Source organism: Prionailurus bengalensis, chromosome B2, assembly GCF_016509475.1.
Source record: "Prionailurus bengalensis isolate Pbe53 chromosome B2, Fcat_Pben_1.1_paternal_pri, whole genome shotgun sequence".
In the NCBI taxonomy this organism is placed as follows: Eukaryota; Metazoa; Chordata; class Mammalia; order Carnivora; family Felidae; genus Prionailurus; species Prionailurus bengalensis.
The window spans coordinates 109,085,263-109,373,620 of record NC_057349.1 but is presented as its reverse complement, the minus strand read 5'-3'; the positions used below and the strand labels follow the sequence as shown (position 1 = coordinate 109,373,620).

Below are 288,358 nucleotides of genomic sequence, written 5' to 3'. Positions count from 1 at the left end.
TCTTCTTTGTAGGTGCTGAGCCCACTACTTCACATGAAAAGAAGTGATGATATTTCAGAAACAGCATACATATTGTAATACAAAGACTTGGTAACCAGATATCTTCCAAACCAATGAATGGACACAGAACAAAGGGTCAAGTTACTGGTTTCTTAAATCCTGTTCATGCTAAATTACAGCCAATGTACAGATGTTGAATACCACTAATTTCCCCAAGGGGAGCCTATGTTTAGCATTCATTTTGCGGATTAATAAACCACTAATTTCACTAGTGAAAATCTGTATCTGACATTTGGGATGCTAATTAACAAATGTCTCATGTATTTTAAGAACATGGATACAGCAGCACTTGTAGTTCTCTCTGAGGTCGGCTTTCTGATGTGTATTTGCCACCAAGACCCCTAGAACATGAATTCTTGATAATAAAATTCTTTCTTTCTTTCTTTCTTTCTTTCTTTCTTTCTTTCTTTCTTTCTTTCTTTCTTTTCACACATTTTTTTAAAGTCTATTTATTTTTGAGAGAGAGAAACACAAGCAGGGAGGGGCAGAGAGAAAGGGAGACACAGAATCCGAAGCAGGCTCTAGGCTCTGAGCTGTCAGCACAGAGCCCAATGCAGGGCTCGAACCCACAAACCGTGAGATCATGACCTGAGTCAAAGTGGGATGCTTATCCGACCGAGCCACCCAAGCACCCATGCTGATGTTTTAAAAAGTGAATTATAGACATCATAAAACAGGGAAACTATGCTTGCTTAGTTTATTATTTAGTATACTAGATTTAATATACTAGAATTTAGTATACTAGAAGATGGAGTTACCTTTTGGATGCCTGGTGGTAAGAGGGGAAGAGAAAGCCAGGAGTTCGAAGGAGATACCAGAAGAATTGGGGGGTATTAAGAACACATAGGGAGGGGCGCCTGGGTGGCGCAGTCGGTTAAGCGTCCGACTTCAGCCAGGTCACGATCTCGCGGTCCGGGAGTTCGAGCCCCGCATCAGGCTCTGGGCTGATGGCTCGGAGCCTGGAGCCTGTTTCCGATTCTGTGTCTCCCTCTCTCTCTGCCCCTCCCCCGTTCAAGCTCTGTCTCTCTCTGTCCCAAAAATAAATAAACGTTGAAAAAAAAAATTAAAAAAAAAAAAAAAAGAACACATAGGGATATTTTAAAAATTTTACCCTTGAATGGTCCCATCTCAAGAAGTTCCGAATTTACTCCTAAAAAAAGGCATGGATATTTTAAATACTTTTAGTTTAAAGTGTAATACTTCATAATACTTTATATTTCCTTCATAAGTAACTTGAATCTTATATCATGTAAAGTTCAGATTTATACATATTCAGTGGACTTTCATTCATGTTTCACACTGACCTTCTCCACTCCATACCCCTGCCATTTTCTTGACCCTGAATCACTCTTGTTGAAATACTTGTAGGCAGGTTGTTATCACCTGACTTCTGATCTTGAAAGCAGCAGAGGCAGCTGGTATTTTGATATTCTCCTGACAATCTTGTTTTATAAAATTTCCAGTCAAAATAGCAGATTTGATATGTTTGGAAGGTTCACATGACTTTTTAATCTATTAGAAATTCATGCGGTATTGGGTGGAATTCATTTCAGTAGCCAATTTCCCTTCCATAATTTTAGTAGTTCTTTTATTTTCAATCTTGAATGAAACACTAATGGTTTTTAAATACTGAAATTCAAAATATTAAAATGTGGAGAATTAAAGAAATCAAGTTATGATTAATATAGGTAATAGAGTATTTTTTTTATTCTAAAGCATTAATAAAGACAATGGAGGTACTTCAGGAATATAAGTCTTGTTTCATGGATTTGTATATAAAGATTTCAGTAATTTCCTTGGCTTCTTTGAAATAGTTTAGCCAGTGGGGAAAATACTGCATAGTTTTGAATCAGACCTTTTGATTATACTCATCCATTAAAAGACAGCATATTATGTGTTTAGACTAAATTCTAAAATATAGCCAGCCTGAACAGACATTTTTAATGAATTGACCACTAAACCAGATAGGACATAAAATCAATCTTTATTTTAGACCTTAATTAGGTAATGAAAACTGCAATTTTGTATTCAGATTTAAGAAACAGTTATAGAAAGCCTATTATGTCTTTAGTATTTCTGTGTTTTTATCTACAGGCAATCCTGATAAGTCAGATTCATTTGGAGGGGCTTCCAATATCCTTAAATATGAAGATATGCTACAGCCAGATTATAAAATTCTTGGTACACTTTAATATTTAAATTAACTAGTTAATAATTTTAATATAAAACCTCATAAAGCTATACAACTTTACTATTCATATCACAAATTATAGGGTTTATTTAAAACAATATAAAGTTGCCTAGTGGTCCACAATGTTTAAAGGTTTCAAATGTCAGTTTATCTAACCATATGTATAATCTTATTTAGAAATGATATCAAAATTCCACATTTGAGGCCCAGACCTAATAGCCCTTTTGATAATGGCCTTTATGTTTAGCTCCTACTCTATCCCCTGGGCTCTTAGTAAAAGGATCTGGATTCTAAGCTAGAAGTTGGAGCTCCTCCTTTGCCATTGACTTACTAGTCACTTTTGCCTTGGATAATTCCTTCTCTTTTCTATCAACTTTTTGATGTGTAACATATTTGCAGAAGAGGGAACATATCTTAAATGTGTCATCTAAAGGATTTTTGCATATCAGATGCATCTGTTTAACCTGCAATCCTACCAAGAAATGGAGAATTACATCAATATCATCCCCATAGCTTTCCTTGAAGTCCTTTTCTTTCATTACTTCTCCCATATGGGTAATACAATCAATATCAGTCTTTCTTATTTTTCCTCTTCTCTTTAATTAAATGGAATCTTAAGGAAATTGCTTTTTTGTTATCTGACTTCTTTTGGGTTCATCTATATTGTTGTAGACAGTTACAGATCATTCATTATTATTGGTCAGTAATATACTCTTGTATGAAATACCAAAATTTATTTTTTCTACCTTTAATGGATTTTTGGGCAATTTCCAATTTTTGGATTTTACAAATAAAAATCCTCTTAACATTCTAGTACATGTCTTTTGAGTTTTATATCATTTTTTAGTGATTTGTAGGATCTCTTTATTGTATGAGTCCTTTGTCAATGAGTGTATTGTGAAAAACTTTTCTTCCTCTGTGTTGCCTGTTTACTCTGATTTTTTTTTTGATAAAGAAAAATTTCTAGATTTAATATACTCTAAACCGTCAATTTTTTTCTTTACAATTTGGACCATTTGCATTCTTTTAAAGAAATATTTGCCTACTCCAACTAAAATCAAGAAAATATTCTCCCATGTTTCCTTCTAAATTTTATTGTTTAACTTTTCACCTTTAGATCTACAATACCTGTAAATTGACTTTGTGTATGGTATAAGGTAGGGCATCAAATTGCATTTTTGTTGATATACATATTAATTTATGTAGCATCATTTATTAAAAAGACCATCCTTTGGGGCACCTGGGTGGCTCAGATGGTTAAGTATCTGATTCTTGATTTCGGCTCATGTCATGATCTCATGGTTCATGACTTCAAGCCACACATTGAGCTCTGTGCTGACGGCATGGAGCCTGCTTGGGTTTCTTTCTCTCTGCCCCTTCCCTGGGCATGCACTCTCTGTCCCTCTCTTAAAATAAATACATAAACATGAAAAAAAAAAGGCCATCTTTTTTCCTATTGTAGCAGTGTTCTGTCAGTTGTAAATCAGCTGACTGTATATGTCTGGATCTATTTCTGAAACTCTTCATTCTGTGCCATTGGTCAGTTTGTCTTTGTACCAATAACATGTTCTCTTAGTTACTATATTTTCATGAAAGGTCTTGATATATTGATAGAATAAGTACTGCAGCTTTGTTTTACTTTTTCAGATGGTGTTGGCTGTACTTGGCCCTGCATTTTCATGTTTTTAAAAAATTCATCTCAGTTTTCATATACGTGCAAAAATAAAAGATAAATAAGAAAAAAAAAACTTGGGATTTTTATTGGGTGGCATAGGGATGATTCTGTAGATTTTTATTTTTTATTTTGCCTTCATTTTCAAGGATATTTTTACTGGATAGAGAGTGTGGGGTTGACAGTTTTTTTCTTTAAGCACTATCATGCATTATGTTCCACTCTTTTCTAGCTACCTAGTATCTGAGAAGTGAGCTGTTACCTGGATTATTATTCATGTATATATAAAGTGTCTTTTTTTTTTTTTTTGGCTGCTCACAGATTTGCTCTTTATCCTTGGTTTTCAATTGTGCAACTATTATAACTGAAAATTTCTGTCTTTCATCAAATTTGGGAGTTTGGAGCCATTACATCTTCAATTTATTTTATCATTTAAGAAAATGTTTATTTATTAGTTTTGAGAGAGAGAGCACAAGGAGGGGAGGGGCAGAGAGAGAGGGAGAGAGAAAATCCCAAGCAGGCTTTGTGCTGTCAGCACAGAGCCTGACGTGGAGCTGAAACTCATGAACCATGAGATCATGACCTGAACTGAAATCAAGGATCAAATGCTTAGCTGATAGAGCTACCCAGGCATACCTTCAATTTAAAAAGGTGTTTTTTCTGCTACATTCTCATTCTCATGTCTGTTTTGGACCATGATGTATATAGAACTACATACTATCATCTAACAGGTCCTGAGGCTTTGTTCATGTTTTTTTCTTCCTATTTTCATACTGGATAATTTCTTTTGATCTATCTTCAAGTTCATTTGCTTTTTCTTTTGTCATCTCCATTCTGCTGAGTCCATCCATTGATTATATATTATATATTATATATTATATATATATTTATATATATTTTTGGTTTTAAAATTTCCATTTGTTTTTTCTTTTATCATTTTTCTTTCTCTGCTGAGATTTTGTATCTTCTTATTCAATTGCAAATATATTTTGTTTTACTTCATTGAGGTTAGTTAAAATAGCCACTTTAAAACTTTTAATTTCTAGTACCAACACTTGGGACATCTCAGGGCTTCTCTTAGTTTATTTTTTTTCTATTGGCAGTGCATTCCATTTGTCTGGTTTTTCATGTCAGGTGATTTTAAATTATACCCTAGAAATGATAAATGTTAAGTTGTCGAGGTTCTGGATTCTGTTATTTTTCCCTGATGTCTGCTATTTCTTTTGTTTTAGCCAGCATTATATTATTGGATATTTTTATAGGATAAAATTATTTTAGAGCTGAACTAGGACAGCTTTATGTTTATCTTCAGGACATCTGGAAGTCTGTCACCTAATCTTGGCCAAGAAAAGGTCAGTCGGCTAGCTAATGATTTATAATATGCTGTTTTAAGTTCAAAACTCCCCTGGAGGCACCCAAGATTGGCTTGTTTATTGATGAATTATACCTAGGATGACCAGTTAAACTTTTGGGCTTGGCTTTTATACCTAGAAGAACATAAAAGGGCCCACTGAAAATTTTTGGGCAAGTCTCCTAAAACCAAGACTTATCAGAGAAATCTTGGCCAATTCAATCCCAAGGTGAAACACATATTCATGTGACAGAGCACTTGGAGGTTTCACACACCCTTAGTGCTTTTTTTTTTTATGCTTTTTCTCCCCTCTTTTTCTTGTTGTACCATATCCTTTGCCTTCAATAACTGTTTTACATGAGTATGCTCTGTTGACTCTTGCAAATCCTTTCAATTATCTAACCTACTGTAATCCATGCAAAATTGAACTGCTAACTCTCTTTCTTGGGTGGCAGTATTTAATTACTATTGGCCAGGATGTTTCCACACAGGTGTGATTAAGGCGTCAGTCAAAGATATGGGAAGGAAGAATTTGAGCAACCCCTTTCTGATTCTTTTCCTTCCAAAACTTACCTACTCTCTTCAATGGTCACAGTTTTCTGAGCTTCAGTTTTATGGTTTGCACACTATTTTCCTTCACAGTCCCAGTGCTTCCAGCACCATCTGCCCTTGGCTTCCTGCTGAAAGTCTGCAAAAAGTGGAAACTCACTTCATGGGACTCCATTTTTCTTTCTTTTTTCTTTTTAATTTTTTTAATGTTTATTTATTTTTGACAGAGAGAGAGACAGAGCATGAGCGGGGGAGGAGCAGAGAGAGAGGGAGACACAGAATCTGAAGCAGGCTCCAGGCTCCGAGCTGTCAGCACAGAGCCCAACACAGGGTTCGAACTCACAGACCGCGAGATCATGACCTGAGCGGAAGTCGGACGCTCAACCGACTGAGCCACCCAGGCGCCCCCATTTTTCTAAACAAGTACATAGTTGATCTTACTCTGTTTACTCTCCAGTGCTTTAAGTGGCCGCTATTTGTATTAGGTCTAGATTTTATGATTGTTTTCTATGGAGGATTCAGGCTGACTTGATCTTACTCTGTCATTATTGGAAGCTGAACAACTCTCATGAGATTTTTTTAAACTATTGCTTTTTTTCCAAAAAATAAAAAAAGTTGTTTTAAAATGAAAAAAAAACCCACTATATTTTAGTTTGTTTGGTATACAAAATCTATTGCCAACCCTGTGAGCTAATAGAATGTTTAGAAACAGATTATTTATTCATCTTGAGAGAGAGAGAATCCCAAGCAGGATCCATGCTGGCAGTGCAGAGCCCAACACAGGGCGCAATCTCATGAGCCATGAGATCATGACCTGAGCTGAAATCAAGAGTCAGATGCCTAACCGACTGAGCCACCCAGGCACCCTAGAATCGGATGATTTAAAGGAGAGATTGTCTTATCCTGAGAATAATTATGAATCCATTTGGTCAGAAAAATATTTTTACCAAAAAATAAAAGCTTCATCAATTGTCTGCTAATTGTTTTATGATTCACTATAGTCCTAGCATTATTGGTTAGTGACAAATAGATGTCAATGACATCTAGGAAAAAAAGGTTACTATACCTAATACATGGATATTATCCATCTTCCTTTTCACTATGTTAATATACTATCTCATTTAATCCAATGGGGTAGGTATTCCCTGTTTAACAGATGATCACACAGACATTCTGGGAAGTTAAGTAACCTGCCCAAAATCACTGTACTAAATGACAAGGCCTGGCCTATTCTAAGTCTGAGCTTTTAGTTACATATAATACATGATTAATTACTGTGAGTTAACTGGTATTTATAAGGATGTGTGTATGTATGTGTGTGTGTAAGTATGCTTTAAGTATATTTTTGGTAAGTGGTATTTCTGGCAGAGGGAAAAGAGCATTGCTGAAGGAAAGTACATTGGCAAATGCTAACTCTGTGAGTTTTTTGTGTATAATGGTATTAAGTTTATCAGGAAATTAGTAGGTATTTTATGAGAAATATAAACAAGTTTATATTAAACCATAATTATTCAATTTTCTTTTAGTATATTTAAAATAATTATCTCCTATCATTAGTACTTCTGTAAGCATAAATATATTTCATTGTATTGTAGGAAGACCTATAAAGCAGACTGGCAAACTATAAGCTACAGGCCAGATCCTGCCTACCATCTATTTTTGTAAGTAAAATTCTATCTTATGTTATTTAATTGGAATACAGCCATGATTATCTGTGTATTTATTGTCTATGGCTGCTTTTGAGCTATAACAGCAGAGGTGAGTAGTTGTAGCCAATACTGTATGACCCCAACCCTAAAATATTCATTCTCTGAGTCTAAATACAGACAATTTGCCAATCCCTACTCTTAAAGTATTCTTGAGATTTTATTTTTCTTTCTCTCCACCCTCCACCTTTCCATTTTATTAATAAGGTACTTGCAGTCCACAGAGGCCTAGTAAATAAATTAATTGCATATCTAGGACTAGAACCCAAATCTCCTATTTCTCAATTTGGCACTTTGAATTAAGCCTTTCTTTCTCTCTTTCTTCTTTCTTTTTCTTTCTTTCTTTCTTTCTTTCTTTCTTTCTTTCTTTCTTTCTTTCTTTCTTCCTTTTCATGTTTATCTTTTCATGTTCATCTTTTCTTTTTCTTCTCATGTTTATAGAAAGACATGGTTCTCTGATCTCAAGTGGATTTTATTCTGGTCTTTCTCTAAATCATTTCCTTCATGATGAATTAGGTTTATAAGCTAGGAAAGTATTTCCTTCAAGTTCACAAACACAGAATCAAATCACAGAACAACCTATTTTAAAAGGCTACATTTTTACACAAACGGTACATGATTTGGCAGGCTGATATTTAATCAATGTCAGTGGATAGAAACAGTTTGTTCACTTGCTACCTGCTTTTCTTAAGTCACCTAACCTTCATGTTTGTTGAAATTTTCAGATGTGTAATTGGCCCCTCTACAGGTGGTTGCAGCTTATCGTGCTTTCTGAAGCTCTAAGATTGATAGTAAAACATTTCATAAAGTTAACAGGCATGTACTTAAGAAGAAAGATACTGCTATAACAGGTGTAATTCTAATGTAGTATGTGCATGAATTTGTCCCTTATATTTCTGAAGTGTAAGGTTTTATTATTATTTTTTTAAATATTTTTATTATATTTTTAAAAATTTAAACCCAAGTTAGTTCTTTGTCCATTAGTCAGTTGATGAATATTTAGGCTCTTTCCAAGTGCTGCTATAAACATTGGGGTTCATGTGCCCTTTCAAATCAACACTCCTGTATCCTTTGGTACACACCTAGGATAAATACCTAGTAGTGCAATTGCTGGGTTGTAAGGTGTTCTAGTTTTAATTTTTGAGGAACCTCCGTACTGTTTTCCAGAGTGGCTGCACCAGTTTGCATTCCCACCAACAGTGCAAAAGGGTTCCTCTTTCTCCACAGCCTCGCCAACATGTTGCCTGAATTGTTAATTTTAGCCATTCAGACAGGTGTGAGGTACTATCTCCTTGTGGTTTTGATTTGTATTTCCCTGATGATGAGTGATGTTGAGCATCTTTTCATGTAGCTGTTGGCCATCTTGATGTCTTCTTTGGAAAAGTGTCTATTCATGTCTTTTGCCCATTTCTTCACTGGGTTATTTGATTTTTGGGTGTTGAGTTTGATAAGTTCTATAGATTTTGGATACTAACGCTTTACCTGATATGTCATTTGCAAATATCTTTTCCCATTCTGTTTTAGTTTTGCTGATTGTTTCCTTCGCTGTGCAGAAACTTTTTATCTTAATGAGGTCCCAATGGTTCATTTTTGTTTTTTTTCTCTCGCTGGAGACATGTCAAATAAGAAGTTGCTTTGGCCGAGGTTGAAGAGGTTGTTGCCTGTTTTCTCCTATAGGATTTTGATGGCTTCCTGTCTTACAATTAGGTCTTCCATCCATTTGAGTTTATTTTTGTGTATGATGTGATAAAGTGGTCCAGGTTCATTCTTATACATGTCGGCATCCAGTTTTCCCAACACCATTTGCTAAAGAGACTCTCTTTTTTCCATTGGATATTCTTTCCTGCTTTGTCAAAGATTAGTTGGCCATATATTTGTGAGTCCATTGCTATGTTCTCTATTCTGTTGTTATGCTAATACCATACTGTCTTGATGATTACAGCTTTGTAATACAGCTTGAAGTCTGGAATTGTGTTGCTTCCAGTTTTGTTCTTCTTTTTCAGCACTGCTTTGGCTATTTGGGGTTTTTTTTTTTTTTTGGTTCCATACAAATTTTAGGATTGTTAGTTCTTTTTTTTTTTTTAGTTTTTTTTTTTTTTTAACGTTTATTTATTTTTGAGACAGAGACAGACAGAGCATGAATGGGGGAAGGTCAGAGAGAGAGGGAGACACAGAATCCAAAACAGGCTCCAGGCTCTGAGCTGTCAGCACAGAGCCTGACATGGGGCTCAAACTCACGGACCACGAGATCATGACCTGAGCCGAAGTCGGACGCTCAACCGACTGAGCCACCCAGGCACCCCTAGGATTGTTAGTTCTAACTCTGTGAATAATGCTGGTATTATTTTGATAGAGATTGCATAAGGTTTTATTCTTAACATTGATTCCTTCTGAAAACCAAGTGAAGATTTGGAGAGGAGACTTTAAGCCTACAGTTTTATTTGTGAATATATGCTACTTCCCTCTTTAGGCACAGATCATGATAATGGGACAGCAGATGCTGCTGCACAATGAAAAGCATTTTACCGTTAAAATCTTTTCTAAGTATTATTCACAATGGCTTTTACCTATATCATTGGGACCCCTTTAACTTTAAACTCTAGAATAGTGGTGCCACATTTGCAGAATATGGTTTTAATTGGTGAACTTATTTTAAATGCAGATGATTGGGATCCACCAGAGGTATAATGAGTCTGAATCGCTGGGTGCTGGTAGTTGAACATATATATATGGTTTAAAATGTTTTTAATATATATATGTTTTTTTAACTTTTTATTTATCTATTTTGAGAGAGAGAGCAAGCATGTTGGGGAGAGGTAGAGAGAGAGAGGGAGAGAGAGAGAAAGGGATGTATATTTTTAAAAAGATCTGCAGGTTACTCTGGAGCACAGCAAAGACCCTCTGGTAATGAGAAAACTGTTTTCATCTGATGGTCTGGAAAACTGGGTTGTAATCCTGGCTATCTTGTTAAACTATAATGTGGCCTTGGGCAAGTAACAAATAAACAAACAAAAAACGTACAGGAAGGGAGGGCTCCTTTTGGAAGTTCTTGCCTTTCTCCATTGTTGTTGTTTCTTTAGTTTTCTCATCTGTGAAATAAGGATGATTATAGTATGCACTTTGGAATTGTCATATGAATTAAGATCATGCAGATAAAATGGTTTAAAATTTTTTAAAAAATCTTTAGTTTTGAGAGAGAGAGAGAGACAGAGTGCAAGCAGGGGAGGAACAGAGAGAGAAAGAAACACAGAATCCAGAGCAGGCTCCAGGCTCTAAGCTCTGAGCTGTCAGCACAGAGCCCGATGTGGGGCTTGAACTCATGAGCTGTGAGATCATGAGCTGAACCAAAGTCAGATGCTTAACCAACTGAGCCACCCAGGTGCCCTGCAGATAAAATGTTTAATATAGTGTCTGGTACATAAAACTCAGTAAAAGTTAATTCATTAGACGTATTATTATTATAATCATTATTACTACCGATACCAAAATGACTTAAAACTATAATTGAGTATAATAGACATACTATTTGCCCCTATGAAACCAAGAAAGAGCTGACCTTGTTCATTTACTCATTTATTCATCCATTCATTACAATAAATAATCACTGCCGCCTGCCAAGATCCAGACACTGCACTGCCTTGCCCTGATAATACAATGTTGAATACTATGGGGTCTCTGACCTCAAGAGACATATATACCAGTGGAAGGTAAAGACCAAAAAATCAACTCAATATTCCTATAGTTTTTCCTCTGAAGTACAATCACTTCAATAAGAAAACAAACTGACAATACTATGGGGCATCTCTAGGATCCTTTTCTTCCCTAGTGAAACACACAGTATATTGCTCATGCTCAAATACTCAACAAGGGAAAGAAATAATGGCTCTTTTCAACAATTTGCAGTGTCAAAATTTATATCCACCTTGTCAAAAGACTTAGTAGTCAAGCAATAAGCTGCTGCTTTTATTAAAAAAAAAAAAAGGCCTAAGTACTTGGTAAAAAGCCATTTCATTCACTTCTACAAGGATGATAATTTCCACTAGATAGTTTTATCTCTCTTCTTGAGTAATATGGTATGTACATGTTAAACAAGTTTGCATTTTTGTAGAACTTGTTGCTCTAAGAGTAGTTTAAATAAAAATGAACTAAGAGCATTCAGTTAAGCTCCCCTCTCTGATGGACTCACTGTCTTTGACATCTAGAGGAGGTTTTATAATCCTTGTTTTAAAGACTTAATAAAATTGGTGTTAATAGTCTTTTCATCATTTAAACTGTCTTCCCTTGAGAATTCCATTATTGCTCCTGATAAATTCCTTATAAGAGTATGGGGAATTAGAAAGGAGGATAGGAAATGTTTAGATGATCATGAATATACACAATATCAAAGTTTACTTTATTAGAGATAACACTAAGAATATTAAGAAAGAGGCATCTCTTGACATGCTAATTGTCCTATAAATTAAAACTTATGTTTTCTACTAGGTAAATTGAGAATACTGAGTGAACATGCTTGCTTTTCCTATCAGATCTCTCTTCTTCAAGTTCGAATTGGAGAAATTTCCTGGAAAATACATAGATCCTACATGCCTAAAAGTGAAGCAATAGATTAAAAAAATACTTGTAACATACATAGAAAATAAAAGTTAGAAAAACATAGCAAAAGACTAATTCAGATTACATAAAACAATATCAATAGCACTGATACATAAATAGGCAAAGTATATTAACAAACGAATCAAAATGGTGAATACATTAAAAAAAACTACCACCACTAGTAATAAGAAATATAGATTAAAACAAAATAGCATTTTCTCTATAAAATTGGCAGAGATTATAAAATAGCAATAGGAAACACTGATAACAGGGTGTGATGACACCACTATTCAATGCTACAATGTGTATAAATTACAATTTTTTGAAAGTAATTTAGCAATAAAGCATCAGTATTAAACATGTTATACTTTTTATTAGTCTGGTCTCTCAGGGTTGTAAGCTACCAAAACCCCCCACGCTACACCTGCTTAGGTCAAAAGGGAAATTATATCCTAGTTTCAGGATGGAGTCTGCTACTGAAGTGATGTTACTAGGAATCTCTAATCTCTTAAAATGAACCTCTGGCTTCTATCTTTCTTCCTTGTTAGCTTCATACCAAGGCAAGCTCTTTCCAATGGTCACTTGTATCACCCTGTTAGCAATCCCTAACTTCCACAGTAGTTCTTGGAAGAACACAAGACTGAGTCTCATCCGAGTTGGGTCTCACATTTGGTCCTGAGCCAGTGACTGCAGCCAGGAGAGTAAATGTCTTAATTCCCAGGCGTGGGTCCTGCACACACCTTACAGCTAGGGGTGGAGTTGGCTTTAACCCAAACTCCTGGGATATAGGGTGATTCTCCAAAGTAAGGTACTGTCACCAAAATGAAGGGAAATGAAGGCTGGTCAGAAAAATAGTTATTATAGTACAGTTTCACCCTTTAATAACACTCCTGTGAATTAATGTTAAGAAATAATAGATGCAGATTTACATTTATTACAGCTTTAGTCATAAAGTTTCAACAAAAAAATAGAAAACAAGACAAAAAAAAAAGCAATCCTATTGCCCAACAATAGGGGAATTGTAAATTAAGAAATACAAAATGTTTTAGGGAGTCATTAAAATTATATTTTCAAATGGTTTATTGTGCTTATGGGGAAAGGACATTTTATAATATAAAGCCATAAGGGCAGAATATAAGATAATGCATACAGTATGACCTCACTTTATAAAAAGCCCACAGGAAAAAAAAAAACTTAGGAAAATCTATTAAAATACTAATTAGCTCTAAAAACTGTTGGAATTCACATATTCATAAAACAAATATTTTTGAAATGCTTATTTTATGTCAGGAATTTTATTCTGAATATTATTCTCTATAATTTTCATATTTTTACATATGTTACAATAAGCAACTGAGAGGCGCACTGCATTTAAATTGAAATTCTAATGACCTTACTTAAATCCTTATGATGTTCCAAATATTGTTCTATGGTGCTTCCAGGTACCCTGTCTCATTCAGTGTGTCTCTGATGAAATTGGTTGTCAGTTTTATTTGCTCCATGTGAGTATTGTTCTTCTGCCTAAGCCATAAATAAAATTTGTTGATTGACAAGAGTGATTCATTTGTTCATTCATCCAACCACCTGTGAATTGGTGGGATTAAAAAATAACCTCTAAAGGAATTTCCTAAAATTGAGAAGGTAAGAAAGCTTTTAAATTAGCATGGGTCAGTGAACAGGTTTTTTCAATGATTAGAATATGTTAATTATACTTTGCTTTATGTAAATGAAGAGCTAAATGAATGCCAGCAATTCTGTCCAAGCCATTGTGTGTGAAGAGGTTATGCTCATACACAGCAGAGTTCAACTTCCATCACAAAAATCGCTTACATAAATGGTCTTTCTGTACAATTTTGGAATTACTGAATCTTATTATTAATGTTTAAATATATTATTGGTGTTAAATACACTATAGATACGTTAACTATGTTCAGAGTTCATTTATTTTCTAGTCATTCATTTATGAATAACTTTTATTCATTCTGTTGGCTCAGGTGGGACCCTTCCGGAGAAAGGGTCTTCTGGCAAGAATTTGTGGCTGCCACCACCTGAAACTTCAGCTCACAGAAAAACATTATTGGGGGACGTAATGCCTCTAAGCCTCAGAGGAGACTGCTGTGGCCAACTTTCATGAGAAAAAAAAATGAAAAATGTAGGCAGAGGTTTCCAGAGCAAATTCTGCTAGGAAAGAATGCACAATGGCCTTTAAGGCCAGTGGAGGCAGTAATCTTGACTATATAAGGCTGACTAGGTCAGTTGTGAGGGTGCTGGCTAATAGTAAAGAGATCCAACAGAGACACATGAGAAATTTTTCTTGTTTTTATTGTAACTCCCTCCTTTTTTATTAGTATTTACTATTTTATTTATTATTAACTTGGAATTTTTATTTTATATCTGCTGGAATACTTCTTTTGGAATTAGATATATATTTTTATCATATATCACTCCTGGGCATGTACACAAAGGAAATATAAATAAAATATGATAATTAAAATATTCCTAAAACTTTTTCACATTCAGTGTCCAACTCTTTTGAGAGATTCAGAGTTACTGATAGAAAAGAATATTTAACATATCTGTACAGTTCAACAAATAATTAGATAATGACTCCCTATGTTAAGAGAATGTTATGAGCACCGAAGAAGCCCTGTGTACTCTCTCTTCCTTATTATAGTCACTACAGTCTGTTTTAATGATAATCATTTCCTTGCTTTTCTTTATAGTTTTACCAACTGTATTTGCATCTGCAGCCCCCCACCCCCCACCCTTCTGGTATCACCAAGGTCTCTGAATTAGACCTCAAGTACCTGGGACCCCATCCCTGTGAGTGATAAAGGGAGGGGGGCAATAACTGGTAGATGGTGTTGAATTAGGTCCCAGTGAGGTCAAAGCCATCCAGAGTTGCTGGGGGATTTATAGTACCTCCTAGGTCATTTATTTATGCAATAGGCTCTTCCTAGACTTGAGATCAAGAACTAGTCAGTCCATTCAATCTCCTGGTTAGGAGTCAGAACTGAATAGTGGAGTAGGCCACTGACCTGGCCTCTGATTGGGTTGCCATTGAAACCCCTGGAAGACTGTCTATAAAGGGTCACAAAACAAGCAGCTTTGTGCTGCGAAGGCCTGGAGTAGTGTTTGAGCAGGCTGGAGGAGAGGCACTGCACACTTCTTACTTTGGCCACCTAATGCAAAACAAGAAGGTGACAGATGGCTGCCTGTCTGTACCCAGAGCTTAGTGTGCCCAGATAACTTAATAATCATTATATCTGCCATTTATTGAATGTGAAACACCATTCTTAGTGATTTACACACAATAGTTCACTCCTCACTAAACCCTATAGGATAGGTACTATTAAACAGATGAAGGAATTTTTTTTTTTTAAACAAATGAAGGAACTAAGGCTTTGAAAATTTACTTGTGGGGCACCTGGGTGGCGCAGTCGGTTAAGCCTCCGACATCAGCCAGGTCACGATCTCGCGGTCTGTGAGTTCGAGCCCCGCGTCAGGCTCTGGGCTGATGGCTCGGAGCCTGGAGCCTGTTTCTGATTCTGTGTCTCCCTCTCTCTCTGACCCTCCCCCGTTCATGCTCTGTCTCTCTCTGTCCCAAAAATAAATAAGAAACGTTGAAAAAAAATTTTTTTTAAAAAAAGAGAAAATTTACTTGTGCAAGATCGCACAGCAAATGAGCTCAAATTCATTCTTAGGATCTCAAGGGTGGTTTCTAAAATGCTGAAGGAACACAGATGAATTACACTTGATAGTGGTAGGTTTTCATTTCTATCTTCATGAAAAGTGTGTAATTTTTACTCTGTATCTGAATAAATAAAATATCTTTCAAGATGACCTCCTGTATTTTCTGAAAGGCCCATGATGTTTCCAAAATATGTTTGTTTTTGGAGATTGAGGGGACGGGATAGACAGTCTGTTGAATACTGTACTTGGATTTCCACTACCACCCTCCTATTGGGGAATGGAGAATTCTATCCTTGCAGCTGCAGCATTTGCAATATTTACCACTAGAGGGAGGGATCAGACCATGGAGAGCAGCCACCAGTCTGCTAAGGACCTCCTTGGCCATTTCAGGCTCTTCACTGGCAGCTGGAAGTAGAATGAGCATGAAATTGGAGAGCCATTTGTTGATAAAAACAGATATCTCCTTGTTATCTGGAAGAGATGATTTCACAAGCCCAGTAGAGAGAAGAGTCAACTTGTGGAGCCCTGAAGTGAAAAGGGCTAACATGCTTAGTATCTTAGATTTGAGGATCCCCAGTAGCACTCTAGATACCAGTAGCACTCTTCCCCCAAACTGTGACAATCAAAAGTGTTTCCAGAAATTGCCAAATGCCCCCAGGGACAAAATTGCCCCTGAATGAGAGAACCACTATCTTAGAGACTCAAAATGTCCTGAAGACTTGAGTTCTCAAAGATAGTAAAAGATCTGCCCTTCCTGGTGAGTGGAGAATCTGGGGCTCTTCTTGGTCTGGGGTTTCACAATTCAAGGCTATGAACAGAAAGGATAAGGCTAGTCCCAGTTCATAAAAGAAGTATGGACAAAGGAGAACATATCACAACACTAGGCAAAGTGGCTAAGGAAGCAAGAAATAGCTTGAAACTTTACAATTATAGGGACAAAAGAGTAAGAACTGAATCTAAAGGAATGAACTAAAGGTGATGTTAGCCCAGAAGGAATTATCACACTCAAGAAACAAAGCCTTCCCAATCAAAAAGAATGAAATCTTGCCATTTGCAACTACGTGGATGGAACTGGAGGGTATTATGCTAAGTGAAATTAGTCAGAGAAAGACAAAAATCATATGACTTCACTCATATGAGGACTTTAAGAGACAAAACAGATGAACATAAGGGAAGGAAAACAAAAATAATATAAAAACAGAGGGGAACAAAATAGAAGAGACTCATATATATGGAGAACAAACTGAGGGTTATGGGGGGGGTGGGGCTAAATGGGTAAGGGGCACTAAGGAATCTACTCCTGAAATCATTGTTGCACTATATGCTAACTAATTTGGACATAAATTAAAAAAAAAAATAAAAAATAAAACAAGTTAACAAAAAAACCCAAAAAACGAAGCCTTCTACAAGAGGAGACCTTGCGTGAGATACCTGCCTGGATAGGAAAGAGCTGTTAAGTTCTTGGACCCAGTTCATATGCTTGTCTCTCGAACCTCCTCTTGAAATATTTTCTGTCTCACTTGCTTGCTGGTATTCTTACCCCTTATTCAATCATGCCAGATACCTTGGAGTCATTCTTTGATTTAAATATGAATTTTCCTATCTATTAGAGACATCCGTGACCATAAGACCTAGGTCACATTGAGGGCTGTAGTAAACACTCTGCATATTCTAGCAGGCTGGCAGCAACTTCCTTACTTGCAAGAATGCTGACCACAAACAACCCCACAGAAATTGAATCAAGAGGAAAGAACCAAACTCATAATACACAACTTAGAGAGCACGTGAATTCAAGGCCCCATGTATTCTGGAATGCCAGATAGAGGCCCTGATACTGCCAAGAACTCTTTTTTGGCAAAAGTAATATCCATGGCTCCTGGGTCTTGACACCAAAAGGTCACTGGATCGTGGTTCTGGTAGGCTCAGGTGTATACTCTGGTGCACATAGTTCACCACCTAAGGTATCTGTTCACTTCTTCAGAGGTCTTTTGCAGAAAAGATGGTATATGGATCTATCCCACCAAGTAATGAACTCTTTTGTTAAAAGGTATAGTTTCTTATACTAAACCAATAAAACCATTAAGGGGTGTCTGGGTGGCTCAGTTGGTTAAGTGTCCCACTTCGGCTCTGGTCATGATCTCATTGTGAATTCCAGCCCCTGAAGCCTGCTTCAGATTCTGTATCTTCCTCTCTCTCTGCCCCTCTATTGCTTTTGTTCTCTCTGTTTCAAAAATAAATGAGCGTTTAAAAATAAAAAAATAAAAACCACTAGACTGTTATATTCAAGAGCACCTGACTCAAACACAGTTGCATTGTTTGCTGGAGTGGGCCATAGTAAACAGGACTCACTAAATGTTTAATAGTTGCACATATGAAGAAGTGAATGAATAAATGCATGGCTACACTCACAACTTAGAATATTCTAGTATTTAAATATTTCTGCAACAGTGAAAATAACATTTTTAGTACTTCTGCTCTGGGAAGCAAAGGGATTTTAATCAGAAAATGGTGTTGGTACCTGCCTAGATTCCTTTTCTCAGCTGAAACACCCCTCTTACAGGCACTCTGAGTATTAACTACTAACAACTCAAAGCTTTCCCTTTCTCTTTCCAGAGAATTGCCCCTAGGTGAAGTGGTAGCCAGGAACCAACAACCCTATCTTGGAGGCCAAGCCCTCCCAACCTTGGCCAATGACAAAGGAGTCCAAAGGTCAGCCCCTTTGCCTCAAGATGAGTCAAATATGTGGTGTAATTCATCTTCCAGAGCTTCTTTATGGGATCAGACTGAAACTGTTATTCCACATCCCTGCTGAGCTTTATTTTTCCCTGCCTTATTCCTCTGCCTTCACTTTACTTCTCCTGAGGACACTTCCCCAATAAGTCATATGAACAGGAATCTTCATCTCTGGCTCTTCTTCTATGGAACCTGAGCTAAGGCATTCATTGGTGGCATACCAAGACCGCATGCCAACATTGGTGCTTTCCCAAACTTTTCAGAAAAAAAAGGGATGGCACAGCATCCTAATCACATATAACTCTTCATTTGTTTCAGAGTCACTACCCTCATCTTACTTTAAACTTTCCTTTAAACTCAGTGTTATCAGTGTCAGTCCTTGGGTGAAAGTTGTATAATGGTAAGATGTCAGGATTGGTATTTGTAGAACGGTAGATTATTACAGCTGAAAATAAATTTGCTAGCTTGACTAGCTTCAGTTCTTTTACAAATGAGTTGATTGTGGCCCCAAGACATGATTTTCTTAAGGCGATACAGTTAGTGAGTAGCAAAGCGGGGACACAATCAGATTTCCAATCTCCCATTTTAGTACTTTCTCTAAAGCCCTCTTTTACATTTTTTAAAAATTGTTTTTAATGTTTGTTTATTTTTGAAAGAGAGACAGAGTGCAAGCATGGGAAGGGCAGAGAGAAAGAGGGAGACACAGAATCCAAAGCAGGTTCCAGGCTCTGAGCTGTCAGCACAGAGCCCGACATCGAGCTCGAACTCATGAACCGCGAGATCATGACCTTAGTTGAAGTTGGATACTTAACCAACTGAGCCACCTACGTGCCCCCAAACCCCTCTACTTCTTGTTAGTCACTGTGCTCGCATGAGGGAATCTTATAAATTGGGTGCTATGCAGGCAGGTTGGAAGAAATGCCTTATGCTCTCAACATCCATGAAATATTATTTTAAATGGATGTTAACAATGTGACTGTAGGGTGACTACTATATAGGTCTTTATAGTTTTAATCTTCTATAAAAAATTTACTGAATTTTCTTGTTAGGGCTAAATAGTAAGGCAAGATTTCATCTTCAAGAAGTTTTGTGGGGGAGACTGTAGTAGTGCTACAAGCAAGCTGTGGAGCCAGAGGGAGGGACAGTGATTAATCTCATCTGGCAGAAGAAGGGAAAGTCTCCCATAGCAGATAACATCTGAGATGGTTTGTGAATTTTGATAGGTAAAGAGAAAAGGACACTACAGATAAAAACAATAGAATGTGCAGTAGCACAGGTAGGAAAGTTTGGACATGGAAAGTCTGCCGTTGTGGCTGAAGTAAGTTCTTCTTGGGAGGAGAGGCTAAGAGCTTAACCGTTTGGGATTACTGTGATGGCTCTGGGACGCCGTATGTTTTCTTTCCTAATTATAATGCCTCTCTACTCCTTCCCTCAGTTTTCACCTCCATAAATTATTTTATTTGTCTTCAGTTCTCATGGGGTATGGCACCATGATGAATGCTTCGTGGTATGTGCTTACATTAAATTAGAGAAGGGAGAGAGGAGTAGAAGCCTGCAGCTTTCATCTTTACCTCATTTCTTGGGCATTAATGAAGAGAAATAAGATACAAAATTGGGAGATAAAACAGTAGCTGCAATAAAAAGATTAAACTGTCAATCCCTTAACTAATCAAGAAAAGAAACGAACATTGAGTATCTATGATGACTGCTAAATTTGTTAAGCATTTTAGAATTGCCTAATTTAATTCCGACAAATTACTGCATCAGATCTATAGCTGTAATTATGTCAAGTATAACGATAAGAAACCTCAGGCATAGGAATTCAGTTACATGGCCAAGGTCACAAACTACCTTTACATGGAACGATTTGTCAGGATAGTTTCATCTGTGCTACAGGCTTCCCAGGAAGCAGCCAGAAGTACAGAACCTGAGAGCCAGGCACTGAAATCCTAGGGATTCCTTTTGTAAAAGAAATAATTGAGAAAATAAAAGAGAAAGAGAGGAAGGCAAGACAGAAAGAGTAATAGAGATAGGAAAGGGAGAAACAAAAAGGGACAGTAAAGATAAATGCTTTAAAAACACAGAGTTGATTATAAATTATTATTCTCTCCATCAAGATACTTAAATATACAAACATCACATCTCTTGATATATAATGGGGAAAAAAATCCCAGGAATGATCACAACATTTAGTAATAATGAAAATCTCTTTTAAGGATTCACCATCTAAAATGCTTTAAAACTATTCCCAATAAAATATCATTTACATTTCAAATCCATTAAAAAACCTTTATTTTTCTTAAAAGAATATATTGAATTATTTTGAAATGCTCTCATCCATATGTATAATAATGATAAATAATTTATTTCTTAAAACATTAGTGTTTTCCCTGTGGATTAGCATTGCTAAATTAGACTTGGCTCTGGAATGCAATAGGAAATATTAGATTTCAGGAACTCAGAGGAAATTTTCTGCCCATGCATGGTGGATAAACACACATTATACTATCTACATATATTGTATTTCTTCTCTCTCCCACTTGAGAAAACAAAGCCTATAAATTGTATTTATACTGTTAGCAATGGAGTCTTTGTTTAGTGAACCTTATAGAGCATCAGGTGTTTTTCTCCTCGGGTCCTTAAACTGCAACTTAATTGTCCTGTGTCACATCTGTTCACATCAATCACATTACATTATTTTCTTTACAATGTGTTCTTCGAGGTGATATGATTGATGTGACTAAATGTGAAAAATCAAAAAGGTCTGTTAGGCACTACAAAAAATTTCAAAATCTCAAGCCTGAAGGCCAAGGAATCTCAGTCTATGCATAATTTGGTATAGAGTTAAATTTGGAAGGGCAATACAGTTCATCGGATTAAGAGTTTTTGACAGTGATTCTTGACAAACTACTTTTTGATGATAAGGAAAAGTATGAATAATTTGCTAGGGCAGAGTCAAGGGTAAGGAGTCATTGCCTTGTTGTAAATCACATAAATCCAGGAATGAATCCATGTGGAAAAGGATTTGCAGTTCGAAGACTCTGTTTGGAATCCCAGCTCCTCACGTTCCAGTTACGTGACCTTGGAGAAATCACTTTAATTCTCTGAACCACAGTTTCTCATCTGTATCATCTATCATAGAGAGTATCATGAGAATAACAGGAAAGAATGTATCTAACAGAAGGCTATAAATTACCAAGTATTATCTCAAGACTGCACAGTTTTGTTGAAGGTCTGCACTGAGTAGGAATCAAATTACTTCAAAACACAGAAAGAGTAACAGTTAAAAGTGGTTAGGTCTTTGATGCCCAGGAGCAACTTCTCATTGTAAAATGAAGGGAAGTGGTAGAGAGGGAGGGGGATGCCTTATGTTCAGAATCCTCATATACCATAATGACTACTTTTCTGTTTTGGCCATCCATACATTGAAGCAGTTGTCAACAGTCTGAGCAATCATTCTTGTTGAAAATATTCTCTTGTCAACCGATATATTCTTCACTTATATTTTCACCAGAGTTGTATTGTCATTATTAAACTTAAGCTGGGAAGGTAGTGTCACTATTAATACAACTCTCCAAGTGGGACTGTGGTTTGGATTTTTCTCCTTCCTACATTCCATTCTTGCCAAAAAACATCTGATCAGAACCTGTCATGACTTTGGGGTCCTCTTTGACTTGTTTTCATAGGTGGCCTGCTATAAAAACATAAAAATTTTTAAAGTTATCTGTAACTGAAATTTTTTAAAGGAAACTGTATCTGTAATTAACATCAAACACATGGTCCTGAGCAGGACCATGAGAAGAATAAAGAGCTGCATATTAACTAGAAGTTGGGGATGGGGAATGAAAGGTAGTGACAGTCAATGTAGGAATAAGAGCACTTGCTGAGAAATCAAGATACTTGTATTTGTCAAAGAGGGCCAGTTTGGGTTTTTGTTGTTGTTGTTGTTGTTGTTGTTGTTGTTGTTTTACTAAGGTCAAGTATAGTTAAAATTGCCCTTCTTTGGGGGCACCTAAGTGGCTCAGTTGGTTAAGCGTCTGACTTTGGCTCTGGTGATGATCTTGTGGTGAGTTCGGTTTATGAGTTCGAGCTCTGTGTTGGGCTGTGCTGACAGCTCAGAGCTTGGAGGCTGCTTTGGATTCTGTGTGTGTGTGTGTGTGTGTGTGTGTGTGTGTGTGTGTGTGTCTCTCTCTCTCTCTCTCTCTCTCTCTCTCTCTGCTCTATCCTGCTCATGCTCTGTCTCTCCTTCTCTCAAAAATAAACAAAAAAATTGTCCTTCTTTTTTTCAGCTTTAGCTTTGGCAAGGACATTTAAACTGTGTGTGCTTCATTCAGTCTTCTTGTGAATGACATTTTCACGTCTGCAGCTAAACTTCTGTATTGTGAGGTGGCAAATTGACTCTACTACAACTCAGATATGCAAAGCAAAAGAGCTTTACGTCTCCTAGGTAGTGAGAAAAAAAAAAAACTACATAAACTAATTTTAACCCACATCAACTTGAAGCAGTAGGTCCTATAATTTAATTTTCCTCTTCAAGTAATAGCCCAGTTCATCTTGCATTATTCAGGTTTTTTCAGGATTCCGCTTCTTGTTTAGGTTCCTTCCAAATAGCAGCTTTCTGGAGGGAAAAGGTGTTGTTGGACTTAGGACATTCAAAGAATTGAGGGAAACAGGCTCTCTTTGGCTTCAGCCTGGTCCTTAGGAGTGCACTGGCTGGTTTGTTTCACTTCTGGGCTGTGCCCACTGCTTAAATCCAGTGCTGACAATTATGGCAATGAGCTCATTTTCTCTTGATCCTTAACTTAGTGAGGACCTGGTGTTCTCTCCACATTGACTTTGTCCCAGCTTGGCACTCCTTAGTGCTGTCTAAACTTCTAAACTCCAGTCAGAGTGTTCTGTTCTTCAATCTCCAGCTCTGAGAGCCCTCATCCTTACACAGCAGCCACTCCTGACAAGCTCCCAGCTAGAATTCAGAGTTGCGGCCAAGTTTACTTGGCATGGTCTGCTTCTGGTTCTGAGAGGTGGGTCTCCTTTCAGAGTTCCAAAGATAGAGAAGAAACAGGTCTCCTGCATTTGAAATTTACCCAAGTTACTTGGCTTCTCTGGAAAAGAGATTAGAGAAGGTAGATAGATCAGGATGCACGTGTTTTGCTTCCCACATTTCCTCCCTCCCTCTTCTTTCTTTTCTACACCCCACCACCCCCATACTGAAAGGGAAGGGCTTCCCTTTTACTTCTTCCATATCATATTCTCCTTCTACAACAAGACTGCAAGACATCCTAGCCACTATAGGTAGGAGAAAAAATTTTTCCTCTATGTGGGAGAAATCCTATGATCTGATCTATCAGATTGGAGGGTTTGGGTTATTAAATGTGCACCTAATATTTTTTCGATCAACATTCATTATTTGCATTATTTAGACCTTTAAATAAAGATGAGCTGAGTCATATAGTAAAATAAGAGCACCTTCCCTTTCCACAGAACTTGTTTTCTCTGCTAGCAATTATTTTGCTTTATTGTTTTTCTTAGAGTTCTAGGTACTTCTTTGTAATTCAGCCATTTATCAGTCTAAGTTTCATCAGGAAAAAGAAACCACATTCAGTACAATAAAGGGAGTGTAATGCATGGGATTGGAATGCAGGCAGAAGCTGAGAAGCTAAAAGAGGGCAGTGAAGTAAATAAAAAAATTAGCAACAGCAGTAAGTTACTAGCACCTCTAGGCTAGAGAGAAAAAAAAGGTGGTATTGTTGTACCACAGGGTCTAAAGCCATGGCTTCCATGTCCAAGGAGATCTGGAACCAAAAAGGAAACACCAATATTGCTAAAGAAGCTGCCCAAAATAGAGAAGGAAGAAAATAAGTCATCTGATTTTTCTTTCTTTCCTTTCCTTTAAACTGTCACCAGTGGCTTCAGTCATAAGCTTGTTGCTATGGTCTGAATGTTCTTGTCCCTATACAATTCATATGTTAAAATCCTAGTTCTCTATGTGATGATATTAGCAGAGGGGGGTGCTTTGGAAAGTGGGTATGCCATGGGGCTGGAGACCTCATGAATGAAATTAATACCCTTATAAAAGAAGTCCAAGAGAGTTTCATTGTCTCTTCCGCCATGCGAAGATAGAGAAGTCTATGCCCCCCCCCCCAAAGGGCCCTCATTGAACGATGCTATCACCCTGCTCTTGAAGTTCTAGCCCGCAGAACTGTGAGAAATAAATGTCTTCTGTTTATAAACCACGCAGTCTGTGTTATCTTGCTATTGCAGCCTGAATAGATTAAGACACATGGTAACATAGAGGCCTGGGAAAGAGAATCTTCAGGGGTCATCCCTCTTGAAATATGGAGTAAAGCAGGGGAATGGCACAGAATTCCTCAGAGAGCAAGCAGGACCAGGAGGGGCACAAACCAGTTTTCTAAAATTCCTCTCAGGATCTTCCGATGCACTGGAGGCTCTAGCCCCTTTGGGAAGCAATCTGTCTTGGAGGTTTCTGAAGTCTCTGACCAGCTCTAATTGGATTGGATATTGACTAGGCTTGGATCCCAGGTGATCCTGGGATCACCCTTCACCTGAGGATTCCCTTTGTCTCTCTCCTGAGCTGGATTTTCTATTTTACATAACCTCATCTTTGTCTTTCTAGGTTCATCTGTTCAATTGTTGAAATATATTTTCTAGTAGGTTCCTGAGAAATGGTACCCAGGAAGTAAATTTTGAGATCTTTTATGCTAGAAAATACCTAAATATCTTTATTTTATTCTCATTCTTGATAGTTTGACTATGTATGGTATTCTAGGTAACAATTCCATACATAACACAATACGTACGTTCTAAGTGAAAATTAGAATTGGAATTAGAATTTTAGAATTAGAATTTTGAAGGCATTATTCCCTTGCCTTTTATCCTCCACTGGCTATTGAGAAGGCTGAAGCCATTATTTTTCTTGTGTGTGTGTGTGTGTGTGTGTGGTGTATGCTATTTTGATTCTTGAAACAGGTAATACGTGCATGGTCCAAAATTCAGAAGCAACAAAATGCTAACCAAGAAAATGAAAGAAGTCTTCAGCTACCCCCATGTTCACCTTAGTCTATGCTTTCTAACTGATTAAGTTCTTCTTTCCAGATTATTTCTTAACTCAGGCAGAAAACCCAGCAGGCAAAGCAATCCCTAATGAAACCAAAACTACTCCCTCAAGCAATAGGGACTGCCCTGAGACAGGAAGATCCCACATGATTGACCCCAAGACAATGATGGACTTGACCTTTACTGCCCAGTTGAATGAAACAGTAGACCTTTGTCCCACATTTTCCTCACACAAGTCTAGAAGTACTTTTGGCACTTCGGAGACAGACTTTGAGACGTTAGTCCTCTATCTTCCTGGTGTTGGCCCCACTGAAATAAATTCCTCTTTTGTTTCACTACCACTCATATTCTCTGCCTTTGGATTTTTGTCAGTGTCAAGTGGCCCAACCTAGTCTGTTTGGGACCCCTGGAGCTCCTGCACTCCTGTGACCTGGTTACAAAAAGTCTTTCTCACATTCCTTTCTCCCAGTCAACTGATTTTCCACCCTCAGAGTTGCAAGCACTATTACCAGCTTCTTATGATTTCCAACTTTTGAAGATATTCTATGTACATCTATATTTGGGCATCAATTCATCAACAGTGATTCATCATCATTCATCTTCATTTGCATAGATTGTGTGTGTATGTGTTTTAGACATTGCACTCTGCAGGAATCAGACATCTTTTGCTCTAATATAATGATTCATGTTAACCTAGGTCATTTATTCACTGACATATCATTCAGTCTCTGTCATACATTATCAGCATTCTAGATCTTATCAACAAAAGCAATGATTCCATTATTTTCAAAATGTTATCTGTTCACTGTGGAGAGAAGAGTTGATGCACAGACCTTCACATATTCTTGGTTTCATTATTTTGAACATACCGTATGCCTTCTCTTTCTGGTACATCTTTACTCCTTTTCAGTATTACCTAGGAATTCTCTTCACTTTTCTTATTTGTTCTGTCTCATGTATTTTTATTGGTTTAACTCCTCTCATGATTTGAAATATATACAGTAAAACCTTGTTTTGTGAGCATAATTCATTCCAGAAACATGCTTGTAATCCAAAGCACTTGTCTATCAAAGAGAATTTCCTCATAAGAAATAATAGAAACTCAAAATAGTTTGTTCCACAACCCCAAAACAGTCATATAAAAATGATCACAATACTGTAATATAATACAAAATAATAAAGAAAATGCAAAATATAAAGAAAAATTAATAAATTAACTTGCACTTACCTTTGGAAACCTTCAGGGCTGGTGTGAGGGAGACAAGAGAGAGGAGGGTTATTGTGTAGGATGACTTTGACCATCATTAACGGAATCACTGCTATCTATTGGCTTAATGGAGTCTTTTTCTTTTTTTTTTTTTTAATAAATATTTTTATTTATTTTTGAAGGAGAGAGAAACAGAGCATGAGTGGGGGAAGACCAGAGAGAGAGGAAGACACAGAATTCGAAGCAGGCTCTAGGCTCTGAGCTGTCAGCACAGAGCCCTATGCGGGGCTCTAACTCATGAACTGTGAGATCATGACCTAAGCCAAAGTCGGGGGTAGCTTAACTTCCTGAGCCACCCAGGTGCCCCAGGTCTTTTTCTTTTCATGCAACTTTAACAAGGTACCTATCCAATGACCTAGAATGAAGCAAAACATTCCTAAGCTTACTTTCCTGTATGGAAAAGCAAAGGACTGTCCATAGGTGCTTTGAAGTGACAAAAACTACACTAGTGCCAGTTGTGGGCACCTTCCAGTGTTCTGAAAAATAACTGATTTCTGCCAAACACCTTTGCCTGAGATGGAGCATCTGAACATGGGAGACAATCACCCACAATCCCGCAGAGAGAGAGAGAGAGAGAGAGAGAGAGAGAGAGAGAGAGAGAGAACCATTGGCTCAATTGTGATCATGTGATGTTCAGTGTCATGTACTACTCGTATTGCAAAACATTGCACATTTATCAAGTTAAAACTTATTGGAGGGGCACCTGGGTGGCTCAGTCGTTTAACCTACCCCTGACTTCGGCTCAGGTCATGATCTCACAGTTCATGGTTCGAGCCCCGCACCGGGCTCTGTGCTGACAGCTCAGAGCCTGGAGCCTACTTCAGATTCTGTGTGTCTCTCTCTCTCTGCCCCTCACCTGCTCATGCTCTGTCTCTCTCTGTCTCAAAAATAAATAAAAACAGGGGCGCCTGGGTGGCTCAGTCGGTTGAGCAGCTGACTTCGGCTCAGGACATGATCTCGCGGTCCGTGAGTTCGAGCCCCGTGTCAGGCTTTGTGCTGACAGCTCAGAGCCTGGAGCCTGTTTCACATTCTGTGTCTCCCTCTCTCTCTGACCCTCCCCCGTTCGTGCTCTGTCTCTCTCTATCTCAAAAATAAATAAACATTAAAAAAAATTAAAAAAAAATAAATAAAAACATTTTAAAAAATTAAAAAAAAAACTTATTGGAAATGTTTGCTCATCTTGCAGAACACTTGCAGAGCAAGTTACTTGCAATCCCAGGTTTTACTGTATTCATATTCCTGTTTCTAGTACAGAGCTTCTAAAACCCTTGGAATTTCCTGGGAAGAGAGCCATCAAGGTGTCCTTTGTTATGTTAATGAGATAATGTTTGGAAAGCTCTAAGGTGGCCCTGGTCGCCACTGGAGCCAACCATGTGATAAGAGAGCTGGAACTTTCAGCACCCCCTCCCCTGAACCTCCATCCCCACAAGGGGAGAGGATCTGAAGGTTGAATCAATCATCAATGGCCAATGATTTTATCAATCATGCCTAGATAGTGAAGCCACTTAAAACTCCAAAGGACAGGGTTCAGAGAGCTTCTGGGTTGGTGAAGACATGTCAATGCAGGGAGAGTGGCATGCCCAGAAAGATCATGGAAGGTCCTTGCCCTTTCCCCATACCTCCTCCTATGCATCTCCACCTGGCTGTTCCAGAATTATGTCCTTTAAAAAAAAAAACAAAAACTGGTAATCTAGTAAGAAAAAATATTTCTCTGAGTTCTCTGAGCTGCTCTAGCAAATTAATCACACTCAAAGAGGGAGTCTTTGGAACCTCCATTCTATAGCCAGTTGGTCAGAAGCACAGGTGTAATTAGGACTTGTGATTGCAATGAAGTGAGGGTGAAAGGGCCTGCAGGAGGGTGACCTCACCTGAAGTGGGGCTTGTGCTCACCCAGTGTGGGACTTGAATTCGTGAACTCACATGAACTGTAAGATCGTGACCTGAGCTGAAGTCAGATGCTTAACAGACTGAGCCACCCATGCATCCCAATCTTTATCAATTTATTCTTTGTTTTACCTTCTAAGGATGGCTTCAATATTATTTTTTCAGTTCTTCTGATGAGTTTAAAATAAATTTTACTGTCATATTTCTAATTCCCTGTCTGAGTAGTTGTTTATAATATAGTCCTGTTCTGTGTCTGCAATATTATCTCTCTTCTCTCAAAGGAGATTTATAATAGTATTTTGGGAAAGGAGGGTTTTTTTTTTTTTACCTCTGTTTGCTATAATTTTTTTTTTCCTGTTTGTTTTAAGTCTTTCCTATTAGAAGCCTTCCTATTAGAGGTTTTTTCCAGATCCTTGGTCAGGTAAATAAGAGCAGAGGATTGCAAAGCTGACTGGAAACTGAGCACATGTCTGGGGCTTATGAACTCTTAAGTCACTAAATGTTCAGAGATTTGTTGTAGGGACTGGACCTAAATAATTGTGGGAGGAGCTATAGTAGTGGACTATAAGGGGGTCCTGGAAATGAAGGACTGGTGGATCAGGGAAGTCACTAGCATGTTCTTCTTCAGGCACTGAGAAAAACAGAGAAGTTGGGATTTGTAGGGGAATCTAGGAAACCACGCATATCCAGCCATCAGAGCGAGCCTACGACCAGGAACTCAAAAAAAGGGCTGTGGGAAACTATTACCTCCGGACTGTTTCTGTAGGTTTGCTGCCAGGTGTCTGGTAGTAAGCCTAGGAATGCTATTTGTTACCAGGGCCTACAGTTGAGAAGTGCTAGACATGGAGTTAAGGAAAGGAGAGACAAGCTGGAATTTATAGAGGATGGTTTTAGGCAACATGCTTGAGCAATAGAAACTTGAACAAGGCAAAAGGGCCCACAGAGACCAATGAGCTGCAAACAGGCTCATCAGCAACCCACCTTAAAACAGCCTTAGGCCCTACTGGCCAATTACAACCAGGCACAGTTCCTAAGATTACCAAAAAATGGAAAATTCCATATGTCTCCATACTCCTTCATTCTGTCCTCTGTGGTCCCTCACCACTGCCTCCTCATAGACAATCTCTCCTGTGCTGTCCTGCCAGCTGTTCCCTTGTGGTATATTTAGTAAACTTCTATATCTTTTGTTCTGCCTTGGATGAATTCTTACACAGCTCGTGCTGCTGGCTCCCACCAATTGGGATGCCCCACATTTGGTGGCCCCCTAGAGACCCGAGCACCTCACAGAACTGATCAGGAACTTTGTACTTTCTGGCATGATATTTAGCTGTGATTATTCAGAGAGTAATGACCACTGCTTAACTTTCATCCTCAAATTTCATCCAAGTTTTTCTCCTGGCCGGTTCTAACTCAGAACCACACAGGGAAGGGGAAATGTAGTTCCCAACTTAGCTAACCTGGCAATAGAACAACATAGCATAAGGACTGTGAGTTTAATTGTAGGATCTGTCTGAGAAGTTTGTTCTCTCTTTTGGGGCTGGTCCAGTTCCGAGAGAAGACTATTCATTTCTGGCAAAAAGGGTGACTTTCTAGGTGTCTGTGTCTGGTTGCTAAGGGCGTAGGAAGCTAAAGGAATGGCCTTAGCCTTGAGTGTGAAAGTATTTATGTAATATCTTTGTTTTGAGTATGCTTTTTCCTTCCTCAACACTGGTTTCCAAGTCTAGGGTCCTGTGTTTATTTCTTCAGAGAATATATCCCTAAGTTGTAGCTGGGATCATTTCTAGTGGTATCTGTGATTGCTGATCTGTGAGCTTTGAGGCAATTCTGTGACTTAAACCAGGTTCTTCTCTTGGCTCTTAGTTTCCCACACTGCTAGTTTAAGATTAATTTTTCTGAGGTCTGCTGAGTCATTTCCTACTTATCTATTTGCTTGCTATAACTTATAAAGTAACATAGCTATTAGCTTCGCATCTATTCTCCCTTTTGTGAGTTTATGCTTTTAAAAATTCTTTATTATCAGTTTAGTGTGGCTTAAAAAGGGAACAGAAATAGAATCATGTGTTCAGTGTGTCACTGACTAGGAGTTCACACAAATTTATTTTATCTATTCAGAATTAAAAGTGATTGGTTAAAAAAACTCATATTGTTCGTGGTGGGAGTATTCAGATAGAGAGAGAAAGTAGCTTGAGCACATATTCTGGATTTTGTTTCTCATTACCTACTCTACCTATGGAATAATAAAACAATCAGATCTGTGAGTTTACCAAGTCAAGAAGATGCATTGGAGGTCACTGTGTGTGTATGTGTGTGTGTGTGTGTGTGTGTGTGTGTGTGTGTTTTTTAAGTTATAGCAAAGCAGATTTTATCTTTTATTTTTTTTTAATGTTTATTTATTTATTTTTTGAGAGAGAGAGAGAGAGAGAGAGAGCAAGCGGGGAGGGGCAGAGAGAGAGGTGAGAGAAATTTCAAGCAGACTCCACGCTTTTACCACAGAGCTTGATGTGGTGCTCAAACTCACAAACTGTGAGATCATGATCTGAACTGAAACCAAGAGTCAGACGCTTAACCAGCTGAGCCACCCAGGCACCCCTCAGGCCACTGTTTGTATGAGAATCTCATTTATTTCTTTATTCAACATGTATGTTTTGAGCAACTATACTATTTTAGGCATTGTTTTAGGTGATGAGAATACAGCAATAACAAATAGGAAAAACTTTGCTCTTACCGAGTTTATATTCTAGTAGACAGAGACAGATAATAAGAAAAATAAGGTGACTGCTACAAAGAAAAATAAAATAGGTTAAGAGGACAGAGGAATGAGTTTTTGCTATTTTACATAGAGTGAACAGGGAAGGCCCCTCTGGGAAGTCACATTTGATCAGAAAGCTGAAGAAAGTAAGATAAGTGGGGAAGGAGACGTCCAGGCAGGTAGATCAGGGCTGTAGGACACCCAGATGTCAGATATTGGTCCAGAGTCTCTCAGATAAATTACATTGGCAAGGTTGTGATTGTTGGTGGGTTTGAGGGGAGAGGTTTCTTTTTTTTTTTTTTAATTTTTTTTTCTAACGTTTATTTATTTTTGAGACAGAGAGAGAGACAGAGCATGAATCGGGGAGGGTCAGAGAGAGAGGGAGACACAGAATGTGAAACAGGCTCCAGGCTCTGAGCTGTCAGCACAGAGCCCGACGCGGGGCTCAAACTCATGGACCGCGAGATCATGATATGAGCCAAAGTCGGATGCTTAACCTACTGAGCCACCCAGGCGCCCCAAGGGGAGAGGTTTCTTAATGGCATCACTTGTCAGTTCCTTCTTCAGTCACACCTATGCTTCAGAGGTGCAGGACTGTCCAGAGAGTTTAGGTGAGGAATTCATTCTTCTTAGTGTTAGGCAAGAGCTGAGGAAGGCAGCTCTTCAATGGCAGAAGAGATGGCCCATATCTCTTCAAGGCTTGGTGTAAAGTCCAGTATTTCAAGCAAAGTTGTGAATTCTCTTGAGGAAGGCTATGTTTCCAATGGCCTATGGGCCTGGAAGGAAATAAGCTGAACCCAGTAATCTTGGAAACAAGCACTGGGCTGATTTGTTCACCGTCCCTGTGTTTGAAAGAGACAAGACAGCAAAGGTGCCCTTTCTTCTGCCTCAGAAGAGAGCTAGCATTAAAACAAACAAAAAACCTGGCTTGTCAGAAAAGATGAAGAAACCAACAAACTGCTGTACCTTTTATTAATTGCTAGGTGTTGTTTTTTGTTTTTTGTTTTTTTTTTTCTGTTTGAAGGAGCCTAACAGATGGCTGAACAGCTGAGGAGGATCAAATAAAGGGGAAGCAAAGGGGAAGTGCTAATTGTTAAGTAGATTCAGTGATCACAAAGGTGAAGACCAAGATAAAACCTGATGGCTCTCATTGGACTAAAAGTAATGGAAGAGGCAGAATGAACCTTTAAAAAGAAAGCAAATAAGGACAAAATGATAGGACACACACACAAAACTTTCTAGAGTTGTGAATCATATTTAAAAAAAAGTCTCACTAGGGGCGCCTGGGTGGCGCAGTCGGTTAAGCGTCCGACTTCAGCCAGGTCACGATCTTGCAGTCCGTGAGTTCGAGCCCCGCGTCAGGCTCTGGGCTAATGGCTCGGAGCCTGGAGCCTGTTTCGGATTCTGTGTCTCCCTCTCTCTCTGACCCTCCCCCGTTCATGCTCTGTCTCTCTCTGTCCCAAAAAAAAAAAAAAAAAAAAAAAAAAAAGTTGAAAAAAAAAAGTCTCACTAGACTAACTGAAAACAAAAGAATGGTTCCTGCTGATAAATAAATTAGTAGTGGGTGGGGTGCCTGGGTGGGGTGGCTCAGTCAGTTAAGTGTCCGACTTCAGCTTAGGTCATGATCTCATGGCTCCCGGGTTTGAGCCCTGAGTCGGGCTCTGTGCTGACAGCTCAGAGCCTGGAGGTGCTCGGGCGTGCTCTCTCTCTCTCCAAATATAAATAAACATTAAAAAATTAGTAGTTTGAGAGATTAAGTAAAAAAAACAAAATAACACACACACACACAAAAAAAACCCAAAAAACAAAAACACATAGAGAGATGGAAATCATGAGGATAAGAGAAAAGGCTTAGGGGACAGTTTCAAGAGTCAGAACAAAATAAAATTGGAGTTCCAGAGAGAGAGAAAGGAATAAGTGGAGAAGTAATAAACAGAAAATTAAATAAAAATTTTGTTTTTACTGATTAAAGACTACACTAGGCTGTGTTAAAAAGAGCATGGCATGATGATATTCTGCATTACAAGAACAAAGGAAGATCTTTCTAGAAAGAAAAAAGAGATTAACAACTAATATCAGGCTTCTGATGTGTAATATTAGAAACTAGCACACAGCACAGTAATGACAACAGTCTATTGAAAGGAAAAAAGTGCCATTGAAGAAGTCATTCTCCATTGCACCCGTGGCAACAAATGAAGGGCATTTTGAGCTGGTAAGGATTCAGAAAGCATACAGTTATATACCCTGTCTAACAAAAATACTTTAGGAAGTATTCTAACAAATGATAAATCACAAGAGAGCTTTCAAAATAGGAAAAGACAAAGAAAAAAATAAGGGGGGGGAGTGATGAATCTTATATAGAGTTACAAATCTTAAGAAATTAGTAATATCGCTTAGGAATTTGTAATAAAATCATGAAGTAAGAACTTTTGAAACGTAAGAGACAAATGGTGAGAGAAACTCCAGTTATAGCCTGCAACCCAGGAGGCTAAATTAGAGAAAAATAAAATTGTGACTGGGGTAGGCTGGGTGGAAGAGTAAAATATGCTAAAGGTTTTATTCAGGGCAATGGCTAAACTGAGTGAATATAAATTAATTTAAAAGTTTTCATCTTGTTATGGAGGAAGTAGCCATGTAAGGTGAAAGAGATAACTGATATTTTATTTTAATGTAATAATAGAGAAACATAGTTTAATTATGCCTGTTAGGAATGGGAAGGTCAAAAACAGAACTGGTAAGTATAATAGACCTTATTAGTGAAGAAAGAAGAAAAAAGAGAATGAAAAGATAACTGCTCATGTCAGTGAAAGGAAAAGAAATTAGGGGGAAAATAAAGAGTAAACATGCCACAAAATAAGGCAAAGCAATAAAAAATGACCTGTGAAACTACTGACTTTCACGATTAAAAACCAGGGAATTGTCAGCTTGGGTGAAAAAAAAATCTAGCAAAATTTATTTCAAACAAAGAGAAGGGAAATTGTTTAAAACAAGGCCCCAGGCAAAATTATACCAGGCAAATAAAAACCAAAAGAAAGCAAATGTGGCAAAATTAAAACAAGGAAACAAGATCAAGTGAAAATTCTAGGCAAATGCATTAAAGTATATAATGATAAAGCAAACAAAAACATATGCAATAAATAATATTATCAATGAAATATATAAAACAGAAACTAGAAATGACAAAAATACAATTTTTTGAATGAATTATTTGACAGAACTGGGTGCACATAAACTAATATAAATAAGAAGCTTTAGATTTATAGGTAGAAACTTATGCTCAACAGACTACACATTTTCATATCTACAATTGTAGATATTGATCATATACTTCATCAAAACAGAAAATGATGTATTTTTTAGGGGTGCCTGGGTGGTTTATTTGGTTAGGTGTCTGACTTCAGCTCAGGTCACAATCTCGGGGTTCGTTAGTTTGAGCCCCGCGTCAGGCTCTGTTCTGACAGCTCAGAGCATGAAGCCTGCTTTGGATTCTAGATCTCTTTCTCTACCCCTCTCCTGCTCACGCTCTGTCTCTCTCTCTCAAAAATAAATAAACACTTTAAAAAAAAAAAACCCCAAAAAACACGTTAAATCAGAGAAGGCTGCCAGTGCTTGCAAAAGGACCATAAATTAAACTAGACACACACAGTGAGATGTGTACTTTTTTTCCTAATAAACTTCTTTTTTTTTTTTTTTTAGGAGAGTTTTAGATTTACAGGAAAATTGCAAAGTTAGTACAGACAATTGCCATGTACTTTTCACCCAGTTTTCCCTAATATCAACATCTTAAATTAGTATGGTACATTTATTATAATTAATGAACCAATATTGATACATTACCATTCACCAAAGTCTATACAAATACATAAAGTCTTCATTCAGATTTTCTGAGTTTTTACCAAATGTCCTTTAACTGTTTCAGGGTCTCATTCAGAATACCACATTGCATTTAGTTGTGAAGAGTATCGGTTAGGTATTTTGTAGGATGTCTCTCATTTTTTTTTTTTTCCCTGATATTTTCTTACTAGTTAGACTAGCATTGTGGGCTTTGAGAGGAAGACTACAGGGGTAAAGTGCTGTTTTCATTGCCTCATATCAAGGGTATGTACTGTCAACATGACTTAAACTATTGATGTTAACGTTGATTGCCTGGCTGAGGTATTGTTTTTTAGGTTTCTTCACTGCAAAGTTAGTCTTTTTCTTCTTCCTTCCCATATTGTAATTTGTGGAAAGAAGTCACTGTCTATACATAACCCACACTTAAGGAGTAGGAGTTATGCTGTGTTTCCTCAAAAGTAGAGTATCTACATAAATTATTTATAATTCTTCCGTATGAGAGGTTTGTCTCTTCTCCATTTATTTATTCAATCATTAGTTTCTATTAGTATGGACTCATAGGCATTTATTTTATACGGACTTTTAATCCAATGCTGCTGTATATTGTTGCTTGTATTGTACCAGTTTTGTTCACTGGGAGCTCCTTCAGTTTGCTTCCATGTCTCTTTGACATATCCCCATCATTGTGAGTTGTTGCTTTATTTTGAGCACTTCCTTACTTTCTAACACTGCAAGATGATCTAGTTCATGTTGTGTATTTCCTGCACCAATCCCAGGGACAGCTCTTTATCCAAAGATCCCTCTTTTTTTCTTTTCTTTTTTTAACTGGAGAATGATCCCAGAAACCAGATCTACCTGCTAGATGTGCTCTCTGCTTTTGAAGCATTATTGCTTCTAGACCCCCTGAGCTGATAGAGCAAGGAAATACATATGTATATACTAACCTTTGTATATACATACATATATCTATAAATATTTCTATATGTAACCATCTGAATCCATATTTAATTAAACCTGAATTCATACTGATGTCTCCAGCTTTAATCCTTTACCACATGGATCCTTCTAACCGCCTCTACTTGTTTATCTGTAAACCTCACTCCAATGGTGAGATACCTGGATCCCACTATCTGCCATCTTAGTTTTTCAATTCTAACACACATGGATAGCAGTATTAGAATTGCTAACCTACACTGCCGTGGAGAAAAAAAAATTATCAACTAAGTATTGTCCTTATGTACAGATTCTTTTGCCTTTAGTCTGATAGACTCCAGATAGTTCTAGAGTTATTAGGTCAGCACATTTTTGCCTGATCCTCTACACTTGCTTTTCAGTTTGTTAATTTTTGTTTATTTGTTTGTTTATCATATCTCAGATCTATACTATTTTTAAGTTATTTATTTATTTTGAGAGAGAGAGAGAGAGAGAGAGAGAGAGAGAGAATGGAAGGGGCAGAGAGAGAGGGAGAAAGAGAATCCCAAGCAGGCTCCATGCTCAGCACAGAGCCCAACAGGGCTCAAACTCATGAACCATAAGATCATGACCTGAGCTGACATCAAGAGTCATATGCTTAACCGACTGAGCCACCCAGGCACCCCAGATCTATATTTGCATGGGGTCAACGTTTGGAGAATTTTAGTCACCTGGTTTCTGTACAGTTCTAGGGCTTGTCAAAAATAGAGACACACCCATTTGGGGTTGGTCTGCTTGTTCAAACAGTTATATCACAAAGAGAAAAATAATAAAAAAGTCCTCAAAATACAGGCATCAGCCAAAAACTTTCATTGTTCCTTTATTCTATCTCAAACACAGTGATAAGCATATCGAGATATTGTTTGCACTGTTCCTGCCCTCTGCTTAAAGGTGGGATTCTTTGTTGTTGTTGTTGTTGTTTATTTATTTTGAGAGAGACAGAGAGCATGCACATACATGGGGGAGGGGCAGGGAGAGGGAGAGAGATGATTCCAAGCAGGCTCCCTGCTGTCAGTATAGAGCCCAACGTGGGGCTCAAAATCATGAACTGTGAGGTCATGAATTGAGCGGAAATTAAGAGTCAGACACTCAACTAACTGAGCCACCCAGGTGCCCCAGAGGTGGGATTCTTTAATTTTTCATGGTTTGGAGTTTTCAGAGATGGGAGTGAATAACAAATGGCTTGCTCAACACCTAGAGCAGAGCCTCTACCAGCAGGACTGGTTTAATGTCAGAAGGGGTAAAGGTGTTCTAATCCCTTTTATTACCTTCTCCAGGGAAGAAAACATATGCCTTTGGTGAGACCTACTCATAATCCTCAGGCCTCATATGGGGCACTGAAGCCAAGCTCCTCCTTATCCTTCATAGAAACAGAAAAAACTGGACTGATGCCTCAATAAAGGTGCTTTGAGCTTAGGATTTACACATTGCCAGAAACTCTCTTCCCCAGCAGAGTTAGTGCCTTATTTACTAGGGAGGGGCCGTGGAACTTGAGAGTTCTTTGAGTAAGAACAAGAGACAAAAATCATAGTCCATTAATCTCACCTACTTCTCATGTGGAAGGGAAAAAATCATTACATGGTGGTGGCAGATATTTTGAGTTCCCCAAATGAGATTTTTTTGAAGGTGTCCCATAAGGCATTCATCTCTCCACTCTAAAAAGATCACTTACCAAAAAATCCCACAAAATATTGTCAGAATCACAAACAGCTTTGTGGATGAACTCATACAAATGTTGAAAGTTCCTGGGTTTTAAATTCAACATTTGAGGAGTCCTCTGGAAGTGCTCAATAGGATAGTTGGGAAATCAGCCTAGTCTATCTAGGTGATTCTGGGAAGATTCTTTTAAAATGGTTACTAATGCTCTCACTAGTCTCAAAATAGTCCTGTAAATACCATATTTTGAAGTGAGTTAGATTGTTCCATGAGAAAGTCATTTTCTAGGCAATTCCCTATAGAAGTAGTAATTTTATTTCAACACCTACAGAGATAATCCTGGTAATGCCTCAGTACAAGACATCCCCAGGAGAATTATCATTTCAGATAATGAAGGAAAGATTACTCCATGTGTGACCTGTCAGGGTTGTTACCATGGTGATCATTGGATATATTTGTCCATATACTGACCCTATTAGTGCCCTCCTGGGACCATTTCCACGTTTCCGTGACACGCATTTCTAAGATGACAGTGAATTTTAACTGATTATCTGCACCTCTAAGGTTTACATCTATCAACCCTATTATGTCCCTAGAGCAACAATGAAGAAGTATAATATAACTTTTCTCAGGAAGCAACCCAGATTCAACAATAGGATTTGTGTTTATCAGTTTTGCCAAATTTATATGGTGTGTGTTAAATAAATTACAATATACAATACATAGTTTATCTATCACCTTTCTTTGCAGACAGCTTCTATCCTTCTGTACCATACATGAGCAGACTCTAGTGTTCCTAGAAGTCCTCAGTCATATTTTCCCTTATAAATATGAAACAACCTGACACACTACTTTTTCTCTCACTTAAGAAAAACATGCAAAAAAAAAAGTGACTTTGCTTTTCTTTTTCTTAAGTAAGTCACACCAAGATTTATGTGTGCATTAGTCAGTAATGGTAACAATGGCAGTTCTATCCAGAAAGCCAGGTAGATGCGTGGATTAGGGTAGAACATAAGCAAAATACAGTACAAAGCACATAATTTATATTATTGAGAATAAGATTGTTTTGAAATTCATAGTGTGAAACTGATTTCCTTATGTATCCTTTGTTATTGATTATGAAAAGCCTTTATATTCCATTTTTTCCAATCTGAGTGATTACCAGTAATATGTTTTACAGTTTATAGATGAAATATAAACCTTGATTAAAGAGATAGTATAATACAGAGGTTAAGAAGGCAGGCTCTGGGAGTGCTTGGGTGGTTCAGTCAGTTGAGCGTCCGACTTCTGTTCAGGTCATGATCTCACAGTTCATGAGTTCAAGCCCCGCATTGGGCTCTGTGCTGACAGCTCAGGGCCTGGGGCCTGCTTCGGTTCTGTGTCTCCCTCTCTCTCTGCTCTCCCCTGCTCACACTCTGTCTCTCTCTCAAAAATAAATAAAGATTTTTAAAAATTAAAAAAAAAGAAGGCAGGCTCTGGAACTAGAATGTGTTGTTGTTGTTTTAATTTTAGAGAAAGAGAAGCACAAGCAGGGGAGAGGGGCAGAGGGGGAGAGAGAGAGACAGAGAGAGAGAGAGAGAAAGAGAGAGAGAATCTTAATCAGGCTCCACGCTCAGTGCTCAGTGCAGAGCTTGATGCAGGGCTCAATCCCATGATCCAGGGATCATGACTTGAGTTGACGTCAAGAGTCGGACACTCAACCAACAGAACACTCAAATACCCAAAGATTGGTTTTGAATCCAGCCTTACTAACTACCAAACGGTGTTGTGTGACTCTAAGCATGTTATTTATCTTTTCCTCTTTGGAAAAATAGGAATAGGAATAGGAATAGGAATGGGAATAGGAATAGGAAATAGGAATAGGAAAACCTACTTCTACATCATAGAGTTGTAGTGAACATTTCAAATTAATTAATGATGTAAGCTGCTTGGAACAAAGCCTGGAACAGAGTAATCATTTAATAAATGTTAGTTATGCATTATTACAGATATATCATGCCATAATCAGTTTTAAGTTGTGTGGTTTTAAAAATTACTCATGAACTATTTGGTACTTATAACTAAATAGGAGCTACAGAATATATAGGCTTCCTAATCATCTGGTTTAATATGTTACAGCTCATAGCAAAACTTGGAAGAAATTGAAAAATAAGACTAATTTTCTTTGAAATTACAGATTGAATATCTACCACTAGTGGAGCAGTAATGCATAATCTAAATTATAATCCATGTAAAGCTGGATCTGATAACTCTCACTATGAAATCATCCTGAACATGGTATATATAGAAAACAAACATAGAAATAAAAATCATATTATGACATCCCTAAATATTTGGAAAGCAATTTAATTTACCAATGTCTTCTCCAAAGACATAAAAAAAAACCTTTCAGTAATAATACACAACAGAATTTCTTTAAATCCTTTTTTTCCACTTATCTTTCTAGAGTCCTGCACCACATGTTAGAGCAGATTGCCCTAAATTGTAATCTTCAGAACTCCTCCAAATATCCCCTTAGAGTGATCATTAACTTTCTTGCCCTCCTTTTCTTTATTTCTCCCTTTTCCATATTTTTCTTCTGTAATCAACTCTGTCATTTCCAACTAAAGCAATTTAACTAGCCCAAACTCCTTTCAATTCTTCCCTCACCTGGTACCCTGATCTGCACAAAAAAAACCCCAAGAATTTAAGAGGCAAAGAGAATTATTCATAGTGGGCAAGGAATGAAAGAGGATATGAAAGTATTTTAATATTTTTTTCTGCAAAAAATGGAGTTGTAAAACAGGAAAAAATTAGAAGTTATGATAATTAATATGGACATATATTTATGTAAATTTTTAGAAGTTATTTTCAACCATTGCTTGTGTTTACATTCACCTGGCAAGATAACCATGGAAAAGTAGCTATCAGCGCAAATCATTCTTCTTTAGACATATGGGAAGCTTTGTAAGACTGAAGTCTATTTTTAGAAAAAATAAAGATCAATTAATTTTAATTAAAAAGTAATAATTCATTACACCTTAAAGTAGTTACATATTAGTGGTGGTATAATTAGGCATGTGTTTTGGATAGTATCCTTTCTTTCCAAAAGTTAAAAATAATCATAAAATTCTGTTGCATCCGAATATTTAGCAGAGTTATCCTTTTTGAATCTTTGAATCACTTTTTGAAACTCTGGTCATTTTATTTATTTATTTTTATCATTATTTATTTAAAAAAGTTTACTTATTTTGACAGAGAGTGCACAAGCAGGGGAGAGGAGCAGAGGGAGAGAGAGAGAATCTTAAGTAGGCTCCACATAGTGCAGAGCCTGAGGCTGGGCTCAATCCCATGACCCTGGGATCATGACCTGAGCCAAAATTAAGAGTCAGATGGTCAACTAGCTGAGCGACCTGGGCACCCCAACCTCTGATCATTTTATATCTTATTTTGTTGAAACAAAAATGAGAGAATGGGGAACTTAAAGCATTGTCAAATGATTCTTTAAATTCAGTAAGGAAGAATTTCTGCTAATTTGAAACATTCTATCGAACAAGAAAGAAAAAAGGATGGTCAGAACAGCAACACTGAATAGTACTCAGTTCAATAAATCTTATTTATTTTCCAGTGTCTCTGATATAGCTTACTGCTGATATGTTCTTTCATCACGAGAAAGTAGAATCAGGAGTGGATAATTCGACAGAAGATGAAGTTATTACCAAGGGATAAAATGTTTGATTGCTTTATACTACTTACTGCCTAAATACGCCCCCAAATCAGCTTTTAGGTTAGAATAATTTTTCAAATATGTTACAGATGGTATAATAATTTGAAAAATAGTTTGAGGTTCAAATGAAGATAAACCAATAGTTGAAAATATGTTTCATGTAACAAGTCTAGGTATTTCATCCTAGGGATGAACTGATACTTAGTTTGGTTCATATTTACAAACAGCTTATTGAAGAATCAAGTACAGTCTCTCAGAGCATTGATTGGCTTGGATATTTAGAAGAAAGTTCTGATCTATGTTGTTATTCACAGGGAGGCATTTTCCTGAAATACATTGATCTTCTGAAATAAAACAGTACACAATCGCCAACAGACATATGAAAAGATGATTATCATCACTTATCAGGGAAATACAAATCAAAACTACGATGAGATATCACCTTAAACCTGTCAGAATGGCTAAAATCAACTGTACAAGAAACCATAGGTGTTGGCAAGGATGTGGAGAAAAAGTAAACCTCATGCACTGTTGGTGAGTATGCAAACTGGTACAGCCACTGTGGAAAACAGTATGGAGGTTCCTCAAAAAGTTAAAAAAAGAATTACTTTATGATCTACCAGTCATACTACTAGGTATTTACTGAAAGAATACAAGAGCACTAATTCAGAGGGATACATGCACCTATATGATTATGACAGCATTATTTACAATAGCCAAGATATGGAAGCAGCCAAGTGTCCATTTGACTGATGAATGGATAAAGATAGCTATATATATGATGAAATATTACTCAACCATAAAAAAGAATGAAATCTTGGCATTTGCAATTATATGGATGGAGTTAGTATAATGCTAAGAGAAGTAAGTCAGAGAAACACAAATACCATATGATTTCACTCAAATGTGGGATTTGAGAAACAAAGAGGCAAAGGGAAAAAAATTAGAGAGAGACAACTCAAGAAACAGACTCAATTATAGAGAACAAACTGATGGTTACCAGAGGGGCGGGGTGTGGGTTAAATAGGCAATGAAGATGAAGGAATGCACTTGTCGTGATGAGCACTGGGTTAATTATGAAATTTTTGAATCACCATCTTGTATAGCTAATACAATATTAGCTGTACCTGAAGCTAATCTAGCACTGTATGTTTAACTAGAATTAAAATAAAAACTTAAAAATAATAAAGAATTACAAAATTAATAGTGACACTCTTCTGAACATTAACCTCATATCTGACTTTTGCTGCACATTATCACACTTTGTTCAAAGCCTTAACAGCTAGGTATCAAAAAATATACATTTATCTTGCCTTTTTTTTGCTGTAGAAAATAGTTTAAAGTAGATCTAAGTGTTAGACTATTGGGGAAAATTAATCATTTAATTTTTCACTGCATAAACTTCTGTTTCCATCACAACTACATTTTAACAATTTTGCATAGTGAGTATAAGTAGTGCTTTAACTGTGAGAGGTTGGCCCAGAAAAAAATTAACGTTGTTGAGTGGGAAGACTAATTCTCGTTTAAGCACTATTATAAAATCCAAGTGATTTAGAGAAAATTCTGATCCCCTTAGCCTGGTTTTAAGATAATGTTAAGACTCATTCTGCAGGGTTATCCTTAATTCCTGTTACTGACATTTAGCAACTTCTGAAGACATGTGCAGAATATACTTTGTGCCACATTATGGCCCTTACCATAAAAGTGTACACAGGATACAAGTAAAAAATTTTCTATTGGCTGTTTTTTGTACCCATGTGAAATTATTCTTCAGTAATATTTAAGGCCAAGAGAAACAAAGAATTCAACATAAGGTAGAGAGAAGCAATTGCAAGTTCTCAATTGCCAAGATAAATTATGTGTTTTGTTTTTGCAGAAAATTAAATGGCAAGATATGGAGTAATGGGGGCAGGATGCTGGTCACCATTTACTGTTTACTCACAGGATCCTGAGAGTGTCTGCCCTGTTTTGAACTATGCCATGAAGTAGTTGATGGCAGAGTACTTTCTTCACTGGGATTCTAATCCTCCTTTAGGTCTATCTAATGTGGTTGAAAAAGAAATAACAAACGTTAAAATTTTTACCATGAATAAGCACTACCTTGATATCAAAAAGTAGGACCAGACTTTTGGTAGACATAGGTTAACTAACAAGCAACAGAAGAACACATAAAATATGTTTTTCTTTTCCATTGGTTTACTAACTTGGAAGGTGAAATATTTCCATATGACTGGTTATTGGACAAAGTAGAGAATTTTATTTTTTTTTTTATTTTTTTTTTTTAAATTTTTTTTTTCAACGTTTATTTATTTTTGGGACAGAGAGAGACAGAGCATGAACGGGGGAGGGGCAGAGAGAGAGGGAGACACAGAATCAGAAACAGGCTCCAGGCTCTGAGCCATCAGCCCAGAGCCCGACACGGGGCTCGAACTCACACACCGTGAGATCGTGACCTGGCTGAAGTCGGATGCTTAACCGACTGCGCCACCCAGGCGCCCCCAAAGTAGAGAATTTTAAAGACTCTATCAAAGATATTATGAATTATTAACATTCTTCCCCAGCCTGTCTAGTTGAGAAAAACTAATGAAGTATTGGTTGAATAATTATGCAACATTAGGTAGAATCATTTGAGGGAACAAATTTTATTTCACTTTATGCTTGCTTTCTTTCTTAAAAAAAACATTTAAAACTAGTGAGTTCAGGTATTTTTCTTTTAGTATTTTTTGGGGGGGTCTTGATTTTTCCGTAAGTGAATAACATTGTATTTTGTCTCTTAAAAGCTCCCTTTTTCCATCCACATGCCATGTGTTTTAGATTTCTTGAATGCAAGAACTTACAATACCATGCAATCATTCTTTCTTTTATGTCTACTGCAGTCAATTGCAGTTATGGTGGGAATCAATGAACATCATTGTTGTGTCTATGTTTTGACATTTGAAATAAAGTGTAAACACACTTCAGAGAAAACTACACAGGAAGCCAGTACGACTTATTAAAGGTACTAAGATTTTGGATTCTATAACTATCTTTGTGGTATGTAAAATTTAAAAATGCTAGGTTTGTCACAGTTTTACTCAAACCACTTCCATGCACTTCCTACCACTTCTTCTCGGAGTTAAAAAAAAAAAAAAGTTGAGGAAAAAAGACTCAGTGATGACATTTCATATTTTACTGCTAATTAAAATCTTTAGGGTTTATATATGTTTCTTTGCACAAGTGAAAATATTACTTTAGGCTTTTTATTAAATATATTTTGTTTGGATAAGCAAATCCATAAATATTATTGACTCAAGGAAGGTTAGTTAAAGTTGGCTGACTACCAAGAAACCTTGTAAGACAGCCCAGCCTTGGACAATTTACTGCAGTCTGACTTTCGGGTCTGACACAGTGTTTCAGGCTTTAAAATTTTTAATTTTTTTTTTGTCAATGAGCCCAGTTGAAAAACTAGAAATTCATTCAAAGTGGATCAAGTAAAAATGTCATATATCTACAGGCTACAGGAGAATCTCCTGGAAAGAAATTCATGACGAAGCACCAAACCTGAAGAATGGCAAGTCAAGTATTTTTCTTTTCTTTCTTTTTTTCTTTTTCTTTTTCTTTTTTTTTTTTTTTTGAGAGAGAGAGAGACAGAGCATGAATGGGGGAGGGTCAGAGAGAGGGAGACACAGAATCTGAAATGTGCTCCAGGCTCTGAGCTGTCAGCACAGAGCCCGACGCGGGGCTTGAACTCACAGACCGTGAGATCATGACCTGAGCCGAAGTCGGACGCTCAACCGACTGAGCCACCCAGGTGCCTCAAGTCAAGTATTTTTCTAGTTCTCTTTCTTTATCCGTACTTCCAGGTGTATATTTAAAAATTTTTCCTCTTTGTAGACATACCCTATCTATCTTCTCTCCTTCTCTCCTTGCTTATATTGTTGAAGTCAACTTATTAATTCTCAAAGAGAAATATAAGTCCCAAAGTCCAGTGCCTTGGTTTCTCCAGTAGGTAAACTTCAAGGTATAAAATAATTGGCAGATAGTTTGGTAAGCACGGAATCAGATTGGGTGACTAGGTATGTCTATATAACTTTCCAATAGTGGCCCCTTCTTTGAAATTGTATCCATCTCAGGGCTGTTGTTGAAGTGATGGACTTGGGTGGTCATATTTATATCATGTGATCCCATCATGAGTAGACAATCTGAATCTAGACCTAATCATTCAGTCTCAATGTTTAGAATTTGAACCAAGGGACACAGACCAAACATTGTTTTTGAAAATGTGCCTACTGGATTCTTCTTGTGAAGTCAGTGCCAGAACTGGCTCTTTGGAGAATCTGAGCAAACAGCAAGCAGAAGTCATAAGGGAAGAAGAGGAGAAATTAAGAACAATCTGCAAGGAGTAAAATGGAGCAAATACATAAATCTAAGTAGAGAGAAGGATCTTTGTGGTCCTACAGAGTAAAAAACTTATGCAGTAATGACCAGACTTTGAAAGCTGGCTTTGGGTCCTAAATTTGTTTGCTTGAAATTTCCCTGTTGCCTTTGTGTGTTTTCACTGGATCTACTTTTGGTGAATTTCTGTACTTGTAGCAAATATGTCATCCACATACACATATTTTTTATGTTTCAAAGTGAAACATATACATAATTTAAAAGCCAAATAGTAACACAGGGCTTCCAATGAAAAGTAGCAAGTAGACCACTGCTTCATTTCCTCCTCACTCCCAAACAACTTCTCTCCTGAATAAACCACTTTCAACTGTCAGCTTCTTTTAGAATTTACTTCTATATTCCTAAAACTTTTGTTCAAATTCCTATTTCTCATTCTATAAATTTTAGCATTATAAATTGATTTCCTACTGTGAAAGCAGGGGATTTAACTGCCTTTTACCAACTGCCATCCATTCATCTACCATATTTACATCATAATTTCTGGTGAAATCAACTTTCAGTTTTCACATTATTATGACTCTAGTTATGTATTATTACTGTGCACATATGGCTCACTTCTGAGACATTAATTGTGCAATAGTTACACTTCCTTTTGGAGTTAATAACTGCCTCATTTTGGGGAGGTTTGGACTTTTATATAACTGTCATTAATTTTTCCCCAAACTCTACAACAAAAATCCAAAAAAAGCTAAAAGAAACTTTTGACATAGTTTAAAAAATTAGGAAATCTGTCAGTTTCCTTCAGATCTCAGGAAAAGTCACTCTAACTTTTCCCAACACCATTTTTTGGAGAGACTATTTTTTTCTCCATTGAGTATTCTTGGCTCCTTTGCCAAATATTAGTTGACTGTATCGTAAGGGTTTATTTCCAGGCTCTTGATTCTGTTCCTCGGGTCTATATTGTCTATTTTTATGCTAGTACCATATTGTTTTGATTACTGTATGTCTGTAATATAATTTGAAATCAGGAAGTGTTATGCCTTCAGCTTTATTCATTCTTTTGTGACTGCTTTGGCTATTCTTTTGATCCACGAACATGGAGTATCTTTCCATTTGCTTGTGTCTTCAATTTTTTTTTCATCCAAGTCTTACAGTTTTCAGTGTACAGATTTTTTACTTGTTTGCTTAAACTTATCCCTAATTAATTGTTTTTGATGGTATTGTGAATGGGATTTTTTTCTTTATTGCTTTTTCAGATGTTTTATTGTTAGTGTATAAGAACACAACTAACTTCTATATATTGATTTTATAGCTTGCAACTTTACCGAATTTCTTCATTAGTTCTAACAGTCTACCAAAAGTGGAATCTTTAGAATTTTCTAGATATAAAAGATCATATCATCAGCAAACAAAGACAATTTTACTGCCTTTCCAATTTGAATGCCTTCCATTTCTTTTTCTTGTTTGATTGCTCCAGTTAGAACTTCTAGTAGTATGTTGAAGTAGAGTGGTGAGAGTAGGCATTGAAGTACAGTAGTGCAGGCTGGTGACAGAAGACAGGGCCTGATCTGGGCCCACAAGCAGTTGTCGGGACCCTGGCTATTGGAGTGCTCTCCCATGTCCATATAGTCTCCCTTGGGCATGTGCACTGCAGTGCTGTGTGCACTGTGTGCTAATGACAGGTATCAGGTTGGCAATGAACAAGTGCACAGCTGGATGGACTAACCCCCAAAGCACATAAGGTGGTAGAAGTCAGCTGCAGGGGTCTAGGCCATCATCTTGTGGTAGGGCAGCTACAGAGGCCTGGGTTAGATGTCAGTGTGGTTTCCAGGCTCCAGCGGGGGGCTGGCATTAGTGAGTACAAATGCCTGTGGGACAAAAGCTAATGAAAACTGCAAAGGGTCCTCCATGGCAGCAGTGCTATTAGTTTCTTCAGTAGTGAAATCTGCTGTCTTAGTCTGCAGAGCAGGTCACTGCAAACCAGTGTCTTCCACTGTGTGGCTACTACTGGTAGCCCCTGCTTTTCTTTCTTGTGCCAGGCTGTGTCTATAGTTTCTATATGTCTCAGCTTTTTGTGGGCCTGGGAGAGGGGAAGCCTAAACAGGACCTTCATGTGGTGCTCCCAGAGGCTAGGGAGGCTAGATGCTCACCCTCCTTTTCCTTTCCTGGTACGGGGAACTCCTACTAGCTGGGAAATTTCCTCTTAGCCCTAAGCAATGCTAGCTTGGAGGATGGGATGACACTGGCAAAATGAGGCTGTCTTCTTTTTCTTCTAGGGTAGTTATTCCCAGTTTTTCTTTGTTTCACTATGTTGTTAAAGTGGACATCAGAACTTCCCCACAGCTGTTTTTGTTTATGGATATCTGTCTAATTGATCTCTTGGAAGATGGAGACTGGGGTCTCACTCCAGACTATCGATCAGTTCTGCTATTCTGATATTTCTCTTTACTATTATCCAAATTATTTCCTCACTTCTCTTCTATGTTTATCAGTTCATTAATTCATTCATTGAACAAATATTCCAGAAAGCTACGTACCAGGCTGTATTATGGGTACTGGAGACTTACATCAAGTCTCTTCTTCTATAGAGCTAAAGTTCTAGTGAGAGAAGCGTAACATAAGAAAAATGGAGTTGGATGTTAAACTGGACGTTTCTATACAGGCACCAATGTCAAAGAGCTATGACATTCCAAGGAGGAGTACAAAAATCAATATTAAAGTTTTTAGAGGAGAGAATTGAAAAGTTTTTGCATGATCATTCACTGCTCAGGAAATAACCAGATTTTGTAAAAAGTGGAGAGAATTTGTGAAAATGACTGTGAAAGAGTATTAAATTTATTATTTTAATATAAGGTAGCCAGTAAAAGATCTTTCTTTACTGATATCTGTTTTATTGATATTTGGGCAGAGAGCTAAAAGGAAGTGAAAGAATCAGTTACATGAGTATTTGAAAGGAAGTGTATTCTAGCCAGGGGGAACCAAAACATAATGGCCTTAGATAAGAGACTGCTTAATGTATTTTAAGAATAGCACGAAAGAGGGGCGCCTGGGTGGCTCAGTCGGTTAAGCATCCGACTTCAGCTCAGGTCATGATCTCTTGGTCCGTGAGTTCGAGCCCTGTGTCGGGCTCTGTGCTGATGGCTTGGAGCCTGGAGCCTGGAGCCTGCTTCGGATTCTGTGTCTCCCTCCCTCTCTGACCCTCTCCCGTTCATTCTCTGTCTCTCTCTGTCTCAAAAATAAACGTTAAAAAAATTAAAAAAAAAAAAAAAAGAATAGCACGAAAGCCTGTAGGTATCAGAGTGACTAGGGGAGGATGGAGGCGAACAAGATGGAGATGAAATCAGAGAGGGAATTGATGATGTCGTGGCTTGGGATGGTGTCACTGGACGTGGTAAGAAGTGGACAGATTGTGGACTTGCTTGATAGTGGAGTTGGCAGCATTTCCTGATATCCTAACTATGGTACGTAACCAAATAAAGGAGTCAAGGATGATTTCAAAATTTTAGGCTGAGCAACTGAAAATGAGGGTGGGTCATTTACTCAGATGGGGGAGAGACTCAGGAAGTAAGAGAGGCAGAGCATCTTCAAATGTTGGATTTGGAAACGTTAAATTGTGAGAGTACACTTATCTACCTGGATGGAAATGTTCAATGGGCAGTTGTATATAAGAATCCATAGTTCAAGTGAAATGTCAGGGCTGGAGATAAAAGCTAGAGAGTCATCATAGTATACTTGGTATTTTAAAGTCATGGATCATTAAGTCTCTGTAGGTACAGATGCCTGAGTGTGGTGAGCTCTATCTTCTGACTCATTTCACTCTTCTTCTTCTTCTTTTTTTATTTTGCAATTTTTTTTTTTTGACAGAAAGAGAGACAGAGAGAGAGCGAGCATGAGTGGGGAAGGTGCAGAGGGAGGGAGACAAAGAATACGAAGCAGGCTCCAGGCTCTGACTGTCAGCACACAGCCCAAAGCAGGGCTTGAACCCACAAACTGTGAGATCATGACCTGAGCCAAAGTTGGATGCTTAACCGGCTGAGCCACCCAGGTATCCCTAAAAGCTTTTATTTTTAAGTAATCTCTAGATCCAACATGGGGCTTGAACTCACAACCCCAAGATCAAGAGTCACACGCTCTACCGATTGAGCCAGCCAGGTGCCCCCTTCAATTAAACTTTTAATTAAGTTGATATTTTATCCCTAGCTATTTGACCCCTATGTGTACCTCTCAGTTCTGGTCTTGGATGGGAAAGGGGATTGCTATATATTGGGGTCCAAGTACCACTGACTTTTAAAAGGGCATTCTGTTTATAAAATGAAAGTATAAATATACATTAATAAAAATCAAATAGTATAGCGGGACTTATAACCAAAAGCAAGCCCTTCCGCCTCATTGCTGCGCCAAGTCCATTCCAGTTTCAACTTCTCAAGGGCAACCATATTCAAATGTTTGTTTTTAATTGTCCTGATAATTTTCTCATTGATTCACTATAACACAACCATGCCATTATTTTACCAACTTATCAATGTTAGAGATAATACATTGGCTTCTTTCTTCTATTGTGCATCAGGATTTAGTGTACTTCTACTATTCCTGTACTAAAGTTTTGTTAGGTCTAGCATTATATATACTAATATCACAATAATGGTAGAGGAAATTTTCACTCATAATTGTCAAATAAGTGTGTATGTATTGCCTAGGACATAATATGCATTGCACATTTTAGACAATAAATATTGAGTGAATATATATATTTTAGGTTCAAACTTTTCCACTTAAAATGTCAGCATTTCCCCTGTTATTAAACATTCACAGGACACTTTTTTTATTTTATTTTTTTTAATGTTTTATTTATTTTTGAGAGAGAGACAGAGACACAGTGTGAGTGGGGGAGGAGCAGAGAGAGAGGGAGACACAGAATCCGAAGCAGGCTCCAGGCTCTGAGCTGTCAGCACAGAGCCCGATGCGGGGCTCGAACTCATGAACCACAAGATCGTGACCTGACCCAAAGTCCAACACTCAACTGACTGAGCCACCAAGGGGCCCCAGGACACATTTTTTTAAAATGGCTGACATTAATAACATATGGCTGCACCATAATTTATTTAACCTTCAGCATATTATGAAATATTTAGGGGTTTTTCCTATTTCTTAAGAACACAAATAACTTGTCTGTAAACATCCTTATAATAAAACCATCAACTACATCTCTGATTCTTGGAGTAGATTCCTAGAAATGGAATTACTGACTCAAAAGTTCTTGCTACTGGGTGCCTGGATAGCTCAGTCAGTTAAGCATCTGACTCTTGATTTGGCTCAGGTCATGATGTTACAGTCTTGAGATTGAGCCCTGTGTCCAGCTCCACACTGAGCATGGAGCCTGCTTGGGATTCTCTCTCTCCCTCTCACTCTGCCCCTCCCCTGCACGCATGCACATGCACACACATACACTCTCGTTATCTCTCTTTCTCAAAATAAATAAGTAAACATTTAAAAAAGGTTCTTGGTACATATGCCAGTTTCGTTTCCAAGAAGATTTTGCCTTTTTATACTAATAAAAGAGATTACTGTAAAAGATTACCATAAAAGAGTAATCATCTCATTGCATATTACTAAATGCTAAATATGTGTAAGCTCTAAAACTATGCTAATTTTATAGATTTAAGATGGTTACCTTGTTTTAGCTCACAATTAAAAAAATTTTTTTAGGGGCGCCTGGGTGGCGCAGTCGGTTAAGCGTCTGACTTCAGCCAGGTCACGATCTCGTGGTCCGTGAGTTCGAGCCCCGCGTCAGGCCTGGAGCCTGTTTCCGATTCTGTGTCTCCCTCTCACTCTGCCCCTCCCCCGTTCATGCTCTGTCTCTCTCTGTCCCAAAAATAAATAAACATTGAAAAAAAAAAAAATCTTTAAAAAAAAAAAAAAATTTTTTTAAGGTTTACATATTTTTGAGAGAGGGAAAGAGAGAGAGAGAGAGTGCTAGCAGAGGAAGGGCAGAGAGAGAGGGAGACACAGAATCTAAAGCAGTCTCCAGGCTCTGAGATGTCAGCACAGAGTCCCATGTGGGGCTCGAACTCACAAACTGTGAGATCATGACCTGAACCAAAGTCAGACACTTAGCCTACTGAGCCACCCAGCTTCGCCAAGCTCGCAGTTATTTTGATTGCCAGTGTTGCTGTAGATTTTTTTCTTATGTCCTATTACTCATTATTACATAACATTTTAATTTCTTCAGTTTAATATTTTATTATATCACTAATTTGAATTTTTTAATATTCAGAGAAGTACTTTATAAATTACTTCTTGGTTGTAACATTATTGGCTATTCTTTACACTTTAAAAAATCTCAAAGGAAAGCAATATTAAGGATTAGCAATCTTATTAAAAGTTTACAGTAATGTAAAATTTAGCTGCATGGCTAGTTAATATTTATTTTGCATTTCATTATATACTGTGGGTCTTGGAATTTCAATAAAATTTTTTGTTATTAAAATTTGTGTAATAGTCATTGCATATTACTGCCATCTTGAGGTGAGATGGTTTTTATAAGTTAGAAACTGACAATGGTTATTGTACTAATGTATTTGATGCTTTATGATCAATGTTTTAGTCTTGATCTTTCTTTCCCATGGTTTCCCACTTACTTTTTGTCATTTGAAATATCATTTGTGATATGTGCATTTTGCGTAATTAAAAAAAAATCCCTGTAGCAACCTATGATTAGGAGAGGTAGGCAGAGAAGATAGCAAACTTTTCCATTGTATCTTTTTAATATTTATTTATTTATTTTGAGAAAGACAGAGTGAGCAGGAGAGGGGCAGAGAGTGAGCAGGAAAGGTGCAGAGAGAAAGGGGGAGAGAGAATCCCAAGCAAGCCCTGTGCTGACAGTGCAGAGCCTGACACAGGGCTCCATCTGAGGAACGGTGAGATCATGATCTGAGCCAAAATCAAGAGTCAGGCGCTTAACTGCTTAACTGACTGAGCCACCCAGGTGATCCTCCATGTATTAGCAACAAAATACACATTTTAGCACTGATTGGTTCAGGCTGTGTCACCTGCTTATGTCTGTTTGGGGTTGAGAAAGGGAGCATCTTCCTCATGTGGCTTCAGGAATGAGAGACACATAAAGTGAATACAACGTTATACGTCAATAATATATCAACTTTAAAAAAGGATTAAAAAATTTTTTTAATGTTTATTTATTTTTGAGAGAGAAAGCACAAGCGGGGTAGGGGCAGAGAGAGAGGGAGACACAGAATCTGAAGCAGGCTCCAGGCTCTGAGCTGTCAGCACAGAGCCCAACGCGGGGCTCGAACTCACAAACTGTGAGATCATGACCTGAGCCAAAGTCGGATGCTTAACTGACTGAGCCACCCAGGTGCCCCTGGATTTTTTTTTTTTTTTTAATGAGAGGCACAATATGCTACTTCCTCCAAATTTGTGACAGGGTATAGGATTTTAGACAGTAAAAAAACAAAATGTATCAATTATATTATCTTTGCTAAAAAAATTTCAGTGGAGCCATTATCTGTAGGATAAAGTTTTATTCTTGTGATATTCCATACAATCTTGGTCTCTAATAATCTAGATGACTGTATATTTTTGAGAATTAATTATACAAAGATTCCTCAAACTTGTTTCCCAAATAAGCACTGGTATACCTGGACTAATCAGAGAATGCATGAACCTTGAAATTAATTACTAGTTCAAGTTGGGTATCAAGTAATATCATTTTATAACTATTTGGGTTTGAGCTTTCAGTTATACTATACAAACACACCAATTAAGGATTGTTTGAATTGTTTAAAATAGTGTTTGGTATAACAAAAAGAACCTTAGAAATATGTAATAGCTCTCATTCTTATATAAAACTATAAATAGTACTATGTTACATTTCATTTGGTTTTTAGTATTCTTTCTTTTAGGATTATACATTTATTTGAAAGAAATGCTTTTATTGACAGAACAGTATCAGTCAGAACTGACTGACCTTATTTTCATTATATTAGCTTAATATTTCTTGGTTTTAAACATGTCTATGAACATGAAATTATATGCTGAGCTCTAAAAACCAATAAAAGCAAAGAATTATGAATACTCTATGAATGATATAATTCATTATTTGTTTAGCATACTCTAAAATAATATTTATTTATTTATTTATTTATCTATCTATCTATCTATCTATCTATTTATTTATTTATTTATTTTTTGAGACAGAGGGAGAAAGAACATAAGCAGGGGAGGGGCAGAGAGAGGGAGACACAAAATCCGAAGCAGGCTTCAGGCTCTGAGCTGTCAGCACAGAGCCTGATGCGGACTCGAACTCACAAACCGCAAGATCATGACCTGAGCCCAAGTCGGACACTTAACCGACTGAGCTGCGCAGGTGCCCCTAAAATAATTTTTAAAAGTAGGTAGTTATAGGTATGTAAGAAGATGAGACATCAATGTCAAAGGTGAAAGTTTATGACTTATAGGCAGAATCTGACTAGTTGAATAAGTACAAAAAATATTCAAGCAGTCAGTCAGTTGTGGAAGTTTAAACTGGGTTCTCGATCAGCAGTGTCCATGGCTGATCAACTTCTTTTCCAGAATATATGGTGTTATTTGCCACAATAGTGGGTACTATAGATTGGCTTGATCATCTTCAAACCCACATTCCTACTGTGCCTTTCTATTCTATAAAAGCTGTTGCACTATTGATGACATTTTTAGACTCCTTTGCACCTTGTGTTCTGGATATGCATTAGGTTCGGCAATTAAGTGCACTTGCACAAATTGGAAGGTAAATGTTTTATGTCTTGTCTCGATTATATATATGGTGGTAAACATGGTCTTAGAAACGTGACATTTTCTGTAGTAGTATTTCATGATCTTATCTCCAGCTTCCTATGTGTTTGAAACAACTTCACTGGAGATGGTGGCCATATTTCAGTGCCCAGTAAATGGCTCTGGGATTAGATGGATATTTCTGCTGATTGCAGAGGCTTCCAGACTTACGTCTCCTATCCCTGAATTTGGCTGTCACTTTGTGTTCACAAATTCAATAGTTCCATGGTAGCTCAGAAGTAATATTTCTATTGCAGGCTCAGTTTTGTAGTGCTCTAAGAATTTCTGGAGTCTCAGATTAAAGTCTTCTCGTGCCTTTCTAGTATTTTTGTAAACTCCTAAATACCTGCGTTTCTTAAAATACCTAGAGTGGTTTTCTGTTTCCTGACCTGAATCATGACTGATTTATCCCTTTACTAAAAATGTATACAACTTGGAAAGTCAGGACAGTATTACCATAGCAATATGTGGCAGAGACTGCTAGCTATCCACCAACACCCATTCTCCTTTCTTCTCTTTGTAACTGAAGATCCTAGTTTTTCTTATCCAGGCCAAGACTTCATTTCTTAGCTTTGCCGCAGCTACCAGTGTTCATGTAACTGAATCTTGGCTAATGAGATGTAAATAGAAGTGATTTATGACACTTTCTGGTGATGCCCTTGCCCGTTTCTCTTCTCTACTGGCTGAGAAACAGGTGTGGTCATGAAGGTAGAGAAGCCACCTTGCATCCAAAGATGAAAAATTCTTGTTGATGATGTCAAAGCTGCTCTACTAGCCTGGGAACTACTGTATTTAGATAGCAACGTAAGAGGTAAATAAGCCTTTCTTCCTTCCTTCCTTCCTTCCTTCCTTCCTTCCTTCCTTCCTTCCTTCCTTCTCTTTCTTTCTCTCTCTCTTTCTTTCTTTCTTTCTTTCTTTCTTTCTTTCTTTCTTTCTTTCTTTCTTTCTTTCTTTCTTTCTTTCTTTCTTTCACTACTATATTTTTGCTCCCCCCCATTTCTTTACAGTGGCTTATATTGTAACCTAAATACAAGACATACGTGGACTTTGAAGTTTGAGGCCAAGTCTGAAAATGACTGCATGTTACTCTATTAACAGGTATGATTCCTATAAACATATGCCATATATTTATAGGAATGACTTAGAGTAATTCATCTACCAGTTTTTTTTCTAAATTTTTATGTTTATTTTTGAGAGAAAGGGAGAGACAGAGTGTGAGCAGGGGAGGGGAAGAGAGAGAGGGAGACACAGAATCCGAAGCAGGCTCCAGGCTCTGAGCTATCAGCACAGAACTTGACGCAGGGCTCAAACTCATGAACCGTGAGATCATGACCTGAGCCAAAGTCGGACCCTTTACCGACTGAGCCACCCAAGTGCCCCACTCATCTACCATTCTTATATAAAAAGACTGCTGGCTGTGGGCTGGTAATATGCTCTTAAAACACAGAGTTGAGTAAAGTACTTAAAAGCTGTATTAAATCAAATCTTCAAAAGCAAAATTCAGTTATACTTGAGAGTGAATGTATTATAACCTTGCTTTCAGAAGAGTGAGCTTCTTGTCTTGCTCACATACTGTTAAAAGAAGAATTGATAGACAGGATAGGGCCATAGCTCAGAAGCCAAATCAGAATATTCTTTAGGCCAAGTTAGGTGGGATCAGTACATGAACTTTGTATAAAGGGAAAAATAGATACCTATACTAATTCAAATTCTTTATCCAGACATTGGAGAATATCCTCATTCTAAAACACTTACATTTTGGGTAAATGGCCAAATGCCATGTGAGACTTTTGGAAGAATTTTTCATCAGTAAGACTTTGGTTTTCATATCAAATGACAATATCCCTCTGGGGAAAAGCAAAGTCCACTCTGAAATGGGAAATCCCAGATATAGAGAAGGCTTTAATAATGATGTTAGAAGTTTATATTCTCATTTCACTCTGATTTATTGTCCGGAGGAAAAAAGAACCAATTTCAAGACTTAGAAAATTTGAAATGCTTTACTTTCTTATTAGACTATATAAGTTGAATATGACCAAGTTCTATGAAAATATTCAATTCAGAGCTGTGGAAATGGGCAACAATGATATTAATACTCTGTAGTTCCTGAACACTGTCCTCAAATTGCAGGCCTCAGTTAGTCTTTTATCTTTTTGCAAGTCCATGAGTTCTAAGCACTTTCTATGCCCACAGTCTAGTTAAAGCACCTTCTATGCCCATAGTCTAGTTAAAGCAAACATATAAAAACCATGTTTTAGGTAATTAACATTGCTACTGTAGCCATGTATGTTTGGAACAACATCAGTGCCTTGGCAAAATTCCACAGGTACAAGGAAGACCAGCAGTTTATGCCATCATCAGAAACTCATTCTATTAGGAACAATATGTATTGGATAATGGGATAATATCTAATTGATCAAGTTAGGTTCTGTAGTAGATAGCATTCCTTTGGAAACAGACTCCAAGAATCTGAGATTTTTATGTAGTAGATTTATTAGTGTGTATTCTTGGAGACAATATCTGGTAGAAGTTTAGGAGGCAAAATTAGAAATAAGTTCAACTGTAATGCCCTCAGAACAGAGGCTTCAGAATCATCTGAGGAGTTTTGAGACTGGGATGCTTCAGAGTTATTCCAATTGAGACAAAAAGGATGGCCCATTAGATACCACAGTGACCAGTCATCATACATGAGCCTTCCTCAGGTAGAGAGCATAACTTTGAGCATGACCACTTCCTTCTTCCAGGGCAATGCCTGAAGAGGGACTCAGATGTAAAATATTAGCAGTCAATGCTCCAAGGATATGAAGGAATAAATGCTTTGTCTTAAAGGGCTGTGCATCAAGGCATCCTGTAGAGTCTTAGGGAATTTTAATGCAGGTGGCTTTAAGAAAGATGGTCAGAAGCAATAGAAGCAGAGATGATAAAGAAAGAGACAAACTGAGTCATAAAAATGATAGGGTTATTATAGTATGGACAACAAGGTAATTAGTTTGCTACAACCGTTTTTTGATATCTTGAGAGGTTTTTGCATCTTTAACAATAACAAATGATATTTCAGTTCTTCATACATGCAAACTTTGCGGAAGCAATTGTGTTTTCTTTGTTCCTTAACAATCTGCAAAACCAAACCTAAAAAATAGATCTTAGGTATTCAATTTCGAAGTGCTTCCTATTCAAGGATATTTTATAAGGACACGTGCAGAAACCTCTGGAAAATATTAAAGACTCTTGGAGAGATTAAGAATTTTGCTTGAAGTTCAAAATTTTATCTTCCATTGAACTAAATAATGTTTGTGAAGTGGCATGCTATGTCCCTAACATCTTTTTCTTAAGTTGTATTTTTGCTGACACAAATATAGCTTCAACAGCTTTCTTTTAGGTAATATTCATCTGGTTTATATTTCCCCACCTTTTTGGTTCTAACTTTTCTGTTTTTAGGGTTTTGATAAATAGCATATAGTTGGTTATTTTAAAATCCAGTCTGACAGTTCCTATAAGAGAAGGGCTAAGTTTATTTAAATGTATCAGTATTTTGGACTTTTTCTATCATTTTTCTTTGTACATTTTAATTTTTCCTATTTTTCTTATGCTTCTGTTTACTTTCTTGACTTTTTTAAGTGATTGAGGCTTCTGCTTTTCTCTACTTATTTCATTTTTTCCTTCCATTTTTTGAATTTAAATTCTCTATTTCTAATTTTTTAATGGTTACATTTGAAATTTTACCATGCCCATATGACCAAGTTCAATATCTTAAACTCCATTTAGAAGAATATAAGGGCACCTGGGTGGCTCAGTTGGTTAAGTTTCCTTGGCTCAGGTCATGATCTCTTGGTTCATGAGTTTGAGCCGCACATCGGAGTCTCTGCTCTCAGCACGGAGCTTGCTTCAGATCCTCTGTCCCCTTTCTCTCTGCCCCTCCCTTGCTCTCTCTCTCTCTCTCTCTCAAAAATAAGTAAACATTAAAAAAAAGAAAAATATAAGAATTTCAGAATACTTCAACCTATCATTACACTTCCTACTTATACATGGTTGTTTACAGTATTTTAGGGCTATGAATTTATACATTCACAAATTAGAATATTAGAGATTATTATTATTTTACACAGACAATATTTATTGAGATTTGCTTAAATACATTACTATGCTCACTTGCTGTTTGGCTATCTTTCCTTCTTGCATCTCAGGTATTCTATTAAGGTTGTTTTTCTTTCTCCTAAGTTATATCCTTTGGAACAGTGGTTCTCAATCTGTGGTTCAAATCATCCCTGTTTCCCAAGAAGGCATTTTATAAATATGTGGGGACATTTTGTTATCACATGATTAGATGGTACTTACCGGCATTTGTAGTGTGAGCCATGGATGTTGAACATCTGGAATTACACACAGGACAATCTCCCACACAAAAGAATTGTTCTGGTTCCTTATGACTTTCAATGATCCTGCTGGACATGCAAAGTAGATGAAAAAACTCTTGATATGTATTTGAGTGTAGGAACTAATTCCATTTATATAAAAATATTTGGCACAGTTTTAACACACTGAATTTTCTAGGAATGCAACAACTAAATAAAATAAAGCTATTATTTTTTTGCTCTGAATTTTAACAGTAATAGCTTACATTTCAGAAAAATCCCACCACTAATAGCTATGTTAATCTTGATGTTTGAGGTGCCACTACAACTCATCTGTGTTAATCTGAACATGGAGCTGGTTGCATTGCTGGTGATTCTACGAATGTGCACACACATACACATGCACATATAATACTAGATAGCTACACTGACAAATACAGTTTGTTTACTCTGCTAGTATGTTTCTTTCCTAATGTAGTAGTGAGACAATCAAGATTAAGCATTCATTTTACTAAGAAACATGCTGTCAGAGTTGGCAAGGATATATCATACTTCTACTCTTGGAAGTAACAGCATAGACATCAAAGGAATCACTGATCCTGGCTAACATGTGAAGAATATTGGATGTTACCAGGAGAGTAAAATTTAAGCCAGATAAGGTAGAATTTATCTACATTAAACCACCCATCAATGGCTTGGGAATGACTATTCCATAGACACCAGGATCTGATTCTAAACTTTGTTGGGTTGGCTCCTTAGCTTGGACATGACCATGGTCTGAGGATTTATCTGGATTGGAAACTGGATGAAGGTCTATTATTATACACTGCATCTTCCCGCACAGTGATCCTCATATACACATCTCATGGTGTCACTATGGAATCCAACTGTGTCCTGCTACTTCCAAGATTAATCTCTCTCCTGTAAACGTGCCAAACATGACCCTTTCAATTGTGGCCGATTTGCTTCTGTAGCCTCTTCACCTCCTCTTTCCAGCCTACCAACTCGAGCACCTGAATGTTAATGCCTCTTTCTTCGCTTCTTTCCTTGCCTCTTCTATTGGGTTAAAAGGGGATTGGTTTCCACAACACCTACCTGGAGCATTTCTCTAACGTAACACTTAATCACACTTAACGGTGTAAACGTTGATTTTTTGGGGTGTGTCTGTCTGATTATGAGGGCATCTTCTCACAGTTCCTAGCAAGGTGCTTGGTTAAGGAGTAGGAGTCAACAGATGTTGACTGTTAGAGAAAAACAACAGTGTAACATTTCAATACCATTCACGTAGTTAAAAACTTTTCAAGCTACTTTCAGTTTCACTTTTACTGAATTCTGACTCTTCGTTCTCCATTCCCTCCCTTCTACAAACACATGGCGAGGGACAGCGAGCACACCTGAAACTTCCCATAGGTGCCGGGCAGGTCTCCAAGGGGCACTCCCTCCCACTCGGGAAGTCACGTCAACGTGATGACGTCACACGTACCGCAGACGTCCCGCCGTCAGGCCCACCCATCAAAACCTTCCGGGCTGTCTTTTTTGCGGTTAGCGGTGACAACTTGAACTCTGTTCGTACGGAAGGCCGGCAACGACAAGTACATAAGGCGGGTCCTTGAGGACCCGTGCTTCCCCAAAGTAAGGTGACTTGTTTCCCGGAAAGACGCGCAGGCAGCCGAGGACCCACCCCCAAGCGCTTGCCGCGGTCTCCCGGGGAACGGCGTAGCGCACTGGCCTGGGTGGGGTGGGAGCGCGCGTGCGCAGTGCGCGGCATTGGCGCCGACCTGGAGTAATGGGCGTGGGTGTTTGATTCTTGCAGAGGATGGCCCATTTCTCTGGCGAGGACGAGGTGGTGATGCAGACGATGCTGAGGCAGTTGTTCCAGAGCGTAAAAGAGAAGATCACGGGTGCCCCCTCTCTGGAGTGCGCCGAGGAAATCCTCTTACATCTGGAGGAAACTGATGAAAATTTTCACAAGTAAAATAGCTTTTGATGTCTTAAGCAAACAAACCAGCTGATCCAGAAAGGGTCAAAGTGTAGTTAAAGAATGTTCATTTGATTATTGTTGTTAACATAGCGCCCAAGTTTGAGGTTCATTTTTTTTTTCGTTTATTTACACAAATATCGAATTTATGTATTCTTTATTCTTTACTTACTTTCCAAAGCTTCTGTCTCCTTTGTGTTTCTGCTGCTGCCACAACCAACATATCCTAATTCTTCGTTTTTCCTCATGGGCAACACAGTAACAATAATTGAAAATTGTTCATGTTTTTCTAAGAGGAATTCTGTTATTTCAAAGGATTCTTGTCACTGTGCCTGTCACATTGGCTTAAAGCAATGAGTTCCCAAGATCTCTGTTCCTTGGCTGATCTGGTATTTCAGTGGCTGCCCCAATTCCCCATTCTGAGCACTGTAGGAATACTGACGTTAGATTGTTAACTTCCTATCGAATAGTTTAAGTTCTATGAAGGGATAAGGCACATACTCAAATGTCTGTGATACATGTCAAAAATGTAAGTGCTGTAGAAGAGCTACAGAGTACTCTGGGTTTGCGAGCAGTAGAAATAGTTTAATGAGAGAGGTACCACTTGAGATCAATCTTGAAGGTTACGTTTCTTTAGAGACCTTTTTTTTTGTTTTGTTTTGGTTCATTTAATTTAAATTAATCCTCTCCATTGAAACGTTTTCTTGCAGGAACCCAATTAATTATTATTGGTAGCAATATTTTAAATTCAGTGGTTGTATTTCATTTTGATCTCACAGAGATGTTTTAAAAAAATTTTTTTTATGTTACCTTTACTGACTCTGAAATTCTATTTATCTGGAACTCGTACTCATTTCCTTTATGCGCATAATTGGGTTTTTGAGCCCTTTAATGTAAAAGTTTGTTTTTACTTGCAGTTTTATAGGGGGAGTATTTATAGTTTTCACCAGATTCTCAAGGGAGTTTTCAAAAGTAAGGAATTCTTGTTAATATAGTTACTGATTTCATTGGTATTTATGGTTATACATAAAGTTTCTTCGTATTTCCATGATTTTCTTGTTTATTTCTTAATTGAATCCACTACAAATAGCTGTTATTTGTGATCATATTTATTTTGGGAGACATTACAGAACAGCTTTTATTGGTTAACTATTGATTTATTGCTTAAACAATAGACTATGGAATAATTGCAATTTTCTCAAATTAAGGTTTAATTAATAATGTTTTATAAACTCATGTAATACAAGTTCACCTCACACAAATCCACATGAAGCATTAAGTTTGGGGTTTCATTTCTGGTGTTTTTTTTTTTTTCAACTTTTTTTTTTAATTGATTTTTGGGACAGAGAGAGACAGAGCATGAACGGGGGAGGGGCAGAGAGAGAGGGAGACACAGAATCGGAAACAGGCTCCAGGCTCTGAGCCATCAGCCCAGAGCCCGACGTGGGGCTCGAACTCATGGACCGCGAGATCGTGACCTGGTTGAAGTCGGACGCTTAACCGACTGCGCCACCCAGGCGCCCCTCATTTCTGGTTTTTATTTCACATACAAGCAGTTGTTTAAATACTTTGTAAATTATTATGTCAATTTTTGCTAGGATCATATTCTTGGCATTTGTGCATTTTGTCTAGATTTTCAAATTTATTGGGAAAAGTTTTTCATTAAAATCCTGTAGTTTTTAAATATTTTTAATATCTATAGCTATATATCCCCCTTTTTATTCTTCTCTTTGATTTGTACCTTCCCTCTTCTGTTCTTCTAGGGGTTTCTTTTAGTCTTTTAAAAGAACCAGCTATTGGCTTTGTTCCTCCTTTGTATTATGTATATGTTTTATGGTTTTAAAGTTTCTGCTGTTTATTTCTTTTCTTGGAAAAGTTTTTAAAACTTTTGTGATGAATGGTTAGCTCATTAGTATGCAGCTTTTTTTCTTTTTTCTTCAATGTAAATGTTTACCTGTATTGCTTTAGCTGCTTCAATTTTAGAATGCTTTTCAAGTTTAAGTTAGGTCATTGTTGTTCCTCTTAGTTTAATGACTGTTGTAATAAACTAATTTGCTTTTCAGCAGTGCATTAGATTAAATGCCTGCTGATTACCATTCATACTTAATGTTCACTGTTTACTAAAGAGATTTACTTTTGGCCTACCTAAAAAAATCCAGACACTCTCAAATTATAACTAGTTTGTAGTTTTAAAAGTAAGATTTATAATCCTCAAAGTATTTTTTTTTTGCATCTATTTATTTATTTGAATTTACATCTAAGTTAGCGTATAGTGCAACAATGATTTCAAGAGTAGATTCCTTAGTGCCCCTTACCCATTTAGCCCATCCCCCCTCTCACAAACCCTCTAGTAACCCTCTGTTTGTTCTCCATATAATCCTAAAAGTATTTTAAGTAGCTTGTAGTCTTAAAAGCATAGATGCTAAAAGTCATGTGTTAGCTGCATTAACCTGAGATCTGTGCCTTAGGAGGAAGGAACTCTTTATGTAGGAGAGAAAAAGAGGAGGACTTGCTTGTCTTTGGTATTTTCATAGACTCTTACAATTCAGTCGGATATTAAAGGTCAGTTAGTACAGTTATACTTGGTCTTTGTTTTCACTGACCTAACTCTCCTTGACATTGTACATTAAGTCACTTAGGTATGTATTGCTTCCAAAAGTGTTTCCTACTTCAGAATTATCTACCTTCCCTTCTCCACTATCAGAACATTGGTTTCTTAAATCCACCCAATGTTGTCCTGGTATTGACAAGGACAATTTTATTAAAGAGACTTATGGGGGAACTGGTGTCTTTAGGCTATTGTATTTTTGTATGAAGGTATTTAAGACAGTTGAGTCCATACATGATGGAATTTTAGGTACTATAAAAAATTAAAGTGGGAGAAATTGCAGTCACTTGGGGAAAACCATCATGTAGACAGTATAGCCCTATCTGGGGGTTTGCCTCAATGGTCAGCTTCCCTAAACTACTATCTCTGCTTTGTATAGCATCTTCTATTTTTCTACCTTAAACTATACAAATTCTTTAAAATATCCAAACTTTCCCTCTCTGTCTTTGAAAGTGGCAGCAAGGATTTGAGGGCTGTGGGAGGGGAGGAGAGGTAGGGATGAGGATATTGCTTTCATTATGTGTGCATGTGTTGTGTAGATTCCCAGAAACCAAACTGGCCCTGGTTTTCACTCTTGGCTACGCTAGAATCAGGTGGACCCCATGTAAAAAAATACTGATGCTTGGGCCTCATCATGAATGAATCAAAATTTCCTGAGCAGCTTGGCAGAGGGGGAGTGGTAGAGTCTGGGCTGTAGTGATTTTCAAAAAGCTCTCTAGGGTTGAGAATGTGCAGAATTGTAACGTGCAGCCAGGGTTGAGAACCACAGAGTTAGATCATATTTACTTGCATTTACACAAGAATTGTGGTGTGTGTGTGTGTGTGTGTATGTGTATTTATTTTAGTAATTATCAACTGTGATGATTATAAGAGTCTCTAATGCAAATGCTCAGTTTTGTAACCCTCACATCCAGTATATTTTTGGTTTGATACAGAGGGAACACAGTAATAATTTGTTGATTTAGGTTTATTTTTTGTTTTATAGAAGAATGTACCACTGATTTTTTAAATCTGTGAAATCCATTTAAATGGTACCTTCAAGAAAACCTCTATTGTGTAAAGTGATATCCATGTATAGAGAAATGACTAAGAATTACATGCATGCTTCCATAATTAATGAATGCATTTCTAGTAATTGTTTATCATGACTCAGAAGCCTATTCTTTGACCTAAAAGTTTGTACGTGATGTAAAGCTTGTTCGTTCTATTGCATAGCCTTTAAAAAATTTTTTTTAACATTTATTTATTTTTGAGAGACAGAGCACAAGCAGGGGAGGGGGCAGAGAGAGAGGGAGACACAGAATCCGAAGCAGGCTCCAGGCTCCGAGCTGTCAGCACAGAGCCCGACGTGGGGCTTGAACTCAAACTGTGAGATCATGACCTGAGCTGAAGTCAGACACTTAACCGACTGAGCCACCCAGGCGCCCCTCTATTACATAATCTTTTATATATTAATATGATATATAAAGTTAGGTTGGTTCTATAATAAATCTTTTGATTCTGAAATAAGAATTCCAAATATCAGCGTTATAATTCATAACTTACTCTAATAAAGTCTCTTTTTAAAACATACCAATACTGATAATTTTTTCTGTATATGGTTGAAAACTTTCTTGCTAAGAGAATGATGTCTTGAAACAAACTTGTACTAGTTTTTTTATGTTCTTATGTTGTAATAGTAATCTGTGTATCAGTGCATATTTTGGTATAGACATTTTGAACATGTCAGAAATTCATCATGAAAGAAATAATTAAGTTTTCTTGGAAAAATCTAGGTAATAAAGCTGGAGAACAAAATGGAAAAAAGTGAATGTTCTTTTACTCAACTGTAAATTTTCTGACATAAATGTAAAAAATTTCATATTTGCCAGTAGTAAAGCAAAGTGATGAGGTTCATTGCTGTCTATTTTACTTGAGCTGCTTCTGAAATGTAGTGAGGTGAACATATTTTTCCTTAGTAGCAAATGCCTGACTCAGGTTTTTAATGTCCTTCTTTGAGGAATATTTGGAAAAAGATACTTTGCATTCACTTGGTGATAGCGTCTTTGAAACCAAATGTTTATTTTTTCTCATTAAATTACTTTTATGGTAACATATAAGGTTAGTCAAACGTGTATAGTACATTTGGTTTGAAAAGTGTCAAAGTATAGCTATGTGTAATAGACAACAGTTTTTGCATTGGTATTATCATTATTGTTATATAGTGGGAACTGACATTTAGCAAGGTCATGTGTTTTGTCTAAGGTTACAAGATTGACCAGTGTAAGATTTAGAACTTAAGCCTGAAACAAAGGGATTTGTAGAGTTCTAAAGATAAAATTATTTACTAATTGTATAGATCATGTCTTTTAAAAAAGAAGAAACTTTGTTATTAGAAAATTTAAATTTTTTTTAATGTTTATTTATTTTTGAGAGAGAGCACACACAGGCTGGAGAGTGGGAGACAAAGGGGGACAGGGGACTTGAAGCAGGCTCTGTGCTGACAGCAGAGAGCCTGATGTGGGACTTGAACTCCTGAACTGAGATCATTACCTGAGCTAAAGTTGGACGCTTAATTGAGCCATCCAGGCACTCCCTAGAATATTTTAAAATGACCAAGAAAGAAATATTAATAGACTTCAGTTAAAATACGAATGAATGGAAGTTGTATTTATTGTAGTCCATGGCAAAGAGGTATTATTTCCATAATATTGTAGTCTTGGTCTTTCCTGTGCAATTAGAGTATATTAATCTGAAAATGTTAAAGGAGTTTGCTAAAACTAATTCTGAAAGGACTTAAATTGTAGCAGAATTGCTTTAATTAAGCCTAGTAAGGATCTTCTAACGTAAGTTATTAAGTATGTAAATTTTTTTTTTGAGGGAAGTTTTACATTTCTTAAATAGAAATTTTAAACATAGAGATGATTCACCAGTATCTTTAGTGGTAAGGATTTTATGTTGTTTATAATACTTGTATGAATGGATGGTGAAAGGTCAAACTGGCATTCTGCAGGCCATATTGGGTCTATGGATGTGTTTCTTTGGCTTGGTTTTAAAAAATAGTAACATTTAAAAATTGGGAGATAGCACATAAGGTAGTTTTCTGGCTTCTATTAAAACATTGAAAAATCCACATCAGGCTGTAATAGTCCTAAGTGGCAGTAAGTGGCTAAAGCCATGTGGAAGCTCTTCCTTTTAGCTGAGACACATCCTTTTATTTCACCACCACCTCTTCCTTTTCTCTCTTACACGTGGCTGGCTTTAGTTTACCTGTCTACCCCCAGTGACACTGAGTTTGTAATCCCTGTTATAAGTATGGGACCTTTCGAAAGTCTCTTGTGCATCCAGGGCTTTTGCTTTTATACAAAATATGAATATAGCTACACCAGAATAATTTCTAAAAATGATGCAATGGGTTGATTTAAAAAGCTGTGGTTATCATCAATCTTTTAGATTAGATGAAGACTTCATAAGAGCAACTGGATGGCACCAATACTATGAGGATTACAGTGAAAACAACATAGTACTTAATTTTATGATTAAGTACATAATAATTAAATATATTAAGTGTTATAGTATCTCCCAGCCCATAGCAATAATAATTCTCTATCCTGGGCACTACTACAGAAGAATAGTATTCCTTGTAGGATTTTATGGGGTATTGCCATGAATTCAGATAGTAAAAGAACCAACACAAAATGAATTGTCACATGAGAATTTGAAGACTTGGATTTTTCTTACCCAGAGTAGAAAGGTCTACTTGCAGAAATGACTCTATTTACTAATTTAAGATTGGAAGCTTGAGAGTTTTCCAATAATCTTTGAGTTAGTAGAGCATCCAAAGGGCTATAGGCAGCCTGGTAGTGCTCCCATGATAGAAGGCCTTATCTTCCCTGGAGATTTTTTTTTTTTCTTAAAAGAGCAATAACCCATTAGGCGATATTTAATTTGGGGGTTCTTGGGTTCATTTAATTTGGAAGATGAACCAAAACCTTGAAATATTTTGAATGGAGTCTTCTGGGAGATACTACTGTGGCCACAGATAAAAGTGATGTTGTTTAAAAAAAGTATGTGGTTATTCAAGTTCCCAAAGAGGAGGTTTAAACTTTTTCTCAGCATATTTGCTATATCATATAGATGGTGATAAATATTGGGGAGGTTTTGTTTTGTTTTTGTTTTTGTTTTTGATGTGTCTTTTATTTTAGAGTGGTATTCTGTTAACTTTCTTGAATACATTGTATTAATGGGCTTTCCTTGTATTTCCTCACTGCCTTAGTTATGAAAATATCATAACCTACTTGCTTACAGTTTGGGCTTTAAACAAAGCAAGCACAAAATTTATATTAGTTAAATATTCATTTCTCCTAATTGCTTGATTTGTGGCAGAGAAATGGGACTGATAAAACTAAGGAATAATTCATTTTTCTGTAGTAAATGTTGATGGTGAGATGTAGAATTCATCTTCAGAGAGGCCCTTCCTTTAGTTTCAGAGAATTAACTCCAGCTTGCCCCATGTTTTGTTTCCCACTGAGTGTCTTAGAGATGTGAAGTAAAACTGGTGTGTCTGATTAGCCTAGGGCAGGATTATGAGGAGGATCAAGATTGTTTTTAGGGACTGTTTATCTTTTTGCACCTTGTTCCACATTCAATTTTCTCTGGCTGGCTGTGAGTTCAGACTGATTGGGCTCAAGAGATTATTTATTCCTGGATACTTTTTCATTTACAAGGACATTTTATTTTTTTATTACTTTATTACTTTATACTCTATTTTTATTACTTTATACTCTATTTTTTTATTATTTATATACTCTATAGAGATTATAGAGTAATCTCTATACTCAATGTGGGGCTCAAACTAAAAATCCTGAGATCAAGAGTTGCATGGTCCACTGACTGAGACAGCCAGGCACCCCTACAAGGACATTTTCAAGACAGCAATGATACATTTATGGTATTGGAATTTCAGATATTCTGATTCTTTAGAGGGTTTGTGGTGGTGGAATAGTTGTGGTGGAGAACACATGTATTTTTTGCTCTTCAGATCACATCATGCACATCTGTCAACTTTAGTCTCAGAGCTAGTTGTGGAGGCAGTTTAGGGACTGTCAAATGTTAAAAAAATTAAGAATATCTTTAAAAGATTCTCTTGAAACCTTAATCTTTGAATTCTTGCTTATATAAGTCTTTACCATTTTGTATAGAATATGCAAATATTTGGCTTATAATTACAAATATACAAGCCAAAAAATAAGTTAGCATTTAAAATGGATGGGAAGTTATGCTTGTATAAGGGAAGGTCTTCAAGTGATGTAAGGCAATGATGACTCCCCAGAAGAGGCAAAAACTTCAAAATTGCATGAATAATTATTAGAGGCTATTTTCTAGGACACGTGATTTAGTAAGTTTTGGATTTTGTTTTTCTTGGAGTATTTCTGAAACTTTGTGTTTGTCATTTTGGTCTGACACTGCAGGTCATTATGTTTACAAAATCACTTTGTTTATCTCTTCTGTTCTTAATAGCTATTTTCCTAAAGCTTAGAAGTTACTAGCTAAGGGCACTTGGGTGGCTCACTCGGTTAAGCATCTGATCTTGATTTTGGCTCAGGTCGAGATTTCACTGTTTGTGAGTTCAAGCCCCACATCTGGCTCTGCACTGGCAGTGCAGAGCCTGCGTGGGATTCTCTCTCTCTCTCTCTCTCTCTCTCTCTCTCTCTCTGCCCCTCCCACACTCTGCACTCTCTCTCTCTCTCTCTCCCTCCTCTCTCAAAATAAGTAAATAAACTTAAGAAAAAGAAAAGTTACTAGCTAAACGTTGAATATAAATATTAAACATTTAAAAGTAATTTCAATGAATAACTTAAACTTTTAAGTAAATTTTTTAAGTTTAATATGCCAATTATTATTTTGAGAAAATAAAATGTAATAGATTTACCTCTCTAAAGGGAAGAAATGTAAATAATACAAAAATTAGTAAAAATATGAGTATTACATTTATTTATTTTCCTTTCCAGTTTCAGTTGAACACTATAGAACCTCTTATTTTATTTCTTGAATAGTTTTGGAATTTTTGCATCTTTGGGAGAGTGTGGGGTTGTGGGAATGATACTGGTTTTGGAGTAAGGTTGACCTGAATTACTAGTTGGTGAATTTGATAAGGCTTTTTAACTTTTCAGTCTGTGTCCTCATCTATTTACCTATCTCATGTGGTAAATAAAGCAATATTAATAAAGTGCTTAGCGCAGTGTCTAACACATGGTAGTCACTTAAAAGTCCCTCCTTGCTTATATGCAAATCAACATGTTTGATGGTTTGTGGAGAAAACTGAGTGTGGCCTCATGTAAGTGGAGATGCAGTAATTAAGGGGCTTGATTAATTAGGTATTTAAATGCCAAGCCAAGGAAGTTGTATTTGGAAAATAGCCAATAATTAGTCTTAAATACAAGAAATATTTATTGGGTATGAGTGAAATGACTCTAACTCAGAAATAATGAAATCCATGACTTTTGAGGACCAAGATGACTACAGTGTTCAGGATAAATATGAGAGGGAAGAGGGTGAAAGAAGACAAGCAAGAAGACTGCTGTAGTAATGTCTGCGTGAGGTGATGTGCTTTTGCACTGATCAATAGAAATGGAAAGAAAAAAAAAAGAGGAAGTGATGAAGCCAAGGGATGTGTAGGAAATGTTAACAAGTGTCTATGAGTAGGTGGATTGATAGAGTGAGTGGGCATGGCGTGTGGAAAATGCCAATGTCCCAGAAAAAAACAACATAATTCTAGATTGGCTTGATGATTTGGGATGAAAAATTTAATCCTGGTTCAAGGTAAGAAATCTGAGTATTTCATGAATCTTTCTGTGCTAACATTTTCTTCTGGATATGCTTAATAAGAGAGTTCATGATATTGACTGCATTTGTTTTTAAAAATTTTTTTTTAGCTATGAATTTGTGAAATATCTTAGACAGCACATATATAACACTTTGGGGTCCATGATTGAAGAAGAAATGGAAAAATGGATGTCTAATCAGAATCAGGATGAAGAATCTGGCTATGACACAGTTGTACAGCATGTTACTAAAAGAACTCAGGAATCTAAAGAGTGAGTATGTTCACAATAATACTTGAAAGCAATTTTCTCTCAGCAGGGCATTTTGAAAGCACCCCTAACCCATGTCCTTCATAGCAGCTAGGATGATGCTTTAAAACAATCAGCCAGATCCTGCCACTTGAGTCCACTCAGCATTCTGTGAAGGCTTCTCATCTCATTCAAAGTAAAATTCAGAGTGTAGCCCAGAAGCCCCAAACATGAGCCTTCTGTTCCCTCTCCTTCCTCATTTCTTACCATATTCCCTCTCACACTGCTCCAGCCACCCTGGTCTTGTTCTTTCTCAAATAGCTAAGCAAAGCCCTCCCTTAGGGGGATGGTTTACATTAGGGCTTAGTCTTAGTGTTGTACATTCTGTGGAATTGTACAATTTATAACAACATGTATCCACAATTACAGGATTACGCACAGTAATTTCACCGCCCTACAATCCTCTATGCTCTGCCTATTCATTCTTCCCCCTCCAAATCCCTGGCAACCACTGATCGTTTTATTGTCTGCACAGTTTTGCCTTTTCCAGAATATAATATAGTTGGAAACATATATTATTTAGCCTTTCAGATTGGCTTCTTTTGCTTAATAATATGCATTTAAGTTTCCTCCATGTCTTTTCATGGCTTGATAGCTTATTCATATCTAGCAGTAAGTAATACTCCCATTGTCTGGATGTATCAGACACCTTGGTTGCTTCCAGATTTTGGCAATTATGAATACAGCTACAGTAAACATTGTGTGCAGGTTTTTGTGTGGGCATATGTTTTCAACTCCTTTGGTAAATACCAAGGAACATGATTGCTGGTCATGTGGTAAGTATGTATAGTTTTGTAAGAAACTATAAAATTGTCTTCCAAAGTGGTTGTACCCTTTTGTATTCCCCCAACGTTGTATGAGGTTTCTTGTTGCTTTACTTACCAGCATTTGATATCCATGTTCCAGATTTTGGGTGTTATAATAGTAGTAATCTAATAGTAGTGTAGTAATATCTCGTTGTTTTAGTTTGTGTTTCCCTGATGACATAAGATGTGGAGTATCTTTTCATATACTTATTTTGTCATCTATATATCTTCTTTGGTGAAATGTCTGTTAAGATCTTTGGCCCATTTTTTAATCAGATTGTTATCTTATTGTTGAGTTTTAAGAGGTGTGTGTGTGTGTGTGTGTGTGTGTACTTTAGATAATAGTCCTTTATCAGTAAGTTGTTTGCAAGTATTTCCTCCAAGTCTGTAGCTTGTCTTTGCATTATCTTGACAGTGTCTTTTGCAGAGCAGATATTAATTTTCATTTTAATTAAGTATAGCTTATCAGTTACCTATTTCATGGATCATGCCTTTGGTGTCATGTCTAAAATGCCATCACCAAACCTAGGGTCATTGAGACTTCCTTCTATGTTATCTTCTAAGAACTTCATAGTTTTGTGTTTTACATTTAAGTCTGTGATCCATTATGAGTTAATTTTTATGAAGGGTGTAAGCCACATATCTAGATTGATTTTTTGGTGTGTGGGTGTCCAGTTGTTCCGGCACCATTTGTTAAAAAGACTATTTTTGTTTTATTTTATTGCTTTTGCTCCTTTGTCAAAGATCAGTTGATTATATTTAAGGGTACTTCTGGGCTCTTACTCTGTTCCACATATTTACTTTTCTTTTGTGAATACTGCACTATATGATTACTTAGGTTTATAGTTTCAAAGTCAAGTCTTGAAGTTGAGTAGTGTTAGTTCTCCATCTTCATTCTTCTCCTTCAGTATTGTGCTAGCTATTCTGTTTTTTCTTTTTTTTGCCTCTTTGTATAAGCTTTAGAATCAGTTTGTTTATATTCACTAAATAACTCCCTGGGATTTTGATTGGGATTGCATTGGATTTATAGATGAGGTTGAGAAGAATTTACATCCTGACAATATTGTATTGTCTTAATCTATGAACATGGACTATTTCTCAGTTTATTTAGTTCTTCTTTGATTTCTTTCAATTGAAACTTATAGTTTTATTTATACTGATCTTATATATATTTTGTTGGGTTTATACCAAAGTGTTTCATTTTTGGGGTACTAATGTAAATAGTATGTTTTAAATTCCCAATTCTACTTGTTCATTGATGGTATACAGAGAAGTGATTGATTTTTGCATATTAAATTTGTACCCTGCAACTTTGTTATAATTGTTTATTGATTCTAGGAATTTTATTGTCAGTTTTTCCAGGTTTTCTGCATAGATGATCATGGCATCTACAAACACTGTTTTATTTCTTCCTTTCCAATCTTGCTTCCTTTTTACTTTTCTTGTCTTATTTCATTAGCTAGGACTTCCCATAGGATGTTGAAAAGCAGTGGTGGGAGGGAATATCCTTGGCTTGTTTCTAATTCTCCTTTACTTTTTAGGTCTCAGTTCCATGTCTCCTTACCAGAGAGGCCTTCCCTGATCTCTCTATATAAAACAATGGTCTTTCCCTTTTACTTTTTCTCTTTCTTACCTTTTTTTTTCTTCTTAACTTTTTGTCACTGATTAATATGGGATAATATATGTATTTGCTTATTTTATGCTCATTTTCATTGTCTCCCCACTAGAATGTAAACTCTCAAAAAGTAGATAATTTTATTTTTTCTATTTCTGTGTCCATAATGCCTTGAAAATGCCCAGCAAATGTTAGGTATATAATAGGTATTTGTTGGATGAATTAATGATATTGTTTCTTGCCATTATAATCAATTTTATGTTATTGATGTTTGACATAATTCTGACTTTAGCAGTAAATTATTTTTTCTTTTCCCTTATTATATATCACATGCATTTAATAAGTAACTACTGTATGTTAGGTTTTAAATCTTGGGGCTATACTGTTAAATAAGATGCCTCCTACCCCCAAATAATCCATAGTGTTTTTAGGAGTCTAACATTAGACTGACAAATAAATTTGAAATAGGTAATTTCAATACAGGATGGTAAGTGCCATGATATATGCAAAAGATCACATGGAAATATGGAGGAAGAGGATGTTAGTTAGAATATACTAAACAGTTATCACAAATAGACACCAAAATGCAGTGGCTCAAAGAAAGCAATTTTTTTTCCCTCTTATATAACAGTTCAGAAGTACATGAATGCAGCAAAGGTAGGTGGATTTTCTGAATGACTTTATCCAGGGACCCCAGGTTCTTTCTGTTCTATTGTTCCATCATATCTGGGATAGGAGCTAGTCAACTTTTTCTGTAAAAGGCTGTATAATAAATATTTTAGGCTTTGCAAGCTGTTGTAGTAATAATACAACCGTAGACACTATGTAAATAAGAGTGTGTGTATGTTCTAATAAAACTTTACAAAAACAAGTGGTAGGTTAGTTTAGGTCCAGAATATGTATTTTACCAATCTCTGTTCTTGAATATTGCCTTCATCTGCATAGTTGGAGCAGCCACACTAACTCCACAACAGGATTTCAGCCTGGACAAGAGAAGGGAGGGTAGAAAGCAAGATTCTTTATTTACTCACTTTCTACTGGCTAAAACATGGTCATGTGCCCAACTTACCTATAACAGAGACTGGGAAGTTTAATACCTAACTGATAACCATGTGTCCACAGTGAAAACTTGAGGGAGGAGTTTTAAACTAATACTACGTGGAAGAGGGGGAGGACAGATACTAGAGACAAACCCTTGAATAAAGGGTCATGCAGCATGGCTGGACAGTAGTCATGGAAAAACTAAAAAAAAGTACGTTAGTCACTTATGAGCTCAGTTTTTGTTAAATCAATTTTAACTCCATAAAACTTTAAGATATCAGTGCTAGAAATACCTTGGGAATTATTTGTTCTAAGGTCCTTAACTTACAGGCCCAGAGAGTCAAATTCAGTGATTTGCTTAGAGAGGTACAGTTGTTTGATATTGGAGGCCAGTGTAGAACCTGTCTTTCTCTCACTTCCTTTTTAGGACCACTTTTTGGTATATGTTGCCCTGTAAGAATTCATATATATTTTTTTCTAGTTTTTTTTTTTTTTTTTTTTTTCGGTTACTTGTGTTATTGACTCCCTGCTAATCTATTATAGGTTCCTTAGGGTAGGATTTGTGTGGTATATACATGTCTGACCTTCAGCCCTAATGCTCTCCATGTGCATTGTTCCTTGCTTGCCTGCCTTTCTGGTCTGACAGAGAATGAGAACCATATAGTTTCTGTTCGATTTGGTGTTTTAAAAACCATGCCTTTTCGGGTGCCTGGGTGGCTCACTTGGTTAAGAGCCCAACTCTTGATTTCAGCTCAGGTCATGATCTCGTGGTTTGTGAGTTCAAGTCCTGATTCAGCCATAGAGCTGACAGTAAAGAGCCTGCTTGGGATTCTGTCTCTCTCTCACTCTGCTCCACTGCCATTCCCGAACATGCTCGCTGTCTCTCTCTCTCTCTTTCTCTTTCTCTGTCTCAAAATAAATAAACTTTAAAAAACAAAACCAAAAACAACCCCTCCCCCCCCCCCCAAAGAAATGGCTTTTTGACTAAAAAGGTCGTGAGGCTCAACGTTGGCCAGGTGAATGGAAACCTTAAATGGAAGCCAAATGGATACCAAAGACATTAAGGAGGCACTCTGGGTTCTTGAGAAGGGGGCAGCATGACAAAATGTCTAACTCTCAAAGTGCAATTTAATATAGAGTAGTAACTGGGATGATATAAAGGCATTAGGGAGGCACTCTGGGTTCTTGAGTAGTGGGTAGCATGACAAAATGCCTAACTCTTACTCAAAGTGCAATTTAATACAGAGCAGTCACTGAGATGAAAGATGGTTTAGGGTTTCCTTCTCATGTGTAAGCTCAGCTACTTGGATATTCCACATTTTAGTATTTCAGTCCTTGGCATATGATTGACAATTTGAAGGTCTGGTTTTTTTCTTTACCCCTAGCATGAAATGTGACACAACAGAAGACTTTAGGGCTATGAAGGGCAGCACAGACAAATAGTTTTCTGGTTTTCCTTTAAAAAAAATTTTTTTTAAGTTTTATTTATTTAAGTAATCTCTACACCAATGTGGGGCCCATCCCCAAGATTAAGAGTTGGATGCTCTTCTGACTGGGCCAGCCAGGTACCCCTTCTAGTTTCTCCGTAATTCATACTTGTTGTAGCTCTGTTCTTTAGCTTTTAATTCTTAGGGTAACTAGTGTATTAGGTAATATTAAAAATTGCCTTCTGAAGCTAGATGGCAATGATTTTTTTTATTGTAATAAAAATTTTATGGAATTTTTATACATAGTAAAATCTTTTAAATTTGGATCCCACAAATTTATTTTTGGTAACGCTTTGGACATATGACATTTGCTTTGTTAATTCTTGTCTCTGGGCTTGGTTGTATGTGATGTGTCTAGGAGCTGTTGGCAATCTGGTTTCTCTCCATGCTGGGCCTTACTTCCTATTGCAGTTTGAAGGCAGATATGGAAGCTTAGAATGTGGCTCATCTTTACAGTATTACAAAAACTGTATTACGTACTTGAGCTTATGTTACCTATTGTATTTTAAAGCATTAAATACGATTTTTTTTTTTTTTTCTGAAATTTATTGACAAATTGGTTTCCATACAACACCCAGTGCTCATCCTAAAAGGTGCCCTCCTCAATACCCATCACCCACCCTCTCCTCCCTCCCTCCCCCCATCAACCCTCAGTTTGTTCTCAGTTTTTAACAGTCTCTTATGCTTTGGCTCTCTCCCATTCTAACCTCTTTTTTTTTTTTCCTTCCCCTCCCCCATGGGTTCCTGTTAAGTTTCTCAGGATCCACATAAGAGTGAGACCATATGGTATCTGTCTTTCTCTGTATGGCTTATTTCACTTAGCATCACACTCTCCAGTTCCATCCACGTGGCTACAAAAGGCCATATTTCATTTTTTCTCATTGCCATGTAATATTCCATTGTGTATATAAACCACAATTTCTTTATCCATTCATCAGTTGATGGACATTTAGGCTCTTTCCATAATTTGGCTATTGTTGAGAGTGCTGCTATGAACATTGGGGTACAAGTGGCCCTATGCATCAGTGCTCCTGTATCCCTTGGATAAATTCCTAGCAGTGCTATTGCTGGGTCATAGGGTAGGTCTATTTTTAATTTTCTGAGGAACCTCCACACTGCTTTCCAGAGCGGCTGCACCAATTTGCATTCCCACCAACAGTGCAAGAGGGTTCCCGTTTCTCCACATCCTCTCCAGCATCTATAGTCTCCTGATTTGTTCATTTTGGCCACTCTGACTGGCGTGAGGTGATACCTGAGTGTGGTTTTGATTTGTATTTCCCTGATAAGGAGCGACGCTGAACATCTTTTCATGTGCCTGTTGGCCATCCGGATGTCTTCTTTAGAGAAGTGTCTATTCATGTTTTCTGCCCATTTCTTCACTGGGTTATTTGTTTTTCGGGTGTGGAGTTTGGTGAGCTCTTTATAGATTTTGGATACTAGCCCTTTGTCCGATATGTCATTTGCGAATATCTTTTCCCATTCCGTTGGTTGCCTTTTAGTTTTGTTGGTTGTTTCCTTTGCTGTGCAGAAGCTTTTGATCTTCATAAGGTCCCAGTAATTCACTTTTGCTTTTAATTCCCTTGCCTTTGGGGATGTGTCGAGTAAGAGATTGCTACGGCTGAGGTCAGAGAGGTCTTTTCCTGCTTTCTCCTCTAAGGTTTTGATGGTTTCCTGTCTCACATTCAGGTCCTTTATCCATTTTGAGTTTATTTTTGTGAATGGTGTGAGAAAGTGGTCTAGTTTCAACCTTCTGCATGTTGCTGTCCAGTTCTCCCAGCACCATTTGTTAAAGAGGCTGTCTTTTTTCCATTGGATGTTCTTTCCTGCTTTGTCAAAGATGAGTTGGCCATACGTTTGTGGGTCTAGTTCTGGGGTTTCTATTCTATTCCATTGGTCTATGTGTCTGTTTTGGTGCCAATACCATGCTGTCTTGATGATGACAGCTTTGTAGTAGAGGCTAAAGTCTGGGATTGTGATGCCTCCTGCTTTGGTCTTCTTCTTCAAAATTCCTTTGGCTATTCGGGGCCTTTTGTGGTTCCATATGAATTTTAGGATTGCTTGTTCTAGTTTCGAGAAGAATGCTGGTGCAATTTTGATTGGGATTGCATTGAATGTGTAGATAGCTTTGGGTAGTATTGACATTTTGACAATATTTATTTTTCCAATCCATGAGCAGGGAATGTCTTTCCATTTCTTTAAATCTTCTTCAATTTCCTTCAGAAGCTTTCTATAGTTTTCAGCATACAGATCCTTTACATCTTTGGTTAGATTTATTCCTAGGTATTTTATGCTTCTTGGTGCAATTGTGAATGGGATCAGTTTCTTTATTTGTCTTTCTGTTGCTTCATTGTTAGTGTATAAGAATGCAACTGATTTCTGTACATTGATTTTGTATCCTGCAACTTTGCTGAATTCCTGTATCAGTTCTAGCAGACTTTTGGTGGAGTCTATCGGATTTTCCATGTATAATATCATGTCATCTGCAAAAAGCGAAAGCTTGACTTCATCTTTGCCAATTTTGATGCCTTTGATTTCCTTTTGTTGTCTGATTGCTGATGCTAGAACTTCCAGCACTATGTTAAACAGCAGCGGTGAGAGTGGGCATCCTTGTCGTGTTCCTGATCTCAGGGAAAAAGCTTTCAGTTTTTCCCCGTTGAGGATGATGTTAGCTGTGGGCTTTTCATAAATGGCTTTTATGATCTTTAAGTATGTTCCTTCTATCCCGACTTTCTCAAGGGTTTTTATTAAGAAAGGGTGCTGGATTTTGTCGAAGGCCTTTTCTGCATCGATTGACAGGATCATATGGTTCTTCTCTCTTTTTTTGTTAATGTGATGTATCACGTTGATTGATTTGCGAATGTTGAACCAGCCCTGCATCCCAGGAATGAATCCCACTTGATCATGGTGAATAATTCTTTTTATATGCCGTTGAATTCGATTTGCTAGTATCTTATTGAGAATTTTTGCATCCATATTCATCAGGGATATTGGCCTGTAGTTCTCTTTTTTTACTGGGTCTCTGTCTGGTTTAGGAATCAAAGTAATACTGGCTTCATAGAATGAGTCTGGAAGTTTTCCTTCCCTTTCTATTTCTTGGAATAGCTTGAGAAGGATAGGTATTATCTCTGCTTTAAACGTCTGGTAGAACTCCCCTGGGAAGCCATCTGGTCCTGGACTCTTATTTGTTGGGAGATTTTTGATAACCGATTCAATTTCTTCGCTGGTTATGGGTCTGTTCAAGCTTTCTATTTCCTCCTGATTGAGTTTTGGAAGTGTGTGGGTGTTCAGGAATTCGTCCATTTCTTCCAGGTTGTCCAATTTGTTGGCATATAAGTTTTCATAGTATTCCCTGATAATTGTTTGTATCTCTGAGGGATTGGTTGTAATAATTCCATTTTCATTCATGATTTTATCTATTTGGGTCATCTCCCTTTTCTTTTTGAGAAGCCTGGCTAGAGGTTTGTCAATTTTGTTTATTTTTTCAAAAAACCAACTCTTGGTTTCGTTGATCTGCTCTACAGTTTTTTTAGTTTCTATATTGTTTATTTCTGCTCTGATCTTTATTATTTCTCTTCTTCTGCTGGGCTTAGGCTGCCTTTGCTGTTCTGCTTCTAGTTCCTTTAGGTGTGCTGTTAGATTTTGTATTTGGGATTTTTCTTGTTTCTTGAGATAGGCCTGGATTGCAATGTATTTTCCTCTCAGGACTGCCTTTGCTGCGTCCCAAAGCGTTTGGATTGTTGTATTTTCATTTTCGTTTGTTTCCATATATTTTTTAATTTCTTCTCTAATTGCCTGGTTGACCCACTCATTCGTTAGTAGGGTGTTCTTTAACCTCCATGCTTTTGGAGGTTTTCCAGACTTTTTCCTGTGGTTGATTTCAAGCTTCATGGCATTGTGGTCTGAAAGTAAGCATGGTATAATTTCAATTCTTGTAAACTTATGAAGGGCTGTTTTGTGACCCAGTATATGATCTATCTTGGAGAATGTTCCATGTGCACTCGAGAAGAAAGTATATTCTGTTGCTTTGGGATGCAGAGTTCTAAATATATCTGTCAAGTCCATCTCATCCAATGTCTCATTCAGGGCCCTTGTTTCTTTATTGACCGTGTGTCTAGATGATCTATCCATTTCTGTAAGTGGTGTATTAAAGTCCCCTGCAATTACCACATTCTTATCAATAAGGTTGCTTATGTTTATGAGTAATTGTTTTATATATTTGGGGGCTCCGGTATTCGGTGCATAGACATTGATAATTGTTAGCTCTTCCTGATGGATAGACCCTGTAACTATTATATAATGTCCTTCTTCATCTCTTGTTACAGCCTTTAATTTAAAGTCTAGTTTGTCTGATATAAGTATGGCTACTCCAGCTTTCTTTTGGCTTCCAGTCGCATGATAAATAGTTCTCCATCCCCTCACTCTCAATCTAAAGGTGTCCTCAGGTCTAAAATGAGTCTCTTGTAGACAGCAAATAGATGGGTCTTGTTTTTTTATCCATTCTGATACCCTATGTCTTTTGGTTGGCGCATTTAATCCATTTACATTCAGTGTTATTATAGAAAGATACGGGTTTAGAGTCATTGTGATGTCTGTATGTTTTATGCTTATAGTGATGTCTCTGGGACTTTGTCTCACAGGGTCCCCCTTAGGATCTCTTGTAGGGCTGGTTTAGTGGTGACAAATTCCTTCAGTTTTTGTTTGTTTGGGAAGACCTTTATCTCTCCTTCTATTCTAAATGACAGACTTGCTGGATAAAGGATTCTTGGCTGCATATTTTTTCTGTCTAGCACCCTGAAAATCTCTTGCCAATTCTTTCTGGCCTGCCAAGTTTCAAAAGAGAGATCAGTCACGAGTCTTATAGGTCTCCCTTTATATGTGAGGGCACGTTTACCCCTTGCTGCTTTCAGAATTTTCTCTTTATCCTTGTATTTTGCCAGTTTCACTATGATATGTCGTGCAGAAGATCGATTCAAGTTACGTCTGAAGGGAGTTCTCTGTGCCTCTTGGATTTCAATGCCTTTTTCCTTCCCCAGTTCAGGGAAGTTCTCAGCTATGATTTCTTCAAGTACCCCTTCAGCACCTTTCCCTCTCTCTTCCTCCTCTGGGATACCAATTATGCGTATATTATTTCTTTTTAGTGTATCACTTAATTCTCTAATTTTCCCCTCATACTCCTGGATTTTTTTATCTCTCTTTTTCTCAGCTTCCTCTTTTTCCATAACTTTATCTTCTAGTTCACCTATTCTCTCCTCTGCCTCTTCAAGCCGAGCTGTGGTGGTTTCCATTTTGTTATGCATTTCGTTTAAAGCGTTTTTCAGCTCCTCGTGACTGTTCCTTAGTCCCTTGATCTCTGTAGCAAGAGATTCTCTGCTGTCCTGTATACTGTTTTCAAGCCCAGCGATTAATTTTATGACTATTATTCTAAATTCACTTTCTGTTATATTATTTAAATCCTTTTTGATCAGCTCATTAGCTGTTGTTATTTCCTGGAGATTCTTCTGAGGGGAGTTCTTCCGCTTGGTCATTTTGGATAGTCCCTGGCGTGGTGAGGACCTGCAGGGCACTTCCCCTGTGCTGTGGTGTATACCTGGAGTTGGTGGGCGGGGCCGCAGTCAGACCTGATGTCTGCCCCCAGCCCACCGCTGGGGCCACAGTCAGACTGGTGTGTGCCTTCTCTTCCCCTCTCCTAGGGGTGGGATTCACTGTGGGGTGGTGTGGCTCGTCTGGGCTACTTGCACCCTGCCAGGCTTGTGATGCTGGGGATCTGGCGTATTAGCTGGGGTGGGTAGGCAAGGTGCTCGGGGGCAGGAGGGGCAGGCTTAGATCGCTTCTCCTTAGGTGATCCACTTCAGGAGGGGCCCTGTGGCAGCGGGAGGGAGTCAGATCCGCTGCCGGAGGTTTGGCTCCGCAGAAGCGCAGAGTTGGGTGTTTGCGCGGAGCGAGCAAGTTCCCTGGCAGGAACCGGTTCCCTTTGGGATTTCGGCTGGGGGATGGGCGGGGGAAATGGCGCTGGCGAGCGCCTTTGTTCCCCACCAAACTGAGCTCTGTTGTCAGGGGGCTCAGCAGCTCTCCCTCCCTTTGTCCTCCAGCCTTCCCGCTTTCCGAGCAGAGCTGTTAATTTCTGACCTCCCAGACGCTAAGTCGCGCTTGCTGTCGGATCACAGTCTGCCCGGCCCCTCCGCTTTTGCAAGCCCGACTCGGGGGCTCTGCTTGGCCGGCGAGCCGCCCCTCCGCCCCGGCTCCCTCCCGCCAGTCCGTGGAGCGCGCACCGCCTCTCCACCCTTCCTACCCTCTTCCGTGGGCCTCTCGTCTGCGTTTGGCTCCGGCGACTCTGTTCTGCTAATCCTCTGGCGGTTTTCTGGGTTATTTAGGCAGGTGTAGATGGAATCTAAGTGATCAGCAGGACGTGCGGTGAGCCCAGCGTCCTCCTAAGCCGCCATCTTGCCCTCTACCAAATACGATTTATTTTTAAATAGTTAAACTCTTTATGACATTGGACAGGACCTCTTTCTCTTTGTGACAACTGATTATATTATCTGAACAAATCTGTTATTGAACAAAGCAACAGTGTATGCCTATCAATAAATTAATAAAGTTCAAAGCACTAAGATTCAGATCAAGGTTTCCTAATTCTTGATTTGCAGAAAAAACAAACACTAGAGTCATCTTCATTTTTGAATAATATAATTTCTAATAATCTATTTCTGTTAGTGCTATAAAACTTATTCTAAAAGGAGTATTAAAATATTTTATTAGAGAATGAAAGAATTTTCATATTAAAAGCAAAGTTTTATATGGGACTATTAGGAAATTATTTTTTTATCTCTGGGTAAGTCATTTAATTTTCTTGTGTTTTAGTTCATCCATGTGTAAAAATTAAAACAATAATTATTACCTCATAAAGATGTTAAATATCTTAATGAATGTTTGTCTTCTGCTTTGTGAACCATAGATGAAAGATTTTCAGTTGTGCAGAGTATTATTTTCTTTCTTTCTTTCTTTCTTTCTTTCTTTCTTTCTTTCTTTCTTTCTTTCTTTGTTTCTTTCCTCCTTTCTTTTTTTCCTTCCTTCCTTCCTTCCTTCCTTCCTTCCTTCCTTCCTTCTTCTCTTTTCTTTTCTTTCTTGTGTATGTGTGTGTGTGTGAGAGATTCTTCAGAAATTACCTAGGACTAATGATTAGTCAACATTACTTTTATTGACAGCATTTTTACTGTAGTAATTACAGATTATTTTCTTAAACATTTTGATATTTATTTATTTTTATTTGAGAGAGAGCACAAACGGGAGGGGGTGGGGGAGAAAGAATATTAGGCAGGCTCCATGCTTAGTGCAGAGCCCTACGCAGGGCTCAGTCCTACGACCCTGGGATCATGATCTGAGCTGAAAACCAAGAGTCAGACAGTCAACCAACTGAGCCACCCAGGTTCCTCGATATTTATTTTTTAAATAGAGTTTTACAGAATAAAGAATTCATTTTTAGGGTCTATCATCGGTTCCTCATATATGTAAGAACTACTCACCATGTAAAATTTGCAGGGTTAATTGATGTGGTTTTTATTCATTACCTCTTAGAACTTTTTCTTATTTTGACTTCTTGGAGTATTGAATGAGGCTTCTTAATAGTGTTCATAGTCCATCCTGTGTTTGTTTTTCTTTGGCTTTTTCAAAACGGCAGTGGCTACTATTTAAGTATATAGTTCATTTGATATTTAGGGTCTGGCTCCCTAGCTTTTTTGTTTGTTTTTGATGTTTAAATTTTAAGAATTATTATTCTTGGGGTGCCTGGCTGGCTCAGTTGGTAGAGCATGTGATTCTAGTTCTTGGTTGTGAGTTCGAGCCCCATGTTGGTGGAGAGATTACTTAAAATTTTTAAAAAGAATAAAAAGAATTATTCTTATATTTTTCTCTGGACAGTTTGCTGATACTTCTTGCAGAAGAGTTCATGTTGGTATTTTCAAACAGGTCTGGAGGAAACATGTCTAAAATGAAACTGAAAGATTTTCTGTGGATTTTACTTACTTACCCTTAATCTTACCTTATACATCATTGAGATTTTACTTTTATATGTCTTCATTAAATTACCATATTGTAATTTTTAAGGGGACAGGACTTCTCTTGTTTACATGGCTATACCTAACTGCAAAGGAGTCTGGGGACTGTAGTTTAGACTTGTGTCCAGCTATAATCCACTTACTGTGGAAGAAGAGAGCAGCTTTTGATGGATAAGTCTTGATTGCTCCCAGGGCATTGTTAGGTTTCTGTATTTCTTGCTGCTGAGAATGTGTGGAGGAGAAAGCTGGAGCCTCTTCTCTGTTATCCTATAGCTACTTTGCCAATTAGTCTAATGAGTGTCTTAGGATTCTTTCTTGCTCTTTGTATCCTCTTACCTCAAAATTGGATCTTCTCTGGACTCTTTCTTACCTCTGTAACAGTTCTCTTCTGTACATGTTTTCTTCCTATATTGTTTCTAATTATTACCATCTAATTTAATATTTTTGTGTTTTCTCACAGTTTCTGGTGCTTTGAAAATCTATACATCTATAACTATGTATTATATTAAATTTGCTTCTAGTTATATATTACATAAATTATGTTGCTAAATCATTAAATGTATGAGAATATATTTTAAGTTATGTATAGAATTATGTATGTTTAATAATATGTAATTTGTATCATATAATTAGATCGTAAAACTCCTTTAAACTTTAAAATCTTAGTCTTCTATACAAATCCCCCAGCATGGTTTTATCCTTTAATATGAGAATAACTCACCTATTCTTCCTTTGATTTGTGGAGTTACAATGACCCATATACCAGAAATATAAAGAAAGAGGAAGTTTCTGTGCCTATTTTCCTCAAGTATTTTCATTATTAAATGATAAATGATAAACATATGTATCATACTTTGTATTTACAAAGAACTTTCAGATACATACTCTTATGTTTTGTTACAGCTAAGTGAAATAGGTCAGCTAGATTGTATTCTTTTTGTCACATTTTATAACTGAGGAAAATGAAATTTACCTGGGATGACAAATCTGGTATGTAAAGTCATCAGGATTGTAATCCAGGTTTGCTGATTCCAAATTTAGTATTGTATTCACTATGTTTACTTAAATATTTATGGCTTTTTTGTTTTAAATGTAGAAATTTCAATGGTCCAGGTCACATATTCCTCATTTGTAAAATAAAGGGTGAGATTAGATTTTTTTTTTTTTTATAGTTTCATCTAGCTCTAAAATTCTATTTCTAGGGTTTTGGGCATCTCAATCTAATATTAATGTGGATGCTTGAGAGTTTGCACTTAATAAGTAGAGAAATTTATTTATAAGTTCTTTCTGAGATTTTCAGACCCATGGAGCTAAAAGGGATTTAGAAGCCATCCATTTCAAACTCTTACCTATTTCAGGAATCCCTTTTTTAACATTACTGACAGTGGGTTTTTTAGTCTCTGTTTTGAAGGACCCACTGATAGCTTAACTCTTATTTAGGTCTCAATGGTGGCTATAGGTGCCTATAGATATAAAGTATAGGCAGGGAAAAGGGAAGGAAAGAAAATAGAGGAAGGGAGGAAAATAGAGAAAGAGGTAGAAATAAAACAAGGAATAAAAGTGACATGTAGGGGCGCCTGGGTGGTGCAGTCGGTTAAGCGTCCGACTTCAGCCAGGTCACGATCTCGCGGTCCGTGAGTTCGAGCCCCGTGTCAGGCTCTGGGCTGATGGCTCGGAGCCTGGAGCCTGTTTCCGATTCTGTGTCTCCCTCTCTCTCTGCCCCTCCCCCGTTCATGCTCTGTCTCTCTCTGTCCCAAAAATAAATAAAAACGTTGAAAAAAATTTAAAAAAAAAAAAAAGTGACATGTAAAATAGACTGTTTTGATAATATGATAATAACAGTTGACTGTTGCTAATTACTGGTATCCGTACCATTGGAACATCTTGCCTTAGATTCTGTTAATTTTACTACCTTGGTCCATGTAATCAGATGAAGAAACCTGGGGAATAACACATGTTTTATATTTCCTATTAATTTTTATTTCTGTTGTATGAATTGTTGTGCCATTTGTTCCTTAAGAAAAACTGACTTGCATTTTTTTTTCTTTAAAATTGTGCTTTTAAAGGGACTTTACAGAAAAAATAATAAGATAGTTTAATTGAGCTGAGCGCTTTAATTTGTGCTAATAGTCTTTTTCTTACCAAGACTGCTTTGAATTTAAAGATACAAAGAAATGATGCATTCCCTGAAGAACATCATGATGGTAGTGGTGGAATCTATGATTAACAAGTTTGAAGAAGATGAGGTACGGAGTCAAGAGAGTCAGAAAAAAATCCAGAAGGAGAAGAGCAACAGTTACTGCACAGACAATTGCTCTGATAGTGATTCATCTTTCAATCAGGTATGTTGTTTTGTTTTGCATTTATGTCTTGAAATGATTATTTATTTATTTATTTATTTATTTATTTATTTAATGTTTATTTTTGAGAGAGACAGAGACAGAATGCGAGTGGGTTAGGGACAGAGAGAGGGAGACACAGAATCCGAAGTGGGCTCCAGGCTCTGAGCTATCAGCACAGAGCCCGATGCGGGGCTCCAACTCATGAGCTGTGAGATCATGACCTGAGCTGAAGTCGGATGCTCAACCGACTGAGCCACCCAGGTGCCCCTTGAAATGATATTTAATAATCAGTAGCTTCAATACATTTTTTGTTAGCTAGATTTTTTTCTGCTTTCCAGTTTTAAGATTTATCTAATCTTAAATAATCTTAAAAATCTTAAAAATCTTAAAAATATATTTATCTAACCTTAAAGATTTAGTACATGAAATAACATCTTCTAGAATTATATGTTCAGTGATTGATTACATTATATCTAAGACAAATCTTAATGAGGTATGGAAATAAACTAATTGATTTTGGATTAAAAAAATAACACTTGAAAGATCTGCTTAAGGTTTAAACAAAACATCTTATTCCCAATTGATTTTTATTAATCAAAGTTTAACTACATTATAGATAAGATACAGAGATAAAACATTTCCCTTATCTTCTGAGATGAAAGTTGCTCTAATTTGTTAGTTTTAAAACATGAGCTTATTTTTGGCATCAAGAGATTTGAGGTTTTACATTTTCTCTTTCCAGGTTATTGGAATCCTTGTCACTTGGCTAGAGCAAAGCTAGCAGAAAGGCCACTGGTTAGACTAGACCTAATAGAAGACAAAGGAAACTAGTTAGAATAAAGCCTTATGAACTTATAAAACCATGAACTTCCCCACAAAAACTTTCAGGCCAGATAGAGTCGGTCTGACCTTTCTCTGAATCCTACCTGATATTTCTAATGAAACATTTTCACCTAATTAGTGCTAATGTTGGGATATAGCTATAACAGATCCTAATAACTATATGCCAAAAAGGGATTTGGGGAGTAGGGGTGAAATGTGAAAAAGTATGTATATTGGTCACAGTTGAGACTGCACTTATGAAGGAAAAATGTTTGGAAGTAGTTAAGGCAGAACTTAAAAGTTGCTCTGCTAAGGAGAGATTGTGCTAAGTTTTGAATTTTACAAGTCAAGTTTGTTTTCTTTACTTTTAAAGATTTTTAATTAATTAGTTTTTTAAGTTTATTTACTTATTTTTGAGACAGAGAGAGCACAAGTTGGGGAGAGGCAGAGAGAGAGGGGGACACAGAATTCGAAGCAGGCCCCAGGCTCTGACCTATCAGCGCACCACAGCCTGATGCACAAGGCTCAAACCCACGAACTGTGAGATCATGACCTGAGCCAATGTCGGACGTTTAATGGACTGAGCCACCCAGGTGCCCCTCGAGTTTGTTTTCTTGATATGATGGAGGAAATGGCAAAGATTATGAATTTTCTTCACATTGTAGCCCTTAATATTTCCTTGTTGACGGACTCTTTGGAAGAAACTGGGTTATAGGGATTTTAGTTTTGTTTTATTTCAGTAGGTTTATGGAACTGCTTCTTCAGATCAAGGACTTTCTGGAATTAAAAAGCATAGGGAAACCCAACTTTAGGACTCTGGGGGCTCACAGGATCATACTTTCTTACTGATTTGATGAACCATCTGTTTACATTGGAATTGAACAATGAAAGAAAAATAAAATGGAATATCTTTAATTTGTTCTAAGAAGTCCAGGTGTTCAGACTAAATTATTTCCAGTCCTAGAATCGTAGGTTTTTGAAGCAATTCAAAGCTTTGGTAGAAATGGGGTCATACTTTCTAAAGATGTTCTTGTTTTTTATTTTGTTCAGGTTTTATTCTGGGGAACAAATCAGACTTTAAGTTTATATGGCTTCTTTTGGGATGTCCACAGGGTATAACTGCATTTTCAAGTGTTTGCCCCATGAGTATGACTTTATTTCAGAAAGCTCTAATTGAGTTGAAAGTGAACTGTGTCCACCAACAAGGCATGGGATCCCTGGACTTTTGGAAAAAAGATATGAATGCCACAACTACCCTGACAGCTCTTTTAGTTTGGCAGAACTCTAGGAGATGTGTGGGTATGCTTTTGCTTAGTGAAAGGAGACTCTCTTACGTGTAAATTACTAAAGAGAGGCTGAATTAATATGTTCAGGGTTGAAAAGGTGTCCGAAGATATATCAGTCATTCATTCCAATAAATACTGATGTTGGTAATAATGCTTTCCAAATTGATAAATTATTTGCTCTGGACTTAGAAAAATCTGAATTGTTCTGTGAATAACATTGAGTAAACAATTCTGATGCTGCTGTTGGTTTTTTGTTTGTTTTTTCATTTGATAATTTCATTTTATTTTTTTTTTAACTTACATCCAAATTAGCATATAGTGCAACAATGATTTCAGGAGTAGATTCCTTAGTGCCCCTTACCCATTTAGCCCATCCCCCCTCCCACATCCCCTCCAGTAACCCTCACTTTGTTCTCCATATTTATAAGTCTCTTCTGTTTTGTCCCCCTCCCTGTTTTTATATTATTTTTGTTTCCCTTGCCTTATGGTCATCTGTTTTGTCTCTTAAAGTTTTCATGTGAATGAAGTCATATGATATTTGTCTTTCTCTGACTAATTTCACTTAGCATAATACCCTCCAGTTCCATCCACATAGTTGCAAATGTCAAGATTTCATTCTTTTTGATTGCTGAGTAATACTCCATTGTGTGTGTGTGTGTGTGTGTGTATATATATATATATATATACACACACCACATCTTTTTATCCATTCACCCATCGATGGACATTTGGGCTCTTTCCATACTTTGGCTATTGTTGATAGTGCTGCTATAAACATGGGGGTGCATGTGTCCCTTTGAAACAGCACACCTGTATCCCTCGGATAGATGCCTAGTAGTGCAATTGCTGGGTCGTAGGGTAGTTCTATTTTTAGTTTTTTGAGGAACCTCTGTACTATTTTCCAGAGTGGCTGCACAAGCTTGCATTCCCATGCTGTTTTGATACTAGTAGAAAATTTCTAGTTTGCGAACAGAGTAGGCTTTATTTCATTGTTATTATTTTTAAAATTGCAGCCTGGTTATATATGGATTTCTGACCTATTATTGAAAATCTTTGGGGGCGCCTGGGTGGCGCAGTCGGTTAAGCGTCCGACTTCAGCCAGGTCACGATCTTGCGGTCCGTGAGTTCGAGCCCCGCGTCAGGCTCTGTGCTAACCGCTCAGAGCCTGGAGCCTGTTTCCGATTCTGTGTCTCCCTCTCTCTCTGCCCCTCCCCCGTTCATGCTCTGTCTCTCTCTGTCCCAAAAATAAATAAAAACGTTGAAAAAAAAAATAAAAAAAAAAAAATAAAAAAAAAGAAAATCTTTGGACATGGTTGGCCTTGGACACTATTAATGTGTGTTTGAGAATGTTAAAAAATAGAGAGATTGGTTTTTATTATAATTTTGAATAGAGCACTGAAAAGATTTGGTATTGTGATTAAACCTTGAAAAAAGTAAGGTAATGAAAACCTTGAAAGAAGCAAGGTAATGTTGGGAAGATAGAAATAATAATACTAGCTGTCTGTTATTGAGATTTCTGCCATATATTGGTCCCTGTACTTGACTTTGTCTTTACTATAGGTATTACTAGTCAACTTTACAGGAAAAAAAGGCAAGGTTATAGGTAAGTAATTTGCCCAAACTCATATTGCTAGTTAGGAGTGAACTGTGAATTTAAGCCTGGTTTCTTACCCTCTAAAGTCTTTGTTCCATGCTTATACTACCTGGAGACTGCTTGAGTTCAAATCTTGGTTCCACCACTTACTAGCTGTGTGACCCTGGACAAATGTCTTAACTTCCCTGTGCCATAGTGTTTCTCATTTGTACAATGGGAACGATAATACCACTTAACCTCATATGGTTGTTGAGACTGTTAACAGAGTTAATGTGTATCAAGTCCTTAGAACTGTTGCTGCTGCTCTATATATGTTAGCTTTCATGTCTTAAAGGATGTGCTGAAGTGGATGCCATTCAGAGACGTACTAAAATAGACAGTGTCTCAGCTGTGGTCCTGTATGGTTTCTAATTGAGCTTTTCTGGGTCATTTTCTACAGCTGGGAAGGAAGAGATTACCTCTAATATACATTAAGCTTTTAAAAGTCATGTCCTTTTCTATTGCAGTTGTTTTGTTTTCTTCTTTCTTAACCATATTCAGTGTGGTACAGCACAGGCATTTTGCTGTTTTATAGTGTGCAAACTATTTAATTATGTTCCAAAGGAACCCCAAGGTGTACACTGTGTGGAGGAGGTGAGTTTAGGATAGGATTAACCTGTTGCCCTTGCATAATGTGAACCTATTTAAGGCATTTACTGTTTATTTGCTTTCAAGACAGGCTATGTTTGAAACCCATCCTTGGTATCTATGGTAGGCAGTTTAAAGGACCCCTTGAAGATATCCATGTCTGAATCCCCCAAACCTGGGAATATATTAGCTTACATGGCCCAAGGGTCTTTGTTAATGTGATTAAATTAAGGATCTTCAGCTGGGAAGACTATCCTCATCAAGGAGAGTCAAATATAATCAATCACAGCCATCTGTATAGGAGAGCCTCAGGAGGGTCAGAGTCAGGGAAGGTACTGTGTGGGTTGAAATAGACGCTGGAGTGAGGCGGTTGTTGGCTTTGAGGATAGAAGGAAGCCTATGAGCTAAGGAAAACTGCAGGCAATCTTTAGAGGCTGGAAAAGGTAAGGAAATGAATTCTGCCCCAGAGCCTCCAGAAGCAACACAACCCTGCTGATGTGTTTTAGATTTGTGACCTCCAGAACTGTAAGATAATAAATGCATTGTTCTTTTGAGTCCCTAAGATTATGGTAATTTTTAAAGCGGCAATAGGAAACTACTGTATTAGGGCCTCTATCCCTGCTAGTTCACCTGTCTTCACCTCTCACACAAAGGCCAGGGCTGGTCTTTCCTGTTTTTTAATTCATAGAAAAGGAGATACTATTCCTTCAACTTTGTGCTTGAACCACCTCCTGGGAACAGTCTGAACTCCGTCTTGTGCTAGGCTTTGAATTTTTCCAGTAAGATTTTTTGTGTAGCTTTTTCCCTTTACTGGGTGGATGGTCTCTCTTCTGTCTTTGAGAGTATTTGCTTTCAAGGACCCTAATGTATGTTTTATCCGGACTTCTCAAACCTTAGGGTATTTTGAGTTCAACCCATTTTCTGGCCTCTCCTAAAGTCTTCAAAGCTTTTACAGTGCTCTTTTTGGTGAGGAATTCTGCTTTTGAGGATTTCATGCTATGGAGTCTTGTAAGACTCCTCTTTTTCAGCAACATCAGCCAGAGAACAGGAGGAAATACACAGCCCAAACTGCACTTCACAAGTTCTTCCATCTCTAGTTACCCTCAATTCATAAGATTTTGATTATTCTTGTTTTATAAGCAGAAAAAGATAGGAGCCTAAAGTCTTAGAAGCAGAAATGAAAGGGAAAGGTAGCTGAAACTAGAGAACAGGAAGATGGTAGCATTGATAATGCAGCTGCTTCATTTCAGGCTGGAGGCAGGTGGATTGCTGGGGAGGTTTGGGTAGGTGCAGGTGTGAACTTGCTTGCTTGCCTAATAGTTATCTCTTGAGACAGTCTGACACCAGAAAAACTAATTTCTTTGATTAGCAGTGCTAAGTATCTTCTTGATGAATATCTAAAGTTTCTTTATACTTTAAAATATTAATAGATTTTTGTTATTACCTCTCCATGGCAGCACTTTTAAAGTGAAAGCTGTTTTTGTTAAACCATAAGACATAGGAAATTAAGGTACATTTTTCATTTGAAAATGTTTAAAAAAAATTTTTTTTTACGTTTATTTATTTTTGAGACAGAGACAGAGCATGAACGGGGGAGGGGCAGAGAGAGAGGGAGACACAGAATCGGAAACAGGCTCCAGGCTCTGAGCCAGCAGCCCAGAGCCCGACGCGGGGCTCGAACTCACGGACTGCAAGATCGTGACCTGAGCTGAAGTTGGACGCTTAACCGACTGCGCCACCCAGGCGCCCCTTGAAAATGTTTTTAAAGCATTGCTTTTGTTTTGAATTAGTAACTTTGTTCCGTATTTAAGGCATAATGAAAGGCAGGCGCATAATTTAAAAAGTTTTAGAAGCACTAAAATTTGAAAAAGCTATTCTGTAGGAAACTAAGTCATTCTGAATCTTGGAGACAAACCAGTCTGAAATAAAGTTTTGCTCTGCCATTGATGAATTGTGAACCTTGGTTTCTTCTCTCGGTGCCTCGGTTTTCTTATCTGTCACAGTGGAGATAGTAATAGAACCTACCTTATAGGTTGCTTTATGGACTTAATGTATGTAAAGCATTTTCAACACAACCTGGCATAAGAACTAAATGTTTGCTGTTGTCCTATTTATCATCATTGGGTGATTTTTAAAATTAAATATAGAGAAATTGTGCATTTAGACATATTAAAGCCTGAAATATCATTAGGTTTGATAGTTATATATTTCTTATTTCCAATAGTTATATTGTTCAGACCACAGTAATGTTGTCTGTCTTTGCTTGTATTTTAATGGTTTATACAGTTTACAAGCCAAACATTTGGAGACTTCTAGGGTACATTAATTTTGAGGGTAGTTTGATTTTATTTAAGTGTAGTCATTGAATAATGTGAATATTCTTTAGTATATGTTGTAATTAATTATGATAACTGTTACCAAAAAAATTACAGAATGATTAATTTTTGCAATCTTTAGTAAATTTCAATTGAAAGAAATCTATCCCAATCTTATTTTAGCATATAAATACCTTTAATTAGGATCTATATGATTATACAGAGGACCAAGTCTTAGATTATCAATCTTATTTCTTGCTCTTTCTCCTTAGAATGTGCTAGAAATGATTTGTGTAGCTTATGCTTTAACATATGTAAATATGTTGGGGAAGAAACTTCCTATAGGAAGTACCTATATTGATATTGCCAACAGATATGTTGCTCTACAAATCAAGTGGGCCGATACTAGTCACCCCAGGAATTTTCAATCTAAGAAATATCTGGAACAGCTGAAAAATCTTAACAAATTGGTATTAAATGGGACACACTATCTAATTTGCTCTAGTTAACAAAGTTATTAGTTGGTTGCTATCACAATTGATGTTCATTCACTGATGCACAATAACACGCAGCTACCTTAAAAAAACAAGGGTAACCGTTAAGGCAAATATTAGGCTCATTCTGATGTCCGGTGTAAAAAAAGTTTTCATTGCTTAAATAACATTTTTAAAGAGTAGTATATACTATGTTTTTTTTTCTTTTTTTCCAAAAATTTTTAAATGTTTATTTTTGAGAGAGACAGAGACAGAGTGCAAGCAGGGAAGGACAGAGAGAGAGAGGGAGACACAGATCTGGAGCAGGTTCCAGGCTCTGAGCTGTCAGCACAGAGCCGGACTTGGGGCTTGAACCCACAAACTGCGAGATCATGACCTGAGCTGAAGTTGGATGCTTAACTGACTGAGCCACCTAGGTGCCCCAGTATGTACTATATTTAAGATAATTAACAGAATTCATAATTAAGTGATAAAGGGGTAGTAAATAGATTGATGAGGCAGCTCCAATCAAATAACTATTAAAGGCTATGCTTTTTTTTCTTTTTTAAAAAAGATTTTATTTTTTTGTTTTATTTCTTTTTAAATTTATTTATTTTGAGAAAGAAAGGGGATGGGGGAGAGAATGAGTGGGAGAGGGGCAGAGAGGGGAGAGAAATGATCCTAAGCAGGCTTCGAGCTGTTAGTACTGAGCCCGACTTAGGGCTCAAACTCATGAATCATGAGATCATGACCTGTGCTGAATCAAAGAGCCAGATGCTTAACCAGTTAAGCCACCCAGGTGCCCCAAGATTTTGTTATTTTTAAGCAATCTCTACACTCAATGCGGTGCTTGAACCCACAACCCCAAGATCGAGAGTTGCACACTCCACCCTTTGAGTCAGCCAGGTGCCCCAAGTCTGTGCTTTTTAAATTTGTATTATCACCTGGGAGAAAAGGCAAGTATGGTAGAATTGAGGGACTTCAGCCCAACAAATATGTATTGAGCATATACTTTGTGTAATATTTTGTAATAGGCACTGCAAAAGTGAAAAGATTAATTATATACACATTATGTCTTCAAGGAGCTTACTTGAGATGAAGAGGATATGTACACAAATAACAGAGTTGTAAGGTAGAAATAATGTGTCTTAGGAAATCTAAAGAAGAATCCTTGTAACTAAGAATCAGAGCAATAGAGGAAAGTATGTTAGACAAGGGAATGGACAAAAGCTCTCAATCAACAAAGAATGGCATATTGGGGAACCTGTAGTTTATGTGAAGAGTTTGAACAAAGAGTTTGTGAGGAGTAAATGGAAAGGGTAAGTTAAGGCCAAATTATGGAGCAAGGATTAGATGTTAATTATTGCTCCTAGCTATAAAATTCAAGTGCCTGGTACATAATAGATATCTGAAACATAGTAGATGCCAAATAAATATTTAAGGAATAAATGAATGTATTCAAAGTATAAACTGGATTGTTTTTTAAGTAAAAGGAAATCATTTTAAGTTTCTGAACAGAAAAATGTGTTCGGGAGATTTACTTGAGTTATGTGCAGAAGGGCATGAGTGGGTAAGAAAGCTGAAGAAGGCCTGAACTGAGGAGGCTTTGTAGGAATAAATAGTGACTGATGTGAGAATTACAGACATAGGATCATTAAACTTGGGCAGGAGGGTAGTGCAGAGTGGGTATAGAGTCAAAAGTCTAGCTATGATTTCAAGCCAAAGTGGCTACAAGACCATGGGGTGTCATAAACCACACCTGGGATTAGAAAGGAGGTTTCGGTGTGGAGAAGAATATGGAAGTTCACTTTTATTTATTTTTAAAGATTTTGGTTTTTTTTTATATGAAATTTATTGACAAATTGGTTTCCATACAACACCCAGTGCTCATCCCAAAAGGTGCCCTCCTCAATACCCATCACCCACCCTCTCCTCCCTCCCACCCTCCATCAACCCTCAGTTTGTTCTCAGTTTTTAACAGTCTCTTATGCTTTGGCTCTCTCGCACTCTAACCTCTTTTTTTTTTTTTTCCTTCCCCTCCCCCATGGGTTCCTGTTAAGTTTCTCAGGATCCACATAAGAGTGAGACCATATGGTATCTGTCTTTCTCTGTATGGCTTATTTCACTTAGCATCACACTCTCCAGTTCCATCCACGTGGCTACAAAAGGCCATATTTCATTTTTTCTCATTGCCACGTAGAATTCCATTGTGTATATAAACCACAATTTCTTTATCCATTCATCAGTTGATGGACATTTAGGCTCTGTCCATAATTTGGCTATTGTTGAGAGTGCTGCTATGAACATTGGGGTACAAGTGGCCCTATGCATCAGTACTCCTGTATCCCTTGGATAAATTCCTAGCAGTGCTATTGCTGGGTCATAGGGTAGGTCTATTTTTAATTTTCTGAGGAACCTCCACACTGCTTTCCAGAGCGGCTGCACCAATTTGCATTCCCACCAACAGTGCAAGAGGGTTCCCGTTTCTCCACATCCTCTCCAGCATCTATAGTCTCCTGATTTGTTCATTTTGGCCACTCTGACTGGCGTGAGGTGATACCTGAGTGTGGTTTTGATTTGTATTTCCCTGATAAGGAGCGACGCTGAACATCTTTTCATGTGCCTGTTGGCCATCTGGATGTCTTCTTGAGAGAAGTGTCTATTCATGTTTTCTGCCCATTTCTTCACTGGGTTATTTGTTTTTCGGGTGTGCAGTTTGGTGAGCTCTTTATAGATTTTGGATACTAGCCCTTTGTCCAATATGTCATTTGCGAATATCTTTTCCCATTCCGTTGGTTGCCTTTTAGTTGTGTTGGTTGTTTCCTTTGCTGTGCAGAAGCTTTTGATCTTCATAAGGTCCCAGTAATTCACTTTTGCTTTTAATTCCCTTGCCTTTGGGGATGTGTCGAGTAAGAGATTGCTACGGCTGAGGTCAGAGAGGTCTTTTCCTGCTTTCTCCTCTAAGGTTTTGATGGTTTCCTGTCTCACATTTAGGTCCTTTATCCATTTTGAGTTTATTTTTGTGAATGGTGTGAGAAAGTGGTCTAGTTTCAACCTTCTGCATGTTGCTGTCCAGTTCTCCCAGCACCATTTGTTAAAGAGGCTGTCTTTTTTCCATTGGATGTTCTTTCCTGCTTTGTCAAAGATGAGTTGGCCATACGTTTGTGGGTCTAGTTCTGGGGTTTCTATTCTATTCCATTGGTCTATGTGTCTGTTTTTGTGCCACATTTTTAAAGATTTTGAATTTCAAGTACCAGTAAGGTATCTCAGTGGTGTAACAAGTGTTGAAAATGCAGGATTCAAGAAAAGTTGGGGATAACACAGTATGAGTCATCTCTGTTTAATTCCTATGGAAGCCACCTAAAATAGGCGAGACCCTAGGAAACACAGTTTCAGAGGGCCAGGAGAAACCAAAAGGTGGGTCATACAAGAAGGTGCCAAACTACAATGCACTGGGCAGGAACTTGCGGGGGTGGGGGTGGGGTGAATTTCAAGGTGGAAGTGATGGTAACTAGCTGTAATGAAGGCTAGAGGGAATTTAAGGAGGGGGGTGAATTTCAAGGTGGAAGTGATGGTAATTAGCTGCAATGAAGGCTAGAGGGAAGTCTATCATGAGGGCTAAGAAAAGATCTTTTAATTTGGCTAACTCACCACAGAATAATATTGGGGGAAACAGGAGGTAATTTGAGGGATCATCATGTTGATTAGCCTTAATCATTTTGTTAAATAAAAGGCAAAACCATTTTCAGAGAGTAAGGGTTGCTTGTTTGGAGTATTGCACAGAAGATTAGAAAGAAAGGCTTTGTCATGGAGAGCATTTAAGTAAATGAATTTTGTTAAGGTCTATGTAATTACCCTTTTTGACTGCTACTTTGACATAATATTGGTTGCTTCCCCAAATATGAACTCACTGTAGTTGAGAATGTTCAAAAAATGTCTGGCTCCCCATTTATCAGGGTTGTTGTAGAGCATGCCTCTATATTGAAAAAGAGACTAGATTAGAATGGGAATCTATGGAAATCAATGAAATATATCTTTAGATTTTTTGGTCTTGAATAGGTAGTTGGCAGGTAGAGTCAGTTATTTTATATTTTTTCATAGAAAATTTCCTGAGAGGGGCGCCTGGGAGACTCCGTGGTTAAGCATCTGACTTCGGTCACGATCTCACAGTTTGTGGGTTTGAGCGCCACATCAGGTTCTGTGTGGACAGCTCAGAGCCTGGGGCCTGCTTTGGATTCTGTGTCTCCCACTCTCTCTGCCCCTTCCCTGCTTGTGCTCTGTCTCTCAAAAATAAATAAACATTAAAAATTTTCCAAAAAAAATTTCTTGAGAAACAGGAAATTTACTTCACAGTTAAAAATTTTATAACAATAAAGCAAAAGACTTTACAATTTTCCCATTTAATTCTTACAGTGATGCTGGGAGGTAGATGTGAAAAATGAGGATCCAGAGTCATATAACTCCAGAGTCATATAACTAGTTTGAGCTGGGATTTGAAACTTCATCTATCCAATTAAGATTCATGTCCTTGAAACTGTAGTTCTTTTTAGTAAGCTGGACAGCATTTTAGACATAGATAATGATCTGGTAAAAGTCATGATGGAAGTAGACAGAAGAAATAAAGTTTATAAGAGAGGCAAAAGGACTAGGTAAAGGGGGGGGAGTTTTTCTAGCAATAGAGTAGAATGAGTGTATATACACATATACTTTACATACATTTTATACACTTATATGCATGTGTATATATACTGCTGAAAGTACATATATGCATTATGTATCACAAATGCATATTAGTACTTACGCTTCTATATATATATACTATTTTAGATATTCTATGTTATCTTTTTTTCATTTCAAGACTGCTACATTCATATACTTATGTTTGTCATTGGTAATTATTCATAAATTTTAGTATTTTAATTGTAATACAAAAATTCAAAGTTAAAGATTTAATATATAGTGCTTTTAAAAAGTAGCATGTATCAGAGTTCTTCACAGTTGAACTATATACTTTTAGAAAGGAAGAAAACTCAGCAAAACCTGAGACTCTTTAAGAAATGAAGTATTGGTCTGTTATGTTTTTTTTTTTTTTTTATATAAAGTGGTTATGAACCCTGTATTGTTAGGGACCATGTAGCATTGTGGGAAGACTCACTTTGGAGTCATTTATGTATTAAACTAATGTATATTGAGGGCCTATGAGGCACTGATTCAGGTATTGGGGATGCTATAGTGAAAAAAGACCAAATTCTAAGTCATAATAGGGCAGACATGAAGAATTCTGGAGGAAGAGTGTTGCCCAGCAGGAGGAATGGCAATGGCAAAGGTTCTTAGGCTAAAGTGAGCATGGATGGCATCTTCCAGAAATGGAGAAAAAAGGCCAGTGAGACTGAAGCCTGACTGGCAGAGGGAAAAATTGTATGACCGTGTATTAAAGAATCAGGGGCCCAGATCATGTAAGTAAATTCCCTATATTCTGAATAATGTGAGAGGTCTTTAGTTGTGAGGTTGAAGTAAGGGAAATTAATGGATTTGATTTATAACTTTGAAAAGCTCCATCTGACTGTTGCTGGAGAATGGATGGTGGTGTGGTGTAGGATGGGATGAGTCAAAGCAAGGAGACTGGTTAGGATGAACTGAAGTGGTCTAGGCTAGAGTCGATGGTGCTTTGGTTTAAGGTTTTGGCAGGGAAGTGGTGTGGGGTAGTTGGAGTTAAGGTTTGTGAAACTTGGGGATTATCTTCTGGAACTTAATAATATTGGATATAGGAAGTGACAAAGTGAAGAGCCAAGATTGATTCCTATTTTTAACATAATTTTTTTTTTAATTGTATAGAAAGAGCCTGGGCATGAGTTGGGGAGAGGGGCAGAGGGAGACAGAGGGAAAGAGAGAGAATCTTAAGCAGGCTCCACACTAAGTGTAGAGCCCTATGTGGGGCATGATCCCACGGCTCTGGGATCATGACCTGAGCCAAAATCAAGAGTCGGATGCTCAACCCACTGAGCCACCCAGGTGCCCCGACTCCTAGTTTTGATCTAAGTACAAAATCTGGATGGGTGGTAACGTCATTTAGGAGGATGGAGAAGTTTCAGGAAGGAGCAGGTTTGGAATAAAATATTCTGTCTTGGACATGTTAAGTTTGAGATGCCTATTAGACATTCAAGTGGAAATGTTGAAAGGATAATTATATATAACTTTGGAGATGAAGTAACTGATAAAAATTTGAGTCATCATGATGTACTTAACTGGAAGAGAAAGAGTATAGATAGCAAAAATGTGGATGGGAATCTGAGTTCTGATAACTTTGTGACTTGGAAAAGTTATTCAACCTTGGTTTTCATATTTCTCCTGTTTCAGTCACTGTGAATTTATATCATATAGGGCTTGTTACATAAAAGATAATAAATGACAGCTATTATTTTAATGGCAGTTTTATTTTTAGATGATTATTTTAGGTATTAGTCATATTTAAACTGCCTTCATCAAGAAAAAGACCCTTTCCTTTTCCAACATAGCTTATGGTCTATTATAAACTTTTTTCTAGATGGAGACTTTTACCTCGGGAAGTTTTCACCAAAAAGGAGGCCTGGAGAAAGGCTTAAGAAAAGTATAGGAAAGCAAAGGAACCAAAATATTCAAGCAGCATTGTAGCTATGCCTAGGGTACTAGCAGTGCCTTCTTGTTTTATCTTACTGTTTCATTCATTTCACATTTCTGGGCACAAAACATCTTGGCTTTACATCTTTTGAATCTTATGTTCTACACATTGAAGTTGCTCAGCAAATAATAATTTTCAGATATGTGTAGTACACTGTTCTCCTGAGACATTCAGTTCCCATTTAAATGCCTTGGGAAACAAATTCCAAGTTTTCTGCCAAGTCAGAATGGATCACCCCCTTTTCTTGCTCAGAATGCATTTTGTGCTTGGAGTTATATTAAAAAATAATTTATAGCAGCACTTCTAAAAGTCTACTAAATGAATGCTTTGTCAATTGTGTTACAGAGTTACAAATTTTGTCAAGGAAAATTACAATTGATTTTAGACCAGTTGGAGCCTGGGCAACCTAAAGAGGTAAGTTTAAAGGGTAGCTATCAAGTTTAGTCAGTTATATAATATATATAATATATTCAGTCTCAGACTGTTTCTCTTGAGGATAGCCGTTTATTATCATGATGCTCCTAGACTGATAACCCTGCTAGAATTTCCAGTCTTGAAATAAGAAGTCACAGAGTAAGGGAGGCTCTCAGAATTTTCATGGTTTGTAGGAGGAAATTTTTACATCTAGTTTCAGTTTTGAAGGGATAAAGTTATAAGTGGTTGTCCCCCAAATTGTTATTTCACTGTTGCTTTGTGTGTAATATTTTAGTGATTTCTTTGAGGAAAAACTATCTTCATTTAATGTTCCTTCTACTTCTAGAAAATGTGTGCAACTTTCACACGTGTTCATTGATTAGAAAAAGGATTTTAATGTTTAGTTTTTGAGAGAGAGAGGGAGACTGAAAGTGGGGGAGGGGCAGGGAGAGGGAGAGACTGAATTGGAAGCAAGCTCTAGGCTCTGAGCTGTCAGCACAGAGCCCTACATGGGGCTCAAACCCACGGACCGTGAGATCATGACCTGAGCCGAAGTCGGACACTCAACCAACTGAGCCACCCAGGCGCCCTGGAAAAGGGATTTTAAAGAAGCGGTTCTATTGAGTTGTGCCTGTTTATATTTTAAGACTATATAAATTACTATTTATCAAGTATTATTTTGTTAAGTCAGTATGAAATAGAAAATAGTCAACTTTTCATATTAAACTAAATGAATAGTTAGGATTTACTCCCACTGATTTTTTTTTTTTTTAATCACATAATAATTTTTAGCATTTCACCTTCTGGTTTATTTTCTAGATTCCTAGTAAATGTTTCAAAAGATACTAGAAATGAGTCTCGACTTTTCTATAACATCTTATTGTCTTCAGTTTAAGTGGATTACTTGGAAATTTATACTTGTTCAGAAACATTTATTATGCTTCTGCTAGTAGTAAGTTCTTTAAAAAAATTTTTTTTAAATGTTTGTGTATTTTTGACAGAGAGAGAGACAGAACATGAGCAGGGGAGGGGCAGAGTGAGAGGAAGACACAGAATCCAAAGCAGGCTCCAGGCTCCGAGCTGTCAGCACGGAGCCTGACGCAGGGCTCGAACTCACAGACCATGAGATCATGACCTGAGCCGAAGTCGGATGCTCAACCGACTGAGTCACCCAGGTGCCCCTAGTAGTAAATTCTTAATGGGATTTTGTCCTAAAAATTAACTGAAAAGGAGAAATTAAAGTTTCTGAAATCATTCCTAAGTCCCCCAATCCCTATTACAAATACAGTTGTATTTAGGAGTTCTTTCATATGAATATATAGACACTTTTAAGTGCGTGTATATTCTGTCTTTTTCACGTAAAACTTGATACCCTGATTTAAAGGGTCTGGTTTCCTAAGCTTGGCCCCTACTTCTCCCTCCTGCCCCTCCCTCTTCCCCTTTTTTAAACCACTAGATTTCACTTATTTCAGCAGGGGAAAGAACCAGATTTTGAGGAATGGGTTGGAATCAGTGAGTTTTTATTCACTAATTGGAGAGTGGTGGGGCAGAAGCCATGTTCCATTTCTGATTGGAGAAGGGCTATTTTCCACTGTTGTCCTTTGGGTCATACTGTTTTGAAGGAACTCTGATTCATTTTTCAGAAGAATGATTAAGAAGTAAGCTTTTTGTGACAATACAGAAATTCAGTTTTACATCACATTGCTTTCTATCTCAGTGGTTTGAAGGTCGGAAAATGTGGTACAGCATCAAAAACTAGTCCAAATTCTTTTGTGAGAATTGTTCCTATATTCTGGAATGGGGATGCTTCACTAGGGGCATATTAGGCTATTTTTAAATTAAGGCCCCCAAATTATAGGACCACCTATGGGTGTCTAGTAAGGGAAGTCTGTGGAACAAGGCCATTGGAAAACCTTGCCCTGATGATTCAGATTCGGCCACCATTCTTCATTCAGTTAGATATAGGACCTAGAATCTCACACAGTTATGTTTTAGTTTTTGCTTTATGTAAAATTAACAATCTATTTTTTTTCTGTTTAACACTTAGTTTAAAAAAATCAGTTCTCAAAATTGTTTTGTAAAGAACCTTTGATTTTCAGTAGTTGGCTCTTTAAAACAAGTATCTAGATAAGACTGCTTTTCGATGTTTAATATTTGGAGTATTGGTAGTGTTCCAGTGGCTGGGTATTAATAAAAGTCTTTTAAATTATAGGTGAGATATGAAGCCTTGCAAATGTTATGTTCAGCTCCGCCATCTGATGTACTGAATTGTGAAAATTGGACCACTCTCTGTGAAAAACTGACAATGTCTCTTTCAGATCCTGATCCTGTGTTTAGTGTAAGGAAATGCTTATAGAAACATAAGCATTTTTAAAGTTTATTTATATTGAGAGAGAAAGAGTGCGAGTGTGTGCAAGTGGGAGAGGTGCAGCAAGAGAGAGGGAGGGAGAGAATCCCAAGCAGCCTCTGCACTGGCAGTTCCATGTGGGCCTGAACTCACAAATCACAGAGATCATGACCTGAGCCAAAGTTAGGCACTTAACTGACTAAGCCACCTATCTGGGTGCTCCCTATAGAAATATCTTTTAAAATTTGTTTTCCCACCATTCTGTAAGCAAATGGAATTATTATTTTAATAGTAGCTCTAATACTCATAGAATTTCAATTCCAGCTTTTGAGTTGTGAAGATTTTCTTTAAAGCATTGACTTAACTCTTTTATGATTAGAATGATCACTGTCACATTTCACTGCCAAATAATAATATAGGTACCTTGTGCATTTTGTTTTATCTTAGAAAGGGATATCCAATTTGTGTCTTGTTTTGGAGTTAAGAAAAATATTTTAAAAGATTATTTAAATCATTTTTGAGAGAATTGATGACATATGAAAATTTGCATTTAAAATGATCAGAATTTATTCTAACTGAATCATAAGCATTTTTCTTATGGATTTAAGTGTTTATTTAGAGATTGCTTAATTGCTTAAAAAGAAAAGAAAACTAAAGCCAAGTTTAGAAGACAATTGAGATGAATCATAAAGCAAATATAGAAAATTCCAAAAATTATAAAATTATGAAGTCAGAGAAATGATTGAATGTAAAAAATTCTCCTATAACTTCTCAGGAATGCTATTACATGAGTAAGATCATATTAAAAAGTATAGTTCTATTGGTAATATCAATAACGTGACTTAAAAAATTCTGCTAGGGGCACCTGGCTGGCTAAGTCAGTACAGCATGCAACTCTTGATCTTGGGGTGGTAAGTTCGAGGCCCACGTTGGGTGTAGAGATTACTTAAAAAAATAATAAAATCTTAAAAAATCCGGCTATATCCCGTATCACATTTAAATGCAAAGTAGGTTTAGAGGGTCTTTTTCTTAATTGATGTATCAGTGAAGAAAAATTTTGCTTTAAAATTATTATGGTGTTTTGTACAAAATTAAAGATATTAGCATGAGGGTTAAAATGTACTAGCTGTTCAACAGATACATATTGATTACCAACAATGTGCAGCATTCTAATCTAGATGTTGGAAACACACTGACCAAGACATTAGTCTCCGCCTTCATAGAACTTACATTCTACTAGAGGAGTGGGACAGTAAGCAGTTATTAAAAAAAAAAAAAAAAAAAAAGCTCAATACGTTTATCTGTTGAAAATCATACTCTTCCATCAATGAAGATATAATTATACTGATAAACAGGAGTGGTTTGGAAACAGACGTGGTTTGTTGATTTTTATAAGGGGGGAAAATGTGTTCCAATTACCTAATACCCAGATGTAGTTCAGCTTTACTGACACTAGATGATGCAGACTTCTGTAAAAACTCAATGATCCAAGAACTTCGGAAGGGAAAAAGACTTTTCAGGGTCACTTTTAACATTTCAAGGCTTTCTAAAAGGAAATGAAGTTGTTAATTTCTGTGTATTTTTTTCTTAACAAAGAATAGTGGTCAGGCAAATTTCCTTTAATTATTTAAAAAATTACATAATAATTTTTATAAACCATGAATATCCTAATGGGTCAATATAAGTGGTTTTGTTTAGCTATTACAGATTATTCACAAGAGTGTTGTCGATACTTAAAATTGGAAGAAGTTGTTATAGAGGGGAGATGGTAATAGAACCAGTCATTTTGGAGTAGAAAGTAAGGCATGGCATTCTTTTCATTTTGAATTTATGCTTGATCCAAACTCTTGATTGGATTCTTTGATTCTGTTTCTTCATTTCCTACTCTATAAAGGACTCTTCCATGTAATTTAGTGAAGCCTATAGTGTTTTAAAAGTGTGACAGATACTTATCAGTTGCTGCAATTATAAAAATAAACTTTCCAAAGTATTTAATATCCTGTGTTCAGTAGGAATTCCTTTGGGTTATTAGAGACTTTAGTCATTTGGATAACTTTTTTTTAAAAAAAGTAAATTATCCTAACATTTGATATAGGCAAGGTCATTCCCCCCCATCCCTCCCACCCCCAGACTAGAACACTTGAGGAAATTTTATGTTTTTATGTAATGGGACATTGAATTTCACTGTTAGGATTAATTTCATCACAGTATTAAAGTTGGCATAATTAAAATGATAGCTATTATTTTAAAGTACCTACTAGGGCCAAGTACTTTTCTAGCTACATCTATTATCATTTAATTCATTTACCTTGTGCTCGCTTCGGCAGCACATATACTAATTCATTTACCTTGTGATAATTTCTACTTTGAGTTCTAATAATGTATATTTTGAAAATGTGTTAAATAATACTTTTCTTGGAGATAGGCAAAATATCGGAGTCCTAAATGTCTAATTACTGAAACTACCCATGTAAGCAATTAAAAAAAAAAAAACAAGCCAGCAAATGTTGGATTTGGAAAGGAGAATGGTTGTTGTTGTGATTGTTGTTGTTGTTGTTGTTTTTAACCACTTAGTACTCCTGCTGTTGTCTGAACATTGTACCTTAACTCTATCAAACCTCACTCTTTCTCCATCCATGTATTTTACTTTTTACTGACCAACATAAGATTATGCTTTTACTTAAAGGTACATTCCTACTCAGATTTCTGAAAGGTTTCTATTTATTTTCTAAGTTTTTCACTGTGTGAAAAGTGTTTTTTTCATCTCCATTCTATTATAAGAATCTCTGATACAAATCTTTTCATTTTCATAGGACCGGATTTTAAAATTCTATGCACAGACATTTACTCTTTCACCATTACATATGACCAAGGAAATTTATACAAGCTTAGGTATGTTTATTAGATTTTTTAAAAGGCATTTTCCTTTATTTGTGCTTAATAAAGTGGATAGGAAATAACTTTTCAGAAAACACTGCAAATGAATGATGTAATATATTTTTAATTTTTCTTTTCAGCTAAATATTTGAAGTTATACTTTCTTTCTAGAGAAAATCATATTCCTACTCTGTCAACTGGTATAGATATAAGTAATCCTAATGTGATCTGCTTACTTAAAAAGGTATTCACTTGCTATATGCTTTTATTTTTGTTTAAATAGTTCTATATTTAAGAATTCTAATTTTTTGAGAATTGTTACATACTGCTTTTCAGGTTCGTCTTCTAAATGAATATCAGAAAGAGGCTCCATCTTTCTGGATTCGTCACCCAGAAAAGTAAGTCCCCTAATTTATGTCAATATGAAATATAGGAGTGTTTCTGTCCCTTGTGCATTACAAGGAGAAAGAATAGAGACAGTCTTAATTGACTTATGTAATTGGGGAGGGATTAATAAAGTTTAGCTTTTCATATTTTGTGCTTAGCTATATGAATGGCTCTTTGCAAATACCATTTTACACCATTTATTTATTACAAAAAATCTGAATGAGGATGTTGTAGCCTTGTTTCCAATTCTTTTATTATTAGTCTTTGCTACTTTGGAAAAGTTCCTTAAATGGTCTTTAAAGTTTTTCCTTTCAGTTCTAAAAGTTTTAATAAGGTTGTAAGAGCCAACTGTTGAGTCTAAAAAGGAAAGTTAAGTTTGGAGAGCCAGTGTTGAAGTAGAAACAAAAGTTTTTTTAAAAAACAGGAAAAAAAATTGGGTGTGAATCCCATTTGCTAAAACATAAAAAAAAGTTTTTTTTCTAAAAATTTTCACCTTATTATTCCATAAATAGAAAATAAATCACTCTGTGTGTGTGTGTGTGTGTGTGTGTAATAGCATTTGTTTTTTTTTCTAAAACTGTTTTATTCCCAAACTTTAAGGTATATGGAAGAGATTGTGGAGAATACTTTGTCCTTATTATCCGTTAAACATGATCAGGGCCATCTTGTCTCACAAAAGATTTTGGATCCAATCTACTTTTTTGCATTGGTTGATACCAAAGCTGTGTGGTTCAAAAAGTGGATGGTAAGGAAAAATGGAATATTTGTCTACTTTTTAGTGCATTGCTGTATTGTGTCAAAGAATAGCATTCCAGTTTTTACTATTTATAAGAGTTCTAATCACTTTTACATGTTAACTCACTTAACTCTTACAACAATTTGTGAGATATATGCTATTACTACCCCATTTTACAGATGTGGCAACTGAAGTATGGAGAAGTGATTTAAGATTGTTTACCTAGTAAGTGACAGAGCCAAAATAGGATTTTAAATGATAATTCATTTGACTCTGTTAACCTGAATGACCTATCTAAAATCTGTTCTTTTTTTAGTCTAAAAACTTCAGATTTTTTTTTTTAATTTTTTTTTTTCAACGTTTATTTATTTTTGGGACAGAGAGAGACAGAGCATGAACGGGGGAGGGGCAGAGAGAGAGGGAGACACAGAATCGGAAACAGGCTCCAGGTTCTGAGCCATCAGCCCAGAGCCCGACGCGGGGCTCGAACTCACGGACCGTGAGATCGTGACCTGGCTGAAGTCGGACGCTTAGCCGACTGCGCCACCCAGGCACCCCAAAAAACTTCAGATTTTTTAAGCAGATGTGGTAGAACATGAGTTCAGTGTTCATTTTTCTCTGACTTAGGATATTTTCAGACATACCTGCTTTCATTTGCTTCCTCCTGAACCTGCAATTTGGAGAATGTTTAATGCCTGAATGCTGGTGATTTCCAGTGGAGCTCATCACTATTCTGGAACTGAAATTAATTTTAAAGATCCTTATACTGTTACCTCCCTCATCTGCTATGGAATGACTTGTCTGTCTGGCAGTAGCTGCAGCAGTGTTGGCTTATTATTCTCACATCTTTGTCCCTCTAAGTTTGTCTGCCAGGCATTATGTATTTGTTGCTGTGGCGAAGGGAAAGGGATGGGCCCGTGACTTGCCATGACGAGGAGCAACATGTTTATTTACTGCTCCATACAATTTGCACATTACTTAGTTGATGGCTAATTTTTATTTTTGTTTTGCCTTTTGTTATGTAAACTGTATAATGCAATTAACCCAAACAGTTCTGTCTAGAGCTTAGCCCTTACCTGGCTTATAAAGTATGTGTTTGATAAGTGTTTGCTCAATTTAATTAACTTGAACCCTTTATGCCTTACATCTGACACTTTATTCTTAATTTTTAGTTATCAAATTATACCTTTATTATAGAAAGTATACAAAATATGTAAAAGCACATATTGAATTTCTACAACACAGGGATAACTATTAAGATTTTGGTTTATGTAGTTACATTATATACACTTTTAAATTTATTGGTTTAGATCTTTAACGAATCTTATTCTGTTAATACATTTTTTCACTTAACATATTTTATTGTCAGTACTTGATTCTCAAGAGTATGCAGCAGATCACAGAAACACTAACCAACAGAAAATTATATATATGTAAAAAAATTAGCTCCTGTGTTCTAGTATTAATGAAAATTCATTACATTATCCTACACTCAGCTAAGTCAGAGGTTGACAGACTTTCTAAAGGGACAGACAATAAATTTTTGGTTTTGTGGACTGTACTGTCCCTGCACCTATTCAATTCTGTTGTAACCCCAAAGCATCCTTAGACAATATATAAATGAATGGATGTAACTATTCCAATAAAACTTTATGTACCAAATCAGGTGGCAGCTGAACTTGGCCTGGGAATGTAGTGTAGTGACTCTGGTCTAAGGGATGCACTATGAGGATTTCTTTTCAGAACATAGTCAAAAGTAGGAGTGCTGATTCATAGGGGCACATGTACCCCAATGTTTATAGCAGTGCTTTCAACAATAGCCAAATTATGGAAAGAGCCCAAATGTCCATCAACTAATGAGTGGATAGAGAAGATTTGGTTTATATATATGATGGAATACTACTTGGCAATGAGAAAAAATGAAATCCTGTCATTTGCAACAACGTGGATGGAACTGGATAGTATTAAGCTAAGTGAAATAATTCAGTCAGAGAAAGATGCTTTCACTCATGTGGAACTTGAGAAACTTAACAGAAGACAGTGGGGGAAGGGAAGGGGAAAAATAATTTCAAACAGAGAGGGAGGCGAATCCTAAGAGACTCTTGGATGTGGAGAACAAACTGAGGGTTGATTGTGGGGGTGGGGGAGGGAGGAAATGGGTGATGTGCATTGATGAGGACACTTGTTGGGATGAGCACTGGGTGTTGTACGTAAGGGATGAATCACAGGAATCTAACCCCAAAACCGAGAGCACACTGTATACACTGTATGTTAGCTAACTTGACAATAAATTTTTAAAAAGTTGAACCATTGGTTAACCTTTCTCTTTTATTTTTTATTTTTTTTTTCAACGTTTATTTATTTTTGGGACAGAGAGAGACAGAGCATGAGCCGGGGAGGGGCAGAGAGAGAGGGAGACACAGAATCGGAAACAGGCTCCAGGCTCTGAGCCATCAGCCCAGAGCCCGACGCGGGGCTTGAACTCACGGACCGTGAGATCGTGACCTGGCTGAAGTCGGACGCTTAACCGACTGCGCCACCCAGGCGCCCCAACCTTTCTCTTTTAAAGTTAAAAAATAAAAAGATAAATTGTTTTTGAAAACATTTTAAATCACTAGGGTTAAAACACACAGGGTTTTTATTAACCCTCAATTAACCATACCCCATTTAATTAAACTCTGTTTCCCAGAATCCTGATAGTTTTTTACCAAGTATAACATGGTTTAATATTTTTTAGTAAGTAAAATAAAGAAGCTACATTGAAAACAAATGATATTTAATGTAATTTAATATCATTTATATTCTCCCCTTTGTGGAAAGCATAAAAAGTATGTTTTAATCCCACTATATTTAGTTCTAAGGAGATAATTATTTTTTTGGCACTTTGAATTATTTAAAATACATGATTGGCAGAAAGTGATTAAGATACTATTGCTTCAGAGCATTTCAAGCTTGGCAAATTTCTGCATATGTAGATAGTACAATATCCTTCATTGTGATGGTTGTGATCTTCCTTACCCCGGCTTTTGTGTCTTTCCTTTCCTTCTGATATGTGTGTTGATAATGGTTTTAAAGTAACAACATAGAAACTGGTTGCAGTTGAGGGATAGAATATTTTTCTACTTGTCTGTCAATAAATGATCTACGGTTCTTTTCATATCATTTGCATTCTGGTAATTGCTATGCTCATAATCCATTGTACATAGAAAAACCTATTTTGTACTGATTACAATAATTTCAAACTGTTATTGGTAATTCTATTGGAAATGATTCGGGAAAAACAGACTTTGAGTGGTATAGCTTGAATATTAAATATCATTTTCTCCTAATTTTAGCATGCATATTATAGCAGAACTGCAGTACTAAGACTTCTTGAAAAGAAATATAAATCTTTGGTAAGTCTGTTTCTGTCCTTATGTTGAGAAATAATATCACAAAAAGATACATGATGTAATAAGTTGAATGTGCAAAGTTGATTGATAATTTATCTTGGATGATGAAATCATCCCCCCCCTTTTTATAAATGTTTGTTTATTACGAGAGAGAGTATGCATGTGTGTGTGAGCTGGGGAGGGCCAGAGACAGAGGGAGAGAGAATCCCAAGCAGGCTCCATGCTGTCTGTGCATAGCGTGACATGGGGCTCGAACCCATGAACCATGAGATCATGACCTGAGCTGAAATCAAGAGTTGGATGCTTAGCCGAATGAGCCACCCTGGCACCCTGAAACAATTCCTCTTTTATGTGATTTTTTTTAAACTACCATTTTGTGATATATAAAAGGATAAAAGTATAGAATTGAGTAATAGTCAGGATAACATTTAGGAAATACATAATTACGTAGTAAATTGGGATGCTAACAAGCAAGTTGAAACAAGCCCTATTTTTAAGTATTGTGACTTAATTCAGGTCAGGTATTTGTAGGGGAGTTCTATAAAATATACCCATGCTCTGGACTGAAAGTTGTATTAAAAACTCAGAATGATACGTGCTTTTGCATTTACAAAAATTAATTCAAGTTACATCAAATAAAAACTAAAACTATAAAATATATTAGCAAAATGTTCCACATTTATTGCTATCAGTGGAATAATGTGTAAAGACTTTGAAAATAAATCAAGTCTAATAACAAACATGAAATGTGACATTTACTAAAATACTTTAAAAGTTCTAATAGGACTTTGAAATGATAAATATGATTTATGTAGTTAGAATCTTGAGTTTAAAAGTCAGGAGAAGGGAAATGGTCCTAGAGTTGTGAATTTCTGGGTGAATGCAGTAGAGCATAAAATGAAAAAAGAAAACTTGTTTTGTGTTTGAGAATCAAGAGAATTGAGTTTCAGAAGGGAGAGAGAGGGATGTTGAATAGAACAGGAGTTTATTTGTAGAGGTAATAAGTGTTTAAAAATGTTTAATGACTTGAAATAAAATCCTTCCACATCTCCTTTCCCTCCCATTCCCATTTTAAATGAAAATTTGTTGCCATGTGAACACAAACTGATCTTGTTAAAATAGAGAAAGGGAGAAAACCCAATGATTCCCCTCTCCCTATAACTCATTGTTGCTGTCATAGGGGCTTGGGTGGAAGTATTGCAAATGTTTCTTATAGATTAACTTTGCAAATAAGGAACAGATTTTTAAGAGTTAATTATACCATAATCAATTTTTAGTCTGAAAATAGTTACTTTATTATAAACAACTTATGTATTTTATCAACTGAATCAAGTATTTCTTGTACATAATTGGTCAGACTTGCATGAGATTCTGATTTAAACCTCATATTCTCTTAAAAACTTTCCTGAACCTACAAAATATGTAAAGACTGTGTGTGTGTGTGTGTGTGTGTGTGTGTGTGTGTGTGTGTGTGTAAGTTTTAAAGCAAACATGGCCCAACTTTTGAAAGGAAACCTTGGAGAAAATGGATACAAGATCCATCTCCACTTTTCAAAATTGAGGATCAGATTTTGGACGTCTACAGTGGAAACTTTAAGACCACTCCATGCATTTTCTTTTTGCTTTGTAAGAGTTCCTTGCGTGAGGACTTGAGTCACAGCAGCCTGCTTAGCACGATGTCCTGCTAAAGCATTTCCTTTAGCTTCTCCTCTGTGCACTCTGATAACATTTTCTACAACAGTGGAATATCTGCATTGTCCAGTAGAGTGGCCACTAGATATATGTGGCTACTGAAAACTTGGAATGAATTTCAGGAACCTGAGAAGCTGGGTATTTTTAACTTTCATTGTAATTTAGAACTAATACATGGTTAGAGGCCACTTGATGTAATTCTATCCTATTCTATATTTATGACGTTTATGAAATTTTAAGTAGGTAGTGTTAGACAACACAATTTATGTATGTGCTGTTGATTTTTAAGAGCTGAGAAAATTGAGAACTTTATTTCCATAGCATTGTAAAGTCACGAACTAGTTGAAAAACATTTGGTCTATCAGCACAAATATTTAATCTTTTATTTTTAATATCTTCATTCTTTGTCCAGTCTACCCTGAAGTGCATAGCTTTTGAAATGGCTTTATATAGTGTATTTCCTTTTTTTCTTGCTCTCTCAAAGTCATTTAAAAAATATTGACAGGTTATTTAAATTCTCCCTGGGTTTTTCATGTACCCTGTTTTTTAACCTCCCTCCATCTTATGGTTTAGCAATTAAGGCTGGTATGTGTTTGATAGTACAGGAGAATAAGTATCAAATAAAATCCTGAATTTTACAGCAAATTTTTGTTTTCCTGGGGTTTAGGAAAATCATGCTTTATACCCTCAATTTGACTCTTAAGACTATTGTTTAAATTTTCCTACTATAAATTTGCTTTCTGCTTCAGTTTAAAGGGGATATTATATAATGTGGTTGTTTTCTCTCCTGAGCATGTGCCTTTTTTTGTTTTGTTACCTTTTTCTAAATAATAAAAGGTGCAATATTTAAGAAGCAAGGGGAAAGGGGAAGGAACAGAAGTGGGTGGTGAAGATAAAGCTGGGTAGGGATGGGTGCTGGGAGGATGGATTTCTGAAGGTTTGAATGGAAGCGAACTAAATAGCCTTTTTGAAAGACCATCTTGGAGATTATATTTTGAGTTATCAGCTGAGGAAACTGACTAGGTTTTGCTCTTTTGTCTCCTATTTTAGAGCTGCTCTGAAGTATTTATTTTGTCATGTCAGAAATTACTCATACTGGTATTGTTGTAAGTCATTTTTGGTTGTTCCTGTTTACCAGGGTCTGTGTAAGAGCTAGGATTGTAAGAATAAATTCATCCAGGAAGTAAGAGTTCTATCAGAAGGAGGTTGAAGCTTAAATTTAGACAAACATGAAACACACTTTTGCCCAAAAGTTTATGAATGATGTCTCAGGTTCTGATAAAGCAGAAACTAGTGAGAACTATATATGACCAGTTACATGAATTGACAAGTTGGAGTATCCTTTTGAAATTTTTGTAGGATTCCCAAGGCAATTTGACTAGTTGCTTTTGCATGAATTTGTTGCTGGTAGCCAGGAATCTCAGGGCTGGCTTGGATTTGATTCACTGGATTAGAGACTTCTTAGACTATCCCTCCTTCTGTTCTCTATGGAACAGTCTTTTGTATATTCAGTAGATGCAGGATAAACCAAAATAAAACAGGAGTTAAGACTGTGCAAATAACAAAAGTAAAGCAAACACAGAAGAATAAGCTGGTTAATAGCATAAATATTTACCAAATGGTGCCCCTGCAAAACAAAAGCTACTTTCTATAAAGACTTATGTCATAAATCTTAAGATAACAAATAATTTAGCAATGAATACTCAATAAAGCAAGTCTGAGCTCAGATTGTTGAGGCCAACTCACATAGTCATAGATCTGAAGAACTCTCAGAGTTTGGGACTCGGGGGGGGGCCCAGTGAACATTCTTTATCTGGGGATCCCGTAGAATGCCACCAAGTGTGAGCCTTCAAGGTAATCTGCCTGGAAGCACTAGAATTGTCAAGGATTAAGACTGCTGTTGAATATCTGAAATAACACATAAAGCCAAATTTATTGCTTAAGTTAGGCAAAGCAGATTTTTAATCTTCCAAGGTTTTGGGGAAAGCTTAGAACTCAGAAATTGGTAGACTTTCAGAGGTGAGAGTAGTTCATACCAGCAGTGGAAGGATGGCAGCTCAGGTGAGATTGTTGCTGACTGACTGGCTTCTACAAACATATTTCGTGGAGTGTTTCTCTTGTTATTAGCTCATTTTGCAGCAGCAAGGGGCTAACACTGATGGGTTGGATTTCAGAAATATATTTTTCAGATGTGTTGACATGTATTGATTTACAAGATTTTAAACTTGTTATTCCAGATACCTGTTATCATGGGTTATATAGATTTGTCATCAATTTGCTAAATAAATTTAAATTCGGTTATGAGGTTTATTATTTGTGGAACAATCAGCTTTTTACTAGGATTATGTGGAAATTTTTGTTCTTAATGAGTAGGTGTTATCCTGGAAAAGAGAAGGGGTGTGGTTAAGGTTGTGGCAGGAAAATATGTCAGGGCGGCAGAATAGCATGTTTAAAGGTTTAGGCTTAGGAAAACACAAAGCACATTTAGAAACTCTACTTATTTTGTGACTGGACACAGGAAATTTCCTGAAAGTTGGTTCTCTGAATGCTAATTTAAGTAATGATGTTGTTTGAAAATCGCTTGGATATTTTAAATTGGGACTGTGACAGTTGATGTACTCATGCCTGGGGCAGTGTGTAATTCCATAAAAGTAGACCTATTTAAGGGAAATCTTTAGTCGTTTTCCTTTTAGAAGTACAAGTGTTGAGTTTGTTGTAAATGTTTGTTCACAGTGTTTCAGTTTTAACTGTGTTGATTTAGTGAGGTTTTGAGTGCATTTGCTTTTGATTAATTGGTCATTGGACATATGTTGAATTGACTTTTGGTGACTGAGTTTTACAGAGGTAGATGTATTTCTGTGTTTGTGCATGTGTGTATGGCTGGGATGGAGGTATCCAAGAAGAATGAAACTAATGTCTGATCTTAGTTTTTCTATATAATATGTCAAATTTAGGAGATTGGCTTTTATATTAGAGGCTTTTATATTAGAGCCACTGATAGGTTAAGTACTCAAGTGACATTATATTAGGGCTTTGGAAAATTTTGAAAATGGGTTGAAGGTGCTAGATGAAGATAGAGAAATGTTGAAGCAAAAAGACGAAGAGGATTCATCCAAGCAAAAGATGAACGAAACATGAGTTTAGGCTGTGGCAGCATGAATTGGGTTAAATATATGGACTCAGGAGTACTATTGTTTTTATTTTTATTTTTTATTTTTTTTTACATTTATTTTTGAGAGAGAGGGAGAAGAAGGAGGAGGCGGAGGAGGGGAGGAAGAGGGGCAGGAAGAGGAGAAAGAAGGGCAGAAAGAGGAGGAAGAGGGGCATAAAGAGGAGGAAGAGGGGCAGAAAGAGGGAGACAAAAGAATCCCAAGCAAGCTCATGCTGTGAGCCCAGAGCCCGATGCAGGGCTCAAACTCAGGAACCATGAGATCGTGACCCGAGCTGAAATCAAGAGTCAGATGCTTAACTGACTGAGCCACCAGGCACCCCAAGTACTGTTATTTTTAGAATATAGGGTTTAGAGGACTTGGTTTTTAAAATAGGGGATGGGTAAGGACTTCATTGAGTGATTAATATCATTCATTGAGAGAAGTAACACAGGAGGAGGAAAATAGGAAGAATTTGGGGAAAGGTAAAACTTTAGATTTTATACAAGTTTGAGATCGAGATTTTCAAGAGGCAGTTTCATTTTGATCTGGATCTCTAAAGTTTGATTTAGATAAGACAGATATCGGAGGAGGTCCGCAAGACCACCCCTCAGATTTGATGATTTGCTGGAGGACTAGTAGGACTCAACGTATAGTTGTACTCTCAGCTATGATTGTAACAGAAAAAGTATGCAAAGAAATTGACATAGGGAAAAGGAGCTTTGGGTGAAGTCTGGAGGATACCAACCTTAAGCTTCTAAGAGTTTTTGCTCTGTCCCCCACAGTGGAGTCCTGATGTGACTCCACTTAATTCCTCCAGCATCATTATAATAGCTCATGTGAAATGTCCTCCAAAGACACTCATTAAAGACTCTGCCCCAACCCCTTTTTTTTAAATTGGGGATTGATCATGTAGGTATCTTTTGCCTAGCATATACCAGGATTTCAGACTCCCAGAAGGAAAGCAGGTGTTGAGCATAAATCTCATTGTTTGTACACACTATTTAGGTACAGAGAGCCTTTCTTATCAGTTCTTGGAATTTCCTCTTAAGATAACCTCCCAGATGGAGTCAGGGTCCAACTTTGCAAGCAGGCATTTCTTACAATGGAAGTCCTGCCATATTAACTACTTTCTGTATAAAACTGAGGCCATACAAATGAGACTGGGAAATCCATCAATTCATTGACACCACAACTATGAACTTGCCTCTGTCCACACAATCTTCATCTTTTTTCCCATTGAAAACTTAATCCTTCCTTCCCGTTAGGTTCTGTCTGCTTGTCTCTTACTTTTTTTCTATCCACTCTCCTCTGTCTCTCCTGTGTAGTCAAACTCTTCTTCTCTGCTGGCTTCTTCCAATAACATCTAAGCATGATCATACCCTTCTAACTTGAAAAAGAATTCAGTGTTGACTCTAATTTGTACACCAAAGGTTGCTGTATTTTTTTTATTCCTTCTTTACAGCCAGCCTTCCTGAAAATGAAAGTTATACTAACTGCCTCTACTTTGTTGGTTCTTTTTTTTTTTTTTTTTTTTTCCATTACAGGTTGGCTTATTCCCCAAACTCTCATGAAACTGATCTTTTCAGGGTCATCAACAATCTCTTTATTGCCAGTGTAACGATTATTACTCCTTATCTCATGGTGGCCTCCATTTTGAGAACTAGAATGAGAGGACATATACTGGAAGTGGGTACATCCAGGGGAAAGGGGAGGGGATTTGAAAAAGTTTATGTGGGGAGAATGGGAGAAGGAGGTAGAATGGAGACTCCTAGGAGAATGACTGGGTACAGTACAGGCTGGAAATCATTTTCTGTTGTCATTGTTCTTTGAATTATAAGATTTTTCTTTATCAGTTTTCATCAGTGCTGGTATCCGAGATGGAAGTGAAGGCTTGATCTAGTTCATATTTTGCTGGTGTGATAGGAAGACAAGTCTCGAAGGCAATACCTGTAAGGGGTATTGGCAAGAGCGTTCTTAAAGTCATGGTCACAGAACTTTTGCATCTCTCACTATGAAGTATGTAACTATCTTTGTCCATTTACACTGACATTATAGCAATATTGTTGGTCTTCAAGTATTTTTGGTGTTTTCCGGAATGATGCCATACTTAAAATGTATGTGGGGAAGTTGAGCTTCTGTGGACTGGAAAAGTATTATTTTAAATACTTTTGTTAAATATTTTTCTCAGCATATTTTTATAACCTTGATTAACTTTTTTTTTTACTACTTGAAATTGGGGGCTACAAATTTCTAGAATTAATAAGTTATTATTTTATTAGATAACTACAGCAGTTCAGCAGTGTGTTCAGTACTTTGAGTTGTGTGAGGCCATGAAAATCGATGAGATTTTGGGTCATTCAAAGCATTGTGGTAAGTATTGTTTTTTTCTGTTACATACTTTTAAAAATGACCTCTTAGCTTAGTAGCTTAGTAACTTATTTTTAATGGTTAATAGCATAGTAAATTAGACCACTTCTGCTAATATAAAATATTTTCACAAATTTAAAAACTACATCACAATGATAATTTTAATTTCCAATGTGGAGCTGTTATCGATGTTCTTCTTACATCTGAAGTTCTTCAACTTATACTAGAGTATATGTCCTAGTCTGTTACACTGCAATAATATACTGCTTATTCTTTCCTCTGGTATAGTAGTAATTTATTTGTCCTTATGCATTTTAGGAGGAGGAACATTTCTGTAAAATATTGTTTTATTATTAGATAACCCACCCTGTGATTCCTCTCTGCTTATCCTCTGTCCGAGCTATAAAATACCCTAGATGTGTATTATGCTAAGCAAAATTAGAGAAAGACCAACATTATAAGACTTCACTCATATGAGGACTTTAAGACACAGAACAGATGAACATAAAGGAAGGGAAGCAAAAATAATAGAAAAACTGGGAAGGGGACAAAATATAAGAGACTCTTAAATATGGAGAACAGAGGGTTACTGGAGGGGTTGTTGTTGGGGGGGATGGGGTAAATGGGTAAGAGGCATTAAGGAATCTACTCCTGAAATCATTGTTGCATTAAATGCTAACTAATTTGGATGTAAATTACAAAAATAAAAATGATTTAAAAAGTTAAAATACCCTAGATGTTTCATAATCTGGCCTTAATTGCTCTATTGAATCTCATCTCAGGAATAAAGTGAATATTCTTTTATAGTCAGATTTTTCTGCATACCAATGTCTATACACTTCTGTTAATCTTTTATCATTCTCTTATGTCGCTTCTCTAAGCAAATAGTACTCTGAGAATATGAAGATCTTATTTTTTTATCTTCAGGTAAATTCTATAACTCAAGCAAGAAAAAATGGTCAAAGACCTGTAATTAGTGGGTTTCAAAAACTAGCATTTTGTACTAGAGGAGGAAGTACAGGAGCTAGAATTTATTCTTTAAGAAAAGGAAAAAGATATAAACCTCTCTCCTTTTAAATTTATGTATTTAAAAAATTTCTTGGTATTAAAATACTCTAGGGCTTTTTTTTTTTTTTCCTCTCCCTACTATCTACCAGGACATCATGAATTTACTCTCTTCCCTATCTAGTGAAGACCTGGGATGCTTCATGTCCCACCCGCTCCCACCATTTCTTTCAAAATCCTTGCTCTTTCTCTGAGTTTCTTGTCTGCAGTTGCTTGTCTTTAGATCAGTTCTGTCTTTCATCTTCTTTGGTCTTCAGGAAATTGAGCAGACAGCATTAGTGATATAATTAGTGCACATACATACTTTTCTAACCATAGCTATTATGTTTATTGCATCCTCTTAGATTTTCTTTCTGCAGTGTCCATAATAGTTATTGCAAGCTTTCGCCAGTTTTAGCATGGGCCCTGCTCTGTTCTGGCCTACTTTTCTCTCAAGAGGAGACCTTGCATCCCACTTCACTAAGAAAAGCAGAACTTTACAGAGATGAATTCCCTAGATGTCCTTCTTCTAAGCATACAATGCATGTTTGTATGTCCTTATCAATATTCCCTTTCTTTTGGCTGCACTGAAGAAGTATTCTTTTCCAGATTGATCTTTGTTCTTGATTTTGTTCCTCTCTGATGTTCTTTGGGGTTTTGTTCCTGTTTTAGAAAGGGGACATTGCGTGTTATTGTGTCTCCCTTTTTGTTGGTACCTTCCCCTGCATGCTCTGAACCTGCTTATGTATCTTTCAAATAGAAACCTGAACCAGTTCACCTGTATCTTACTTCCCTGCTTCCCTGCAGAGAAAACTCTTCTAAGTATCCTAAATATATCCAGGCCCCATTTCTTTACCTCCTATTTACTTTTCAACCATTCTTTCTTATATTTTCTCATCGTTGTGAGGAATCATAATTTCACTGGAAAGCCTCTTTTTTTTGGTATGTTTGTACCCACAAGGGTTTTGCCCTTTACTTTTTTTTTTTTTTTTTTTAATGTTTATTCACTTTTGAGAGAGAGCGAGGGAGGAACAGAGAGAGAGGGAGACAGAATCCAAAGCAGGCTCCAGGCTCTGAGCTGTCAGCAGAGCCCAACATGGGGCTCGAATCCACGAACCTTGAGTTCATGACTTGAGCCAAAGTCTGACGCTTAACCAACTGAGCCACCCAGGCGCTCTGAGCACTCGCCCTTTGCTCTTGTTTTCCTCCTCTTAGTCTACCTGTTCTCTCTTGGGGGATCATGGTTTCAAGTACTACATATGTATATGATGACCCTGATATTTCAGTCCACCACTTTTCTGAATTTCAAATTCATACGTTTATATCATACTTAGAATATCTCTGGGTGCTCCATGGGCACTTTAATGTTAAAATGTCAAGGACTAAAATCACTTTCTTCTGTATCTTTACTGGTTTCTCCCTCTTTTCCCCTTTAGAATTACTTAAATAGAATAAAAATTCACTGTCTACACAGATGTTGAGTTAGTAACTTGAGGATTTTGTTATTTCACAGTCCACATGTAGTTCTGTCTAAGGCCTGCCTATTGATTTAATTTTCTATGCATTTATCTTTCTGCTCTTCTCCATTTTTGTTGTTGATGCTTTTGCTCATGATGTTTTTAGTTTTATTTCACGCCTTTACCTTCTTCCATCTATCTTTTATGCTATCATCAGGGTTAGTTTTTCACATGCATATTTGATTACTTTCATGCTTACAACCCTTTAATATCATTTCAGTTGCCTCTATAATAAAACCCATATTCCTTCTGCAGCTTAGTCCTCTGTGATCTGCCCCTGCTACCAGCTAGCCTCTTGTCTCTGCCACTTGTCCTCCTCAAGCTCTGGTCATACTAGACTATTTGCCATACTCTGAATTGGAAGCCCAGTTTCATGTTTCTTACTGTTCTTTGACATCAGATAGTTTGAGGTCTTATATAAAACACATACTGAGGAGATCTTGAATGTGTGGATGGATGAATGAATGAATGATATATTTTAGGTGTATATATTTTACAGATTCTAATTAGATTTACTAACATGGTTATAAATAGTCTTCATAGTATTAACTTTTAATTGGTAGAATTTAAACAGTGATATTTTCTAATGACTTTCTCCCTTTCTTATTTTTGAAGTTCCTCTTGATAACAGGTGATAACTCTGACAATCCTATGCTATTTTGGAATGAACACTGTATGCATGTTACACTTTCCTGAGCTTAAATTTGTGATGAATGCTTTTCCTCAGAGATTTAGGTGTTATAGGATCTTAGGAAAGATAATTAACTTTTTTTTTTTTTATATACCATCAGAGTCTTCATTATAGACTGCAACCCTGTTTAATGTTCAGAAGGGAATGAAGATAGGTACTATCTGAAAAATACATTAAAATAAATGTATTTGTTTGCTTCTCTTTTAAGGGAACAAACAGAAAACCTTCTACTACTCAGGACAAGAATTACAATATATTTATTTCATTCACTCACTGTGCCTTTTAGGAAGATTATTGATCTATACACAAGGCAGACGGCTATTTCCTATAAAGCTGAAGAATAGAAAAGGTATGTACAATTAGGAGAAACAAATATGTTTAGCTGGTAAGGTGGTTGAGCTATGAATTACTGAACTTTGGGGATTTTGCATGGTGTCTTCTAGGGTGTGTAGCAACATGGCTTTTAGTCTACTGATGGCTTGTACACCTTTAAGTGTTATAATTCCTTTTTTCAGTATGTGCTTTTCCTTACATTATAGTTTTTTCTATTAATTCAGCCTTTATTGCTTCCCTTATTTCCCCCTGTCTTTCAAAATCCTAGATGTACTGAACAATCCAGATCTGGATTCAGAACTAGAAGACCTCATTTAAATTATAGTTCTCTTATAAACTGACTGTGACCTTTGGGGAAAATCACATAACCATTGTTTTTTTACTCTATAAAAATGGAATAATATCAGTGATGCTGAGCTCATACAATTTTTGTGATGGTCAGAGATGAGTTTTCAGAATACTGTATTTGTGTTTTTGTTTTATTTTAGAGACAGCAAGTAAGCATGAGCACAAGTTGGGGAGAGGAGAGGAGCAGGGAGGGAGGGAATATCCCAAGCAGGCTCCATGCTCAGCACAGAGCCCAATGCAGGGCTCGATCCCACCACCTGGGGAATCAAGACCTGAGCTGAAACCAAGAGTCAGGCACTCAACTGACTGAGCCACCCAGGCACCTCCACAATACTGTTCTATAAACTGCAAAGCCCTGTACCTCTTGATATATTACTATGTTACCCTAAGCCCTATTTTTAAAGTTTTCTCCATCAACTTCAGCACATGCTATTATTTTGCCTCCTTTAAAACTTTATACTAGGAATATAGTCGAGAGATCAGCAAACTTTTTCTATAATGTGCCAGATAGTAAATATTTTTGGTTTTGTGAGCCACATACTGTCTTTGTTGAATATCCTGTATATTTGTTTATACACTTGCTCATTTGTGCAAAATAATGATCACAGCATGCCTGAGACTCTATCCTTAGGAAGGCCTTCTTGCAAGGTTTCACTCTAGCTGGCATGTGAGAACTTGGATTTCTCACTGTTCCCAGAACTGTTAAGAGTGGTCCACTGTGCCTACGTAAACGCTTTGTACACGTAGTATAGTTCATGCTGAATTTGCTTTCATTCTGGGAGTCTGGAATCCTGGTATGTGCTACGCAGAAGGAGCTTACGTCATCAGCCCCCGTGGAAAGCTTGGGCACTGAGTCCCTAGGGAGCTTCTTGGTAGCCAGCATTTCACATGTGTTGTCACAGTTTGTTGTTGGAAGAATTAAGTGTCTTTTGTGTGACTCCACTGGGAGAAGACCCTTGTATGTTTGCACCTGGTTTGTTTTGGACTTCACCTCATGCATTTTTGCTTTGTATCCTTTTGTTGTGATAAATTGTAGCTGGCAGTACAACTATATATTGAGTCCTCCTAGCAAATCACTGAATCTGGGCATGGTTTGGGGATCCTTGACACACTTTACGTACCTTGAAAAGTGTAAAACAAAACAAAACATTTTTAGCTTGCAAGCCTTATAAAATTAGGCCATAAATGCTATTGTTTGCCAATTCTGTTACGGAGTATCTTCACTTTGAACACTTCTGTACTGTTCTCTAGTTGTTTTACTTAAGTTTTTCTCCTTGGTTATGCTGGCTGTGAGCTCCTTGACAGAAACTGTTTTATGTACTTGTATATTCTGTGGACGTGTAACTCAAGGCATAAATGAGCACTTAGAGAATGGACTTTGAAGATAAGAGCTGCCATTTTTATGGGTTATTATTGAACTTTACAGAAATAGATTAATAAACAATCTGTGATGTTATTGTAGGTATTTAACTGAAGTTTATATGTCTGTCATCTATAATTTAGCACTTTATGTTGACTTTTAACATCGACTTTTTGGCCTATCAAATGTCACAGGCCATCTCAAAATTCAGTTTTGAGAGCTCTATTCTACTGTATTAGTGTATGTCAGCATTTAAGTTTTATGTGTGTGTTCACTAGAATCTTTAGGTAATGATTCTGCATCAGGGCTTGGTGAATTACAGCCCATGGGCCAAGTCTGGTACTGTTTTGTATGGCTCATGAGCTAAGAATGGTTTCTATATTCTTACAAGAATATTTTGTGACCTGTGAAATAAAATTAAAATTTTGATGCAAAGTCTTATTTGAAAATTACCATAATTGTTCATTTGCAGATTATCTGTGGCTACTTTAGTGCTACAACATCAGAATTTCATATTTGTAACAGAACCAGAAACACTTTGGCCACTAAGCCTAAAATATTTACTAGAAAAAGTTTGACATCTGTTTCACAGTTCTGTATAGATAAGTTGGCTGGACTAACACATTAAGCTGAATTTTATCATTCCTAATAAATTCATAGTCCTGATCAGATTGATAGATCTTCCTGTGGTAGGTTTATATTAAGTGACTGGTCCAACATCAATGGTAAAACTTCACATAGCACCTACTGTATTATTTTCCTTGCCATCTTTTAACTTGCCATTAGACAAAACAGATTAGGCAGTTTGTTTTTCTGGAGTCTTCTGTCTTGGGTTCTAGCCCGCTTCTCACTGATTTTACCACAATCTCTGAAAATTCAGGAGGATGGGAAACTCAGTTAAATTTTTTTAAGTTGTAAATATATACTAGAAAATAATCTTTTTCTTTTTCCTTTTTGAAGATTTAGTATCCCTTACAGATCTTGTGGTTTTGTTTACCCAACTTATCTATTACTCACCAAGTTGTCCAAAGATGACATCTGCTGCACATCTAGGTAATTCTGCTTCTATTTTAAATAGAGTATAGAAATATCTAAAAATACTTAATATTCTGTTGTCTAGATGTTTTGAGTGACTGACCTAGTTTGGTAAAGAGGTTTCCTAAGATGCAGTATTATATATAACAAATCACATTGATCCTGGAGTAAACCATGAAATCTAATTTTGTTTATTGATGTTTTAAGATATTCCTAATTTATTTCCTTCTTATGTAGAATCAATTTTGCTGAGAATTTTAATGTCATTCTTAAGAAATGCTATTAAAGGAAGTTTGATTGATAGGTACTAATGTGTTCTTCTTTGCTGTTTTCTGTCCTTTATACTTTTCTGATGTTCAGCCTGCTTGTTTTAGGTCACATTTAAAACTTCAGATCTTCTCTTATTAAAGAATAGAGCAAAAACAAAAATTTCATTTTTCAATAAAATGACTCTTAGTCAATGTTCTAAGCCTGGAAGTTACCGTAGAAATGCTGGCAAAATTCTGAGTTCAAGTTAATCAAAGGGAAAACAAATTTTGGCCATATATGTTAGTGCTAAATGCAGCTACCAATTAATTAGTATGTTTCATTTATGCAGTTATACCAGCTTATTAGTCTTAACAGTGGCTCTCAAACTTCTTTCTGCCTTTATAGCATTTCCGTGTTATAAAGATGTAGCTTAGGTCCCCCTGGACTTTTTTTTTCTATTTTTTGTCTTAGTTATGCATGTCTACAGTGCCTAGCACAATGTCTGACACATAGTAGGCGCTGGTAAGTAGATAAAAGAATGAATGAATGAGTAAATGGCTGTATGCTCATCAATAATATTGCAAACAGGGTCTGGAACTGATTGAAAAAGATCACTTTTCATTTCTTTTTGTCAAGTGTTGACTTGAAGTCTTAGTGTGTTCAGGGAGTAAAGAATATTGTAACATAAATTAAGAATTTTGGTGTTACTTTTAATATTCTGTCTTAAAACCTTATGCCATTAACTTTTGGTTCCTTACTTTCTTGTAAAACAGTATTTTGTGAGTATATTAGGTCAAATAACCTGAAAATATATTGATTTATGAAACCAAAAAATATCATACTCACTTTAGTGACTATTCCATTTGTTAGGTTTATATATATTTGTGTTTTTTTGTACATATTTTATTTTATTTTTTTAATTTTTTTTTTCCAACGTTTATTTATTTTTGGGACAGAGAGAGACAGAGCATGAACGGGGGAGGGGCAGAGAGAGAGGGAGACACAGAATCGGAAACAGGCTCCAGGCTCTGAGCCATCAGCCCAGAGCCTGATGTGGGGCTCGAACTCCCGGACCGCGAGATCGTGACCTGGCTGAAGTGGGACGCTTAACCGACTGTGCCACCCAGGCGCCCCTTTGTACATATTTTAAAGGAGAATCTTTACAGTGCTCATTCATTTCACTGGTTTTATGGTAATATATATAAGTAGTAGTATATTAGTATTTGAGGAATTTTCTCCCCTTTTTGCATTTTTGGTGATTATGTTTTACTCTAATTTTCTACCAGGATGAACACTTGAATGCATATTTTAAGAAAAAGAAAAAGTGAATACAAGTAAATGTTTGCTGGGAGGAGAAAAGTTGTAAATTTGTTTCATACCACGTCCTTACTGTTAAGCAGTGATTTAATGTCAAATAGCAGATGATCTTCCGTTGTTTCTCAGAATTCAGATTTGTCATTCACTTCTTTAAAATTAACTTGAGGATATATTAAGCTAATTCATCCTCCCTTAGGTTTCAGGTTATGATTTGGCAATACATCATCCTTTGGGCATTGAGTTGGGTAATTGTTTGTTTTTAACTATTTAACTTTGATGTCGATCTTTTTGGAACAGCAATGGCTAACTCATAAATAAACTATATTAAGTTCTTAATGTTTAAAGTTCTAATTTCTAAGAGAACTATTATTTTATCAGATAATTATTCTCCTGCAAGTATGGTGACTGAAGTTCTTCAGATACTCTGTGATCAGAAAGAATGTGCAATTGAATGCTTGTATAACAACACTGTGGTTGAGGCACTTCTTCAGCCTATTCATAACTTAATGAAAGGAACTAAGGTTGGTATTTACTAAAAAGGGTCTCTTAAATGGGTATTAGGGAATATTCAGTGGGACTTTATTTCTAAATTTCATGTATTTGAAATATTTATTATATCATCTTTCCCTATATGCTTTTATGCTGACATAAATTTTTATTTACTATTAAATCATAGTTTACATAGTCAGTTGATTTATTCATTATTGACAGTGTAGGGGGGAAATACATATAACATCTTAATTTTTTTTCTAGTCAGGCCTAGATCTGATTATAAGGATTGAGAGAAGTTATTAAGCCATTTGTCTTGTAAAATTAGTAAATCTTGTGAATGTTTTGTTTTGATAGTAATTTTATAGCCTTCAGATTATTTTTCTGAAGAGTCAGCTCTGTTTTATATGAAGAAATAATATTTTAGAAAAAAAACTTAATGCATGTTCAGAACTGGGATGTTCATATCTCTTTACATTTTGTATGGACTGTTTCTTTACGTTATATAATTTAATCCTTACAACTGAGGCTGAAAGAAGTAAATTACTCAAGGTCAGAGTAATTTTAAATTTACACATTTAACAGGTGGCAGAATTGGTATCACTACCAATACTGCTATATGTCCACTTCTGCGATTTAAGTTTTGGGAAGAATGACTTAAATCTTAATAGGCTAAAGGTTTTGCCCTTCTAGGTCTGTGTTTTGTAGTATTTTTACTGTTTTCATCTCCTTTGCCCACCCCTCAGTGGCTGGGAACTGTTTACCCATCTATGTATTCATTCTTCATTGCTCATTCAGAAAACATTAAACACTTACGTGAATGTGATACAAAGTATGGGATTCTAGGAAATTAAGGGGATAGAATTTTGATTTTTATGGTCAGCCTTAGGAAGATAAATAGAGAACAACCAGTAGAATTCCTAATAAAGTTTAATGTATATAATATAATAATGTAATAAATAATAGCAATAGTAATATGAAATATAAACCATATACCAGAGCTGAGAAATGTGCTTTGGATTTTTTGTTTGTCTTTGCTTTCATATATCTTTAACTTTTTATTTTCCTTTGGCTTCTTTCCTTTCCCTATAAATATGCCTGAATCTGTCTCATAGTTGGGATGAGAAAAGCTCTTGATCATCAGTGCACGTCTTTAGCTACCACCTAATATCTGGTCTCTTTAACAATAGCTTTTAATTATGTTGGACTGCCATTGTTGTCCTGGCTCCCTCTATTCCATCATGTTTCCAAACATCGTATTATGATCTTACCTCCACTACATCATTGATGCTACTTTGATTGCAGTTGCTCATAACTTCTTAAACCTGTAACTAATTACTGACCACTTTTCAGACTGTTATTTACCTATTATTATTACCTATTATTATTATTATTATTATTATTATTACCTGTTATTATTAACACAGTAGACCACTTCTAGAATTGTTGACCTGGCTTTCCTAAAGTCCTATATATTACTCTTATCCCTGTCTTTCTAATGATTCTTTCTCTGTCACCTCTGAGGGCTCCCCTTCTAGGTCTCTGCTGTCTTCAGTGAGTCAGAATCTGGTTCACTTTCTTTTCTCTCAGTACACTTTTCCTAGGTGATTTCCTCCAATTCTGATGATTAGATGCATAGTTAACTTTTTTTTTTCTTTTAAAAAGGTTTATTTTTGAGAAAGAGCACATGCATGTGAGCAGGGGAGGGGCAGAGAGGGAAGGAGAGAGAGAATCCCAATCAGGCTCCATGCTGACAACATGGAGCCCAACGTGGGGCTCTATTTCACAAACCTTGAGATCATGACCTGAGCTGAAATTAGGAGTCAGAAGCTTAACTGACTAAGCCACCCTGGAGCCCCTGTTAACTTCTAAATTTAGATCTTTTCAGCTCCAGATTTGTCTTTAGATGCCTGTTGAGCACCTTTTTTGAATTACTCCATGTGAAAATCAAACTCGCATTTTAAAAAAATTAGTTTTTGGCTTGTCACTTCTTTTCTCTCTCTCTCTCTCTCTCTCTCTCTCTCTCTCTCTCTCTCTCTTTTTGTTCTTGCTCAGCTTTTTAAAGCTTCCTTGCATTTCCCTGCGTGGTAAGTAGGACTGTTATATATCTAGACTCCTTCCTCATTTTTTTCATTCCATTGGTAATTAAGCCCTAAAGACTTGTTTTCCTACATATCTCTAAAATCCATGTATGTCTTTTAATCCCTGCTGCTACTGATTTTGTTTAAGCTCTGATAATTCCTTGCTTGGAATACTGAAATAATTTTCTAATTTTTTTCCCAGTCTTTCACCTTTCTAGCCTGTCCTCTGTATTGCCACTAAGACTGTCACGGTGTTTTCCTGCTTGTTCCTTGCTAGATACATTTCAGACTAACTAGACATTAGTCAAGTTTTCTGTTGTATGCTACCAATTTTTTCCCATGTATTTAGTTATAAGAGATTATTTGCATTTTTTGAACAAGGTTTCAATATTTCCCTGTGTTTGTATGCTTTCTCCTTGCCCTGGAAAGTAGTGGTCTAGGTGAAAAATTCCTTTCTTCAGACCATAGTTTATTTTTTTTTTTCCTCCTAAAACTTCTAGTTCTCCCTGGAAAGGCTTTCTTTCTCTTATATTCTCATGTTATGTACTTCTGTACTTACATTGGAATTCTTCTTGAGAGTAAGAAACAGCCCTCTGGCACATGGTAGACATTCTGTATTTAACATTAAAACATTCAGCATCACTCATTGAGCCACTACTGTATCACTGGCTTGTTCTAGGTGTTTGAAATATAGAAGAGATTAAGACCTATACCTTTCTTTGAAGGAGCATACTCTAATAGGAAAGACAAACTGTTAAAATACTGAATGAGGAGCAGAAAGGTTTAAGAAGGTGTATGTAAGGGGGGTGCCTGACTGATTCAATAAGTAGAGTTCAGGGTTGTAAATTTGAGCCCCATGTTGGGTAGACAGATTACTTAAAAAAAAAATTTTTTTTCTTTAAAAGAAGGTGTAGGGGTGCCTGGGTGGCGCAGTTGGTTAAGCGTCGACTTCAGCCAGGTCACGATCTCGCGGTCCGTGAGTTCGAGCCCCGCGTCAGGCTCTGGGCTGATGGCTCAGAGCCTGGAGCCTGTTTCCGATTCTGTGTCTCCCTCTCTCTCTGCCCCTCCCCCGTTCATGCTCTGTCTCTCTCTGTCCCAAAAATGAATAAACGTTGAAAAAAAAATTAAAAAAAAAAAAAGAAGAAGGTGTAAAGTATTCCAGGCAGAGAAGTTGTTTTAAGAAAGATACTTAATATGAAAGTAAGAGATAGTATAATAATGCCTAATATAATTATGAAATATTCAGGTGAATATACCTGACTCCTTAGTTAAGCTAACTCACTGAATTTATTAGGATATGTTGGTTGCAATGTTTAGATACTCAGATTTCTTATAGAGAATATGTGTATTGGCAGCTGTGCAGGTACAGACAAGTAGGTCGGCCCCAGAGAGAACAGAATTTTAGTAGACTTAGACTTCCAGATGGACTCCAGCATTAATATGACTCTAGTATTTGCCTTGTACTAATTTGCAAAGATATTTTTAGTATTTCTATTTACAATTAAAAGTGAAGAAATATGATTGGTTCAGGCCATGTTTTCCTCATTAGATGACATCATTCACTATTGGCCATCCCATGAATTGCTTGTCCTTACTCAGACCTATAATTTATGACCCAGCCAATTGCAGGAAGGGGTGATGTTCCAAATGATGGCAGTTTGTTAGAAACCATATATAAAAAAATTAGTTTGGATATTCAGGAATCCAGTGAGTGGGAAGTAAAGAGCAAAGTGGAAATAGAGGAGCTACTGCATCTGTCAAATAGAATTATATATAAAACTGTAATGGGAACAGCAGGTCCCTCAGCTGTGTTGATAAACAATAACTGGTTCGGGTAAAAAGCCTGTATATATTTGTCTTATCAACTGTGCTAAGTGAATATAATCTAATGACACATTTAATTCAGACATAATTCACAACCAAACAATCATTAACTCTCTTTTTGTTGTGGTAATATAACTTTGTTAGACTACACTACCCCCCCTTGAGTTTTAGTTTGTGATGTATTAACATGTCATAAAATTATGATTTGTTATCTTTTTAATGTACAGACTGCTCCAAATTGCTCTGAAACCGCTTTAATTCACATAGCTGATATATTGGCAAGAATAGCGTCTATAGAAGAAGGACTTACCTTACTTCTTTATGGAGAAAATATGAACTCTTCTGGAGAAAAAAGGTACATGTCTATGCTTTAAATTTGTGGAATTTTTAGCATATTGTCTCAATCTAATTCAAAGTTTCCAAAAGGTTATGCAATGTGTAATAATGAAAATCAGGGTAACTATTCTAGATAGTTAGATTCTGACGAGCCACTAACAACATAGTAGATGATCTCCAGATTCTAGTAGTAACCAGGATTGTGGACTATACAAGCAGAGTAGGCCTGATGTCAATAACTTCAAAATAAGAATAGGAGGATTCATTCCATATGGGATGTTTTTGCTCCTTGTACTCTTTCAGACTTCTAAGACCACCCATGATTGATTCCAGTCAAACCACACAAAAGTGCACAATGGAAAAAGCTACCCTTGCTCAGTTCCATCTCTGGCTTAACCAATGGTATTTTGCTATGCTTTTAGACCTTCTCTGAACTTATAATGATGTATAAAACGTACATTCATAACTAGAATTTTTTTTTCTCTTCATAAAAATGTCATATACGTTATTCAGTTTTCCTATGTATAACCATGAGCATCTTCCTAGATGATGAATGAAACACTGTTTTTGATAGCTCCATGGTACTTTTTTAAAAAGTAAGTTTATTTATTTGAGAGAGAGTGAGGGAGGGGCAGAGAGAGGAGGAGAGAGAGCTCTCCCATGCCAGCTCTTTATGGCCAGCACAGAGGCTGACATGGGCTCAATCTCATGAACTGTGAGATCATGACCTGAGCTGAAATAAAGAGCTGGATGCCCAACTGACTGAGCCATCCAGGTGCCCCTGGGTGAACTTCTTTTTAAGTTGACTTTCAGGCATTTCTTCTGTTTTCAGTCTCACTTCTGTCTCCAACTCCAGAGATGCTTGGTTCCAACAATTTGAGTTTTTTGAGAGGTTTGATGAAATAAATTGTGTTCTGTTTTCTGTATTGTGGCTGATCATTCAGCTTTTCCAGGTCCTGAATTACTTCTTGTTTTTTTTCACATTCTAGAGTATAAAAAATTGTTACTATCACATCCTTTCTTTTCTTCTTGACAGCTATAAAAGCCTTCTGAAATTTCTGTTTATTTTGCATTTTAGTATTTTAAATGGGTGCAGATGTGAGTGTATGTGTTCAATCTGCCATACTCAACTGGAAGTATTTTTCTATATAGATAACAATTCTTTTGTAAAATGAGAAAGACTAACCTTTTGTCACGAGTTCTAAAGTTTCTTTTTATTGTCCATCACTTCCCTATTTCAGTTTTTTTGTTTTGATTTTTGTCTTTTTTTGCTATATAGACATTTAATTATATAATTAGTTTTTTCCCAGTCATTAGGATTTCTACATTTTTTTTAAAGTTTTCCTTAATTGAAGTTAAACAGGTAAGACATAAAATGTCCATTTCTTCTGACTCCCCATTGTTCAGTGGTTGTTTCTGATATTATTATTTATATTGGCCAAAGACTGGAATCGTCTCAAATGTCCAGTAACAAGAGACTGGTTGATTAAATTATGTTTGCACAAAGGAACACTTAGCTCTGCAGTAGGAACATGGAATTTTTTATGTATTGCTGTGGAGTTGTCTTCAGAATATGTTAAGTGAACAGACAAAACAAAAGAATGTTTATAGAATGCTACCTTTTATATGAATAGAATATGAATAAACAAAAACATATTTGTTGATATTTTTCAAAAGGAGCGATGAAAGGGTAAACTGAAAAGTAATAGTTTTCGAGGAAGGGAGAAAAGCATGTGGATGGGGAGGTAGAAAGGTAAGACATGTACCTTGATTGGACCTAGATTTGACTTTGGAATCATGTATCTGATTTATCTGCTAAATGTAAAAGTTAAAAAGAAGAGTTCAAATTTTGAAGAAATTAAAACAAATGGAAATAAGTGCATTTAACTACCAATCAAGTTAGTTACCTACCCATGCAAAAAATTACTTCAAAGTGACCTGATTTGAACATTTCTAGTGGGATATATAGGGTTAAAAAAAATCACAAAAATAATCTTAATCTGCCTTTAATATATTCTGAAACTATTATGCCCATATTCTAAATAAAGCAAATAAGTAATTAGCATCATAAGAAACTAGAATTTCAACAAAAATATATTAAATTTATATTTATAAAATAACATATATTAATTTAATGTATATTAAATTAAAATTAAATTTATATTTAAATTTATATATAAAATTATCTATAAAATTAAATTTATATTTAAATTTATATATAAAATTATATATAAAATTTATGTAAATATAAAATATATTAATTGAAATTTACATTCATAATGGAAATAAATATTTCTCTTAAATTATTCTTTAAAAAAATTTTTTTTGATATTTACTTAATTTTGAGAGAAAGAGGGAGACAGTGTGTGAGCAGGGGAGGGGCAGAGAGAGAGGGAGACAGAGTCAGAAGCAGGCTCCAGCCTCTGAGCTGTCAGCCCAGAGCTCAACGTGGGGCTTGAACCCATGACCTGTGAGATCATGACCTGAGCCGAAGTTGGATGCTCAACTGACTGAGCCACCCAGTCACCTCATAAATTATACTTTTCTTAGCACTGACAGGCTAGAAGTAATGATAACCCCTTAGCAGACTGTGGTCTCTAAATATCTAACCCTCCCCCGCCCCCCCCAAAAAGGAGGAAGGGATCCTTGAAGGTAGTTGTTTCTGGGTTGGGTTGGGAAATGTGCAAGGTGATCCTGGGATATCTTACCATTCTAGAAAGTAAGGAAATTATCTAAGACTAAAGATGTTGTGTCAAAAGTACCCCAAGCTACCAGAAGGGGCCTCCTACTGATTGAAGATGGATAATTTAAGAATTAAAAAAATAGTTACTTCAATGGTTAACATACATAAAGCATACAAACATAGTTTTAAAAAACATACTAAAATTAAAGAAAACCTCGTCAATTACCCATTGAAGTTGTGAGGACACCAACCCATTTTGTAAATTGATTAAAAAAATTCAAACATGTTTTTTTATTCTTTCTTGTACCAATTGTATTTTAATATAACTATTAAGTTACTGAAGATAAAATTCTTCATAGAAAGCTTTTAGTTAATAAATGCAAGATAATTAGAAATCACCATTTGGTAATTCCTAATGAAATAGTTCATTTAGGAAATTATCCTGAATTGATGCTAAAACCATTAGGTGAATGGCTTGATGAGAGGAGGACTTCCTACTGGAGAGCTCAGGCTCCTACCATCTGACCGGTTGATTTTTAGCACCACCAAAATTAGGACAATATGTGTCTCATGATGCAGTCGGAGGTACACAGTAGCAACCACCTATAAAGTTATTTTTTCCGAGAAAAAAAGAAATTGAACCTTAAGCCTCTAGATACAGTTATCAACTTATGGAAATTATGGGGAAGTAGAGGAACACATTAAATGACACCATGATGAAGCAGTTATCCAAATAATAGTATGGATAGGAAAAATAACTTCATTTCTCCAAATCATTGGCATAGGTAAAAAAAAAAGAGAGAGAAAGAGGGAGCCTAAATAATACAATAACCTCATGCACTGCATGAAACTTGTTTGAATTTTGATTTATACAAATCTGTTATAAGGACAACCTTACGACAATTAGGAAAATCTTGATATGGGTGGACTATCAGATAGATTAAAGAATCATAGTTTGGTGGGGTATTGGCACATAACATAGAAACCTTTATCAGTTAAAGATGTACACTAAGTAAAATGATGTCTGGGATGTAGCATATAATATTTCAGTAGAGGTGGGCAGAGGGGGAGGTCAGGATATATAAAACAAGACTGGCAAAATGTTGGTAACTGTTGAAGATGTATGGAGGGGTACATGGAAGGCCCTATCCTAAAGCTAGAAAGACTAAACGTGTGCTGCTGTGGAGCCAGATATCCTGGGTTTGAGGCCTGGCTCCACCTCTGACAAGCCTTGTGGTATTGTTCAAGTTATTTAATTCCTGTAAGCCTTAACTTTATTTGCTTATCTGTTTAAAAAATGAAGAGTATAGTTTATAGGGTTATTGTGAGGATTAAATGGCTTAATACATTTGAAATATTTAGAACAGTACTTGGCATATTAAACATTTACTATGTTTTCCTTATCTGTTATTACTATTAATGTGTCTGAGATTCTGAAATACAGGGGCTACATCCGATTAATGGCAGGGGAACTCAGGATTTTATTTTCACTATAATCAAGTGAAGTTCTATATGGCCCGGGACCCATGGTGTCTATAACCTGTTAAGTGTATAGTTTTGCTTTTTCCTATCTGTATGTTCTTTCCTTCTAGTCTCCTGAAACTGCTAATTATTAGACACCTATCTGTACATAGGTGGGAACAGGAATATTGACATGTCCAAGAAAAGCTAGAGGACTAAATGGGAAGCCAAGCAAATGCAAAGTTTATGATACAATTCGACTTTTTTGGTAGTACTTGATGAGGTGATGATTTATAACCTTGTAATAACTTTAGTATCATGTTTTAGTTCTACAGGTGCTCATATAATTGCCCAGTTTTCGAAAAAACTTCTTGATGAAGACATTTCTATTTTTTCTGGTTCGGAAATGTTGCCTGTGGTTAAAGGAGCTTTTATTTCTGTGTGTCGTCAAATATATGGTACATGTGAAGGCTTACAGGTGTTAATTCCTTATAGTTTGCATGAGTCTATAGCAAAAGCATGGAAGAAGGTAAGAATTTTTAAGCTTTTCCTCCCCCCTGAAAATCTTTACTTCAAATATAGTCACTATAGTATTATCATAATGCAGGTAAAATCTTTTACTGGCACAAATATGCCTTCTTTAGTATCACAGTACTTTAGGGAACAGAATGCTTTTTAATTTGGTACAGGATACCTGTACCTCATCTCCCACTAAGACAAAGTTCTAGGACCTAACTACATTTCAAAGTCTTTTCTTGCAGGAGAGCCTTTAGATAAATTATCTTTGCATAAACTGACATCCTTTAGAAGTTGTTTCTGAGCAATTTTTATAGACAGCTGGGGTTTTGTTATGGAGATACATACATAACATTATGGAGATAATGTTGCAAGAGTCAAATGTTGTATGTATCAGTGGACTAACAAGCCTTTTTTCCTCACATTTATATGCTTCATTTATAAAATATTTTACATAACATTTAATTAAAAGCCAAATAGCTTAAAATTTGAAGGTGATTTAATTTTAGTTACATTAAGGATCAACTATAAAAACGTATCATGAGATCTTACAAGTAATCAATAAATAATGTAAATTAATCTGTTATATTTTAGACAAGTTTGCAATCAGAAAGAACTCCTACTCCAGTAAAGTGCTTGGAATCTGTTTCTTCAGTAAGCCAGGAATCCCAAAACCTGTAAGCACAATTGAATAAACTTATCTGTTTTTCTACATTTGCTGAAATAATTAAAAAATGAGAATATAATTAAACATGGTAGCAAAAATATACCTGAAACTAATATTACACTATGTGTTAATTAACTGGAATGTAATAAAAACTAGAAAAAAAAAGGACTTTATAGGAAGGTGACCATATACATATAGGATTGAGGAAAATTATACCTACGGGGAACTTTTGGAGATACTTGTACCTTACATCTAGCAATATTTATTATACTTGCTTCATCCTGTCTTTACCATTTTGGGTTAAGAAACTGGATCTGTTATGATGTTTCCAGAAAATATAGAGAATTATCAAATACTAAATTTTGGAAAGCTAACTAGGGAGTTCCATAGGAATAAGGTGATTTCAAATGCCAGCAAAGTCTATTTATATTTAAATTATGATTTTTCAGAATGTGTGGGAATGCATTTTAATTACGTTTTGGCCTAAGGAAATTATTTAATTCAATATTTATACTAATTTTTAATTTAGATATCTCCATGTATCTTCACAAATACCAATAGGACATGGAGTCAAATTAGTGATGGGAAAAAAATTTTTTTAATTAGTATCTGATGACTAATATACCTGCATTCTCTTCTTAGTTGTTGGCATGCTCTAAACAGATAATAGAACTTTAAGGGATATTCTTAAGAAAAAATTAAAAATCAACATTTTTTTTGGATAGGCATAGTTTTAACTAAAGAAGTCTAACAAAAAGCCTTTTTTAATTTCCTTAACAATGTAATTGTTCAACAAATAGCTAATTTCCTAAATATTAGCTATAATTTTTTTCTGATTGTTGTCATAAGCTTAATTGCCATTTTTTTGTGTGTGGAGAGAAAAACATTTCTGCAGTTTTGAGGTAGTTTTTAGATGTTTTCTTTGAGGTCTCCTCTGATTTCTCATCTTCCTTTGATTCATTCAGCCATGTGCTAGACCAAGGGCTTGGACTTCTGAGGATACCTATATCTTAAGAACTTATTGTGTAGGGTAGAATACAAATAAATACAATGTGGCAATATGGTATACTAAATTTATATGATGGGGTCATGAAGGGTTTATTGGGAGGCAACTTGTGAGGGAAATCCTTTTGGAAGAAGTTGTTAAAGTAAGTTAAAGAGAATAGATACTAACCTGACTAAAAAGGGGCAAAATGTTATTTCAGATGGAAGAAATAGTATGGTCAAATAGGCTAAGAAGAGGGAACGTGATTAATAGTCAATACATTTTACTCTCAGTAATATTTTTAGATTCTGAAGTTAGAGTGTGAAAGAGCTAATAAATTATATGCCACGCTTCTTTCCTGAGCTGTCAACCAAGTAATAGAGATAAAGAAGTCAAACAGATCAAAACATTGAATATATACAGGCTTCCTAAGAGCTCAAGAATTTGATTTACCCTTCTGTCACAATGGTTAGTGGACAGTCATAGGCTTCCCTCTGAGGCAGAGCTTAACAAAGAACAGACTGAACTACACAGTAGAACAGAGCAGAATGTGTGCTTCCTACAGGAAGCTACCTAGCTGGATCACACAGTAGACTGGGAGAGAGGCATTACTTAGCCAGGTGTGCTTAGGACATTCTCCAGATCTCCTGAGTCCCTTCTTCCATGGAGACTAAGTGATTAGGTGGTAAGAGGCAAGCAATGTTAAAATGGGGAATGTGTGCTCAATGTAGAAACTTGATTCTGGAGGAAAAGGAGGTTCCTACAGTATATGATTCTAATGTCTTAGAAATAAGATTTAATAGACTTTTTGATAATAGAGAGTCAGAACTGTTGATTTTATTTTTGTCAGCAAAATTAAATTACCTCATAGAATTGAATGTATTTTGTTCTTTTGTGTTAATTGAAAAGTTGGAGATAGACATTATTTGTTCCTTCGTAGTTTGCTAAAATTGGAGTGTAAAACCATGTGGACCAGTGAATTAGACTGTTCTAGTGTCAGTACATAGATTCCTGATAATGTTTCTTTTATTTTATTTAATTCCAGTATAATTAATATACAGTGAGTGTTAAGTTAGTTTCACGTGTACAATATAGTGATCCCACAATTCCGTATTATTACTCAGTGCTCATCATAAGCACACTCTTAAACTCGTCACCTATTTAGCCTGTCCCCACATGTTCCTACCCTCTGGTAACCATCTGTTTGTTCTCTGTAGTTAAGAGTCTTTTTTGGTTTGTCTCTTTTTTGTCTTTGTTCATTTGTTTTGTTTCTTAAATTCCACATATGGGTGAAATTGTGTGGTATTTGTTTTTTCCAGCTGACATATTTCACTTAACATCATACTTTGTAGATCCATCCATGTGGTTTCCAGTGGCAAGATTTCGTTGTCTTTTATGGCTGAGTACTATTCCATTGTGTGTGTGTGTGTGTGTGTGTGTGTGTGTGTGTATCACTTTATCTGTTCATCTGTTGATGGACATTTTGCTTCCATGTTTGGCTATTGTAAATAATGCTGCAGTTAACATAGGGGTGCATATCTTTTCATATTAGTGTTTCTGTGTTCTTTGTTAAATACCCAGTAGTGGAATCTTTCATTTTAGCCATTCTCACAGGTGTGAAGTGATATTTCATTGTGGTTTTGATTTGCATTTCCCTGATGAGTGATGTTGAATGTCTTTTCATGTGTTGGTTGGCCATCTGTATGTCTTTGATGAAATGTCTGTTCATGTTTTCTGTTCATTTTTTAACTGGAATATTTGTTTTTTTGGTGCTGTATACATTCTTTATATATTTTGGATACTAAACCTTTATCAGAAATATCCTTTGCAAATATCTCCTCCCATTCTTTATACCTTTCTTGAATCAGTGAATAAATAACACTTCTACTCTTAGACACTAGTTTCTAAATAATGACACCAACAGTAAGATTGATATGATAAAGGTAAAATTAACAGTAAGTTGGTAAAATTCTTATTTTTGAACCTCTGACAGACTAATGTTAGGTATTTTGAGCTTATACTTTCTGACAAGCATATTTTGGAGATTCCCCTCCATTTTTCTATTTATAGATGCATACAATACTGCAGAGAAGATTAGAAACATTTATATAGTCATCATAGGGGATTGATGTCTTTTAAATTTAGGCTTTGGATTGTAATCCCAACTGAAATTTCTACCATGCTATTTTGGTTGATAGTAGGGAGTGCAGTGATTGCAAACTATGTGGGATCATTGTTAGTGTGACCATAGAGAAGAATATAATTAGAGGGAAAACAAGGTGCCCAATCTGCCCCAACCAATCATCAAGAGTTAGAAAACTTGAGGGTGAAGTAAGGGGGGTGTCTTTGATCTGTAAAACTCTGCCCATGATCCAAAGAAATAAACACCTGAAACTCAATATCCGTGAAAGTGTCTAACCCTCTATAATATCTAACCATTCAAAGAAACAAGTTCTCATAAGCTAACAAAACTGTATTTTTTGCCATTGCTCTTATCTCAATACCAACAAACACATTCAGTGGCTTGATTTTCCATTTCAAACCATATCTTCTCTATAAGTGAAAGAAAATTAAATGTTAAGATCTTGGCAGAAAAGATAAAATTATGCCAGTTTTCTGTAATTTTTCAAAATTATGGGATGCACTCTCTAAGTTTTTCGCCTCTGTTAATTTTTTTGGAGGGGTGGGAGTCAAGGTAGACTTTAAAATGCAATTTCTTTTGGGGCACCTGGGTGGCTGAGTTGGTTAGGCATCTGACTTTGGCTCGGGTCATTATCTTCCAGTTCACTAGTTCGAGCCCCATGTTGGGCTCTATGCTGACAGCTCAGAGCCTGGATCCTGCTTCAGGTTCTGTGTCTCCCTCTCTCTATGCACCTCCCTCACATTCACTCTCTTTCAAAAATAAACAAACATTAAAAAAATTTACAATTTCTTTAATGGCTAATGGTTATCCAGGTTTTTTTGTGCTTGAGAGACTTTTGATATTTTCCTAAAAAATGACTTTTTCTTATCTAAACATATACATTTTTTAACTCGTTTGAAATATTCTTGTCTGATTAAAAAATTCTTTAGCTGTAATTATTTATTTTTTGAGTCTTAGTATTTTTATGGCTGTTTTCCTCCCTTGACTACTTTATTGTATTAGTTTATGCAAAGACCAGGTTTGGGTTTTACTAATGCTGTTTGCATCTTCTCTCCTTTCCTCACTTCTGTAGTACAGGAAAGTAAATGAAAAGGGGAATGAGAATGGATGTTGAAAGAAGCAATGCACCTCAGCCATGCTAATTTTAATACATTTTGATATGTAGTACTTTCATATTAAGCTCTTTTAAATATTTTAAAAACTTTCTATTTTGATTTTACTATTTAACCCATGAAATGTTTTCAATACAGTTGTTTCCAAACAGTTATTTTTACTAATATATTTTTTTAACTGTTGACTTCTAATTAATTTATATTTTCAGAGGACCTGGATTGCATGATATGTATCCTTTTATGTTGGGTGAGATTTTGTGATACAGTACAGGGTCATTTAAAACCCAAATCTGCCTTTGCTTAAAAAACCTTACTTTGTTTTCTTATTTGAAGCACCTAATTTTTCTTTTCAGTCAGTTATTAAATTTATAGACATTTACTGTTTTTTGCTGTTTGTTGAAACTTGTAGCTCATTCTTTCTCATAGGCTCACATTTTCCCCCATAGTAAGTTTCCAAATAGTTTTCCTTTAATTGTTTTTTAAGGGTTTGAGAGAAGTAAACTAGTCTTCTCTTTATGTCTGAAATTGACCATTTCCCCTCCAATCCATGCAACCCACTCCTATCTAAACTGCCCCTCTTAAAGGGTAGTTTATAATTTATCTGGGTATAAAATTTTTGATACACAATTATTTCTCATCAGTATTTGAAGCTATTACTCCATTTTCTTTTGGAATAAGTAGTAACTGAAAAAATCTGTTAGTATAATCACATTTCTCTTATAGGTCATATCCTTTCTCCTATCTTTTAATTTGATTGTGGTTTTTGTTTGTTTTTTGCTTTTGTGTGTGTGTGTGTATTTTGGATGTTTGTCATTTGTGTGATTTGAGTTTATCCTGCTTGGTACTTTGAATGTTCTTTCAATCTATGGACTGGACTGGTGTCTTTCCTCAAATCTAGAAAATTCTTAGTATCTTTTCGTATATCCCTTTGTTTCTCTTTTACCGCTTTTATTAGATGTGTTTTGAGGCCTTTCAGTCTTTATTCTGTTTGTCATCAGTTTTCTTAAACATTTCCTACCTATCTACTATCCAATTCAATAATTCTTTGACTGTGACTGATAAGTGGCTATGCTTCTTATTTCCAAAATTTCCAATGGTTCTTTTTTAAAAAATGTACTTGTTTTTATTTCCCTTTTGCTTTTTGCTTCAGTTTTAATAGAAACATTTTAAAAACTTCCCTTGAGTATCATAAATTTATTTTAGTCATTTCTGAAAGTTATTTCAGCTGGAATGGATTAATTTGATAAGTGTCAATTCTGCTAGCTCTTAGCTTTAGGTATCTTTTTTAAATTCTCAAGTTAGTTAACATACAGTGTACTCTAGGCTTCAGGAGAGTAGAGTCCAGTTATTCATCTCTTACATATAACACCCATCCCAAAAAGTGCCCTCTTTAATGTCCATCACCCATTTAACCCATTCATCCCCAAATCCCCACCCCCATCAACCCTCAGTTTTTTTCTCTGTATTTAAGAATCTCTTATGTTTTACCTCTCTCTGTTTTTATCTTATTTTTACTTCCCTTCCCCTATGTTCCTGTGTTAAGTTTCTCAACTTGCACATATGAGTGAAATCATATATCTTTCTCTGATTGACTTATTTTGCTTAGCACAATACTCTCAACTGATGAATGGTTAAAGATGTGTGTGTGTGTGTGTGTATACACACATACAGCATGTTATGTATGTATACATACATACATACATACATACATACATACATACAGTGGAATACTACTTAGCAATGAAAAACAATGATCTCTTGCCATTTGCAACAATGTGGATGGAACTGGAGGGTATTGTGATAAGCTTTAGATCTCTCTTAAAGTTTGATTGGGAGTTCATTTTTCAGTCTTTTCGTTTGTTTCCTTCCCTATTTTCTTTCTCCTCCTTCCTTATTGTTTCTTCCCACTTATATTTCTATGTTCATTTCTCCCTGCCAAGCAGTTTTATGGTTTTTCTCTTTTACTGTCATATTTTAAATACATTTTGTATTGGTATCTTGAGGCTCCTGTCACTGATGATGTGGATAGTATAGCTACAACTGAAGAACTAGAATATAAATTGATCATATGCTCATTTCTAGAAATGAGGCTTTATCTGTGTCTTCCTGTTGTCCTAGGCTTCTGGGACAAAAGCTTCTGTCAAAAGCCCTACTTTTAGACCTTGTTATACATACATAAATATTTTGTTACATATAATATTTTTAAGTATGTAAATTATACTTGAGTTAAATATATATTATTTCTATTAGTCTCACCCAGTCGTAGGTCTGTCTTAAGCAGTGAGCCTAGCACTGGTCTTGTATCTGATGTGTGACTCCTCTAGTCCTTTGTATCTTACTGCTAAATTTAGTTTCCATTGCCTGCATTTACCTTAAAAGTAGAGCCTCACTTCTGTGTGTTTCTGTCCATGATGGAATTTGTTATTTAAACATGGCTGAATCTTTGGCCACTACTCTGTGATTGGTGCAGAGGGATGTGTGTCAAAACACGGACTTATTCTCTTTTTGATTGGAAAAGTCCTGGATTTCAAGTTATTTTACAATCATTTTCAAAACAGACTTCTGAAACTTCCTTGGTGGGTAAATGGCACACTTCTACAGATTCACTGTTTTACTATACATGTCAATAATTAATTTTTGGTCTATTTTTATATACAAAGTTTCTTTCTAGACAACTAGGAATATCCAGTAGGGAGTACATTTTCTCTTTCTGGTACTTCAAATGAAGTGCTCATTTCCCCTCCTATGTTTCCATATTTCTAGCTCTGGCTCCCCTGTTTAACTGTGTCTTCTGAATGTTTCAAACTTTTTCTGGGGAGAATGTTACTGGCCCTCCTTTTAAAAGTGTTTTGAGAAAAAAACAATGTTATTCTCCAAAAGTAAAATGAAAAACCTATTAAAATAAATATACTATGCCTGATACGCTTTGGAAAGTTAGAGGACAGATACTCTGTAATGAAAAGAAAATATAGGGGAGGCAGGGTGACTTAGTTGGTCAAGTGTCTGACTCTTGGTTTCGGCTCAGGTCATGATCTCGTGGTTTCATGGCTTCAAGCCCCGCATTAGGTTCTGTGATGACAGGACAGAGCCTGCTTGGAATTCTCTCCCTTTCTCTCTGCCCTTCCTCTATTTGCACTGTCTCTAAGTAAATACATACTTACACATACATAGATACATACATATGTACATACTGGAAAAAAAAAATAAAAAGTATGAAAATAGTGGAGAGTTGGGGCCTGGGGACTCCCAGCCCAGCAGAATTACAAGAAGAGAAGAGAAAGAATTTAAAGCACAGATGAGAGAATCTAGGTGTAAAAAAATGCTGACACATGCAGTTAATATTTAATTAAAGTGAAAGAAAAGTATTGGGCAGAAAATACAATAAAAATCATTATTATCAAGGAAAGCATACTTTTTTTAATCTGTTTTTTAAAAAATATTGAATACTTAGTCCTCAATATGTACTCTTTAAGTTTATCAACAACGTTAAGCTGAAATATTTTCTTTTAGTTTTGAGTATAATAAAGAAATGCATACCTTTATTTTGCTTGTTTCAGTATGGCTTGGGAAGAGAATTTGTTAGATGATTTACTAAATTTTGCTGCCACTCCCAAAGGACTACTATTTCTTCAAAGAACAGGTGCCATCAACGAATGTCTGACATTTATGTTCAACCGATACGCAAAAAAATTACAGGTATGAATTACCATCTGCTAGAGGCAAAAAGAATTTTTCTTGCTGTAAAAGCTATTAAGAACATCATTCTGTCTTCTCTGAGTGAAGAGGTTATTAAACCTCAATTAAAAAACCATATAGCATTGTAATATTTAACTTGATATTATTTCAGGAAAGCATTAGAATTGATGTTGGTATCTATGGATATGTTTACAGGATGGGAAACAACCAGATGGAATTGAAAAATATAGTTAACCATCCAGATGTGTTATAAATATAACAAACATCTGGTTGTACTAAAGCTGGGTGGAATTTCAGGAGGAGGAAATTCACTATTGGGTCTAAATGTACACGTTAGTAGGAATTTGGTCCTCACATTAAAAAGAAAAATATTTGTAGATTAATTTTTAGATACTGTTAAATAAAATGTACAGTATAATTTAGCCCTTTCTCTTAAGTCCATTAAGGTGTATTCAGCTTTTTGCTGTGATGGTGTAAACATTCCTGAACTTTTGGGCTTTTTAGGATTATATGTATGCTTTTAAAAGTGTCTTCTTTGTCTCTCACAGCTGTTGTATATTGATGTTACTAGGTTACCAGGTTGTAAATACGATTTTATTTGTTCTTCAGTTCTAATTCCCTGCTTTTGTTTAAGTCTATAAAAACAAAAAACTTAAAGAGTTTTTGCCTGTGAAGGTAAGTAGTTTTTGAGAGACGGTCCTGACCATTCCTCACAAATAAAACCTATGAGCATTAGTTCATCAGTTTGACATAAGGTTTATATGAGCAGATGTGTTTTTTAATTATTATTTAAATGGGCCTCAAGTATAGAGAACTTATTTACATGCCTCAGTTTATGGCATACTGCTGTCATTTGTCCATGCAAGATGTTGTCTTAATTAATTTTATTTCCTGTCATTTCTGGTTCACAGTTCCATTTCACCCTGTGTGTATTCCTCTACCCCAGACTTCCATGCTAATGTTTTTAATATGTGTAATATCCTGGGATATGTATATATCTTGTAGAATGTTGTCTTAGTCCATTTGGGCTGTTAAAATACCATAGACTGGGTGGTTTATAAACAGAAATTTACTGCTCAGTTCTGGAGGCTGGAAGTCCATGATCAGGATGCCAATGTGGTCAGAGAAGGGCCCTCTCTGGTCACAGATGCCTCATTGTATCCTCACATGGATACAGGCTCGGGAGCTCTCTGGGATCTTTTTTATAACAGCACTAATCCCATTCATGAGTTCTCTCCACCTTATGACCAAATCAAGGTCCCATTTACTATCTCACCTTTGGAGGTTAGGATTTTAACGTACGAAATTTGGAGGTGACACAAACATTCAGACTATAGTAAATCCTGAAGTTTCTCAGGATTTTTAAGTTTACATATATGGCCATTTTAATTTGAATTTCTCTGTTGGTGAGTTTGAATCACCTTGTGTACTAGTTAGCCATTTGTTTTGTTTTGTTTTTTTACATTTTTGAAAATATTGAAGCAATTCAAAGACACTTTTCTTATCAGATGCTTGAGACTGTGCATACACAACTATTGCTATTGTGATAATACAACTAGGAATAGATGTCTCTGTTTTAACATTTATGAATATAAAAAAAAAAACCCTAGTCTTTGTACCACACTGGTTGTTATAATAGAAGACACTGTTCCCTGAACCTCAGTAACTTACAACCTTGTAATATAATACAATAGTTTAATGGTGCTTTATGCTATTCAAGAAATTTTTTGAAAATTTAAATTCTCCATTATCTTGTAAGAAAGCCACTAGGCCATTTCCTTAATTTTGCTGAAGAGAAAGTAGAGACCCAGGCTTGTTAACTGATCTGCATATGCTCTCACATCTACTTACAGCAGTAAGACTCGAACTCAAATTTGTGTTTCATGAAAGCTGAGTCTTAGTAAAGCATCTCTAACTTCTATGAAGTTTTTCTTTGCCTCTTCCTTTTCAGTACTTAGTGTGAATCTAGGAAGCCCCTGTGGCTGCTGATATCTAAGTCAGCAGGGTCAATGGGGTTGATTGATCAGTAAGGTATTTATTTAGTTATTATGGAAGGAGAGTGGGAAAAAAAATAGCCATTCATATTTTTGTACCTCTCTGTCATCTGACTACAAAACTAATGTATGGCAGTTCAAGGAAAGTGGAAAATATGAGTAATAAAAATGGAAAAGGAAGGCAAACAAATGGAGACATGAGTAGAAAATCCAATCTAATTCTTTCCCATGGGCTTTTAGTTCCCTGTCTACTCTTTTTTTTTTTTTTTTTTTTTTTTTTGCCTTCAAGACTGAATGCACAGTTTATATCTTAAAAATTTGATTAAAACAGGTCCTTTTTTTAAAAAATCAATTCTTTTAATGAAATGTTGAAAAAATACAAATTGTGAATGGTTAACTTTGTTTAGATATCAACAATTTTATTAGCCAACCTGGTCTTAGCTAAGATCTAAGTAGGAACACTGTTTATTTTCTGTTATTTCCGTATTGTTTTCTGCCAGGAGTGATCCTTGTGTACTTTACCAGGAATACATGTATAGTACTCTTTGTGACATGCAAATTATCCAGTGTTTTCTACAACACTATTTATAAACTTGTATGTTAATGATCAGTATTCTTTGTGTGTTTAATATATATATAATTACTTTAGGGGAAAAAAATCACATTTCCTCTAAAAATGATTGCCATTGAGAAGATATTATTTTTTTAAGTTTTTTTTTTTTTTAATTAAGAGTATAGTTTGGCTGACAGTCAATACAGATTTATATGCGAGGAAATTTATTATTGAGGGACTGACCTAAGGAATAAAATAACAGCATTTAAATTTGGAAGGAATGTTAATCTTCATCATGGTCAAAGTCCTTTGTTTTAACCTAGAGAGGGAAGTGACTTGTTCAAAGCAAAACGCTACTTAATTTTACAGCTGGGACCAGAACCTCTATCTGAAATGAGAACCCCCAAAATATTAACTCATTGACAGGGTGTCTGAGTTTGTTTTGCTGCTCATTATGTTTACTTAAAAGAATGTCTAGTATTCTAACAAGAAGAATCAGTAACCTACATGTAACATATAAATAAAATATTAGCATTTTATGTTTTCCTTCTTTTCATTGTTCCTTATTCATTTTGTTAGATCAGCAGGCATAAAAAGTTTGGCTACGGAGTTTTGGTTACACAAGTGTCATCAACAGCAGCAGGTGCAGTGGCACTACAAAGTTCAGGTAGGTTTTTTCTTTTAATCAGAATGTTAATAATTTTAAATAAAATGAGCAAGCCAATAGAAAATTTAACTGGCATGATCAGCTCTCAGGATATTTACTCTATAAAGTTCTTTTTCGCAGGTTTGGCCTTAAGTAAGGGAAAGTTACATGGTTTCCTTTATCTTTTCTCTTCCATGAAATTGCAATGGGATTTTTTTTTTCCCTTGAAGTATATATACACAGCCTTGTTCTCTTTTCCTCAGAACAATGGAACATAATGAATTAAACTGAGAAGTACTTGATGCTTAAGCAATTGTCTTCATCTTATAAATCCTCTTTCAGTAAAGTTGAATCTTACAAGATTTTTTTCCCTCTTAAATCTTACATGATTTCTTAATGCTCAGTTTTAGTGGCCTGTATATGCATCAAAATATACACAACCACAATAATTATCATACACACATACTATTTCCTTATTCTTCTTTCTCTTTTGCCCTTGAAAGCTAAGTTTTCACCACTTTTACCACTGTATTTGCAGTCAGCATGTATTATCTACAATGGATTGAATTTTTAAGAGTTTAAACATTGGGAATTTAATATACCTTAAGGCTATCTGAACCCTAGACCAGAGAGATAAGACATAACTTCTAATAGAGATGTTATGGTTATATTTTTCAAAGTTTAGTGTTGATGAACTAGAACATCACTGACCATAATTGGTCCTTTCCTTAAGTGAAAATATTTTACTATAATATATCTTAAAAACTTTTCGGCTAAGCTAATTTGGAGTACTTGTATTATGAAACGTGCTTCTTGGAAGAAGTTGTCCTAAACTGAACGACTTATTTTTTCTTCTACTTAGTGTAAAATCTAACATATTGCTATACTCAGGGGCATATTAATGGAAGCATTTGGAGGTACAATCTCAGATTTCCCTGTTGGTCAAGTCATTAAGCTTCTGAGCCCAATACTGTCAAGCTTCCCGTGAGAGGATTAATTGCAATAATTTTACAGGACAAAGGAAGGAAGATTAACATTGCTTGAATTCCTATGATCTCTTAGGGTACTATGTTAGGAACTTCATATGTATTGTCCCATTTATACTTCATGGCAACCCTCGAGTATAGCACTGTTTCAGTTTTCCAACAGGGGACCTGATGCTCTAAGAAGTTGAACAAATCTAAGGACACGACTACTAAGCCTGCATATTTGTGATTTGATCCCTGATATTCTTGATTTCAGAGCTTTTTTTTTTTTTTTCCTGTTATACCAGAGGAACCTTTCTGTTCTAATGTTATTATGAATTTACTGATTTTATGATTAGGTGTTCTGTTTTACACTTTTTTAAAATGTAATTTGATTCTTCATAAAATAATAATCAGCCTTAATAATCACTTTCATTTAGATATATAGTACCTGATTCAGAATTTAGACTGTATTGAGCCAAAATTGTGTGAAATGAAGAATTGTGTTAAGCATAGGAATTATAAAAACAGTTATATTAGAATAAGGAACACACTTAAACTCTTTTAAGTGCCTATCCTGCCTCCTGATACACAACATACACATATACATACAAACACATACCACCTTTCAGCTGCCTTTCTCACTCGAAGAGTAAAGGGTAAACCTTATTTTTCAGAAAAGCATGGTGAGACGTTATTGGCCAAGTGATAAATCCAGAGACTCAAAATTCAGTTCTTTAGGGAAATGGTCTCTCAGAATTTAGTCATTATATAGTTTTAGGATAATGAGGTATCATATAGGTATAATTAACAACAGGAGATATAATTTCTACTAAGTTTAAAGGTTATTTCTTACAGAAGATGTAAGTATGTGTCTTTTGTCAGAGAGAACCAATCTTGTCAGAGGGATAATTATATCTTTCTTCCATAATTCCAAGAAATTGCATACTGTAAATATGTATATAATTCTTCTCAGGGTTTATTAATGCACTTATAACTGAATTATGGACCAATCTGGAATGTGGAAGAGATGATGTTAGAGTAACCCATCCCAGATCTACTCCAGTGGATCCTATTGACCGGAGCTGTCAAAAGGTAAGAAATGATTTGAGTATCTCTCTCAGAAATTACTTCATCTAGACTTTATCTATATTCGGTTACAGTCACCAGCTTCTCCAGTTTCTCTTCTTCTTTTTTTCATTTCTAATTTTTGTTTTCAAAATAAGTGGCTAGAACTACCAGTGTTCCATGGGAGTTATATTTTTCAAGGATGTTTTCACAATATTTTTACTGTCATTTTTCTCTTAATAAAGAGTGATATATACCAGACATGCTATGAAAAAACAAACTCTCTCAAAAAACCCTGAAACAAACCAATCGACCAAAGCCAAAAAAAGATAAGTAAGCTTTTGCCCTTTGGTTTAAATCTAATAGAAAATTTTCAGGATTATTTGAAGCAGGGGTGGGTGAAGAAAAGATGCTATCCTTTAGAGAAATGTGCCAAAAAAGAAATTCTGAAGCACCTATACAATGTTCTATTACAATTCAGTGGCTTTTATATAGTTGACATGTTTGCGAATTTCACTGAAGTTATTCGATGATTCCTGTCTTTGACTTTATGGGAGCCTGGGAAAGTTTCAGTGGATGTCATAAAATATTCTTCAAAAATTAAGTTCTACTTTCTATAATGGTAGGCTAGTTTTTTCCGGTAGAAACATAAACTCAGGAAAAATGGCTTAAAAAATCAACTAGTTAAAAGTACTGGAATGGCTAAATAGAGGGGAGAAGATGGAGGTGAGTCACTATGTAGATGAAAAGATTGATACTGTTTGATTTTCTGGATTTAACAGACTTTTGCTTGAGGGCAGGTACCAGTTGGTGCTCCACAGATAGAAATCCATACTCTAACAAGTTTGAAAAAGCAGAAGAGAAGGTTTAGCAGAAGAGAAGCAGAAGAGAAGCTGGAAAATGGAAGGAGGTCTCTGGAAAGTAGAGAAGTACCTAGGGGGCACCTAAACTCTGTGTTCATACAGTCCAGATGTTAAGACTGTCTCCTGAACTTGGACTTCACTGATATCAGATAATCTTACCACAGAGGTTAGAGTTTAGACTTTGAATTTTCCATGTTAACTGCTAAATTAAAATCAGCATTGGGGAATATACCTTTCATAGTATATTGGATATCATCCATAATTACTAGACATATGAAGAATAAGAGAAATGTGATTCTTACCCAGAAAAAGGCATCTAGTAGAAGATTAGGAATGATGATTAAACTGAAATTATTTATCAAGGACTTTGAAGAAGTTGTTATAAGTAGCATGTAAAGGAAAATATGCTTGTAATAAATGAACAAATTGGAAATTATAATAGAGAAATAGAAGCTATATAAAAGAACCAGATAGAAATTCTAGATCTGGGGTGCCTGGGTGGCTCAGTCAGTTAAGCATCTGATTCTTGGTTTCAGCTTAGGTCATGATCTCATGGTTTTGTGAGTTCTAGCCCCAGTTTAGGCCCTGTACTGGCAGCTCAGAGCCTGCTTGAGATATTCTCTCTCTCTCTCTCTCTCTCTCTCTCTCTCTCTCCCTCTCTCCCTCTCTCCCTCTCTCCCTCTCTCTCCCTCCCTCTCTCTCTCTCTCTCTCTCCCTCTCTCTCTCCCCCTCCCTCCCTCTCTCTCTCCTCCTCCCCAACCCATGCTGTCTTTGTCTCTCTCAAAATAAATAAAAACTTAAATTCTAGAAGTAAATACCTTTTATTTGAAGTAATTTTTGTGAGATCTCATCTAAAAATTTAATATGGTTGGTGTATCAAATGGAGGAGAAGGAAAGTGGGATAGAAAAATATTTGAACAAAAGCTGAATTTCTAAACATCTTAAAAATGTAAACTTAAAGATCAAGAAACTTAGCGAATCTCAAGGAAGAATATGCAAAGAATGAAAATACAATGGAAACCACAGCAAGGCCCACTTATAGACATACAAACTGCTGAAAACTAAAGAGAAAGAGAAAATCTTGAAAGAAGCCATAGAAAATCATACATACAGGGAACAACAAAAAAGTTTGCGGGTGTCTCATTGCAAACTGTGGAGGCCAGAAGATAATAGAATATCTTTGATGAAAGGGGAAAGCCCAGTCAACCTAGAATTCTATATCCAGCAAAATGATTCAAGGTTAAAAGTGAAATAAACTTTTAAAGGCTAAGAAAGTATTTTACAGCAGACCTGTGTTTTATTTAACACTAAAGGAATTTCTTCAGGTTGAAGGACAAGGATACCAGTTGGGTATTTGAATTTTCACATTAAAAAGAAATTGCAAGCGGGTGAGTGAGTATAAAAGCCTGTTGTTTTTCTTTTAATTTCTTGTTAGTACATAGGACTCTTTAAAAGAAAACAATGCCATATATAGTGGGATTTATTTTATACTTAGAGGTAACATATATGACAGCTCTACCACATGGGGTAAGCAAATGGTATAATGGTATGTGAATCTATGTGACTTTAAGGTTCTTAAATTTTACATGAAGTGGAACACATTAATTTTTAATACCTAGAAAATATTTATATTTCAAATTTAAGGTTGGGATTTGATTCAACTTATTGTACTTTGAAATAGAAATGTCAGTATAAACTAATGGTTAATTTCTGTAAAAAAAAAAATTGTATACTCTTATAAACTATGAACTGAAAGATCTAGAAATAGCTCCTAGCAAACAAACATCCTTAGTGCTTAGCTTGTAGTTACAAATATTATTCCCTAAGGATTCTGCTTTGTTTTGGGGTTTAATTTTACTGTCTTTTAAATTATAGAAAACATTAATATGCCCTCAGTTTATAATGAGGTACACTAAACTTATTTTCAGTCGAGTCACTTCTTACCTTTCTATAGCTGTGTTTTGGAGTATGATAGACAATAACACCATGTGGCTATGTAAACCTACTTAAAACTAAAATGAAAAATTCAGTCCCTCAAATACATTAATCTAATCTTAGATGTTCAGTAGCCACATGTAGCTAGTGACTGTTGCCCATTTCAAATTATATAACATTTTCATCACCACAGAAAGAAAGATCTACTGGACAGCACTGACTAGAAAAACCATTAAATAATATGCAAAAAGATATAGCCAAAATAAAATTCTAAAACAAACAGAAAACAAACCCCAAAGGGCAGAGATGGAAGAATAGGGGAACAGAAAGGGATGAGGAAAAAGAAAACAAATAGGAAAATAGTAGCCCTAATCAATAAGTGCATTACATGTGAGTGACTAAATAATTAAAATGCAAAGGTTTTCAGAATAGGTAGAGACAGCAAACATTTGGGTCTTAAGAAATTTCCTACAAAGAAAAAGATACCGGTAAGTTGACAATCAATGAATAGAAAAAGAGAGGAAAAACTATACATTAGAAGACTGAAATAGCCATATTTAATGTCAGAGATAAAGAAAATGAAGTAATACCAGATTAAGAAACATTTGATTATAATGTAGATATAACATTCATAAGTTATGATCCTAAAAATAAGATACAAAACACATGAAGTATTAAAATAACTTAAGGAATGTTTGTTCTTCCTTCCATGAGCATGGAATGTTTTTCCATTTTTTTGTGTGTGTCCTCTTCAATATCTTTCATATGTGTTTGACAGTTTTTGGAATACTTACCTCTTTAGATTTATTGCTTCGTTATTGGTGCACAGAAATGCAACAGATATCTGCACGTTGATTTTATATCCTGCGACTTTGCTGAATTCATGCATTAGTTCTAGCAAGGTTTTGGTGGAGTCTTTCAGGTTTTCTACATAGAGTATCATGTCATCTGCAAATAGTGACAGTTTGTCTTCCTTGCTGATTTGTATACCCTTTATTTCTTTTTGTTTTCTGATTACCGAGGCTAAGATTTCTAGTACTATATTAAATAGTAATGTTGGGAGTGGGTATCCTTGTCTTGTTCCTATTGTAGGGGAAAGGCTCTCAGTTTTTCCCCATTGAGGATGATATTAGCTGTGGTTCTTTTGTATATGGCCTTTATGATGTTGAGGTATGTTACATTATCCCTACTTTATTGAGGTATGTTCTATCTATCCCTACTTTGCTGAGGGTTTTTTTTTAATCAAGAATGGATGCTGTATTTTGTCAAATATATTTATTATGTCAAAATTTTTCTGCATCTATTGAGAGGATCATATGGTTCTTTTATCCTTTTATTAATGTGGTGTATCATGTTGATTGATTTGTGACTATTGAACCAACCCTGCACTTGGTCATGGGGAATAGTTCTTTTAATGTACTGTTGAATTTGATTTGCTAGTATCTTGTTGAGAATTTTTGCATCCATGTTCATCAGGGATATAGTGGCCTGTAGTTCTTTTTTGTGGGGCCTTTGGTTTTGGAATCAAGGTAATGCCTGGAAGGAGTTTGGATGGAGCTAGAATGTATTACGCTAAGCGAAATAAGTCAGAGAAGGACAAGTGTCATATGATTTCACTCATTTGTGGAATTTAAGAAACAAAATAGATGAACGTATGGGAATGGGCGGGGAAAGAGAAGAAAGGGAAACAAACCACAAGAGACTCTTAATAATAGAGAACAAACTGAAGGTTGATGGAGGGGGGTGGGTGGTGGGTATTAAGGAGGGCACTTGTCATGAGCACTGGGTGTTGTATGTAAGTGATGAATCACTGAATTCTACTTCTGAAACCAAAATTGCATTGCATATTAACTAATATAAAAAATAAAATTAAAAAAATAACAAGGAAGAAATAGATCCACAGTAACAGTTGAAGATTTTAACATTCCTCTTTTAGTGATTGATGTAACAGATCTTTCAGTTTGTTGATAGGTACATGGTATGAATATCACTAATTATCAACTGATCTAATTGTTCTTTATAGAATATTATATTCAGTGACTGCAGGGCACCTATTCTTTTCAAGGGCACTTCGCATTCTTACCAAGAGACTTGCTGGGCTAGAGTGCAAGTCTACATAAGTTTAAAATGATTGGAATAATATTGAGTATGATCTGTGGCCACAGTAAACTTAAGAATCTTGAGCTAGAAGCTATAAAAACCCAAATCCAAATATTTGGAAGTGCACCTCTAAATAATACACAGCTCAAAAAAGTCAGAAGGAAAATTTGGAAATATTTTAAACTAGAAAATAATAAAATATAAAATTTGTGAATGTAGCTGAAGTGGTGCTAAGAAGGATATTGAACTGTAATAATATTTACAGTAGAAAGAAATACCTAAAATGAATAAATCAAGGTTTTACTCTAAGAAACTAGAAAAGGAGTAAAGTATACCCAAAGCACATTGGAAAAAAAGAAATAATAAACATTTGAGCAGAAATCAATGAAACAGAAAAAAGACAAACGAGAAAAGTAACAAAGCCAAAAGTTGGTTCTTGGAAATGATTATTAAAAATAAACCCCTGGCTAGACTGATCAAAAAAATGAGAGACCGAAAATTGATCAAGAATGAAAGAAGAGTTTCACTAAAGACCCCACAGTTATTAAGGAATAGATAAAAGAACATTGTGATCAGCTTTATGCTATGAATTAAACAATTAAGATAAAATTGGCAAACTTCGTAAATATGCTTACCAAGAGTGACCCAGTATAAAATAAAAAAATCTGAATAGCTATGTATCTGTTAAAGAAATTGAATTCATTATCAAAAAACTTTCCATAGAGAGAACCACATGGTTTTACTGGTGAATTCTATGGAACTCTTACAGGAGAAAGAACACCAATCTTACACAAACTTTTTCAGAAAACAGAGGTGGAAGAATCAGTTTCTAACTTATGTGATGAGGCCAGCATAACATTGATATGAATGAGACAAACTGTTAATATATATATGTATATATAATTTTTATGTATAAATAAATATGTATAAAAATAACAAATATTTAATATTAAATTAATAATTATAATTAATATATTACAATAAATTGATAAAATATTATCGAATTGTGTACTAATATATAAAAGTATCATTTTTATGATCTAGTGGAGTTTATCCCAAGCAACAGAAAGTTGGTTTCTCATTCTAAAATTGGACTTTAATTCACTATATTAACAGAATAAGGAATTTTCCTACAATGATTTCACTAGACGTGGATACATCATTTGACAAAATTTAATGCCCATTTATGAAAAAACTCAGCAGATTTAATTACATCTTATAAATTGTGTCTTTCAAAAACATGAATCTTACATGTAATGGTGAAATATTGGACCTAAAATCAGTTCACTCTTATTTAACATTGCAGGTCTTAGGACAATAAGGCCAGGAAAAAAAAAAAAAATAGAAGGCATACAGACTAGAAGGAAAGATGTAAAACTATTTGAAAATGATTTGATTCTCTCATTTCAAAAAACTTGCTGTTATTGATTTCTCTGTTAGACACCTAAAAAATACATTTTTGGTTTAATGAGTATAATTGATATCTGTCATTCTTAGAACCCCAAATCTTAATTGCTTTTCCTCCAGTATTGTCTGCCCTCAGAACCATTTTCCTTCATAGCTTTCTATCTGTAAGGTAAAATGCAATTCCCATTACTTTTCTGGAAAAACTTTGTTCTTTTTCCTAGAGGATGAAGGTAGAGCTCATCAACATAGCACATCTCCTCCTGCCTACCTGCCTGCTACTTTGCAGTCCTAGCTCTCATCTCCCTTCTCTGTGCTGTATAGTGTCCTCTTCCCAATGTCCTTCCATCCCTCTCAGTAGTATAGCACCATCAGATCATTTAGAGAGCCATTTTAAATGATCTAATAGTATATTTGTCCTGTATTACACTGTGAGCCCTTGAGGGCAGGGGCCATTTCTTTATTCATTCATATTTTTATTGGTAGTATGTGGCATAATTGCTCATAAGCAGCTAGTGTTAAAATATTTTGAATTAATAAGTAAATAGATGATCATTATCAACCTGAAAGAGTTTTAATTCATTAAAAAAGTATTTGATCTTGGGTAATTTTTTTTTAAGTTTATTTATTTTGAGAGAGACAGAGCACAAGCAGGGGAGGGGCAGAGAGCATCCCAAGCACGTTCTGCTGTGCCAGCTGTGGAGCCTGATGTTGGGCTCAAACCTACAGACCATGAGATCATTACCTGAGCCAAACCAAGAGTCGGATGTTTAACTGACTGAGCCACCCAGGCACTCATTATCTTGGATTTTAAAATGCTTTAGTCTCAGAATGCCTGGGTGGCTCAGTTGGATGGATGTACAACTCTTTGATTTTAGCTCAGGTCAAGATCTCATGGTCTCTGTGTGGACAATACAGTCTGCTTGGGACTCTCTCTCTCCCTGTCTCTCTTCCCCTCTGTTGCTCACTCTCTCAAAATAAACAAACATTAAAATGCTATAGTTTCAAAATATATCAAATATTTGACCTTCCCTTTGTTTCCGTACTGTTATTTTACAAAACCTCATTTTCTTCAAGACTTTGAAATAAAATGTTTTGTGCTAACAAATTTTAGGATAATTAATGTCTGATATTAGCAATATTGTAATGATGTTTCTGTGGGTACTCATGATTATGTTATAAATATTTTCTTGAGTTCTACAAGTACTTATTAAACCATCACAATTTTAAAGATGCTTATGTCTTTTAAAAATGCTCATTGTATGAAAAATGCATTTTTCTCCAGAGACAAGCTGCTGAAATCTTCTCAAGTTTCTTTTAAATTGTTTAGCTTGTTTTGTTCAAATATAATTACTGAATTGTTTTTACCTGAAGTTCTATATAAAACCTTATCAGAAGTTTTCATGATTCTGTGTGGTCCACATTATTTTATTTCTTAGATGTAGGTAGGGAAGTTTTCATGTTTACCCATGGAATTCTTCATGTGCAAAGAATACAAAAACTCTCAATATAGTATTGATATGTAATCTGTAAAGACCATGTGCCTTTTTGGACAATGTCAAATGTCCATAATAAATGTCGAAATTGGCACTTAAGAGTTTCTTGAAAAAAAAAAGTTTCTTATATCTGTCATTGTTATAATAGATGGGAAGGACTCATTTAGGGCACCTAGGTGGCTCAGTCAGTTAAGCGTCCAACTTGGCTCAGGTCGTGATCTCATGATTCGTGAGTTTAAGCCCCACATTGGGCTCTTTGCTCTCAGCACAGAGCCCACTCCAGATCCTCTGTCTCCCTCTCTCTCTCTCTCTCTCTCTCTCTCTCTCTCTCTCTGCCCCTCCCCGCTCACACACAAACACACACACACTCACTCACTCTCTCTCTCTCTCTCTCTTTCAAGAATAAATAAACGTTGAAAAAAATAATAAGACTCATTTATAACTAAATATTGGATTAATATTCAGGACACATAAATTATTTACATGCTTAAATCATAAAGCATTTTCTGTTTATTTTTTAGCTTATGTTTTTTATAAATTAAATGAATAATAAAAATATATGAAGTCTGTCTATCTTAATCACCTTTGTAGTCAACACCTTGGTGATTAGTAAATTTTTCCTAGGTGGTTTCATAGGTGGCCATGAACTCTCTAGTTTTCCTGCCATTTATTTTACTTATAATTGATAGATATATTCCTTAAACATCCTTTCCTTGATGCTAGTTTTTTCCCTCTATAGTGATCACTTCTTGCATAGTGTTCCTTAGATAAGCATTCAGTAAATGATAACCAGTTTATTAAATTTAGTTATTCTACTTTATGATCACTATATTGCTATCCAAATGATACCAGCTTTAAATAATGAATGTGTGGATTATGTTCTTCTTAGAAATGATTAGAAATTCCATCTTCATTTTATGGAATATTCATGGTAAAAAATGGAAGCTTTTTTTTAAAAAAAATTTTTTTTTTTCGAAGTTTATTTATTTTTGGGACAGAGAGAGACAGAGCATGAACGGGGGAGGGGCAGAGAGAGAGGGAGACACAGAATCGGAAACAGGCTCCAGGCTCTGAGCCATCAGCCCAGAGCCTGACACGGGGCTCGAACTCATGGACCGCGAGATCGTGACCTGGCTGAAGTCGGATGCCCAACCGACTGCGCCACCCAGGCGCCCCTAAAATGGAAGCTTTTAAAGAGCTCATTTTTCATTCTACAACACTATTTGTTAAAACTCACTGTGTTAAATGTAGTCACTATAACCACTGTTATTTGTAAGGAATATTGCATTTAGTATAAGGGTGGAGGAGGGGATAAAGGAGACTCTACCTTCCAAGTCCTCAAACAAGAACTATGTAGCAATGGTGACCTTGTTAAATAGTGTCTGAGGATTATACTAGGTTTTTAATGAGTAACCTAACCATGAAAGTAAGAAAATGGCGATTAGTTCTGCTACCAACTCTCTGGTTGCATGTCTTTGGCCAAGTCACTTAACTTCTCTGGTCCTTAAGTTTTTCATCTATTAAATGAGAGATTAACTGTTCTTTAAAAATTTCTCATGTTCTGATTATAGTGAAAATTCTTAATTTGATTCTCAAATTTTCTGAATCTAGAAAAAAGTTTTTAAAATGACAAGGAGAAAACTTAATAGTTACAAAAAGTAAATTAATACAATACAAATGAAACAAGAATTGGCAGAATACAAGGCTTCTAGATGTGAATAGAGCCTGGAGCCTGCTTCAGATTCTGTGTCTCCTTCTCTCTCTCTGCCCCTCCCCCACTCGTGCTCATTCTCTCTCTCTCTCTCTCTCTCTCTCTCTCTCTCTCTCTCTCTCTCTCAATAAACATTAAAAAAAAATCTTTTCAAGAGATACAAGACATTTTGTAACCTTTTCCAACTCTTGTATATTCTGTTACTATTGCTATGTGTTATCAGCACATAGATTATTGCTGATGTTAACTATTTGGTACTTAACATGCATATAATTCACATTTATGTGGATTAATTAGGCTTATTAAAAAAATTAACCCTCACAGTTATAGTCCTATAAAACTATGTTTATGACTCTTTTATGGATGTGGTTGAAAAAATGAAGTGTTTAAATGACTGTGTTTTCTCTCTTCTCTGCCTAGTGTTTTCTAGGACTGGTGAACTTGTTACCTTATCCTGCTGTTTATGAGCTGGTAGGCAATCGAGAGCTTCCTAATAAAGCAGAATATTCTCTTCGTGAAGTCCCAACATGTGTTACTGTAAGTCATTTTCTTTTAGTCTTTACCTTTTATAAATGAGATTTGTAGTACAATGCAGTTTGATAGAAAAAAAGGAATGTTACTGGGGCACCTGGGTGGCTCAGTCTGTTGTGTCCGACTTCAGCTCAGGTCATGATCTCACTGTTCGTGGGTTCGAGCCCTGTTGGGCTGTGTGTTGACAGCTCAGAGCCTGGAGGCTGCTTCAGATTCTGTGTCTCCCTGTCTCTCTGCCCCTCCCCCACTCATGCTCTGTCTCTCCCTCTCTCTCAAAGATAAATAAACATAAAAAAGTTAAAAAAGAAGGAACATTATTTAATGGCATTTAAAGGCTGATTTGATTTACCCATGGAATGTTAGCTCTGAATTATCTCTGCATGGAATTTTTGATCCAGGTCGCCCAAAAGTTACAGTACCTACTGGAATACAAAGTTAATGCTCCCCAACCAGGAAAGAAACTTGGCATAAATAGAAATATGTATGGTTTATATTATTAGTCACACTAGTATTGCTTCCTCATTGGTTAGAGTAATTAGGATTAAATTATATCCAAGGGGTCCAATACATTTTTTGCTTATATTTTAATGAACTACATAATACTACCCCATGAGGGCAGTATATACATATTTATTTGAGACTTTTTTCATATTCATACTCCCAAATGGGTAACTTTTCTTAATCATTTAGAGATATTTAATTCCTCATCTTTGGGTAAGTTTATAAATTAAATACACAAAATAATGTATATTTGTGTATTCATGAAGACTTAATTAACACTCAAATTCTATTAATCTTATTTTGTGGACACTTTGTCATGTGTGTTATTGTTTTTTCTATAGTTTTGCCCATTTGAATACTTTTAACCCTAAACATTTTCTTTTTTCTTTAATTTTTTTTAATGTTTATTTTTGAGAGAGAGAGTGAGACAGAGCATGAGTGGGGAGGGGCAGAGAGAGAGGGAGACAAAGAATCTGAAGCAGGCTCCAGGCTCTGAGCTGTCTTCACAGAGCCCAACATGGGGCTCGAACTCATGAACCGCAAGATCGTGACCTGAGCTGAAGTTGGATACTCACCTGACTGACTGAGCTACCCAGGCGCCCCTAAACATTTTCATTTTTTAAAACTTTCTGTACTCTTGGATTTTTTTGATAATTTTATGAACAAAATATAAAGATAGGTACTTCTGTTGTTGAGTTTTTAATTTATATTTTCCTTGAAGTGTTTCAATTTTATCTTGTGCTTACTTATATCTCGGCACTTCTTAAGTAGTTTTACAATGAACAATATAGGTGTTTTGTCCTCCTTACTATACTGTGAGTGCCTGGGAGCAAGTAGGATATCGTAGTCCTTCTTATCATCTATCTAGCACATAGATGTCCAGTGAATATTTTTTTTAAATATTCATAAAATTATTGCCTTTGTTGAAATCAATTAGGGGAAACAAATGCATATTAGTTGCATATTTAATCTAGAACAAATGGCTTGTATGTTCTCAAGTTTCATTGATATCTATAGTGTGTATTCAAAGATTATCTTTACACTTAGGGAAGGTTTTGTCTTTTAGTCTCAAAACACTTAACTGCAAATAGTTTTGTTATTCTACTTCTCCAAATGGATATTACATTTTAACCATGTAGAAGAATAGCTACTTCTCATCATTTAAACGTGTTTAAACTCTCCTATTAAAAACAAAGAACATCTCCCTTGACCTGTGTCTTCTTATAGCTACTATCCTATGGTTTTCTTCTCCTTCCTTCCTCCCCCCCCCCCCCCAAAAAAAAACGAACCTCCTAAAAAAATTAACTATACTTGAAGTCTCTACTTCTTTCTCTTCTGTCAACTCTGGAAAGCACTATAATCTGGCATCTTGTTCAACTACTTAACTGAAACTGTTCTGCCAAAAGTCAGAATAAATACAGAAGTTCTTAATCCACTGAAACCTCTTCCTTCCTTTAACTTAATTTACCACCTGGCAGCTTTCAGCACAGTTGATCCACTGTTCTGTGTTGCTCTCTCCTATGACTGTGGCACTTCTTCTGTTTCTCTTCCAGCTTCTATGGTCTTATCTATAGAGTCTCCTTTGTGGAGACTTCCTTTGTATTCTCTTTCTCTGCCTTCTGTCCTCCAGATTGATCTTCTCCAATACTGTGGCTTTTAGTTGTTTACTGACAGCTCTCTGACCTATATCGCTCACCTCGCTGTCAGATCTATACTCAGATTTCTGCCAGATAATGAACATCTGAAAACTCATGGGCATCTTAGTCTTACCACTTCTATAACTGAATATAATTTTTTTCTATCCTAAATCAATTTCATTTCCAATTTTCCTATCTCAGCATATGGCACCATCTTCACAGTGATTGAACTAGAAACTTGGAAGTCATTGTTGACTTCATTCTATATATGTAATTAATCACCATTTATATAGATTGTTTCCTTCCTAATGACTAGATCTTGTTTACTTTTTTCTATTAATGTTAAGACCACCTTAGCTCAGACCCTCATTTCCTTTTTTTTTTTTTATTTTTTTTTTTATTCTCAAGTTAGCTAACATACAGTGTAGTCTTGGCTTCAGGAGTAGATTCCTGTGATTCATCACTTACATACAATGTCCAGTGCTCATCCCAACAAGTGTCCTCCTCAATGCCTATTACCCATTTTTCCTACCCTACCCCTAGCTCTCCACCCCCATCAAACCTCAGTTTGTTCTTTGGATTTAAGAGTCTTTTAGGGTTTGCCTCCCTCTGTTATCTTATTTTTCCTTCCCTTCCCCTATGGTCATCTGTTAAGTTTCTCAAATTCCACATATGAGTGAAATCATATGATATCTGTCTATCTCTGACTGCCTTATTTCACTTAGCATAATACCCTCCAGTTCCATTCACATCATTGCAAGTGGCAAGATTTCATTCTTTTTCGTTGCCGAGCAGTTTTCCATTGTATATACAAACCACATCTTTATCCATTCATCAGTTGATGGACGTTTGGGCTCTTACCATAATTTGGCTATTGTTGATAGTCTGGCTATAAACATTGGCGTGCATGTGCCCCTTCAAATCAGCACTCTGTATCCTTTGGATAAATTCCTACTAGTGCAATTGCTTGGTTGTAGGGTAGTTCTAGTTTTAATTTTTTAAGGAACCTCCATAGTATTTTCCAGAATGGCTGTACCAGTTTGCTTTCCCACCAACAGTGCAAAAGTTTTCCCCTTTCTTCACATCCTCACCAACATTTGTTGTTTCCTGAGTTGTTGATTTTAGCTACTCTGACTGGTGTGAGGTGGTATCTCATTGTGGTTTTGATCTGTATTTCCCTGATGATGAGTGATGTTGAGCATTTTTTCATGTGTCTGTTAGCCATCTGGATGTCTTCTTTGGAGAAATGTCTATTCATGTCTTTTGCCCATGTCTTCACTGGATTATTTGTTATTCAGCTGTAAAGTTTGGTTAAGTTCTTTATAGATTTTTGATACTAACCCTTTATCTGATATGTCATTGGCAAATATCTTTTCCCATTTTGTTGGTTGCCTTTTAGTTTTGTTGATTATTTTCTTTGCAGTGCAGAAGATTTTCATCTTGATGAGGTCTCAAGAGTTCATTTTTGCTTTTATTTCCCTTGCTGCGGCCAAGGTCAAAGAGGTTGCTGCCTATTTTCTCCTGTAGGATTTTGATAGTTTTCTGTCTCACATTTAGGTCTTTCATCCATTTTGTATATATTTTTGTGTATGTTGTAAGAAAGTTCAAACCCTCATTTCTTGTCTAGATTACTTCAGTGTGATCCTGTTTTTTTCCCTCTTGTCTCAACCTGTAAATTATCCTCATGCTAATTTATTTTCAAAGTGATCCTTTAGAAATGAAAACTGGATGCAGTAATTCTATTTAAAATCTTTGCTGATTTCCCTTTACCTCCATGTGTAGTTATATTCCTTTGCATGACATACAGTTTCTCCTTGTTTCTCAAAGCCTTCTTTTTTCTCTTGTCACCTTCCACTCTCTGACCTCCAGGATCTTTAGACAGTTTCTTCCTTTCTCTGGAATCTGGAAGCTATATAACCTTGCCTTTTGACTAGATAGTATCTCCTCATTTTTCCTGCTTTACTCTTTCTGTGAAATCTTCTCATATGTCACATTATTTTATAATTATTTTTGCATTTGTTTCCCCTTATAGTTCCATGAGAAGAGGAACTATATTTTGTCTTTTGCCCTGAAAGTCCAGCAAGTTGGTTGTTTTGTTTTTCTTTTGCTACTGTGAGCATGGTAGGTTCTCAGTAACTTCACTGTTTAATTAATGATTTATTGACTCTTAATGAGTTTGGCTCTTCTTAGGTTTTATTTAAAATAATTTAAATTCAGTATCTGTCTCATTGGGAGTTCCATGGCATGAACCTTAGGAAGTTAAACTGAGGAGGGGTGTGTGTGTGTGTGTGTGTGTGTGTGTGTGTGTGTGTGTATTTGCACATGGGCTTTCTTTTGTGGACACTTTCAAACTTAAAAAAAAATGGTATAATGAACTCCCATATACTCAACACTAAACTGCGGCTTTTGTCACCATTCTGTCAGTGTCTCTATTTGTCTCCAGTTTCCTTTACTCCTGCATTTTGCTTGTTTGTTTGTTTTTTTTTCCTGGACAATTATAAAGCATATTTTGGGCATAATGTCATTGTATCTGTAAATAAGTAAGTATGCATCTCTAATAAGGACCTCTGAGTTTTTTGTTTTGTTTTTGCTTTTTTTTTAATTACTGCCTTGTAAACCCTTGTGGCTTTAGTCATATCCAAGATGTTAGCTATAATTCCTTAATATTATCTAATAAGTTTTCTATATAAGTTTCCTTTTTATCGAAGATGTCTTTTTTTTTCTTTTTATGGTTGGCCAAGTCATGATCCAAACAAAATATATAAATTGTATTTAGTTATTATGTCTTTTAAGTCTTTATTCTAAAACTGTTCTGTGTCCATGCCCTTGATTTATTGGAAAAACTGGTTATTTGTCCTGGGTTGCATTGATTCATTATTTCACCAGGAGATATGAAATGGTGATTCTAGTTCTGCCATTCTTTGTGTATTTAACTGGAATTGTTTAATAAAGGAAAACCTAAAAAAGTTTCTTATAAGAATATCAGATTAAATGCTTGACTATTTAGATATTCTCAGAGTAGTGAATTGGTGCTCTAGTAATCTCCAAAAGGGATGTTTTATTATTATTTCCATATAATAATTACCATAATATATACCATATATATATATGTATGTTTCAGTCCAGTGAAGTCATTATTGCTTTTTTTTTTTTTTCAGTTTATTTATTTACTTGGAGAAAGAGAGAGAGAGAGAGAAAGTAAGCAGGAGAGGTAGAAAGAGCAGGAGAGAGAGAATCCCAAGTAGGAGATTCCCGAAACAGGGCTGGAACCCACAAACTATGAAATCATGATCTGAGCTGAAATCAAGAGTCAGACGCTAAACTGACTGAGCTACTCAGGTGCCCCAGTCATCTTGCTTTTGATATTCAAGATGTTCCTTTGACTGCTGAGTCCTTTTGACTTGTACTTATTCCTGTTTGATATATTTCTTTCTCCTATAAGATGCTCCAGGCTCATTGTATACATTTTCTAGCTCAGACCTGGAATCCACCATCTTCAAAGAGTTTTTTTTTTTTTTTTTTTTATTAGGAATTGCTAGTTAGAAGCTGTAGCTTGGAAACTAGAAATATTCATTGTTTAGGGTTGTCATTATTTCTAGTCCTTTTGGGGGATAGCTGAGGAGAATAAGTATTTTGTTTTTTAAGTTTATTTATTTTGAGAGAAAGAGAGCACACAAGCAGGGGAGGGGTAGAGAGAGAAGGAGAGAGAGAATCTCAAGCAGGCTCCATGCTGTCAGCACAGAGCCTGATACTGGGCTCGATCTCACGAACCATGATATCATGACTTGAGCTGAAATCAAGAGTTGGATGCTTAACTGACTGAGCTACCCAGGTACCCCAGTATTTATTATTTTTTTTAGAAGAGAAATTCATCATGAACCTATATTAATATTTTTTCATATATTTTTCTTTTACCAAAAAGCTTGGTTACTAATAACATGAATAAAACTACTTACTTGCTTTTATTGTACAATGTACATATAATAGTTATAAGATTAGTGCATACATATTGACATTTCATTTCAGTTAATTTTGTCCTTAGAATATATGCCACCAAGGTTTTACAATCAAAATAAATCAAAATAAATGCCTGGTTATGCCACTAACTTGATAGATTTGTTTTAGAATGTTTTAAATTGAGAGGTGGTTTTATCTTTTGCCTTAATTTTGTCTTTTCAATTATTACATGATTAATGTTCTTTTAAAGTTTGTGATTCCAATATATAACAAGGTATATTTATAGAAAGTGCTTATGTATGAATCCCCTTTGTTCTTTCTCCCCATGTGTTTGATCTTCACTATATAGCCACTAGTTCTGTGTAACTATTTAAATTTATATTAATTACAACTCAATAAAGCTAGAAACTTTTTTCCTTTCGTTTCTATCAACACTTCAGGTTTTCAAGTGCCCACTAGCCGTAGATGGCCAATGCCTACCACATTGGGTAGCACAGAGAGAGAACATTTCCATCATTGCAGAAAGTAGTATTTTATAGCACTGCCTTATAGCTAACACGTTTTGTTAGTTTTTGGTTTATCCTTCAACTGTTACATTAAAAAAAGAATATATTTTATTCCCGTTCAGACTTAAGCAAAAGATAGTATGCTATAAACAATGTTTCTTTTAATTCTTTGTCTTTTAGATTACTATATAGAAGTATATAGAGCTCTTCCCTTACCCTTTTTAACAAATGCATAGTACAGTGGTGTATGGATGTGCTGGGGTTTATACATCCAGTCATCTACTGGTGGTCACTTGGGTTCTTTAAGTTTTTGTCATTGTAAGTTATGCCTCAATTAATAGCTTGGCTTATATTTATTATATTTACCAGTATGCCTATGTATATATATATTTTTTCGTTGCTGCATAACAAATCGCTACCAACTTGGCACATTAAAACTACCCATTTATGAGCTCATGGTTTTGCATGTCAGAAGTCTAGCACTGTGTGCCTGGGTTTTCTGCTGAGAGTATTATAAACCTGAAATCAAGGTGTTGGCCAGATTAAGTGCTCATCTGGAGGCCCTGGGAGAAAAATTCAATTCCAAATTAATTCTGGGGAGAGGGAAGTTTCTTAGGTTTTAGGACTGAAGTGCCTGGTTTCCTGCTGGCACTTGGAGCGCCAGGTATTGTTCCTGGAGCTTTGTACTGTGGCCCCCTTCCTATTTCAACTGTGAACAACCTCCCTGGTGGGAAATTCCTCTCCTGCTTTGAGTCTCTTTGACTTTGTTTTCTGTGACCAGCCTGAGAAAATTCTTTGCTTATAAATGGCTCCTGTGATAATATCAGGGCCACTCTGTTAATCTTTTTTTTTTTTTTTTTTTTTTGAGAGAGAATGCATGAGTGGTAGAGGGAGAGAGAGAAAATCTTAAGCAGGCTTCACTGAGCCCAACTCAAGCCTTGATCTCACAACCCTGACCTGAGCTGAAATTGAGTTGGATGCTTAACTGACTGAGCCACCTAGGTGCCCTGATAATCTCCTATTTTAAAATCAATTAAGGACTTCTGCAAAAATCTCTTCACAGCAATACATGCGTTAGGTTTAAGAATCTCGGGGCCGTCTTAAATTCTGCCTATTTTAGTATCATTGGGCTAGATTTCTAGAAGTGGGATCATTGGGTTGAAAGGTAAGTTCATTTGTAATTTTGGTATGTATCACTAGATTTCCATCCATAGAGAATAATCCTCTGCTTTCCCATCAATGAGATACTGTAGTGACTGTTTTCTAGCAGCTTCATTAAGAAGTTTATATGATCAGACATTCAGATATTTGTCTGACAAGAGAAAAGTATTAGTATATGTTTTTCTCATGAACAGAACATTTTTTCATATGCTTAATGGCCATTGACTTCTTCTCATTGGTCTTTCAATTTGTTTTTACTATTTTCCTATTTGTGTTCTCTTTCTTAGTTTTAAGGAATTCATTATATTTTGGGATGTTAGGCCTTAACTTCTCACGATTTCATATCAATTATCTACCAAAATTCTAGGCCCTACAAACAACTTTCAAGTTGTACTTTAGTAAATTAAAGGTCAATGACACAAAATACTCTTTCCCTCTAACACATACAATCTTTGATTGCTTTTCAGTTCCTATCACTTAATTTGCAGTTAAATAAATGATGTATTAGGTGGGACCCCTTTGGTTATTGAGAAACTCAGTTTGAATTAGTTTTAGCAGAAGAGGAAATTTATTGACTCACAATTTTCCAGATCTAAACAATATCTGCAGCTTGTGTGGTTGCAAGGTGAGAGATAGCTGGGAAACAAAGATCCCAGTACAAGTGACAGGAGTAATCCATATTACTAATTATAGTTCCCTTAACATAACTGAGGAGTGTAAACAATGAATTAACCCAAGGAAGAACTTGCTAATTGTCGGAGCTGACTAAAGTGGGGTGGACTGCCTTGGGATTCTGTGAGTTCCTCATCCTGAGTTGTTCTTGGTGGAAGTAATGTAAATCGGATCCAAGGACCTTTGGATGGTTGTAGTACATGATCTTTCAGCTCTTTTTTCCATGATAAGAATATGTTTGCAGTACTTGGCATAATGCTTTGCACAGAGTAGATGTGCAGTATATGCTAAATAAAATACTTGTGGACTTCATTATGCCACAGTACAAAAAACAAAACAAAACACAGGGACAAGTAGAAATAGAACTTTGAATGTAGTCAGGTCCACATCTGTCTGTCTATGTCCACTTGCCCTGTTACCGCCCACTATCTTGGTTTTATTGAAAGCTGTACATAGTGTAGTGGTTAAAAGATTGCATTCTGAAGCCAGACTGCCTGGATTAGATTACCAGTTCTGCCTCTTATAAGCCATGTCACTTCAGACAAGATAAATTTTAGTTTTCTGTTAAAAGTGGGCAGTAAACATTCCTATCCCAAGGTTGTTGTGAGAAGTAAATGAAATATAAAAGTTTAAATCACTGCTTGGCATATAAAAAAACGCTATATAATTGTCTGCTGTAATTATCGTTAGTGCTTTCTTCTCCAGATGGTGTTCTCTGTTGGAGAGTACATGGGACTACCTGTCACTCTGTGCTGACATCTTCACCATCTCCCCTTGTCCTTGTTTCCTAAGGCTGCCATAACAAATTCCACACACTGTGTGGCTGAAAACAACAGAAATTTATTCTGTTACAGTTAGAGTCCAGGTGTTATAGGGCCACATTCCCGCCAAAGACTCCAGGGGGAGAATCCTTCTCTGCCTCTTCTAGCTTCTGGTTCCAGGCATTTCATGTCTTATTACCACATAACTCCAGTTTCTGCCTCCATCTTCACAGGGCTTTCTCCTTTCTCTGCCTTAAATTTCCCTTTGTCTTTTTCTTATAGGGATGTTTTTAACAGTCTTAAGGCCTATTTGGGTTAATCTAGGATGATTTTAGAATTGTTAATTATTTATGAAAACACTTTTTCCAAATAGGGAACAGTCATAAGTTATTCCTTGTTTTTCTACTCTTGGATTAGGATATGGATGTATTGTTTGTTGGAGTCACAGTTTAGCTCAGTATGACACCAAACAGGAGAGTGGCCTTTTCCTCTACCTCCCTGCTATAGATTGAATGTATACCCCCAAAATTTGTGTTTTGAAACTTAATCCCCAATGTGATATTTGGAAGTGGGCCTTTCGGAGGTGATTAGTGCCTTAAAAAAAAAAAAAAAGACTCCAGGGAAATTGCTCATCCCTTCTGCCATGTGAGGGCAAAGTGAAAAGAGGACTGTGAACTAGAAAGTGGATCCTTGCCAGGAAAAAAAATCTTCTGGTGCCTTGATTTTTGGACTTCTCAGCATCCAGAACTATAAGAAGTAAAATTTCTGTTGTTTATAAACCACCCAGCCTATGGTACTCTGTTATAGTAGCCAGAATGTACTGAGACCTGTCTGAGTTGAAAAATCCCAAGGAAGAACCTTACAGGTTGAGTTTTGTTGATGGATGTGCCTGGGCTAACCAGTCACAAGCCACTTCTAATGGTGCAGGTGCAGAAATACTGACATTTTGATCGACCTACCCCACACCTTTTTTTTTTTTTTAATTTTATATAGAGAAAGCAGGGGAAGAGCAGAGGAGAGCAGAGAGAATCTTAAGCAGTCTCCATGCTCAGTGCAGAGCTGGATGCAGGGCTTGATCCCATAACCCTGGGATCATGACTGACTGAGCCACCCGGGTGCCCCCTCCTCTTCTTTCACTTATCTCTTTCTGAAGTAAAAAGGGTCAGATAACACAAACATGGCCATTGGGACACATGTAAACAGCAGGCAAACATGTATGTATTTATGTGAATGGATATTCCTTTGTTTTTCTACTCTTGGTCTCAGTTTGTCCTATTGAACTTATTCTCCAGCTGGACAGTATCCTTTAAAGAGTTTCAGACTTGTTTTCCTTTTTCTTTTTTTCTTTTTCTTCTTCTTTTTTTCTTCTGTGTGTGTGTGTGTGTGTGTGTGTGTGTGAGTGTGAGTATGAGAGAGAGAGAGTCCAAAGTGTTACTTGCATTGGCTCTTTGTTGGGAAGCTGCCGCTTGATTTAGAAAACTGATTGCCTTATTGACACACGTTGCAGAGCTTAGAAACTGAAGTTCTCCATAAGGCAGGCTTCTCAGGAGTTTAATTTTCTTCCCTAAGTGGTGATCCATCAATGTAATCCTCTTTAAAGAACAAATTATTTACCGTAACATTTGTTCTCTGAAAATGCATTATCGTTGATAGATCACTGCAATCTACTCTTCCATTAGCTTGCTGATAATACATTCTCTATCTCTTTTATTCTTAAAATATCTAGTACTTAAGATTTGAAACTACAACTTTATATAGAGTCCCGGAGTATCACTGGCTGTCAAAGTCTTAGTGAGCTTAGTGTTCAGATGATTGGACAAATTTCGGTCACCTATGCTAGTATCCTACTAATGAAGAGAAATCAATAGTAATCCTTCCAGAAGCTTCTATGCATAGAACAGACTGGCAGATTCTCTTCTCTTAGGTAAGAGAAAGCCAGTGATACGTAATTCTAGATTAATCTGTGAAGACTATAATAAAAACAGTGATAATCATTTCTTAAATTATTTTAAACAGTAAAAATATAGGAACACATAGCAAACAAGTTTCTCCATAGGTACACTACAGAGACTACTTAATAGTATCCAGGTGGCTGAGAAGTCAAGGAGAACTCCATGGCTCCATCACCGTAGCTAAACAAGACTGTCAGAGAAGAAATTAGGAAAAAGGAGAGAGTGGGCAAATTATTGAAAATCTGAATATGAAGCTGGGAATATGAATGAGTTACTTAGCTCATGTTCTGTCATGTTTGAAACTAGGAACGCCCAACTAAGAAGCAGACAAAATCACAGATTTTAAGATAGTAATCTTTTTATTCTTGTTAGGCAGCTGATTTAATATTTGCTGATTGTAAACTCTTGTGCTAGTATTTACACATTTTTACTAGATATCTGTAGAATGGTAATAAATGCATTCCTGAGTGTTATGTATAAACCTTTACTGTACAAGTTGACACTAAATCCAGTTTTTACTCTGTTTCAATTAGTATTTTTCAAATGTTATTTTCAGAGATTCATTACTTCCTCATCCTTGCAAAGTCATTTCCATGCCTCTTATTTGATGTTATGACATTTGCACTATCATCCACATAGACCTCAGTCAATATTGCATCACTTTACTCCCTAGCAAAACCTTCCTTTTATCTTACTGGTCGTGGAAATGTCTTCAGTTTGAACATACTGGAGGGTGGCAAGTTTCTTGGTCAGGAAAATGAACAATGAGAGAGACAAGTACTTATTTATGAATACATTTTTTTTAAATTTTTTTTTTAATTTATTTTTGCGAGAGAGACACAAAGCATGAGCATGGGAAGGGCAGAAAGAGAAGGAGACACAGAATCCGAAGCAGGCTCCAGGCTCTGAGCTGTCCGCACAAAGCCCGACACGGGGCTGAAACCCACGAACTGGGAGATCATGACCTGAGCCAAAGTCAGACACTTAACTGACTGAATCACCCAGGTGCCCCTATGAATACATTTCTTAGGCCTAAACCCAAAGATCTACACAAAGCAGAGCATTATAAAAAGAAAGACTTTTAGGGAGTGCTCAAAACTGTGCACATTGTAGGCTTACATTGTCAGTGCTTGAGATGGCGGGTGGCACCTGGCTCATCTGATTCTCTCAGCACTTGCATCGTGATTTTAAGCCTGTCTATACATCGTAACAACTTGGGAATCTTTTAAAAGGATATGAATGCCAGAATCTTAACTCCCAAGGATAGTGACTTGCTGGGGTAGAGCCTGGGCATTATTTATATATGTATATTTATATATAATTTTTTTTTTTTTTACAGTTCTCTAAGTGCTTCCACTATTCAACGAGGGTTGGAAACCACTGATTTACACGTGGAGAGACTATCAACAAAATCTCAGATAGCTACTAGATAAAACTAGCAGCCCACTGTTCATGCTTCACATGAAATCTTGTAGATTTCATATTTGGTTTTCAGACTAGTTTACATTTTCAGCAGTGTAATCAGTATTTAGCTGGCTGCATAAGTTGCTCACAGATTAGCAGAATGGGGTATAAACTAGTAATTCTCCACTTTGGGTAAACATTAGATGACTCATTTCGAGAGCTTTGACAGATCTTAATGTCTAGACACACCCAGATCAATTAATTCAGAATCTCTAGAGGTGAGACTTGGGCATTTAATAACTTTTTTTTTTCTACCTAGGTGATCAAATGTAAAGCCAAGTTTGAGAACCAAAGATCTAAATAAATATTTGTTGATTTGTTTTTTTTTTTTTAAATGACTTGTCCAGCATATTCTCACTCCAAGTGTTTCTTTTTCAGGATATTATAGATAGACTTATACTTTTGAATTCAGAAGCGAAGATTCGTTCTTTATTCAACTATGAACAGTCACACATCTTTGGTCTAAGGTAAGGTGCTAAATTTTACCTGAGATACATTTTCTTTTCTTCTTTTTTTTAAATTTGTTTTTATTTGGTGAAATAGAGAGTGCAAGCATGAGAGAGGGAGGGAGGGGCAGAGAGAGAAAGAGAGAAAGAATCCCAAGCAGGCTCTACACTGTCAGCACAGAGCCTGATGCGGGGCTTGATCACAAACAGATCTGAGCCAAAACTAAGGGTGGGACATTTAACTGACTGAGCCACCCTGACGCCCCTTGAGATATATTTTCTATCTTGCAGAACAGTCAAGCATATATTCTATATACTTCCAAAAAATACTTAAAATAAGCTAATTTTAAGGATGTCTAAAAGTAATTTGTAACGTCATAGATAAAATAAATACAGCTATTAGGTTTTTATATTATGGCTTTTGGCTATGTTTAGGTTCTGTGTTATTACCATGTCTTTTGTTCAATTTACGTTACAAACACCTCTTTAAAAAGAGGCATTTTGCAGACTTTTCAGTTTACTCAGGGGTCAACTGGGGCTTCCCTGGGATTGTATTTGATGGCATTCCTTCCATAATAGAGACTTGAAAAGAAGCTTGAAAATACATGATTTATCTTGAGGCTCAAATTTTGCTCCTTGATGTTAACCATTTCTCCTTAACTTCAGTTTCCCGAGGTTTAAATCTTTCTGGTACACGTTTTTGGTCATATATAGACCTTTAATTTGTTTTCCTATCTATAAATTACCACTTTTAAAAACAGCTTTATTTAAGGCATTTTCTATTTTCAGAGGTTTGTGATTTTTTTTTCCCCTACTAGCAAAGTCACTTTTTTAGACAACAGGGAGGGATCAGTGAGAATGATCTACCTAAGAAATAAAGCAATTAGAATTTTCTAAAATTAGAATTTCTGATGGTAGTGTGTGTGTATATATATACATGTATATAATATAATACATACTCAAATTGGTTTTTTTTACCATTAATAGCTGTGCTTCATTTTTGGACTTTTTAGTTTAAAGAAGGTAGAAAAAACTGTAACTATTATAGTTCTTTGAATGGTGTGTCCTTCATCTCAAGATGTATTTTCACATTAAATTTTAACTTTTCATGTATAGTATCAGATATAACATATAGCAAGCAGTGATGAAGAATACTAAGAAAAATCTATTCAGTAGAACCTCCTTTTGCATTGCAGGTGTATTTCTGAGTTTTGTAATTATAGAATATAGATTCTGGCCTCTTGTTACTGATACAGTGAGTGAATGTTTTCTTTCCTGTTTTTTTTTTTATGTATAAAGAATAGTATTTTTCTTAGAGTTCTTGTTTAAAAACAAAATGATTTTTAAGTCCTGTAAAAAGCAATCCAAGAAGTAACATGCTCCTGGGAATAAAATGTTAATTTGCATAGTGTGTGTTTTCTTCAAATGGAGTACAATAACCAAATGGAGTCATTTTGTTCTACATGAGAAACTTTGTCATTGCATTGTTGATCGTGTACTAGAGTTTTGTAGCGTGGTGGTTAGGTTAGCAACATGGCCTCTGGAGTCAGACTGTCTGCTCTTTGCTAGTTGTGTGAGGTGGGATCTCAGTTACCCATCAGTAAAATGAAGGAAAATTATATTCTTTTCCTCAGAGAGTTATTACGATAATTACATAAGAAAAATTAAAAGGACTTACTACAGTTCTTGGCATGTAGCAAGCACTACAAAAATGTTAGTAGTGAATGTAGTAGCAGTAGTACTTCAAGTGTGTCCTTACTTGTGCTTGTTTTCTAGGAGTTTTGTGTTTTATTGGGAGGTTAATTTTGTCTTCATGTTTTCAGTAGCCCAGTAGTCTTCTACATGCTGCCAAGTAATTTACTGTTTACAACATCAGCATTAAGACAAAGAAAATGACCAAATCACTTTCCTGAGGAAAATGTTGTATTTTATTTTTTGTGCTTGTTAACAGTTCTTCGACAATATATTTGTTTCATTGTATTTCAGAGTTCATCCTCCTTATATTTGGTTGTATTTTTTTGACATTTTTTTAATGTTTATTTTTGAGAGAGAGAGAGAGAGAGAGAGAGAGAGAGAGAGAGAACATGAGTGGGGGAGGGACAGAGTGAGAGAGGGGCACAGAATCCGAAGCAGACTCCAGGCTCTGAGCGTTCAGCACAGAGCCCTATGCGAGACTCAACTCACAAGCCATGATCATGACCTGAACCGACTGAGCTACCTAGGCGCCCCTATTTGGTTATATTTTTAAGTCCTACTTTTGAAGTTACATAATTTCTTCTACTAATTTCAGTTTAGCGTTGGTCAGTGTGATTCAATAGTGATAATTTAGATAATAGCTTTGTACTATATAAATCTCATGTTTCTGTGTGTTTTTTGGATTCTTACCTGTATCATTTTCTTTACTTTCTACAGTGATTTTGTTTCCAGTTGTACAACTTTATTGTACTGTTCCCTTTAATAGATCATCTCATTAACATATTTGCCTTCTACCTTTAGCGTTGCTTGTTCCATTCATCTTTCCCCTCTGAAAAAGGGTAAGTTTCATACACTTTCTGTAGGTGTGCCACAGCACTTAGATGAGGCTAATATATGGCTTAGTGGCACATGGATTTTCACTTTTCAGTAGCATCACATTCAATGTAAATTTCTGAATTTTTATTTGCCAAGATCCTACAAATCTTATGTTTTAAATGACTAATATATGAGAAGGCTGCTCCTTTGATTAACCCTCCTCCTTTCTTTGTTTCCACTTCTAGCCTATCCTTTTCTAATTTTGGTATCTGGGTGCAGACATGCCTTCACATGCTTCATCTTATAATGAAACACACTCAAAAAGAAATTTCCCTTGACCTAACATCTGTGAAGTCACTGTCCTGTTTCTCTTTCTCTCACCATATAGCAAGACATCTGTGTAAACTGTCCCCACTTGATTACCTCTCTTTATTCCTCAGCCCACTTAGATTTGACATTGACTCTGTAACTCTGTCAGAATTGCACATCTTTCTCAAGTTGCTTGTAGCTTCTATGCTGATGAATGTAATGGATTTTTCTCTTTTGAATTATCTTATAACTATCAGCATTTGATATAGTGGACCATTTCTTTCTGTGTGTAAGTTCTCTTTGCTTCCGTGACACTCCTATGGCTGCTCTTTTTTCTCTTCTGCATTCTGTAAGCATCACTGAAATTTGCAATACTCAGGACTTTGTTGTGGGTGCACTTTTTTCTTCTCTGTTCTGCCCCGAGTTCATCTACTTATATACAGTATCCACCTACCTATGTCGGTAGGTGCCCCACAATTTATAGGCCTAGTCTAAACCATTATTTGGAGCTATCAGACTCAAATATACAACTCTTTTAACATCTCAATTCATACATTTCTCAGATGTTAGTAACTTAACATTTCTAAGACTGAACTCTTGGATCTCCTCCCACAAAAACAAACAAAACAAAATAAATCTCCTGTTTCCATCTCATTAAGTGGCCCACCCGTCTATTCAGTTGGTCACTCTTGAAAGTCATCTTCACTGTTTTCCTTTGCTTTTTCAAACAATGATTTATCTTTATTATAGAGAGATTAACTGATTCAGGAGACTAAATTATAATAAAGTGAAATTCTTCCTAACTCTGAAAGCAACATTATTTTTAAAAATTTTAATTCCAGTGGAGGTAACATATAGTATTATATTAGTTTCAGGTGTACAATATAGCGATTCAGCAATTCCATACATTACTCTGTTCATTCATACATTACTTTTAATCCTCCTGCAGCTATCTGAAAGTAGCATTGAGGAAAATTATTCTAGACATCTTTCTGTGCATGTACAGACAGAAGAATAGATATATGGAGATATCTTTTATAAAAATAGAATCATAATATAGTTTCCATTTTAAATTCTAACTGAATTTTATAGAAAAGAAAAACTAGTGAGACAGAAGAAATTGCTGAATTTCAAATAACTGATTTTTCACTCCAGGGGTTGTTATTTCCCCAGAGATTCCTCTGAGGTTAAGGAGAAGAGATGATGTAAAACTTTTCAAGTGGTTTGAACATTATATTTCACTTTTAGACAGTATTGACTCTCGCCTATGAACTAGGAGGACAGTAATGCTCTCATTGGCCTCCCACCTCCCCTGTCTCCACCTGTTAGGAGGATGTTCTTCTCCTGCCATTTTCTAACCTGCCTTTCTGAGTCAGCGACCTTATTTTCTTCTCTACCCAGTAGGGAGAGGAAACTAACCTAGGTTTCTTGGTGTAGTGACATGAGATATGCAGTACTATTTTAATATGACTGCAGATTAATATTTATAATTAGTTAGTTTACTCTTCTCCACTTCATTTACTCAGTCAATATTTATTGAGTGCTTATTATGCTCTATGCTAGATGTAGGGGATGTAATGAGTAAATAAGATGTGGTGCTCATTCTTTTTAACTTTACCACCTAATGAGGAATCAGATATTGAGATAATTAAGCAAAATGTGAGGTAATTAATGCAGAAAAGAAACACATCCTTATAAAGCTCCCCACCTTCCCATTTTAAATATCTGGCAGTTCCAGACTCCTTTATGTGGCTTTCAGGGAGCTCCATAATGTATCTATACCTTTCCTATGTACATTATTTTCCAACTTTCCTCATAATGCTGAGTAGGTTAGACTTCTTATCTCCCTCAAGCCCAGTGTATTGGCTGTATACCTATTTTTCTGCGTCTTGAATATTGCTTTCACTTTTGTTGTCTTATAAAATTTTGACTCCTCCTTCAAGGCAGAGCTTGCTTTATGAATCATTTCCTCTATGGCTTCCTATAGTACACTTTCATCTTGTCTTTTTTCTGCACGTTCTTTGCCTTTATGGTAATTCTCACAAATTTATTTCTCCCCCTGACTAAAACTTAAACTTCCTGAGGGAATATTTTCTTTGACTTTCATGTCCACCACATAGGTAGGTACTTTTTGGTTATTTCATGACATTTATTTGCTAAATCTGTTTGGGGGGGGTATTTAAGAAAGCTGTACATTTATTGAAAATTTTGGGTGCAAATTATTTTCTTAAACATTGTTTTTTATGTACAATTAAGGCACCTTGGAGTTCTTATCGTCTATAATTTATTTTTCCAGAGTTGAGGCTTAGTTGAGGTTATAATTGACATATATTAGTTTCAGGTTATAACATGCTTCATTATTTGTATGTGTTGTGAAATGGTCACCACATAAGTCTAGTTAAAACTTATCGCCATACATAGTTATGGAATTATTTTTCTTCTGATTACAACTTTCAAGATTTACTCTTCACAACTTTTAAGTATGCGGTTCTGTATTAACTGTAATCACCATGCTATACATTACATCTCCATGGCTTATTTTATAACTGAAAGTTTGTTTTTGACTCTCTTTATATATTTCCCCCCACTTCCCGCTCCCCACCTCTGGCAATTACCAGTTGGTTCTCTGTATTTGAGTTTGGTTGTTTTGGGATTCCACATGTAAGTGAGAACATACAGTATTTCTTTTCTCTGTCTGACTTATTTCACTTAGTGTAATTCCCTCAAATTTCATCCATGTTGTTGCAGATGGTAAGATTTCATTTTCTTATGACTAATATTCTATTGCGTATATACTACATTTTCTTCAGCCATTTGTCCATTGGTAGCCCTTTAGGTTGTTTGCATATCTTGGCTATTGTACATAATCCTGCAATGAATATGGGGGTGCATAAATATAAAATTAGTGTTTTTGTTTTCAGATAAATACCCAGAAATGGAATTCTTAGATTATAAGGTAGTTCTATTTTAAAATTCTCTAGGAACCTCCATACTGTTTTCCCAAGTAGCTGGACCTGTTTACATTCCCCCCAACAATTCAGCCATTCTGACAGGTGTCAGCCATTCTTAACCGTCTTGACTTAGAGGAATGTTATGCTCATGCCTAAAATATTTTATTTTATTATAAAAACTGTATCTCATGGAGAAAGAATTATATCATTCAGTGTCAATAGTTTTCTTTATATGAAACCCCAAGTTAAGTTTTAATTAGGCGATAGAATTGCACATTTTTAACAACTAAATCTTATATAGTAATTCTTCATTAAGTATACACATTAAAATTTAATATGGTTAAAGAGATGTTAATATAGTTCTCCTAAAACTTATTCCTCCTTTATTTGAAACTCTAATGTGGCCTATTGTTAGTTTTCTTTAAAAAAAGCAAAAGAAAAAAATAACCAAACTGAGAAATCTGTATTTATAGAACAGACTTTAAAATTTATCACTTGCTGTTTGTTATTTTACATTTATCCCCCGACAGTAAATTGTATACGCAGTACAACAGTTTTATGCATGATCATCTTCTATGACAAAAAAATCTGACCTATAAGATGACATGAAGACAAAAAAAAATAGTTTTAAGTTTAGAACCAGTGTGGTTATTTTAACAGACATAGACAAGTGTTAATAGTCTATCACAACAAATCACAAAATTATTTATTCCCCGTGACCCAGATGCTAACTAGCTTTAAATCTGATTGACATTACTAATAAGTAATTTTAGAATTATCTCTTGCAATCTTTACTTAATATCATAAATTAGAATGTAATATGACTACAAAACGATCCACATTTTGGATTTTGTATACACATGTACTTGCACACATACAGTATTTAGTTTTAGGTTTATTTGAAGAAAACTGATAATCTATTAGAATTAAAGACCTCCATAATGGATTCAAATTCTTATTTAATCAAAGAATTCCCATTTGTATAGAATAACTAGAAAATAATGAAAACAAAACCATACTTGTTAGTCTTCCTCTTAGAGATAATTACCATTAACCTCTCATGCCAATATTTTTCATTTGTTAGCTGGATATGTTTTTTGTAAATAGCTTTATTGCTTTAATACAATAAAGCCTTTTTTACTTAATTTTAAATTATTTCATACCTTTAAATGTTCATATATGCACAATTTTAAAAGATTGAATAATCTAATACATCAATGAGTTCCAATTTTCTCTGTTTAGACATGTAGGTTATTTTTTAAAAATTATACGTTTTTATAAGTATCTCTATGCCCATAATTATCTTTACAACAAATCCTTCAAAATAGACTTGCTATGTTAAAGAGTAGGCACATATTCGAATCCTCTGTATTTCTGTCTTCCCTCTTTTCATGACTCCTTTTACTTTATCTCTCTGTGCCATTTTATATTCCACCCACTAGCAACACTTTTTCCTATCATTTACTTGTTCATTCAGAAAATATTTATTGAATTCCTAGTGAGTGCTGTACTGCTATGAATGGTCTTTCTTGGGAATTCTGTAACTTTGTTCTCTTTTTATTTCTGGATTCCTTTTTGTCCTTTGTATTTGATGATTCTTTTTCCTCTTCCTCTAGTTACCTTTTCAGTTGGATTCTCTTCTAGTATGTCTTCAGTACTTTTACCTCTTTTTCTGTTCGGTGGCTTCAACAATCCGTTCTGTACTGACTATAGCCCTATATCTATGTATCAATCTTGAAGCTTTCCCTTCATGGTATATCCGATTTTATTGAACATTTGGCTCTGCATATCTGCAAGGTCAGCAAACTCGGTAAATCCAAAAACTATATTCTGAACTTTACAGAAGTCCAAACCAACCTCTAGCTTCAGGGGATCCCAGAGCATTTTCTGAAACAGATATGAATTTGGTACTCAGAGCGAGTGAGTAGAATCTCTACAGCCTCAGCTTACCTAGTTTTATTGGCAGACTGACTCTAACTCCCCCTTTCTCCTCTCCAGATATGGTTGTATACACATCAGAAACTTTAATCTCCAGATTTGGAGGTATGGTTGTGTGTATAATCCATGTCCCTTTCTTGGTTTTGATCAACAGGCAGGGAATTGAACATTACATTTCTGCTAGCTAGTTTTTATGTGCTGATCAGAAGGAGATCTTTTGTGTTGGATTTTTGTACTGTTTGTGCTTATCTTGACCAATGCATTTGATTACAGAGTTAATGACTAACTTATGGAATTTATCATGATGCATACATGCAAGTATTCAGAATGTTGGTAGAAATGAAATGTGTTGATTGAATGTATTCAAGGAAGAAATAATAGGGAAAAAGTGGCAGGGTAGAGAGAAAAGGCTTATGACTTCAGGCATGAGGTAAACAAAGAGCATGTTTCGAATTTCTTCAAGCAGAGATGGTAGCTAAGGCTAAACTTCACAGAACTATCTAGGTATGCTGGACAAGTGCTCACCTGCTCACATTTATGATATATTTGAAAGTAACTTACAAAGTATGTGGTAATTAAGAACAGAGAATTATTCGTGTGGTCAGATTTGATTTCGGTTATTAGCAGACACCTGGGGGATCTGCCATATTCAAGATAAATTCCAAAACAAGTGAAGGGATTAGTCCCAAATTTCAGATATTGCTTTATTCCTTCAAATAGTTCAAATAAACATTCACATTAAAGAAACACCAATTTTTCACTTCCAGAAATGGACTAAAATTCAGAGATGGCTGGATTTTTAAAATAAATTTTTATATCCCATGTATTAGAGACACATTCTTCTAAACTTATAAATATTATAATGTTACTTTTGGTATCACCTTGCTTCAAGTGCCACAATCTCTTTAAATTCTAAAAATCAGAAAAAAATTTAAAATTTTAAAAACTAAAATTTTTTTGTAACTTATTTTCCGTCTGCACCTAATCTTACCTGAAATTATGTGAGACTCTCTAGTCTTTATTTAGCCTGCCTAATTTGAGTATCAGTCTTTTGCTGAAAAAGTATTAATATGCTTGATTATGAAGTGTTATTCCAGATTCTGTGTATAATGTATTTTGTTGCTAAATCCATAAAAATTCTAGATTCTTGGCCCTAAGATTTATAGATAAGGAATTATAGACCTTTACATCATGAACTTGCAATTTTCAAATCACATATGGGTAGGGGAAGGAGGTAGGGGTGAAGACAAAGAGAAATATATATTGTGTGTGATATTTCAAAATACAGTTTTGCAGGGATATAAAATGCCCATTTCTACACTAGATTGGGAGGCTTCTTTGCATCTGAGATGAAACAATGTATCTTGTTGATAGTTGGGCCTAAGATTCAGCTTCAGAGCTCTTAGCATCCTGGCTCACATAGGGTATAGTGGGCTATCCTCAGGTCAGGATTGACAAGGAACCTCACAGAAGGCTTACAGCAGGTTAGTGTGAGCTGATGCACATCATTCCTGACCACACTGATAACAGGAACAATCTGGCCAGAGACGAGTCTTTTTATTATAACTAGGTTATGCTAGTTATATTTATTAGTGAAGATTCACAGATATATTGATGTCTCTTGGACAGCATCTATACTTGATGCATCTGTGTATAGTGTTGTAGTGATAAATTGGATGTCTGTAAATTATTTGGCTTAATAGAATCAAACATGTTAACACTTTTTTTTTTTACCAATGCATAAAAAGCCCTTACTTAGTATGCTTATATTTTATAATGTGTATAAAATATATAACTATTATAAAACTTATAGGACCAATTAAAATTAATATTATCAATATGCATATAAGAATACATTGTTATCTATTGAATGCAGTGACCAATTCAATTTTTTTTTTTTTAGCTTTTTTAAGTTTATTTTGAGCAAGAAAATGAGAAATAGTACACATGTGCTAGCAGGGAAGAGGTAGAGAGGGAGGGAGGGAGGAAGAGAGGGAGAGAGAGACTATCCCAATATCTATACTGGCAGCACAGAGCCCAGTGTGGGGCTCAAACTCACAAACCATGAGATCATGACCTGAGCTGAAATCAAGAGTTGGAAACTTAACTGACCAAGCCACCCACGTGCTCCAATTTGATTCTTAATGTTTAGCACAAAATCTTGCAAATCTTAGGAGTCTGGTGACCTGGTTGATAATCCTTGCTCTTAAATTCTGAGTATACTTTGTATACTTTGATTTTTTTTCTCCCTCCCTTCAGAAGATTCTAGTTTTGAGGTCCATAATGCAAGCTTTCTATTGTTAAGCCTGAATCCTTTTCCCAGGACGAATTTTGTTTCAGGTTTTTATGTAAGCCAGCTAAACTCATTTGTGTTGTCAAATTGGCATTTAAGTCTTTTTTTCATAACTTCTTTACCCACAACATTTTTCTGTATGAAAAAATTAAATCATAGGGACTTTCATTACATTAGAGATAAAATTTGATAAGGTAAAAAGATCTGAAAAAAAATAATTTAGAGGTTAGAACACAAATGTATTTGTATTTGTTTTTGTTTTATCTATTTGAACAAAAGGAAAGGGCTGAGCAAAGGTCCAGATTTTGTGTGGCTTAAAGTTTACTTTACCCTTCCAGCACAGAATCTGTATTTATCTTCTTTGGCAAAGCAGCTGAAGAAGATATTTGTTCATGGTCTATGAACAAATGGTCACATGGTCTATGTGACATCTACCAAATATTTTTAATTTATTTTTATTAAAGTAATAAAGATATATTGTTTAAAAAGCCAAATAGGATGGGAAATCATTTAAGAATGAAGAGTAATCCTCTGCCCATTCTTCTCTACACCCAAGTCCCTGTCTTCAGAGGCTGCCACCTTCAATTCCTTGAATTGGTATTTTTGGTATTCACCTCCAGATATTTTTTTAAAAAAATGTTTGTTTACTTATTTTGAGAGAGAATCCCCAGCAGGCTTTGTGGTGTCAGCGCGAGCCCAATGTGGAACTCGATCCCATGAACTGTGAGTCAAGTGTTGGACACTTAGCCAACTGAGCCACCCAGGTGCCCATCACCTCCAGATTTTTAAGTAACATATTTATATTATGTTTTGATTTTTAAATTTTAGATTTTATCTTGTCATTAGAGATTTTAGAAGCTTAGGATTTAGATGTCCTCTGCTTTCCCTCTCCCTGCTGTGTAGTTTTATCACAAACTTGATTAAGTCGCTATTAAAAGATGACATTTTTACATCTATATAAATATTTCTTTGCGAGCCAAGTAGTATACTATGACTATATTTCACTTTTCCTAGTATTTTATTTCTCCTGAAGTTAATAATTGCATGGTTTCATTTGCTTCATTTTTTACATATCTACTAATATATCCCTAGACTATCATTAAAAAGATACTGCTGCCACTGCATAGCATAGCAGTTAAGTAGGGCTCATTATGTCCTCGGTACTGATATTGGCTTCACATTTAAACACTTAATTTCGGGGCGCCTGGGTGGCGCAGTCGGTTAAGCGTCCCACTTCAGCCAGGTCACGATCTCGCGGTCCGTGAGTTTGAGCCCCGCGTCGGGCTCTGGGCTAATGGCTCAGAGCCTGGAGCCTGTTTCCGATTCTGTGTCTCCCTCTCTCTCTGCCCCTCCCCCGTTCATGCTCTGTCTCTGTCTCAAAAATAAATAAACGTTGAAAAAAAAATTAAAAAAAAAACAAAAAACACTTAATTTCATAACAACCCTGTGAAGTACGTACCCTTGTCTCCTACAAATGACTCCACTGAGCTATAGAAAAGTGAAGCCATTTGCTTAAGGTGACACAGCTAGTAATTAGTGAAGCTGGTATTTGAACCCAGATAGTCTTGTTCCAGAGAATGTAATACCTGACCCATACGTTGCACTGCTTTAAAACGTAAATGCCAAGATGCCTTAATATCATTCTTTCCAATTATGTTTTTATAGTCTCAAGGCTTTCATGTTCTTGAGGGCAGGAGCCATTTCCTATTCATAGTTGTGAAAACATATAATAAGCTAAAGTATACATACTTTACAGGCATAGATACAGGTAATATATTAGCTTTTTTCCTTGTATCACATCTCTTTGTTTAATTTTGTCCTGGAGGATCTTTTGACCCTATGTGTCAGTCTTCTGGGATTTCCCTTCATCATTCTGGGAATTGCTTTTGTCTCTTTTCTGAGTTGGATCCTCTTTTACCTAGGATCAAATTTCTTATTTCTTGGTTTACTTCTTCTTTCTGATGGAGGTGCTTTCTTAGTAAGAAATGATGGTTTGGAAGTTTTTCAAGACTTCTAAGGGATGGAAACTTTCATAATATAATGGGGAGTTACAAAACATAATATAACTTGGGGAGTTACTTTTTCTTTAATATAGAAGGAGATATGGCTTTAGATACTGATTTATAAACTTATGGAACATACCTAATGGTTGTGCTGGATGGTCAGGGACTCAGAGAAAATTAAAAAAAAAAAAATTGAAGGATTGGTTTAAGAAGTTTGGTAGAAGAGGTGTATAAATGGTCTTCTGAGATTATACCCAGACTGAGATAATATTTTTGACTCATGTTAATGACCTTGAAGGGGATCTCTCCTTCTGTAAAGGAGGAAAAATAATCCTTTTGTTGATAGGTCAGTCTCTTTCCTTGGCTACCCTAGTGCTTACTCAAATGGCCTATGAACCCAGTGGCCATGAGGGCAGAGGCTAAGGATTATGTTCATCAAATGAGAATATTTATTTAACAAATAAAACATGGATTGACTCCAAAATTATAGGAGCCCTTGTGTAAATCTTATATTTCCCCTTGCCAGAAACTTGGTATAATATCTCATCAGCCATTAAGACTTCGACCAACATTTAATCTGCTGGACTAAAGGCTCACATGGTACATTTTCTTGATTTGGAGTATCCTGGGTTTTAGATCTTATTCTAGCCTTTAGGTCACACAAAGTTGGTAGTTAAGGGTTACTTGATAAGTAGTTCAGAGCAGCACATCCATAGGTATTGCTTCCAGAATTCAAAAAGGCTAAAATTGTGCATAATGTTACTTTCTTGGTAGTAAATAGTATAAGATTTAGTAATACACATGTGATATCTTGACATTCTAGGCCACTGGTACTGAAACCTCCTTGAGATGGCAAACCTCTCAATTTATATGGATCTATCATTCTCTGCCACACTTATTTTCCACTAAAATATCTAGAGTACCAGCTATTTCTTCCCTCCGAGGCAGGTCTGTTTAACATTGTATCAGTAGAGTAGTTTTTCATGATAACCTGAGGGATGGTAGGACAATCAAAGGGATCTTGGACTAAGTTTTGATGAAATTATACAGTTACATTACTACTGTCCATGTCAGTGAAAGCAGACTGCTTCTGGTGTTAACATTGGCCAAATCAGCATCAAATCATTTGTATAGGGTTTGTTAATTGACTGTTGTAAAGAGACTTTATCTTGATGTCTTTTGTTACATATAAAGAACAAACACTAAGGCTTAGGGAAACACAAGAACATTGGGCAGATTGAGCAGTGCTTCCAATTTCTGATGTATATGGGAAGGTTGTTGCACAGGCTCACAGCCAGTGTTTAGTATTTCAGAGAGTTTTGATATCAACAATAAAAACATGGTTGGCTTTCCACTGTTATGAAAAGACTGGGAAAACCCTGAGACTCTCCATCAATATTTTTTTGTTTTTTTCCCCCAAATACAGTGTATGAATTGTGGCCATTTTATTTGAGTAATGTATTTTAGAGATGTCTATTTCTTTTTTTTTTTTTTTAATTTTTTTTTTCAACGTTTATTTATTTTTGGGACAGAGAGAGACAGGGCATGAACGGGGGAGGGACAGAGAGAGAGGGACACACAGGATCGGAAACAGGCTCCAGGCTCTGAGCCATCAGCCCAGAGCCCGACGCGGGGCTCGAACTCCCAGACCGCGAGATGGTGACCTGGCTGAAGTCGGACGCTTAACCGACTGCGCCACCCAGGCGCCCCGAGATGTCTATTTCTTCACAGAAAATTTAATTCACTTGTTAGGTCTTCTCTTGTGGCAATATGATTTCTCTGGATTATTTGTCTAGAGATGATGCTTATGTGTGTAGCATTAAATGTCTAATAGAGATAAGGATTTAGCCTTCAGTAGCTGAGAAACCTGGATTATGGGATGTCAGGTTATTGGATGTCATCAAAACCTGGCTCAAATGAGGCAATAGAGTTGGCTCACTATCACCACAGGCATCCAAATGCTTTCAGAGTTAAAGGTGCCTGGATCCCTCCCCACTTTAGTCATTTGTCATGCCTCCAAAAGCTTTGCTGTGGACAAACTCTTTTGTATCTTCACCACCTTCAAATAGCAGCCCCATATCCCCTAGGGTGCTAGACTGTTTGGGCTCATGGGAGCCATAAGACTATAATAGCATGGGTAAAATTGTTTAGCATTGCATGAAATCAGGGTTAAAAGAATAGCTAAGATCTTTGACTACTGTCTGTCTTATGATGTATGGAAAGTTATTTCAATAAAAATAACCTAAAAATGCCTAACCTAAGAAGGGTTGGGTCTGGGGTAGGTAGAGTCCATCTACTTCTCACTGTATGCTGAGAGAGACGGATGTGTATATAAATACACACACTGTTCTGAAATTTGCCTGTATAACTTACTGTTGATATTTTTACATAAACCTACTTTAAATTATTTAAATATTTTTTCTCTGTTCATAAAAAAAAACTGAAAATATGCCACTAAATTTTTATCCAGTTTACCTATAAATTTGAATTTACCTTGGCTAATTGTTGACTTTCTTCGGAATACTTCTGGACATAACCAGCTTGTTTTATATGTGAAATAAACAGATTATTTTTTTTTTATAACTCAGGAAATTGGGGTTGGGGCCAACAAAAAATTAAACTTGACAGTTTGTTGTTTATAAACCTACTCATATTTACATCTTGAGACATGTTTTTATGGTCATTTTTGTAGGTTAGTGGATATAAAATAATTTGTACACTTCTATTCACTTTGTAAACCTACCCTTAATATGAAGATTAGGCTAAAATAAAAAGTCTTAGGCTTTTCTTCCCACGTTTAGTCTGACTGCTAGTTCATATACATATGCTGGTATAATTAATAAGCCATTAAGATCTGTTTATTAGATGATTACATAATTGAGTAGTAAATGGTATTAGTTGCTATTGAGTCTTACAACAATCTTTGTGCATAATTATTACAGTTTGCATTTCTTATTAGTGTTCTGGATTTGTTTATTTGTTCCATACATGTTTATACTTCTTATGGATGTAATGACTTTTCTCATTACCCACCTAGCATAACACTTAAAAGTTTTACAAAATATTAAAATATAAATATTGCATAAAATATAAACCTATAACTTAACAAATTATTGTAAAATAAATATCCACATAATTCCCATTGAGTAAATAAAGAGAAGTTATTAGCACTATTCATTTTGTTTGATCCTGAGTCCCTCCATTCCCCCTAATGGTAACCAATATTCTGACTTTTATGGCTAAATTTACTTTGTTGGTTTACTTTATATTTTTTTCTACATAGGCAAGTATTCCTAAACAATATATTTTAATTTTGCTGCTTTTGGAACTTTATATTAATGGTAGCATAAACTGTATATTCTATCATGTCTGACCTTTTCTGTGTAGCATTGTTTCTGAGATTAATGTTGCATGTATTTCAGTTAATTTATTTTCATTGCTGCATAATCCATTGCATGAATATATTGTGTTTTGTTTATATATTATGCTATTGGTGGACATTTGGGTTATTTCCAGTTTTCCACTTTGGGCTATTATAAACAACTCTATTACACGTGAAATGTCAGCCACATATTTATTTGTATACATGCATGCATAATTTTTCATTGTTTTGCAAAACAGGTATCTGGATATGTAAAGGTCTGTTTCTGAATTTGTGATTCTGTTCAATTGGATTTTTGTTCATCTTGTACAAGTATCACAGTGTTTTAATTAGTATAGCTTTGTAATAAATTATAATAACTGATAGAGCAATTCTGTCCACTTTATTCTTTTTCAAAAAATATCTTCGCTACTTTTAGTTTTATTTTCTTTCTTTTTATAGTCAGTCTGTCACACAAAGCAGCTCATTGTGATTTTAATTATCATTGGAGTGAATCTATAGATCAATAATTAGTTAATTGACATCTTTATAATATTGAGTTTTCCAGTCTGTCAACATGGTATATATCTCTATTTAGTTTAAGTGTTCTTTAATTAGTCTCATTAAAATGTATTCTTTCCAAAGAGGTCTTCTATATCTTTTGTGAATTTAATATCTGTAGCCTAATGTTATGTTCCCCAGTATGTACTATAGTATGTGACAGTATCAGTCTGTGGTAAAGAACATGGACTCTGGAACACATTGCCAGAGTGATCTTAGGCAAGACTTTTAACCTCTCTGTGCTTTTGTTTCCTCATATGTGGAATGGAGTCAGTGATAAACTTCCTCACAGAGTTGTGAGACTAAATATGTTATACCTCTCCCAAATTTAGAAGATGGTAAGCATCTGATAAAGAGTCTATTAGATTTAATGTATTTACAAATTATTCATTCATTTCATAATTCTGTTAAATTTTAGGTTATTAGTGGAAGTGTTTTGTTGAACTCTTATAAAAAGCTTAAATTTTTATTAAATTATTGCATAATTTACATTTAAACTAACTTCATAACTGAATTGAATACACATCTGTATAATATTTAATTTGTAATCTAGATAGTTACTGTGTCTAAAATTGTTCACGTTCTTTAGCTCTCTGCATATATGGGTCCTGTGCATTTCTTATTGGTATCTTTTATGTTCTACTTTTTTTTTTTTTTTGGCTATTGTTAACACAATTTTCTTTTCCATGGTAATGTTTTAATTGGTTATTACTGGTAAGTTATATGTAAATTATTTTTAGTTTTTTTGTTACTGGTCACCCTACATAATTCTCGTATTCATATACCTCATATATTCACACACATACACACATAATTTTTTTCCTCTTGTTTTTATTTTTTTGTTGTTTTTTTTTGGTTTTTTTGTTTTTTTGTTTTTTGAGAGGGAAAGAGTGGAGTGAGCAAGAGGCAGAGAGAGAGAATCTCAGGAGGGGCAGAAAGAGAGAGCCTCTTGTTTCTAGTTGTTTTTGATATATCAACCAAATGGTACATCATACTTTTAGTTGGTTAGATATAAATCTTGGGAGTTTTTTTCTATTTGTCTATAATGTATTACCACAAACTCTGTGGCTTGAAACTACACACATTCATTATCCCAGTTTCTGTCTAGGTACTAGGATACCTAGCTGGGTCCTCTGTCCACAGTCTCATAATCAAGGTGTCAGCTGGGTCTGTGTCTCATGTGAGCTCAATTAGGGAAGATTCTGTTTCCAAACTCACACAGATTGTCGGTGGAATTTAGTTTCTCTTGGTCTTAGGACCGAGGGCCTTGTTTTCTTGCTGCCTAGAGGCTTCTGCAGGTTGTCCTTCAAAGGCTGTCTTCAACTCCTGGAGGCTACATGGTGGTACGTGGTTTTCCCCAGCATGGCTGCTTGCTTCTTCAAAGCCAGCTGAGGAGAGAGACTCCAACAAGAAAGGGATAGAGTCTTACATAATATAATCATATAATCACATCTGTTCTCTCACCTTTAACACTCTCTGATTAGAGGCCAGTCATTGGTCCTGCCTACATTCAAGGGGATCACTCCAGGGCATGAGTACCGGGAAGGTGGGGATCTTGGGGACCACTCCAAGAGTGTTCATCCCAGAGCTATTCTTCTGATCAATAGATTCTTTACTGAAAAAACCCTGTTTTAAGCCACTATCTTATCTAAATTATTGCTGTAGTTTTTTTAAAACTGGTATATCTGTGTCACTGCCTAATTTCAGCCTATTTTGTATACAACCAGAGTGATCCCATTAAAACACAAATCAGATCATGTCAATTCTTTACTCACAGGGTTTCTTTCTCTTATCAGGATGAAACCTTACTACACTGTTCTCAAAAGAAAAATTTGGAGCTCTTAACAATGGTCTTGCAGAGTCCTATATGATCTGGATGCCTAGTATTTATTAATTTGACCTCATCTCCTTATACTTCTCTCTTGTTTATTCCACTTCAGCTATATTGACCACCTCATTCTTGAACCATGCCAGACATGCGCTCACCTTAGGTCGTTTGCTCAAGCTGTACGTTTTGCCTGGAACCCTCTTCCTCCAGGTAGCTCCATGGCTTGCTTCCTCATTTCTTACAGGTCTTTACTGAAGTGTTTCACCTTCTTGGTGAGGTCTTTCCTAACCACCTTGTTTAAAATCGCGTATAGTTATCCATCCCTATCACCCGCTTATTAAATCTCTTTGTTCACTTATCTGCTTTAGTTATATCCGTGCTGTGTTTTGTTTAACTTTTTATTTTGTTTATTGTCTTCCCCTCATGTAACATTTTGCTTTCCATAAGGACTGGGAGTTTTGTGCACTTGTGTTCAGTGATGTACCCTAGGCACTTCAAATAACAAGTTGGCACTTAGGTATTCAACCACTGTTTCTTAAAATTAAGTAAATTGAATTTTATGTCATGGAGGAGTGGTTTCCAAATAAACAGTTTTATTGTCTTCTTTCAGATGGTTTTATCATTTTTTTTTTTTTTTACATTTGGCTTAAACTCCTAGAACAATGTTAAATAATATTAGGCAATTTTGCCTTCCTCATGACCTTAATGGGAATGCATTTCCTGTTTATGCTTTTAGCTCTTGCACTGAGATAAATCTGTTTTTTAAATCAAATTAAAGAAGTAACCTTTCTTTAATTTACTTAGAATTTTTTGGAGGGCAGGGAATAGAGAGTGGATGTTGAATCTTAAGTAGCTTTTAAGCATCTGGTTATATGGTTCTTTTCTATTACATATTGATGTTATGAATTACATCAGGAGATGTTTTAATATTAAACTGTCCTTTTCTTCCTGGAATGAACTGTACTTGGTCATAGTATGCTATTGTTTTAATTTATTGCTGGGCCAAATTTGCTAAGCTTTACATTATTGCTAGTACTTGTAAGACCTTAAAAAGGATACATCACTTGTTAAAGTTTCTATTTACTCATTCTGTACTGAGGAGAATCCTGTCTGGTGTGTATTTGCTTTCAGAGTTGCTCTAGTTCACCATGGATCATCTCGTTGTACATCCAGATCCTATGGACCCCTTCTTTCAAACATAAACCAGAGGACATTGAGGGTCAGTTTCATTTCCTGTTCACTGATTAGTAGCTGAGAGAAAGCGTAAAGGTCTCTGTGTCGCCCTCCACCTTCATAACTTAAAGCCTTATAACTTAGTTGATCCTTCCAATTTTTTAACAAAATATATAGAGATATCCTTGATATCTCTTTCTTCTCCACATATTCAGTCCATCAGGAAATTCTCTCTTCTCTTGATGTAATTATAAATTCCTTTACATAATTGAGTCTGTATCTGGATTTTCTTTTTTTTAATTCATATGTCATTACTGCACTTTTAAAATTTCTACAGCTTTGTAATGTGTTCTGATGTTAGACCTCTTCCTAGTGTTATTCCATTGTTCTGCTGGCATTGAATGTTGCTGTGGAAAGTCTGAGACCAGTTTGACTGTCTACACAACACCCGGCCTCACACCCACACGCCTTCTTACAGTGACTTGATCTTTTTTCCTGGATACCCCAATGGTTCTTTCTCTATAAATCTAATAGCTTTACTAGACTCTGTCACCCTGTTGACTTCTCTGGTTCAGTTTGCCCTGGGACATGTTTTATACTTATATTCTTAGATTCATGGCTTCTTTTGTCTCAGAAAGAATCTCTTGACTAATATCTTTAAAGATGTGTTCTGCCAGGTTCTCTTTTCTTATCACGAAATTGATCATTTAAACTCTTTATTTCTATTATATTTTCCACACTCTTAAGTCTTCCTGTGTGTGTTTCTTCTGTCTCCAATTGTGCTTTAATTTTTATAAGTTTTATTCTTTTTCTTTTCTCAGCTTTGCTAGTTTGTATTTTAAATTCTGTGGGGTTTTTTGTTTTGTTTTGTTCTTTTTGTTTTTTGTTTGTTTTGCTGTTTCTTTCCTGTGCTTGTACAGCTCTACTTTGTGCACAGAGTTTATTGGAGACCATTGCTTTTATTAAACTTTTTTTATATTAAGAGGTAATTGACCTATAACACTTTAAAATTGAGATATAACTGACATTATATAAGTTGTACAATGTATTCTGATACATTTATACAACTTAATTCATGGAAAATCATTTGGTCATAGTTTTCAAGTCTTTAATGCCTAGAGGCTTAAGTGCCTCTGTGTGTGTGTGTGTGTGTGTGTGTGTGTGTGTGTGTGTGTATTTGTATGTGTCATCTGTTCATCCTGTTATTTTCCTCTTCTTTCTTGGAGCATCTTTGTGTATATCTTATGGTATTTCTTTTTGGAGAGATGTGAATTATTTCATTATCAGCTGTTTGTAGGAGGCTCATGTTGATGAGAAAGCAGGGTCATGTTTCTAGTTAGCTAGGCCTAAGTTTTGGGTGTGTGTGTTTGTCCCTTTTTGTGTTGTCCCCACCCATCTTAACATGCAGGTAGTTAGTTTTGTTATTAATAATTATCACTATAACCAATAATTACATTGATTTGTCTGACTCCTTGTTCTACCTTCCTCCTTCTAAGAAACATAATAGGACCAGGGATACTCCTGCTGCTTGTTGCTGTCTTGTGTATTCCTTTTCCACTGTTGCAAACAGGATAAGGTTTTTCCTCTATGTTATATGCCTCAATTATGAGAAATTTGTTTTTACTCAGGAATTCTTTTGTTTGTGTGTGGGAGGGGGATTACTTTGCGGTGTTTTTCATGTCATGGTCAGCCATGACTTTTTTTTCTCAGTTTCTTTCTCTCCCTTAGCAGTATTTGTTCAGTTTTGGCTGCCCTTGACTGTCCTTCAAATTATTTTGTGGCTAAAATTTTGATGTTCAGTTCTTTTCTTCCCCTCCCTTAATCCTTGAAGTTATTTCTAGGATGAGACAGGGGAAATGCTAATTAACACTATAATCTTCAAGTAGAACTCTGAAAAGGCTTTTGTTTTGGTTTCATTGCATTTTATCAAGCAAAAAAGGTTTTTACTTTTATAAACTAAACATGGACCATTTCTCTAAATGGCATTCAAATGCTTTTCTGTTGTTATTCAAGTCATACAAGTGTATACAATGCTTTGTGCCTCTCCTTTTTCACTTAACATACCTTGGGGACAGTTCTTCCGCTAAACATATATAGCAGCTCTGTTCTAATACCTGCATAGTATATCACCATAAAATCTATTCCAAACATTCAAACTTCATGTTTTTAATGAACACTTAAAATTTTTTATTTGCACTTAGGACCACAACTCTGAAGTAAATGTTCTTAGGAGTATGGTTTTATGCTTATGTTTGAAAATATCTCCAAGATAAATCAAGAAATGTGTAATTAGAAGGTTTCTTCTTGGGTGACCTCAAATGCCACCTTTCAGAGAAATTGTCCCTAACCACTCAATTACCATAGCCACCTGGTATTGCCTTCACATTATCCTTTTTATATACTTTTTTATCATAGAATTTTTAAAACTATAGAAAGCAGAATGAGCAATAGTATAATGAGAGTTCCGTGTACCCATTACTCATCTTTACCAATTATCAGTTATTTTCCAATCTGGTTTTATTTCTCTCCCATTCCCATACATATTTTTTTTCTTCAGTATCGTATTTTTTTTTAATGTCTGTTTATTTTTGAGACAGAACACAAGCATGGGAGGAGCAGAGAGAGAGAGGGAAACACAGAATCCGAAGCAGGCTCCAGGCTTTGAGCTGTCAGCACAGAGCCTGATGTGAGGCTGGAACCCACGAACTGTGAGATCAGACCTGAGCGGAAGTTGGCCGCTTAACTGACTGAGCCAACCAGGCGCCCCTTTCTTCAGTACTTAAAAAATTTTTTTTAATGTGTATATGTTTTTAAGAGACAGAGGGGTGTTGCATCCACACGACTCCTGAAACATAATGCTACGGGCACCAGTGACAGTCGCAACAAAGTTTATTACAATGAGAGGCAAGGCTGACCGATCGGGACCAACACTCTTGATAAGAGTGTGGCCCCGAACAGCCGGGGTACAGAGTTTTTAAAGCCGATCACATCATTTTATCATTACCTGGGAACAGAACAGAGAAACAGTTCCCAGATGAGTTAGAAACAGTTATCAAATGAGGTGATTATTTTAGACTTTCTGCCGCTAAGTTGCAACCAGTGGATCTCCTTGACCTTGTCTCTGATACTCTTTTTTTGAGCTTTTGTTTCCTTCATTGGTAAAGCCTGATTCACAAGAGTATGAACTATGATTTACAAGAGTAAAAGCAAGGCTGTTATCTTTTGACCCTCAGTGTCAGAACAAAGTTGTTATCTTTCAGGCTAACTAAGCGTTAGCCCTACACTACAATTTAACCCTTACAGGGGGACACAGAACAAACGGGAGAGGGGCAGAAAGAGAGGGAGACACAGAATCTGAAGTAGGCTCCAGACTCTGAACTGTCAACACAGAGCTCTGCGCAGGGCTGGAACCCACAAACCATGAGATCATGACCTGAGCCAAAGGCAGATGCTTAACTGACTGGACTGAGCCACCCAGGTGCCCCTTTTCTTGAAGTACTTTAAAGCAAATCCCAGATACGCCATTTTACTTATGAACAATTCATTATGTGTCTCTAACATATAAAGTCTGTTTATATATATAAAAAAAAGCATTACTACTTTGTCACTGTTACATCTAACAAAATCAGCACCATTTCCCTGATCTCATCTAGTACCTAACCCATATTTTCCCATGAGACTACAAATGCACTTTATAGTTTTTGTCTGAATCACAATCAGAACAAAGTCTTCACATTTGCTTGATATTTTGCTTTTAATTTTTAAGTTACCTTATCCCTTTTTTATATCCTTTTTTTCTGAAGAAATAATATATAATAATGTGTGGGATTCTCTAAATTCTGGATTTGGTTGCTGTTTCCTTCTTGTGGTCATCTTTTAACATTTCTCTGATTTTTATATTTCCTGTAAACTGACAGTGTAATAATTGTTGGTTAGTTTCAGGTTCATTCAGTTTTCTCAGCAAGAATATTTCATAGATTGTGCAGTGTATGTCCTCTTGTGTCACAGTAGGAGCCACATGATTTCCACTTTAGCAGTGTTGAGAGACAAGTGGAAATCATTTGTATTTAGAGATAGATCAGTATGATATGGTGTTCTCAGCTTTATCTGAGAATTATAAAATTAGCCATTGACACTTCACCCTAATGAACATTTCCTGGTAGCAAAATGATTATGTCATTCCTTATGTAATTAGTTGCTGAATAAAAAGTGGTGACAATTTGTAGTTTTTATGGATTTACTAATGTTCCCTATCTACTTTTTTATTTTTATTTATTTATTTATTTATTTATTTAAGGTTAGACACATTTTATTTTATTTTATTTTATTTTATTTTTAATTTTTTAAATTTTTTAAATTTTTTTTTAATGAAATTTATTGACAAATTGGTTTCCATACAACACCCAGTGCTCTTCCCAAAAGGTGCCTTCCTCAATACCCATCACCCACCCTCTCCTCCCTCCCACCCCCCATCAACCCTCAGTTTGTTCTCAGTTTTTAACAGTCTCTTATGCTTTGGCTCTCTCCCATTCTAACCTCTTTTTTTTTTTTTTTCCTTCCCCTCCCCCATGGGTTCCTGTTAAGTTTCTCAGGATCCACATAAGAGTGAAACCATATGGTATCTGTCTTTCTCTGTATGGCTTATTTCACTTAGCATCACACTCTCCAGTTCCATCCACGTTGCTACAAAAGGCCATATTTCATTTTTTCTCATTGCCACGTAGAATTCCATTGTGTATATAAACCACAATTTCTTTATCCATTCATCAGTTGATGGACATTTAGGCTCTTTCCATAATTTGGCTATTGTTGAGAGTGCTGCTATGAACATTGGGGTACAAGTGGCCCTATGCATCAGTGCTCCTGTATCCCTTGGATAAATTCCTAGCAGTGCTGTTGCTGGGTCATAGGGTAGGTCTATTTTTAATTTTCTGAGGAACCTCCACACTGCTTTCCAGAGCGGCTGCACCAATTTGCATTCCCACCAACAGTGCAAGAGGGTTCCCGTTTCTCCACATCCTCTCCAGCATCTATAGTCTCCTGATTTGTTCATTTTGGCCACTCTGACTGGCGTGAGGTGATACCTGAGTGTGGTTTTGATTTGTATTTCCCTGATAAGGAGCGACGCTGAACATCTTTTCATGTGCCTGTTGGCCATCCGGATGTCTTCTTTAGAGAAGTGTCTATTCATGTTTTCTGCCCATTTCTTCACTGGGTTATTTGTTTTTCGGGTGTGCAGTTTGGTGAGCTCTTTATAGATTTTGGATACTAACCCTTTGTCCGATATGTCATTTGCAAATATCTTTTCCCATTCCGTTGGTTGCCTTTTAGTTTTGTTGGTTGTTTCCTTTGCTGTGCAGAAGCTTTTTATCTTCATAAGGTCCCAGTAATTCACTTTTGCTTTTAATTCCCTTGCCTTTGGGGATGTGTCGAGTAAGAGATTGCTACGGCTGAGGTCAGAGAGGTCTTTTCCTGCTTTCTCCTCTAAGGTTTTGATGGTTTCCTGTCTCACATTCAGGTCCTTTATCCGTTTTGAGTTTATTTTTGTGAATGGTGTGAGAAAGTGGTCTAGTTTCAACCTTCTGCATGTTGCTGTCCAGTTCTCCCAGCACCATTTGTTAAAGAGGCTGTCTTGGGGCGCCTGGGTGGCGCAGTCGGTTAAGCGTCCGACTTCAGCCAGGTCACGATCTCGCAGTCCGGGAGTTCGAGCCCCGCATCAGGCTCTGGGCTGATGGCTCAGAGCCTGGAGCCTGTTTCCGATTCTGTGTCTCCCTCTCTCTCTTCCCCTCCCCCGTTCATGCTCTGTCTCTCTCTGTCCCAAAAATAAAAAAAAAATAAATAAATAAACGTTGGAAAAAAAAAATTTAAAAAAAAAGAGGCTGTCTTTTTTCCATTGGATGTTCTTTCCTGCTTTGTCAAAGATGAGTTGGCCATACGTTTGTGGGTCTAGTTCTGGGGTTTCTATTCTATTCCACTGGTCTATGTGTCTGTTTTTGTGCCACCCTATCTACTTTTTTAATTAGTAGTTGAAAACTTACTATTCCTAGATTTATTTTTTTTTTTTAACGTTTATTTATTTTTGAGACAGAGAGAGACAGAGCATGAACAGGGGAGGGGCAGAGAGAGAGGGAGACACAGAACCGGAAGCAGGCTCCAGGCTCTGGGCCATCAGCCCAGAGCCGGACGCGGGGCTCCAACTCAGGGACTGTGAGATCGTGACCTGAGCTGAAGTCGGACACTTAACCGACTGAGCCACCCAGGCGCCCCAATTCCTAGATTTAGATAATTTTAAAAAACTAGAATAGAAATTGTCTATGGTCTTTAAATAATATTCCAATGAGAAAAACTTTTGTAGTCGATTACTAATCAAAATGATTACAAATGTTTTTGAAGTAACTATGTGATCTTTCTTATAAAATTTGTATTCCCATGTGTAGATGTTACTTTGAGATACCTACCAAGAAAGTAGTTTCTAAACTTATAAGATCTATTTTATAAAATCTGCTTTTATTGTTCCTTTTTATATAGGTTATTAGGTGTGGTATGTTGTGATCTAGACACTCTTCTCCTATTGGAGGCTCAGTATCAAGTATCTGAAGTGTTACTGAATGCTCAAGAAGAAAATATCTTAGAGAACTCTGAAAGCCACAGGTAAAAATAAACAACACCCCCTGCTCAAGCCCTGTTAAGACATATTAACAATAGTTTTCTTTACAGATGCTCTGTTAAGATGTAATTTTGTGTATATAGTTTAATGTTTTTCCACTGTCTGAATTCAGTAGATTTAAATAAGAGTAAAAAGCAATTAAAACAGAAACATCACCATCAGAAAGATAGTGATAGATGTTCGTGGGGAAGTCTTGAATAGTACTGCTTTCTAAGTTGTTGTTTAGTTTAGGGTTTTTTTTGTTTTTTTTAAGACTAACTTTATTAATGGTTCGGTGAAGTTCTATCACCTTTAAATTCAGTGTGCATGTGTAAGATGACCCAATAAACAAAATGTTTGATTTCATGTCCTTTGTAGAGTTACTCTTTACTCCATTCTCTGAGTTATGTTAGTTCATAGTCATAAATTCTGGTTATTGCAAAATGAGGTTATGGTAATATTTTGATGACCTTTTTCTATTATATTTGTCATTGCCTCAATTTGGCTGACATTTATTGAATACATATTCAATAGCTGGTATTGTTTTCTGTTTGTTTGTTTATTTATTTATTTAAATTTATTTTGAGAGAGAGAGAGTGTGAGAGAGAATGCAGGAGGGATGGAGAGAGAAGGTGAGAGTGGGAATCCCAAGGAGGCTCCGCAATGTCAGAAGTGCCCATTGTGGGGCTCAAACTCACAAACTATGAGATCATGACCTGAACCAAGACCCAGAGACGACCACTTAGCTGACTGAGCCGCCCAGGTGCCCCTCATGTCTGTGATTTAAAAAAAAAAATGTGCTTCCATTCTAGCTGGGTTTTGGGAAATTATAGAAGACCAGGCACATTACTGGATTCTCTAGATTTGGTAGAAAAGGATGATATTAACAGCTGCAGGAAGTGTGCAATCTGCTCAAAAGCAACATTTAGATTTTGAGTTTAAGTCACTGGGTTCTAGTAAGGGAACCCTAATTAAAATGTGATAGAATCATGGAAATAATGTAGACCTTAATTCCATTTCTTTAAATGCAGTAACATTTGACAAGAAAATATTTTATTAATAACATTTATTTCATTGTATCAGTTATATCTCCACCAATTCTTTGCTTTATGACAAAGCTATAAGATAAAGTGAATTTAAGCTCTTTTTAAGCACTAATTGTTAATAATCCATTTTCCAGACTTTTCTATAGAAAATTTTCTTTTTACATTCCACTGATTTGATATTAGAATTAAATCATATTTGATTAAGAAAACGAAATTGGTAGAAAAAAAAACCAGAAAACAAAATTGGTATTTTTTTTTTCAGGGATTTTATAATTGATGGCTTATCTGTAGAGAGAAATCATGTTCTTGTTAGAATAAATTTGATTGGTGGGCCTATGGAACGAATTCTGCCACCAAGGGTACTACAGAAGGTGAGTGGGATAAAGAGGAATTTTGATTACTAGAAAAACTTTAGGATACAAATAAACACTTTGAAATGAAACCAATATTCATGACAAGGGGTGGTGGTTAGAGCTAGTTTGTATTGTTTCATTAAAAGTTGTCATTTTCCTGTGTCTATGACATTATATTCAATGTCTTTTTCATGATACCTAATTTTTATTAGATGAATATGTGTTTGGTACTTAATTAGCAATATTGAGTACCTCTCCGTCCATCAGTATTCATAGACTTTGGCTTTCTCTTGAAGGTTTTGTTTGTTTGTTTAAGTACGTTTTTGTTTTGTCAATCTGGGAAAAAGAGAGAAATGATTGACAACATGATAGAGTTTTGTTTTTTGTGTTTGTTTCCGATTTCAGTATAGGAAATACAGGTTTCTTTTGAAGACTGTAATTTTCCTTTCATGGAAAAAAATACACTAAAGCCATCATTATCGGTCCTGGTTGCTACAACAAGTTACCATATGTTTGTCTTTAGTGCTTGTGTAAATGTCATTTCTACTACATTTAATTTTAGTTAATATCCTTTAGAGAATAGAGTTGTAATTAGCAAACACCTTTTGATTAGTTAGGCTACAACTCTAGTATATGTGAAACAAAAGCCAGTTTCAAAAAGCCTTAAGCTTCAGTATTTAATATTACTTCCTAAAGTTATTTGTCTTCTTGTTTAGGGTGATGATCCGTATCCTTGGCCAATGTTTTCATCATATCCTTTACCAAACTGCTACCTGTCAGAAGTTACAAAAAATGCTGATCTAAAACAAGGTACAATGTTTACAATCTAATATCACATTATTTTAGTGCTTTTGTGGTTATAATTTAAAAAAAGGTAAAGTATTATTATAGGAGATTAATAACTGCTTTTCATTGAGCTTGTATATATGGATCCACTTATGCCTATTTCTTTGTAAATTTCTTACTAAATTATCAGTATGATACTGAATAATTCTTAACAGAATGTTTTTTTATTAAAAAAAGAGAATTATGAAAAAAAAATTAAAAAAAGAGAATTATGGTTTTTGATAAATTCTAGATACATAGAACTTTATTTAGCACAGCAATATTTTTTGGTATCTGTGTGTCATACATAAGTTCTGTGTCGTCAAGACTTGAAATATAAATATAATATAAATTATATAAATTTAATAAAAGTTCAAGTATTTACCTTAGAGGAATTCATGAATTTTTAGAGAATACATTCAAGTAATTAGATAATTGTGTGGTATATAGTGTGATAGGAACTAAATAGACACATGTGTAGCCTACTAGGATAACATAAATGCCAAATACCCTTCCAAAGAAAATTAGTGTTTAAAGCAAGATGTGAAATAGGTGTTTTGGGGGTAAAACAAGAAGTAGTTTAAAGGATGTGTAAGATTTGGCAAGAGAGGCCAGAGGACAACTGGTAAGCCAAATTCAACCATAAGGTCAGTGTAGCTCAAGAGCTTATGGGGAGAGCAATGAAAATTCAGTTTTAAACTAGAGAATTCTAAGATGAGATATGAATATATATGATTAAACAATTAATTTGAGATGTTAAAGTTTATATCCGTGCTATCACCTTTAATACCATTAGAGTTGCATTGGAAAAAAACAGCATTATGTATAAGATTAACATAAGTTAAGATTTTATGGAGTGATTGTTGAAAAAATGTTTCTGTGTGAGACTTCATTTGCCTTTTATTTTTCTCTGCATTTACTTGCTTTAAAACAATTAATAGAAACCATCAATTGATATGCATTGTTATGTTTCTATCCAATGTTTGAGATATACATTATATATCTCACAATTGGGTAGAGACAAAAATTTGTGTGTGTGTGTGTGTGTGTGTGTGTGTGTGTGTGTGTGTGTGTTTTCTATCTACTGGGAAGTTAGGGAAAGAGAACACGAGGGAGCTTTTTAAAGTTTTTAGTATTTGTCTTTATAATGCACTTTCAAAATTCCGCCTTTGTTTTCCTCTTTTTTGTGCTACATCATCTACTGCTTTCAGAGATGTGTGAGTGATATAAGTTATTTTTCAAGAAGAAACTCTTGAGAGAGTACCTTTTTTGAACACTTTTCCCACTTTTTGAGTCCCATCTTTCAGTGAACCCAAACCTTTCTCAGTCTGTTACTCTCATGCTTTCCTATTGTACTTTCAGTCTTTTCCATCACTTATTTGCCCCCTCATTTCTGTAATCTACATGATCCATTCTTGGTGCCTCAACCCTTTTCCTGATTTTTTTCCTTGTTATGATAAAGCATTGTTATCTTTGCTAAGTTTCGCTTAGAAACAAATATTAATTTTTGGAGCAACAAATTCAGTCATTATCAGTTTATTATGTGACTGTCATGTTTGATAATTTGGTTCTTCAAAATAGTTTGATTTAAAAAATGTGCCTTATGGGGCACCTAGGTGGCTCAGTTGGTTGAGCATCCAACTCTTGGTTTCAGCTCAGGTCATGATCTCATGGTTCGTGGGTTCGAGCCTGGTGTTAGGCTCTGGGCTGACAGCACAGAGCTGCTTGGTATTCTGTCCCTCTCTCTCTCCTGCATGTGCGTGCTCTCCATCTCTCTCAAAATAAGTAAACTTAAAAAAAAATAAAACCTAAATAAAATGTGCCTTATGTTTTTAAACAGAATGAGGCAGACAGAAATTAAAAAAAAAAAAAAAAGATTAAATGGACACTTCCCTGAAAAGATATATCATCAATTCCTAGGAATTGGTGCTCAGAGGAATAAAATTTTACTCCCTGCTCTTCTTTTGTGAGTGATTTAGAAAAGGGAGTCATGACAGAATCTGTGTCTAGCCCAGAAGATAACTGCAGATGGTTATTAACCTTAAGTGGGCCCATCATACTTCCAGGCAGTCATACATTGTGTCCCCAGGTCTATACTCTCCTGGATGACCATTTTAAAATCTCTCTCATCAAACCTTCCTCACCTCATCCTCATCCATCCTGTCAGATGATAATTTTGTTTTTAAGGTTACTGAGGAAATAGAAATAGAAAAAAGCTTCCATGTGCTCCTGATATACACCAACTCACTTAGCTGCATCTATATCAGTTTAGGTTTTCCATTACTATGAATAAACTGCCAGTTTGCTTATTACAAAGTACGTCTTCCCCATGTCTTGCACTACATTCCATCCTCTTCTCAAAGATACTGTTTCTAACAGGTCTCCCTTTTCCTTTATTGCTGTTGTTTTGGGTGTTGGGATGGCTCTCCAATGTAGATTTTTCATGAGCCAACAAGCATGCTGTTAATTCTGCCATATTTAAAATATCTTTTTTTGAATGCACTTTTCCATTTCTTTTTACTGCAGATTTCTTTGAAGGAGTTGTCTAATCTTGTTACTCCATTAACTCTTTTCATTCTCTCTTGAACCCACTTGAACTCACAAAGCTAACCAGGCTTTAACCCCTACCATTCCACCATGATTAAATCTACTGCGTAGATCAGTCTGCATCCTACTAGACCTAGCATTATTACTCAACATATTCGCTCCCTCCCTTTCTTTTGAAACTCTTTCTTTACTTGGCTTCTAGAAAATACCTGATTGGATTTTCCTCCCATGTTTCTGGCAAATTCTTTTGTCTCTCTCTCTCTCTCTCTCTCTCTTTTTTTTTTTTTTTTTTCATCTTTCACTTCTCTCTAACCTCTAAATTTAGGAGTGCCCCAGGGCTCAGTTCTTACTTGCCTATTTTTCTAGCTATACCTACTCTTGGTAAGATCTCAACTTATGAATAAAATACTGTCCAGTATGCTGATGGCTATCAGATTTATATCTTTAACCCCTATCTCTGCCCTGTGAACTCTGCATTCATATGTAACTGCCTACTAGACACCTCTGCTGGGAAGGTTAATAATCACATCAAACCTAACAAGTCTGAGATAAACTTCTGATACTCCCTCAAAGTCTGTTCCTTTGGTTTTCTTACTCATTTCAGAAATGGCAACTTTGTGCTTCTAATTCTGTAGGCAGTAAACCTGAAGGCATTCTTTGACTTCTTTTTGTCTTCATACCCACATCTAATCTGTCAGCAAATGGTCTTGACTCTGGGTATCTGAAATCACTTTCACTCATGCACTACAACCCTCATTTCTCACCTGTCTTATTGCGGTAACCTGCTAAGTATTCAATGTGTTCTCAATACAGTGGCCAGAATACTGCTATTGAAATGTGGATTGCATTACATTACTCCTCTAACTGAAACCCTGTCAGTGCTCTGTTTTAGTGTTGTACCATTTTAAATCTCTTTACTTAATTCTGTATTTCCCTACCATAATGGATGACAGCTTCTATGGTCTTTCTGTTTATCCCTAAGACACAAGGTTTGGCTAAGACATTATTCATTATTAATGGCAGTAACTAATACCTCCTCCTAGTAATAGTGATCCTGGTTTTTGTTAAGCAGGAACAAATGATGTAGGCACCAGTGGATAGCCTAGGATATACATCACAGGGATATCTCTGTGAACTCAATGAGAAAAATGGAGCCAAGTGCATTTCTGACAGGTATAAAGCTAAATTGAAAGTAATGTTTCTGGTCAAAAACAGTTCAATAGATTAAACATTGTACAATTTTAAATATGTTTAAGCTTATAACACTTCAAGACAGCTATTTTGCAGGCAAGAGTTCTTACACTTCCCATTTTGCTTTTTTGATTTGAAAGTAATGATTTATTTATTCTGATAGGTGTTGTTTTAGTTGTCATTAACACTGCAAAATCTTGGGATAGCATTTCATTGTTGTGGGGGAAAAAATCACTTCGGTTGTGTGCACATGGTGACATCCTCTCATTTGTCTCCCAGCTTCTAGATTTATCCTCCTTGCTACAGTTAGCATCTCCTCATCTGTTAAATTGCTTCTTGTTAGCTCATTGGCATTAGTGTTAGCTCTTAGATAATTTATCTTCATCTGTAAATAAGAATCTTTAGACATCATATGGTTCGGTTATTTTTCATCGTGCATGTTTTTAGGGTCATAATACTAAAATGTAAAAGACCTTTAAAAGCTAGGGATTAATATTATCTATGTGTATATATATATATATATATATATGTACAGTACATATACATAAGCATGCACATGATATATGTACACATATGTGCATGTGTGTGTATACCACATATATGTAAACATATACAAATAATCTTACACAAAAGAATTCTCTTCCATGTAGTAGAAATAACTTGGAATATCATCACTCTGTCACCTGAGAGTTTAGACAAATAGGAAGAAGTTTGTTAGTGTAGTTACTTACTATTACCTGTGCAGAAGAAAAAAAAAGGAGAGGGTTGGAGTTAAGATGGCTGAGAAGTAGGGGGACTCTGGGCTTTCCTCATCCCTCTGCGGAGGACTGACCAGTGGGAAAGAGCAGCCAAAACACAACAGCAGAGTGTACACAGCATACACCAAAAATACTTCCTGAAGTGCCAGGCCCTGGGCAGTGCATGACCCCTTTTTAATATAGCAGCACTCTCGGGTACAGGAAACACACCAAGCTTTTAAAACATACAAACAACAGAAACTTAGCCAAAATGATAAGATAGAGGAACTCTCCCCAAAAGAAGGTTTAAGAAGGAATCAAAGCTAGGGACTTGGCTCAAAACAGATATAAGCAATATATCTGAACAAGAATTTAGGACAACATTCATAACAGTAATAGCTGGGCTTAAAAAAAAACATAGAAGACACGAGAGAAACCCTTGCTGCAGAGATCAAAGACCTAAAAACTAGTCAGGCTGAAATAAACAGTGCTATAACTGAGATGCAGTACTGACTGGATACAGTGACAATAAGGATTTAAAAAGCAGAGGAGAGAATAGGTGATGTAGAAGATAAAATTATGGAAAATAATGAAGCTGAAAAAAAAGGGAGATATAATTATTAGATCAGGGGAAACTTGGAGAACTTAGTGATTCCATAAAATAAAATAATATTCATATCATAGGAGCCCCATAAGAAGAAGAGTGGGGAAAAAGGGGCAGAAGGTTTATTTGAACAATTTATAGCTGAGAACTTCCCTAATCTGGGGAAGGAAACAAGCATTCAAGTCCAAGAGACACAGAGAACGCTCCTCAAACAACAAAAACAGCTCAGCACCATGACATAGCAGAGTGAAACTTACAAAATACAAAGATAAAGAGAGAATCCTGAAAGAAGCTAAAGACAAAAGGTCCTTAACCTAAGGATAGATACATAATGTTAGCAGAAGACTAGTCCACTGAAATTTGGCAGGCCAGAAGGGAGCGGCAGGAAACATTTAATATGTTGAATGGGAAAAATGTGTAGCCAAGAATTCTTTATCCAGCAAAGCTCTCATTCAGAATAGGAGAGAGAAAGAGTTTCCCAGACAAACAAAAACTAAAGGAATTTGTGACCACTAAACTGGCCCTTACAAGAAATTTTAAGGGGGACACTCTGAGTGCAGGAAAAAAAAAAGAACAAAGCAACTAAGACTACAAAGGAACAGAGAACACCACCAGAGACAGCAGCTCTACAGGTAACACAATGGCACTAAATCCATATCTCAATAATCACTCTGAATATAAATGGACTAACTGCTCTAATCAAAAGACATAGGATATCAGAATAGATAAAACGAGATCCATCTATATGCTATGCACAAAAGACTCATTTAGACCCAAAGACACCTGCATTGAAAGTGAGGGGATGGAGAACCATCAGTCATGCTAAAGGATGTCAAAAGATAACTGGAGTAGCCATACTTATATCACTAATTAGATTTTAAAATAAAGACTGTAACAAGAGATGAATGAAGAAGAGCATTATATAATAATTAAGGGGTCCATCCATCAAGATTTAACAATTGTATATATTTGTGCCCCCAACTTGATGGGATCCAAATATATAAATCAATTAGTCACAAACATAAAGAAACTCATATAATAGTAGGCTGCTTCAGCACCCCACTTACAGCAATGGACAGATCATCTAAGCAGAAAATCAACAAGGAAACAATAGGTTTGAATGACACACTGGATTGGTCAGACTTAACATATATTTAGAACATTTCATCCTGAAGTAGCAGAATACACTTTCTTGAGTGTACATAGAACATCCTCCAGAATATATCATATACTGAGTCACAAATCAGCCCTCAACAGGTACAAGAAAATGGAGATCATACCTTTCATATTTTCAGATCATAACAGTATGAAACTTGAAATCAACCACATGAAAAAATTTGCAAAGTCCTCAAATACATGGAGATTAAAGAACATACTACTAAAGAATGAACAGGTCAACCAGGAAATTAAAGAAGAAGTTTAAAAAAATGGAAGCAAATGAAAACATGACAGTCCAAACCCTTTGGGATATAGCAAAGGCAGTCATAAGTGGAAAGTACATTGCAATTCAGGCCTATCTCAAGAAGGAAGAAAGGTCCCAAATACACAGACTAACCTTACATCTAAAGGAGCTAGAAAAAGAGAAGCAAATGAAGCCCAAAGTCAGCAGAAGAAGGGAAATTCTAAAGATTAGAGCAGAAATAAACAATATACAAACAAAAAACAGAACATATCAATGAAGCTAAAAGCTGTTTTTTTGAAGGAATAAACAAAATTGGTAAACCCCTAGCCAGACTTATCAAAAAGAAAAGAGAGATGACCTAAATATATAAAATCATGAATGAAAGAGATTACAACCAATACCACAGAAATACAATTATTAGAGAATACTATGAAAAATTATATGCCAATAAAATGGACAAGTTCCTAGACACTAACACTGTCAAAACTCAAACAGTAAGAAATACAAAATTTGAACAGGCCCATAACTAGCAAAGGAATTGATTTAGTTATTAAAAATCTCCTAACACAGAAGAGTCCTGGACCAGATGGCTCTCCAGGGGAAATCTACCAGATATTTAATAGAAGATATATAATACCTATTCTTCTCAAGCTGTTCCAAAAAATAGAAATGGAAGGAAAGCTTCCAGGCTCATTCTGTGAAGCCAGCATTACCTTGATACCAAAGCCAGAGAAAAACCCCACCAGAAAGGAGAATTTATAGTCCAATATCCCTGATGAACTTGGATGAAAAAATTCTCAACAAGATACTAACAAATCAAATCCAACAGTACATTAGAACAATTATTCACCATGATCAAGTGGGATTTACTCCTGGCTGCAGGGCTGGTTCAATATTTGGAAATCAATCAACGTGATACACAACATTAATAAAAAAGGATAAAAGAACCATATGACCCTCTTAATAGATGCAGAAAAAGCATTTGACAAAATACAGCATCATTTCTTGATAAAAACCTTCATGAAGGAAGGGAGAGAAGGAACATACCTCAACATCATAAAGGCCATATACAAGAGACCCACAGCTGATATCCTCCTCAATGGGAGCTTTCCCCTAAGGTCAGGAACGCGACAGAGATGTCCACTCTCACTCTGTTGTTTAATATAGTACTGGAAGTCCTAGTCAATTGGTCAGAAAGAAGACTTTCAGTCTTTCCAATTGACAGGATACTCTGCATGGAAAACCCAAAAGACTCTACCAAAAAACTGCTAGAACTGATACATGAATTGGCAAAGTTGCAGGATATAAAATCAACGTACAGAAATCAGTTGCATTTCTGTACACCAAAGATGAAGCAGCAGAAAGTGAAATCAAGGAATTGATTCCATTTATAATTGTACCCCAAACCCTAAGATACCTAGGAATAAACCTAATCAAAGAGGTAAAAGATTTGTATAGGAAACTATAGAAAGCATATGAAAAAACTGAAGAAAATATAAAGAAATGGAGAAACAGCCCATGCTCACGGATTGGAAGAACAAATATTGTTAAAATATCTATATATCCAAAGCAGTCTATACATTCAGTGCAATTCCTATCAAAATAACACCAGAATTCTTCCCAGAGCTAAGACAAACAATTCTAAAATTTGTGTGGAACTACAAAAGACCCCAAATAGCCAAAGTAATGTTGAAAACCAAAGTTGGAGGCATTACAATTCTTAACTGGAAGCTGTATTACAAAGCTGCAATCATTAAGAAAAAAAAAAAACCAAAAACAAAGCTGCAATCAAGACAGTGCACAGAAACAGACATGTAAGTCAATGGAACAGAAGAGCAGTCAGAAATGGACCCACAGAATGCAAATTGGTGCAGCCGCTCTGGAAAGCAGTGTGGAGGTTCCTCCGAAAATTAAAAATAGACCTACCCTATGACCCAGCAATAGCACTGCTAGGAATTTATCCAAGGGATACAGGAGTACTGATGCATAGGGCCACTTGTACCCCAATGTTCATAGCAGCACTCTCAACAATAGCCAAATTATGGAAAGAGCCTAAATGTCCATCAACTGATGAATGGATAAATTGTGGTTTATATACACAATGGAATATTACGTGGCAATGAGAAAAAATGAAATATGGCCTTTTGTAGCAACGTGGATGGAACTGGAGAGTGTGATGCTAAGTGAAATAAGCCATACAGAGAAAGACAGATACCATATGGTTTCACTCTTATGTGGATCCTGAGAAACTTAACAGGAACCCATGGGGGAGGGGAAGGAAAAAAAAAAAAAGAGGTTAGAATGGGAGAGAGCCAAAGCATAAGAGACTGTTAAAAACTGAGAACAAACTGAGGGTTGATGGGGGGTGGGAGGGAGGGGAGGGTGGGTGATGGGTATTGAGGAGGGCACCTTTTGGGATGAGCACTGGGTGTTGTATGGAAACCAATTTGTCAATAAATTTCATAAAAAAAAAAAAAGAAATGGACCCACAAATGTATGGCCAACTAATCTTTGACAAAGTAGGAAAGAGTATCCAATGGAAAAAAGACAGTCTCTTCAGCAAATGGTGCTGGGAAAACTGGACAGCGACATAGAGAAGAATGAAACAGGACCACTTTCTTATACCATACACAAAAATAAATTCAAAGTGGATGAAAGACCTAAATTGAGTCAGGAAACTACCAGAATCCTACAGAAGAATACAGGCAGCAACCTCTTTGACCTAGGTTGCAGCAACTTCTTACTAGACATGTCTCTGGAGGCAAGGGAAACAAAAGCAAAACGAACTATTGGGACCTCATCAAGATAAAAAGCTTCTGCACAACAGAGGAAACAACAAAACTAAAAGGCAATCCATGGAATGGGAAAAGATAAAATGATATATCGGATAAAGGATTAGTAATTCAAAACCTATAAAGACCTTCTCAAACTCAACACCTGAAAAACAAATAATCCAATGAAGAAATTGGCAGAAGACATGTTTGCTAAGAAAACATCCAGATGGCTAACAGACACATGAAAAGATGCTCAACATCACTTATCATCAGAGAAATACACATCAGAAACACAATTAGATACCACCTCACACCTCTCCAAATAAAATGAACAACCCAGGAAACAATAGATGTTATCAAGGATGTGAAGAAAGGGGAATACTTTAGCACTATTGGTGGGAATGCAAACTGGTGCAACCATTCTGGAGAACAGTGTGGAGGTTCCTCAAAAAAATTAATACTAGAACTATCCTATCACCTAACAATTGTAGGTTTTTAGCGAAAGGATACAAAAATGTGATTCAAAAGGGCACATGCATCCCAATGTTTATCATAACACTATCAACAATAGCTGAAATATGGAAAGAACCCAAATGTCCATCGACTGATGAATGGATAAAGATGTGGTGTATATATGTGTGTGTGTGTGTGTGTGTACACAATGGAATATTACTTGGTTATCAAGAAGAATGAAATCTTGCCATTTCAACAACATGGATATATGTATATATATGTGTGTATATATATATATGTATGTATATATATATATATATATGTATATGTATATACACACACACACAATGGAATATTACTTGGTGATCAAGAAGAATGAAATCTTGCCATTCACAACAATGTGGATGGAACTAGAGTGTATTATGCTAAGCAAAATAAGTCAGAGAAAGACAAACATGATTTCATTCATATGTGAAATTTGGGAAACAACAGATGAACATAGGGAAAGGGAAGGAAAAATAAGAAAACAGAGAGGGAGGCAAACCTTAAGAGACTCTTAAATACAGAGAAAAAATACTGAGTGTTTCTGGAGGGGAGGTAGGTGGGGATGGGCTAAATGTGTGATGGGTGTTAAGGAGAACACTTGTTGTGGTGAGTACTGGGTGTTAAGTAAGTGATGAATCACTGGGTTCTACTCCTGAAACCGGTACTACACTCTATGTTAACTAACTTGAATTCAAATTAAAAAATAATAAATGAAAAAAAAAAGTGGGGGGAGTGGGAGAAAGGAGAGTTGTATTATGGATAAAAGCCAGTACTGGTTAGTGTATCAAGAGACTGGAGATTGACTCATAATGTCCTTTCCATGTGGAACAGATCATAAGATAAAACAGATTGTTTTTTAAGCTAAACTTAGACCTCCTACAAGTTATTGTTATACCCCTAGGTGGCTAGTCTTCTCTACTACATTCCATTTTGGTGTGTTCAGGATGGGACTTCTTTCTCTAAAGAGAAGTGAAATTCAGTACGTTCATACTGAGAAATAGAAATGGCTTGAGGGATTGGATAAAATACTCTCGTTATCGGAAGCATTAGACATCTGAATGTGAGGACTTTGCTGTTCTTCCCTTTCTAGCATCCTATATTCATTTTTAAATTACTTTTATAATGTTTATTCAGGCTGAATTGTAAAATAATCAGCAATCTGGGTTCTATCTGTATTCTGTATGCCTACTGTGGAATGCCTGTCTTTATCAGGAAACCATTTGTATATATATTCACTCAGCTGGGGTTGGTGTCTTCAAAGTAGAGAGTAAGTTTTTTGTGTGTGTCATTGCTTATATGTTTCTAGTACTCCTGACAGGGCCAACACAGTGGTAGAAGCCAGCACTAATTTACAGGGCCACTGACATCAGGGCCATGTGGCATTGATTGCTTCTCTTTGACCTTAGAAATTTGGTTGGCTACTCATTGAAAGCCTCAAATATTAGTAACTCCTAATTTAAGTGAACTTCTGAGTGGTCCTAGGAAGTCCTCCGTAGTCATTCTTACCCATATAATCCCTCCAGAGGCCCTTCCTTAAAACAAAACAACCCTTCGGGCTCTGGGCTGATGGCTCAGAGCCTGGAGACTGTTTCCAATTCTGTGTCTCCCTCTCTCTCTGCCCCTCCCCTGTTCATGCTCTGTCTCTCTCTGTCCCAAAATAAATAAACATTGAAAAAAAAATTTAAAAAAAAAAAGGGGCGCCTGGGTGGCGCAGTCGGTTAAGCGACCGACTTCAGCCAGGTCACGATCTCGTGGTCTGTGAGTTCGAGCCCCGCGTCGGGCTCTGGGCTGATGGCTCAGAGCCTGGAGACTGTTTCCAATTCTGTGTCTCCCTCTCTCTCTGCCCCTCCCCCGTTCATGCTCTGTCTCTCTCTGTCCCAAAATAAATAAACATTGAAAAAAAAAATTAAAAAAAAAAAAAAAAACAACCCAAAATACGAAGTTGACTTCCTTTGAGCTTTCTAAGTACACAGAGTATCAACTAATGTGAGCCAGCTCTATAAACAAATGTGTCACTTTCCCATTGTTTTCCTTTCCCTTGCTCTTTCAGTCATCTCATGGCCTTTATCTCTATAGTAATTATCCTACATACTCTACATAAGCATGCGGGTCTTGTTTTGTTTTGTTAAAAACAGCTTTCAGAATGTAATTAACATGCTATACAATTCATCCACTGAAAGTGTATAGTTCAGTAGTTTTTAGTATATTAGTAGATATGTACAACCATCACCACAAACAACTTTAGAACATTTTTGCCACCTGAAGAAGAAACCCAGTACCCGTCTTCCCCCACTTCCCTCTCTCAGCCCTAAGCAACCACTAATGTCCTTTATGTCTCTAGAGATTTCTTAATTTGTGCTTTTCATATGAATAGAATAGTGTGGTATGCAGTATTCTGTGACTGACTTCTTTCCTTAGCATAATGTCTCCAAGGTTCATCTGGAAGGTTCTTTCATGTTGTAGTATGGATAAGTACTCTGTTCCTTTTTATGATTAATACTCCATTATGTGGATATACCACAATTTGTTTATATATTTATCTGGTGATAGACACTTGGATTGTTTCTACCTTTTAAAAATTTGTTTAAATTTTTTTAATTTTTACCTTTTTTTAGAGAGCATGTACAAGCAGTGGGGAGGGGCAAGAGGGGGAGAGAGAGAGAGAGAGAGAGAGAGAGAGAGAGAGAGGGAGAGAGGGAATGAATCCCAAGCAGGCTCCCCACTCAGCATGGAGTCCAACTCGGGGCTCAATTCCATGACCCTGGGTTCATAACCTGAACTGAAATCAAGTGATGCTCAACCTACTGAACCACCCAGGCTTCCTGTTCCCACCTTTTGGCTATTATAAATAAATAATGCTGCTGTAAACATTCACGTACAAGTTTCTGCATGAACATACATATTTTTTCTCTAGAATATATACCTAGAAATTGAATTGCTGAGTTTTATGGTAATTCTGTGTTTAATAGTTTGAGGAACCTTCACTGTTTTCTAAAGCAGCTTTGCCATTTTACCTTTTCATCAACAGTGTTATGAGAGTTCTCATTTCTCCACATCATCATCATCATATGTTGTGATCTGGCCATCCAGTAGGATGTGAAGTGCTATTTCATTGTGGTTTTGATTTGCATTCCCCTGAAGACTGATATTCCTGGGAGAAATGACTATTCACATCCTTTGCCTATTTTTTAATTATTTATCTTTTTATTACTGAGTTGTAAAGGTTCTTTATGTATTCTAGATATAAATTCCTTATCAGATAAGTGGTTTGGGAACTTCTTTCACATCTTAGATTACGTCAAGTTTATGCCTCTAGCCTTTGCTGTTGATGTTCCCTTTTCCTGGAGTACTGACTCCTCCTCTCACACAGTTCCGTCTAAACTTTTTATGCTTAGTCTGGATGTTACTTCTTCAGAGAAGTTATCTCCACCTTATCTAAAATATACTTCCTCCCTTACATCTCTCTGCCTCCCAGTGGATTTCTCTTACCACACTATACCTTACTTTGAGCTATGTATTTTGTTCACTGCTCCCTACAGTGTAATTTCTATAAGACAAAAATGCTGTCTGCCTTAGGTGGTAGACAATAATAAACGTATATTTAATGAATGGATGAATTAACATTGGATTTTTTCTCCTTTTATTTTTTCCATCATCAGACCCTATCTTCCAAATCTTTGTCAGTGGACATTGGGAATTCCTTTCAGGCTAATCTGAAGTAAATTTAGAAATTTTTCTCATACCTAGAATAATCTCTGATGGGACTCATTTTTTAGAGCATCAACAGCTTTGCAGTTAGAAAGTACTTTGAGCTAGACTTCTGTATATATCATTCATGAGGTAGACACCTTTATTATAGTTGTTTTATCATTTACAAAGTGGTAGTTTATGGTTTTATAGCACATAAAAGCTATATATATTGTTGGCATTCATTTCATTTTTTCCAAAATTGAAAAAAATAACCAAAAAAAATACACAGCCTTTATTCTGTGATTACTTCAAATTTAATCTCTTTGTAGCTTCAATAGCTTAACTTTACTGCTTCCTCTGCTGCATTTTTACTTATCTGATAGGAAATTGATTTTCTGCCTGGCACAACATTCTCTTTCAGATACTATATAAAAGAGTAAGTTCCATGGTGATAATCATTCCCTTTAATGGAATACATCACATAATGTTAAAATCTTTATGGTCTGATTGTTCAGATATTTTTAGATGGCATTATTCATATATGAGAAAACCGATCATTTTAAATAATATGTGAGATATAATCTCTTTCTAATATCTTCCCCCACCCCAACATGAAGTAGTTTTTCCTTCTTCAATTAATGAGGAAAGGAGGGAGGATATCATACAAAATTGAAGTGAATTCCAGTTAGAACTTGCTTTTCAGTTTGTAAATTTTCAGCTCTGAATGAATTCAGTATAAAATATATGTTGATCATTAGGTTCTATGTATTCATCAAATGTCTGTGAGGACTATATTCTGTACTTAAGTGAGAAACATGAATCTAAGCCACTGTATTAAATGTATATTATTTGCATAGGTTTGGTACTTTATAAAAGCATAAATGAAAATGCAAACCATTGGCAGTGTATTACTAATATGTTGGGGAATTGAAAGGCTTTTTGATGGGTATTATATATAAATTTATCTTGAACATTTTGTAATTGCAGACTACTGTTTATAAAATAATTATTGTAGTGTATTTTCTTCAATATAAAGAAACAAATGTTAATAAAGCTTCTGAATTAGAGGTGTTAACTGAAGAACAAGGGTACCATATTCTCTGTCTCTGGAGCTAGACATTGTGCAGTAAATGAATAATAAAGTTCGTGGGTTTTGTAGTTTCATTCTTATGATGCCAGCATATTTTATCCTAGCTCTCAAGACATGCTTGTATTTTAGATCATTCACATTAAAAGACATTGAAATTTATAAATTTACAAATACTGTAATTTGGTCGTTGGAACAGTGTTCTTATTTCAACAAGATGGTTCTCATTAATCTTTATTGATTTTGTTTAATAAATTTTCATGTCCTTATTGAGTTTAATTCTTTATCCACTGATGCTTCTTTTTGCTGACACTTTGATTATTTCTGTCTTTTCAGACATTAAGTCCATGCCTGTGTCCCTGATTAATTATTTTCATGTCTTTTTAAATTTACAAATGGGATAACAATCCATTATACAATCCTAATAGTATAGATCAAAACTGGAATACTACCTACATCGTATGTAGAAAAACACTTTTTTTATGCAGTTTTTTTGCATGTTTATTTTTGGGAGAGAGGGAGAGACAGAGAGTGAGTGGAGTAGGAGTGGAGAGAAGGGGAGACACGGAATCTGAGGCAGCTCCAGGGTCTGAGCTGTCAGCACAGAGCCTGACTGCAAGGCTTGAAATCATGAACCACAAGATCATGGCCTGAACTGAGGTTGGACGCTCAACTGACTGAGCCACCCAGGCACCCCAGAAATAAGCTTTTTAAGAGAAAAAAAAAAGAAGAATGAGATGAAATATAATGGCAACTATATTTTAATAAAAGAATGAAAATTACCTAATTAACAAGTTGAGTAGACCAGATTGCCTTCATTGCTAGTCTGATAAATTCAGTAAGATTTAGGATTACCATTCCTCCTCCAGTCAACTAAAAACATAACCCCATAGGAAAAACTGTGACAGTACTTTGAAAATATTATGATGCTACATGAAATATAATGCAGCATAATGATGGATATTGTTATGATATTAAATGCTTTTTGTATTATGTCTTGCACATACAGTCTATATTTTTTGTGATGAATTATCAACTACTAATTTAGGCCTATGTCAGATCAGACATTTTCTTAGTCTTTTTTCTTACTCTTTCTAACCTGTAATTAAGATATATTTTCTGCAGATAAAGGTAAATAGCTTATTTGGCATTCTGCTGAGGAGACTGGGAGTATGAGATTACGGTTTCCTTTCAATGCAGCAAATCTTGAGCTGCAGCTGTTGAGATACTTAGCTTAAAAATCAGAATAAATATTTTCTTTTGAATAATAAAACTTCTTATTTTCATGTACCTGTTACTTCATGTTTGAAACAAACATCTGTGGCAACCAGGGGAGACAGATCACCTGCTAGTTTAGGTACAGGTGATAAGGGAAAACTAAGTCCCCATTTTTTAAAAATATGACCCATTTCTTTTATGGTAAATGATTATCACATATTTAAAAAAAAGAAAAGTGGTATGATAATTCCACAATGAGGAATAATCTGTATAAAATATGGACGTCATGTGTTAAAAGCCCATTTAGTTCAAATAGAGTAAAAATGTGTAATGAATTTAGATACTCCCAAATTTAGAGATATACAGAAAACTGATACAGAGAATTTAAGCATCTTTGTTCTCCAAGATGGCTCCAAAGTTTTCCCTTGATTATTATAATAAGAGTAAACTGAAAGGACTATGTTAAACTACATGGAAGAAGATAGAGATGTGGAAAGCAAATATTACACAAATAAGGTTTAAGATAATACAAAGGTGACTATCTGAATTAAGCCTAGGAATCTATTGGTAGTTTATGAAATCTTCCATTTATTTTGTTTCTTTTGTACAATCTGTTAAAATAATCTGTATAAAGTGGGCATTCACAATTACATCTTGGAAAGAATTACTAAAAGTTTCTGTGTAAATAGCAGGTTTTCTCTGTATTTATACTGAAATTATATTTTTCCTCCCTTTGAAACTGAGGTTCTTTTTATGTTGTCCATAATAGTCTTATAATCAATATAATATTTCTATATAATAATCTTTTGAGGAAAATGATATAATATCTTCGAGAATGAAAAGATTATGCTCACCATAACAAAGAATTTCAGAGTTCAGATATGGAATATTGTCAGCTGTGATTGGTGAACATTAAACTTGATTTTTTTTTCTCTTTTCCTCGATGGTAGTAAGGAATTAGTTTAAAATAGATTTTTTAACTTTCTCTTCCAATTTTTCATTGTCTGTAAATCATAGTCCGAAGGAGCAAAGAGAAGAAGAGCATAAACTCATTAGACACACCAAACCTTTCTTTGGAAATCAAAACAGTAGTTTATTATGGGAACTTCATAGCTAGATGTGTAATTAATGTACTGGAACTAAATTATGGTATTTTAATTTCTCTAAAAATAATATTGTAGGGTTAGAAATATATAAAAACATTTTATATAAAAATGTGCATTAAGGGAATTTTATATTTAGTGTATAGAATATAAACCTGGATTCCTCATGGGGAAGTAGGATATTTTTTTTCTCATTTAACCCTAAGAAGTAAATATTCATTTCATTATAGGAGACTGGATTGTACCCAGAAAAGAGCCAGAATCTCATAAGATGTAATGAGGATTTTAAAAATCTATATACTTGAAAACACTTCAATATTGTGATTAGGGTTCTTGCAAGTGAATCATTTTATACATGCCCATACATTTACTTTTTTTTTTTAATGTTTATTTTTGAGAGAGACAGACAGACAGACACTGGGTGTGAGTGGGAGAGGGGCAGAGAGAGAGACACACACACACAGACTCCAAGGCAGGCTCTGAGCTGTCAGCATAGAGCTCAATGCGGGGCTTGCACTCAGAAACTGCCCAATTATGGCCTGAGCTGAAGTCAGGCACTTAACTAACTGAGCCACCTAGGCACCTCTATACATTCTCATATACTTAATTAAGGTTTATTAAGTTTTTTTTTTTCTGGTCAAGGTATTTTTCATAAAAAATATAATTGTACAGTGCTCTTCAGAGAAAGAAAAATTCCCTCACTGCCCCCAAAGATCATGTAATTTTGTAATAATCTTCCTCTTTTTAAAAACTATGTAATTGATAATATGCACATGCTTTCTTATGAAATATTGAGTTCTAATACAGACTTTATATCAAATTAGGAACTATAATTGCTCATATTTTAGTGAAACTAATATGCTTAGATTTTACTCACTGACACTTTCAATTATATCAACATTTACATACATGTATGTAAATATACTCAATTTTTTTTATATACAACGAATGCATCTGTTTTTTTCTTTTGAGAGAGAGCATGCGTGTGTGTGTGTGCGCGCGCGCATACACGGGGGAGGGGCAGAGGGAGAGGAAAAGAGAGACTCTCAAGCAGGCCCCATGCTCAGCACAGAGCCCAACACCGGGCTCTGTCCCACAGCTCTGGGATGATGATCTGAGCTGAAATCTAGAGTTGGCTGCTCAACTGACTGAACCAACTAGGCACCCCAGAATGCATCCATTTTAAGAATAGTTTGAATTTTGACATACTTTTGCACACATAATCACCACCATAATCAAATATGTAACATTTTCATGACCCTGTAAAAGTTCCCTTTGTCCCTTGCAGTCATCTTCTCTCTACTCCCAGTCTCAGGCAACTACTGATTTCCCCCCCCACTACTGTAGTAGGATTTCTCATCCTCAGCACTCTTAATATTTGGGGGTGGGTAACTGCTTATTACCAGAGGGTGCGGTCCTATGCATTGTAGGATTTTTAGCAGCATCCCTGGTCTACCCACTAGATGCCAGTAGAACTGTCTCTGTATTCCCCACTGTACAATCAGTGACAATCAGAAATGTCTCTAAAGACTGCTGAAATACCTCCCTGAGAACAAAACGCAGTCCATTTGAGAAGAGCTACCAAGGATTAGTTTTCCTATAACTAGTGGTTCATACAAATAGAATTATATAGGATACTTCCCGCCTAATTTTTTTCAGCATAGTAGTTTTGAGATTCATCCAGTTTGTTACATGTACCATATGCTGTCTGTTTTTACTAAGTGGAATTCCAGTACTGATAAACTACAATTGGTTTAAATTGTAGCAAAGCTTTTGATTTTGTTCATATTTTCTTTAACTACTTAAAAATAGCTATTTTAAAATCTTTGCTAATCATATCACTTTAGTTCTTTGATCTATTAGTTGATTTAGCTACTGGTTTGAGCCACATTTTTCCCTTTTCTCATGTTAGTGATTTATTTTTTATTGGATATGAGATGTTATTGATATCACACTGTTGAATGTGGGATTTTGGTTTTCTTTAAACATTTTTTGGAGTGCTGTCAAGTTACAGATCAGTTTGATCTTTTCAAGTCTTTGATTTTTTGATTAGGGTGAGTGTAGAATTGCCTTTATTGCTAACTTAATACTATTACTAACTACCTGGTAGTTAAGGACTCTTCATCCTGGAACTTGGACATCTGGTAGCAACCATGTATGCTCTGGGAATTGTTCATTTTCCAAGTTTCCAACTGTTTTTTGCCCAACTTTGTGGGGTTTCACTCTTCATTTGCAGAGCTGAGTATTTTGCAATCAGCTTGACAAAGATTTACACATATCTCTCTAGTTTTTGGCTCTGCTCTTTTCAGTACTATAATCTATAAATTTTAGTCTCCTCAGTCTGTCTCTGCAATTTGACTTCTGTCTCTTCAACTTTGGAAGACCTCCATGGCATCCCCCTTGCTGCATAGTGATCTTGGAATTGCCTTCAAGAAGAAAGCCCAGGTGTAAAGCTGACCACATTTTGTTTGTTTGTTTGTTTACATTTAAAACAATGTATAAAGCTCATCACATTAGTTTCCCTTTTCTCCAGCAAAACAGTCCTCTACAGCCTATTGGCCAATGTTTGAAAACAGTTGTTTATTATATTTTATTTTTCATGTTGTTTACAGCAGGACAGCAGGTCTATTCCCAGTATCTATATCATGACCAGAGACAAAACTCTGGGTTTAATTCTTTTGTGTTATTATAAACATAGGAATTTTTGGACAACACCAGATTCATATTTGCTCTACTCACATAATCACTAATTTAGAGTTATTGTATTCCTTATACTACCGTTCCTATGATTTATTTCCTCTTGCCTCATTCTCCATGTCCAAGAGCCTTTGCTTATGTAACACCTTTGGCCTCTCTCTGGACTTCCCACTTTACTCTGCACAAAAATAGGAAGAGTGGTAGGCGAACTTGGGAGAGGGTTGGAAAATCTTGAATTATCCTTCTTGTGTAGGCTGTACATTCAAGTTAGCCTGTCTTTAGGTTGTATTGACACCTTTTAATTAGGGGAGGCCTTTGGTTGTCAATCATTGTCTGTGACTGAATAGGTTAGTTCATTGTGAGGGAGACATTTGGAAGTCCTTGTGGCAGCACACCCAGGTAATGGTGCCTATGTTAGCGGTTTTGGTCCTAACAGATTTTTTTTAATTTTTTTTAATTTTTTAATGTTTCTTTATTTTTAATATGAAATTTATTGTCAAATTGGTTTCCATACAACACCCAGTGCTCATCCCAACAGGTGCCCTCTTCAATAACCATTACCCACCCTCCCCTCTGACAGCCCAAATTCCAATCTCCAGGTAAACTGGACCCTTTAGCCCTTCCGCTGACTGGTAGATCCATATGCATACCACATCTGCTGCTTCAGCACTGTTTACAGTTATGGTGCCTTGTGCTTTTTTTCTTAGAATGAGATGATGAAAAGTGAAACAGAATAGCAAATGTGAAGGAATGGACAGAGGGAGGGAAGAGGGAAAGAATTATATAGGATTGTTAAATAGCAGGTAATTTATGAAAGAACTATGTGGGCATCTTCTACTTGAAGGAGATAGTAGTTAGAAGACAGATTACACGAGGATGGAAAAGACCTAGAGGAGGAAAGAGAGATGAAAAACTGCATTTGTCTTTGCAGTCATGTGCCACTAGTGATTCCTATTAGACTCTAGGTAGTTTGTTCTTGGGAAATAAGTTATGTAGATATTCTAAATGGAAACTACAAAAACTTATTTTAATGCTGTGTTGCATTAAGTATTTTACCTAAGTCATGTTAAGATACATTTAACATTATAACGTTGTTATTAGTAACATAATTTTCAACAAAATTATCAGCTTTGGTATTTCTTGAGTTTAGGTTAAAGGTTTTGAGAGTTTTTATTTGAAAGAATCATTTTTACTTTGATTTAATCACTTTAATTTTTCTCTAGTTATTATTTCTGATTGAGGCTATTTATGAAATGTTACAGCATTATTTTGGTCTTAATATTCAAAGAGAATATTTATACTAAGTATCTGAATTACACATTCTTTGAACAAACAATTCTTTCTAGCTCATGTGTATATTTGTGTGAGTATGCATATCTTTGGTATGTTTACTTGTATACTCATATGCTTGTATAAAAGAATATGTAGCTTTGATATGCAAAGGCTTTTTTTGTGACCTACATGCCAAATAAGGACATATTTACATAAATTATGATTTATATATTTAATTATATTATTTTAGATTTCATAACCATGGGAGCTGTGTGATATATATATCTGCTTTTTAGGACTAAATAAAACCAATTTAGATCATAGGAATGATATGTCTTAATTGCAGTATTATACACACACACACACATATATATACAGGCATACAAACATATGGTTTATGTCATGTGGTATTCATGAAGGTAAGTGACTTTGTCTTGATTGTTGTAGCCAAGATACATACATATCTTGTATGTAGGAGCTCCATACATATTTATTGAATATATTTTTACAAATATTGAATGAAAAAAATAGAATAGTTTGGTATGGTAGGATGATTAAGTTTTTAAAGCTATAAGAATAAGGACCTGTTTTATTATTATTTTATTTTATTTTATTTTTGAAAAGAAGAGTTGATTGAAACTATCTCTGGTATTAGATTGACCACTGTTATTTCCCGGTGGGATTTATCACCCCAAATAGAGCTTAGGCAGATGTACTTGTGCTGGTAGTGTTCCCAGACACATCTTTGGGCAGGAGCAGTCAGGCCTTTGACCCTTTATTTTCAAAAGGTGGTTTTTTCCTTTTTGATCCCAAAAATCTCTTTCAAAGAAAGTTAAAAGGTATGAGTTCATGTGACTACCTATTCCCCCATGATCTTCTAGAAAATAACATTTTTGCTTCTTTTTTCTTTCCCTTGAATCTTTGCCTACATATATGTGGGAAGATATTATATATGTTTGTTTGAATAAATATTTGTATACCCTTTTCTTAGAGACGCCAAAGTCCTTATTTAATATATTATTAATAGATGTTTTCTAATGCTAAATCTCATAAGAATGAAATTAAAGTGGAAGATGGAAAAATCTCATGGGAATAAAACTAAATTTAACATGGAAAAGTAAAATTAGATGAAAGTTCCCATGTATTCATGAAATTGCTTAGAAAGAAGTTATATTTTGGCGTCATCCATTTTCAGTATAATTTTTTGCAAGAAGTGGAAATAATTGATTGACTAGAAATTTTTCTATGCTTATGTTTTCTTTTTGCTTTTAAAGGAATTAATAAAATTGTATATCAATGTGCATGAAATAAGAGTATAATGTTCATGTCCATATATGTAATGAAATCTTACATTTATTACATCTGTTATTTGATGTCTATTCAAATACTCAGTAATGAGTCATTTTCATATAAGAAAAAGAATATTCAAGCATTATGGTTATAAGTCAGTCCATTTTGTGAGCTTTTAAATTTTTTCTGGGCATTTAATAAGTATAAATAGCAATTGATCGTATAAGATGTAATTACAGAAAATGTTTTCTTTTGAAAGCCATATACTATACTTTTTCTGGAATTTGTAACTATTTACATATTTAACATTAATACGTATTTTTCAGTGTTTCTCATCATAATATAGCTATGTTTCTTATTAGACAATGATCTTGGCAAACTTTTATTGTGCTTCAAAATGTCTGATAAACAAACTGAGTGGATAGAAAACTGCCGAAAACAGTTTTGCAAAATGATGAAGGCCAAACCTGATATAATCAGTGGAACTGGTGAGTACGTTGTTTAATTTTTGTGGGTTTTTTTGTATGAAAATTATATTAATGGAAGTTGTGTTTCCTGTGGATTAGTACTGGCATGTCTAGAATACATAATACTCATTCCAGAAGTCCATTAACTTCTGAGAAACTTATGATCCTTGAAAACAAAAATTAAGATCTGAGATGCAAGGAAGCTGGAGGCCAGAAAGAACATGGAGGAAGATGCCCACCGACCCCTACTCCCTAATACCAGTAAAATTGTAGGCAGCACATAAACTATCAAAAAAATTAAAATCTGAGAGACAACAAAACTTTTTTTTAAACTAAGAGGTCTTGGTAACCAAATTGAATACTGATCTGACTTTACCTAGGTAATAATTTGCTTGGTTTCACCAGCTTTCCCCTGAATTTACCATACTGCTACATTTTTGGAAACTTGATTGATTTTTTTATTGATACATATTTTAAAACTCTGCCACATCCAGCCAAATAAATGTAGTTATTCTTAAGGAAATTGGAATTTTATTTTGAGGTGATGGCTATGTTTCCTAAACTAGCAAATAATTTGTTTGTTTTTTTTTTAATTTTTTTTAACATTTATTTATTTTTGAGACAGAGAGAGACAGAGCATGAACAGGGGAGGAGCAGAGAGAGAGGGGGACACAGAATCTGAAACAGGCTCCAGGCTCTGAGCTGTCAGCACAGAGCCCGACGTGGGGCTTGAACTCACGACTGTGAGATCATGACCGGAGCCGAAGTCGGACACTTAAGCGACCAAGCCACCCAGGCGCCCCGCAAATTATTTGTTTTATATTCACATAGTTACTTGTGCATTTGTTTTCTAAAAATCATCATTATTAAATGAACATTATTTTGAATAAAAGTCTAAGGAAAAGGTTCTAATGTAAACATATGATAGATTTTTTTTGTAAGCTATAAAATTGTCCACTTTATTAGCCATGCTTTATGGTTTTCATATTTGTATCATTTGTTATAAACTTAAAGTGGGAAAAATATATTTTGTTGTTAGAGAAATTACATTTTCAGAGACAAGTGGTGTATATTTGTGGGCACCTCAGAGGTGAATTCTCTGAATTTTCTTTTTGCCTAGTATATCCTAGAAAGAGTGATTAAGAAGGCCATCAAGTCATAGGATCAAAAGGCGGGGTCAATAAAAGCATACTCTCTTTAACCAAAAGGAGCAGGAGAGGGGTAGCCTATCAAGATACTTTTTATAGAAAATAACCACTTTAATCCAACCATAGAATCCACCATAGAGAATCCTGCTAGCAAGACTTGGGCATAACCTGTACTTCCATCCTTACCTGGCAGTAATGGGGCACCCTTGCTGCTCCTTGCTAGGATTGTATCAGAGGAGACTCAGGTACAAAATTCAGGATTTTTACCATCACTCAGTAGTAACAGGGCCACCACCCCTCCTTCCCTCCCTTCCACACATGTTTTTTTGTCTCACACATGCAAATTTAAAATTAGAAAGTATCAACAAAGAAATAAAGAAAATCCAAAAGGACATTTTAGAAATGAAAATACTATAACCAAAATAAAAAGCTAAATGGATTGGTCAACAATAAATTGGAAAGGACAGAAGGAAGGATTGGTAAACTTGAAGGTATTAACAGAGAGGAAATAGACTGAAAAACAAACAAAAAAAAAATTAACAGAGTCCCAGAGACTTATGGAACCATAACAAAAGATCTAACATGTGATTGGAGACCTAGAAAGAGGTTAGGACTACAAATGTATTTGAAGAAATATAGTTAAAAACTTTCCAAATTTTCAAGAAACCTAAACTTGTGGATTCAAGAACCACAACCAGGGTAAACCCAAAGAAACTCACACCAAGACACAATATAGTCAAACTTTTAAAAACTAAAGACAAGGGGCACCTGGGTGGCCCAGTCGGTAAAGCATCTGACTTTGGCTCAGGTCATGATCTCGTGGTCCGTGAGTCCAAGCCCCATGTCGGGCTCTGTGCTGACAGCCTGGAGCCTGTTTTGGATTTTGTGTCTCCCTCTCTATCTGCCCCTCCCCCTTTCATGCTCTGTCTCTGTCTCAAAAATAAACGTTAAAATAAATTTAAAAAATAAAAACTAAAGACAAAAAGAATCTTGAAAGCAGAGAAGGGAAGAAACATCTTTTTTTTAATTTTTTTTCAACGTTTGTTTATTTTTGAAAGATAGAGACAGAGCATGAGCAGGGGAGGGGCAGAGAGAGAGATGGAGACACAGAATCTGAAGCAAGTTCCAGGCTCTGAGTCGTCAGCACAGAGCTGGACGCGGGGCTCGAACTCATGAATGATGAAATCATGACCTGAGATGAAATCGGACACTTAACCGACTGAGCCACCCAGGCGCCCCGGAAGAAACAACATCTTACCTACAGGGGAAAATCAATACTGTTGATTTCTCACCAGAAAAGATGGAGGACAGAGGGAGTAGTGTGACATTCAAGCACTGAAAATAGTCTTCAGGAATAGAAAATCAAGACATTTTCAGATGAAGAATTTGTCAAAGCAGACCTATTCTAAATGAAGGGATAAAGGAAGTTATCTCTGTACTGTCCTCACAACTTTCTGAATCTATAATTATATAAAGTAAATTTTCTTTAAAAATATAGAGGAAAGAATGAATATAAGCTACTTGAGAACATTGAAAAGGCAAGTACCACGTGTAGATTAGATTTTAGTATTATTCCATGACTATAGCCTATCTCTCAAAATATTTGCAAGTGCCTAGTGCTGTTCATGAGGGTTGCTGGGCAAAATTAATATACTGTATTGGAACCAGTAGAAATCCAGAACCTTCTTCAGATAGTTTGGTAATGCCATTTTTGCATATGATGTCTAGAATTACTTTATCTAAAAGCTCTCAATGTATGGATCTAATAGCATAATTTTGCATTTCAAGATCAGTACTTCCCAGAAAATAGTGTGCTTTGTAAACACCTGCAATTAGTCTGGTGGCTATTAAGTTTCAAATCATATTGTGTTTACCTCCCTCACAGATGTGATAAAGAATTTTCCCAGTTCATGGAGTTTGTTTAGGTGTCTGTGTGATGGCTAACCCTGATTTGGGGCATAGGATTGAAAGAATTGTTTAGCAGTATGCTGTGACTTTTCTCATTAATTCAAACATTTTACTTGGGTGCATAACACATAGCAAACATATCATTGTGCTAAAATGAGAATGATTATAATTTTAAATGGATATTTCCACTTTAAAACTAACTTTTTATATAACCTTTGCTACTCATGTGTATCTCACCTCTTATTTGTATCATTGAATTCAGAATGATCGTTTCTAAAATTCATCAAGATACTCTTAAAAAATTATAATCTCAAGAGACAATATTAAGTGACATAAACACATGGAAGTTGAAAGCTCTCACCTAAGGGCTATTATTTATGTATAGATTCATAGATAAAAAACTGTGAAAGATTTTTCTGTGAGTGAGAGAATTTATCCTTCTGCCTGTGAAGATAGAACCCTTAAACAACTAGAAGTTCAAATAATTGTCAATACTGGTGCCCTTTCTGATCCTCAACAATTACATTCTCATACTTTTTAATACTTACTTTAATTTGAAATCATAATATGAGTAGAATTCAGTAAATTTTGTTTTTACCTTAAGGCATTAAAATATTGTGATACATGACTTATCAGAGCTACAGTTATTGGAAAGCACATGTTGTTATTCCTATTTGATTTACATTTTTCACATGTTGAACACTAATTTTCTTTGTGACTTATGTGCTTAAAATGTACTTGGATATGAAAAAGAGACCATTTGATTAATATAAATCAGAGTCAATATCCTGAATGTAATACATAGTTTAAAAGGTGACTTGGGGCACCTGGGTGGCTCAGTTGGTTGAGCAACTGACTTTGGCTCTGGTCATTATCTCACAGCTCGTGAGCTCGAGCCCCATGTCAGGGCTCTGTGCTGACAGCTCGTAGCCTGGAGCATGCCTCAGATTCTGTGTCTCCCTCTCTTTCTGCCCCTAACCCACTTGCATTCTGTCTCTGTCTCTCTCAAAAATATATAAACATTAAAAAAAAATTTTTTTAAAGGTGACTTAAACTTGCTAAATATACATGTATAAGCGTGTAAGTTGCTTTAAAGATACATTTCTTTCCAGCAAAATAATTCTGGATTCTATATTAAGTATAATTCAACTGGTTATATACATTTTGAGGATAATAAATTCAAACACAGTGGCATATCTATGTGGCATTGTCAGAGAAAAGCTAACTTTTTTTTTGCTCAGTTCTGTACTGTTCCACTAGTAGAAAGGCATTTCTTCCTATTTTTTTTTTAAATTTTTTTTAACGTTTTATTTATTTTTGAGACAGAGAGAGACAGAGCATGAACGGGGAGGGTCAGAGAGAGGGAGACACTGAATCTGAAACAGGCTCCAGGCTCTGAGCTGTCAGCACAGAGCCCGACACGGGGCTTGAACTCACGGACCGTGAGATCATGACCTGAGCTGAAGTCGGCCGCTCAACCGACTGAGCCACCCAGGTGCCCCTCTTCCTATTTTTTTAAATATGAACTTTATTTTTTAGAGCAACTTTAGATTCGCAGCAAAATTCAGCAGAAAGTACAGAATTCCCATATACATTCTATGCCTGCATATATGCACAACTTTCCCCACTATAAATATCTCACATCAGGGGCGCCTGGGTGGCACAGTCGGTTAAGCGTCCGACTTCAGCCAGGTCACGATCTCGCGGTCCGTGAGTTCGAGCCCTGCGTCGGGCTCTGGGCTGATGGCTCGGAGCCTGGAGCCTGGAGCCTGTTTCCGATTCTGTGTCTCCCTCTCTCTCTGCCCCTCCCCCGTTCATGCTCTGTCTCTCTCTGTCCCCAAAATAAATAAAACATTGAAAAAAAAATTAAAAAAAAAATATCTCACATCAGAGTGATACCCCTGTTACAATCAATGAACCTACATTGACACATCATTGTCTCCCAAAGTACATAGTTTATAGTAGGGTTCATTCCTAGTGTTTGTACATCCTATGAATTTTTTTTAGTGTTTATTTTTTGAGAGAGAGAAAGCCACACACATGTGAGTGGGGGAGGGGTGGGGGAGGGGGACAGAAGATCTGAAGTGGGCTCTGTACTGAAAGCAATGAACCTAATGCGAGGCTCAAACTCATGAACCATGAGATCATGACCTGAGTCGAAGTCAGATGCTTAAACAACTGAGCCACCCAGGTGCCATGTACATTTTATGAATTTTAACAAATGTATAATGGGGGAGATTTATCATACAGAAGAGTATCATTGCCCTAAAATTCCTGTTTTCTGCCAGTGCATCTTACCCTTTGCCCAGTTGCTGGCAAGCTTACTTTTGATCCAGTTGTCTTGAACATATATAAAGTTGCAAAGTGTCTAAAACACCTAACATGTCCTGGTTTTGAAAGAGGAGAACTGTCCCTTGACTGTGGTCCTGGAGTTCAGATATTTTTTTTTTTTATGTGTGAATAATGATAAGATATTATAGCCTAATTAGTGATGATTTTCTTTCTGTATCGAAATCATTTAGCAAGTTCTGAAGTAATCCATAGAGAATCTAAAGATAACATGATTCTTTTCCAGTTTTACATTGAATAGGTTCTCAGTGAAGCAATTAAAATTTAATTTACATTGGAAACATTGTTATGAATATTAAAGTGGTATGTGTTTTGAATTGGACCCCCTTAAGAGTGTAACTGTGAAGAAGTTCAGATGACTTTTATCTACTAGTCTGTGACTTTAGAGATGTATTATCATGTATATTCTTAACCTTTAATATCCTAATTATTCTCTTGTTTATTGCAGCTTTACCAGAATTGCTTGAAAAATTTGTGCTTCATCTCTCTGAAAGCCCATCTGAATGTTACTTCCCCTCAGTGGAATATACAGGTACGTTTTAAACATCTTGAATTTTGAAAAGTACTTAATTATCTAAAAAATAGATAATATTTCATAGAGCTAATTAGATTAAAAATATGCACAAACTTGCATCTTAAAAATCTCTCACTTGGTGTTATGGATAATCTAGATATCTTTCAGTCTCTTTGCAAATGTGTGAGTTTTCTTATAACTTTCTAACCCCTTTCTGAGCTCTTTTTCTTCCTATCTACCCATCAAAAGTTATTTTCCTTTAAGGCAGTGTCTTCTCTTCTGATTCTATTCACTGTCCTCTAGTGATCTCATTTGTTTGTACGATTTTACCTACTTTATATATTGATAACTTCTGATTCACATCCTCCATTCAAAGATCAACTATAAGCTTCATTGTGGTATTCCCAGCTACTTGATAGGTAAATATCACCTAGAGGTGCTATGGAAGCCCTCAAACTTGAAATGTCCAACAGGGCCCTCACCTCATCAGACCTTATTGATATGTACTCTTTTTCTACATTGTCTATTTTGGTGGGCAGTACTACTGTCCACCTAAACCAGAAACTGAGTAAATCCACATTTTATGTGGATTTAAGTCCACATTTTCTTCCCAATTACCAAACCATGTTAATTCTGTGTTCTTAATAGATCTCAAGTGTATCTACTTAATTGATTTCTTTGTTCAGGCCACCATTACTTCTTGCCTCGAGTATTACAACAGCCTCTTTTCCTGGTGTTGCTGATTAGAATCTGATTTCTCTTCAAAGGTATTCTTTGTGCTGCTCTCAGAGTGATCTTTGAAGTGTGAATCTGAACCATTCATTCCTGTATTCCCTGGAAGATCACCATTGACCATTGCATAAAGTCTAAGCTTCTTATCATAAAACCTAAGGCCTTATGTTATCCTTCCCTTTTCTTCATCTCCAGCATCATGTCTTTCTCTCCTTGACTTTTATTTATTTTTCAGGAACCCTAAACTATTAGTACGGCCAACTTCTCCTTCCCCCACCCAAATACACACTCATTTATTAAATGGATATCGTTCTCTAGTATTTAGTAGAATTTTTCTAAGCATTTAAGCACAGCAGGAAACAAAAGCAGGAGAAAATCTTGCCTTCTGGTGGGAGCACAGACAATAAAGAAATAAATGTTTCAGTATATCAAATAGTATGATAGCGAATGAGAAATACACAGCAGGGAAGAGGGCTACAGAGTGCTATTTGGGCACGAAGGTTACATTATTAAATCATGTTCAGACTAGCAGAAGTTGGGAGCAAGATAAGTAGATATTTTCAGGGGAGGAGAATTCCAGCTAGTGACCAGGAAGGAGACATGAGTGTCTGAACACAAGTACAGGAGAAGCATTGTAGGTGTTGAAGGCAGACAGGAAGGATGATAGAGGGCTTTTGAAAGTCACTGTAGCATCTTGAACATAGGAACACATCCTCAGATTTACACAAAAATCACTATGGTGGCTGTGTTGAGAAAAGACTGAAGGGAGGACAAAGGACTAAAGCAGGAAGATGGATTAGGAGGCTATTGAGAAGATGCAGGTGAAAAATGGTAATGGTCTGGATGAGGATGTCAGTGGGAGATAGAAATATTTGGATCCTGGGTATATTTTGATTAGAGAGCCCACAGAATTGAGTAACAGATTGACTATGGAATGTAAGAGAAAGGAAGGAATTAAAGACTCTAAGTTATTGATCCAAACCACTGGAAGGATGAGATTATCATACACTGATATGGGGGAGAAATAGGTTTGAGAGAGGGGGTGAAGAGCTTGATTTTATGTTATGTTTTGAATGCTTGTTATACATTTAAATAGATAATGTTTTTTACACTGGATTGGATATTTGAATCTAGCATTTAGGGGAAAAATGTGAGCTGGAAATATAAATTGCTAAATCATCAGCTTCATATACAAAGCCAATATGCATCTCTGTCATATCTTTCTCACATTCTGACTTAATGTCTAATTCTTCATGTGACAGTAAACTCCTATAGGGTAATTTCCATATCTTATCTATCGTATCTTCTGCAACTAGAATGGCAGTATTAAGAAATATTTGACAAATAAAAGAATGGCTAAAAGAATGAAGGAGGGGGGCTTCATAAATTATGTCAATCAGTTTGTCTTAATTTTAGTAGGCAATAGATTAAATCGTTTGAGATTTCTGAGCAGAAGCCTTACTTGATTCATCTGTACTTTAGGAAGATTATTTTAGTGACTGTGTAAAGGATGAAGTAGAGTGAAATCTGCCAAAGGTGAATATCCAGAATGGGAGGGTTGGTAAACAAAGAGATAGTGAACATAGCAGAGATGTAGCAAAGACTCATGATTAATAGATAATCAAGAGATATTGCTCCTCTTCCTCATTACGGTGGCATGACTCCTCTGTTTGCTGGAGAAATTATCATTTAAATATTTATTCAAGGGGCGCCTGGGTGGCGCAGTCGGTTAAGCGTCCGACTTCAGCCAGGTCACGATCTCGCGGTCCGTGAGTTCGAGCCCCGCGTCAGGCTCTGGGCTGATGGCTCAGAGCCTGGAGCCTGTTTCCGATTCTGTGTCTCCCTCTCTCTCTGCCCCTCCCCCGTTCATGCTCTGTCTCTCTCTGTCCCAAAAATGAATAAACGTTGAAAAAAAAAATTAAAAAAAATAAATATTTATTCAAGTTAGACACTGTACATCATATTTACTTAAAAATATTTACTTCCAGTCTGGGCCAGCCTATCCCTCTGACTCTATTACCACTATCAAAGACCTCCCGTGCATTCATGTCACTGAACCTTTGTTCTGCCTCTTCCTCCTGAATGAGCTTTCCTCTCCCCGTGACACCCATAGGATAATGTCCAACTCAACTGTAAAGTTGCAGCTACAATGTTCCCTTCCCTCTTACTAAGTAGATGTTCCTCCTCTTTGCTCATTATTATATTCACTTTAAACTACTATTTTGATATTTGTTGTATGTGGCTAGTTTCAATTATCCCATTAGGTCTCAAACTCCTTTGTATCTTTAATATAGTATTTGATATATTTTTATTAAAATAGATACATATACTGTAACATAATTATCTGTATTCACACAAATACATCTGTATAACAATTCTAAATATATTGGTAATTGCATATACACATATGAACATACACCTAATTATTTACACAGTAAACTTTAATGCAGGTTTGGCAAAAGGGTGAAATAGAACATAAGAAAATGAGAACAAAGAAATGAGAGGAAAATATAAGGTAGTATTAAACAGAAATTTAGGTAGATGAAGGGAATTGATACATATTGAGCACCTCTTATGAGCTAAGTAGTATGTTGAGGTACTTGATGTGTGTTCTTTATTCAACCCTATGAATAACTACACTTTGCAGTAGGCATAATCATCACATTTAAAATCAGGCAATTGAAGTACAGAGGAAAGAAAACAAATTGTGAAGAGAATTTTGCAGAAGACCATTTGTGAAGAAAATGATAACTTTATGAATAAGCCTGGAAATGTATGTGAAAACATACAGGGATTAATGGTCACGTCTGTGACTAAGAGAGGAAACAAGAAATGGTAATTATGGAGATTTGCGTGGCCATTCCCTAGTCTTCAGTATAATCTCCAATTTCTGCAGCTATCCTTGGCACATTGTTGGGTCACATTTTCTGTAGATATGTTTTATAAATCATCTAATACTTAACAAGACTAATTGCTCAATATGTACACATTCATTGCCCTGTATTAAATTTCTCAATTATGCTGAGGGAGAATTCAGATGGCTTTTTTGGATGTATGATCGAGGCAGATAAACTCCAAATGTGAATTTAAATTCTTTAAAGGCTCCTGCTGAACAGCTGTCCACTGGAGTTTTAGAGTACAGCCAAAAATAAGGTAGCTTCTTATTTATTGATTGTACAGTATATATTATGATAGGGTAAGCTTATTGCTAACATCATTTTCTTCCCATAGCTTTAGATATCCTTACCCTTCATCATTTATTGTTTTGACTAGTGAATCAATGGTTTCCTATTATAAAATTTCACTCTATTTACTTTAAATAAATAAAAACCATGTTTTGATATAAAAGATGTTTCAAAGCAAATGCTGGATAGATATATTCATTGGTTTTTTTCATGTTTCTTGAAATGAGAAATTGTCTTTTTAAAAATGACAGCTTGCTTAAACCCTAAGGTAGCTGAAATTAGAATAACACAATCATCCATCTGTTGTTAGTTCCCTCAGGATTTCAATCCATTATAAAATTTGCAAATCTGGAAAAATCAGATTAGTTTAGCCGTTTATCCCCTTAAAGAAAAAGGAATGAACAAATTTCTGCACAATTGTAGTTTGTACATCTATATAGGTATCTTTCCAAATCTTAAGTGATGTCAATTTTTTCTTGGTTTAATTCCCTGGAATGAGTTGGGGATTTTTTATTCCTACTGTAATTGCTTCTTTAAATGAGAAATATTCCTTTAAAGGTAGTAATTATTTTTAATGTTAGGACTTTACTCTTTATGCTTTTAATCAAAAAGTTGGAAAGAAGTCAGAAAATATTGCATTGTTTCACCTTTTGACTATTAAAATCCTTTTAACCTTAATATATATAAACACATTTTCTACTTTCTTTGGACATTCAGCAAATATGCTCTTTTCTATCTTACATTTAGGGAGCATGTTTGTGAGTACACTTGATAATTGCAAGGAAATCTATAACATGGATTACATTGTCCTCAAAAGAGGGGAAATAGTAATACAATCATGAATTAAGTAAATTGCAGCATTTAGTAACAGAAAATAAAGAAAACTGGTATTTTCCAGCTCACTATTTTATTTCAGGCAATGTGCCTTTAATTATGGTATTTAAATTGGGTTATTTTCAAATGAGGGGTTTTGTTTTAAATGCCACAGGTTTTCAGTGGAAAGAGTGATCAGAGTTGACTAGTGCCATCATGGAGGATAAGAGGAAGAAGTGATAATGGAGCAGAAAGAGTGGCATCAGTGTGGCCTGCTGGGCTATTACAGCTGAAAAAACTAGAAAGGGAGACTTGCAGGAAAGGGTCATTGCATAGAGACCTGGAAAGAAAATTCCTTTTTTTCCCCCAAATAATGCTGATTATATGAATTAGGAGACTGAGACTCACAATAGCTTGGCCACAAGAAGTTGAATTTTATGTCAGTAAGAATTGAATAAAATGGATAGTTACAACCACATGTTAAAAGAGAAGCAACAGAGTCTGCAGACTGTCTCTGGGGAAGGAAGGAGGTAGGAGAGAGTATACCGATTGGTTGACTCCTTTGGATGGTGAGAGTTCTTTGACTTTATAACAAATACAGCAGGGCTTTCAGAAGAATCTGTAAACAACAAAGCGGTAACTGCTTCTCTAACCATGGAAATGTACTCCAGTGGAGAAGTTCTTTACTCTTCTAAAAATTAATTTTTTCCACAACATTAGCCAAGTGCCAGGTGGAATAGATTTCGTATCTTCTACTACTGCTCTGTGTGCTAGCTTGCAAACCAAAAACAGAACATAATTCATTACCAGAGTGAGCAATTTCAGTCATTATTAAGCCAATTTTTCCAACTCTTTTTGTTCTGAGACCATTGTATTTACAATTAAATTGATTGGTTATTTCAAATAGTTAATACTGTGACTGAATTGACATTAAGTAGGGCAACTATGATGCTATAGGTGTCATTGGTTGATTTTTTATCAGCAACATGTTTTTCATAGTGACTCCAGGGAGTAGGAACTATATCGTCCATTTGTTACTTAATTTCAATATACAGAAAATATTTTTAAATCCATATCCATTTCCATCTCTACCTTGCTCCATTTGATATAAAGTATAATTTCTTGTTCATTCATTTATTCATTTTTCTACTCATTCACTCAGTGTTTATTAAGCATCTATTATGTATCTCACACATAGATGCGCATGTTTCAATAAGTCATTGGTTACCAGTGATACATCAGAATCCCCTGAAGACATATATTTTTATCATTGAATTTTATTTTACCCCATCAATTTTGTTTTATTTCTGAGGATTTTAATTATTGCTTCATAAATTGTATTTAGTCCAGGTTGCATATAACAAAAGATTATTTCAATGAACTTTTGTAGTCCCAAGATCCATTTCTGTTTGTCAAGTTGTCATATATCAAACAAATTTAAAATTGAAGTGGCTCTGTAAATAAAATATTTAGTAAATAGTTAACTATTTTCTGACTTCTTTATTCCTGTTTTGAAACTTTATTTTTTTCAATGGGGTTTTATTCACACTAATGTCACCTATGTGTATTTAATATTACTGTTTTCGTTTATTGGGTTTTTTTTTTAAATGTGTATGTATCTTGAGAGAGAGAGAGAGAGAGAGAGCCAGAGAGCATGCACACACATGTGCGAGTAGGGGGTGAGGCAGAGAGAGAGAGAGGGGAGAGAGAATATCCCAAGCAGGCTCCATGGTTAGGATGGAGCTGATGTAGGTCCTGAGCTCACGAACCATGAGATCATGACCTGAGCCAAAATCAAGATTCAGACACTTAACTGATTGAACCATCAAGGCGCTCTATTATTAGTGTTTTCTTAGAATGGGTATTTGATGTTTGTTTTGGTATGTTTAATACCCTCCCCCATATTCTCATTTAAAAGCCTCTTTGATTATTTAACTACTACATTCTTAAAAATGAAATTTGTGTGGTGGACTATTCCTGTCCAATTTTAACTGTAGCTAAACTTCACCTTTTTTCCTTTAAATGTTGATCTCAAGTTCAGTGCACAAGGAATAAGCTGTAGTGATCTTTAAAAATACAAATGACTGGACATTCACTCTCAGCAATCTCCTTCAGTAGTCTGGAGTGGAGTCTGTTTATCTTTACTTTTAAAAGGCTCAGAGAAATTTGATGAACAGCCATAATTGGGAACAATTATCTGTTGAAATGTGCAGAATTCAGTTTTTACTCAATATACAGCATCATAAACTTTTAGAAAAGGCATAGATCGGGGAAATTATTTACACAATCCCAGAAGAGGTAAGAGGACTCCTCAGGCAGACAGCTAGATCACTCTGGAAGTACGCTTTCCTTATATGGCGAAGAACTAAGAACCCGAACCTCATATAACATGGAGTATCATAGTCCTTTTGGGTAACTCACTCACCTTGATCCTTAACTATTCCATTCTTCCCTGATAGAGATGTCAGCATCTTCTGCTAGAAGTTACCCTGATGTACAGAATTCGATAGCATCAGGAATGCTCCTTATTAGTACCCTTAGCTCACTGTACACTCCCCCTACACTTAAGATATTTAGCTGTATTATACTTTTCAAAAGAGAGACATTAGTATTATAAGCACACAGATCTATATGTAGATGAAGATAAATATTTCTCATGTTTAGTCCGATTAAAATTTTATATGTACTAGAATTCTAAGCATTATTGTCTAAGTAAAAATTGTTCTGGTAATAGTTTATAAAAATCAATCTTTTATATAAGTACAGATAAGTGGAATTCATAGAGAGAAGTATGTTCAATGTTATGAAAAATTCCCAAACCATTTTCCAGAATAGTTGTACCATTTTACACTCTAACCAACAGTGTATGACAGTTCCAATTGCTCTTTATTCTTACCAACACTCGGTATTTTCAGTCTTAAATTTTAGCTATTTTAGTAGGTGTGCAGTAGTATCTCCATGTGGTTTTAATTTACATTTTCCTGATGATTAATGGTGTTGGATACATCTCTTCTTTTGAGATGTCTATCCAAGTATTTTGTTTCCTATCCACCTCAACATTTTTATATGGGTTTCATGACTTCTTATGTTTGAGTTATAGGTGGTGGTTATAGATTATGGATATGATCCTTTATCTAATTTATACTGCAGGTATTTTCTTCCATTGTGTAGCCTGTTTAGTTATTTCCTTAATGGTGTCTTTTGATGAATGAAAGTCCACCTTTAAGAAGCAGAAAGAGAAATCAAGGAATTGATCCAATGTACAACTGCACCAAAACCCATAAGATACCTAGGAGTAAACCCAACCAAAGAAGTGAAAGATCTGTACTCTGAAAACTATAGAACACTTATGAAAGAAATTGAAGATGACACAGAAATGGAAAAACATTCCATGCTCATGGATTGGAACAACAAACATTGCTAAAATGTCTATACTGCCCAGAGCAATCCACACATTTAATGGAATCCCTACCAATAAGACCAGAATTTTTCACAGAGCTAGAATAAACAATCCTAAAATTTGTATGGAACCACAAAGACCCTGAATAGCCAAAGCAATCTTGAAAAACAAATGCAAAGCTGGGGGCATCAGACTTCAAACTGTATTACAAAGCTGTAGTCATCAAGATAGTATGGTACTCACACAAAAACAGACACATAGATCAATGTAACAGAATAGAAAGCCCAGAAATGGACCCACAACTATATGGGCAGCTAATTTTTGACAAAGTGGGATATAATATCAAATGGGAAAAAGACAGTTACTTCCAAATGGTTTTGGGACAACTGGAGAGCAACATGCAGAAGAATGAAACTGGACCACTTTCTTTCACCATATACAATAATAAATACAAAATTGATGAAAGACCTAAATGTGAGATAGGAAACCATCAAAATCATAGAGGAGAACACAGGCAGCAACTTTTTACTAGACATGTCTCCAGAGGCAAGGGAAACAAAAGCAAATGCAAACTATTAGAACTTCATCAAGATAAAAAGCTTCTGCACAGCGAAGGAACAATCACCAAACTAAAAGGCAACCTACAGAATGGGAGAAGATATTTGCAAATGAGACATGTGATAAAGGGTTAGTATTCAAAATCTATAAAGAATTTATCAAACTCAGCACCCCAAAAATAAATATTTCAGTTAAGAAATGGCAGAAGACATGAACATTTTTCCAAAGAAAACATCCAGATGGCTAACAGACACATGAAAAGATGCTCAATATCACTGATCATCAGGGAAATCCGTATCAACCATGATGAGATACCACTTTGCATCTGTCAGAATGGTTAAAATTAATAACTTGGGGGAAACAACAGATGCAAACCATAAGAGACTTAACTATAGAGAACAAACAGGGTGGATGGAGGGGAGATAGGTGGAGAATAAGTTAAATGGTATTCGGTATTAAGGAGGGTACTTGTGTTGAGCACTGTGTGTTCTGTGTAAGTGATGAATCACTAAGTTTTACTCCTGACGCCAATATTACACTATATGTTAACTAACAAGAATTTAAATAAAAATTTGAAAAATAAAGTCAAATTTTGATGAAGTCCAACTTACCAATTTTTCTTCTGTGGGCAGTACTTTCAGGGTTCTGTTCAGAAAATCTTTGTTTACATTAAGGCCATAAAGATAGTCTTCTATACTTCATAGGTTAAAACTTTATAGTTTTAACCGCAGGTTTATAATCTGTTTTGAGTTATTCATTATGTGGTATGAGGTAAGAGTTTACACCTTTTTCCCCCTGATATCTAGTTCCCACACAATTAATTGAAAAGCTTTTTACCTCGTTGAATTATTTTGTACATTTTGTCAAGACTTAATTAAGTGTATAAGTAGGAGTATACAATTTGCTTGTTCCTATTCTTAGGGGAAAGGATGGATTTGATAGATTTTTGAATGTTAAACTAACTTTGCATTTTTCAGATGAACTCTTCTTAATCATGATACTTTATTCTTTTAATATATTGCTGAATTTGGCTAATATTTTTTAAATATTTTTTTCTATTTATATTCATGTGCAATATTAGTCATTAGTTTTCTTTAATGTCTTTGCATCTTTTGGGGTCATGGTTATGCTGTGCTTGTAAGTATGCAAGATTGTTACTAATTTATTTATTTGATACAATTAACTAGTTAAGTGACACCATATGGGTCTGAGTTTGCTTTATGGTATGCTTTTTAAATATTGATTGAATTTCATTAATTAATGTAAGACTCTTCACAGATTTGCTGTCTTCTTGGGTGTGTAAGATCTATGGTGATATTTTCTCTTTTATTTTTGATAATGATAATTTGTGTTTTCTCTCTTTTTTTTCTTTATAAGCCGTGTAGAGTTTTGTCAATATTATTGATCCTTTCAAAGAACTAAAATTTGGTTTTATTGATATACTCTGTACTTCTTTATTTTCTCTTTTATTGGTTTGTATTATATTTTATTCCTTCTTTCTACTGACTTTGGGTTTAATTTCCACCTCTTTTTCTAGCTTCTGTGATAGAAGTTTATATCGCTGACTTTAAACCTTTATTCTTTTCTAATATAAGTAGATAGAGCTATAAAATTTCCCCTAAGCAGTGCTTTAGTTGCCTCCCAATGCATGTTTAGATAGGTCTTAATTATCATTACATTGAAAATATTTTCTAATTTAGCTTGCTAGTTCTTCTTTGACCTCAATTTCCAGTGTTTTGCTTAACTTTCAAGTGTTGGGAGATTTTCCAGATATCTTTTCGTTATTGGTTTCTATTTTAGTTCTTTTGTATTTAGAGAATATTCTCTGTATAATTTAATTTATTTCTAATTTATTGAAACTTTTTATGGCCTAATAAATGTTCTGTCTTAGTAAATGTTCCATTGACAAATGAAAAGGATGTATATTTTGGAGCTGATGGTTGTAGTGTTTTATAAATAACCAAAAAGGACAATTTAGTTCTGTCATGCTGTTCAGATTTTCTAGATAATTTCTAAATTTTTGTCTGTTTTTGGTACCAAATACTGATACAGTAGTGTTGAGCTGTCTCTTTATTATTTTATGTTTATCTGTTTGTCCCTTTAATTATTTAGTTTTTGCTTCATGTATTGTAAAGCTTTCCAATTTGGTAAATACATACTTAGTAATGCTTTTTCTTCTTGATATATTGATCATGCTATTCTTTAAAAAAAAGTATCTTATCTCTAATACTCTTTGTCCTAGAGTGTATTTTGTCTGGCAATAATGTAGACATTCAGCTTTCTTACGATTAGTATTGGTAGGATATGTTTTCCCATTCTTTATCATGTCTTTCAGTTTAAGGGCATCCTAAAACATATAGCATATAGTTTTATCTTGCTTTCTGTTTTTAATTCAGTCTGAGAATTTCTGCCATTGATTGTTTTTAGTCCATTTACATGATTATCGATATTTTAAACTTCTATATATAATTTTGATAATTTTTGTCTACCCTGAATTAATATTATGTTATTCACATAAGAACCTTACAAAAAGCATATTTCCATTTGTCATTCCTGTGTGCTATATTCTCCATGCATTTTACTTTTACACATTATTTTTCCCTTGAGTCAATTATTTTTAACTGAATTAAGAAACGAGCAAAATTATTTTATATTTACCCATATATTTACATTATCTTGTACTCTTGTACGTGTGTGTATCTATGTATTCATAGTATCATTTCAGCCTGAAGAACTTTACTATTTCATTTTGTTTTGTTTTTGAGTATAGTTTGCACACAATGTTACATTAATTCTAGGTGTACAACATAGTGATTTGATTGTTTATACGTGATGTTTTGTTCATTATAAGTGTAGCTACTGTCTGTCCCCATACATTGCAATTACAGTATCATCACCTGTATTTCTTACACTGTGGCTTTTATCCCCATGATTTATTCATTCCATAACTGGATGCTTATATCTCCCACTCCCCTTCACCCATTTTGCCTAACACTTCAACACCCTCTCTTCTGGCAAGCACCGTTTGTTTTCTGTATTTATAAGACTGATTCTGTTGTTTGTTCTTTTTTCTTTTTTTTTTTTTTTGATTCCACATATGAGTGAAATCATATGGTATTTGTTTTAGTCTGACTTATTTCACTTAGCATAATACCCTCTAGGTCCATCCATGTTGTCACCTGTGGCATGATCTCATCCTTTTTTATGGCTGTGTAATCTTCCTGTGTGTGTGTGTGTGTGTGTGTGTGTGTGTGTACGTGCATGTGTATGTACGTATGTACAGATATACACCACATCTTCCTTACTCATACATCTGTTGATGGACACTTAGGTTGCTTCCATATTTTGCCTACTGTAAATAATGCTGCAATAAACGGAGGTACAGGTATCTTTTTGAATTAATGTTTTAATTTTCTTTGGGTAAATACCCAATAGTGGAATTACTGGATCATATGATATGTCTATTTTTAATTTTGGGGGAGGGGGGAGTCCTCTCTACTGTTTTCTACCATAGCTACCAATTTATATTCCCAACAATAGTGTACAAAGGTTCCTTTTGTCCACATTTTTGCTGACACTTCTTTCTTGTCTTTTAGCTATTCTGATAGGCCTGAGGTGATAGCTCACCTTTCATATTTGTCCAAGAATGTTCAGAGCTCTTTATTCATGAAAATTAAAATCTGAAAAAAGAAACACGTGTGTCCCAAAATAAAAATAAATTTCAGGATATACATTGAATAAACAAATTTCAGCATTTTATATAATGGAATACTACTTGTAATTAAAAAAAAAACTTGGTAACATGCAACAGTATGGAATGAATCTCAAAACACTGTGTTAAGTGAAATAAAAACAAACATAAAAGGGTATATACTTGTGAATCCATTTATATGATGTTCTAAGTAGAGCTACACCAACAGTGAAAGAGATCAGAATAGTAGCTAGTTTAGGGAAGAAGGATATGCAGGAATTGGCTGGAAGGGAGCATGAGGAACTTCTAGGTGAGGGAAATTTTCTACATCTTAGAGGGATGTCGGTTATACAGCTTGTATGCATTTGTCAAAACTAATTAAAGTATATACTTAATTATATTTCTTTGAATATAAGGTATACCTAAAGAAAATTTGATAGCTTACTAATAAAAAAAAATCAATCTTATAATCTCCCATTATGATAGTTGATTGGAGGTAGGTCTATTTCATGGTTCTAAAAATATATAAAACCAAAATATTTATTTTACTGAAACTTCTTGAATTTTGTAAAGTCAGCCAGTGTCACCAACACTACAGCACTAAAGTTTTATGTTATTTAAACTTGGGAAACTGAAATACAATTGCTAATAAAATGTAGGATCACCAGGAGTTAGATTCAGGTACTGACACAGAAAGAACATCCTGGTCACTGTCCAAATGAATTTAACCTGATTATATTGTAGGGGACATTAAAAATGATGCTTAAATTATGGCTGGTTTCTTTTTAAATGCCATTGATAATACTAAGAACTTAAAATTATGGTGAACATGATGAATGATGATTAATAGTTTTAAAAATTGACCATTTTGTGAGAGTGAGAATAATTTGTGACATATATGTTTTTGGCCTCAAGTAATGAAAACTCATTTTTTTTTTCTGTCTAAGAGAAGGAGGCAGAATTATTGGCTTATACAAATGGGGCAGAGCTGTCCTTAGCAATCTGTATATCTAGAATGCACATCTATTAGTAAAGTTAGAGTTATAAATAGGGAGGAATTCTAAGATACATAAAAAGTAGCTTAACTGCTATCATTATAGGCAAAATATAACAATACTGCTAAGATTGTGTTCTGATCTAAATAAGAAAAACTCAGGTGTAGCTTGTCAAGAAATTAACAGAGCACATTTTATCTTTTTTTTTTTTTTTAAAGAAAATTGCCACTCTACATAGGTGATAAACCCCTCTGGTTTGGCTAGGACTATGAGGGCATGAGACTTACAGTGCTAAAACCACTCTAGTCCTAGGCAAACTAGGAGATGCTTCTAGATGTACCTTACCTCTAAGAGTGTTAAAAGATGAATTATTGCTGGTCCAATGAGTAGATGTTTGATAACAGTGATGTTTAATTTGTTTCTCCTCCTTATGTCTGTAGATCTCAAGCCTAACCATATTTTAAGGTTCAGTTTAAATGCCGCTTCTTCCTAATCTCTCTCTCTGAATTCACATAACTCTCTATCTGTACCATTCTTGTTCCACTTAGTACTTTAAAACATTTTTATCAGAGTTATCTATATATGAATTTTATCTCTGACACTACGTGGGAAGTTCTTTTAGGGCAAGATGTATGATTTATCTTGTAGCCCCCACAGCTTCTAGCATGGTAATGCAAGTTACTTTATCCAAAAGGGTGTATTAAAAGGAGTGAATGAGTCTGCAAGTTAAGTAGATTATATTGATAGGATGAGATGCACCAGTGTGTAATGGGAGGGAAAAAAAATCACCGATATGAGTATGAGAAACCCAGATTTTAGTTCTCTTTGCCACTTGATAACTATGTGATTTTGGACAGTTCCCTTAATATTGTGTGTCTGTCTGTATGCATGCTACAGTTTCTTCAGCCAAAAACTGAAAGTTTCAACTAGACCCCTTAGCGCTACCTAGTGATGCTTTTGAGCATTCACTGTTAGCTTGGTAATCCAATGTTCTCCAGAACTAAATTTTCAGTCTCTCCCGTAGTCCAGACAGCCCCTTCACTTTTGGTAGATCACAACTCCTCCATCACAAAGAAAATGCACCTGCTGGAAGAACCTTGTTCACTCCACCCTCATATATTGTTATACATTATAGGTAGTAACTGATTATTCCTTCTTGACTTAAATCTTTAAGAGGTAAACAGCCATACTTATACATATTTGTAATTCAAAATCTTATATATGCAGTGCTTGATTATAGTACAATATCCTAGATCATTTTTGGGTTAACACCTTTTGTGTTCTGAGATTCGAGTAAAAATAGGTTGCTTTAAAACTACAATTAGTTGTTTGATTTTAATATGCTTTTAAATGATTTTTATAGGAGAAAAGTTATTTGTAAAGTTTCTTATTAATTTCTTTGAAAATATAACTGACAGCTCTTAAAAGAACAAATTCATCAGTGTTTTCAAAATTCACATTAAAATATGTAAAAATATTACTTTCATCAATTTGCAATTAAACTGTGATTATTATGCAGACTTTTATACATTTTTATAACCCAGTTTTCTTTTGTGTTTAGCTACTGATGCAAATGTGAAGAACGAAAGTCTTTCATCTGTGCAGCAGCTTGGCATTAAAATGACTGTCAGGTATATTACAGGGAAATATCTCCCTTGCTCATTTCTAGAATTTGTTTTATCTACCTGATATGTGCTTAATAGTATTTAACAACCAACTATTTTGTGTACTTTAAATGCAGAGTCTATCATTCAGAAAATAATAACTTTGTTTTGAGGATATTGGCATATGATTAAATTACCTCTGCCAGTACATCATTTATGGTTCATTATCACTTCAGAGGCTAATTACAGTATATTTAAGCCTCTATGACTCCTGGCTTTTACCAAAAAAAAAAAAAAAGAGTATTGTAAAAATGAGCACTTTGGTAGCGCAATCATGCCATTTTCTAAAATATGGTAGTTTTTTTTTTAAGTTTATTTGAGAGCGAGCGAGAGAGAGAGAGAGAGAGAGAGAGAGAAACAGTGTGAGTGGGGGAGGGGCAGAGAAAGGAAGAGACAAAATCCCAAGCAGACTTTGTGCTGCCAGTGCAGAGCCCAACGTGGGGCTTGAACTCAGGAAAACAGTGAGACCATGACCTGAGCCAAAACTAAGAGTCAGACACTTAACTGACTGAGCCACCCAGGTGCCCCTAAAATATGGTAGATTTTAATTGTTAAACTATGGTGATGAGTACAAAAGTACCTTAAGGATAGACACAGAAGTTAAAAATGAATAAGCCAATTATAGTAGTTTGAATTTTTAGTACTCAAATTGTAATTTTCAAAAGAAACTAAATGGCAGACTGGGAATTAAGGACTAAGTCTTCTCTCTTGCTTATTAAATGGAGATCTTGACAGTTCCCTCCTACTTCAGTGGGTAATCTTTAGAATCAAATATAAAAAGGATGCATGTGGAAGCTTTTAAAAAGAATGTTTTCATAAATACGTAACATAATGAAATTATAATGAAATGTATTAAAGTAATTTTAGCTCATCCATCTGTATCACATAAAGCATATAATTCATTGTTTTGTGGCCCTCTATCTGCTTTTTATTTTGTAATGTCCAGTTTCTATTCTGAAATGGAATCTATAGATAATATAAGCAGGCTAGTCATATATATATTTTTTAATTCAGTACAATGTCTTATTGGTAAGAAGTGAATGGAAAATACTTTGTAATGGAATGTTTGTACACACCTGCAGTATATGACATAGCTGTCAACCAAATAGTCATTGTAACTTTGGCACCTGTAAATAGAGACTGACAGTATTTTGGTGCTTCAAATACCTCTAGTAGAGTTTTGCCACTGGCAAAGTAACTTTCCAGAATGGTGAACAAGTTTTAGGCTTGAAATGAAAGTACTTCCTTTCTCTGATGTGCACATGGTTACATTCGGTTTATAATAAAAAATATAGAAAAAAACATCTTATGATTTTATATAATACAGAATTGGTTTCAGATAATTACAAATAGCTTCTTCATCCATGCAAGTAACAGCCAGGCCATTTGCAAGTTGTTGTGCAGGACTGCCCCATGTTTAACCTCCTGGCCACCACTCACCAAGTACCAGTAGTGCCCCCATTCACTATGCAATCAGAAACACCCCCGTGAATTTCCAAAGTGGCCCCAGGACAAAGTACCCTCCCCTCAGAACCACTGGACTAGACGAAATCTAAAATTGCTTCCAGTGTTAACATTCTGTCAGTCTAAGCTGTCAACATTACTTGTTCTAGATTAAGTTCAGGAAAAAAATGCTTGCATTCTTTTCATCTAAGTATCTACATTCTGTTCTTTCACTACTGTTTTATTTTCCTTTAAAATGTCAGCATTTACCAGATATAATAATCTAATTCAAATATCATTATCTAATCCAAAAATAATTATCAGGAACATACACTGAGTGTTAAGCTTTACTAAGTTCTGTATAGCATACTTATGCTATCAAGAAGAGGACTGCTCTTGATAGGTTTTAAAAAGTTAATTTACAATGCAGACCTGACATTTTTCAGTTTTTATGTTTTGTGGGTTTTTAATATAGGTATGGCAAGTTCCTCAACCTGTTGAAAGACAGTGCAGAAAATGATCTTACGTTGGTTTTAAAGCACTGTGAGAGATTCCTGAAACAGCAGCAAGTCCCCATAAAATCTTCTCTTCGTATCCTTTTTTGAGTGGATTCACAGTAGTTGAACTTTATGTATTTTTCATAATTCTTTGATAGGGGACCTTAACACATTTATAGTAAAATAATACTTTAACCTATATTACTGATTTGTTATCATGTACCTTTATACTATTCTGTATTTTAAATATGTATTTTATTAGATTGGGTATTAACTACTAAATTCAGTCTTCTTCATCGAATCTTAAACTGAGTAAAGTTATTAGGCTGTATTTTCAGATACATACAAGAAAGTTTTAAAAATAGGTTTAGTGTATCTAGAAAAGCATATTCCAGACTTAGTAAATCTAGAATAGTAATGGAACATACATTAATTTTGCTTGAATTGGTTATTTTTCAAAAATAGGTTTGACCTGAAGGGAGAAAAAAAGTGTACAAACCATTTGCATTACTGAATTCTAAATATTTGTGGGTTTTTTATACTTGATTATGCTAGTAATTTAGCAGATAACCTAAACCAGAGAAAGAGAGGGTACTATTTAATGATTTGAACAAATGTTGCCACAGGGCAGATAGTTATTTCTCCATTTGCTAGTGCCATTGGCCTCCACTGAACATGTAAGTAAACAGTACATTAGCTTGTAAATTGGTTGAAGATAAAATGAGGGCTAAGTATCAATACCTCTTTCCTGACAGGGATCCTGGAAATGAATATTAATGGAGTTCTCATATTTCATCTTTTAAGATAAAATATTGTAAAAGTTCCTTAATTGTGCTTTTCAGTCTGCCTGCAGGGGAGTTATGCTGGCCATGACTGGTTTGTATCTTCTTTGTTCATGATAATGTGCGGGGACAAAGAGAAAACATTCATATTTCTTCAGCAGTTCTCCAGGCTTCTGACCTCTGCTTTCCTTTGGTTGCCAAGACTACATATTTCTGTAAGACTTTTTAGTCTATTTTGAAAGGAGTGTGTGAAATTTTAAGGCAAATCCCATTTAAATTCGTTGGGATCTTGTTTGTAGAGAGCTCTGTAATAATTTATGTTCGTTTTCTACCTGAATGCTTTTTGACTGATTCTCTTTGAAGCTACAGATTTGACATTTTCTCAGATACTTGATGTCTTACCTAATGGTAACTGCATGAAAGATTAGTGATACTAGATGGATGATTAAATTTTAAACTTATGATTTAGTAAATTATAAAAAATATATATGTAATAAGAACTATTGAATGGATTTTTTACTATTGCTTTGTTAGAAAGAATCAGTTAAATTATGGTGTAAGAAAATAAGTCAAAATTATCAGTGTATTCCATCAAGAGGAAAAAACTATACATTTTGTAAATCTGTGATGAGTTTTGATTGAGGGTATTATAGTGTATTTTAAAGGATTTTACTAGCTTCATGAGATCTTGGAGTTTAGAGGTAAGAGTGTTCCTAAATTTACCAATATTTCTGTATTTTATTTTACTTACTGCCATTAAGATCTCCAACTTGAGGAAACTATCTAGTATATAAGATAGGCTAATACTTCACAAACCGTTTTTATGACATAGAGCATGTGGACAATGCAATCACATGGCACCCAAGGATAAGGGAGCTGGAAAGTATGTGGAGTTAAATAAAAGCACATATTATGTGTTTTTACAGTATATATTTGTGATAAGGAAAATAAAAGCAAAACATCAAGGAGGAATACATTATAAATATTGAAATTTAAAAATTTTATGCTTGAAATAGCTATATGAAATTCCTGAATAAGAATGTTTAGCTCTAGTTTTTCAGCATAATGAGAAGTTTGCTTACATGAGTAGGCGGAAGCAAATGGCAAAAGAGTATGTACTGGTTTTTCTCTATGAAACTATTTTCCTTCTGTTAACCAGAATTTGAGTTTTAAAAACCTTAGATATTCCACAAGCACCCCAATGTTTATGGCAGCATTATCGACAATAGCCAAATTATGAAAAGAGCCCAAATGTTTATTGACTGATGGAAGATGTGGTTCTATCTGTTTGTCTGTCTGTCTGTCTGTCTATCTATCTATCTATCTATCTATCTATAATGGCATATTACTCAGCCATCTAAAAGAATAACATCTTGCCATTTGCGACAATGTGGATGGACCCAAAATGTATTATGCTAAGCTAAATAAGTCAATCAGATAAAAATAATCACCATATGATTTCACTCATATGTAGAATTTAAGAAAAAAACATAGGGGAGGGGGAAAAAGGAGGGAAGTAAACTATAAGAGACTTCTAAGTCTAGAGAACAAACTGAGGGCTGATGGAGGGAGGTGGGTGGGGGAGCGCTAAATGGGTGATGGGTATTAAGGAGGGCACTTGTGATGAGCACTGGGTGTTGTATGTAAGTGATGAATCACTAAATTCTATTCCTGAAACCAATATTACACTATATGTTAGCTAAATAGAATTTAAATAAAAACTTTAAAAAAATTCCACTCTTACGTTTACAAATGAGAAATCTTTTGATAATGAGTAATGGAATTTGAATCTAATCATACATTTTCATGTCAAATATTTGAAAATGATTCCTGCATTCCCCTAGTCTTAATTATTCTAGTTTAGTGTTTAGATCGTGACACTGTTAAATATCACCAGTCAACTTTTTTTTTTTTTTCAACGTTTATTTATTTTTGGGACAGAGAGAGACAGAGCATGAACGGGGGAGGGGCAGAGAGAGAGGGAGACACAGAATCGGAAGCAGGCTCCAGGCTCTGAGCCATCAGCCCAGAGCCTGACGCGGGGCTCGAACTCACGGACCGCAAGATCGTGACCTGGCTGAAGTCGGACGCTTAACCGACTGCGCCACCCAGGCGCCCCACCAGTCAACTTTTTTTAATCATAATTTTATAAAGTTGCATTTTTGTTTTGAATCTATAAAGTATTTTGTAACACATTATTTTTAACATAACAGTGATATTGTGCTCTAATAGCATTTATTTCCATAAAACTGAAATCAGGCAGGACTCTAAAACATACCAACTCCAGATACATTGTTTTCAATGCAACATAGAAAAGATACTATAGAGGCGCCTAGGTGCCTCAGTTGGTTAAGCGTCTGACTTCATCCGACTTCGGCTCCAGTCATGATCTCATGGTTCATGAGTTCCAGCCCCACTTCAGGCTCTGTGCTGACAGCTCAGAGATGCTGGAGATTCTGTGACTCCCTCTCTCTCTGCCCCTCCCCTGCTCTCTCAAAATAAACAAATTAAAATTAAAAAAAAATACTGTATAAGAATGATTTTTATGCATACATTTCTTACACTACTATTATGCATATATTCAGAAAATGATTACCTATGCTTGCATTGAAAATTATATGTGTAAGTTGATATTTTGCTATTTATTAGATTCATTAATTCTACTATACAAATAGTCATTAATAAAACACATATTTCATAAAAGAAGGTAAGTTAAAGGATACTAATTCTCAGTTTATATTATTTTTAACTACTCAAAAGAGATAATTTCTTTACTAGACATTCATCTGAAGTTGACTCTGAGATGTCCACTTAATATGCTATAATATGTCTCCAGTAATCAGTATATAAAATTAATGTTTTCTTGTGTACTGTGAGGTATCTCTAAGAACCTCTCATATTTCTACATATGTATTCCTATAAATATATATTTATGCAATGTGAAATGGTAAATTGTAATTTATGCTGATGACACTGATAAACCACCTCACTGGTATCAGAAGTTTTAGTATAACTCAAACCTAAATCCTTAAAAGCACTTTAGCAATAAAGTTTGAAAGAAACCCTTATCTTAACTTGTATGTAATTGTTACACGTAAGTTTCATTTGTTTTAATTTAAAAGGATTTTCTTTTATTACAGTTACCCAGTAAAGCTAAGAACATAAAAATGCCTTTCAGGAAGTTTCTTAATTATATATTCTTCAGAACTAATTAGAATATAAATTTTTAGTATAAGTTTATAGCATATACTTGGTAGTCTAACAGTTTTTCTTGACACAAAATGATATCTCCAAGTTTATTCTTTGTTTAAAAAATGCTGTGGTTAGATACTGAATTTGTGATAACAATCATTGAAATATTATAGAGCATTCATGATGGCATAAATTTTACTTAAGAGACATATTAAAAAAATAACTAACTTCATGAAGAAATAGCCAAAAATGCAAGTTTGTAAATGTGTGTGTGTATATCCACACATATATAAATGGACATATAAGTAAATGTAAAATATAAAATATATAAATTATGTAATATGTAATTTTTATAGAAATTTTTATATACATACATATAAGGTAGTTGGCCCAAAAACTTTGATGGTAATGCATTATACCTTGTTCTGTTTTAGAGATAAATTTCTTACGGAATTCCCAATTTCAGTTATTAGTAACTCAAGCTCAGATTTGGGTTATATAGCATTATCTTAGAAAAAGGAGGCTATGCAAATATTCCTAAGAGCAGACAAACTAAAATTTTTTAATGTTATAGAATTACTGGCCAAAGCCAAGGATAGCAAGCATATTGAAATACATTCACTCTTAAAATATAAAGCTTTATTACTCGTGTACTCATACATTTATTCTTTCATGCAACATTCATCCCCTTCATTCCACAAGGCATTGAATTACAGTATTAACTTCATTGCTTTGTCTTGGAAAGTATATCACATTGCCGTTATTGAGATTTATTCTTTCTACAGTGTTTAACATTCTGAATTTTTAACTTGCATAATTATAATCTTTGCAGTAACTACTTATGCCACCATATAAATTTTGAAGTAGCCACTCAAAGCAAGAGATTTAAGTAAGTTGGTTATATTATTTTAAATTAGTCGCATATTCATTAATTCTCAATGTCTCTTTTTTATGCAGAGGTACCTACCTGCTGACACTATAGAATCTGGCATCCATCCGATATACTTTTGCAGCACTCATTATATTGAAATGCTCCTGAAGGTGGAGGTGCCACTTGTGTTTTCAGCTTTTCACATGTCTGGTTTTGCACCATCCCAGGTAATCCATAGGAAAGAATGTTTCTTCAAATCCCAGATCTCACGGTCTTAAAAGAAAATTAAATTCTCACCAAATATAGGAAATACACTTAAATTAATAAGATCACTTTTGTAAGTATTCATACCTTTATGTTTAAATATCTACACTGACTTTTTCCCCCTAGGTCTGTTATAATACATAGTTTTCTTTATAGTAGATCCCTAGCATTCAGATTTTGAATAGCTATTCAAGGACATAGACATTCTGGAAGTCTATGACATGTAGGCTTTTAAATGTAGATAATATCTACTTCATAAGGCTAATCTAAGGATTAAGTAAGGTAACTAAGGGTAAGAATTCTTAACACTGGGTGTCTGCTATTAGAGATACTGTATCTTCTTTAAATGTTTTTTAAATTTTATTTGAATCCAAAAAAGCTAACATATAGTGTAGTAATGGTTTCAGGAATAGAATTTAGTGACTCCTCACTTACATATAACATAGTGCTCATCCCAACAAGTGCCCATCTTAATGCCCATCACTCCACCCAGCACCCTGCCAGCAACCCTCATTTCTCTGTATTTAAGAGTCTCATATGTTTTGTCTCCATCTCTATTTTTACCTTATTTTTGCTTCCCTTCCCCTGTATTCATCTGTTTTGTTTCTTAAATTCCACATATGAGTGAAATCATATGATATTTATCTTTCTCTGACTTATTTCACTTAGCATAATACATTCTAGTTCCATCCATTTTGTTGCAAATGGCAAGATTTCATTCTTTTTAATTGCTGGGTAATATTCCATTGCACATATATACCACATCTTCTTCATTCATCAATCAGTTGCTATTTGGGGCCTTTCCATAATTTGGCTATTGTTGATAGTATTGCTATAAACAGTGGGATGCACGTGCCTTTTTGAATCGGCATTTTTATATCCTTTGGATAAATTCTTAGTAGTGCAGTTGCCGGGTTATAGGGTAGTACAATTTTTTAATTTTTTGAGGAACCTCCATACTGTTTTCCAGAGTGGCTGCATCAGTTTGCATTCACACCAGCAGTGCAAAAGTGTTCCCCTTTCTCCACATCCTTGCCAACACCTTGTTTCATGAGTTGTTCATTTTAGCCATTCTGACAGGTGTGAGGTGATACCTCTTTGTGGTTTTGATTTGTATTTCCCTGATGATGAGTGATGTTGAGCACCTATTCATGTGTCTGTTAGCCATCTGGATGTCTTCTTTAGGAAAAGTGTCTGTTCATGTCTTTTGCCCATTTCTTCACTCCTGCTCATTTGTTTCTTAGGTGCTGAGTTTGACAAGTTCTTTATAGATTTTGGATGACAACCCTTTATCTGATATGTCATTTGCAAGAGATACTGGATCTTAACAAAAAGCACAGCTTTCTGTTTCTGCTCTTGGGAGCTGGGAAGATTTAATGATTTTTCTAGGGCCTAGAATTGTGCTTGTGGTCACACACAGTAGTCACAGATATCTCCCTCCTGTGCATAGGCAGTCCCTCCTTGGTGGAGGGGTGGATTGTTTCTTTACTGTTCTAATCAGGCTAAAACTTAACGTTTTAGAGCTTAAACCTTTTTCACTTTTAGAATTACATCTTTAGGTGAGAGTTCCAGAAGGTAGAAATACTTAACTATAAGGTGTGAACACATTTAAGACTCTTGACACATGATATCAATTTGCTTTGATTTTACTCTTCTAACACAAATGAAGAAAGTATCTGTTCTTCAGGTCTGGGTATTTGGCTTTTTCAAAACTAATGGAGAAATTAATAGGTGACATTCTCTTTTTAAAATTTTGTGGGTTTTTTGAACATTAGCAAGATTGACTATAATTCCATAGCTTTGTTAATAGTTGAAACTTCTTAATTGCCCACCTGTCTTAGCATGTTTCTTATTGATTTGTATATTCTTAAAAAGTAACTCCACTATCCACATCTCTTCAATTCATGTTATGTATTTTATTTACTATTGTAATTTATTACTTATTTACTATTAGTGTTTTTGTTTATTTACTATTATATTATTTATTACATTTTACTTACTCCTACCTTATATTGTGTCTTAATACTTGGTAAGAATAAACCTATAATACTCCCTAACTCCCCCCTAAAAAAGCTAATTTAACTATTTCTGTTTATTCCTTTGTGTGCCCTCTAAAGTGACTTTTCCTAGTTTGAATTGACCTTTTGGATCTGGATAAAATTTAGATAGCTATTATGTTCACTTTTCTCAAAGTAATTTATAGTTTATGTCCTTACTTACTCATACTGTTATGAGTATGTACTCATACTACTTACTCATACTTACTTACTCATACTTCCTATCTAGAAACATAGTAAATTTTTCTATTTATTTTCTTTGTATTATATTTTACTGAAGCTGCATATATTTTTTCCATATAGGTATAGTATATTTCATATTACAGACATTTCTAATTAGAGTAGCTTGAAATCTTTTTTTAATTTTATTTTGTGATTACTGTTAATAATTAGGAAAGGCATTAAATTTTCTATAATTGTTAGGTTGTACATTTTTTTCTAGATTTGTGTTAATTTTTTATTTCTGCTTCATTTTAAATTAAATTCTATAATTTTTTCCAGAAAATTCTATATAGTTGCTTCCTTGTTTTAGACTTTAACAATTATTAGGAAAACCTCCAGTATTTCACCATTAAGAGAATTATTTCCTGTCATACTATGGAAGAATCCTTCTACTTTATGTAAAATATTGAATTTTATTTCTTTTATTCAAATAAAAATGTTCCTTTAGGGTTCCTATAGGGTTAAGATTATCTTGATTTTGGGGTTTATGTGACCTATTGGTAGATTTCTTAATAGTAGACCCTTCTTGAATTCCCTTGGATTTGTCTTGGCAATCTTTTCTTCCTAATTAGACAGTATAGTTCTCGGCAATATGCCTTTATACTTATTTTGAAGAGCCTTTATGTCATGTAATTACATTTACTTGTATGTGGTTACTATGCCTCTTGAGTTTTAAATTTTCTGAAGTTAATAGGTCTAAATATAATAAGGAATTACATGTAGTGGAAAGGAATATTCTTTCTTGGCCATGGTGCTCTTACCCAGCATGTACATAAAACACTTTTCAGAAATTTAAATCCTAAAATGTTTAATTCTGGTTGGAAGTAGATACTTAAATATTTACTATAAGCTCAGTAATCTATTCTTTCTACTCTTCTAAAAATCCAAGCTAGGGAACAAAATGTTCCTGAGAAGTCTTTTGCCATTCTAGTCTTGATTAATATACTGTATATTGTCTAATACCTCCATTCATTTATTAGTTCCTAACATATATCCTCTAATTTTAAAATGTATTGCCACAAACAGTGGGAAAAACGTGCAATACCTTAGGCTTCACCGTATCAATTTGGCACCTTTTTTTTTTTTAATTTTTTTTTCAACGTTTATTTATTTTTGGGGGGACAGAGAGAGACAGAGCATGAACGGGGGCGGGGCAGAGAGAGAGGGAGACACAGAATCGGAAACAGCCTCTAGGCTCTGAGCCATCAGCCCAGAGCCTGACGCGGGGCTCGAACTCCCGGACCGCGAGATCGTGACCTGGCTGAAGTCGAACGCTTAACCGACTGCGCCACCCAGGCGCCCCAATTTGGCACCTTTTTATCATTTTGGTATTTCTTTATCGATTTAAAATTGCATAAATATAGCAGATTTATCTAATAAAAATTTCTAAGCAGTAATGTTATGTTTCTTAAGTTATCTAATGTAAAATTCCTTTTTAATGACTCCCTATGTAAGCAAATCATTTTGTGCCTTAAGTATATATCATTGCTTTGTTGATATAATTTGCCATTTTATTGCTAATTATAAAATATGAAACAACTTTTAAGTAATGAGTAGGTATAGGTGCTTAAGTAATCGTTTGGATATAGATTTTGTATTGCAAAGCTTATTCATTTTGATGTAATTAGGAGCAGTGCTTTTTGAAGTTGTGTATTTACAGACACTAAGGGATTGGTTGATTAATGAAGGATTTGTGAGCAGGTTGCTAAATAAAATACACATATCTCTAGAGTAAAAATACACGTTCAACTAGAATACAAAAAAAAATAAAGTAGTTAGAAATATATGTTGATTAGAGTTTAAGAGTAACTGAGATTGGAAAATAGAAATTCAAATATATAGTCTTCCATTTTTAATGAACAGAAAATCACGTTTTGATTAGCGTTTTGAACAATTTTATCCTTTGGTAAAACACTTTTCATTATTGGACCTTATTTAACTTCCCTAGCTTAAGAAGTACCACATATCTTTAGTGATTTATCTCTTATAATTTCGTGGGGTCCTTATTCTGCATATCATTATTATATTGTACTGTGTCAGCAAGTAGGCTAACATGGATAATCCTCTGAATATACTCTAGAAAAACATTTTGGTTGTTCTCATTTACTGTTTTTTTCTTCTCCTCTCATCATGAAGACTGGATTAAAGAAAAACTATTCTAACATTTCATACTTTGTGACATAGTGTTTTTTGAAAATGAAAATTACACAAATGCAAATCAGAATGTTTCTTGTTAATAGTCATATTCATAAATATATATATCCCCAGACTCTCTCTCCTCATGTTGCCAAGGTTGCCACGTGAAATAGTACCTTCTTTCTCCCTGTGCCACATCTTAATATGTCAAGGACTTATCCTTTATGTCTGTCCAAATGGAAACTTTTTTTGCTGAACTATCAGTAGATATGAATTTGTGTACTATTTCTATGCTTCTAGTAGAAATCTATGTCTTGCCTTGTGGAATAGTTCTTTATGTCCTTTACCTCTTTAATAGTTGAAGTTCCTTAAAGGCATGCGTACCTGACTTACCTTCCAGTTCTTTGAGTGTCTGACACAGTATCTCGCTTACAAGTACAACAAAAATAGTATGTGTATAACAACTCTTTGCAGTGTAAAAGGTATATTTCCAGATCTCATCTCATTTAAAATTTTGACTGCTTCATGTGATGGAGAAATTCAGGATCAATGAAGTCAGTGAATCGATTTAGTGAGGTTACCATGATAGCAAAGACTTCACTTGGAACCACATCTTTTGCTTTTGAAATTAGTTTTGTTTCTTATTTTGCTAATATTCTTTCTATGGTGTGGGCAAATAAAATGAGTCCAGAAGAGTTGTTAAAAATATTGTCTTTGAATCATAAAACTTGGTCATTCAGTTCATACCTATTCTGGCTTAATCAGGTATCCACAAATAATTGCTCTAGCCAAACTTTTTTTTTTTTTAATTCTTATGGAATGTTTTGAAGATTGTTTTTCAAATCTAGATACAAGTGAGAATAATATACCTTGGATAAAATAATTATGTTTATCTAATGTCCTTTAGCAGCTTAAGTATGGTTGAAGAGCAAAATTTTCTAGGAAGGCTGTGATACATTTTGATGTGTATCGTACTTTCCTCGAAGCCTAAAACACATTTAAATGTTTTAAAGTATAATTAGGTTTAAGGAACATTGGTCTATAATAAAAAACAAACCTAGTTAGTTTGTTTCCTTTTCTTTGTACACCATTTCATGAACTACTAATACTTTTCGGTGAATTTAAGATCTCAGTTGCTTAGATTTGAAAATACAGTATATGTTTGTACTTATAAGATGGAATTTGGCAGTATCTAGCAAAATCACATATGTATGTATTTTCCCTTTAACCCAACAATCTCATTTATAGAAATCTATCCCAGAGATATTCTGACAAAAATTTGAAAATACATACAGGTGTTTGTTACAGCACTGATTATAGTATCAGAAGACTAGAAACAATGCAGATATAGAGGCTTGGTTGAAAAATTATGGCTTATTCATGGTGGAATACCATGCCATTGTAAAAATGAGAAATCCTTCTGTATATTGTGGTGGAATGATATACAGGATCCTTTGGTTAAGTGATAAGAAGGTGAAGAGAAAGTGTTTAGTATGTTACCATTTATGTAAGAAAGAGTGGGATACAAATGCATGTGCTTATATTAAAAACATGAAAGAATGTACCTTTTTTTAATGATTGCTTATAGGGATAGAGAAGGAATGAGATCAAGAAATGAATAAGCCTTTTGTATTTTTGCCTTAGAATCACTTAAATATTTTATACGATATAAATGTATATAACCAACAAAATAAACATATTCTGTCCCTGAGAATATGAAGTCAAACTGAATAAAATGAACCCACCAGAACCCATTTGATGGTATAAACTCATGAGAATCACTTTAAATACAATAATTTGACAGTATGTGTCAAGTGATATGTTGTCTAAAGGCAAAGAACAGTAGTAATACTGTTTGAAGTAATCATATTGCTCATGGTAGTGCTGGTATTCTATGATTATTTTTGTCTTGTGTGATAAAAACAAAAATTGGTGGCATTGGTAACTGAGATTTTCTGTGTGTTTTAAAGCAAACACAGATATAATATATAGCAACTTATGTGTTTTCTCTTAGAAAGTTTAAAGAAGGGGAACCTACATGTAGGAGGAGATGGACAAAAGAGACTTATCAATCACTAAAAATTTTGAAGCTGTGATGGTTCTGGTTCATGTATTGCTTTTTTTATTTTATGTATATTTGGAAAATTCCACACTAAAAATGTCTTAGGAATTTGTCATTCTGCTTGGACGCACTCTTTCCTTTATCCTTTTAGAATTCTAGTTCATCAGCTGATTTGCAAACCTTTTCATCCTATAAAGATAGAGAAGTTATTAGCTTAAGGACTGAATACTGTGACTCATTGCTCACTCTTCTAGAGGAATACTATTTTAGCATTGTATTACAGTTTAATAATTCTGAATCATATTGTACACAGATAGCAAATATAATTTCTGCCAAATGAAGAGGGACATATATTGAAAAAGAGTACATCTCCCCTTTGAGTGTAAGCTCCATGAGAACAGGGAGTAAATGTCTCTTTTTTGGTTAAAAATTATAATGCTTATTTGTATATTAGGTACTTGATAAATATTAAATGAATAATAAACATCTGTACCTTTGTTATAGAATCACATTTAAATAGCACTTTATATACTTTCAAAGTGTTTTCAGTTATAATCTTTTTCCCTCTTCTAAATTTCCCATGTGTAGAAAAAGATAGGCATTATCTCTGTTTAATAGAAGAAAAGTAGACAATGTACGGAAAACAATAGTTAAATGTATGTAAATACCAGAAAATTGAACTGCATTAATAACTATGTATGATAACTAATTGCAGATTCTGGGGTGACTTTCTTTTAACTAATAATGAAGAGTATCTCCCTATATATATTTTAACTTCAGATATATTTGAACCATATAGAGTTGTGAGGTTTTAAGATCAAAATGAGTTGAGGATCAGCAGTTTCACACCGTCCATCCAGTAGAACACTAAGGCTACTGAGAAAAGACGGACAAATACCCCTGGCTGCAGGGTTCATTTGTACTAGTTTCGACTCTTTGTTTCTCCTTAACTCATCTGGAGATTCATTTTTATTAACACAGCATGGCCAAAAGTTTCTTGGCATTAATAGCTATAGCATAGAACAGAGACAGAACCCTGGCAGCAGGACACTAAGGGAATTAAAAGTATTACTTCTAGTCAAAGAACCACTGACTGCTTCAACCTGTCTAGTTAAGTAAGAGTAGGAGATACTTTCTCCCCAGTTCAGTAGAGCCATACTATGTGGGCAATGGAAGTTTGGTAATGAACTCTGCATGCCAAGCTACCCTCCAGGTCAAGATCTGAGGGGAAAATCCTATCAGTGATAAGACTAAAGTTGAGACAAAAGGAAATTAAATATATTCTGCCAGTTCATAAATATCAAATATTCATACACAGAATTCAATATTGAGTTATTTATAGGCTCTGTGAATAGATTTTGGAGCATAATAGAAGAAGCACATAATATTTATAAAGCAAAATCTTATACCTGAGAATGGAATTACAATTAAAAAACAGAAAAAATACTTGGGGATCTAGGGGCGCCTGGGTGGCTCAGTTGGTTGGGTGTCCGACTTCAGCTCAGGTCATGTCTCATGGTTTGTGTGTTCAAGCCCCACATCGGGCTCTATGCTGACAGCTCAGAGCCTGGAACCTGCTTCGGATTCTGTGTCTCCTTCTCTCTCTGCCCCTCCCCTGCTCATGCGCTCGCTTGCTCTCTCTGTCTCTCTCTCCCTCTCTCACTCTCCCTCTCTCAAAAATGAATAAACATTAAAAAAAAATGCTTGGGGATCTATAGTCAGTATTATCAATAATAGGAAATATGAGTGGAAAATGAAATGAAAAGATACGCCCATAATATCTGAAATTAAGATGTCAATGGTTGACATAAGGAAATAGGCATATGGAAATAAGGCATATGGAAAACAAAAATTCAATAATACCATCTGGTATGGTATTACCCAACCCTGAAATTCATAAGTTGAAATCTTTACCACCACTACCCTCAGAATGACGTATTTGGAGATAGGATTTTTAAAGGGGTAATTACATGAAAATTAGGTACATTAGGGTAGGCCCCAACCCAATTTGTCCACTGTCCTTTGAAGAGGAAATTTGGACACAGATACCCAGAGGGAAGACCATATGAAAACATAGAAGACCGCCATCTCTAACCCAAGGAGAGAGATGTAGCCCTGCCAACCCTTTGATCCTAGACTTCAGAACTGTGAGAAGAGACCTTTCTGTTATTTAAGTCACCTGGTCTGTGACACTTTATATTATGGCAGCCTGAGCAGACTAATACACCATGTTAAAGGCACTTAAGGTAGAATCAACCACTCCTCGAAATTGTATCAGATCTAAAAATAAGTTTTAGAAACTATTCAAGAATATATATTTTTTTAATTTTTTTTCAACGTTTATTTATTTTTGGGACAGAGAGAGACAAAGCATGAACGGCGGAGGGGCAGAGAGAGAGGGAGACACAGAATTGGAAACAGGCTCCAGGCTCTGAGCCATCAGCCCAGAGCCTGATGCGGGGCTCGAACTCACGGACCGCGAGATCGTGACCTGGCTGAAGTCGGACGCTTAACCGACTGTGCCACCCAGGCGCCCCAAGAATATATTTTTAAAAGGACAAAACAGTAGAACAAAGGAAAATTTGTGTATCTTTGTTTTTTACATCTATGATAAATTGAGAGAAGCCATTATATTTGTTGCCATTCCCTGCTCCCCACCTCCAAAATGAAAAGTAGGTTCAATAAAGGAAATTTTCCCTCAATGGTAATTTGTAGACCATAAATGAAAATTAAAATATTGGAAAGTATCTTAGTTTCCTAGGACTATAGTATTAAAATAGCATAAACTGGTGGCTTAAAACAACATAAATTTATTGACTCACAGTTTTGGAGGCCAGCAGTCCAGAATAAAAGTGTTAACAGGGTACCTGGGTGGCTCAGTCGGGGAATGAGTCTGACTCTCCTGATTTTGGCTCAGGTCATGATCTCAAGGTTCCCAAGATCAAGTCCCATGTCAGGCTCTATGCTGACAGCATGGGGTTTGTTTGGGATTCTCTCTGTTCCTCTTTCTTTCTCTCTCAAGGTAAATAAACTTGAAAGAAAAAAATTGTTAACAAGACTGTGTGCCCTCTGAAGGCCCTAGGGAAAGAACTGTTTGATGCCTCTCTCCTAATTTCTGGTAACCTCAGATGGTTTTTGGCTTGTAAATGCATCACTCCAATCCTCTTGTCTTCGTAGGACATTCCCCATGTGTGCCTTTTCATCTTCCCTCTATGTCTATTTCTGTGTTCAAATTTTCCCTTTCTAACTGATACCAGTCATACTGGAATAGGGCTCACCCTAGTGACCTCATTTTATCTCAGTTACCTCTGTAAAAATCTGTTTCCAAATAATGTTTCCAAATCCAAGGATTTGGACATGCTTTTAGGGGAAAGACACAATTCCACCCATTGTTATTGTGTTTTTTTTTTAACTTTTCTATTTTAAAGGGGTATTTTCTATTTTCTTCCACAATGGGCATGTATACATTTTGTAATCCAAATTATCTGAATGTTATTCAAGAAGATAAATGATTTTTGTAAAAGTCTCACTTCTAAGTTATTTTCCACATTAGCTCCCAGTTTTTATGTTATATAATCCTGTTTGATTTAAATTATTTTCTGATTCAGCAAGAGTCCGTTCGCATTAATGTAACATTTAGCAATCTGTCATCTGCATAATTATACATCTGTGATTATTAGGTAGGGTAGAAAAAAACTCCCATCTCTGAATTAAAATGGTCTCTTAGCATTTGTTATCTGTAGAGAGCAGACTGATGTTGTGGTTAAGAGGACTATATTGAATAAAGAAGGCATTTAGCAATAGGTATGTGAGCAGTGTGGGCACCATCAGTGACCTCCTAAGTCCTGGGTCCCTAGGCCATGAACGTTTTCTCACACATTAAGCAAATAGATGACGCATCCCTGTGTGCAGGATATCTTTCTATTTTGATCGGATGCCAAGCTCTTCATTGCTTTTGCATGAATTAGTGGTTATTGCTTTTTTAAAAAAAAGTATGGTTTTATAAGCTTTCTAATGAACTGACTTCTTTTTTTCTAGATATGCCTACAGTGGATAACTCAGTGTTTTTGGAATTATTTAGATTGGATAGAAATCTGCCATTATATCGCTACTTGTGTTTTCCTTGGTCCTGATTACCAAGTGTATATCTGTATAGCTATATTCAAACACTTACAACAAGACATTCTGCAGCACACTCAGACTCAAGATCTGCAGGTTTTCCTAAAAGTAAGTAACTTCAGGGGGAACATGGTGGTTGAGTTCACAGCTAACTTTAATTTGATTCTTAATATCAGATATTTTTCTAGACAGTCATCTAAAAACAACCTTAAGCGGGGCAGCTGGGTAGCTCCATTGGTTAAGCATCTGACTCTTGGTTTCAGTTCAGGTCATGATCTCACAGTCTGTGAGTTCAAGCCCCACGTGTGGAACCCACTTGGGATTCTCTCTTTCCCTCTCTCTATGCCCCTCACCCACTCGCTCTCTCTGTCTCTCAAAATAATTGAATAAACTTAAAATAAAACAACCTTTAGAGTAGGTACTATTATTCTCATTTTAGAGTTGAGGAAACTGAGGGACCAACTTAAGTAAGCTGCCCAAGATTACACGGTAAGAAGCAGTGGGACTGGGATGTGAAGTAGCTAAGCTACTGGGATTCAAAACTTGGCCTTTAGCCAGCGTGCTACTCCACACACTGTTTTTTGTTATATTCCTTCTACCTTATTTGGTCACTAAAAGTTCAAGCTACTATGTCAATACAGAGGTTTGAAACATTTTAAAAGCATTTCATGTAATTTCCTATACCTTCATATTCTATATTTTTTAAACTTTCACCTATTTTTATAAAATGTTTCCATGAAAGATTATTCCATCATAACATTCTTTTTAAACAGTCACTACCTTACATAAGTTAATGTTTTAAATACAATATAGTTGCTCAGTTTGTTTCTCACAGTAATATGACTTTTGAAGCTCTGGACTTTAGGAAACACATGTTCAATAAATACATCCCTGTGTGCAGTTCTTCATGGGAATCCAACTGTATTCATTTTAAGTTAAAATCTTTCCTTGAATTTGAAGTATGCTTCCCTCCCCATGCTACCTTCACCTTCCCACAAAGCACACATACACATGCACACACCCAGACCTGCATTAGTCCTTTGCTAGGTTTTCTCTGGGTCAACAAATAATCTTTATGTTAATTAATTCTTTAATTATTCTTTGTCATTTTTCTTTACCACTAGATCTTGTCAGAGCTATTTTCCATTTAATAATGATTTTCTGTAAATAAATGTCATCAATTATTCAAAGTTGCCAAACTATCAGGCATTTCTATTTCGTAGAGATACTGAATTCAGAAGGTCACAGACTTTCTATATGTATCACTAGAATTATGATCTTAGGAACATTTTTAATGAAAAAATATACCAAGACAGTGGTTGTACATGTAAAATGAAAACTTAGGTAGAAAAAGAAAAAAAGTTATCTGCAACAGGTAATTTGGAGGACAGGAATGGTTAAACAAATGGGAATTATGCTGAGGACAAAAATGTGGGTTCCTATTTAGTAAGGGACACTTTCGTCACTGCCATGGTCAATTCATAGGAATCTCAGAGTCTGAAGTTTTCCTAAGGGCTTATATTTGAATATCCTCTAACCTGTAACTCTATAACCTCTTATCCCACTTTGGTATCTCTTATAGCTGAAATTATTTTATATATATTTTTGTCAGTCTTTCTCAGTATAATGTACATATTCCACAAGGACAGTGATTTTGTCCATCTTGTTTACGAATGTATTTTCAATGCCTTGAACAGTACCTGGCACATAGTAGGTGCCCAGTAAATATCTGTTGACAGAATAAACAAATAAAAAATATAAAGGGAAAGATGAACTTACTTTTGTTCACATTTAATAACAAACATTACTGAATTCTTTGATTGCTGGTGGTGATTATTGCAGTTTCATGTCTGTTGAGTTCTCTACTACTTGATAATGCTGTCAGTTTAAAGAATTTTTAAATGAGGGGAGAAAGGTTACTACTCAAGTCCTGTTTAAATTACTAAAATTTTAATTGAATTGGTTTAAATCCAAACTAATAACATGTTGGCAAAGAATTAATTTTAGCACTTGTCCCGGAACTAACCTTACTTCTTGCTCTGCTGTTAGCAGTCATCTGAGGGATTAGGAGAAATATCTTTCTGATATTGTGGCTTCACTTTATTTTTTGTTTCCAGCAAGTAAATCTCAAGTTCACTGATCTCTTTTGGTGAGCAGTTATTTTTCTTGTGTGATAAATTCCAGTGTGGTTTATTTAAATATGCATTTACATACCCTGTTACTCTATTAAGCCCTGTTATGGTCTGTTGTTTCCAATGTATATAAATACATACAGACTATTTTCTACTTATTCACGTATTAACCAATAATGAAACTTTGGTTAATAAAGTGATTTAATTTTCCCTTCCTTGGAAGACAACCCAAGTCAAAAATAGTTCTATGATTCAAAAATTCTCATTTAAGTAGAAGTTAAAGGATTAAACCTGGGGAATTATGTTTTATTATACTTTCTAATCTAGAAATCTCAGACTTGTGCAAAGGGTGGAAAAAAAACTTAATAATTCTCCACATATACCACAGCCATAATAATATTCTTATATAGATTACATGCTATTTCTTGACTGTACATATTTTTAAATGATTGCTTTGGAAGAGGTGAAGTAGAACAGAGGACTTACTTTTTAGGGTATTTGGTGGGTTTATTTTTATTTTTTTTTTATTTTTGAAGAATGGGTCCATACTTCTTTTATAATAAAACTACTTTTTAAAAGGAGGATATTGAATCATTGTATAAAAATAGATAAAACAAGCATCCATTGTAAACAATGTTCAAATAATCAGACCCAATTGAATGTTTCAAAAATTTTGAAAAACCACAAACGTGTTTTCAACTATTATTAGTTATCCTGAAAACTTCAGGTACTAGATGGTTCCAGAAGATTGAAAATATGCAATTTTTTCCTGGTTAATTATTGACAGAAAGTGACATGATAGAAGCATCGCTTTAGGAATAATCATGATCTGTCTGAAGCAGATAGTGGTGAGACAATATGAACCCATTTGTATTAATTTGGTTTAGGCTCTAGATCTTAAATTAAGTAATTGAGAGTCTAGATTCATTGCCTACTTTTCTGATCGCCCACTGAGCAATTCTTCATGATCAGTGTATTAAAAAGATGACTTGGAATTTCTTAGACCAGGTGGTGAGCATGAATAGTCAGGCCTGATTTACTTAAAAAACAAAACCAAAGAATAAAATAAAAAACCCAAACACTTTATTTTTCCTTTTTTGACTAAACCACTAAATGATTAATGAATGGCATGAATATAAGTTGTTATTAGCAAGGTATTTTCTGAGTTTTTCACAACATCTTTGTAGACACAACAAATATGTAGGTTGATAATAGAGCAGCGTTATTATATATTATGTATAATAAGTGCATTATCCCCACACTGTGGCAATTGATAGATCATTACTGACCTAAAAAGCAACTTCTGAAGGTATGCTGAAGAGCTTAGTTCTTGGACTTAGGGTCTTAAATGTTTTTATCTGTGACAGATAAAGGTTCAGGAAATCTGTAGGCACCACACTTACTAGAAAGAAAACATCACCCAGAAAGATAAGTATAGTGCTCTCAAATATCCCAGTGAGCTTGGAAGTGTAAAGTTTTGTTTGTTTGTTTGTTTAAGTGGAGTCATCTCTCTCACTCACGCAAGCAAGCCGGTTTAGAAAGAGTTTAATAGTAGTTTAGAAGACTCACTGTTTCAGCCAACTGGCTATATTGCATTTCTCTCTAGCTTGATAATAGGCTGGCAGTGATCTTGGTTTAGTTTGTGAATTCAATTGAATTCGACTTGGGGAAAACTTCACTGAAATGCCAGGCTGGGAAAAGATTGCCTTCCAGTGAAAATCAGGCTGTGAAGGCTCAAAATACTTAATTAGAATGCTTCAACTAAATCCTGCATGTTCTGGCAAAATCAATTTATAATTATGAAAAAATCAGATTAATTTCAATCCAATCAGTAAATTGTCAAGAGGAATTTTGTTTTTGTTGTTCTTGCAGCTGTTACCAGATCATGTTGACAGGGTAAGGAATGGAGATCAGACTGAGAAACATCACATGAATTGCTAAGCTTTTAACAGACAAAAGTATACATGGTACTAAAAATAATTCACCATCTGAGGGAATAGATAAAACATGTTCAGTTTTATGTCAACAGTGGTTTGCAGATATGTGTTTTTCGTTGTTCTTAAATCACTCGAGTCTGACCGCGTTCAAATTCTGGCTCTGTCACTCTGTAAGCTTGGGCACGTTGCTTAACCTCTTTGTGCCACGGTTTTCTCATCCGTATAATTAACTGTGAAATAATACCTATTACATGGAGTAATTAGATGATATCTGTAAAATACTTCTAGAACATTGCCACATAGCAAGTGCTTTTAAAAAAAAGTTAGCAGTTATTTGAATTTCTACATCCCTGTCTCATCCTTCTCCTATTCTTTTTTTTTTCTTTTTCTTTTCCTGAGAGAGAGAGTGCACAAGTGAGTGTGAGTGGGGGAGGCACAGAGAGAGAATCTTAAGCAGGCCCTACAGCCAGCATGATGTACAATGCCGGGGCTCTATCTCAGGGTCATGAGATCATGACCTGAGCCAAGTTAAAGAGCCACCCCAAGACCTGAGCCAAGTTGCTTAGCCAACTGAGCCACCCAGGCACCCTGTTGCTCTTATTAACGGAAGAAAAAGATGTATAGAGAACAAAGGAAATAGGCCTTTTTCCTGAGTCTACAGTTAGAATATATATTTTGCTCCCATTTTTTCTCTTCTCTAGGCACTTAGACATCTTAGTATATCATAGATTACCTGGCATGTACTTCAGAGCTATGTCAGGAACATTCTCTTACATTGTATCTGGTCAAGGCCTAATCTCTCATTTACCCAGCCAAGATAGGATCATCTCTCTAGTCATCACATATCCCCATGTACCCCTCAGCTGAAAAAAAAATTTAATGTTTATTTATTTATTTATTTTAGAGAGAGAGAGAGTGCAAGTAGGGAAGGGGCAGTAGGAGAGGGAGACAGAGAATCCAGAGCAGGCTTGGTACTGTCAGCATAGAGCCTGACGCGGGGCTTGAAGTCACGAACTGTGAGATCATGACCTGAGCCAAAGTTGGAAGCTTAACCGACTGAGGCAACCAAGTGCCCCTGAGTTAAAACTTTTAAGAATCACACACTATAGTGAATATTTAAGAGCCTCATTCTGTCCAGAACCACACATGCTATATACACTTCCCTGATCCTGAGGATCATTAGTATGTTTATTGAAACTGACACATCTAGACTCTTCCCCAGGCCTACCAAAACAATTTTCACAACAGGACTGAGTTGTCACGTTTTAGTATAAAACCTCAAATAGCTTGAAACTTCTAGGATATGTAAAAATGTCATCTTTGAAACTTGAATCAGGATGCCAAAACCAGAGATTCAGAAGTTTTGGGGCTTTGGGGCTTAGGAATTTCTAATTGTACCAAGCACCCCAGGAGAAGCATACTAGAAAAAAAAAGCATTACTTGCAGATTGGTTATTTTTCTACCACTTTAACCGAGAAAGAAGCTCCTTTTTCACGATAGGTCAAACACAACACACAAGAAGCCATCTCTAGCAAAGGTAAAAGTGGAACTAAGTTCACAAAACCCCTTCTCACATGTGACTCTTACAATATAATTCGATGCTTCTTACTTCTTACTTAGTAAGATGTAAGTAAGTACACTTGATCTTTTTGTACTTTGTATCTATTTACCACCCTGAAAGGCCTTATCTTTGATTCAGATTCCAAATTTACAGGGCTTGCAGTAGCTCTAAAAACATTTCTGCTGGAAATTATTTTTGGAAACCTTTGCTGGTACAAGTAATGTTTGAAAGGATAGGTATAGCTTGATTTCCATAATAGGCATATTCCTGAGAAGTTACAAGAAAAGACTGTAATATAATATCATAAGTGGATTGTTCCCTTATGTTTTTTATCAAGGGGTTGAAAACAGTGGAGTACTACTTGGCAGTGAGAAAGAATGAAATCTAGCCTTTTGTAGCAACGTAGATAGAACTGGATGGAGAGTGTTATGCTAAGTGAAATAAGTCATACAGAGAAAGACAGATACCATATGTTTTCACTCTTATGTGGATCCTGAAAACTTAACAGAAGACCATGGGGGAGGGGAATGAAAAAAAAAAGTTAGGGAGAGAGCCAAACCATAAGAGACTCTTAAAAACTGAGAATAAACTGAGGGTTGATGGGGGTGGGGTGGGAGGAAGAGGAGGGTGGGTGATGGGCGTTGAGGAGGGCACCTGTTGGGATGAGCACTGGGTGTTATATGGAAACCAATCTGACAATAAATTTCATATTAAAAAAGAAAAAGAAAAACAGACTGGAGTCAATAATCATTGATGCTTCACATTATAGATTTGCAGTGCAATCAAGAAAATCTATCTTAGCCATTTTAGAGACCATCAGTTAACAAAAATGTTCTTATTATGACCACCATTAACACCTTGAGTGCTTATTGAATGCCAGGCACTAGGGCTCATTGACTTATTCAACTATTGTACAAGAGCTGTGTCCCAGGCATTATAGTCACAAAACAGGTCATATCCCTACCCACATTGACCTTACAGTCTACTGGTAGATATTTAAATAAATATATAATATTTTAGGTATTGATAAATCTTAATTTAAGGAACTTAAACATGGTAAGGGAAGTCAGAGGTGCTATTGTATAAAGAGTCCAGAAAAGCCTACTCTGAGAGCAGAAACAGAGACTTGAATGAGGCAAGGAAAAGGAACTTCTGGACAAAATTCTTCTAAATGGGAAAAAAGGCAAGGGCAGAAGCTTGGAGAAATGAGTTTGGTCCACTTAGAAAGTGTTGAGATACTACCGTGGCTAGAACAAGGTGAGGTAGTTAGAGAGGCATCAGGACCCAGATCATACAAGGTTTTATAGTTCATGATAAAGAGTTCATGTGCTACATTTACACATGAGAAATTGAAGGTTAAAGTGTCAGTAACTTCCCCAGGTGTATATATCTAGTAACTACTACAGGGGAGTTTGAACCATTTTTTTGCTCTGAATCGAAATCTTGTGCTCTTTCTAGTATATCAAGTTGTCTCTCATTGACTAATCTGGTTACCTTTTTAAAAAACTTTAAATTCAGTGGACCTTCTAATTAAATGTTCTCATTAGTAAAAGAAAACGGAGTTCTATATGCAAATGAGAGGCAAGCTGTGGATATGCCATATCATGTAATATTGAATGCACATGAAACACTGTGGTTTAGAATAGTAATTTTTAATGCTTTTTGATGATTCAACATTTGAAACCCAGAAATAAGAGAGATAATCATTGAAGGCATACTGGTTGAAAAGCCATTAGGTACAAAAAAGAAAATGCAATATGCTCAAAATGAACTTCTAACCAATATGTAAACCACTTCAGAAGTAACCTAATTAAAAAAATGCTTTTCTTGAAGAAGTAGTGCATTGTTTATATAAAAAAGCATAGTGTTGCCAGATATAATTACATATGTCTACCTATTTAAAGAATTAGGGAATTCAGGGGTGCCTGGCCAGCTCGGTTAGTAGAACATGTGACTTTTGATCTTGGGGTCATGAATTTAAGCCCCATGTTGGAGATAGAGATTACAAAAAAAAAAGAATAAGGAAATTCATATTTTTATACAGAGTCCCATGTACTTAAGTCCATAAACAAAATGATAAAGCAGTGTTCTGAAGAAATGGTCTGTTATAGTTTGAATGATAAACTGGCAGTCTAGATGGTTGTAATTGCAAAGTAATACAGTAAAAAGGTCATTAGAGAACATTTAGAATAAAATGAAAAATATACCACTCTGAACACAGAAAGTAGATTTGGAGATTCTGAAGATTTTATTCAGAGTTATAAATTGGGAATTTTAAATAATGAACTACATAATTTAAAAACATTCTTTTAAAATGAATATTTGATTTTTCTTTTATAAAATATGACCTTGATATAAGAATTATTTGCCATTTTTTGCTTCAAGTTTTTATTTAAATTCCAGTTAGTTTACAGTATAATATTAGTTTCAAGAATAGAATTTAGTGATTCATCACGAGGCCCTTCCATAATACCCATGACCCATTTAGCCCACTCCCCCTACCTTCTTTCCAACAACCCTGTTTGTTCTCTGTAGTTCAGAGTCTGTTTAATGGTTTGCCTCCCTCTTTCTCCCCCTCTATGCTCATCGGTTTTATTTATTAAATTTCATATATGAGTGAAATCGTATGTTATTTGTCTTTCTCTGACTTATTTTACTTAGCATAATACTCTCTAGTTCCATCCATGTTGTTGCAAATGGTAAGACTTCATTCTTTTTGATAGCTGAGTAATATTCTAGTGTGTGTGTGTGTGTGTGTGTGTGTGTGTGTGTGTGTATACCATATCTTCTTTATCCATTCATCCATCAGTGGACATTTGGGTTTTTTCCATGATTTGGCTATTGTTGATAATGCTGCTATAAACATTGGGGTGTATGCGTCCCCTTGAATAAGTATTGTTGCATCCCTTGGTAAATACCTAGTAGTGCATTGCTGGGTCATAGGGTAGTTCTATTTTCAACTTTTTTTTTTAAGTTTATTTTGAGAGAAAGTGCACTTGCACACACAAGCAGGAAGAGAGCAGAGAGGGAGAGAGAGCGAAAATTCCAAACAGGCTCTGCACTGTCAGCACAGTGCCTGACATGGGGCTCAAACTCAGGAACTGTGAGATTGTGACCTGAGCCAAAATCAAGAGTCAGGCTCCTAACTTCTGAGGTACCCAGATGCCCCTCTATTTTTAAATTTTTGAAGAACCTTCATACTGTTTTCCAGAGTGGCTGCACCAGTTTGCATTAAAGGTGTCTCTTCAATGTAGTTATCAGGATATTTTCTCTTTATTTTAAAATTATTGTCCACAATTGAAACCATAATTTAGAAAACATTCTAAGGAAAAAATATATTTAAAACAGTGATAGCTATGGTTCTCCATAGGTAGTTTTTATTTATAAATTAAGTGAAACAATAATTAAAAGATGTTCAGTATATTTTGCTTAGGTTTGCCCAGAAAAGAATTATTAGAGCTATTGTTCAAATGCTTTCATCCTCTATTGTGATTTAGTTGATGAACAATAGACATTCTTTTAAAAATCATGACTATACACTAAAGCAATTTTTCTGGCATGAGGCCTTTATCTGGTAAGATTAACACATTACTATAATTTCTCACCAGCTGAGATACAGTTTTAGTGAGGAGTTGATCAGTACCAAATCACACATAATTTGAATGAAGAGAATGGATAAATCCATAAATAGTTCTGTGACTACAACAGTAACTATTTAAAGTGAATTCTAGAACAGTAAGAATGGCCTTACTTCAATCCTATTTTCCCCAAAGAACAAAGTGAAATATTTTTTTATAGAGAAATCGCAAAAACCTAGTGTTTCTGCTATTCATAAGATGAACATCTTCCCTTTGAGTTGCTTATACATAAAACTGGAGACAATATACACCTCAGCTGTTAATGTTTTAGGACAGGGACCTGCAGACATCTTTGTGTCTTCAAGATATGACCAAGAACTTTACATACAATGAGAATGAATGAGTTAATGAAGAAATAAGAGAATAGATAACATTACAGTTATTTGTGTTAATTGAATAGAGTTCAGATTTTTACGTTGGAAGGTATTAACTCTAGCCTTAATGGTGTAAAGCTTTGCATACAACTTAACATCATTTAGTTCTTTTATATATAACATCAGACGTGTGGGGGCACCTGGGTGGCACATTGGATGATGGAGCAGCTGACTTCGGCTCAGGTCATGATCTCACGGTTCATGAGTTTGAGCCCCGCGTCGGGCTTGCTGCTTTCAGCCTGTCAGCACAGAGCCCGATTTGGATCCTCTGTACCCCTCCCTCTCCCTGCCCTTCCCCAGCTCATTCACTCTTTCTCTGTCTCTCAAAAAATAAATAAAACATTTAAAAAAAAAAGATATAACACCAGACTTGTAGATAAGTAATACATTTTTTAATGTACCAGCTATTCCTCCAGATTGCCCATATTTTAGGTGATGCATGGTAAAATTAGTATAACTTCTCCCAAGTTATTTGTAAGCTGTGAACTATTACTTAGGAGTGAGCAGTGACATCTGAGGGAGGCCTTTACAAGCATTCTTATTGAAAATTGCATATGTGATGTTTTTCTAGGTGTTATACATTCATGTGTCTCATCTGTAAACTGTCTATAACACAATTTCTGGTATATGATCATATCTCTTACTCGTTTTAAATTGCTTTTGGTTTTTGTTAGTAACTTTTACCTTTAAACTGTAATGTATAGGAAGGCATGAATTGTCTAGTTTTTAAAATAATCTCCAAAATTCTGAACATGATACTTATTACATTGAATCAGGTATGATTTTTCTTCAGAATTTTTGTTTTATTTTCAAGGGTAGGTACTGCACAGCTAGTATTTGGAAATGCTAAAAGAAATAGACACAATTCTCTAAAAGTCTCTAAGATTCTAAATTAATATTCATATTGTTTTAATTTATTCTTGAGTGCCTCATTTGGGACACTAACCATTAAATTCAGAATTAGCATAGACATGCATAGTACCAACATTATGAGTTACAGACTATTGAAGGTTTTATGAACCTTCATAGCTGTAGAACAAGATATTTCTTACGACATTATAGTATCCTTTGATAAGCTTTAGAGTCTTTACTAACTAAAAATGTGAACAATCATTCTGTAATTGAAACTATCCAAAATACTGGGAAGATTTCATTAACTAAGAGTTTATCTTATATTTTCTTAGCTGTAAAGCATATTTGGTTTTAAACACAGACAACCTTGTTTCATAGGGACATGATTTCTTGCTATCACATACATACACAGCCTACTACATAAAAAGCAATTACAATTTACTAGCAACATAAAACCCTGTCTGTAGCTTTAAAAAAAGTCAACTATTTAAATTCATTAACTTAGAATGTGTTTCTTTACGCATGAGAATTAACTTCTCTCTGTATTTTTTGACAGGAAGAAGCACTGCATGGGTTTCGAGTGAGTGATTACTTTGAATACATGGAGATTTTGGAACAAAACTACCGACCAGTGGTACTGAGGGACATGCGCAATGTTAGAGTGCAGAGCACATAGATGGTGGCACAGACAGTTGAATGCCACGTTTTATTTCTGTTTAAAGGAAACAATCGTTTTTTGTGTCTATAACAGCATATGCTTTGTGAATATGTATATTGTGAATCAATGCTGAGACTTTTTGAATATAATAATATATTCAAGTAGATATAGCTCAATTTGTCACATGAAGTAAATTCTTTTTTGTAAGTTTTTTGTTTTGCAAGGTGATTTTAGAGTCAGATCTAATTTACTTCTAGTTCTTTGTATTTAAAAGCTAGTCCCAACCTACATCTCTTCCTTCACCAGAAGATTAAAATATTTTTTCCAATGAGTTTTAAATGAAGTGGCAATATTGTAAATAATTGTTTGACTAGCCAGAGAGAGAGTCCATAGAAACAAGGAAGACAGTTGTTTTCTTGATATCTTGTCTTCACATATAAAGGAAAAATAGACAAAGCCACAACTATTTATTTAACATGTGGGGGAAATAAATGATATTTATCATGGCAAATGCTAAGAAAACTATTGTCCTCAGACATAACTGTGTTTCTAGGAATTGCTTGTGATACCTATATCAAGTTATAATTTTTCATGTGAGATGTCTCTACATGGTTCATTTAAAAGATAGATTGGTTATTTCATACTGATAAGCATTTGTTACGCATTTTTTTAGTGATAAATTTTATTTGTACTGAACATAACATTAAGGAGAATAATTTCTAAATTATTTTCAATGACTAACACAATGCTTTATTTAAATGGAAGGCTTTGCTCCAATGAGATTATTAATACAATATGGAAAGGTCTATTTTCCTCTAATTGTCATATTTATTATATGAAAGAATACACAAAAGTATTTTTCAGTTAGCGATTTTAACAAGTTTTTTTTTAAATTATAGGTAGTAGTCATTTTGTTTGCATTGCTTATATTTAAATATAAATCAAGCGTTAAGACTATTCTCAAGCTTTTTTTTTAAACCGAAAATGGCTCATCCACAAACTCATTTTTTCTTTTGTATCATGAAACAACTGGCACTGTACAGTTTTCAGTTTTGTGATATTTAGGATATTGCATTATCAACCTTCCAGAACTAGGTTTTATGCTGTAAATGCTAACAATAGCTGCTCGGTAATGGTGTTCCTAAAGGGCATTGAAAAAGTTGAGAAAAGAAAATTGAACAAGTTAATTTGACATATTACTCCCTTTAGCTGTGGTTGATAGGAGTAAAGTAAGAGAGTTCTAGGTTACCCAAAATACCAAGCTTTGTCTGCTTTCAAAGTTAATTTTGAAAAACTGTTTCACAGAATGCTTATGGTTTCACAAAATGTTTATGGTTTCATTTCTACCCACTCTGTTCCTGAGTTACTGTTACTGATACTAAGAAATTGCAGCTTTATTTCTTTTTTAAAAATTCTTACATGGTAATTAGAAATACAAATGGAGAAGGAACTATGACTTAGTTTTATAATATTCATTGGTGATTTTGATTGGAAACTGAAGATCTTGATAATTACAGTTACATTTTAGAAAGGTGAACTCAGTTCCAACTGGAAAGCTTTTGTTTTCATTTGTTAAAGAAATGTCTTATGAACAATGACCTACCAATTCAGTGAAATAAAATGTAAAATATGTTAGTATGTGTAGCTACCATTGTAAATTATTTTTGTACCTATTAGTTTAACAATATTCTTTAGAATAGAAATAAATACTGCCCTACCTTGTCCCTTTTTAATTATTTAAAGTATAAGTCCTTAGGACAAACTTTATTTCTCCTTTGTGAACAGGTACCTTGTACACTTACAGGATTCATTTTAAGAAACTATATTTTATCATACAATGAAAACAAATTTGTGAAAAATGTAAGTGCTCATATATAAATCTTTGAATATCTGTTTCCAACATTTCATCTCTGTAGTTATGCCTCCTTATGATACACAGGCATCTGAGGAATCTGTGATGGTAAAATAAATCTCAGAAATTAATCTAAACTTAACAAAATTCTACCCAAATTTGTGATTATTAAATTGTGGGTTCTAGTTTGATTTTCCAGTTCCAAGATATTAAAGAAATTCCTTCGGTTATTCATTGAATACACATGTTGAGGGTTGCAAGTATAATAAATATTTTTAATTTTTTTTTTAACATTTGTTTTTGAGAGAGAGAGAGAGAGAGACCGTGAGCAGGGGAGCAGCAAAGAGACAAGGAGAAACAGAATCTGAAGCAGGCCCTAGGCTCCAAGCTGTCAGCACAGAGCCCAACGCAGGGCTCAAACTCAAGAACCATGAGATCAAGACTTGAGCCGAAGTCAGATGCTTAACTGATTGAGACACCCAGGTGCCCCAATGAAATATTTGTAATATTCAGGATAGGGTAAATGAACTAACAGCACCTCTACTCAGAGTCCACAGTCTTTACGGAGAGATGAATAATTTTAAGCTGAAAATGCACTTTTAAAGATAAGTAAGAAATGACCTCTGGATTTGGTGACTTTGATAAGCAGTTTTGATGGAGTAGTGAGGTTTGTTTGGAGTGGGTTTAAATGATGCTGAGAGGAAAGACTGGAGACTGGTCCTTCCAGGAACACTGCTGAGCAGGGAAAGAGAATATGGAGGAGGCCGGGGGTCAAAAGACTTTTTTAAGATGGGAAATGGAAGCATTTTTATATGTGGGTGGAAATGATGCAGTAGAAAAAGAAAAACATGCTGAATTTCTCATAGGAATAAAAACTGCAACAGCCATTTGGAAATTTGGGGGTTTTGTTTTCTTTTTCTTTTTTAAATGACGTTAAGCACACACTTAACTCTGTGACTCAGCAATATTCCTTTTGGGTATTCCTCCAAAGAAAAGGTGTGTCCATACAAAGGCATGCATGAATAATATAGCTTTTATTCATCATAGTCCCAAACTGGAAACAACTCACACCTCCACTGGTGAATAAATAAGTGTAGTTCATTCCATAAAATGGAACACAACTCAGCCTTGAAGAGTATCCACCTACTGATGCACACAAAAGGTTACATGTAGGATTCCGTGTGCATGAAATGGTAGAAAAGGCATCTCTATAGTGACAGGATGTTAGTGGTTTCCAGAGGCCAAGGCTGGGGGTGGGTAGGAAGAAAGGGGATTTTCTGCATAGAGCAGAGGGGCCTCTATGTCATGATTGTAGTGATAGCTACATGACTATATTTTTAAAAGTACTTCGAAATTTATGAATTTTATTATAAATTTCATGTCAATAAATCTGCTTTTCAAAAGATAAATACTGCAGGGGTGCCTGGGTGGCTCCGTCGGTTAAGCATCCGGCTTTGGCTCAGGTCATGATTTCACAGTCTGTGAGTTAGAGCCTCGTGTCGGGCTCTGTGCTGACAGCTCAGAGCCTGGAGTATGCTTCAGATTCTGTGTCTCCCTCTCTCTGCCCGTCCACTGCTGTCTCTCTCTCAAAAATAAATAAATATTAAAAAAAATACTGCAAAGAGAAATTGACAAATCCATTTTAATGGAAGAGTTTCAACATTAGCAACTATAGGTTACTTGTGGATGCCTTAAAGAAGCTGAGGAAGATCCTTTCTATTCCTATTTTACTGAGAGTTACAGGAATAGAATTTCTGTTAGAAAATAATTTTATCAAATATTTTATATGAAAGTAATCTTTGAGTTTCCCCCTTTTTTGGTCTGTTGATATGGTAACTTGCCAATATTTTCTAATGTTAAACCAACCTTGCATTCCTAAGATCAACTCTACTTGGTCATAATATTTTATCATTTTTATGTATTGTCAGATTTGATTTGCTAAAATTTTATTAGGAATTTTTATGTCTGTGTTCTTAAGGGACATTGGTCTATAGTTTTTGTCTTCTGATTTTGCTATCATCGTAATACTAGCTTCATAAAATGAAAAGTGTTCATCTATTTTCTAGTAGCTTGTATATAGACGATATTATATTTTCTCCTTCAGTGTTTGGTAGAACTTCCCAGGGAAGCCTGAAATTTTCTTTGTGATAGGAGTTTTTACAAAATGTTTAATTTCTCTAATAGGTACATAGCTCTTCAAAATATCTATTCTTTTTAAATGTTTGTTTATTTATTTATTTATTTATTTATGAAATTTATTGACAAATTGGTTTGCATACAACACCCAGTGCTCATCCCAAAAGGTGCCCTCCTCAATACCCATCACCCACCCTCTCCTCCCTCCCACCCCTCATCAACCCTCAGTTTGTTCTCAGTTTTTAAGAGTCTCTTATGCTTTGGCTCTCTCCCATTCTAACCTCTTTTTTTTTTTTTTCCTTCCCCTTCCCCATGGGCTCCTGTTAAGTTTCTCAGGATCCACATAAGAGTGAAACCATATGGTATCTGTCTTTCTCTGTATGGCTTATTTCACTTAGCATCACACTCTCCAGTTCCATCCACGTTGCTACAAAAGGCCATATTTCATTTTTTCTCATTGCCACGTAATATTCCATTGTGTATATAAACCACAATTTCTTTATCCATTCATCAGTTGATGGACATTTAGGCTCTTTCCATAATTTGGCTATTGTTGAGAGTGCTGCTATGAACATTGGGGTACAAGTGGCCCTATGCATCAGTACTCCTGTATCCCTTGGATAAATTCCTAGCAGTGCTATTGCTGGGTCATAGGGTAGGTCTATTTTTAATTTTCTGAGGAACCTCCACACTGCTTTCCAGAGCGGCTACACCAATTTGCATTCCCACCAACAGTGCAAGAGGGTTCCCGTTTCTCCACATCCTCTCCAGCATCTATAGTCTCCTGATTTGTTCATTTTGGCCACTCTGACTGGCGTGAGGTGATACCTGAGTGTGGTTTTGATTTGTATTTCCCTGACAAGGAGCGACGCTGAACATCTTTTCATGTGCCTGTTGGCCATCCGGATGTCTTCTTTAGAGAAGTGTCTATTCATGTTTTCTGCCCATTTCTTCACTGGGTTATTTGTTTTTCGGGTGTGGAGTTTGGTGAGCTCTTTATAGATTTTGGATACTAGCCCTTTGTCCGATATGTCATTTGCGAATATCTTTTCCCATTCCGTTGGTTGCCTTTGAGTTTTGTTGGTTGTTTCCTTTGCTGTGCAGAAGCTTTTTATCTTCATAAGGTCCCAGTAATTCACTTTTGCTTTTAATTCCCTTGCCTTTGGGGATGTGTCGAGGAAGAGATTGCTACGGCTGAGGTCAGAGAGGTCGTTTCCTGCTTTCTCCTCTAAGGTTTTGATGGTATCCTGTCTCACATTTAGGTCCTTTATCCATTTTGAGTTTATTTTTGTGAATGGTGTGAGAAAGTGGTCTAGTTTCAACCTTCTGCATGTTGCTGTCCAGTTCTCCCAGCACCATTTGTTTTTTGTTAAAGAGGCTGTCTTTTTTCCATTGGATGTTCTTTCCTGCTTTGTCAAAGATGAGTTGGCCATACGTTTGTGGGTCTAGTTCTGGGGTTTCTATTCTATTCCATTGGTCTATGTGTCTGTTTTGGTGCCATAAATGTTTATTTATTTTGAGAGAGAGAGAACATATGCATGAGCAGGTGAGGAGCAGAGAAAGAGGGAGAGAGAGAATCCCAAGCAGGCTCTGCACTGTCAGCACATATGCAGCACATCTGAGCATGTGACCCTAGGATCATGACATGAGCCAAAATCAAGAGTCGGAAACTCAACCGGCTGAGCCACCCAGACGCCCCTACATCACTTTGTCTTTAGTATAAGAACCTTACTACAATCAATAAACCACAAAACTTTACTGAGTCACTCTAATCCAAAGCATTCCTCTTAAATTATAAAAGATTTCTTAACCATCCTCTTGTAAATAATTACATAGTCTTACATGCTATTTCTTATTATTTTGAATTATTTTCTCTCTGATTATTTAATGCCAGCATATCATTCAACAAATGTATCAGTAGTAAACACTTTTGCTTGGCAATGTTATCTCCCCAAAATTAAGTTTGTTTCAAAAAGGGGCAAAGGTTAATTCTCTCTCAGAAATTCTGGCCTAGTGTTAGGCACAAGAGCAGAATATCAGATTATTTGCTGAATGAAATATCATAGTTGTTTTGAATTACCACAATGATAGAGAAGGAACATATTTTGAAACCTTAGACCACATTTCCCCCTCAGTTCTTTTAATAGGTAAAGCAGGGAGGAAATAACTTATATTCTTGGTACAAATATTTTTTCTACTTACTGTTTGCTATGGAATGTATTTTTAATGAAAATAATAGTTTACTAAATTCTATTTAGCAATGATTATAACTAAAACGTGTAAGTTTTCCTTCTCTGTGTGTGTGAATGCATGTGTGTGTATCATTGCATACTGGTATTATTTTGGCTATAATATGCATCTGATAGGCTTGTGTGACATAGTCTAGAAATCTAACCATTATTTGGAAATATCTTTTTTAAATATACCATGTATGCTTTTATTTATAAAAACTGACAGGTAAATTTGGTGTTTAGATCTGTATAGTCTGTCTTTCTAAAAACCATCAGATAGTCATATGTCCTAAATGATGTAGTTATGATGGCAGAAGACTTGAACATCTTATATGTCAGGATGTCTCCTAGCACAATGATGCTGAATATTTCTAAATTATTCTTGTTAAAACTATCCTCACTATTTCTTTATTATATATGATGGTTTAGACATGGGCCAAAAAACTATACCCTCTTTCTGTTAAAGTTTTACTGGAACACTGCTCTTTTTTTTTTGTGTATTGTCTATTGCTTTTTTACAGTGGTAGAGTTGAATAGCTGTGACAGTATGTGTGGTTCACAAAACTTAAAATATTTATTATCTAGCCCTTTATAGGAAATTTTTGCCAACTCTGGCTTAGAGTACTAATTACATATATGAGTCCAAATCCACTTTGGAGTAAACTATCTAGATATACAGAAGATGCTAGAGGACATCTAATCCAAAACCTTTAATTCACCAATGAAGCTATGACTCAAAGTAGAGAGGGGATCCCTAGATTATATAGAGGAGAAATATAATGCAGTAGATAAAATTGAGAACTCAGCAGGCACACTGTCTGAATTTAGATCCTGGCTCTGTTATCAAGTTATTTAATTCCTCTGTACTTCACTTTACTTCTTGGTAAAATGAGCATAATAGTAGTAGCTATGTCATAGGATTATGATCTAATGCATGTTTTTAACAACTCCTTAGCAAGACTTCAATAAATTATAGCTATTATTATTTGTTCTTGTTCGGCTAACTGGTGATTGCATAGTGTGGAACCTAGCCATTGTGACTTCCAAGTTCAGACCTCTTTCAACTGCATTATTCATTCATTCATTCATTCATTCATTTATTCAGTCACTCAGTATATCTTTATTAAATTCCTACTGTGATCAGACACTCAGGTGTGGTTATAATTTCTCTTTGATTCAGACTTTTCCAAGAGTAACAGATTATATTTTCCTATTTTATGGTTTCCTTACTGGTTATAAAATTACAGAAAAATCCTGTACAATCCAATATTAGACATATTTTTGTAGTTTATTCAGTTTCCTCATTTTTCCTTCCTGTTTTGACAGGTGAACTTTTTCATACTTTAGATTTTGTGATATAGACAGATCAATGTATAATAGGTTAGCAATATATTTTTGAATTGTTTTACATTCTCCAGTGATAAATAAAAGGTTCTATTTGACAAAATTTCACCAACATGTTCTTTGTAGCAAAATTGACTTACCTACTTTTTTTTTTTCAGCAGAATATTAAGAGTTATTACTTAAGTAAATACATTGGCACCTACTTATCTAATGAGTTTAATCAGGGTCAGGGCAGTTAGCCTCACATAAACCTTGAATTTTCAGCACTAGCAATATTTTAGCCTTTAAAATCAGTTAACTTCCTTGGCATGTTTCCCACTCCATATTCTACTGTTGGCAATAGGCCACCATGAATTGCTAAGCACCATGGAAATAATTGGACTGTCATGTTTGCTAATAGAGTGCATTTGAGATACATTGGGGGAGACAGTTATTAAAATGTTGGCTGTTAAAATCTTATCTAATCCAGGGTTTAGATGGCTTTGATCTGCTATGAGAATAAGTATCATTTGTTCTTTGTTAAATAACACATTTATATTTAGCCTTTTCTTAAAATGCTAAAGTTCATCTTTTTAAAAGCATCTCTAAAATCCCTTCTCTCACAACATCAAATATAATTAACTACAGTTTCATTAGAAATCATCAGATAATGGAAATCAAAATGCTTTGCTTTTTTGGTTAAATGATCTCCATGTTATGTCAACATAACTGCCTACATTTTCTTTTAACTTTCGTAAGAGCATATTTTTCAAATTAATATTTTGCTTACTATCATGAAATTATTTTGGCCTGAAAAAAGTATTAGAATGGATTATGGGCACAGCAGAGACTGGTTAATGTTCAACAATGTTTCCTCTTCCTTGGCTAAGTATATTTCAGGGCATTTAATCAGCTTAACTAATGATAAGTGAGCAGGCCAAGGCATAAAGTAGTAGATGTGCCTTACCAATGAGCTTTCTGTTCTCTTTTCTGGTGTCCCTGGAGCCTGGATGCTTGAATTTGTGAAAAGCAAAACCTCCCTACCAACCCACACTGGACTGTGAGCTGAGGAAGAAATCAGTCTTGCATTACATGACTGAAATCATGTGGCTGCTTATTACCATATATAGCATTAAGTACCCTGGGAAGTTTCCCCATTTCTGTCCCCCTTTCTGAATAATTTTTGATGTGCCTCGATAGGCATGTTCCTAATTTCATAGTGTTTTATTATATCTCATATTGAGAATCTAAGTATATTGTCTAGCACTAATACAATTAAGAGATTTTATCATGCACTTAATTGATATGTTTAGCAATTAGTAACACTGTTGGACACAATAGGTATCATTTGACTAGCAGATATGTGTACTATCAAGGAAAGCTTGTTTCTGTAGATGAAGACCAGGACATCTGAAGATACCCATTAGGGTACCAATCTCATCAGTGAGCTCAAATTTGATCACAGTTATATATTTTGTATATTATTCTATATGATAATTTTTAGCATATATAACCTAATTCTACCTTAAGTTTTGACACTTAGAGTGATCTGTACATTGGAAAGTATTCCCAAGCTATTGTATACAATAAACATAAAACTGCTGACTAGAAAATTAATAGAAATGAGCAAAGGCACTTGAATGTTCAAGTTGAAAGGAAGACAACACTAACACACACACACATAGGTAAGATTAGATTAAATTTCTGGCTTATTTAGCCAAGGATGTAAAATATTAGCAGAAGCAAAGAGGCCATTTTGAACAGGAGCAGATGGCTGCATATTTAGCATAGGTGCAAGGTTCTCCTGGCCCCTAAGTCAATAACAAGGGAAGCTTATCTTCCAGGGAATCTGCAGTGTGGTGTATGATTCAAAAAAAGATCAATTTTTTTTGTTACCATTATTTTATTCTTGAAACTCATCATTCAGAAAGAGCATGCTCAAACTATTCATGTTCCCCTGGTTAAAGAAATGTTTACAGACTTTGGTTCTGCTGGTCCTTGACCAAATGCCCATCTTAAGGCTACATCCCCACCTTGAGGAAGAAAGGTGAACCAGGGCTCAGACACTTGAGCAGTATCTCAGCCTTGGGCTCATTAGAATTTCAGAAACCCCAATTCTCTTGAAAGAGCTAAGTGCAGAAAACAAAAACAAAACAAACAAACAAAAAACAAACAGAGGAAATAGAAGTCACTGAGTACAGTTCTAGCTGCGTACACAGAATACACCTAATATTATCATTGAAAGAATAACTCCAAGGAAAATTATCAAAAATACTGTCTACTTTTATATAGTGATTATTGTTTATAAAGTACTTGTATGCACATTTCATCTTTGCAACAACTGTACCACCCAAATATAATCTCTTAACCTCTATATATATAGAGATATATATATATAATTTCTCAATTATATATATAATTCATAAATGTCAATATTTAAACTCAAACATGCTGCACATAGAAATCATATTTATTTGCCTAATATCTATATATGATCACTTGATAGTGAAAAAAATTTTAAGCTGGTAACAAGTATTTAAGAGTCTATTCTGTTAAGACACCAAATATGAGAATTTCTACCCTCAAAGAGCTTATGATAGAGTGATAAAACTTATACAAGAAAAGATGAGCATACAAGTACATATTTTGTAAACGTGAACAGTTTTGAGAGCGATTGTGATAGTAAAGTTCAGAGGAAGGACATATTACCTTGAGCTGAGTGACCATAGAGAAAGCAGGATTTTCATCCAGAACAATAGGAATAAAGCAAAACAGCAGCAGGAGCAGCAAAGGACATATTGAGAATAGCCTGAGCAGACTAAGACTATAAGAAACAATGAATGAGGGGCCCTGGGTGGCTTAGTCAGTTAAGTGTCTGACTCTTGATTCGGCTCAGGTCAGGATCTCACGGTTCATGAGTTCAAGCCCCGTGCTGTCAGCACAGAGCGTCCTTGGGATTCTGCTTCTCCCTCTTTCTCTGCCCCTCCCCTGCTCATGCATGCTCTCTCTAAATAAATAATAAATAAATATTAATAAGAAGCAATGAAGGAGTCTTAGTAAAACCTTGTGGCTAGCGTGGAGGTTTTGTTTAAGGGAAAATACTAGAAGATAAACTTGACTGGCCAAACAACTCACATTTTCTCCTGCAGGTTATGAGTAGTACTGAAGAATTTTCAACAGAAGAGGAACATGATCTACTAATTAATCTTGAAACTTAAAACAAATATCTTTGAATATTCTGGTAACTAATTTAAGTCTAACTTGCTTTATTTCAAATTCTCTTTAAAGACTTTAAAGAATTTCTAGCTTAGCAATCACCTTTTATTCAACAAATTTTATTAAATATATTAATACATTATGCCTGAAATGCTATGCTGAAAACAATTTCTTTAAAATCATATTTTTTTTTCAACGTTTATTTATTTTTGGGACAGAGAGAGACAGAGCATGAACGGGGGTGGGGCAGAGAGAGAGGGAGACACAGAATCGGAAACAGGCTCCAGGCTCCGAGCCATCAGCCCAGAGCCTGACGCGGGGCTCGAACTCACAGACCGCGAGATCGTGACCTGGCTGAAGTCGGACGCTTAACCGACTGCGCCACCCAGGCGCCCCTAAAATCATATTTTTCTATTCTTTCTTCTATAATTTACCATATATCTTATAGTTATTTACCAATTGGTACTATCTCTAGAACTTTTAAAGCTGTGATTTATGCTAATAATGGGCATCCTTGAAAATGACTTAGAGCAGGATTTTTTTTATTTCTCCTTAAATGGTATTTGAAATGCAATTCTACAAGAGACGTGAAGGTGAAGAGGTTTGCATTCAGAATAAAAGGACAAATAAAACCTTCAGCAACTCTAAAACAAGAATCTATTCATGAGAGAATGAACACTGCTAAATTTTTCTAATGAAGTAATTATTTCAAGCTGTGTTTCTTAAGGAATATTAAGTAATTAAGTTTATGAGTCCTTAATGAGAGGAAAGCTAAAATAAAGCACTGTACAGAATCCTCTTGACTGTGATAACACAGCCGTAGAAAGCAGATGAAAGGATATAACCTTGAAAGTCTACCATCCATACTGTTGTATTTTTTTTTTACTTTATTTATGTTAGTTTTTTTTTTAATATAATTAATTGCCAAGTTAGCTAACATACATTGTATACAGTGTGCCCTTGGTTTCAGGGGTAGATTCCCATGATTCATCGCTTCTATACAACACCCAGTGCTCATCCCAACAAGTGCCCTCCTCAGTGCCCATCACCCATTCCCCCCCCCACCACCACCATCCCCCATTAACCCTCAGTTCTCTGTATTTAAGAGTCTCTTATGGGTTTGCCTCCCTCTCTGTTTGAAACTATTTTTCCCCTTCCCTTCCCCCCGGTCTTCCTTTAAGTTTCTCAAGTTCCACAGATGAGTGAAAACATATGATACCTGTCTTTCTCTGACTTATTTCACTTAGCATAATACCCTCCCTCCAGTTCCACCCACATTGTTGCAAATGACTGGATTTCATTATTTCTCATTGCTGAGTAGTATTCCTTGTATATATAAACCACATCTTTATCCATTCATCAGTTGATGGACATTTGGGCTCTTTTCATGATTTGGTTATTGAAAGCACTGCTAGAAACGTTGGGGTACATGTGCCCCTATGAATCAGCATTCCTGAATCCTTTGGATGAATTCCTTGTAATGCTGTTGCTGGGTTGTAGGGTAGTTCTAGTTTTAATTTTTTGAGGAAAGTCCACAGTGTTTTCCAGAGTGGCTGTACCAGTTTGCATTCCCACCAACAGTGCAAGAGGTTTCACGTTTCTCCACTTCCTCACCAACATCTGTTGTTTCCTGAGTTGCTAATTCTAGCCACTCTGACCAGAGTGAGGTGGTATCTCAGTGTGGTTTTGATTTGTATTTCCCTGATGATGAGTGATGTTGAGCATCTTTTCATGTGTCTGTTAGCCATCTGGATGTCTTCTTTGGAAAAACATCTGTTCATATCTTCTGCCCATTTGTCACTGGATTATTTGTTTTTCAGGTGTTGAGTTTGGCAAGTCCTTTATAGGTTTTGGATGCTAACAATTTGTCATTTGCAAATATCTTCTCCCATTCCTTTGGTTGTCTGTTGGTTTGGTTGATTGTTTCCTTTGCAGTGCGGCAAGTTTTTATCTTGATGAGGTCCCAAGAGTTCATTTTTGCTTTTATTTCCCTTGCCTTCGAAGACGTGTTGAGTAAGAAGTTGCTGTAGCTGAGGTCAAAGAGGTTGTTGCCTGTTTTCTCCTCTAGAGTATTGATGGTTTCCTGTCTCACATTTAGGTCTTTCCTCCATTCTGAGTTTATTTTTGTGTATGGTATAAAAAAGTGGTCCAGTTCCATTTTCTGCATGTTGCTGTCCAGTTCTTCCAGCACCATTTGCTAAAGAGTCTGTCTTTTTTCCTTTGGGTACTCTTTTCCTGCTTTTGTGAAAGATTAGTTGGGCATACATTTGGGGTCCAATTCTGGGTTCTCTATTCTTTTCCATTGGTCTGTAGTCTGTTTTTGTGCCAATACCATACTGTCTTGATGATTACAGCTTTGTAGTAGAGGCTAAAGTCCGGGATAGTGATGCCTCCCACTTTGGTTTTCTTTTTCAACATTACTTTGGCTATTTGGGGTCTTTTGTGGTTCCATATAAATTTTAGGATTGTTTGTTCTAGCTTTTATTTAAATTCCATTGTTTTTACTTGTGAGGGGATCTTGACAATGGGTTTAATGCTGCTTTTAAAGGTTGTATGGACATTGGCCCTGGGAAAGCTGTTGCTTAGGAAGTGTGTTATAGTATCGCTTCTCCATCATTTGCCCATTTCCTTAGGGAACCAACTGCTTTGATCCTTTCTGATACCCCTGTTCTATATTCTACAGTGTAGAGCTTTACCTAACTTTAATCTCTTTCAAATTTAATCATATTACATGGTGCAGTCAAGAACACTGGGACAGAATTGTTAATAGTGTATATTTCAGTCTCAGTACCATGAATGACTAACCATGTCATCGTAGCATCTGAATGTTTGGGGGTCTCATTTCTTCTGGTGTAAAATAAAAGTACTAACCAACTAAATTCTTGGGATCATCGTAGTCTAAGCTTTGGTTCTAATATTTTGTGCCATGTTACTGAAGCTTAATTCAGATGATCTCCTACCCATATCCACTGGCATGTTAAAAAACAAAACTTATTAAATGTGATTATAAATCAGCAAGGGCTGTGGCCATACGAGGCACTAAATATGAATTGCCTTTGTGATTCTCATTAAAAGGACTCTTGGTGAGAATTATAAGTAATGTGAAATATTGATGGAGATGATATGTTTATTGTGTTGTCAGTGGAAACTTAAACTACTGTATAAACAGACATATACCTTTCAGTATAAATAAGAAAACATTCTTTTAAGATAATTTGTGAGAATACAATAGTTTTGACCTACTTTTTCCTACAGATATATCACTGAAACAAGTCTGAACTATTTTTGAATCTGGCCTATAATCATAATTATTCAGTATTTAGTATGTATTCAACACTTCAAAAATGATAACCAGGTATTAATTGAGAAAGACTGTCTTAAAACAGTTTGCCTTTGAATATGGATAACAGTGAAAATGCTGCCTATTCAAATTCCTTATACTGAGAATCCATTATGACTGAGATGTTATTATGTAGCTTCATTTTATCTTATTCCTATTCTCTTTAATTTCAGTTTAAACAAAATCCCTAATCAACAGTGCAACTATTTTTAGCACAGAGAGGGAGGAGAGCTAATTCTTTACTTGAACACTGCAAAAGCAAGAATTGAAACCATTACAGTAACCTTGTCAGTAAATTGAGTTTTAAGGGTATTAAGTATCCAGGAAAATAGTAGGAAAGGCCATCTGTTTAGGTTTCTTTGTTGTTTTTAATTTGATGGCAACATTGCTAGTGCAGATAAGGTTGGAAAATTGAGAAACTATAGTGCTTGGGTTCATAAAAATTGTATTGAACAGTGGTTTTTTTTTTTCAACGTTTATTTATTTTGGGGACAGAGAGAGACAGAGCATGAACGGGGGAGGGGCAGAAAGAGAGGGAGACACAGAATCGGAAACAGGCTCCAGGCTCTGAGCCATCAGCCCAGAGCCCGACGCGGGGCTCGAACTCCTGGACCGCGAGATCGTGACCTGGCTGAAGTCGGACGCTTAACCGACTGCGCCACCCAGGCGCCCCTGAACAGTGTTTAATGAAAAGCAATATTAGTTATCAACAATAATTCATCCTTTTAAAGTATCGAACATTTGAAATTTATTAGGATAGAAATTTAAAATTTTATATTTTAAAAGAAGTCAGACCTTCTAGAGCAATACTTCTATGTGTAGTTGGCAGAGAAACAGTGTTTGAAAGCAATCTGGCAAGATCTATTAAAATTAAAAATCCATATACCTTAAGACCCAGCAATCCTTCTCTTACGAGGTAACTACCACAGAAATAAAGGCACCCATATGAAAGATATTCGTTTGAGGATATTTATGTAGCGTTGTTTTTAATGATGAAAAACTGGAAACAATACGGATGCCCATCAACAACAAAAGGGGTGACAAAATCATGGTACCTCCACATATGTGCCATTAAAGCCAATGACTTAGAGCTCTATCAGCTAACCTGAAGGATTTTCATGAACTACTTTTGAATGCAAAAAACAAGATACACAAAAATATGTGTATGAGACTATTTTTTTTGTTAAACAAAATGTGTGTGTGTGTGTGTGCACGCACATGTGTGTGTATAAACTGTTACAGAGCCCAAAGAAAAATATAGTGAGATAGAAATGAGATTGTTAGTATGAATGCTGTGGAGGGTGCAGGGATACTGATGTGTATGGGAAAAAAAAAAAACATGAAAAAGAAAAAAAACAAGACTTTAGCAGTGGAGCTAAAAAATTTAAAAAAACACAAAATTCACAGCATCAACTCTTATTTTTTTGACTCAATTTTCACTATTATAGAAATTCTTGCAACTTTTTAATTCATAAAAATTCCCGTTTTGACTGGTATGAAACCACTAAGAATGATCAGATCAGTTTTGCTTGACAAGTCTTAACCTTTGGAACATGATGAAAAAATTAAGATACATGAGGCAAAGGAAGGCATTGAGGGGTTTGAGGTCAAAATAATACGGTATGACTAAAAAGAAAGGTGATATATCTTCATGTGAATAAGCCAGTCTAATAACTTTATGTTCATAATATTATACCCGATTGCTCTCCAAGAGTAAAAAAAAAAAAAAAGGTGATGTTAAAATAGTTCTAGTGATTAACAAAATAGTGTAGTTAGCGTGCTCTTCAAATGCAAAACTTCTAAATACCTTGAGTAGACAATAGTAATGATGACTATTTAGCTTACTTTTGAGGGCCATTCATTTCAGGATATCTGGGTCTTAGCAGGCCAGTGAAGTATTTTGTGCAAAACATTCCCTAGGCAGTTTGAAGAGACAATGAAGGAAAGACTAGAACTATGATCATGTGTGCAAATACAGGTTTCCCTTGCTATCTAAAAGGAGAGTGTTCTCATGAAAACTTTCAAAGCCAAAATGGCATAGATTGAAGAAGAAATTACCATTAGTTTATGTGGAAAAAATTGTAAGCATTCCCAGACCCCCAAAATAGGCAGACCTCCTCAGGCTTTTCTGACACCATAGGAGACGTCTTGCTAATAGGGGCACAAAAGAAAAAAAAATTGAGATAAAGCACAGATACTCACAGACACAGTCAAAACCCATGTCTGGATGCTGAGATGCTGAGTGTAGTTTTTGGAGAAGGAACTTTTGAGGAGCCACTCTCACTTCTTGGGGCATGCTGCCTCTACAACTGTTCACTGCAAAACAAACGTTGAATGCTTTTTTCACTTTTCACCTTTTTTCGTAAAAGCAAAAATCCTCTTCAGATTTCTTTCTATTAATGAAAATAGGTACTAATGTAGGTCTTTTGTAAAAGAGTAGTGGCATAATGCAAACTTTTGAAGACTGGGGGATACATGTATCAGGAATATGGCTCTTGAG

The 288,358-nt window shown here is 35.6% G+C and overlaps 1 protein-coding gene across 2 annotated transcripts; it reads left to right on the top strand.

Moving 5' to 3' along the window:
- Positions 1 to 60,714: 60,714 nt before the first annotated feature.
- Positions 60,715 to 273,754, top strand: TBC1D32 (TBC1 domain family member 32). 2 transcript variants are annotated; one of them, XM_043592221.1, is made up of 34 exons: positions 60,715 to 60,874; positions 61,056 to 61,213; positions 70,743 to 70,904; positions 86,105 to 86,282; positions 100,403 to 100,471; positions 102,684 to 102,809; positions 105,632 to 105,710; positions 105,836 to 105,939; positions 106,032 to 106,093; positions 106,683 to 106,827; positions 110,154 to 110,213; positions 117,334 to 117,424; positions 120,882 to 121,022; positions 123,675 to 123,767; positions 125,694 to 125,836; positions 129,937 to 130,064; positions 134,517 to 134,718; positions 135,300 to 135,382; positions 143,170 to 143,308; positions 146,435 to 146,522; positions 148,443 to 148,561; positions 158,464 to 158,580; positions 171,564 to 171,652; positions 197,088 to 197,210; positions 198,514 to 198,622; positions 199,321 to 199,414; positions 221,902 to 222,027; positions 227,860 to 227,943; positions 242,861 to 242,930; positions 244,882 to 244,997; positions 245,746 to 245,900; positions 249,835 to 249,975; positions 260,528 to 260,716; positions 271,659 to 273,754. In XM_043592221.1, exons 2-34 carry the CDS (start codon positions 61,059 to 61,061, stop codon positions 271,776 to 271,778), a joined length of 3,900 nt encoding a protein of 1,299 aa, XP_043448156.1. In that variant the 5' UTR covers positions 60,715 to 60,874; positions 61,056 to 61,058; the 3' UTR covers positions 271,779 to 273,754. The 2 variants fall into 2 exon arrangements, with proteins under 2 accessions (XP_043448156.1, XP_043448157.1); XM_043592222.1 differs by having other exon boundaries at positions 60,715 to 60,879.
- Positions 273,755 to 288,358: the final 14,604 nt, after the last annotated feature.

What these genes read in the sequence shown, in the direction of transcription:
- TBC1D32 (XM_043592221.1), top strand. Translation starts at nt 61,059, where the DNA reads ATGGCCCATTTCTCTGGCGAGGACGAGGTGGTGATGCAGACGATGCTG. An exon ending in AAAGCTGAAGAATAGAAAAG is followed by an intron (nt 121,023 to 123,674) that starts GTATGTACAATT and finishes TCCTTTTTGAAG; the next exon opens with ATTTAGTATCCCTTACAGAT. An exon ending in ACTTAATGAAAGGAACTAAG is followed by an intron (nt 125,837 to 129,936) that starts GTTGGTATTTAC and finishes TTTAATGTACAG; the next exon opens with ACTGCTCCAAATTGCTCTGA.